Genomic DNA, 288,358 nt, shown 5'->3' on the forward strand with positions numbered 1-288,358 from the left:
TAGTATTATGTAAATTATAAATACGACATTCATTTTATTTTCATAACGAAAAAAAAAATGCATATTATAATCTCATGATTTAAGAAAAAATATTAAACTTGATATATTCACAAGTGCCTTAATTTGTCACATATAGTAATTTGTTCAGTATATTGCCATTCCATTTGCAGACACAATACGTTTTGGGGGTTGTCTTCTAGGATTTGTTCGCTGTCTTTTTGTCATACACCAGACAAGTTTTGTATTTATGATTTCAAAAAAGCTAGGGGCACATGAATTATGTAGAGATAAATGACACTTCTCATAAACAAAAACTTGTCGATAAAATTTCGGACTTGTACATAAATACATTGATCTCAGGTGAGAAGACCCCATATGCGATGTTTTTCAGAAAATATAAATGATGCACACGCATGATCACTAGTAGAAAAACAGAACTTTAAACTGAAACCATCTGTCGTTATGTGCCAGTGAAAGTTCCTTCCGCTACAACATGACACCATCTCTGGGAAGGCTGGAAACGACCACTCTCGATTAAACAACATAGACTGACGTGTAACAAAGTTACGTCTATATTAACCTTTTCTTACTTTACAAGTAAATATATGTATACAATATTTGTACTCACCTATATCGGATATCTTTGAAACGTCCTCTTCGTAATATACATACTCAATATTGCCTTCCATGACCTGGAATCGAATTTGAATTTTGAACCAATGAAAAAATAGAGATGTAACGGCGCTTATTTTCAAAATTTTCAAACTATACTCTACTTCCGTTCCACTTTAAATGTTTGGATACGTATGGAAATAAAGTAACAGAATATAAAAAATGTTAGTATGCCATATAATCTTAAAACATATATATACATACTGAACATTTGTTTCGGATCAACAAATTACAAATTGAAAATTATTGAAACTTGTGAAATCGTGTAAGTTTCTGAGTCAGTCATACACACATTTTTGGAATATACTGTGTTCTGGAATTTAAAAAAAAAGCCAACAACATCAACCCAAATATTTATCAACCAGTGTTAATGTGGTGACATCTTTACAAGCAAGTCTTACATCTTTTTGTGATACATTGGGAAGACTTTACATAATGATGACAGAAGTTCAATTATGGAGACGGGACTAGTCAAAACGGTGAGTGTTTCTTTTATGCACAATGTGTCACTATAAAAATAAATGTTTAATTCTCAAAATATCTAAACTTATACAATACTTAAACCTAGGGTTTTTTGCAGTAAATCATCATTTCGCCCTTTCTAAATTATGTGTACAGTGGCGGATTTTTAAAAGGGGGGTCCAACCCAGGAGAAAGGGGGAAGGGTTCCAAATAAAATTTAATGTTCACATTCAAATGCATTGATCGTCCCAAAACAGGGGCGTCCCCCCTCCCCCCTGGATCCGCAACTGGTGTTACAAATCCAATATAAATCACACATCTTTTGACTGATAAATTTCGGTTCATATGTCATTTTGAATATCCTTAATTTTTTACTAATATCAGTTTTCTTTGTCATAATACGCAGGGACTTTCTATACTAAGTTAGTATAGAAAGTCCCTGTAATACGAAATAGTTAATTACCTCATTTTTAGTCCAAAAAGACGTTTTAAAGAGAGGCGAAAGATACCAAAGGGACATTCAAACTCGTAGGTCGAAAAATAAACTGACAACGACATGGCTATAAAGAAAATCCGACAAACAACAGAACACAACCCTGAAGACTGAGCAATACGAACCCCACTACGAGTTAGTTATCATGATTATATAACTTATATATTTTAATATCCTTTATTTATATAAATGAAATTGTAGGTCCAAAAATTATTTAATAATTCAAAAAAAAAAGGAAGACAATTAAAAAAACGTCTGCTCTAAGACAGAAACGGAAGAACCAAAATAATCAGTTGATATAAATATGAAGTCTTGCACTACATGTATGCTATAAAACTAAAATACTTTCAGCATGTTTTTGTTCACACCATAATCTTCATCGTCTATTTTTTGTTATTATCAGAAATAGTATTATTATTATTGTTGTTGTTCTATACCAGACACACTGATGTTAATATATAATTATTTTTACTTATTCATTTATTCATTTATTCTATTAATACTTATCGAAACTTTAAAACATCTATAAAAATATTATATAGTTAATAAAAAACTATTAAAATACTATCTTCATGAATTTGAATTTGAATGCTAAAATAGTATATTTTTATACGTACCTCCATTAAGAATTCCAAGAGTATAATAACTGTGTAAAGGTTTCACAAACAAACCGTGTGCTGTATTTGGCGGGAGACACACACTATAAATTACACGATCGTTTAGACAGCTCACTGGCTATTAAAACCATATGGTTCATACACATGGATTAAGAGATATAATGTTCTACGAGATATGAGGCATCCAACTGTGAAGTGTTACAACGACATTTCCTATCGGATGAAATACTCGTCAAGAAAGATGTTATATTAACTGCAATTATGGATCTCAAAATTAGGGAAGTCGGAAAAACTGTGTTTTACCCCCCCCCCCCCCATTTTTTTGCCAAACATCATTTTTTTTGGGGGGGGGGGGGATTGGCAACAAATGAAAGATGACACTGACTTATTTAAAGTATAGAAACGTTATTAATACAATGCATGAAAAATAACGTCAAATTAACGTTACCAAAATCAACACCAACACCGTACGCAACGTAAAAGTATAACCCAATTTAGCGCATAATGTTTTATCCATTTTAGCGAAAAGTAAAAATATCAATATAAAAAAGAAGATGTGGTATGATTGCCAATGAGACAACTCTCCACAAGAGACCAAATGACACAGAAAAATAATCATGATAATGGAATATGTAGACAGCTCCCTCACAAGCAAAATAACCATAACTAAAAATATAAGGGCATACACTACAGGCACGGGGACACATTCTACTGCATCCACACAGCACGAGTAACAAACCTGCAGTAAGTATAAAAAAGAAGATGATTCCCATTTTAGCGCAAGATTTTTAACCCAAGTTAACGAAAATTTTAATTGTCAAAGATTATTTTAGCGACATAAATTAATTTATAATATAATAATTAATTTTAATATAATCAAGACAGCACAATATAAAAAATATCATGTCCATTAAAAAGTCTAAAAGTTTAACTCAAATATAACAAGTCCGTTTTAGCCTGGAATCTATATACTAATCATTTGCTAACGGACGTATACGTACGTATCATGGTAATGGCCTCTTGATATACCTTTTACACTTACCTCATTAAACATACATATTTGTAATCCTGTTAAACAAAATAGTTCTTGAAAGATTATTACTATCGCAATAAACATTATAAATAAAAAAAAATATATTTACTATCAATTTGTTTACAGTTATTATATAGTCTATTTTGCCTTGGTATATTCCTGAAATTAACGACGAAGAGTCGGTTTCACAAAAAAACTTACGACTAAGATTGATCGTAAGTCATTAACAATTCAGTATACTTAGTAATACGATCGATCTTAGTCGTAAGTTTTTTTGTGAAACCGACTCCAGGCTCTTTTTATTTCTAAATTATGGTCACTGCTTCGAACATTTGTTATAAGTTGTCTACTTTTAATTTAACTTGCTTCATTGAATAGAACTTACTATATGAATTTAAGAATACTTTTGAATATTATTCAAGTTATGTAAATTTTGTAATGTTATATGTTTGAATTTTTCAAAACATTATTCCAATTTTTTATTTTAAAACAGATTTATTAATCCCTTGAAAACAAAACAAAACATATCAATGTTTTCATGCTTCTTCTGCTATATCTATATTTGATTCTTCACTTAGATTAGGTGCAAGGGCATACCATATAAACGTAAGGCGAAAGTGTGTAATTGCTGGATAAAAAACAATACGTGTACATATAGTCAGAAAATATCAAATTCATTTGTACTAATTATAATTATAATACGAAACATGAGAAAGGCTCGGTAAGCCTCGCTTTTTCTTCTTGTTTCTAAAGCTAGTATATTAAATAATTCTTATATTTTCCGACAATTTACATATGCTGTTTATATCAGTGGGGTATGGGGTATGAAAAAGAAAATGAGACAGCAACCCAATGACACAAACAACAAAAAGACACCTTCAGAGGCCCGAACATACGATTAACAGGAGTCTATACAATCAATCATAATTCAAGTTACATTTTTTTAAGGGTTGTAAATAAATTTAACACAGAATATCAAGTACCTGCTATCAAAACCAAAACTACACATTTACATGTACAAATGACAAAAGACAACTAATGGCGAGCTTTAGTGCAGTTGACGGGATTGAACTAGTTTGTTAAGACCTCAACAACACTAATATAATTTCGACCAATGGACAAAGAAATGTAGAAATATGCAATAATCGGTCAATGTCAGAAAAATATCAACTTTTAGCATGATGCTTAAAAACTGTCGAAGGGCGAGGTTAACCAAGCTGTTCAACTGTTTCGTGCCGAATACACACAAGTTAATATCTTACGATCCCCAAATTTAGAAGAAAAATGACGTGATCACGTTGTATATAAACTCATCATAGATACAAGGATTGAAATTTTGTATTTGCGCCAGACGCGCGTTTCGTCTACAAAAGACTCGTCAGTGACGCTTAAATCTAAAAAAGGTTAAAAAGGTCAAACAAAGTACGAAGTTGAAGAGCATTGAGGACCAAAAATTCCTAAAAATTTTGCCAAATACAGCTATAACCGCCATACAGTTTATTCCGGACGATGCTGCTTATCCGATGCGAGGTTGATAAGCATTATACAATTATTGACTTTTGATGAGGTTGATAAATCTGTTTATTCCATATTGGTATAGTTTAAATCTGTTTATTCCATATTGGTATAGTTTAAATCTGTTTATTCCATATTGGTATAGTTTAGTACGTTTTCTCTTTATGAATTGGATTTTGAATAAAAAAACATATTCACCTGGAGATAAGTGATATTCACCGCGCTGAACGTCACGCGCTTTTAACTGTAACGTTATGGTAAAATGTTAGATATACAATTGGTTTTAGTAAATATTTGACTTTAAATGCATTGTTTTCTCTGGGAAAATGGAATAAAACAATAACTGTCTTTTGTTTCGGTAAATATGTGGTTTAATTGACTTTTGAAAAACTGATATTCATTTCGGCCGTCGGCCTCGGTGAATATCAATTTTTCAAAAGTCAATAAAACCGCATATTTACCTCATCAAAAGACAGTAATTGTATATTATTACATATGGATAAAACTTTAGTAGGTTTTTCTATATAAATTGGATTTTGAATAAATAAGCATATTCACCGCTCAAAACGTCGCGTGCTTTTACGTGTATAATTTTGGTAAAAAACGTTTGATGTGGTTTTGGTAAATAATTTCCATTACATACATTTCTCTCGGAATATGGAATAAAACACTTACTGTCTTTATTTTCGGTTAATATGTGGTTTAATTGACTTTTAAAAAACTGATATTCACTTCGGCCGTTGGCCTTAGTGAACATCAGATTTTCAAAAGTCAATAAAACCACATATTTACCTCACCAAAAGACAGTAATTGTATAGTATCAAGTCAACAACTGTTTTATTATATGACTTTTTATCCTTCTTCGTTGTTTCTAGTATAGTTGCTCAAGATACTTTTGAAATGGCTCCCTTGTTTTACTAAATATATCATCTGCTTTTGCAGTTGCTAATTTTCATTAGCTAGGTCAAAGTCAATAATAACAAATAATAAAAAAAAACATGTATTTTAGACACACACGACTCTTGCTCTAAATTCATACCCATCGAATTTGCTAAAACTCTTAAATTTGATGTAATATATAGTTTTAAAGTAAAATTTAACAGACGACTGATGCCGACGACGGACGATGACAGAAGATAGACCCTAAATGATGGGGAAAGCTCACCTGCAAGGGCCTTCGGAATGAATAATTTCAAGTTGACTGAAAAATCCTAAGCATTATAAGAAATGCTAAAGACCATATATGACCATATTTACATACCTAACTTGCTTTAGTTTGAAACAGATATTCTTTGTTTTTTTCAGTCCATACTTGACCTTTCATTGATCATTCATCAAGATGGGGAGCGACAATCAAAGCATTATTCTTTTAATAAATATACGTATTGTATATAAATCCACCAATTTAAACATCCAGTGGCAGATTCACTAAGAGGAGGGGATGGTGTACCCTTAATTGATACTGAGAAAAAATACAATCGTTTTGCTTAAACTTGTAATTTGTTCATCATTTTGGACAATTACACCCCTTTTTTGAACCCTCAATACGCCCCTGATGTCTAGCTTCTCACATTGCAGACCGTTGTGAACTTTGTCTACAGATAAAGATACTATATAAATGCATTTCAAACAAACTTTTATGCAAAGCTGTTTCGTGGACATTCAACTATACATGTATATCTATACCACTATATCAATGCATTTTAAATCAACCTTTATACAAAGCTGTTTCGTGGATATTCAACTACATGTATATCTATACCATATAAAGCTCTATTTACTGCTGGTGATTTTATAGGAGTACACACACATTTTTAATTCTGAGTATTGCCAAAAATATTCTGTTTCAACTAAGTAAGAAAGCAATGATTTTGTTTGTTTTTAAAAAAGAATATATAAATGTGTACATCTGTTGAAACACAAATTTTCCAATAAATAAAAATAAAATAAAAACATTACCAGGTCCCCTTAAAGTTATACGATTGTTGCCATCCAACAAATTGCCATGTTAAAAAAAGAGCCAAACTCTCCCTCTCTGATCACGTTAAAGAACGTTTCTTCTCCTTTAGAATAGGAATGAAATATTTGCCACTGTACGTTAATAAAACTACAACAATCAAATCAATTTCCTTGGCAAAAAGTTTAATAGAAAAAAAATGCCAATATGCATGTTTTGACTAATCGTATTTCGTATAACAAAACACGAAAAACACACGAATTGTCTTATTGTGATAGCCCTGTTACTTAGTATACATATTTGGCACAATGTTTGTCTCTTTCCACAAAATATCAGAATGCGAGACATAGGGGTTCTAAATTATATGTATGAAGTTTTATATTTTAGTAAAGGTAGAGTACCTGGATGCTTCATACCTTTTGCACATATATATGCATTATCATGACTAGGTTACGCAGTTTCATATGTCCATTGTCCTTGCCCTAATTTTCGTAGTTCAGCGACTGCTTGAAAACTGTATTTTTTTGTCACATGAATATGAGCATGGAAGTAATATTTAAAAGTTTTAAATATCACTTCCATGATATGAGTAATAGGAAAACTATATTTGGTATGTCGGATCTGGATCAGTGGTCAAGGTTAAGTTTTCTTAGTCATTTTTTTAGCTGCTATATGCAATAGGTTTAATACATTTGATGTACAACATGATTGTTATGTGTACATGTATGGTCTGGTAGGGTTATCCGACCTTCACCTCATTTCGTGTTTTATTGGTCAATCTTAAGAATTTATGGTTGGGTCTAATTTTTCGATACTATACAACAAAAGATCAACTGCATGTACTGTATAAAATTACTGCAAATGTGTATGTGATACTTGTAGTGGAGCTTCCTTACATTTTGACGAAAAGTATCAACGAACGTAAAGGGGCATGCATTGCCTTCTCTTGTTAACACTTAGAGTCTATGTTTTATCCGATAAAGCGGTCTTCTATTCTGAATTTAATGTATCTTTTAAAATGTTAGCGTATCGCAAATAAAACAGGCATTTATTATTTGAAAATAAAGAAAAATAGTTTAATACTGTATATATATACTTACGTTCCGATATATTACTTATGTTAACCACGATTGCACAAACTTGCGCGGGAATTGTTCAAGCATGTTTTTTTTAATGTTAAAACATTATTAATGATTGAACCAAACGAAATCATATTCTAATTTTTTTTCATATCTCGTAGCTAGTGCCTCTTTAAAGTTAATATTATAAAAAACTAAAGTTTTTTTTTAATAAGGCCGCGCGGATGAAAAATTCAGGTTGATTTCTTGCTTCAGAATAACATGATTGATTGTGTTTCACATTACAAATACTTAGGTGTTCACTTAACTGCATCTGGAAGTTTTCATCTAGCTAAAACTGAACTATATAATAAGGCTCTTAAGGCCTATTATAAAATAAGAAAGGATTTTATAAATTTGTCTCCGGGAATAAAACCCTGTGTACATATTTTTGATCATATCCTTAAACCTATTCTGTTATATATAATTCAGTGGAGAGGATAATAACGTTATAATGTTTCTTGCAATAAATTAAATTACAATCTCCATTATTTAATCTTGAAAATATTTATTTAAATCTTCGCTGTGAAAAACTTCATCTCAAGTTCTCAAAATGTATACTTAGTGTACACAAAAGAAGTGTAAATATTGCTGTATTATCGGAACTGGGGCGTTTCGAATTCTCCCTACATTATGATATTGTAAAGTCAATAGTTAAATACTGGTATAGGTATAGATTTGGAAATCTTTAGACTGAATTCAGTCTCTTGAAAGACGCTTATAAATGCATCCAAGACCTTTACAAATCTAACATAACTTCTTGGTTCTCATTTGTTGAAAAATTATTCGAAGTTTTGGAAATAAAACAAGAAGTAAAACATTTTGGACATATAAATTTTTGATTTTGATTTTTTTGATTTTTGGTGTTTTAACGCCACTTTTAAGCACCGCTTTTGGGCTATTTCGTGGCGGCCAGTTTTTATTGGTGGAGGAAGCCGGGGTGCCCGGAGAAAACCACCGACCTTCGATAGGAAAACTGACAATCCTAGTCAATTAAGATTGGAGTCGAGTGCACCCGCACGAGCGGGGTTCGAACTCACAACCTCAGTGTTGACTGGCTAGTGATTACAGTAGTAACTACTTAGACCACTCGGCCACCGAGGCCCCTATAAATTTTTGAATATATCTAACAAATTAATTCACACTAAATATATAAACAATATTTTAGCCAAAATAAAAATGCTCTTGATGGAAAAATTAGAAGAGCTATTTGTAAATTACGTGTATATCTGCTCGTAAGCTTCAAATTGAATTTGCAAAAATGCTTCTCTGGCTGTGTTGAAGATGAAATCCATTTTTTAACTTCATGTGAAAACTTTAACTCTGATAGAGATGCTCTCTTTGACATTGTTTGCCATAAAATACCTAACTTTACTTTATCAAACAATCAGCAAAAATTCATATATTAATTAAGCTGTGAAGACAATCATGTTCTTAATGCTATTGGAAAGTTTATTTAATTCAATATAAGTTAGATGTATTTATTTCTCATATACATATATTATACACTATAAACCAAGGGTTTTTTACAGTCTAATTGTATCGTAATTGTGGATGTAAATTCTATGTATCTTTTCTAATCAATGTTCTTTTCTCTATATGCTCCTTGTGGGCCCTTAATTGCTAATAAAATATATCTTATCTTATCTTATCTAATGTCGTTGCATGCAGTGTTTTGGTCCTTACTTTGATAACAGCCTTGATTTAAATTACAGAAATATGTCATATTTATAGAATATTCAAAATGAAGGATCCCTCAAACGGGTCTTATATATATATGATTCGTCAAGTGTACGTGAGTTCCGTCAAATTGTAAGAAAGCTCTAGTAAACCATTTATGTAAAAAACTTTATTTTGTGTAGGACTTGCATGTATACACAAATCCAGTCGGCAAAATCGAATTGTAAACGATTTACGTACGACGGATGCCGACGGACACCAAGTTATTGCAAACTTTCAATGTTTGCTTGACATTACAATCCATATGGGCTAAAAAGAAAATATGTCATAAAATTAAAAGATGAATATAATATGACTTGACCTTGTCCAAAGTTTTAAGAGTAACATATGGTTATGTAGGGATCAAAGTGACCATGGTGACCTGATTAATCAGAAGGATGTTAACTGACAAATATTCCTCTGCGGTCAATAAAAGCAGCTGGAATTAATTTGTATATAAACGTTTATTATTCTATGTAACTAGACCCTCCGCTCCCCTTCTTGAAATCTTCCTGACTTACTTTATTAAATACATAATACCTTTGATTATTTGGCCTGAAATTTATAAAATTCATGTATTTATGCTTTATAACAAGGCGATCACCGTGTATTTAGGCACGTGAAAAATAAATAATCAAAGTATAATTCTTATATGGGTAAATAAGGGAAAAAAAAATACATTCCAGAGTATTTGCCAGGGTTTGCAATTAAATTGAGGCGTGAGCAGGTATATAAAAAAAGTATGAATCCTAAGCCGCGGTTGCTCACTATTTTGCAAACAAAGATGAAGGTCTTGAATTTTATATCAAATAAAACTTATAGATAAACACGTTGAAGTAAAACAATATTTTAAATTAAACCAGCACTACAAATTCAAATTAAAATTCTTCATTCATTTGTGTTTAATATACACATGAAATGCTCATTCAGTATGATATTGATGAAAGTAATATGAAAATTATTGTTCTTTTCCTAATAATTTAGCACTTCCAAAGTAGTCTTACTGACTCAATTTATCTCGTAATCGGAAATGAGACACCACAAAAACATGTCTTCACATTCATTATTATAGAAGTATATTATCAAGACTCCTGGTGGTATCACAGAGGACAGATAATGATCTAAGTTTCATCGTTTGAGAGGCGGCGACTCCAGCGCAGGGGTCTCCGTTTGTTTGTGCGATATATATAAATACACAGCCACATCGGCGCTTGTTATATGAAGATGTTGAATCCGATGCCTCGGGTACAGAAAGCATCACAATGTCGTCGTCTTAAAAATCCATTGTGACAACTCTACAAGGTGTACGTAAATGCCCTGCTGCAATGACTTTATTCTGTTGCTATTAAAAAATCCTTCTTTGAGAAGAGGCGTTGCACATGCAAAATGCCTCCATAGTTTGACTGTATTAATTATATAGCAAGAAAAATTTAAACAAAGGAAAACCAGATGGACAATATTGATTTATTTTGTTTAGAATATTCAAAAATATAAAATAATACTAAGGGTGATCTTTTGCTCTTTAAAAGCTAAATATATGGTATGGGTTTTTCTCATTATTGAAGGCCTTACAATAATCTACATTGTTGACATCGTTGTTTAGGTTTTTGCTGGAGAGTTGTCTCATTGGCAACCATACCGCGTCTTCTTGTTTTAATATTAGTATAGATAATTTCTTTCTGCAAAAGAGCAGAGGTTTACACCGTATTCAACAATTGACAAAAACAAACATGTATTTGTCTCATTGGCAATTATACCACATCTTCTTATTCTTATATATGTATAACCAGAGACATATAATATGTCTCTAACCAGAGACATATAATATGTCTCTGGTATAACTTACTAGAAGGCAAGTTCTGACAATAATGCACCTAAACTGTGCGAATATTGTTTTTATCCTGCAATTTAACATTGTAATGAGTTTAAACGTATAGGTTATTTTCCATCCCTATCGTTGATTATGGTTTTTTTTAAAGCAATATCGACATGACTTAAAGGCAGACTGCAATGTGGAACCCAAATTAAACTGTATGCTCTCAACAGAAGCAGGATACAAGTAGAGTCTATGAACGTATAGTATAAAATTGAGAATGGAAATGGGGAATTTGCCAAAGAGACAACAACCCGACCAATGAACTCAAAACAGCCCAAGGCTACCAATGGGTCTTCAACACAGCGAAAAAATCTCGCAAACGGAGTCAGGCTTCAACCGGCCCTTATATGTTTTCGCTTCATGTTATCTGTCAACCGTCAACCTGTATGTGTATATTAGAATGGTCGAGTGAAGGAAAAAGATCACTAAGATGTTGTACAGATCCGAAAACTGTACACATGCTACAACTCATAGTTGTTCGTTGCTGACCAAATATTACGTCATTCCTTTCGTAAGTTTCTGAGAAAAAGAGGACGGAAATATTTGTTTGAATGACAAGGTGATTGCAATATATCCCCTCGGAGCGTTGGCATAATTAAATTTTGAGTTTGGTTAGTTTATGTTTTTGAGCCTCTGTCTTTCATATAATACTAGATATTGTTCACAGAAAGCTGATAACTCGTCAGATGTAATGTAGTGGCAACACACATATCCAATTAAACAGCATCTGAAATCTAGCATAAACTAATGAAATATTCTTCAAAGTTTTAACATCTTCAAATATAACAAGCAATATAATTGTAGTTGACATGCATGTGAACAAAAGATAAGTAAAATGATTAAAGATGGAAAATTATATCCAATATTGTATTTTATTTGAAGGTTCATAACTACCAGGTATGATGAACAACAAGAGGTTGGAACCCACAAGAACAGAAGGCGATACACAATTGGAAAGATAATTCTATACTAAATGTGTCGAAAAAAAGAATAGTTGTTAACCCCGAGCGGGTATATAACGCTGAGTTTTACAACATGCAAATAACTATGTTTAAACAGCACAAAACTTGCACAGAGGAGTACACTGCAACTTGTCCTAGGGTCCGTCCGTATCATTTGTTACATAGGTTACATATTACTCGGCTTACTTGATTGATGAATGAGTAGATGTAATGTCTAGAGCGGTTTTTAGATCAGCAATGCAGTCTTTTTTCTTTGATAATTCTTTGAATTATTTATTCCCATTGAATATGTAATATGTAGTCAATCATTTATTGTCTTTTATACAAAGAAATGATTTTATTTTTGGTACGGACCTTCTTATTTTTTAAGTATACAAGGCAAGCATTTTTCCCACATGTCATGCAGTGATATATGATTATGCTTTTTTAATATTTTTTTTTCACTTAGTGCTTGATTCAGTTAACATCTACTAATATATTTATTAAAGAAAATACAATAAAAACTGTGAGCTTAGGAATATTCTAATGTATCTAATAAAGCTTCGCCTTTTATTTAAACAAATTACCCTTAGGCTATGGTAATGCAATGTTTCAAAAAGAATAAAGTTTAAACACACTTATATCAGATTTATTCATCATGCACGGTAACAGTATTTCAGAGCACACTGATCTATATGTGTACTTTTATTTTTTGAAAATGTTATTCACAAAGATAAAATGTGCCAAGTCTATCAAACAAAAGGTGCTCTTAACAGAATTCTGATAAGTCTGTCGCATCTAAAAGCAATTTAATCATGATATAGCATAACAGAATTCTGATAAGACGGTCGCATCTAATACCAATGTAATTCTTAACAGAATTCTGATAAGACTATAGCATCCAATATCAATGTTATTCTTAACAGAATTCTGATAAGACGGTCGCATATAATACCAATGTAATTCTTATCAGAATTCTGATAAGACTATAGCATCCAATATCAATGTTATTCTTAACAGAATTCTGATAAGACGGTGGCATCTAATACCAATGTAATTCTTAACGGAATTCTGATAAGACTATAGCATCCAATATCAATGTTATTCTTAACAGAATTCTGATAAGACGGTGGCATCTAATACCAATGTAATTCTTAACGGAATTCTGATAAGACTATAGCATCCAATATCAATGTTATTCTTAACAGAAGTCTGATAAGACGGTCGCATCTAGTATACCAATTTAGTTCTTTACAGAATTCCGATAAGACGGCCGCAACTTATACCAGTGGAATTCTTAACAGAATTCTGATAAGACGGCCGCAACTTATACCAATGTCATTCCTAACAGAATTCTGACAAGACTATAGCATCCAATAGCAATGTAATTCTTAACAGAATTCTGATAGACTATAGCATCCAATAGCAATGTAATTCTTAACACAATTCTGATAAGACGGTGGCATCTAATATCAATGTAATTCTTAACAGAATTCTGATGAGACGGTCGCATCTAATACCAATGTAATTCTTAACAGAATTCTGATAAGACTATAGCATCCATTATCAATGAAATTCTTAACAGAATTCTGATTTCTGACAAGACTATAGCATCAAATACCAATGTAATTATTAACAGAATTCTGATAAGTACCAATGTAATCTTAACAGAATTATGACAAGACTATAGCATCCAATACCAATGTAAATCTTAACAGAATTCTGATAATTCTGTCACCTATCATACAAATGGAACTCTTATTAGATCTCTGATACTCTGCTAATAATCAGTGGTTTCAAAATTTAAAATGTTGATTGAACAAAAATATATTTCTATTAAGCAGCTTCTATCTTAAAGCTTCGATAGTTTAATTTTAGTCAAAAATCAAGGGGTCTTAACAAAATTTGGATAAAATTTGCAGCTTATCAGAAGTGTTGAGCATGCTAAACTGATATGTTGGTAGTGCAATGTATCTGAGGAGTACATTGGACAGTATGATAACACCAATATGGCAATTTTTCTTTGAAAATCAAGGTTCCTGTAGTGAGTGGTCAGTAAATGTCTCTTTTTTAACTTACCAGATCCAGAATTTGATCATATGGAAATAATCAAATACAAATGGAAGCTGTTTTATCCTTGTCGTTCTAAAATGTGAGTGGTTAAATTATTGTGATGGTGGGAAAATACACACAAACTATTCAACCTTTTAGCAAACTAGTTTATAACGATCGATCGCACGTCCTAAATTTCCTTAAAATTTCAAAACGGAATTCATCTGAAACATTGGTTGTTTAAAAATAATTAATGCCGGAATATCAATATTTTTACCTAATAGAGAGTCTGGATGGGGGTTTTTCTTTTCAATATTCTTCATTTTTTTAGGTTTTTTTCTCCATTCTTTATACTTTTGCCCATTATTCTCTTTTCTTAACATTTTAGCACTCCATTATTATCTATTCTTTATTACTGGACCTGTTTTCTCTATTCTTTATTTTTTTCTCCATTTTTCTGTAGTGTTATTCTCTATTCTGTAAACCCCATCCAGACCCTCCTAACAGCTTGTTTTTTCGTGTTTGTGAATTTGCCTTTATGTACGTTTTACACTTTAGCTTTATCTTAACTATAAAACTATTTAGGCCGGTTGCAAAAAATGCTTGTATTTCAGATGTTCCTTTTTTGGATTACGAACTATTACCATATTGCTTTATGCCATATATTCGTATATATAATACAACGGCGCTCTTCTCCACCGTGTATAAAGGCCTAAATAGGATTCTACACGTACCAATACAGCTACGGATATAGATTTGGCGACGGTAACTGACTTTCGACTTCATTCACTTATCTCTAGTCTGCAGAATTAGAGCTACAATATAAATTACTAGTGCCAAGTACTAGTAACCAAATCATTTTAATTCATTCATTTGGGGGCACTGTAGGAACCCACCCCTTCAATTATTCCTTTAGCTGTATGACATATAAAAAGTATAATCACAAAAATACTGAACTCCGAGGAAAATTCAAAAAGGAAAGTCCCTAATCAAATGGCAAAATCAAAAAAACAAACATCAAACGAATGGATAACAACTGTCATATTCCTGACTTGGTACAGGCATTTTCTTATGTAGAAAATGGTGGATTGAACCTGGTTTTATAGCTAGCTAAACCTCTCACTTGTATGACAGTCGCATCAAATTCCACTATATTGACAACGATGCGTGAACAAAACAAACGGACACAATAGGTAAAAATGTCAAAAATAGGGGTACAGCAGTCAACATTGTGTTATCATCTTAATCACTATAAAAACAAGCAAATGTAACGAAGAATCACAAAAAGGCATACATCAAATTTAACATCCTCATTTTGCTTATATTATACGATTTTATTTATCTATGTAAAATCCACCCATAGATGAAAGGTTTTAAGTACTGGCGTAAAATCGCTATCATAACTATGCGTCCGAAGCGTTCCTCTGGATTTACCTTCATCAGTAACGCTCTAACCCAAACATTTGGAAGCCAAGAGATGTATGAATACGTATATACATGTATATATATTTATAGTCACTTTAGAGCTTTATGACCAAAAAGGACATAGAAATAGCAATTGCAGCTATAGTCGACTTTGCTTGAGGGAGTTGGATTATTAGTTTCTTATGGTTCTTTCCAAATTTATCAACGTGGAATTGTAGAGAAATACGCCAAAAATTCTGTCAGTGCCGAAGCACTGACTACTGAGTTGATGATACCCTCGGGGACAAACATATACATACAAGTACTTATTATAAACCCAATAATTACCTATACTTCAAGGAGCATGTATTGCTTATCAAAGAGGTGGGGCCAATTTCCACTGAATTCTTTCAATTTCAGGGTCATTTTAGAAAAAAATCTTTTAATCTTTACTCTTAAAAAATGCAAAGTGTCACTGCTCCGTGTGTATACTTTGAGATTCTAACAATATCATGGCTCATTTCTAAACTGGTGATCAAATCAAAAACACCTGGAGTTAGCCCATAACCGTAATTTTAAGATTTTGAGAGTTTATTAAAAAAAATGTATGAGAAGGACATTCTTAACCAAATCCAACTTTCTGTTTTAATACAAATAAATACTTTTTGTTAAGAGACGTCCTTGGACTAGATTCTGACAAAGTTTACCAGACCATGTACAATTTGCATAGTTTTATATCAAAGTGTCTTCAACAGCAACATGTAGCGCTGTAAAAGACTTTTATCTAATAGAAATATGTAAAATAGTAGTTTAAGTGTATGATATGGACTATATATCTACTATTTAGATTCCAGTAGGGTTTGACAACCTTTTTAGATTTTGAGCCTGTATGTGAGTAAAATAAATAAAGGGAAATTGGCACCATCTCTGTTTAGAGCTGTCTTACTCCGTCGGTCAAAAGATCGTATGTTATGTCCTTGTTTTTGTATACTATGCCTGAGATTATTATGGTAGTCTCAGACTATCGGCCAACTCTAAGCTAAACTATTTATTATTATCCATTAAAGTAGATGTTGGTTGTCCAATTAGGACGGATAAAGATTACGAACAAGCTTCTGAAAAGGCGTCAGATTCCATCTGGAACTTATATATTCATTGGTCCCGGATTCCATGAATGTTCAACTGAGTGAAAAAGGCCTGCCGTGTTATTTTTGTCTTGAAAATTTAACTTTGTTTTAGTTAATATTTGATTCATCTATTAACTCATCCTTTTGTGAATGTAATTTAGTGAGTCCATCAGCAGCATCTTCCCCTATTCAAAAACCATCTAAACAGTCATACAATTATACAAGAAATAAAAGATCTGACATACCATTACGCATAATAGTGGTAAATTGTCAGTCCATTAGGAATAAAAAAATATGACATTGATAATCTTATTGAGACAACTAAACCAGATATAATGATTGGTAATGAATCATGGTTGCACAAAGACATAGATTCTACTGAGGTCTTCCCACAAGGGTACACTGTATACAGAAAAGACCGTAAAACAGACGCTCATGGCGGGGTTTTCATACTTGTATCTGACAAATTTCTTAGCTCAGAACCACCAGATTTAAAATCTGATGATACAAGTGAACAGCTTTGGGTCAAGGTACAAATTAAAGGGTCACCTGATTTATACATAGGGAGTTTTTATAAACCTCCAAATAAAACTGAGGAGGACTACCTAACATACTTAGCAAAATCTATCTCCAGAATAAGACAAAGTGAAAATTGTCACCTTTGGTTGGGAGGTGATGGAATAATTACTCAATCAAACAAAAGGCATACAATACAAAACAATGTCAGCAATTAATAGACATATGTCAAGACAACTATCAAGAACAAGTTGTAACTACACCAACACACTATACAGAAACATAACAGTCCATACTTGATCTCTTTTTTACTAATAACAGCTCTCTAGTAAATAAGATTGAAGTTATTCCTGGCATATCAGATCATGAAATTGTATATATCGAATCGAACTTAAAACCTGGAAGGTAAAAAAAAACACCTAGAAAAATATTCCTATACAACAAGGCAAACAATGATCAAATTAAAGAAAAAATAAACAACATAAATCTTAACAATATTGCAAAAATAGAAGAACTTACAATGGATCAACTTTGGGATAATTTCAAAACAATAGTATTGAAAACCATGGAAGAGTCTATTCCAACAAAAATGATAAATAACACAAAACAGAAACTACCATGGGTTAATAAAGAGATTAAATCACTTATTAGAAAAAGGAATAAATTGTTCAAAAAATGAAAACAGACTCTCACAATAAAATTAGTAAACAGTACAGGGAAACAAAAAAACTACTTCAGAAAGAGACAAGAAAAGCCTACTGGACTTATTTAGAAAACATCATTTGCTGTGACAAAAGCCTAGAAACTACACAAAAACAGAAAAAAATATGGAATTACATCAGATCCACAAAAAAAGACAGTTCAGGAGTTGCACCGTAAAGATCTGAGGGTATGCTGATAGATGACACAAAACAAAAAGCTGAAATACTTAATAAACAATACCACTCTGTTTTTACACCCGAAAATGACAATGAACAAATACCAACTCTTACAGACAACTATCCATCTATGTCAGAAATACATGTAACATCAAATGGTATAGAAAAACTCTTAAAAAATCTCGATCCATCTAAAGCCACAGGTCCAGATGAAATACCAGCACGCATCCTAAAACAATTTGCATCTGAATTTGCACCACATCTCACTTTCATTTTTAACACATCATTTTTGAAGGGAGATGTACCATCAGACTGGAGACAGGCAAATGTAATTCCCATTTTTAAAAAAGGCGAAAAATACCTAGCCAGTAACTACAGGCCTGTCTCCCTAACGTGTATATGCTGCAAATTACTAGAACACATTGTAGTAAGTAACATACTAAAACATCTGGACACACATAACATACTAGTGGACAATCAACATGGCTTCAGAGTAAAACGCAGCTGTGAAACACAACTCCTTACATTAAGTCACGAACTACTCAGTAACCTTCATAACGGCATACAAACAGACCTTAATAATTTTAGACTTCTCCAAGGTATTTGACAAGGTACCTCACAAAAGATTACTAAGGAAGATGGATAATTATGGCATAAGGGGAAATACCTGGAATTGGGTATCAGCCTTCCTTAGTAATAGAACGCAACAGGTTGCCCTAGATGGGGGAGGTATCTGGTCAAATGCCTGTGGTCAGTGGGGTGCCTCAAGGCTCAGTCTTGGGTCCTCTTCTTTTCCTGATTTTCATAAATGATCTTCCTGCAACAGTAACATCAAAAACACGCTTGTTTGCAGATGACTGTATCTTATACAGAACAATTAAAAATCAGCAAGATTGTAACATCCTACAAAATGACCTAGACTGCCTAGCCAAATGGGAACAGACTTGGGGTATGCAATTTCACCCAGAAAAATGCAATTCACTTACTGTAACAAGATCACAGTCACCATACAAACATAACTATATACTTAAAGGCCACTTTTTAGAATCCGTCAACACAGCAAAATATCTTGGTATCACCTTATCCAACAACATGTCTTGGGATACTCATATAAACAACATTACAGCTAAAGCAAATAAGATCTTGGGCTTTTTAAAAAGAAACCTAAAAATAAACCAAGAAGAAACAAAAAGTTTGGCTTATAAATCTATGGTACGTTCAAACCTAGAATACTGCTCTTCAGTTTGGTCTCGGCCTAACACCCAAAAACAAAAAAACAACATCGAAAAAGTACAGAGAAGGGCAGCACGCTACGTCACCAACAGGTACCACAACACCAGTAGTGTCACTTTCATGATTGACCATCTTAAATGGAAGTCACTAGAAACTCGTAGAAACATCAACCGAGTAACAATGATGTATAAAATCACACACCACCTTATAGCAGTAGACCCAAACCTTTACCTTTCACCACAGCCAGGCAAAAACACCAGATTCACAAATTCACTACAATATCAAACATTCAGCACCAGAACAGATTACTTTAAGTACAGCTTTTTCCCATACACAGTTGTACTTTGGAATTCACTCTCACAAAACATAATCAGTGTCAACTCTTTGGATCAGTTTAAAACACTGATCCAAAGTCAGTATATTTACATATCTACCCTGTTTGTATATATATGTAAATGTGTTTATTTTTATTTTTTGCACAAAATTATTTTTGATTATTGCACTCTTAAAATTGTTATCTTTTAATTAGTGTCTGTTTGCGATGCGCCGACGTATCAATGTGCTGATGGATCGTCGTACGATGTAGATGTAGATGTAGATGTATCGGCAGAGTTATCCTGCAGCGGACACACACAACCTTAAACATCTAAAGGTAAACATATGTCTCACACGATAAATACTGATGAACAATGATTTTGATATCACTTTCAACTCATGCACATTCCGCTGGGCATTCAGCACAAAATTGATTTGGTGCATATTTCCGGAGATTCATTTCTCTCTCCGCGAAAGTTTCAGAAACATTGTTTTCATCCGGTTTCACTGCGCAAGCGTACTTTGTTTTAATTTTTCACATGTACAAAATTTGTTTGGATGGCGGTTATCTGAAATATAGCATACAAACCGCATAAGTAAGCTGCTATTTCTTACACCTATCACATGAAAAATCAAAACAAACAAAAACTAATCCAATTAATAATAGCACTGGTTAACACGGACATAATTTAAGTAAACAGCTAAAATTTTTGCAAACTGGGTTGCCATCCAAATATTTACTATTGAACTACAACAATATACAAACTTATGAGACAGGTGGTACCTCATGAGCTTCCCAAGGTTTTTTGTCAAACAGGTGGATTTTGCATGTTTACTTACTTGTATGTTGTTGGAGGTTTTCAGGGGAAGATGGTATAAGGGTATCAGTCTGCATGGGGTCCTTCATTTCTGTATTCTTTATATTTTTAGGTCATTTTTATGCCCCCGCTGTAGCGGTGGGGGCATTAAGTTTTACCCTTGTCCGTCTGTACGTACGTACGTCCCAAAATTGGTTTCCGTTCTCTAACTTGAGTTTGCCTCAACCAAATGTTATGAAACTTATACACAATGCTTATTACCACAAAACACAGATCAAGTTTGAATTTTGGTGGCGTCACTTTCACCGTTCTAGAGTTATGCCTCTTTATAAATGGAAAAATTGCAAAAATTTTTGTTTCCGTTCTCTAACTTAAGTTTGCCTCAACCAAATGTTATGAAACTTATACACAAGGCTTATTACCACAAAACACAGATCAAGTTTGAATTTTGGTGGCGTCACTTTAACCGTTTAGAGTTATGCCCCTTTATAAATGGAAAAATTGCTAAATTTTTATTTTCTTCTAAATATCAAGTTATTTTTAAAATTGGAGTTATCTTCCTTTGTCTATGATTATAGTTGAATCAACTACAATCAATGCTTTATACAATGCAATGTTTAATTTTGACTTCCACTGATAAAACACAGATCAAGTTGAATTTTGGTAGTGTCACTTTAACCATTATTGAGTTATACCCCTTTATAAATAGAAAAATTGCTGAATTTTTAGTTTCTGTTCTCTACTTAAGTTAGCCTCAACCAAATGTTATGAGACTTACACACAAAACTCAGATCAAGTTCAAATTTGGGTAGCGTCACTTTTACTGTTCTTCAGTTATGTCCCTTTATAACTATATGATATGCAAGTTGGGGCATCATCTGTGTCAACATGTGGACACTATCCACATTTATTCTCTATTCTTTATATTTTTGACACATAATTCTATATTCTTTATATTTTTTGCTCGTTATTCTACACTTTTGGCAAGTTTTGCCCATTATTCTCTTCTGCAAACCCAATCTAGAACCCCTGGTATCCGCTACATGTAGACTCCCACAATTACGGCGAGTAAGTCCCTTTTCCCATTTGTCACTTGCTTTATCCGACCACCAAAGTTGTTTTCTTGTTGCTCAGGTATTGATGACAGTTTTAGTCATTAATTTGCATTCTACCAAGTAGATGTAAATGGAGAATTTCAAAGACATAATTGACATGCATGTAGACAACATATTTTATAGAACCATTGGGATAACATTGACTTTGTAGACTTCAGTGTTCTCGAGATGTATATAATTTTTGACAGTGGTGGTATCGGTCTTACCGCGATGTATAATTTTTTACCGTGGTGAAAATTTTCAGTAAAAAAAATCGTAAATCGATAAAGTTTTAAGCAATTTGTTAAATCTTTTCCGTGCGGTATAAAATTCCAGTTGAAATTTGACCAGTTCAAACCATGCCAGTTAACCAGAATGTGACACCACATGATCGATTTACCTTTTGAGGTTAACCTTGTTGATTGGATTTAATCGATGTAATTAACACTTGTTACATTATTCTTTTGTGTTTTAATTAGGAGTTCATAACTTTATGATCACTGATATTAAACTATTTTATGGCTTCACTCACAACCCAAGCACTGACCTGTGACAAGTCTGCAAATACTTTGTACAGGAACAGTGTGAACCCGATAGTTGCACACACACCTGTACATTTTTTGTACATAATAAAGTTGGCTCATTAGTATAGTATAGTATAATATGTCTCATTAAACCATGACCAAAATTCTTTCTTTAATTATGACATAGTTAGTGCATGATATTAGGTTTCAAACTATAGTATCTGTGAAGGGGACAGACATATGTACATATCACATGACCCAGTTAGTTCACGTAGCATATTAAAGTTTATTTGCAATTAATTGCAATCTATTCTATTTAATAAATGAAATGTATGACTGTACCTTCAAACTGGATATCTATATCCACAATTAATGCATAACAGAAGTTATCTTGCAAATTTTATCCATAAGCACATGTTAAATCTATTTATATCTACTTCCTGTCATTTAGGCGGGAAAAATAGGGAGACTTTAATTTGTTGTTGACATTGAATATGGTTGTTTATAGACCTAAGATAAATTTATAGATTTAGGAATTCTTTTTGAATGGACCATGACAAATAAAGATTTGGATTTCAGTGCAGTATTAAGTCTGTATCAATGTTTGATTATCACCAAAGACAAGAAAGGTTAATATTTACATGAAATCTATGGCAAAATGTTTTTAAATTTATGAAAAATTTCTTTTTTTTTTAAATTTAACATAGAAACTGGTTCAAACATTAAATCAATATTTGTTCTTGTTATTTTATATCTCCTTATGACAAGAATCCTTTCACATATACAACAACTTTCTTTCTAGGAACTCGAAAGTTTTTTCAAATTGAACATTTTTGGTCTCCTTTGAATGATATTTTATTTTTATTGATATGGATTTTATAAAAGATTTGATTACTTTAAATTTAGATGAATATTTTGTAATGAATCATGTTTTATTTATTTAAAAAAATATTAAAGTATACAAACTGTTTATTGATTAACTTCTTTTTTTACCAATAATTTTCTGACTCAATGTCTACATAACACAGTACCACAGTGTTAAAACAAAACAAGAGACATACTGCAGTAACTAGAAATATAGCTAAGTGACGTGACGCGACACAACTGATTGTATGAATCATTTCACCAAGCTGTCCACACGCGTTACCCTGGTGCTATCCAAATATCCTGAGTAGATCACTGGACTTGTCTCAATATCATTTCATAACAGACTACACGAAATTCGACGCACCATCGGACAAATCCGGTGAATAATGGATCGGTCTGGTAAAATTTTGTTGAATTCCAGTCCGAATGTCCGGTGTTGTTTTTTTTCAGGATTTTTCTAGCATTCTAGCAAAATTCCCAAACGATCTCAAAATTCATTTTCATCTTTATTATTCATGACAGCGATGTTTATTTTGTTCAACCGCTAGCTTTATGCCGAAAATCGCCAACAAGTAATGTGTAAATCCGAGTAAAAACATATCTGACTGACGAAAAAAACAATGGCTGCCATCAACCGGAAATGTAGACAATACCAGATCAGATTCCAGGAACGGATAAGGCTAATTCCGGCTTTGCCGATCAAATACAATAAATAAATAAAAAAAAAATCCAAGCAGGTCACAAAATACAGCTATGAAATATAAACACTAGAATTGAAAACCAAAATATATATGAAAAAGAAAGAAGAAACAGGAAATATTTTTTACAGAAACTTTAAATAATTTTAGTTCACAAATAATTTTCAGGTCATAATCCAATAAAATGTGACATTACTTTTCTTAATCACTGAAATGCATTCAAGCAATTGTGCACAACTTTCATCACTTTAACACTCTTTTCACATGATTTCGTTTTTGTGCATTTTTGGAGAGGAGTAGGGCACAACAAATCATAAGTGTTTTGTATTTTGTCGGATAATATACAATTAGATGTAAAAAAAAATGGTCTGGTAAAATTTAAATTTGGTCTGGTAAAGCTAGGTTGTTTACCAGTCCGAATGTCCTGTAAAAATAAAATTCATTCATGTAGTCTGTCATAAGGAACAACTTTTTATGCAAACAAATCAAAGCATTTTCTTTAACTTCTGTCACTCGAGGGTACAAAATAATCTTGATTTTTTTGGCAAACAAATTTGTTAGTTTATTAAGTGTGATTAAAATTGGCTTAAGTTAATGTTTGATCCGTTAATTGCATTGAAAATGTCATCCTTTCCAAATAGATGTCAAAATTTGTTTGTTTTTTTTATTTTTTCTTGGGCAAAAAAATTTATACTTGCCATGGATTGGAGACGGACCAATAATGACCGAATTCTATAATTTTGCAATTCCTACAGACATACCATGGTGCTATCAGTTTGTCTTCATCTTATGAGGTTGAATATCCCTGTGGTACATGTATCTTCCGCCTCTCTATTAACATGCATTAATAGACATTTTGTTAGATTCTTTTAGGCAATATACAAATACTTTGAGGCTTTTCTGAATCTGCATTATTCAAAATAAAATTACATGTCGCGTTGATTTTGTCCAAAATGTGAAATTATAGCCCTTTTTATAAAGTCCATCTGACCTTGACCTCATTTTTACAATTCATTGGTCAATGATAAGTTTGTATGGTTAGGTCTGTTTCTTAGATACTGCATGTATAAGCAATGGGGCAACTGTATTTGGTGTATGAAATACAGTGTTCCAGCTAGGATTTCAAAAGGGCAGGGAGCCAATCAAGAAAAGGGCACTTTAGCACGCTGATTGATAATTCAAAAAGGGCACGTCAAACATTGTCTTTTATTATGTAAATAGCAGGGGTTTTCAGCTAAAGTTTGAGGGCTTTATTTATAATTAGTCACTTTTACGTGAGATGAAAATCAACCTTATTTTGGAAAACAGTAAGGGACCAAGGACGTATATTACTAGTTATACATATGCCTTCAAGGACTAGGATCTTTGAAGGATTTAGGCATGCTACAAATGAAGGCAGTTATTGCATGATTTGACTGATGTGATGCTTAAATATGAAGATAAGAAGAAGGATCCAGAAATCTAGTTCACAATTTCACTTCAGTTATTTTCATTGGACATTCCTGATCAACAAAAGTTGGGTTCCTCTTTTTTAAAACCAGGAATCACAGCAGAAATGAAATTATAACGACTATTTCACTGCATAATCATTATGCCTGTAAAAAAACGTTTAAATCAATATTTGAAATCCATTTTTATACGACCGCAAAAAAATTTTGTGGTCGTATATTGGTATGACGTTGGCGTCGTCGGCGTCGTCGTCGTCGTCCGGCGTCGTCGTCCGAATACATATTGGTTTTCGCACTCTAACTTTAGTTTAAGTGAATGGATCTTTTTGAAATTTGACCATAAGGTTAAATACCACAAAAGGAAGGTTGGGATTGATTTTGGGGGTTATGGTACCAACAGTTAAGGAATTAGGGGCCAAAAAGGGGCCAAAAATGAGCATTTTCTAGTTTCCAGACAATAACTGTGGAACGGTGTATGGATCTCTCTGAAATTATACTACAAGTTTCCATACCACAAAGGGATGGTTAGGATTTGCTTTGGGGGGTTATGGCTCAAACCGTTTAGGAATTAGGGGCAAAAAAGGGGGAAAAACAAGGTTGTCCTGGTTAATGGACAAATACTTTAGTACAAAACATAATTTAAAGCAGTGTAAGGGAGATAAATCAAATACATCATTGAAATTATCTCCCTTACACTGCTTTTAAATTATGTATAAAGTAATGGTTAATGAACAATAAAGATAATCTAAAACAGTGTAAGGGAGGTAATCCAAATACAACGTTTTGGTTACTTCCCTTACACTGCTTTTAAATTATGTTTAAAGAAATGCATATTTATAAAGGAAGACCAGTAAAAATATCTGCAAATGTTTTCATCTTTTTTTTTTACAAAAAAATCCATATGAAAGATTTGACACTATATTTTTATTAATTCTATTATAAAATAGATTAAGTTAGCACTATGGTAAATTTAAATGGGTAATTATGGTTGCCAACTCCATTGGAAATTTGAATTGAGATTATGACCATATCTTGAGGGAAAGAATTTTTTTGGGGGAAAAAGGGGGGGGGGGGATAAAAAGAAATTGTGGGGGGCCAATTTTTTCTCATTTCAGATTTCAGAAATTAAAAAGAATTATTCTTCAAATATTATTTTTTTTTCAAATTTCAAATATTGAAAAATTTCAAGAAGTAATCTTTAATTACACAGTATGGCGCATTAGATTTGTAAAATCTTTGATCACATTTATTTATTTGTTATGCCGAATCTAACAGTGTATTTAGATTTTTAATTTTGGGTCCAGTTTTCAAATTGGTCTACATTAATGTCCAAAGGGTCCAAAATTAAACTTTGTTTGATTTTAGCAAAAATTGAATATATGAGGTTCTTTGATATGCTGAATCTAAACATGTATTTAGATTTTAGATTTTTGGCCCAGTTTTCAAGTTGGTCCAAATTGGGGTCCAAAATTAAACTTTGTTTGATTTCAACAAAAATTGAATATATGGGGTTCTTTGATATGCTGAATCTAACCATGTATTTAGATTTTTTATTTGTGGACCCCGTTATCTAATTGGTTCATATTGAGGTCAAAAGGGTCCAAAATTAAACTTTGTTTGATTTCATCTAAAATTGAATTATTGGGGTTCTTTGATATTCCAAATCTAACCGTGTATTTAGGTTTTTAATTTTGGGTCCTGTTTTTTAAATTGGTCTACATTGAGGTCCAAAGGGTCCAAAATTAAACTTAGTTTGATTTTGACAAAAATTGAATTCTTGGGGTTCTTTGATTTGCTGAATCTAAACATGTGTTTAGATTTTTGATTATGGGCCCAGTTTTCAAGTTGGTCCAAGATAGGGTCCAGTATTTAAACTTTGTTTGATTTCAACAAAAATTGAATATATGGGGTTCTTTGATATGCTGAATCTAAACATGTATTTAGATTTTTGATTATGGGCCCAGTTTTCAAGTTGGTCCAAATTGGGGTCCAAAATTAAACTTTGTTTGATTTCAACAAAAATTGAATATATGAGGTTCTTTGATATGCTGAATCTAACCATGTATTTAGATTTTTTATTTGTAGGCCCCGCTATCAAATTGGTTCATATTGAGGTCAAAAGGGTCCAAAATTAAACTTTGTTTGATTTCATCGAAAATTGAATTATTGGGGTTCTTTGATATGCCAAATCTAACCGTATTTTTAATTTGGGTCCCGTTTTTTAAATTGGTCTTCATTGAGGTCCAAAGGGTCCAAAATTAAACTTAGTTTGATTTTAACAAAAATTGAATTCTTGGGGTTCTTTGATATGCTGAATCTAAACATGTGTTTAGATTTTTGATTATGGGCCCAGTTTTCAAGTTGGTCCAAGTTGGGGTCCAAAATTAAACTTTGTTTGATTTCATCTAAAATTGAATTATTGGGGTTCTTTGATATTCCAAATCTAACTGTGTATTTAGATTTTTAATTTTAAGTCCCGTTTTTTAAATTGGTCTACATTAAGGTCCAAAGGGTCCAAAATTAAACTTAGTTTGATTTTAGCAAAAATTGAATTCTTGGGGTTCTTTGATATGCTGAATCTAATCATGTGTTTAGATTTTTGATTATGGGCCCAGTTTTCAAGTTTGTCCAAGTTGGGGTCCAAAATTAAACTTTGTTTGATTTTAACAAAAATTGAATATATGGGGTTCTTTGATATGCTGAATCTAACCATGTATTTTGATTTTGGACATTGGACCATAATAGGTAAATTAAAAAAATTCAAGTTCTTAGACCACATTCTTTCTGTGTCAGAAACCTATGCTGTGTCAAATATTTAATAACAATCCAAATTCAGAGCTGTATCAAGCTTGAATGTTGTGTCCATACTTGCCCCAACTGTTCAGGGTTCGACCTCTGCGGTCGTATCAAGCTGCGCCCCAGCGAAGCATTTTATTATAAACTTGGAACGATTAAAATGACAGTATATTTTAAATTTATCAAGAATAGATCATGTTTACTTTCGATTTTTAAACTAAATGAAAACAGGAAGTGACAAGAGGATAATAAATTTAGAATGAATCCGGATTCATCTACGGATTGGTTCGTGTTTAACAAAAACATGAAAAAGGCAAGAAATTATCATTTTTTAAATTAAGTTGCTCAGTAAGAAATATATTGTCTCTCGCATTTAATTTGATACTAAATGATTTCGTATTTTACGTTTTAGTGTCTATTAAATTTATAGGAATACGTTCACGCATGTGCAGTACATGATAAAGATAGCACCTGTTTGACTCATGAAAATATTTCTGAATGTTTTGAATAAAGTTTTATCTTGATAATCGAAATTGTCGACAGATTATGTTGAAAAGTTATAAAAAATGTGACGAAACTACGTCAAACGAGCTGCAAATAGTGATTGATTGGGAGATTTTGAAATGAAAATGCGAACTGTCTGGGGGAAAACAATTTTGTTCAATGGACAAAACTACAAAAACATCTATAGATAAACAAACTGCAAATTGTGGTCTTTTGAGAAAAATTGAAATAACGACTGACCAATTTTACTTGGAAAGTTAATTGTAATGGCCATGGTCAATTATGAGGCTTGTTAATTAACGGATTAGTGACCCATCCGATAGCGATAAGCGGATTACCTGTAATCACAACTTATAACACCTGTTGAAAATGTTAATTAGCCGAGGGTCAAAAACATGAAGGCAGGTGGAATAAATAGTATTTTCATCAAAATAATACGACATAACGGCGAAAAAGGGCAGTGCGTCTAAAAAATGGCACAGGGCGTCAGTCAGAAAAGGGCGGGCGGACCGCCCTGTGAAAAAGATCAAGCTGGAACACTGAAATAATTGTAAGGTGTCTGAGAGAGTTTATCTGACCATGACCTAATTTTCATGGTTGTTTGTGGTTAGGTCTGTTTCTCATATACTTTTAGCAATGGGTCAAATATATTTGCAGTGTTTTCCCTAGGCTATTCAAGCATTGCGGTACCGCTACGCATAAATTTCGACCGCCATGCTTTCATCATTGCCGCAATGCATCCCGCTATGTGTGAAAATAATAACTGTGTAAAATATTTATTATCGATATTTTGAAAGTGAAGTGACAAGTGACAACACTCCACAGGTGTTTTAAACTCATCCGACTCATAATTGGATGCATCACGTCGTGCGTGCCGGGATTTTATAACCTTCTTGATTAGTTGCATGGTTGTATACATTTACACATCGAGACTTCGGTTACATAATAGAAGTTGCCAGTTAGCTGATAAATAAATAGTAAGATTAATCTCCAATGCATATCTTTCTGTGCCAAATAAAAAGTTTTAACATTTTCCCAGTATAAATTTCACTAAAAAACGGGAGTTTGACATCGTTATTTTACTGTGATCTTTAAAAAGTAGAAATTTAAAATTTAGTATAGTCTCTGGTATCATAAAATAAAACTAACGTAACTTCACCGAGAATGAACAAAACCTTTTTTTTAAATAAAGTTTCGCAGTTTTTTCATCAGCTATATCAATGTATATTTACATCGATGAACTATTTTTTGATTGGTCACAACAATCAGTTATTTTTAGATTAGTCGCGGTTGATTGATTATATCAAAGAATACACATCACCGCAACCGTGCCGAGAAAAAGACGTGTCTTATGAAATGATGGAAAAACTTTCAAAACATACGTAGTTATTTACGGAAATATTGTTTTTAATATAATAAACTAGTGTTGTTCTATCTTTAATTCAATGGGTCACATAGCGGATTCATTTGCCGTTTTTTACACAAGTGGGGCTAAATAATTTTTCTTTCACTTCGGCAAGATAGGATTTTTACAATTATGAAGCGTTATAAATAAATCGGACAGGAATGTATTTAAAAATTGTCATGAAATAAAATGTCAGTTAGCTTCCAAACAGGTAATTGCCAAATATGTCATCTGTATGTTAGGTATTCTTCATTGATGACTTCTGTAATTAAGGGACGACATCAAAAGATCAATGTAGGATAAAAATACTTCAATCAAATAGTTTGGGGGTGGGGGTTAAAATTGCTGCAAGTTTTGTTTATCCAAAATCGACTTTACATATATCCATATTGGTCAATCAATTAATCAATTTTTCCCAAAGTAAGTTAAGGGGGGGGGGGGGGGCAGTGAAAAAACTATGTGAATTAAGTTTTTTTTATCCTACAATGAACTTTTGATGTCGTCCCTAACGCAAATAAACTTTTTTATTATTGTTCCCTGTAAAATCTCTGTGAAGCAATGAAGACATTCAAAGTTTCATTTAACAACTTGCTGTTACTGCTGAAACCATTCTATCAGCAAATTGAGGACAATGTTAGTGAAAGAATGTAAAGACATGACATTTAGGCAGACAATGAACAAAGTTGCCAGTCTTAGAACTTTGTATCCATGTCTGTCTAAGTATGCAGCAATTGGTCTTGTTTTGCCAGTTTCAACAGCTGATTGTGAAAGGTGTTTTTCATGTTTAAACAGAGTTAAAACACCTTTGAGAAACAGACTATGCCAAAAAGTGCTGAATTGCTTAATGCATATATCAATTGAAGGACCAAAGGAGGAAGATTTTGATTTTGAAAAATGTGTGGTGAACTTTGGAAAGTTGAAACGGAGAAAGATATCAACAAAATAATGTGTACATGACATTAATTTGTAAATAACTAGTGCAGACTGGATTATTTTTATTATTGTTTATAAGGTCTTTCATTAATTCCTCTCATCTGTAATAAATACTTTAAAGTTCCATGACTTACCTATAATAAAACAATTAGATTGGTATATGGCTTTAAACATATAAATTATGTAGTGTTCCTAATTCTGAAAAAGAATCATCGCGCGCCGTGTTGCAAATCCACCATGGACCCACCATGCATGAAAAATTTTCTAGGGAAGACACTGATTTGGTGTATGGAACCTTGACCTCATTGACCTCATTGTCCTGAATCATTGGTAATGTGAAGTTTTGTGTAGAAGAAAATTTCTACAAAATAAGGAAAGATCAATCTGGCAATATTGGTTCACATTGCAAACTGTATGTCTATTAAATAATATAAGAATTCAAATGTAATTGTCATCCTTCAACATATTTGGATTTAGTGGAAATTTCTTTTGAATTGCTTTTCTGAGTCTGACTTCATTTTTGAACCAAGGTTTATCATTGCCATGTATAGTTACAATTGCAGATAGAATGCTCTCTCTTGCAATGTCAAGAAAATTGTGGTGAATATTCTAGCCTCTAGGACACACAAAAAAAGAGTTCCTTCCAATCCACTAAATCTAAACAGTTAGGGGAGTAACTTAAATGAGTGATTTCTTAAATCACTGATTCAATTAACATTTTGTCATGAAATGTTGCAAGTAAGAGTTTTCTTCCATTAATAATCACCTATCTAAGTAGTACAAATAAATCACTAAACTAAATGATTTTATTTTATTGTAGCTTTAAATATATAATATTAATGATCCTGGGACTAATTATGCTGCTAAAATTATCAGAACCAACACAGGGCCTAATCTAGGATTTTGAAGAGGGAGAAGTGACTTCTCCTTCCATGAGAGAGAAGGGAGAAGTGGTCAATTTCTCTTGGAGAAGTGAGGTTCCATTACCGTTTCGGTCGCGTCGTGTTTTCATGCTTATCACTAAGAAAATTGTTTTATATTCAATAAAAGATATACTTGCAGTTTTTTCATATGTTATTGTACACAATGTATATATATAGAAAGTTCTTAATAAAAAGGTTTAGACAATATATAGTTGTTATTTATTTATTGATACCATTGTGTTCTAAATAAAATTTGTTGATTGGGACATGAGGGAGTAGCCTAGTAATATTATCATGATTATGATGCATTAAATCCATGTGCATCTGCCTCAATTTATTTTTAAAAGTCCAGAAAACATATGACTCCCAGTTTACCTGATGAATTTCAGATGACTGGGAATTTAAATTATATCACCACTTGTCATTATTTTGTAAAACATTATTGAATGTCCAGGACATTATGTTAGATGTAAATTGAGATTATCGTTGAAGATTGTAAGTCTATAAATGAAAATATCTTTCAATCGCATATTAATTATCCGATAAAGAGCTAATTTCTATCATTTTTTAAAAATATCATCCATATCAACGAAATGGTCGTGAGAAAAAATCCACTGCTGATCACTATCTGGTAGAGTGTCGTACGTTTACAATCACATTATCCATCAGCTGTCTTTCTACCTTTTATATTTCAATTTTTATTCAATCAATATAATAAATCTACCGTTAATTCCCACCCTTTACCTACCGACTAGTAAAATTGATCGACTCGTGTAAGTTATAAAAATAAAACAAATCAGCTGAGTGATTACGCAATATCCTCAGATGAAAATCATCGTAAAATGATAACTTAAACAGACGGTCAGTTTTCCGTTAGAATAGTTTTAAAAGTTATATCCGAGGATGTTCAAAGTCGCCGTTGTATTTATTTAATTTGATCGTTGACAGTATTAGTTCTGGGTCGTTTCGAAAATCTCGATTTTCCTTGTCAGCCGCCATTTTTTTTACCTGTGAGACTTGTCAATTACAAGTTGTCTCCCTTTTACCGATTATGATAGCGATTTGACTTCGCTATGAAGTCAGTCGGCCGGCGAGATTTAGCGATTTTCAAAATTCTTTGGCGACTTAAATCGTCATTTCGCCGGCAAGATTATGGCCTGCCAACATCTGTGTTTATATGATGACTGGTCATGTCAGGTGATGACCTTGTACTGAATCTGGGATAATGATATGAAAATCACTTGTTTAAGTATCATACCTCTATTTTCTTCCAAAAAATCATTTCTTTAAGTATTATTTTTCTAATTACCCCCCACTTTTTTCAACATCCCCGAACTGTAAAATTTCCGTTGCAAACAGTAAACTTTTATTACATAACCTGTAAGCTGAAACCTTTAATTTTACAGGAAAAATACTCCTACTGCTGGGAAAAATCTGTTTAGCAGTTTAAGAGAGTTTTAGATCATTATGTAAAGCCTTCATTTTAGCATTTTTTTCAACAAATTTTGAATTGATAGATGAATGATTGCTTTAAAGGCATAAACCTTGCTACTTAAAAGAAGCAAAAGGTCCATTTTTTTCAATTTTGCTTATAATCAGGCTGAATTTAGGTATAATCTAAACCTGTATGTTTAAAATTTTGGTAAAACTACAAAATCACAGAATTTCTAATTTGCTACTTAAATGAGTGATATAAAAGTCACTTATTGCAGTTATTCCCCTGACTGCTAAGATGTTAGTAAAAATATCAACGTTTGCTTTATTCCTACAGCCATATTTCCCTTTTAATTGATTTTATTTTAAATTTTGGATTGCATAAAAAAATATTGTTCAAACCTCTGGTTCTACAGAAATCAATTGAAGAGTTGTGTTATTGAAGACTTTCAATACATCAAATGAATGAAAGGTTCCTTATGAAGACAAGAGCAACAAATTCGTACATTAAAATGAGGAAATTCTTAAAAATAACATATCTTTCAAGTGAATGATACTATCGCATATACTTGATATGACATGCATAAGTATCTAGTTTAAACCAGTTGGAACAGAGATTTTGTATTAAAATCAGGATAAAACAATGCAGTTCTTTTATTTCTTATTTTAAAACATGCGGCAGGTCATGCAGGTGTAACCTGTGAAAGAGGATAAAGTCTGTATTATATTTGTGATTTTTTGGTTATCAGATATATACAAATTTGGGGGGAAACTAATGCTTTACAACATGGCAGCCCATGACAGCCCGAATGAGCAAGTGCAAATGTGTGTAAAAAAGTTAAACAAGTTTAGATTAACTAGTTTATTTATTTTCTTACTGATATGAGGACTTTGTCTTCTAATAACAAATGTAGATTAAACAACAACTTATTCTTTCATTTTTACAGAAGGATCAACATGCAAATACATTAGGGACATAATGAGACCAGGTGTAACCCCACACCATGTATCACCATTACTACCTTTTCATCATGGTGTAACAGATTATGATGCTGGTGTATTTTCTGGAGTCAGCAGAGGTAACTGTGGTGATTTTGTTTTGGAATAGTTAAATGCTGTACCGTATTCGGTCATGTATTATACGCACTTTACCCAAGATATATATATAGTCGGTATATGGGGATCTGTATTATACAATTTTTTTTTTAAAATGAGTTTAAAAATATGGAGATGTGGTATGATTGCCTATATATGAAACAACTATATATAAAAATATGGAGATGTGGTATGATTGCCTATATATATGAGACAACTGCATATTAAAATATGGAGATGTGGCATGATTGCCTATATATGAGACAACTATCCACCAAAGTTCAAATGAAATGTGTATAAGCAATTATAGTCAGCTAAAACAGGGATCTCCATGGATGAAAATTTAAAGATCGAGGAACTATAGAACTTTCACCATTATAAAAACCTGCGTTTACGGCGTGGCGTGATCGAAAGTATTTCATTCTTTTATTTCTATGCAAGGAATGGTGAACAGACTAATGTATTGCTTATTATATTTATTTCATTATATAATAACCAATATTTTCATTAACTATCATTTGTAACAATTCCAATGTCAAGCCTGCATGGCTCCTGCTTAGTCAAGAATGACCACACGCTGTCCTGGAGGTTCTCAGGTCGTTTTCTTGCTATTCTGGTTATTGTTTAGGACTTAAAAATCGAGGGGGGATCTTTTTTTCACTCAAATTCAGAAGTCATGAACTGGTATCAATGATTTGCAGCATCAACAACTAGAAGTTTCGTATCCATTTTGTAAGAAAGATTTAGAGGTCAAATGTTTACAACTTAAATGGTTTTAATGACTTTAAATTGGAAATTTTATAGAAATAATAGAATATGCAACATGCATCTTTATATTCTGAATGTAAACCGGATGTATTACTTTGATTGTAAACCTCGAAATGAATTCGGAATAACAATACAAAATTTCTTCAGATTATCATGTTGCAGGTAATTTTCATGTATTTACTTTTAAACTTGTAAAGGAATTCAATATTATCGATAATTGCTGTACTCGTGTTGTTTTGCATGAAATTATATCCTGTTTTATGTCTTGTTTTGTACTCGTTTAAAATGGGGGATGGCGATTGCGTAAGTCAATGTAAAAGCATGTGCTTGACTTGTTAAACTTTTTTCTTCGTAACTGGATTTAAAATTTAATTTTTAATCTTAATTTTCATTAGCATTTACCACTGGACGTTAAGCAACCAACAATCAATCAATCAATCATTAGCATTTACTGAAACGTAATTAAATAATGCAATCAATCATCCATCTTGATCAAGTGTTCTCCTGTCAGGTGTGTTGATCTACCTGTACAAGTGATTAGCGATTTAAGCCGGATATCCCTCAGGACTTTAAAACTGTAATCAGAAAGTCCCTTTGGATTATAATACTATAAGGGTTATGCAATTACATGAAATTGATTATAATTGCTAACAAAAATGGTGGCGGCTAGAGAAACAAAAACAAATTTTGACAATGGTGGAAGATAATTTAACAATGGCGGAACATATTTTAATGATGGCGGTGCGCCATCATAAAACAGGTCATGGAGATCCCTGCTACAAAATGCCCGACATGAAAAATGTGAAACAATTCAAAAGAGAAAACTAATGGCCTAATTTATAACAAACAATTTAAGAATGCTGCTGGTTGACCTGAGATCAATTGGTGTAAATGACATCTTTGAACAAGTCACTCTTACTGTGACGCAATAACATAATTGTCACATAAGAAAAGTTAGGAAAAATGCAAGAATGTGAAAGTAATCTATATCTAATGAGCATTTGTTTTCTGTTTATTGTATATGTGGTAAATACTGGTGACATCTCATACAACTGGGAAGGATAAATACTCCAAATCTCACACCATAGTCAAAATTCTATAGTTAATCTAGAACATAGTTATTGTACATGTATATAGTCAAAACCAAACCAAAAAAAGAAATACAGATATACATGTAGTCAAAACTGACCAGAAATTACATACAACATTTGGAAAAAGTCAATAATTATCTAATCTTTTGTCATGTTTATTCGAAAAAATTTATCACCCTAAACTTCTTTACAAGTGAAAACCATTGGACTGTGTTTTCAAGAGAATTTTTTAACAAATATTATACAACCTGACCATCTGATCTAGTAAATAATCACCAAGTCTTGCAATTCACTGTTTCAGAATCCAAGCATTCTGGCCATGTGGGTAATATTTTCAAAAGCATACAACAAAACAGTGTGATCAGTCAAAAAAGTCCTAAACAATAGAAATAGCAATGATATTACCTTATTTTCTTTTTGGGGTTATGAACAACAAAATTATCCATTGTTCTTTAGATTCAGAAACTGTGAATTGCAGTAGGTTTTCTTCTTTCAGAAATCAATAGGTACAATGCTTGTTATTTATTTAATAGATGGAAAGTTCTTGTGGTTAGTCAGAGGTCCAGTGATAGAGGTACTAGATTCAACCTCTAGGAGACGTTTAGCAGCATGGGCATTTGGTGTCACTATCAAAGACACACACAGCTACATCACATGTGTCAAAGAATATTGCTATGGCAACAGTCCCAAACTTTTGGTGGGAGTATGCAATGCCCAACAGACAAGCATGTTATGTGTACTAGACTTGCAGAGCTCAAGGTTAAGCAAGGTCATTGAAATACCTCACAAAGTAAGTTGGACAAAGTGTGTTACCCATGAATAACTCTGAAATAGGTAGGATAGGTCATTAAAGGGGCATTAGCTGTCAAATTCATGTTCACAGATTTGACTCAAATTCTCATATTTGATTTATAACATACTAAAATGTATATCCAAATTATAAAAAGTCTAAAATAAACAATTTGCGATGCATGGACTCGATAATATGTATCAGAATTTTGTTTGATTTTAGTCTAAACGCCATCTAATTAACCATCAAAGTGACCTCCAAAGACTGCTGATGGTCATATAACCCTATATAAACATTAATATAGATATAAATAGATAGATTGCGACAATGTGCAGTTGGATTTTTCTAGGTCTGTTTGATTTCATATAATAGGTTAAAAAAATATGTTAATCATGTTTTTACCTTAGTGTATAAGAATGAGTTTTTGTGGATCGAATCAGTCAAACAAATGGTTTACCCTTGTTTCACTTTCAATGTTGACATTGTTTTCCTTTTAATAGCTGAACACACCTAGTTCATGCGTAACCCATCTTTAGCTAATGGGTTAAATTGGAGGTCACATGAATACGGATTCAATGAGGTCGAATTATTCACTTGCAAGTGAATAATTAATCAACGATATTTCTTTAATAGCTTATTTTTACAAATTTGAACCAAACTGGCTTGTAAAAGCGAATTATTATTTCACTATTTCACTTTCAGTAATGATTGAACAAAAACAAATCATATTTTAATTTTTTTATATCTCGTAGCTAATGCCCCTTTAAATTCATTTGAATTATTTGTTCTTTTTTTATTTGAAATATATAAAATAAGGAGATGTGGTATGATTGCCAATGAGACAACTCTCGACCAGAGACCAAATGACAAAGAAGTTAACAACTATAGGTATTCATGCATGTTACTGTTTTTCAGATAAATAGTGTTGAGGTTGTCACTAATGTAGGAGGAGATTTTATTCCAATGTGGGCTCTAAATGACCAGCTGAGATTATTTGATGGAATAATTGCTGTGGGAACCATATCCGGTATTGTATATTTAATAGGTAAGTCTTAGGTTGTGCTATTTTTATTGGATTTATTGTTGATGATACCCCCGCTTTCAAAAAAATACTGTTTTACCTCTGTCTGTCCATCTGTCAGTCCATCGGTCAGTCCGTCCCATGAGTATTTTTTGTCGCATCTTTCTCAGGAACTGCATTACAAGGATTTCTGAAATTTGGTTTCAGGTTTTATATGAGTCAGCTATACTGTGTGATGCGTTTTCAGATTCATCACTCAACAACTTCCTGTTTACCTTATACTTTTAGCGGGGCAGGGGTATCATTAGACCAGTAGCTCACAGATTCACTGTTCTGTTCCTGAATACACATGATATATTTGCCATTGGACAAAAAGCAAACAACAGCTAATAAAGTTTTAAATGCCTTACCTACAATATTAAAAGGCATTATGTTTTCTGTTCCTCCGTCCCTAAACAGGTTCAAGATTTGGCTTAAGGTTGTTTGCCATGAATTATTAGTCACATCAACTTTAAACTTAGTACTCAAATGCTCAAAATGATGGGGTCTTTTAATCTTAATTAGGGTTTTGAACTTGATTTCGTGGCTCACTGATCAGGTTAAAGTTTTGGTAGTTTACCATAAAGTTGTGGTTTCATCAACTTGAAACTTTGTACACATGTTCATTTTGATGTGAACTTTTTAAAAAATACATTTAATATTAGGGTTTTAGTCAAAATATTCATGGTTCACTGATCAGGGTAATCTTTTGGTTAAAGGTAGTGTACCATTAAGTCGTTATACAAACTTGAAACTAAGTACTCATGTTTATTTTGATGTAACCTTTTACAAATATATAGGCCAAGTTAGATTTCATGGTCCACTCAACATGGAAATGTGATAGTATGAGTTGAGCATGGTGTCATAGGAATACACATTTTTGTTTAAGTATATGTTTTAATCATAGAAATTGTATGTATGTATTTTTCTAGTGAGGTTGTGAGATCAGATATATGTAAGGACTGTTCCAGAATTGATTGTTTGGCGGGTCAAAAGGCACATCTATTTTAATTTGATGAATGTTTACTATATTAAAAGGATAGCCGTGTCAAATATAGGAAATGATAATTTTTTTGTTTTATTCATGGCAGCTGGGTAAAATGAAAGTAAATTTCTTTTATCCTGCAATCAGCCAACTATTGTACAAATAACAGGTACAAAAATAAATTTTTGCTTTATTTGAACATGTACAAATAAAGACTCCTGTTACCCGCTTCCATGTTGAGCAAGCAGTAATATGGATATTTCTTTCTGGGTAACAGTTCATTTTGGGGTCCACTTCGCGGTCCGTGTTTCAACCAAGTCGATTTCTTTGAATAATCAGAGGCAATGATTTGGATTTTAAAAACTAACACTCAAGTACTGGTTGTGAAATGCAGGATAAAAATAATATATGGACATTATCGGAAATATAAAATGTATTTGTACTCGCTAAGAAACAGGATAAAAGCTCAGCAAATCTCCCTTTTCATCCTGTTTCTAAAGCTCGTACAAATAAATTTTATATTTTCCGACAATGTACATATATTGTATATATAATAGGACAGTCAAGATTCAATTTTAAAGTCTGAATATATTTTTTTGAAGTTAACTTTGTTTTTACTTATTGTTGCATAGTCTACTAAAATGTTTATTTCATTGAATTGTTCTATCTTTAGTATATAGCTGTGGATATTTTTGTAGACATTACATCAAATCTTTTTTCAGATATGTGTATGGATGAAAATATTCATTCAGATGAGGTAATGCCATCCAAGTTACAGTACATCACTCCGAGATCCAGAGACACGGCAGATCGGCGTAGACAAGCTATTGCTAAAAGAAATCACCTTTGTCTTGTATTAGATGGTAAAATTGAGAACAATTACTTTTGATCCCTACTGCATTGAAACACTTTAAAGTTTACAATGATTATATGTCACGGAAAAACTGGTACATATAATGTGAAAGTTAAAATCATGAATAAATATGTATAAATAAAGACGCGCTAAAACTATATTAAAGAGGACAGGATGTCCTAAACATAAGGAATATGTAACTTAAGGATGTACTTAGGTGAAATTAAAAGAATTTACAATTGATACTATTGTATAAGTCAGAAAAGCATTAGTAAAGGAACAAAATAAGCTAAACATATTGATAGGTTATGGAGCTCCTTTTCGAGATATTTAATTTTTATATGACCGCAAAAACATTTTGCGGTCGTATATTGGTATGACGTTGGCGTCATCGTCGTCCGAAGACACATTGGTTTTCGCACTCTAACTTTAGTTTAAGTGAATGGATCTCTATGAAATTTTACCATAAGGTTCAATACCACAAAAGGAAGGTGGGGATTGATTTTGGGGGTTATGGTACCAACAGTTAAGGAATTAGGGGCCAAAAATAAGCATTTTTGTAACTTCCAGGCATAACTAGCGTGTTAGTGTATGGATCTCTCTGACATTGTACCACAAGGTTCCATATCACAAAGGGAATGCTGGGATTGTTTTTTGGGGTAGTTGCCCAAAACGTTTAGGAATTAGGGGCAAAAAAAGGGGCAAAAAACAAGCATTTTTCTAATTTCATGACAATAACTTGTGTGGAAGTGTAAGGATCTTTCTGAAATTGTACTACAAAGTTCCATATCTCAAAGGGAAAGCTGGAATTGAGTTTAAGGGTAATTGCTCAAAACGTTTAGGAATAAGGGGACTAAAAGGGGCCAAAAATAAGCATTTTTCTAGTTTCCAGACAATAAGTTGTGTTCAAGTGTATGGATCTCTCTGAAATTGTACTGCAAGGTACCATACCACAAAGGGAAGGCTGGGATAGATTTTGGGGGTAATTGCCTCAAATTTTAGGAATTAGGGGCAAAAAACAAGCATTTTTCTAGTTTCAGGACAATAACTTGTGTGTAAGTGTATGGATCTTTATGAAATTGTACTACAAGGTTCCTTATCACAAAGGGAAAGCTGGAATTGAGTTTGGGGGTAATTGCCCAAAACGTTTAGGAATAAGGGTCTAAAAGGGGCCAAAAATAAGCATTTTTCTAGTTTCCAGACAATAAGTTGTGTTCTAGTGTATGGATCTCTCTGAAATTGTACTGCAAGGTACCATACCACAAAGGGATGGCTGGGATTGATTTTGGGGGTAATTGCCTCAAAATTTTAGGAATTAGGGGCAAAAAACAAGCATGTTTATAGTTTCAGGACAATAACTTGTGTGTAAGTGTATGGATCTTTATGAAATTGTACTACAAGGTTCCTTATCACAAAGGGAAAGCTGGGTTTGAGTTTGGGGGTAATTGCCCTAAGCGTTTAGGAATTTGGGGCCAAAAAGGGGCCTAAAAACAAGCATTTTTCTAGTTTCCAGACAATAATTTGTGTTCAAGTGTATGGATCTCTCTGAAATTGTACTGCAAGGTACCATACCACAAAGGGAAGGCTGGGATTGAGTTATGGGTGATGAATCATAAGGGGGTTCAAAAAATTTTGGGGAGGGATTTTTTTTTCCTTTTTTATTCTTTAAAATTTTCCATTTTAAATTGGTTATTTCTGATTTTTATATAAAAGCAAATAATAATGATATGGTTTGAATAGGTAAATTAAAAAATTTTAAGTTCTTGGACCACATTCATTCTGTGTTAGAAACCTATATGCTGTGTCAAATATTTAATCACAATCCAAATTCAGTGCTGTATCAAGCTTGAATGTTGTGTCCATACTTGCCCCAACTGTTCAGGGTTCGACCTCTGCGGTCGTATCAAGCTGCGCCCAGCGGAGCATTTTATTAAAATATGGCGGAAAAAGGCTGACTCAGACTTTTACCTTATATTTGCATTGGTATTATTTGGGTCTCAAATCGAAAGAAAAGAAATCTAGAATCTGCTTAAATTTTGGTAAATGACTTTTTATGAGCTTTTGAAGTCTTATATGAAAAGAAAAATGGGTGTTATGGGGCAAAATATTTTACCCTGTATCGTAGGAAAAAAACCAAGGAGTCCGAACATCTGACAAAAATTTCTAAACCTTACCCAAGTACATCCTTAAAGGGAGGAAAATACGAAAATATATAAGTACAATGCTGAAGGTTCAAACCGAACCTATCTGGACTGGAAAACTGTAAACTTAACAACTTTCTTAAAAGAACAAACAGTGTACCGAAAACCAACTTATTTTTGCATATTTGGACTACCAAATTTGTGCTGGAAACACCAAATCCAGTATTTTGATTGGTTGATTTCTGAGTCTGAATATAATAATAGTACTCAAAAGTTTTATATCGGCAAGGGATTGAACATTTTGTTCAGGCAGAACTCAAAGATGTTCTTAAAATAGTTTTCAGAGGATGCTTGAAGGCAAATATGGATTTTTCTGTGGAGGTTAAACTTTAAGGATGTTTGCTCCTCTTGTTTTTGAATTTCTGCCAGATATCCTGAATCCTCTGGTTTTATCCATGTATTGCAGACTACACAAATGAATTTTATTTTTACAGGACATTCGGTCTGGTAAACAACCTAGTTTTACCAGACCGAATGAAATTTTACCTGACCAATATTTTTTACATCTAATTGTATATTATCCGACAAAATACAACAATCTTATGACTTATTGTGCCCTACTCCTCTCCAAAATGCACAAAAACAAAATCATGTGACAAAGAGTGTATACATGTATTTTGATGAAAGTTGTGCACAATTGCTTGAATGCATTTTAGTGATAAAGAAAAGTAATGTCACATTTTATTGGATTTTGACATGAAAATTATTTGTGAACTAAAAATTTTGAGTTTCTGTATAAAATATTTCCTGTATCTTCTTTCATTTTCATATATCTTTTGGTTTTCAATTCTAGTGTTTATATTTCATAGCTGTATTTTGTGAACCTGCTTGGATTTTTTTTATGTTTCTATTGTATTTGATCGGCAAACCCGGAAATTGTCCTTATCCGTTCCCGGAATCTGATCCGGTATTGTTTATATTTCCGGTTGATGGCAGCCATTGTTGTTTTTGTCAGTCAGGATATATGTTTTTACTCGGATTTACACATTACTTGTATGCGATTTTCGGCATAATGCTAGCGGTTGAACAAAATAAACATCGCTGTCATGAATAATAAAGATGAGAATGAATTTTGAAATCGTTTGGGAATTTTGCCCCCAAAATTGGGAAGTATGTAGGGTTTTTAAAAAAATCCACGAAAAATATAACACCGGACAGTAGGACCGGAATTCAACAAAATTTTACCAGACCGATCCATTATTCACCGGATTTGTCCGACGGTCCGACGTATTTCGTGTAGTCTGTGTATTGCCATTAAAAAATTTTGCCCACTAACCCCTACTCTTCTTTTCATAATTTTATTATATATAGTTTAAAAAGCCATATTTTCAAATCTTATAAAATCCTTGTTATTTTTTTATTATTTTTTGAAACAAAAAAGCGGCCAATGTTAAAAGTATGCAAAAATCTAGAGAGAATCATTTCCCGCCAAATTTTAAATGGCTTTTATCTTGAAAACAAGCACATGGACCCTTCATTATACGCTCGTTTACGGGACGTATTATGGTATACCGTTGTCCGTCTGTCTGTCATCAACATGTCGGACATTAACTCAAAAAGGCTTTAACCAATTTGCATAAAACTTTGGTGAATTATTTATATCTATTGACGTGAGCTCCCTTTCGTTTTTTATAAATTTTAGATTTTACGTTTCTGAGTTATGGGGTTTTATTCATTAAAAAAAAGGGGGATTTTCGAGTTTACGGATAATAACTCAAGAATGCTTTCACCAACTTGCAAGAAATGGTGGTGAATTGTTTATATCTATTGACATGAGCTCCCTTTTGATTTTTATAAATTGTAGATTTTATGTATCCGAGTTACAGGGTTTTATTCATAAAAAAAGGGGGATTTTCCAGTTTTTCGCAAAAAAATCAAAAATGCTTTCAGCAGTTCTTATGAAACTTTGGTGAATTGTTTATATCTATTGATGTAAGCTCCCTTTAGAATTTTATAAATTTTACATTTCACATTTCTGAGTTATGGGGTTTTATTAATTAAAAAAGGGGGGATTTTCCAGTTTTCGGACAATAACTCAAAAATGCTGTCAGCAATTCTCATGAAACTTTGGGGAATTGTTTATATCTATTGATGTAAGCTCCCTTCTGATTTTCAAAAATTTCTAATATGACATTGAGAATTAATTGAACTTTATTTGTTTATAGTCTGACAACAGATTTACTTAGTATTGCGCAACAGCACAGTGTATTGCACAACAGCAAGAAATCTTTAGTTGAATATAAATTCAATTCATATAACCAATTTCAAGTTCTTTGACTACATTTATTCAGAAACCTATAATATGTCAAATATTTAATTACAATCCAAATTCAGACATGTATCAAGCTTGAATATTGTGTCCATTTTTGCCCCAACTGTTCAGGGTTGGACCTCTGCGGGCGTATCCAGCTGTGCTTAGCGAAGCAGTTTATTTTTTTCTGCTTTTTTAGTTCCTTTATTTATATACTATCATTTTAGAACAGTCTTAAAAATCTTGTTATTTTGAAACAGAGCAGCGAACATCCTTAAGTATGTGGAAAACATATTATACAGGTGATGGGGTTTCTGAACAAGTGCCTTCAAGACTTCATGTACATTTTTGAAGTACTGACAACTGTTTGAATCAATTCTAATTTAAAATCCTGTTCAAGAAATTTGGTTAACATTTGAATGGTTTCGTCTGTTATGACAAATGAATTTAAGACAGTCCTATTTAATTCCATTTCAGAAGAATCCCATGGCAATTTATTTAAATATAGAAGATGTGATGGCACAGAACTGAAATCGTTTAATCCAAGTGAGTTTAATGCAGTATGATGGACAGATAGATGCATAATGACAAACAATCTTCCCATGTATGAAAGAATTCGAGCAAACATTCTCAGATTTTGATGGATTGCTGTTTAAAGTCCATCGGCAGATATTACTTGCATATTGGAATGACAAGATCCTACGTGATATGAATGTGAACATGCTTTGTATTAGACTGGCATTTGTTTAATGTGCTAGTTCACAGGGTAACAGTCTGCAGGAAGACATGTCACTATCCTGACACATTATTCTAAAACAATTAGTCTTTGCTCTGACTCCCAAATGCTGTGTTCTTAGCAGAGGGGCAGCAAATACCAATTTTCAAGGCTCTGGTTTTACAATGTTAATTTCAACAGTTGCATTTTACTATCAAATTACATACAAGAGAGACATATCTCAACAACAAAATCAAAATGTTTAAAAACTATCTATATATTTTTTTCAAATGAGAAAGTTTTTCACCAGCAGGAAGTTGAGATGAACAAGTACCGTATATCGGGGTTTTTTCGCGTGTGTTTAATTTTTCGCTTTTGGCACCTACAGAAACAGGAAAGTTTGACCCCATGTAAATTTCCCTGCCTATTTCAAGATTTACAGCTGTTTAAATGTTTCATAGATAAAACTTATAATTATCGAGTTTACATACAATTGATATCGAAACTCATTTCACCCTAAAGGTAAAATTACATTATATACAAAATCAGTCTTTTGTGTTGATCTGTAGATCACAAGAGTATGTATAATTAATTAAGATATCTGTTTTTATAATTATTAAATTGGCTTATCATACATGTCATACCTTTTGACAATACAGCAGTCAGTGACATGTTCAAAAATGTTAATTAACGACGTCTACTGATTGTTGTCATAACCCGAACATTCTGCATTTAGTGTAAAAATTAAATTAAAATAAATCACATTTTAACGGATATTTGCACGAATGTGCTTTCAAAATGCTCTGTTATACCAGCATAAACTTGATCAAAACCTTCATTTTCACCATGCCACTATGAACTTGATTTAAACGATTATTGAAAGATCTCCGAATATGTGTATCTTAGTTTATAGTACACGTATTTATTTGTAATCGATTATCTGTCAGTCAATAAAATTTATGTTGTTTACATCGTTAACATTACAATTCAGTGATTTTTTCACTTGTATTTTCAAATTCAGCGAAAATTTAACTTGCCCATTTTGTCATCAAATCGTGAAAAAAAGCCGATATACGGTATTAAAATGGAAAGTTGTTTATTAGTTACTGTGGAATCATTTATTTTCGTGGGTACTAATTTTCGTGGATTCAGTAAAACTTGCATTTTTCGTGGATATTTGATTTTATGCTTTCGCCAAATTCTGCACATAATACAATAGCAATTTGTAATACGTTGAATATTTGAAATCGGGGTTCGCCTGTATCTACATAATCCACAGAAATTGGTATCCCACGAATAATAATGAATCCACAGTAGGTTAAAAATGAAAATATCTGATATTTTGGTCTATCATAGGATAATAATAGTAAAAACAGTAACCTTACCAAATATTATTTAATAATTTCAAGATATTAAATAAAAAAATGAGTATCATTTTCACAGACAATGAATATTTGTTTTATATATATTACAGGTGATGTTGTAGTAACATGTTTAAAGTATATACCACAGATAGGGACCCTGGTTGTAGGGTTTAGTTTTGGAAGCTACCAGTTATGGAGGCTAAATGTACCTGTTTTAGAGTAAGTTGTGTGGGCAACAGCAAGTACCAGTGTTGAACAAGCTGTTTTAAGTTTTTTTGTGGAGAGGGATTGAAGGCTTATAAAATGAGCAGTGCAGGGTTGGTGGCTTGTTTCTATTGTAAAATGGAAACTTTTCGTGAAGGATTTATTTTTGCTAATATCCAGATTTATATTAAGTAGGAAATTATTCCTTAAGTAAATTTGATCTCTAAGGAAGTTAAGACTCTGAGACAAGAAAAACGTGAAAATGAAACCTCACAAGTAGGTTTGATAATTCATATCTTGTATACAGATGCCATCAGATTTGTTACCTTATGAGCTTGAATGTGAAAAATCTTACTCAATGTATTGGTTAAGTATACAGCAAGTGTCATACAGTAAACAGGACAGGATAAAGATAAAATATCTAAAATATTCACTCCATTGTTCCATTTAAAACGTATGTGGTATCCATGGAAGGCACTTTTATAATAGGGTAACCACCTGTTTAGGCAAATTACGAATTTCACTTAACTTGGGTGAATCACATCACATAGTGGAGATCTGAAAGTGCTTTCCTTGAGTCCCATGTATGATTTTATGGAACCGACCCAACTTCAATTTGATATTTAAGAGCCAGTTTTTGTAGGAATCAGGCAACTTTATAGAAGAATTTCAAACCAAGGCCAAAAAAATCCTGCCAACCTAACCATCCTAAGTTATCCTCATTCTGAGAAACAAATGGTAGGTCTTGAGTTTCTGTGTGCTGGTAATTCGAGACATCTCTAGATAATGTTTGGTTAGAATGATAGGAAATTATGGAGTAGTTCCTCTTAACTATTAAGAGCATTTCATCCAAATTATATCTTGAAATACCAGAATAGAAAAAGGAAATGAATATTATATCTCTGCACCATTATACATTTTGAATTTGAAATAATGTTAACTTGAGTGGGTTTTTGTTTGTCATGTTTTCACCACTGTCTAATTCTTATGCAGGTTTGCACCTAAAATCAAAATCAGAATCAGTGATAAAAAAACATGAAAATAAAACAAATCAAACAGGGTTTTCCTTCAATGTGCAAAAATTAAAACTTGGTAAAAATTATCTACTGTAAATTCAGGAAATTTTGCGATGTTTTTAATAATGCGAAAAAATTAGACAGTATCAGGTCGCAATAATAAAAACTCATAATTTCAGAAGACATTTTCTTTTAAAAAAAATTTGCAGTCACATTAATAAGATTTTGGCATTTTTGCCAGGGTCAGGGATTCGTAATAATAAATGCACCCATTAATTTACAGTATTCATATCAAATCAGCATGGTCCTGTCTAGGAATAAATTGACAGATTGTCCATCAAAATAGCCATCCATCCTATTTAGTGATTCCAATTAAATGGATCTTCAAAATTTAGATATGATGATATTCAAATTACAATGGTTTATAAACAAAAGTTTAAATTTGATCTTTTCAGATACAGTTCAAGAGTTGAAGAAGACAGTGGATCTGTCCTCAATGTGGCTTACCAGGAACCAGAAAATGATCCTAAAAACTTCTGTTATCTGTGGATCATCAGAGGTTGTGATTCTGAAGAGTAAGTAAAGGCTTTATGTTCTTGTGTGTTGCTTGGATGCTGTCTCATTGAAGTAGACAGTAGATCTGTCCTTCTTGTGGCTTACAAGGAACCAGAAAATGATCCTAAAAACTTCTGTTATCTGGATCATCAGAGGTTGTGATTCTGAAGAGTAAGTAAAGGCTTTATGTTCTTGTGTGTTGCTGGGATGCTGTCTCATTGAAGTAGACAGTGGATTTGTCCTTCATGTGGCTTACCAGGAACCAGAAAATGATCCTAAAAACTTCTGTCTCATTGAAGTAAATCCCCTTTTCTCTTTTGTTCATTATTATTCCTTGGAAAGATTAATTTGATCTTAAACTCAAAATCAGTTTTAAAAGAACTTCTGTTTGATTTTGAAATTTTCACACTTATTGTAGAAGCTGGACAATTAATAAACCTTACCATCTTGTATGAGCACATGTCCATTGTTGATGAGTATGTAGACCTCTATATAGATATAGGAAGATGTGGTATGAGTGCCAATGAGACAACTCTCCATCCAAGTTACAATTTATAAAAGTAAACCATTATAGGTCAAGGTACAGCCTTCAACACGGAGCCTTGGCTCACACCGAACAGCAAGCTATAAAGGGCCCCAAAAAAATTACTAGTGTAAAACCATTCAAACGGAAAAACCAACGGTCTAATCTATATGTCTATTCTGTAAAAGTTATTTTGTAATATTTAGAAAAGGAGTTGTGGGATTTATATCAATAAGACAACATTCCAGCAACATTGAAACATTTGTTTGACAGATCAACTAAACATTTGAAACCTTCTTACATACAATAATTGTTATCACCATAAAATAGTATAACCCCAATCTAGGAGAGGGGGCTATTATAAATTCACCTTATTTGTCTGTCTGGTTGTCCTAAACACATTTCCTTTGCACTTTTCTCATGGATTACTTATCAAAATGATTTTATATTTGGTCAGCTGCTTGACAGTGATGGGTGTATAGTATTATCACTTATGGATTTATTGGATACCTACTAAGTGTTTGCCAATACTTTGAATTTTTATACGCCCGTTTACGGGACGTATTATGGTATACCGTTGTCTGTCCGTCGTCAACATGTCGGACAATAACTCAAAAACGCTTTAACCAATTTGCATGAAACTTTGGTGAATTGTTTATATCAATTGAAGTGAGCTCCCTTTTGATTTTTATAAAATTTAGATTTTACGTTTCCAAGTTGTGGGGTTTCATTCATTAAAAAAGGGGGATTTTCCAGTTTTCTGACAATAACTCAAAAATGCTTTTAGCAGTTTTCGTGAACTTTGGTGACTTGTTTATATCTATTAACATAAGCTCCCTTTTGATTTTTGTAAATTTTTTATTTTATTTTCCGAGTTGTAGGATTTTATTCATAAAAAAGGGGGATTTTCCAGTTTTTGGACAATAACTCAAAAGTGCTTTGAGCAGTTTTCATGAAACTTTGGTGACTGTTTTATATCTATTACAATTGTTTTATATCTATTAAAATAACCTCCCTTTAGTTTTTATAAATTTCTGATATGACATTGAGGAGCAATGGAACTTTATTCATTGTAAAAGCGACGGGCATATCATGCGCTCATGGCACAGCTCTTTATTTGATATGATGAATGAAAAGAAATAATTTCGCCACACATTTCTCTCTGACAACTGAACAGAATGACTTCATATTTGGTCGACAGTTTAAAGGTGATCAGTTGTAAAGTGTGAGTGTTTTTCTGATCTGTTAGACACCTTCTTCCTATTTTCCATTACTTTGAATTACCTTTGGGGGTATGCTTAACATGACATTTGATGGATTCTTGTTATTTTTTAAATAGACTAATTTGTGAATTTTATTTTCAGAGAAGAGATGATATCATCTGCAGCTCTGTATCAGCTGGCTTACAACAAGAAGACTTGGTATAGTAACTATGGTGCTTTTTATGAGGTAAATATATAGTCCACACAGGGTAATTTAAATGGAATTTAAAAGAGGGGGAACACAAAGGTTCAATATGGCCCCTAAAATTCCATGAAAGGAGGATGTATGATATGAGCCATTGTTTGTTCTTAAAATTGCAAAACTGTAAAATTCTTAAGTTCTTTCAAAATAATTTTTATTTTATTGATAAATAAATAGGATGATATAATCGAGTTCTCGGCCAATGTAAATATGAGACTTGCCCAAAAAGATATTTTACCCACATAAACATCTTTGTGTAAGACCAGAGCTCCAGATAAGAATTCACAAATTGGTGTTTTTACCCACCATTTTTTATTTAATTGAGTGAAATAGTTTTTCAATTGCATTATTAATTCCAATTCACCCCTTCAAGCAAATATCAAATTGGGTTTTTCACCACCAAGCTCCTTAACATATTGGGTTTTCTCATCAACACGATATTGAATTTAGGCATGTCATAATCACATTCTATCAAACAGAGATGTTCATCCATCTTATTAATAAAATATGTTTCTTTTATATGTGATAGCTGTTTTATTTGGTTTATACACTGATGAGCAATTGTACATTTAATTTGTGTCCGGTTTCAACACAAAGTTTTGTATTTTCCATAACTTATATTTACTGGTGGCACTAATAGGACAGTACCTAATTACCTTTCTAGAGCACATATGATCACCATTCAGTTTATTTGGGATAGGTGTGGCTAATAGTTTTCAGATTTTTATGTAATATTTGTGAACATTAAGTGATGAAAGATAGTGTTGCCAGTCCCTATCACCTGTTTTCCAGACCTACTTTAAAAAAAAATAAGTAGCTCCCAGATTTAAGATATATATACATCAAAACCTTGCCCAGGTTTATAGGGTGGTTTAATGACTGAGACCACATTCAATTTACAAATAAGCCTGCAACATCAAATAAATAAATGTCAATGTTGTACTGCACTTGCCAATAAGACAACTACATGCATCTTAGGCATACAGAACAATAGACCAAAAACAAAGAAAGTGGCAAGCTACATTTACATCAAAACTAATATGTGTGTTCACTCATCAACTAAAATGAAATATATATTATATAAAGATCTACTCTTGAACTAAAAATAAACAATGTTTTTGTTTAATTTTATTTACATAAATCTGGGTTTACTTGTCCTTTATTAGAACTTTTGATTTCCAATGCTGACTTCATATAAGTGATTTGGCCGTTCATGTTCCAACTGATTTAGTTCTGATGAGTTCTAACCCTGTTCTCGTTAAGGCACGCAAACACGCCCTGGACGCGCCATTGCAATAACACTAGCTGAGTCTTGTTTTCATCAAAATTCCTCAACTCTCAAAAAGAAGCTAAAAACATGCTTCTATTCAATATTTTTACCGGAAATCTACTTTCGTTTTAAATCATTGCTAAGTGTAATGTTAAATCACGAGCAATACGAGAAGAATTATGACGACATGACTAACTATAATTGGATAAAGACAGAGAAGATCGAAATGTTTTCATCACCACATGTACCTTTAAGCAACGGAAAATTTCAACAGGTACCCTTTCAACACTCTTATTTTTAGAACAATAGCGACTAAAAGCATTAAGAACTCATGGTTTTGACAAATTATTGGGTTTTCCTTTGCATGAATTGGGTTTTCCATTATTTTTATTGCGTGATCACGCAAATATGCAGCTTATCTGGAGCTCTGGTAAGACATCTTTAAGCAAACTATCTTTTTGGGAAATGCCTTGGCTCATATTTAAATATATATGTAGAGGTCTATAAATAAGGATATTTTGGCAGATTTTGACGCTTTTCTGTAAAATAACCAGTTTGAAGCTCTAATGAAGATAAGTTAACCAAAATTCAAAGGTAAAAATAGTTATATCTGAAAAGGGAATGTCTTGTTAACATCTGAAGGATAACAGACTTTTGAATTTCCTATTTCAGTGTGCCAAATAATGACCTTGTCCTCCTCCTTTTATTGCCGAAATTATAAAGAGTTGAATATGTACACTGATCTGAAAAATCAACAAACTGTTTTCCACTTCATGTACAGTCAAACCTGCATAAGAGACTTCCTGTATTATATAACAAAAACCTGTGTTATAAGATAATTAACTAGGTCCCTCTGCAGTGCATTTCATATAGATTGAACCTGTATTAAAAGACCACCTGTCTTATGAGTCTACTTTTTTGCTCTTACTTAAGTGGTCTCTTAAAACACGCTTCACTGTATCTTGTTCTTTTATCTTCCATAATTAACCGCAATTTGATAATATGAGTTATAAATAATCTTAACTCATATTGTTGAAAAAAGTATTCCCTGTTATTAATACAGTTCAGGTAGAGCAGTTTTGAAAATTATGGATGGCAAGGAATGACTTGAAATCAAACTACAGGCATGATCAGCTGCAACTGGGGTTAAAGGATGTATATATCACCCAGTTGCATCTATTTATGACAAATTAAATTTGTTCCAGATGTAGCCTTTGTTTTCCAAAATGGAATTGGTCTTTTAAATGCTAGAACTATTAAAAACAATATCATAATTTGAAACTAGAAGCTCTTTCTAAAACAAACAGTTAACAGAAAAAAAAGGAATGCTAACATTTTGGGGCTAATTTTGCCATGTATTTAACATAGATAAAAAAAATATTGTATAATCACATTCATTTAATTGCAGAAGAAAATGTGAATATTAGCCTTGATGACACAATTTGTCTGTGGCATTATTTAAGTGTTAATGAAGATCTTTAGAAACATCTTGGCTTAATCACTATAGAGCACAAGTGTCACATTAAAACATATTTCTATTGCTAGTGAATAGATGAACACAAGATTCAGATAGTCTTATATTTTGTCAAATTTTGCTATTTTATATTTCAGGAATTAACCTCTGTCAGTTTGAGATTTGACCTTGAAATGACTGCTAACTTATTCAATGGTGCTTCTAATACAACAGTTTCCAGCAGAGCCATCACAGGATATACTTTGGAAGATCCAAACTACAAACCTCCTGCCAAACTCAATGAGGAGGAATCTTTTGAAGAAAGTAAGATACCTTTTCATCTTTTATATCTAGCTTTTGTCAATCAGCAGATGACCTGACATTTTCTGTTCATCTGTGTCCTATTTTTGTTAAGTTTTGGGTTTATCTCAATTTTTTATCACATATTTAGATATTTATAAAAATACAAATGATATTTCAACAAACTGTTCAGGGCTGTTCCATAAAAACATACATGGGACCCAGGGAAGGCACTTCCAAATCTCAAGTTTGCGATATTTTAAAGTACGAATAATTCCGGATTCATTTCCGGGATTTGTTTTGTTTATCAAATTGACAGGAAATCACTGTTAACATGGTTAATGGCTTTTTTATTTTATTACCTTTAAAAGTGTTTGAATATAACAGATAATAGTTGCACTCGTTTAATTTAGCATGAAATCAATTTGCATTTTACGATTAAATATTAAATTTGCTGAAGACAATTTCACGCATGCGTATTACATAGTAAATAAAGCACACGTGTTACTCACGAAAAAATACTTTTTTCTACGTAAATTTAGATTTAATTTTTTAATCAGAATTGATGACTGTCTTTGATGAAAAGTAAATAAATAATGAATACACTTGTCAGGGAACTTGAATGTTTTAAAGATGTTATTCTGAGCTTGTGATCACTGTCAGGTGTGAATTAAAACCACAGGTAAAAAGTGATTAGCGATCATTAGCCAATGTTTCCCGGAGGCATTGCTATAGATATTAGGAGGGCCCTCAGGATTATCAAACTACTGTAGTGGCAGTTTTATTACAGGAAAGGGATTATAAACAAAAACAAGTGATCACAAGTGCAAAATGGCGATTAAGAAATCCGATTTCAAACATTGAGTCAATGAAATGACCGAAATTACTTCTGTAAAAAAATAAAATTTGTCCTAAATCCCAATTACTCGTTTAGGACAAATAGTTTCATCTTAGGACATGACTGGCAAATATGACTGTTTCCGGACCCTTGCTCTGTAGGTGGTTACCCCATTTTTAAAGTGCCTTCCCTGTGTAACATGTATGTTTTAATGGAACAGCCCTCAACACTTTGGTCACAATGACTTATATTTGAAGATTTGGTTTCTGTGAAATGTATTGATATTTCACCATTATATTCTTACTGTTCAACAAACTTTCAGTTTATATTTGTTTCTCAAAATCGAAGAATTGTGGTCGATTCATGAGAAAGGAGTAGGTCCGGTAAGGGCTGATTTTGGCCTCAAATTTTAAGTTCATCTAATGAAAGATTTTGGACACTTTTGAAACACTTAAGTGTCGTCTTCAGTTGATTCAATTAGTTTATGTGAAAGATTTGAACTGATTTAGTCGAAGCTCAAATTGAAGATTAAATATGAAAAATCTATCAAAAATGCCATTTATAATATGTCACTTTTCAGATGGTTTTTGTCAAAAATGAAAATTTAACTAAAAATGCTCAAATTTGAAGATTTCAGTAATTTAGCATGACTTAATGATGCTAGTACCCGATATATGTGCAATGTATTGTCAAAAACAGCCCATATTTATGTAGCAGAAGTATTCTACTTTCCAATAAATAGCTAAAAGTTTACATTTTAACAGTTTTGTAAAACTGCTATATTTTGGGGCCAAAAAGGGGTCTTACTGGACCTACTCCTTTGTAATTTTAAGTCATTAAAAACATTTCAATTTTTCAGTGTTGTATTCAACCAAGAATTTTAAACATTTTACAAAAAAGAATGAAAAACTCTTGCTGTGAATGCTGTTTAAATGATAATAGAAGTTGTTTATGCTGTGACTTCATGTATGAAAAAATGACCCCCACTTTCAAGTCCTCTTATAATACATGTAATATATGAAATTGTGTAGAAGTATTTTTTATTCAGGCGTTCATGGTCCTGATTTGAGTCGTTGCCTTTTTGTTTGGGAGTCCACAGAAAGCAGTCAGAAAACTTACCAAATGGCAGTGTTTGATATGAACAGATGGTATCATGCTCAGATGCCAGCTACTCTCAGGTAGGCTAAGGGATAATAAATACATCTAAGGGATAATAAATACATCTAAGAGATAATAAATACATCTAAGAGATAATAAATACATCTAAGAGATAATAAATACATCTAAGGGATAATAAATACATCTTAGAGATAATAAATACATCTAAGGGATAATAAATACATCTAAGAGATAATAAATACATCTAAGAGATAATAAATACATCTAAGAGATAATAAATACATCTAAGGGATAATAAATACATCTAAGAGATAATAAATACATCTAAGGGATAATAAATACATCTAAGAGATAATAAATACATCTAAGAGATAATAAATACATCTAAATAATAATAAATACATCTAAATAATAAATACATCTAAGGCATAATAAATACATCTAAGAGATAATAAATACATCTAAGGGATAATAAATACATCTAAGGGATAATAAATACATCTAAGGCCGGTAAGGGATAATAAATACATCTAAGAGATAATAAATACATCTAAGGGATAATAAATACATCTAAGAGATAATAAATACATCTAAGGGATAATAAATACATCTAAGGGATAATAAATACATCTAAGAGATAATAAATACATCTAAGGGATAATAAATACATCTAAGGGATAGGGATAATAAATACATCTAAGAGATAATAAATACATCTAAGGGATAATAAATACATCTAAGAGATAATAAATACATCTAAGAGATAATAAATACATCTAAGGGATAATAAATACATCTAAGAGATAATAAATACATCTAAGGGATAATAAATACATCTAAGAGATAATAAATACATCTAAGGGATAATAAATACATCTAAGAGATAATAAATACATCTAAGGGATAATAAATACATCTAAGGGATAATAAATACATCTAAGAGATAATAAATACATCTAAGGGATAATAAATACATCTAAGAGATAATAAATACATCTAAGGGATAATAAATACATCTAAGAGATAATAAATACATCTAAGGGATAATAAATACATCTAAGGGATAATAAATACATCTAAGAGATAATAAATACATCTAAGGGATAATAAATACATAATAAATACAATATTATATAATAACAACAATTTGCTTCACAAAGGGATCACTTGTGTCTAAAGCAAGTATGAAAAAAAAAAGATTGTTGATAAAATAAAAAACAGCGACTCTTTTCACAAAAAATCTTACGAATAAAATTGATCGTAATTTATACTGAAATGTGTATGACTTACGAGAAATTTTTCTCTTAAGTTTTTTTGTGAAAAGAGCTTCAGAACTCAAGTAAATCTAAGGTAAAAAAAGAACTGAAGTTTATCGCTGATGACATAAGCAATTTCATATCAATAAATGATAATTTCTTAGATAACTTCAATGATTTATATTGAACTGAAATATAGATTAGAGGCAAGCAATTTCCCAATAATGCTCATTATTGTTGGAATAGCATCAGTGGTCCCATAGAAGCATGCTCACGTAGAGTGCTGGATGTTGTGTGTTTGATTCCCAACTGGGTACCAGACACTTTAAAAACGGTAGCATTTGCTGCTTCATATGTGACAAAACTGCATATAAAATCGTTGAAAATGTGTGCCTTGACATATTAGAAATTATTGTTGTTTTCTATTACCTGAAGAATCCCTTAGTATTTACGTTATGTTTGTTAAATAGTAAATTAAAAATTTCTATTTCACTTTGAAAAATGACACGATAATGTACCCTTAAAAAAATTGCACTAATTTAAAAAACCTTCATACTTAATTATACCTTAAAATGACCCACAAACTTGCTGTTAACAGTAAAATCACCAAAAGTTAATGCCCCTGCTGCAGTGGAGGGGGCATTAAGTGTTTCCCTTGTCCGTCTGTACGTCCCGAAATTGGTTTTTGTTCTCTAACTTATGTTTGCCTCAACCAAATGTTATAAAACTTATACACAATGCTTATGACCACAAATCTCAGATCAAATTCGAATTTGGATGGTGTCACATTTACTGTTTTTGAGTTATGTCCGTTTTTAACATTATAGCAACCCAGTATATATCGTATCATTATGAAAGAATATATATGATTGATTGGGATTAATTTAATTGATTACAGGGGTGTTGGAGGCAACCTGGCCACTTGTTCATATCTGTCGATACACTCTCTGGACGAGGCTGTTAACAACTCAGCACATGACGAATTGTTGGTAAGTTTTTGTAACATGAGTGATTTTAAATATCAATAAAACATCATCCCAACAACACAAAATTGTGAAAAAAGACACAATTTGCAAGTGCCAGATAGTATGGCTAGTTTTAAATTGTGATGAGTGCCAGATAGTATGGCTAGTTTTAAATTGCGACGAGCAAAGATAAATTCTAAATGAATTCATCAAAGGCAAGCATTGAAAGATATAATTTGAAGACTTGATTCTATTTAAATTTTATTTAAAAAAGGAGCATTTTTCTTGACAAATTTTGAGATTTTATTTCCTTGCCTTTTTGTCTGAATGAATTACATACACATAGTCAAAGACTTAAGAATAGACCAATGAATTTAGTTTTATCTGAAAGCTAGTTTAAATAAATGACTGTTTCCATGTGCTCATATTTATGCTTAATAACAATAAATAAAACCAAAACCAATAACCCCCTTGAAAAAAATTTGGTGACCCCCAGTATTTTCATATTAATAAAACAGAAACTTGAAACTAAGAACATATATTCATTGTGATGTGATTTTTGTCGCGCCTTCGACTTTTGTCGAAAAATCGAGACATAGCGATCCTACATTCCGTCGGCGGCGTCCACAAATATTCACTCTGTGGTTAAAGCTTTTGAAATTTTAATAACTTTCTTAAACTACCCTGGATTTCTACCAAACTTGGACAGAAGCTTGTTTATGATCATAAGATAATATTTAAAAGTAAATTTTGTAAAAAAAAAATTCCATTTTTTCCGTATTTTACTTATAAATGGACTTAGTTTTTCTGCCAGGAAACATTACATTCACTCTGTGGTTAAAGTTTTTGAAATTTTAATTACTTTCTTAAACTATCCTGGATTTGTACCAAACTTGGAAAGAAGCTTGTTTGGGATCATAAGATAGTATCCAGAAGTAAATTTTGTGAAAAAAAAAATTCCATTTTTTTCGTATTTTACTTATAAATGGACTTAGTTTTTCTGCCAGTTAACATTACATTCACTCTGTGGTTAAAGTTTTTAAAATTTTAACAACTTTCTTAAACTATCCTGGATTTGTACCAAACTTGGACAGAAGCTTGTTTATGATTAAAAGCTAGTATCTAAAAGGAAATTTTGTTAAAATTTTGTTCCATTTTTTTCCGTATTTTACTTGTAAATGGACTTAGTTTTTCTTCCAGTTAACATTACATAACAGTCTGCAGTTTAAGTTTTTATTTTAAAACATTTATTAGATTCATAAACTATCCTGTATTTTTACCAAACTTGGACAGAAGCTACTTACAATCAAAAGATAGTATAGAGAGGAATATTTTTATTAATTTTTTTCCTCATTTTTGTTGAGCCTGTGATTAACAGCAGAAGTCGGCGAGACACTGGGTTCTGCGGAACCCTTACAAATTTTTTTTAATTATATACCAAACTTAGGTTTTTTACCACAATTTCAGAGTTCACTGAACATAGAAATATAGTGTGAGCAGGACTATTTGACTCATATTCTTGTTAATCTATTTTCTAAAAATAACTATTTTATTTGATATTTATTGACAGGCTGTACATATCTTTACAAACAGCTTGAGGAAATTTATCAACACATCTCCTCTGCCACCAGAACAGCACTTTTATCCTGCATCTCTGGCATTTGGTAAGTTGAACATTAATTTTTCATTTTTTTTGATAAAAATAAGGAAATATGGTGGCATTATGACCTTGTTTTAAATTATTTTTTACGAAGGGTATAATGTTTTTGACCTGTCCGTCTGTCTGTCCGTCAGTCCGTCAGTCCTGTTTCTTGTCATCGCAACTCCTCTCAAACCACACAACAGAATTTCATGAAACCTTTTCAGATAATAAGGACATACTATGTAGATGTGCATATCGACAGGAATTTACGAATCAATTTTTTTCCCAGGAGTTGCGCCCCTTTGAACTTATTTGCCCAATATACTGCAACAGTTTGTCATCGCAACTCCTGTGAAACCACACAACAGAATTTCATGAAACCTTTTTAGATAATAAGGACATACTATGTAGATGTGCATATAGACAGGAAATTACGATTCAATTTTTTTTCTAGGAGTTATGTCATTTTGAACTTATTTGCTTCAATGTACTTCTGCAACAGTTTGTCATCGCAACTCCTCTGAAACCACACGACAGAATTTCATGAAACTTTGTAGATAATAAGGACATACTATGTAGATGTGCATATCGACAGGAAATTACGATTCAATTTTTTTTCTAGGAGTTACGCCCCTTTGAACTTATTTGCTTCAATGTACTTCTGCAACAGTTTGTCATTGCAACTCCTCTGAAACCACACGACAGAATTTCATGAAACTTTGTAGATAATAAGGACATACTATGTAGATGTGCATATTGACAGGAAATTATGATTCAATTTTTTTTCTTACACTTATTTTATTTCTCCAATGACAATGTGGGGACATGGGGTATGTGAGCGCACTCACTAAGGTTCTTTAATCATTTCAGTCAAATTTATGGGATAAGCAGTTTTATATGTCTGTTATACGGATTTAATTTACCTGGTTTTCTTTTGTTAAATTGTTTATGATGAAAAATTAGCTTACACATAGCTTGGATCACGTCTTGAACTGTGTTTTTTTTAAAAAGGAAGAAAACTCAAAAAAAAATTTGGGAATATTGGTGTGTATGGGAGGCAACTCTTGATAACCTTTTGATATAAAAAGCATAGGTATCATAGATTTTTTTTTAAAACAACTGTTGCATGTTAAACACAAAGAGAGAAATAAATTTCATGATTTTGCATCATTTTCTTTGACCATTTTAGCTATGATTAAGCATGTTACTGTGCTAAACCAGAGATTTTTTTTAATGTCTTAGATAAATGCTTGCTTCAAAACAAGTAAATCTAAAATAGAAAGAATTTCACTATTTTGTCAATAATAGTATCGTTTTGTTTTCAGACGCTTTGTTGATAATGGATTCTGGTTTAATGAAATGTCATTTCCTTGGTACACAGAGACAGGTATGATTCTAAACAATAACCAAATTATAATCTTTTAAAACCAATATCAAGTTACTCCAAAAGTTTACATTTTAATCAGTTTTTGATAAAACATATAAATGTGAGTTTCCAGCCTCATGCTACATATAAAAAGAATATTTTTTATTCATTTTTATGTCCCGGCAGCATTGGAGGGGACATTTAGTGTTACCCTTGTCTGTCCATCCGTATGTTCAAAATTAGTTTCTGTTCTCTAACATTAGTTTGCCTCAACCAAATGTAATCAAACTTGTACACAATGCCATCTTCGCTAGCCAAGGATAACGATCCAGTCCCCTCCTCTCCACTCTTGGCGGATTAAGATAGAATTTCGGATCCACGATGTAATGATTTCCATTGTTTGCAGTTGCAACTGGCTGCATCCAATCAAAAAGAGCCTTAAAGATGATCACGTGTAAATATTGAAAATGTAAATAAACATTTGCCACATGCAGATTGTGCAACAAGTCTTTACCACCAAAACATAGGACGATATTTAGTGACAATCTTAAAGTTCTTAATCAACTAATTGAAGTTTCTGGGTATGTTTATCGTGCAAATGTTGGAATGACAATGTTTATTTTCGGGTCCTGCTTCACAAAATTTGTAAACACTAGACACAACCGTTTTTGACAACTCCCTACTGAAGAGTGTTCAAGTGCTACCATTGGTCAAGAATGATGTAGTCGGAATGGTCGTGACTTTTGTCTACTGGTAGATAGCGCAGCATTGTAATCACAAATGTTGGTTTAATCTGCCATGGGTGGAGAGGAGGGGACTGGATCGTAATCCTTGGTTAGCGAAGATGACACAATGCTTATTACCATAAAACGTAGATCAAGTTCGAATTTGGGTGGCGTCACTTTTACAGTTCTCTAGTTATGTCATAATGTTATATGCAAGAGTGGGCATCATTTGTGTCCCATGGACACATTCTTCATTTTTTTTTTTCATTTGACCTGTAGTTGCTAACATTTATGTCATAAAGTCTTTGGTGGAAAGTGGAAAATTAACACTTTTTATTGATAAGTTTATTGCTGATAGCTATTAAATGCTTGTACCTTTTTCCAATAAGCTGATTATTTATTTTCTGTCAAGATCGAAACATGTGACGAGTTCCAGGTTAAAAAGCCGATTGACACTGAAAAAGTCAGAAAGTCCAGAAAAAAATAAATAAGATGGACAATGTCTAACTGCTATAATTCTTTTCTTATGTTGCCATAAATGATTTTTTTTTTTGCAAACACAGATGAAAAATTAAAAGTGTAAAATACTGTATTTTGGCGGATTATTTTCGCATTGGGTTTAGGAGATAACTGTATTGTATTTTAAGCTCAGACGACATCAATTGGTGATTTGATGGTGGCAAATTAAGTCTACTGGCGACGTGTTAGCGGTGCCAGTAAACGGGTATTTGCGACCATCAAATCAAAAATTGATGCTGTCGGAGCTTAAAATACAATATTATCTCCATTCTAATGAAACTGACAGAAAACAACGTCAAATCATACATTTAAAATCGATCATACGTCGTCTGTGCTTACGCGTACGTTTTCATAGCATCAATTGTGAATTGATGCCATGAGAGTTGGTGACGTTATCCAATCAAAATTAACATTACAAACGATATTGCATTAGAATTGATCATGGTTTGAATCTTAAATGGGACAGTTAAATTTTTGATGTTTTCATTATTTATGATCTTGTATAATACATTTTAATGAACAGTGAGAGGTTCCCATAGGGTAAATTTTGCAGTAAATTGTCAATCGCAAAAAAAGCTAAAATTACACACATTAAAATGTTCCTATATAAAGTATGTCTTTGCTCAGTGTTTTCCTTTTATCTTGACAGGTTTTAGCTAGCATTGAGAAGATAGGACCATCAGTCTTACTAAACTGCAAAGAACAGTATAATTTGTGTATCTTAATGGGCTTACTGCCTCGTCCATTAGACATTTCATCTCACAACCCCACAACAGTATGTTAATTAATCAAAAGTTTATATTGATAAAAAAAATTGGTATTTCACTCTTGGCTATATAATGGCAGCCGTTTTTTAAGGTGGGAGGAAGCTGGAAAGCAGAAAACTGGCAATCCTAGTCGATTAAGATCAGAGTCGAAAGCACCTTACAAAGAGGGGGGATCGAAATTGCAACCTCAGTGGTGACATGCTATTGATCACTTCAGATGAACAACTTAGACCACTTTTCCACTGAGGCCCCATAAATAATAAGCAATGTGGGAGTTACATCAATGACTCAATATTTAACAGCACAATAAAACCAAAACGAATATCTGTAAAGGTCAACATATGGTTTTCCACAATAAACATAGACTGTGCTGTATGTCTTAATTAAAAAAAAGTTCACAATGATTGAAGAATCTAGTGCTATTGTGATTTATTGACAACTTTGATTTGATGAATGACAACATAAACATTGAACTCTTTAATTCATAAAAAGCATTGTCGTCTTTTATCTAGTTTAAAAGGTCTTGATTACATATGATTTTATTAGATTCTTGGGCACAAATGTTAAAGAAATAAGTGGTATTTTTCCCACCACATTTCCCAAGTCAGGAACCTCTGGCCTTTGTTAGTCTTGTATATTTTTTTAATTTTGGTTCATTTATATGTTTAGAAGTTTAGTGTGACATCCATTTTCGCTGAACTAGTATACATTTTTATTTAAGGGCCAACTGAAGCCCGCTTCCGGTTGCAGGATTTTCTTGCTGTGTTGAAGACCCATTGGTGGCCTTGGGCTGTTTTCTGCTCTTTGATCGGGTTGTCTCTTTGACACATTCCCTGTTTCCATTCTCAATTTTATTCCATTGACAGAATTTGAGATAGAGTTATTTCCCTTGGCTGCCATTTTGGATTGCACACTTGTTGATTTTCTTATTTGACTAACCAAATTTTAACATGTGGTTCAAGCAAATGAAAGTTGTTCAGAAAACAATTTTTTAGATCTAAAGTCTTAAGGATCTTGATTTTTAAGGAATTTGTGCATGCATATATAAAAATGATAACAGAAATGTTACACGCTTTAATGAAAAAGTTCATTGTGATCCATCTTTGTATTTAAAATGTTGGATTACTTATAATGTAATTCGGATTTTCAGGCACAGATGAGGGAGCAGTTATTGACAATGGCCTTAGAATATAACATGTTACCTTTTCTAAATAGATGTATACAAGACTGGTCCCCAGGAGGTTAGTACTTATGAAGATATAGTTTTGAACCTGGAATAAGGTTCCTAATACAGGTTGTGTTCACTGGTCACGGCAACAATTTTTGGGTTTAGTTGGGTAGTACTTCGCTTTGTGTAAATGGAAAGACGTGTGTATATTCAAACTGTGTTTCTATACTGACAGAGACGTTATGCATACAATAAGCGTAATAATGATATGACGTTACAATACGTTACTTTAGTTACAGTCTTTGAGGTTGCATAAGTAAGTGTCTCTGTATTGCGGCTAATTCGTAATAAGACTGGTTGAACTTAGTAGTAATGACAGTTCTCATTGACAAAAGGTAACCTCGTCCTTCTTTAATGACTGTTTAGCTTTTGTGTCGTCTGACAGTGTTCATCTGACTTTAAATTCATGTGATTGAGAATTGATTCAGTGAAACATTTTTAATCTGAACCCTGTGTAAGCCAGAAACATGTAATTACTGAATATTGTATAGATACAGAGACATACAATGAAAATTCTTTTTAAAAATGATTTAACCTGTGTATAAAAGCAAACACCTGTCTGATCTGAACTAAATATTCAATGCCCAAGAGGTTTGGTTTAGACAGGTTTTGTTGTATATTGTTAATAATCATGTCTACTATTAAATTTTTTCACCTTCATATATATGTTAGCGGCAATAATTAAAATTAGGCATTAAGCTTATTTCCTGAAATCTGATGATGATTATTTAAGCTATTGCCAAACACCATTTCAGGTAATAAGTGATCTTTGGGATTTTTGTTTTATCTTCCAAATATCTACTTTCGTTGAAATAACCTTGATGTAATTTATATTCCAAATATAAATATACATTAATTTAACAGACCTTTAAATTTTAGTATTTTTACATATAATTAACTTGTATTTCTTTGTGGTATTACAAAAATTATTATGTTTCAAACAAGTGATTGTATCTAATGAATAATAAAAAATTACTGTTAAACATTTTTACCATAGGAGACTTTGAAAGGTTGATAAGTAACGTAAAGGAGAATGATGTGGAAAATTTCAAAATTTTATGTTTTTCTAGAGGAACTGTATGGTACTTTGGAAAAGGCTCATAAACAGGTCATGGGGTCAGAGACCGTATGATTTAAACAACCTAATTATGAGTATGCAAATATTTCTCGCGATTCCATGGCTATGCCAATATTTCTTGTGATTCCATCAAACTATTTCTTTCACTTTGTGAAAATTGTAACATGAAGAAACAGTATTTTGGGAAGTGAGTAGTAGTGAAACCCATTTTATCCAAATAGTTCAACAGTAGGGAACAGGTTGATTTAATGGATTTCCAATCAAACTCAGATGGAAATTATAAATTTCTTATTGTGTACCAAATCACCTAAGGCCAAAAAAAAATGTATGTTTGTTTAAGGTTACATACTTTAAAAAAAATAGGGTAGGTAGGTTGGTCATGGGTTGAGTTTACCCGTATTTTTAATGATTGGATTATTTCCCTTGGTAATTGATTGGAAAAAAATGGCAGCAAAGTGTTATTTCATCACACGAGTTGCGAATTTCCTTAAAACAGCTTTCATATTCACGATTGTGAACATTGCGATGTATCAGGCAATTGATTTATATTATTTGCAACACTAACTTGCTTTTGACACGACTTCAGATTATTTTTCACTTTACGACGGAAATAAAATGCTCAAAAGTAGGGTCGGTCGGGTAACCGTAAACAGACATATATTTTTCTTTAGCCTAACAAAAGTTTGTAACATTAGATTTCTTAGATCAAAATTTGCTTCAGAGGTGATTTTTGATTTAATTGATGTTTTCACAATTTTTTGGTGGGCCCCATAAACTACCATGTGACAATGGTTGTGAACACGAGTTAAAACTAAAGTGGCCATAACAAGTGACTTTATTTCAGGTAGTTGAAATTTTAAACTTCAGTTTTTATTATGTTGTCATGTACAGTGTGTTTTAGCTTTGATTAAATGTTGTTTTATTTACTGGCATTTACATTTTAGTCATTAAGATTAAGGCCTGGACACATTTTGCAGGATTTAAGAATAATGCCTAACATCATTTAGGTAATAGACTTACTGTCTAGGCATTAGGTTATTACCTAGGATTTAAGCTTAATGTCTAATTTCACCTATTACCACTAACATATACATATTAATATAATCTGACAAGGCAAAGTGATTAGCTGTCGATTATGACTTGTATAGGGCTTGATTATATCATCCTATTGGAAAAATTCACCTATTGTTTCTGATTTTTCAAATTTTTTTTTTAAATATCACTTAATTTCCTTTAATTATCAAAACATATCTAAACCAGAAACGTATTTAAAAGGGGTATCATTTTTATACGACCTCAAAAAAATTTTTGGGATCGTATAATGGTATGATGTCGTCTGCGTCGTCGTCCGAAGACACATTGGTTTCCGGACAATAACTTTAAGTGAATGGATCTTTATGAAATTTTTTAAGAAGGTTCAATACCACAAAAGGAAGGTTGGGATTGATTTTGGGGATGATGGTCCCAACCGTTTAGGAATTAGGGGCCCAAAACAAGCATTTTTAGAAAATGATGCAGTCAATTTTCTTTTACCATTGACCAGATTTCCATCCTGCATTCCGAACTCGGTTCCGTATTTTACATACTTAATGTACTATACAGAATTTTCATTCTTTAATTTCTTAACCTGTCATACCTGCCAACTTGCATGATTCAGGCGTAAAATACTCGATTTTGACCCCTTGTCACGATTGCAGGTGTGATCGTGTAAAAACCTCTAAAACACGATTTTGTTAAATTCTACACAAAAATAATGAATGTTCTCAATTTCAAACTTTCCTCAAACTTTTCCCAAGGGAGACAACTGTGATCAGCCAATCAAAATCGTTGTTTCTCCTGATCTTTGGGTATTATAAACTGCAAATGTGCTAAATTTTGAACTTGTTAGGAACTCAGAATGGCTAGAAATCGTGATCATGGCAGACCAATTTTCAATTACAAGAAGGTTCTTACACAGCTTAAGAAGTAAATCATGACTGATTGACAAAGTTCAAAGATACAGTTCAACCATAAACCTAATAAACAGTAGCTAATGGACAAATTTTACACTTATGTTAACAGATCATATATGTTGTCATTCTTGAAATTAAATTACCAAATCAATTAAAGTACAGTGTTCTATCTTTTAATTTTCACAAGGAATCAGATATATTTCCTTCTTTGTGCATATTTTTATATTTGAAAAGTCAACAATCACTTTAATATTCCTGTGACCAATAATCTGATAATCCACCTTTAAGGTTCACCTAATATACATCATTCAGTAGGTAAATTAAGTAAAAATCAAGACTTGCATCTCAAATATCCCAATACGAGAGACAATGGTGTCATTTTTACTTAGAGCTTTCATCTCTTTGATTCTAGTTTCAGGATAATAACTTGTGTATAAGTATTTCGATTGCTCTGAAATTATTCCACAATGTTTAATACCACAAGTAGAATGTTGGGATTCATTTTAGGGGTTATGGGGCCAACAGTTTAGGAATTAAGGGCCAAAAACAAGCATTTTTCTAGTTTCCAGACAATAACTTGTGTGTAAGTGTATGGATCTCTCTGACATTGTACCACAAGGTTCCATATAACAAAGGGAAGGCTGGGATTGAGTTTGGGGTTTATTGCCTCAAACATGTAGGAATTATGGGCCAAAAAAGGGTCAAAAACAAGCCTTTTTCTAGTTTCCAGACAATAACTTGTGTGTAAGTGTATGGGTCTCTCTGAAATTGTACTACAAGGTTCTATACTACAAAGGAAAGGCTGGGATTGAGTTTTGGGGTTATTGCTCCAAGGGGGGTTTCAAAAAGTTGGGTGGGTTGGGAATTTTTTTCTCAATTTTTTTAAGGGATTCATATTTTTTTTTCAAAATTTTTAAAATTTCGATTTTTTTGAAAAGTTTCAAGAAGAAATCTTCAATTGCACAGTATTGCCCAATGGATTTATTTGTGTCAGAAACCTATATTATGTCAAAAATTTAATTACAATCCAAATTCAGACAGTATCAAGCTTGAATATTGTGTCCAAATTTGCCCCAAATGTTCAGGGTTTCGACCTCTCCGGTCGTATCAGGCTGCGCTCAGCGAAGCATTTTATCATATGGGGGTAGGGGTCTATATATATATACGAGTAGGAAATATAGGAGTCATCCTGGCCGTCTGTTTGTCTGTCTCTTGAGTGTGGCTTGAAAATAAAACTCTTCCTAGATGGATATTGGTCTTACAATTTATAAAACATACGTATCCCACTGAAAATATTGTAGACACGGTAAAAAGGTAAACAATATTTTTAAACTGTTTATGTTTCCTATGTTATTATCTTGGCAGCTGTTTACTATTATCGTAAGTTTCATTTTACAAATGTTGCAATATGTTGTGGCTGTTTCATGCAGAAATACCTAGCACCTTTTGATAGCACCAGGGAAATGAGCTTGGCAATCTAAAGTAGCGATTTGAATCCATTCATCTGTATTTTTACTACAATGCAATTAGATTATTTGTTAGTCAGACTGCCTCCATGTACAAAATATTTGAGAAAATAAATTTGTTTCTTCCTTAAACTGGTCTCAGAAATGTAACTTCTGTCTTAACATAGTGACGATCTTGATGGCTCCAAAGCTCATAAACAAAATGATTTTATCATGATTATTCAAACAAAAATAGAGATCAAGATTTGAAATTGTCAAATGCTAAAATTGTCTTCTATCCATTGCAATCTTGGGTAACCTCCCTTTTTTTGTATGCCCCACCTATGATAGTAGTAGGGGCATTATGTTTTCTGGTCTGCGTCCGTTCGTCCGTCCGTCTGTCTGTCCCGCTTCAGGTTAAAGTTTTTGGTCAAGGTAGTTTTTGACGAAGTTGGAGTCCAATCAACTTGAAACTTGGTACACATGTTCCCTATGATATGATCTTTCTAATTTTAATGCCAAATTAGAGTTTTGACCCCAATTTCACGGTCCATTGACCATAGAAAATGATAGTGCAAGTGGGGCATCCGTGTACTATGGACACATTCTTGTTTTTGCTCTAAAATGAATTTTTTAACATTATACTGATGATAACAAACATTTAAGGCATTTATGATTATCTTCGTCAAAATAGAATAATGTAATTTTGGATGTAACGCGTCTTCTGATTGGCTGACGGTGTTTTGTTTATCAGCTCATAGACATAATTTAGTCATGTGACTGTGACGTCGTCAACGTTTTTTCATGATTTACTCCGGTTTAAAATGGAATTTAGAATTAAATTATAAGGAATGACTGTAATATTTTTTCTGTCTATGAAGAAATAACATAAAAAATGTGGTGCACACTGAATAACCTGCGTAGCGGGTTATTTTAAAGTGTGCACCACATTTTTTATGCTATTTCGAATAGACAGAAAAAACATTACAGTCATTCCTTATAATTTAATTCTAAATTCCATTTTAAACCGGAGTAAATCATGAAAAAACGTTGACGACGTCACGGTCACATGACTAAATTATGTCTATGAGCTGATAAACAAAACACCGTCAGCCAATCAGAAGACGCGTTACATCCAAAATTAAATTATTCTATTTTGACGAAGATAATCATAAATGCCTAATTTTTCTCACATGATAATTGGTCTCCAACAGTTACTAGGCCATTAGAAGAAATGATAGGGTTGACATTGTTGTAATACTGTTAAGTGTTCTTAAAATAAAATTATAATAATCAGTTAGTATAGCTTTCTTGCTATATTTGTTAGAGGCAAATGTCCAATGAACAACAAATTAATTTGTTATGGCCTTAACAGTAGTACAAGTGTAAGGTAACAGCCATTTCAATGCAATTTTTTATTCTCATCTCTTGGTGCTAGGTGTATTTAAATGGAACAACAGCCTTTAAATTCTATATATTACTGGTTCAAAAATTAAGTTTGTGTTGAATTTTTCGTAAAATGTTTGTTTTTTGTGATAATTTTTATGTTTTAGTCTTACAAGAGTTGGATTTGAACTGATAACCATTATCATGAACAGATTAGGGATAAAAAGTGCATTTTGACCTCATTTTGTAAAATTCTTAACACTTATATATTTTAAATGAATCCATTATTTTAGGCACCCAGCCACCCTAATGTTGTTTGTTTTGTATGACAAATCATACTTTCAGAAAGAAAAAAAACAATATTACCATAGTCAGGATAGTTATAAGATTCTGACATCACAATGATGCATTTTGTAAGCATATTTTAGACAAATGTACAAAATACTTATTTATTTAACATCTTAACAAAAAGACTTTTTTATGCCACTGCCACTAGGCTTGAGCAGGGTCATTCTCATCCTCAGACACAGTCTTCTTTTATTTTTGTCTCGCCTTGACGGAGTCAAAAAGCGAGACATAGGTATGCTGTTTCCGACTGCGATTGGGGCGGCAGCGTCAACAATGTAATAGTTTGCATAGATGCCAACTGTTACGATTTTCCCGTAATTGTTACGAATTTTAGACCAAAATTACGGTGTTACGATTAACAGTCTATTTGTTACGGATTTACGTTCATAACCTGTCCAGAACAGTTCTCCGTTTATAAATCATTTTTGATAATTGTGACGCTTCATTTTTTATTAGAATCGTGTAACAGTAAGTGCTTGAATGGTTCGGACTGTTATTTTCCTTTTGAGTTTCTCGGGACTCCCCCTTCCTTTTTCTAAAGGTGCCTAGGGAATAGAAATATGGTCAACACTGGTCTGCCGTCGACCGGTAGTAGAACCCTCGCCAAAGAGGGGCGTCGTTTGGTTGTGCGGGATGTATCAAGTACGCAGCCACGTTCAGTCAGGATGAGGACGTTAAATCTGATGTCTCATGTTTAGAGAGTGACACGCTCTATGCACGTTAAAAACCCATGCTACAACTCTTTGAAGGGTCCTTATGTGGCCTGTTGCAAGGCTAAATTTCTGTCCCAATCCAATATACCCTCATTTTACCGTGGTTGTCCGAATTTTCCCGACCTTTCATCCGGCCTCTATTGTAAGACCTACCTAATTTGAATTTATTGTTATCTTGTTCTCCTCCTGAAGCATGCATGAAATATTTGTCACTGGACGTTAAGCAACCAACAATCAATCGGGACTACCAGTAGAAAAAGATCTCTATTTCTTGTTCAATTCTGAATAATTAATGAACATAAAAAGTCTTTGTTTTCAATTTTACAATGTCTGGTGGACAATTTAAATTTCGATTTCAAAGAAAGAAACCTAGAAATCCGGACCATTCATTATGCCTTTTGCATATATTATAAGAAATATTTCCATTTAGCGCAATGGTCAGTGTTCCTCATTTGCTCATCAACTTTGAATTGTAGTTCTGATAAATCAAGGACATCATTTTGTCACCAAGTGCCGTCCTAAAGGGTGACTGAGGAATAGAAGTCACTACAGGTTTTACCTCCAATAGGCAGTAATACTCTTGCCAAAGTGGGACGTCCGTTTTGCTGTGGTTGATATGCAAGTACGCAGCCACGTCCAGTCGAAATGGGGACATTAATTCATATGCCTCTTGAAGAAAGAGAGCTACACACTCTGTACGTTTAGAACCGTTGAAACAACTTTGATAGATCCGTAGGTGGCCTGTTGAAATTCTAAATGTCTGTCTCGTATCCCATATATCCTCATTTTCCAGTGGCAGTGTAAATACCTACCGACCCTCATCCCGGACGACCTCTACTAAAGGACCCATCTTTTGTATTTATTGTTAATTTGTTCTCTTCCTGAACATGCATGAAATATTTGCCACTGGACATTAAGCAACCATATTCAATCAATCATCCCTGTATGCCCAGTTGTTCATATGATTATTATAAAATTTTACGTAAATATTACTGAAAAAAGACACAAATTACGGAAATATTAATGCCTTTTTAGCTCACCTGGCCCAAAGGGCCAAGTGAGCTTTTCTCATCACTTGGCGTCCGTCGTCCGTCGTCGTCGTCCGTTAACTTTTACAAAAATCTCCTCCTCTGAAACTACTAGGCCAAATTTAACCAAACTTGGCCACAATCATCATTAGGGTATCTAGTTAAAAAAAATGTGTCCGATGACCCCGCCTGCCAACCAAGATGGCCGCCATGGCTAAAAATAGAACATAGGGGTAAAATGTAGATTTTGGCTTATATCTCTGAAACCAAAGCATTAAGGGTAAATCTGACATAGGGTTAAACTGATAATCAGGTCAAGATCTATCTGCCCTGAAATTTTCAGACAAATCTGACAACCTGTTGTTTGGTTGCTGCCCCTGAATTGGTAAATTTAAAGAAATTTTGCAGTTTTTGGTTATTATCTTGAATATTATTATAGATAGAGATAAACTGTAAACAGCAATAATGTTCAGCAAAGTAAGATCTACAAATAAGTTGCCATGACCAAAATTGTCAGTCGACCCCTTTAGGAGTTATTGCCCTTAATATTCAATTTTTAACAGTTTTTTGTAAATTTTTGTAATCTTCTTCTCTGAAACTACTGAGACAAATTTAACCATACTTGGCCATAATCATTATTAGGGTATCTAGTTTAGAAATTTGTCCAATGACCCCGCCTTCCAACCATCATTGCCGACTTGGTTAAAAATAGAACATAGGGGTAAAATGCAGTTTTTGGTTTATATCTCTGAAACTAAAGCATTTAGAGCAAATCTGACAGGTGGCAAAACTGTTCATCAGATTTAGATTTATCTGCCCTGAAATTTTCAGACAAATCCGACACCCGGTTGTTGGGTTGCTGCCCCTGACTTAGTAACTTTGCAGTTTTTATACGACCGCAAAAAAATTTTTGTGGTCGTATATTGGTATGACGTTGGCGTCGTCGTCGTCGTCCGGCGTCGTCCGAAGACACTTGGTTTTCGCACTCTAACTTTAGTTTAAGTGAATGGATCTTTATGAAATTTTACCACAAGGTTCAATACCACAAAAGGAAGGTTGGGATTGATTTTGGGGGTTATGGTAATAACAGTAAAGGAATTAGGGGCCAAAAATAAGCATTTTTGTAACTTCCAGACATAACTTGTGTGTTAGTGTATGGATCTCTCTGACATTGTACCACAAGGTTCCATATCACTAAAGGAATGCTGGGATTGATTTTGGGGGTAATTGCCTCCAAATTTTAGGAATTAGGGGCCAAAAAAGGGGCAAAAAACAAGCATTTTTCTAGTTTCATGACAATAACTTGTGTGTAAGTGTATGGATCTTTCTGAAATTGTACTACAAGGTTCCATATCACAAAGGGAAAGCTGGGTTTGAGTTTGGGGGTAATTGCCCTAAACGTTTAGGAATTTGGGGCCAAAAAGGGGCAAAAAAACACATTTTTTTCTAGTTTCCAGACAATAACTTGTGTTCAAGTGTATGGATCTCTCTGAAATTGTACTGCAAGGTACCATACCACAATGGGAAGGCTGGGATTGAGTTTGGGGGTGATGAATCATAATGGGGGTTCCAAAAATTTTGGGGGTGGATTTATTTTTTTTTCTTTTTTTTCTTTTTTTCCTTTTTTGTTTCTTTTAAAATTTTCCATTTTAAGTTGGTTATTTCTGATTTATATTTAAAATCAAATAATAATGATATGGTAGGAGATACACACCAAACAGGATGTGTAAATTATTATATAATAAGTATTGTGCAATAGCAAGAAATTTTCAATTGCACAGTATTGCACAATAGCAAGAAATCTTCAATTGCACAGTATTGCGCAATAGCAAGAAATCTTCAATTGCACAGTATTGCGCAATAGCAAGAAATATCCAATAGCACAATATTGCGCAATAGCAAGAAATTTTCAATTGTACAGTATTGCGCAATAGCAAGAAATATTTAATAGCACAGGATTGTGCAAAAGAAGATACTTCCTATAAATTGCTTATTTCTTGACCAATTTCAATGGGGTTTTATTCTTGATTTCATGGGGTTCTTTAATATGCTGAATCTAACCGTGTATTTAGTTTTTGGATTTTGGGCCCCGTTTTTAAATTGGTCCACATTGAGGTCCAAAGGGTCCGAAATTAAACTTTGTTTGATTTCATCAAAAATTGAATTATTGGGGTTCTTTGATATGCCGAATCTAACTGTGTATTTAGATTCTTAAATTTTGGTTCCGTTTTCAAATTGGTCTACATTAAGGTCCAAAGGGTCCAAAATTAAACTTAGTTTGATTTAACAAAAATTGAATTCTTAGGGTTCTTTGATATGCTGAACCTAAACATGTATTTAGATTTTTAAGTCTCCCAAACGAAGTTTGGGAAGACTTATTGGTTTTGCTCAGTTCTTATTATTATTATTATTCTTCTTCCTCTTCCTCTTCCTCTTCCGCCGCTTTTAAATTTGAACTTGTCCGCACCCGTTCTCCAAAACCGCTGGTCAGATTAACTTAGGGTTTCACAAAATGTTAGACTAACATGTCTAGTGGTGCAATCAGGGTTTTGTTTGTGCAATGGGGTTTATAAAGGGGTACTTTGAGGGGCAAAAAGAAAGGAGGGTTTTACTATAGAACCCTATGGGATTTTATTTTTTAAAATTTTCAAATGATTATAACTTGAAAACCGTTAGTGATAGACACAATCTTTTTAATTCAAAATGTTCTAAATGATAAAGCACATTAAATGAAATACAGGGTTAGTCCCCAGGGGTCATCCCCACCCCCTGCCATTTAAGTAAGTTCTAATACCTTGTAAGTTGTCAAGATCCCCACCCCTAAACCATATATATTCTGGTTTGTCATGCTAAGATGGTTTGAATGATACACAGGGTTAGTCCCCAGGGGTCATCCCGACCCCCTGCCATTTGAGAAAGTTCTAATATCTTGTAAATGGTGGAGATCCCCACCCCTAAACCATATATATTCTGGTTTGTCATGATGAAGCACATCGAATGACATACAGGGTTAGTCCCCAGGGGTCACCCCCCCACCCCCTGCCATTTAAGAAAGTTCTTATATCTTGTAAGTGGTCAAGATCCCCACCCCTAAACCATATATATTCTGGTTTGTCATGCTAAGATGGTTTGAATGATATACAGGGTTAGTCCCCAGGGGTCATCCCGACCCCCTGCCATTTGAGAAAGTTCTAATATCTTGTAAATGGTCGAGATCCCCATCCCTAAACCATATATATTCTGGTTTGTCATGATAAAGCACATCAAATGAAATACAGGGTTAGTCCCCAGGGGTCATCCCCACCCCCTGCCATTAAAGAAAGTTCTAATATCTTGTAAGTGGTCAAGATCCCCACCCCTAAACCATATATATTCTGGTTTGTCATGAGAAGATGGTTTGAATGATATACAGGGTTAGTCGCCAGGCGTCATCCCGACCCCCTGCCATTGGAGAAAGTTCTAATATCTTGTAAATGGTCGAGATCCCCACCCCTAAACCATATATATTCCTGTTCGTCATGTCTTGAACATTTGAATGACGTATAGGGTCAGTCCCCAGGGGTTCCCCCCACCCCCAATGTTCTAGTATCTTGTAAATGGTCGAGATCCCCACCCCTAAACCATATATATTCTGGTTTGTCATGCCAAGATGATTTGAATGATATACAGGGTTAGTCCCCAGGCATCACTAATGCATATAACTTTACTAGACCAAACCAATTTTCACTGGACTTTGCCCAATGTCAGAGGACCCTGGGAATTACGAATTATGGGAGATTCGTTTGGGAGACTTCGTAACAGCATCCTGTTACAATCATTTCTTGTTGATTATGGGCCCAGGTTTCAAGTTGGTCCAAATCGGGGTCCAAAATTAAACTTTGTTTGATTTCAACAAAAATTGAATATATGGGGTTCTTTGATATGCTGAATCTAACCATGTATTTAGATTTTTGATTTTTGGGCCCCGTTATCAACTTTGTCCACATTGAGGTCAAAAGGGTCCAAAATTAAACTTTGTTTGATTTCATCAAAAATTGAATTATTGGGGTTCTTTGATATGCCGAATCTAACCGTGTATTTAGATTCTTTATTTTTGGTTCCGTTTTCAAATTGGTCTACATTAAGGTCCAAAGGGTCCAAAATTAAACTTAGTTTGATTTTAACAAAAATTGAATTCTTAGGGTTCTTTGATATGCTGAATCTAAACATGTATTTAGATTTTTGATTATGGGCCCAGTTTTCAAGTTGGTCCAAATCGGGGTCCAAAATTAAACTTTGTTTGATTTCAACAAAAATTGAATATATGGGGTTCTTTGATATGCTGAATCTAACCATGTATTTAGATTTTTGATTTTTGGGCCCCGTTATCAACTTTGTCCACATTGAGGTCAAAAGGGTCCAAAATTAAACTTTGTTTGATTTCATCAAAAATTGAATTCTTGGGGTTTTTTGATATGCTGAATCTAACCATGTATTTAGATTTTGGATATTGGACCATAATAGGTGAATGTCCAATTTAAAATTTTTAAGTTCTTAGACCACCTTCAATCTGTGTTAGAAACCTATGCTGTGTCAAATATTTAATCACAATCCAAATCCAAAGCTGTATCAAGCTTGAATGTTGTGTCCATACTTCCCCCAACTGTTCAGGGTTCGACCTCTGCGGTCGTATCAAGCTGCGCCCTGCGGAGCATTTTATTTGTTATTATCTTAGATATCATTATAATATCTAATATGTAATACTATTAATTATGATTTTAACCTTATTTTACATGATTTCCAAAGCATCAGTAAATACAGGTGAGCGACACAGGCTCTTGAGAGCCTCTAGTTACTGATTGCACTCAAAGGGGGTTGGCATCTATGAGTTTGTGATTAGGTCTAGTTCATGGTGAACCACTAGTGGTAGGTCAATGGTATTTGGTATGCAGTTGTATTAGCATTGACACATCTCATTACTATGCAGATTATTTGGCCCCGCCCCCTCAGTCAAGGTCTATTGACTTTGAAACTTTTCATAGTTTACATGTATTAGTTTGTGATTAGGTCAATTTATGGGGAACCACTAGTGGTAGGTCAATGATATTTGGTATGCAGTTGTATAAGCATTGGCATATCTCATTTCCATGGAGATTATTTGGCTCCGCCCCCTTAGTCATGGTCTATAGACTTTGAAAATTTTGCTAAGTTAACATCTATTAGTTTGTGATTAGGTCAGTTCAAGGGGAACCATTAGTGGTAGGCCAATGTTAATTTGTGTTCAGTTGTATAAGCATTAGCACATCTCATTTCCATGGAGAATATTTGGCCCTGCCCCCTCAGTCATGGTCTATTTACTTTGAAACTTTTGCTTAGTTTACATGTATTAGTTTGTGATTAGATCAGTTTAAGATGAACTGCTAATGTTAAGTCAATGATATTTGGTATGCAAATTTATTGGCATTTGCATGTATCGTTTCCATGGAGATTATATAGCCCCACCCCCTCATCATGGTTCATTGACTTTGAAACTTTTACATAGTTTACAAGTTAATGTTTGTGTTTAGGTTTGTTTAAAGGGAACGACTTATAATAAGTCAATGGTATTTGGTATGCTGTTGTATTAGCATTGGCACATCTCATTTCATGGAGATTATTTAGACATGTACCTTCAGTCATGATTCATTGACTTTGAATATTTGCATAACTTACATGTTAAAGTATTGCTATTTTAATTTCATCATTTGCATTATCAAAATTACAAAAAGGCGAGACATATCTCTGTGATAACAGTTTATTTAAACAGATTAATAGAAAGTTACAGAATAAGTATTGTTATGGGCTAAGCTGGTGATCATATGTAGGTCAATTAAAAAAACTATACCAAAAAGCATCATTCTCACCTCATTTCCAAATTTTCCAATATTTATGTCATTATTTGTTGCTACAATTCTTATAGATCATCTATTTAACTCTTGTTACAATTGTTGCTGTCAATATTTTAAGATAACCTACATGTGAATTACATGTATGGATGTAACAATATTGTCTGTTGTTATTTATAAGTCAACTAAAATACAAGCATTTACAATCAAACAGACACTAATTAATTTTCTAAAAACTGGTCTTGTTTAATTTGAACTATACCTGCAGCTAATTTAACATTTGCTAGGCATTTAAAATCAATTTTTCTCAGGTAAACACCTTATTTCAGGGTACTTTAGCATAGATTAACCCAAGCTTCTCTTTTTATACGCCCGTTTACGGGACGTATTATGGTATACCGTTGTCCGTCTGTCCGTCGTCAACATGTCGGACATTAACTCAAAAATGCTTTAACCAATTTGCATAAAACTTTGGTGAATTGTTTATATCTATTGACGTGAGCTCCCTTTCGTTTTTTATAAAATTTAGATTTTACGTTTCCAAGTTATGGGGTTTTATTCATTAAAAAAAGGGGGATTTTCCAGTTTTCAGACAATAAGTCAAGAAAATCACCAACTTGCAAGAAATTGTGGTGAATTGTTTATATCTATTGACACGAGCTCCCTTTTGATTTTTATAAATTTTAGATTTTACGTTTCCGAGTTACATGGTTTTATTCATAAAAAAAGGGGGGATTTTCCAGTTTTTGGACAAAAACTCAAAAATGCTGTCAGCAATTCTTATGAAACTTTGGTGAATTGTTTATATGTATTGATGTAAGCTCCCTTTAGAATTTTATAAATTTTGCATTTTACATTTCTGAGTTATGGGGTTTTATTCATTAAAAAAAGGGGTGATTTTCCTGTTTTCGGACAATAACTCAAAAATGCTGTCACCAATTCTCATGAAACTTTGGTGAATAGTTTATATCTATTGATGTAAGCTCCCTTTTTATTTTCATAAATTTCTAATATGATATTGAGAATTAATTGAACTTTATTTGTTTATAGTCTGACAACAGATTTACTATGTATTGCACAACAGCAAGAAATCTTTAATTGAACATAAATTCAATTCATGTAACCAATTTCAAGTTCTTTGAATACATTTATTCAGAAACCTATAATATGTCAATTATTTAATTACAATCCAAATTCAGACCTGAATCAAGCTTGAATATTGTGTCCATTTTTGCCCCAACTGTTCAGGGTTGGACCTCTGCGGGCGTATCTAGCTGCGCTCAGCGAAGCAGTTTTTCAGTTTTCGTTACAATGCCTGATATTTTTACAACAGTTCTTAAAATTAGAATAGAATTGACCAGTTGCAAGAAAAATGATTAACAGTTGTATGAAGTTGGGTGTTATTTTGAATTTATACAGTAATAAATATTGGTACATATATATTTATTTTTCATATTTAATTTTTCTGTCTGACCTTTATTTACTCCTGTCTTAATTGTATCTTTTGTTTTTTTAGAATATGTTCATCATGGTTGCACATTGAAGTTTGTTTTAGACTGGGCATGGAGTCGTGTGGTACATCTTAAAAATACAATAGATAATACATGTAAGTCCAATTGCTTTAGACTTTTTGATTGTTTAATAGAAAATGCACAGGGCATTGGTTGGTTGGAATGCAAATAGCCACGCCCATTTGTCATGCAAATTTAATAAGAATTCCGAGAATACACTAATTTATTGATTTAAATTTTTGTGGCGGTGGCATCAACAATGTATTAGTTTGTGATTAGGTCAGTTAAATCGGGAACCATTAGTGGTAGGTCAGTGATACTATGCAGTTGTATTAGCATTGGCACATCTCATTTCCTTGGAGATTATTTGACTCCACCGTCTCAGTCGTGGGTCTATTTACCTTGAATGTTTTGCATAGTTTACATGTTGCAGTTTGTGATTTGATCAGATTGAGGGGAACCATTGGTATTAGGTCAATGATATTTGGTATGCAGAAGCATAATAGCAATGGCACATCTCATTTCAATGGAGATGATTTGGCTCTGCCCTCTCAATCATGGTCTATTTACTTCGAATGCTTTGTATAGATTACATGTTAAAGTTTGTGATTTGATCAGTTTAAAAAGAACCACTAATGTTAAGTCAATGATATTTGGTATGCAGGTGTATTAGCATTTGCAAGTCTTTCTTTTCAATGGAGATTATTTGGTCCTACCCCCTGATCATAGATCATTGACTTTGAAACTTTACATTGCATACAAGTTATAGTTTGTGTTTAAGTTGTTGAAAAGGGAACCCCTTATGATAAGTCAATGATATTTGGTATGCAGTTTTATAAGCATGGGCATTTCTCATTTCCATGGAGGTTATTTGGTCCTGCACTTTAAGTCATGGTTTATTGACTTTGAATGATTTGCATAGTTAACATGTTTAAATATTACCATTTTGGTATCATTATTTGCATTATAATTTTCAAAATTACAAAAATGTGAGACATATCTCTGTGGCAACAGTTTATTTTCTTTGTATACATCTTTTTGTTTCATGGTTTTTATACGCCCGTCAATTTTTGACGGGACGTATTTTGGTATACAAATGTCCGGTGTCCATCCGTCCGGCGTAAACATGTCACACCGTACGTGCCGTAACTTGAGAATGACTAACCAAATTTCATGAAACTTAATATAGTTGTTTCTTATGATGGTCAAACGATCTGTATACTTTTTGGTGAAAATAAGATTAAAACTTTTTGAGTTACGGGACTAAGTAACTAAAACAGGTGTGTGTTTTTTTTTCATATGTTGCGCCGTATCTCAAAAACAATTTATGATTATTGCTTAAAACTTTACACACTTCTTAGTTATATTAATCTTAAGATCTGTATACTTTTTGGTGATGATTCAAAATTTTATTTTAGAGATATTGAGTGTTTTGTTAAAAAAGGGGGAGGGGTTTTTCACATGTCGCGTTGTATCTCAAAAACAGTTTATGATTATTGCTTAAAACTTTACACACTTCTTAGTTATATTAACCTTAAGATCTGTATACTTTTTGGTGATGATTCAAAATTTTATTTTTGAGTTATTGAGTATTTTGTAAAAAAAGGGGGAGGGGTTTTTCACATGTCGCGCTGTATCTCAAAAAACCATTTATGATTATTGCTTAAAATTTTACACACTTATTAGTTATATTCTAAAGATCTGTATACTTTTTGGTTTTGATTCAAAATTTTATTTTTGAGATATTGATTTTTTTTTTTTTTAAAGGGGGGGGTTTCACATGTTGTGCCGTATCTCAAAAAAGATTTATGATTATTGCTTAAAATTTTACACACTTCTTAGTTACATTAATCTTAAGATCTGTATACTTTTTGATTTTGATTCTAAATTTTATTTTAGAGATATTGAGTTTTTAGTAAAAAAAAAAGGGGGTTTTCGCATGTCACGCCGTATGTCAGAAACTATTTATGCTTATTGCATAAAAATTCACACACAAGACGACGGGCATATCATGCGCTCATGGCGCAGCTGTTTATTGAAATCATGGTTTATTATTGGTTTCTATTATTACAGGTTCACCTTTGTATGATTGGTCAGTGGTTGTTTTAGATGCCAGATCAATGCTGACATTACATCATGCGTATCAGAAACTGTCTCATCTCGCAGCAATTTTTAGACATCTGCTAAATCAAGGATTATCAACCACTGAGCAAGGTAAATTCAAAGAATTTAAATAAATGAAAGACTGTTCACTTCACATATAAATACAACTAAAAAATCAAAATGGGACATATAGTGGTTCATTCAAATTTTTTATCCTCAAAAATAGATTTGTATTTACTGCAAATTAGCAAATAACTGTATTGTATTTTAAGCTTGGCATATGTAAAAGGTAGGTTTTACTGTCACAAATGGAGTTTATGTAGCAGAGCTTTGTAAAAGGATAATTGCTATGGTAAAACCAATTTTTACAGAGGCCAAGCTTATCTCCATTCTATTTCAAAACTAACATATATTCATTTTAATGCCCGTTTCGGAGTAAAAATCACACAAACTGAAAATTCTGCGAAACATTGTTCTTGTCTTTGAAACCTTACAAATATGACGTCATTGATACAATTCTCATGTCCTCACCAGACATTTGTTGGCTTTATGAGCGCTTCTTAACAAAATTAACTAGATTTGATAAAAAGAATAATTTCAGGTGAGACATCTGCTTATTTTGTTTACTTTTGAAGAAATAACATACCAATGAATTCTTGAATTCAAAATGACAGATCTTCTTTAATAGTTACAGACTGGTAGATTATAGAATCTACCCCCTCAAATATATGATGTTGACTAATTAAAATAATTTTGTTATAATCATCCTTCCTAATGAGAGGTATCCTGTTTTACCCATGTCTGTCCCTCTGTCCCCTGAAATTATTGTCTGTCCCTCTGTCCCCTGAAATTATTGTCACATTTTTCTAAGGAACTATAAATCATTTCTTCCTGAAAGTTGGTATCAAGCTTTATATGAGCATGTTATACTGAGTGTAGTACCTTTTTATAACAAATTCATTTTGGAAAAAGGGTACATACCAAATTGTTTAAGAGGGAAATAGACATTGAAAATGCATTTACACACAAAATATAGCTAAGAACTTTATCTACTTTTAAGGCTGTCAACATAATATAAAACAAATTGGACAGACAAAATGTCTTAATTTGCATATTTCGAATTTTAAATAGTGGTTCTAGTTACAATATTACAAAGTCCAATTTTTATACGACCGCAAAAAAATTTTATGGTCGTATATTGGTATGACGTTGGCGTCGTCGTCGTCGTCCGGCGTCGTCGTCCGGCGTCGTCGTCCGAATACACATTGGTTTTCACACTCTAACTTTAGTTTAAGTGAATGGATCTTTTTGAAATTTGACCATAAGGTTAAATACCACAAAAGGAAGGTTGGGATTGATTTTGGGGGTTATGGTACCAACAGTTAAGGAATTAGGGGCCAAAAAGGGGCCAAAAATAAGCATTTTCTAGTTTCCATACAATAACTGTGGAACGGTGTATGGATCTCTTTGAAATTATACTACAAGTTTCCATACCACAAAGGGATGGTTAGGATTTGCTTTGGGGGGTTATGGCTCAAACCGTTTAGGAATTAGGGGCAAAAAAGGGGGAAAAACAAGGTTGTCCTGGTTAATGGACAAATACTTAAGTACAAAACATAATTTAAAGCAGTGTAAGGGAGATAAATCAAATACATCATTGAAATTATCTCCCTTACACTGCTTTTAAATTATGTATAAAGTAATGGTTAATGAACAATAAAGATAATTTAAAACAGTGTAAGGGAGGTAATCCAAAAACAACGTTTTGGTTACTTCCCTTACACTGCTTTTAAATTATGTTTAAAGAAATGCATATTTATAAAGGAAGACCAGTAAAAATAGCTGCAAATGTTGCATCTTTTTTTTTTACAAAAAAATCCATATGAAAGATTTGACACTATATTTTTAATTCTATTATAAAATAGATTAAGTTAGCACTATGGTAAATTTAAATGGGTAATTATGGTTGCCAACTCCATTGGAAATTTGAATTGAGATTATGACCATATCTTGAGGGAAAGAATTTTTTGGGGGAAAAAAAGGGGGGGGGGGGGGGATAAAAAGAAATTGTCGGGGGTCAATTTTTTTCTCATTTCAGATTTCAGAAATTAAAAAGAATTATTCTTCAAATATTATTTTTTTTTCAAATTTCAAATATTGAAAAATTTCAAGAAGTAATCTTTAATTGCACAGTATGGCGCATTAGATTTGTAAAATCTTTGATCACATTTATTTATTTGTTATGCCGAATCTAACAGTGTATTTAGATTTTTAATTTTGGGTCCAGTTTTCAAATTGGTCTACATTAAGGTCCAAAGGGTCCAAAATTAAACTTTGTTTGATTTTAGCAAAAATTGAATATATGAGGTTCTTTGATATGCTGAATCTAAACATGTATTTAGATTTTTGATTTTTGGCCCAGTTTTCAAGTTGGTCCAAATTGGGGTCCAAAATTAAACTTTGTTTGATTTCAACAAAAATTGAATAAATGGGGTTCTTTGATATGCTGAATCTAACCATGTATTTAGATTTTTTATTTGTGGACCCCGTTATCAAATTGGTTCATATTGAGGTCAAAAGGGTCCAAAATTAAACTTTGTTTGATTTCATCTAAAATTGAATTATTGAGGTTCTTTGATATTCCAAATCTAACCGTGTATTTAGATTTTTAATTTTGGGTCCTGTTTTTTAAATTGGTCTACATTAAGGTCCAAAGGGTCCAAAATTAAACTTTGTTTGATTTTAACAAAAATTGAATTCTTGGGGTTCTTTGATATGCTGAATCTAAACATGTGTTTAGATTTTTGATTATGGGCCCAGTTTTCAAGTTGGTCCAAGATAGGGTCCAGTATTTAAACTTTGTTTGATTTCAACAAAAATTGAATATATGGGGTTCTTTGATATGCTGAATCTAAACATGTATTTAGATTTTTGATTATGGGCCCAGTTTTCAAGTTGGTCCAAATTGGGGTCCAAAATTAAACTTTGTTTGATTTCAACAAAAATTGAATGTATGAGGTTCTTTGATATGCTGAATCTAACCATGTATTTAGATTTTTTATTTGTAGGCCCAGCTATCAAATTGGTTCATATTGAGGTCAAAAGGGTCCAAAATTAAACTTTGTTTGATTTCATCAAAAATTGAATTATTGGGGTTCTTTGATATGCCAAATCTAACCGTGTTTTTAGATGTTTAATTTGGGTCCCGTTTTTTAAATTGGTCTTCATTGAGGTCCAAAGGGTCCAAAATTAAACTTAGTTTGATTTTAACAAAAATTGAATTCTTGGGGTTCTTTGATATGCTGAATCTAAACATGTGTTTAGATTTTTGATTATGGGCCCAGTTTTCAAGTTGGTCCAAGTTGGGGTCCAAAATTAAACTTTTTTTGATTTCAACAAAAATTGAATATATGGGGTTCTTTGATATGCTGAATCTAACCATGAATTTGGATTTTTTATTTGTGGGCCCCGCTATCAAATTGGTTCAAATTGAGGTCAAAAGGGTCCAAAATTAAACTTTGTTTGATTTCATCAAAAATTGAATTATTGGGGTTCTTTGATATTCCAAATCTAACTGTGTAATTAGATTTTTAATTTTAAGTCCCGTTTTTTAAATTGGTCTACATTAAGGTCCAAAGGGTCCAAAATTGAACTTAGTTTGATTTTAGCAAAAATTGAATTCTTGGGGTTCTTTGATATGCTGAATCTAAACATGTGTTTAGATTTTTGATTATGGGCCCCGTTTTCAAGTTTGTACAAGTTGGTGTCCAAAATTAAACTTTGTTTGATTTTAACAAAAATTGAATATATGGGGTTCTTTGATATGCTGAATCTAGCCATGTATTTTGATTTTGGACATTGGACCATAATAGGTAAATTAAAAAAAATAAAGTTCTTAGACCACATTCTTTCTGTGTCAGAAACCTATGCTGTGTCAAATATTTAATAACAATCCAAATTCAGAGCTGTATCAAGCTTGAATGTTGTGTCCATACTTGCCCCAACTGTTCAGGGTTCGACCTCTGCGGTCGTATCAAGCTGCGCCCCAGCGAAGCATTTTATTAGGACTAAAATTTGCCCTAACCCGACTCGTTTACTTTTACTAATTTTCTTCATTGTGTGAAATGACATTTTTATAATTTTAATTTTTGATAGGTTTTATACAGTTACAGAGCAAGTTGAGTGTGGTTCTGTATATCAGTCAGCATTTGAAGGTAGTGATGTGGTTTGTCAGAGCAGGACTTTTACCAGAACATGATGGTATGAGGTTTCTTTATAATGTAATTTCAGAAATTTTTGCAATATCTATACCATTGAGATAATTGGGATGGAATAGGCTGAATAAATGTAAAAACTTTTAAAGGAGAAGGTCTTGTAAGGGCTTATTGTGGCCTAAAATTTGAAGTACATCTGATGAAAGATTTTTGACATTTTTTAAACACTTAAGTGTCTTCTTCAGTCGATTCAATTAGTTTATGTAAAAGAGTTGAACTGAGTTGGTCATTAAAGACACCTAAATTCAAGCTTAAATATGAAAAATCTATCAAATATGCCACAAAACGTCACTTTTTAGATCATTTTTGTCAAAATGGAAGTGGCCGCATTTGTGTTCAGTCTCAACCTTTATATATGTTATGTATCATCATCAAATACAACATATATTTAAATATTAAAACCAAACACAAGTGCAGCCACTTCCATTTTAGACAAAAAACGTTGCTAAAATTGTGAAGATTTCAGTAATTTTGCATGAATTAATGATGCTAGTACCTGATGCATTTGCATTGTATTGTCAAAAACAGCCCATATTATGTAACAAAAGTATTCAACTTCCCAATAAATAGCTAAAAGTTTACATTTTTAACAAATTTTTTAAATGCTGTATTTTGGGGCAAAAAAGGGGTCTTACCAGGCCTACTCCTTCTTATTGAGCCTGTGAGACAGTAATCCTACATTCCATTGCCAGCTTCAACATTTAGGTTGAGATTGTGGTTAAATCTAATGGAAAACTGATTTGAGACTTAAGCAAAACTTGCCTTTTACTTTATTTTAAAGTAAGATCAACCTAAAATATGAATAAAAGAAGATGTTAAGTTTACGACAATAAGACAGTAGTGGGCAAATTACTGTCTTCAACAGTAGACAGGTGTCTATACAATATATGATAAACACTAAATTGTCCTGAGTCCATAAAAGTTGTAAATGAACATCATATACTCCAAATAAGAAAGAAAAAGATCAACCACATGCAGTGACTGCAGTTTAAGGAATAACTGTACTGTAGTTGAAGAGTTGCCACCGTCAATTGGCGATTTGACGGTCGCAAATGCAGTTTTACTGGCGACGCGTAGAGGAGACAGTAAAACGGTTATTTGCGACCGTCAAATCAAAATTGACGGTGGCAACTCTTCAACTACAGTACTGTTATTCCGATTCTAATGCATTTCAAAAAGAAATAATACGTTAAAGCTTGAAAAAATGTATAAATTTGAAATTTGATAAAATTCCGCGAAACTTCATGAATGATTTTGGCGCAAAGACGTCATGGCTAAACATGACGTCATACAAATGAAAAATTACAAATTGAAGGTTATTTCGTTACTTCTACGATTCAAATTTGGATAAAATCACATCAAAACGGCGATTTTGAGGTAGGTGTTGTTTTATTTTCGATAATATTGTAGTAATCGAACATTTGTTGATCCATGAATTCAAAATGGCGGGTCGCTCCTTAGTTATGACTGGTGAACTGTGGATTTGACGGTAACTTTTAGCCAATGAAAAAAACTGTTACATAAAAATTGCATTAGAATTATTTTTGTGTATACTGTGGATTCATTATTATTTGTGGGATATTAGTTTTAGAGGATTTCATGGGTATAATTATATGAACCATGAATGTAAATGTTCAACATAATACAAATTGCTTACAGGTCTGTATGTAGACTTAAATAAAACCTTGAAATCAAGTATCGATGGAAATACATTTTTTCTAAGTCCATGAAATTTGGTATAGATGAAAATAAATAAATCCACAATGCTTTTAAAGGTTTTGTATGATGGATAATCTCTATTCTTCAAACTTTTGTTGTTTTATAGAGTTAAATGAGCATTTACTGCCAGGGCAATACAGCTACCCAGCAGCTAATTTGGTGCAGGCCTTTGAACATCGGAGACAGGAACTCCAGAAACTACACCAGTAAGTGCTTAGATTAACTTATCTTGCCCATTTTGAACCATTTGAATAATTGCCATCACTTTGCATGTTTTTTGGGCAATGTGAACCATTCCCATCATATCACAAGCATTTTAAGCATTGTTAAAGTATGCCATTGATATTAGAATAAGAAGCTGTGGTATGGTTGTCTTTGAAGACAACTATCAACCAGAGACCAAATGTCTCATTGATATTAGCAACTGAAATTCAAACGAGAAAAAAAAGCAATGGCCTGATTATTGTACAAAACAATAAATGAATAAACAATTAACAAATATGTTTGTATTTTGGGCCATAAAACTATACCTGTAATTTGTCATGAAGCTTGACAGTGATGACTTGATATTTTTAAGGTTTTTTATGCCCCCGCCGCTAGGCTTCGGGGGCATTAAGTGTTACCTTGTCTGTCCCGTCCATAGGTCCCCAAAATTGGTTTCCCTCCTCTAACTTTAGTTTGCCTCAACCAAATGTTATGAAACTTATACACAATACTTATAATCACAAAACGGAATCCTGCATCTGTATGTGACTCGTACATATTTACAAGCGGGGCATCTGTGGCCCATAGACACATTCTCCATTGAATTTACAGCTCTTTTCATAATGCTAGCAAGGCAAAGGTTTGTTTGGCTTGCTTGCTTTGTTTGTATCAATGTTTGCTCAAGCATTGTAATTAAGATTGACACCTGAAAACAACATAAAAAGGAGGATTTAAACTTGTATACATTATATTTAAATTTGATTGGACATTATCAAATAATCAAATTTACCTTTACACAGATTTAACTCCGCCTACTTATATTGTTTGCAGATGTCAATCTTAATTACAATGCTTGAGCAAACATTGATACAAACAAAGCAAGCAAGCCAAACAAACAAACCTTTGTCTTGCTAGCATTATGAAAAGAGCTGTAATATCACTCAGACTCCGTCTTCCAGTTTTCCTGCATATTGAACTAGGAGTTGGTGAATGCTTAGCACAATTGTGAAAGAATCTATTACTCTTGAATGAGGTCGATGCTGCTACGTTTTAAGGTTCTTTTTGATAAGAATTGTGTAAAATATCTCCTAACAAAATTTGAAGCTATTCCTGAACATCACAGTTGAGTTGTCATAGCTTTAAATTAATGGTTTATTATAGTCATACTTTTGAAAATAAATGTTGATAAATTTAAATCTACTGTATTTTCAGTGATATTGGTGAAACAGATTTACTACTAGTTGATGGCATGGTTAATAGCATGGGTCCTGCTGTGAGAGACTTGTGGATTAAGGAAGGTGGAAGTGGATTGTATCCACCACCAAGTTTACATGTAAGAACAGTTATTCAATCATTCATGGATGATCAGACTTGATTCAGAACAGGGCAAGAATTCAAAAAGAAAATCTTTTTTCAGTATTTTTCTGCTGGTCAGGTTTTTTAGTAACAACCTGATACTTTGGTAAGAGTTTTTTGATAGGTTGGTTTATGGACCAGTAGCCCAATGGGCAGGTTCAAAATTCCGTAAGATTTTATTTAGAACGAGTTTTGGATAAGCTGTTTCATCGTCATAGATGAAATATACCCATCTAAACGGGAACGACTGAAAAGTAAAGTAACAGAAATTAACCAAACAATTAGAGACTTCCTGCTTCATAGGTTGTAGGGGCCTCGGTGGCCGAGTTGTCTAAGTAGTTGAACTACTGTATCACTAGCCAGTCAACACTGAGGTTATGAGTTCGAATCCAGCACGTGGCAGATGCACTTGACTCCAAATAACGAAATAGCACTATAAATAGTGTTGAAAGTGGCGTTAAAAAAAAATTGTTTGTTCATTTGGATATCTAATGTGGGATGACCTTGTAAAAACTATGAAACCAATATCACAATCTTTCCCCATTGGATGGGTATATTTAGTTTAGGAAGTTATTTAAAACAGCCAATCAAAAATGTTAGGAACTAAAATTTCATGGAATGATGACAAAAAAGATATTACAAAAAAAAATTCCTGACTGACCAAGCCATAAAAAATCATCAAACCAACAAATTAAAAAACCCTGGCCTTACAACAGAAGTTAACAAAAAGTTTCATTATTTATTTTTCCATGATTGGTCCTTTTGCAACACTGTATGCATATATTTTTAGATATAAAAAAAATCTAGTTTAGTCTGTTGTAAAACGGGAAAATCTTCTCTTTCTTTGGTTTTCATTTATTAATCATTTCAATTTACTATGCTCATTTATATCAAAATTTAGGTGTTTTGGCTTGTAGACTTATTCAATAATATTACAGGCACTACTTAATGTATACCTTCTGGAAGGGATAGACTTAACAATGAAGAATGCTTTAGTGCTGTACTCTTTGTTAGACCTGGTGTCACTTGTGGACCCTATACAACATGAACAAGTAAGTCCAATGGGCCTTCAGTTCTTGGAGGAACAGAAATATCAATTAAGAATATTCTATAAAGTTGTTTTGTTATTTAGATCTTGGGTCACTTATGAACCCTACACAACATGTACATGTGTGTACAATTAAGTCCACTGGGTTCTTCAGGTGTTAAAGAAACCTATTTGAGAGTGAAACATGCCAGCTGTTGCACAGTTTGTTAAAATTTTAGACCTAATCAACCCTGCAAATATGAATAAGTATTCAAGTTCATTATTACCACTACTTTCTGAAGGGCGAGTTATATAGTGATAAAGGTGGGAGTCCATCCATTTGTTTTGTTTGTTTGTCTATTTGTCCTTCAGTCCCACTTTAGTATCCACAAATACTCCTGAACTGCCAGACAGTATTTTGTGCAAATTTCACAGAATTTTACTTAGATGATGTACATTTGTACTTTTGCACATTCTATTTCATACCTTCATCTGAATGATTTTTTGGTTTACTCTGGCATGACAGGGACTTTGTCATATCTGTGCAGTACTGTTTACATTTCATGTGTGAAACTTACCACCATCACTAAATAAACAATTTTGTAGAACCTACTTTTTAGCAGGTTTGCTTTAAGTTCAAAACTGGCTTATTGAAGTTATTCACCTGCTATTTTGGAAATGTTTTTAAAAAAATTCAGATTGGGAAGTTATTTTTCTGCGAAATTTACAAAAGTTGATGCCAATTTTGTGTTATCATCTCCTACAGTTTTCAAATTCAGATCCTGGAATCTTTACAAAGATTGCACACATATTATGCTATGCACTTGATTATTGAATTTTCACCTATTTCACCACACTTTGGAACTTAGTACTTTTTCTGTGAAGTTTTCAAGAAACTATACTTTTTTTTTTAATCACCTCTCCCTCCAAATTTCAACCCAGATGCCTAAAACTTCACAAAAAGTTTTCACACCTGTTGAAAATATTGACCTCCCATTATGGACTTGTTAAAAAAAACTTGCAGTTCAAGGTAAGTTATAGAAATATACTATTACTAAACAATAATTAGGAAAGGTGAAAAGTTTTATAGCCCTATGAGACTGTGCCAACTATAAACAGTGCCATTATATCCTGCAAACAATTCACGGATCTTTCCTATTCATGTTATATTATTCTGTAAAATCAGAATTAAATACCAAGTATTATTCTAAGTAACATTACTATTATTGTTGTATTTATGTCCAGCCTCTGAGAACTAAACATGGAAATATGATAGTTCGAGGGGAGCATGACGCTCTATGAACACATATTCTTATATCTTTATTTAGTTAGTCATTTGCAAATAATTATCTTTATTTTAGTTTTCTCAGAAGATTAGTAAGTTTACTAAGTCACAGTGTATCCCGATATCTGTAGTCAAACTAGTTCAAGGATTTTGGCTGTTGGATCATAAAGACTTTGAGGTAAGGAAGACTGGAAAGAGATCTTTTAAATATACTCTAATTTTTGACAACATTCAACATTTTATTGGCAAAGTGGATCCCTTCATCTTTGAAATGATAGCGTTGTACAAGCATCTGTATTCTGAAAAAAATATTTCACCCAACCTACAAAAAGACTTGCTAAGGATTTATTTTTGCTAATTTCGTGATTAAAATAAAATAGTTGAAATATTACCTTGAGAACAAAAAAAAAGTCTGTGTATCCCAATGTCAGTTGTCAAACTAGTTCAAGGATTTTGACTATTGGATCATAAAGACTTTTTTAGATAAGGAAGACAAGAGTGCTAGGGAACAGTCTCGATTTATATCATTTCAATTACCTGATTTTGGTCATCACTCAGTATTTTATTGGCAAACTGGATCCCTGCGTCCTTAAACTGATAAGGTCATTGTACAAGCATCTCTGATTTTTTAAATAGATTATTTACCTAACCTACAAAAATACTTGAAAAGTGGGAAATTCTTGGTGAGGGGTTTATTTTGCTAATTTTGCAACGAAGATAAAATAGCTAAAATCTTACCTTGCGTACATGTATTTTTAAAGAAGATTATAATCTAGGACAAAAAAAGGCAAACAAATAAATCTTGTCTATAGGTTTGCACTAGAAATTGTAAAATTTAAACTTCTAGAATAAACCACTTTACCTTATGTTGGTTATATTGTTCAATATTCAAAGCAAGGATATGGAAATTATTCTGATTAAGATATTCAATTGTTTGCACAAATCACTGAATACAACAGTCACACAAATGCCTGAAAGCAAATACTTTAATGTAATGATAATGATTAGAATTAAGACACTAAATTACCTCCATGATGGTTAATGAATTAAAAAAAAATATTTAAAAAAATTTATGTAACGAGCAGTTGTCACTTGATAGTATTAAGCACAACTGAATGTCTCAGAATGAAAGGGATGTGAATGTGACGACAGTAGAAGTGTTAGCTATGTGTACAAAGCTTATCAACTTAGGAGATAGAAGAGCTGGATAATTCTTATTTATTATATAATTGTCTTATGGTGAAAAATTTTTGTCTGGCATATATCTGTTGTATTTAACCCTTTTTTCATGAATGAACGAAAGCATAAAAACTGCCTAGTTAAAACAAGAGTGCACATACTGAGTTCTCTCTGTTAAGCCAGTCTGTGCCAAAAAAACATTGACCATAGAATCATGAAAATGAGATCAAGGTCAGATGAACCCCGTCAGATAGTCATGTACAACTTACAATCATTCCATCTATCAATATAAAAATAAGAAGATGTGGTACCAGAGACCAAATGATATAGAAGTAAGCATCTAAAGATCACTGTACAGCCTTCAACAATGAGCAAAACCTATACTGAATTGCATATTTGACCTATTACTTAGGTATCCACTCTTGTCAGTAAACATGCGAGACATTTCAGCGTGAGCACTCTTGTCAGTAAACATGCGATACATTTCAGCGTGTGCACTCTTGTCAGTAAACATGCGATACTTTTCAGCGTGTGCACTCTTGTCAGTAAACATGCAAGACATTTCAGCGTGTGCACTCTTTTCAGTAAACATGCGAGACATTTCAGCATGTGCACAATTTTGTCAGTAAACATGCGAGACATTTCAGCTTGTGCATTCTTGTTTTAATTTGCATTATTGTGCACTGTAAGTCCTTACAACTCTTCTATACAATTTTCAAGCTAGTCAATATTTTCTTGTTATGCTGCTTCAGGAATCCATGGTTGTTATGCTTGACCCTTTAGTGACCAGGAGCTTGGGTGAATGGCAACATTATAGAATCATAAGGTCTTTATTATACCAAGGAGACTGCAAAATGGCATTGCGATATATTACTTATAAGCAATCACCATTATCATCACCAGAGGAAGTCAAAATAAAACTGACAGTATTGTTAGCTAACGGGTAAGTCAATATTCATGTTTATGTGACAGTTCCCTGTCTGGAATCTTGTCAGACAATTATATCTTTATTTGGACAATTGATCTGTTGAGTGTTGTAATATAAAAAAAAAACATTTTGCTAAATGCAAAAATCAGTTTCTCCAAATATTTGGCTATTTAACCTTTTCTGGGTCCATTGTTTAAACAAAATTTAATCGTGTGTGGTTGCTGATGATCTCAGTAGATGATTGGTTAATTGTAAAGGTCATAATCTATAACAGCTCTCAAGATGATGAAACATATTTTGGAGAAAATGACAACTTTATAGAAACTTTTACTAAGCAGAAATAGTTCCATCTTCAGAAATGGTTTGTTTACTATTACATATGAAGATATATTTCAAATACAATGTTCTTGATTAAAATGGTATTTTATTAATGTTTGCTTTCATTTGAGATTCCTGAATGAAGTGTTTGCACATCAATTTCATAAATGTAGACATAAAAAATATGCAGGAATGTGGAGGCACTCGAATGGGATTTTGGTTTATCAAATATGAAAATTTATTTGATAATCATTAGAGAAACAGATTCTTACAAAGTTACTCCTGGATTATTGGATAAATCTGATAATCCACTGCATGCACTGGTATCATTGTAAGAATCTATGTGCATATCACTATTACTTACTTGCAAAGATGAAGTAAATGGTCCTTAACTTATATGAAATACTAGTTTCGTTATCATTTCTCAGACTTTTTAAAATTACAAGCCTTCATTATTGGAAAAAAATAAAAATTACAATTTATAAATTTTATGCGTCCTAAGAGCTTTTCTGGATCAGCATTCACAATGAACGCTCAGAGCCAAAATATTTAAAAGCCAAAGATGTACAAGTATAAAAACAGGTGAAGAGTAATATGAACAAAAGGGACCTAAAAATAATAGCCAAATTCATCTATGGTCAACTGGCCTGAGGGACTTGGTCATTTGAGTTTTAGACCTATAAAAAAAACAAACTTGCATATCTTTTTTATGCCATGCTTACAAAAGTAGCTGTCAACTAAAATACTATCTTAGAGAAATGAACATACATCAAATAGACATCCAACTATTAAAGGGCCTTGGTTGTTGAATGGTATAAGTAGTATCACTAGCCTGTCAACTCTGAGGTTGTGAGTTTGAATCCTGCATGTGGCAGGTGCGTATGACTCCAATCTTAATTGACTTGGATTGTCAGTTTTTCCTGACTAAGATTGTGGTTCTGTCCAGGCACTCCAGCATATTCAAATAAAAAAAAAAACTTACCCCCACAGTAAAGAATAGTGCTTTAAGGATGTTTGCTACTCTGTTTCAAAATAAAAAGCTTTTTAAAAGACTGTTATAAATTGATAGTATATAAATGAAGGAACTAAAAACGCAGAAAAACATGTGCTTGTTTTCAAAATATAGGCCATTGAAAATTTGGCAGGAAATGATTCTCTCTAGATTTTACATACATTTAACAGCACCTTTTTTCTTTCAAAAACAATGAAAAAATAACAAGGATTTTATTATAAGATTTTCAAATCTGGCTTTTTAAACTATATGTAATAAAATTATGAAAAGAAAAGTAGGGATTAGCTGGCAAAATGTTTAATGGCAACCAGAGGATTCCGAATATGTGGCAAAAAAATCAAAAACAAGAGGACCGAACATCCTTAAGTAGCGTTAACCAGCAACAGACAATCAATCAATCCAACCATTATTGACCCACAACCTATGTCCATAAATATAACTCCACTTCTTTCCCTCCCACATTCATTTTAATGGAATAGCCTTTAATATTTTTTTTCCAGATTAACAGCTGAGGCTCTAGAGTACCAGAGAACATACAGAGATGAAGATAATATGGAAGATATGTTACAACACCTGTTTCAAGGATGTCAACAAAGTAATTCCTGTTTCTATGGTCACACCAATTTGATTTGAATTTCAAATCTGGCTCAGCGTTTCTGTCTAGTACAAATTAGGGTTTATATCCCTATCACATTAACATGTTCTGGTCCTGAGTATACATTTAATTTGCTACTGGACATTTGACAACCAACCATAATCATCAGTTTTAATCCTAAAAAAGATACCTTAAGAAATACTGCGGCATTTATTGATGGTAAATTCTAAACAACTTTCAAAAATGCTAGATAAATTAAGGGTTGTTTCATCACACAATTCTCCAGCATTACTGAATAGAATGACTTTATATTTGATAAACAGATTGGCAGTGATGTGTTGTAACGTTTGAGCGCCTTTCAGGTCAGTCACACACCTATTTCCTGTTTACTAGTACTTTAAAGTATGAGTGGCAATACGCTTAGCAAGACACAGTGTGATTTCTTATTGCTCCAGAAAATGATTTACTGCGGATTTAACAATTTACATGGAATACCAATTTTCGTGCTTAAAGGTAAACGACAAATTTGAATGTTCAAAGACGAACATATTTACTGTAAGGTTTGTATACAGACTTTGGCAAAAACCACAAAATAAAATATCCATGAAAATTCAATTTTGCCTCAATCCACGAAATTTGGTATCCACGAAAATAGATGAATCCATGTAGTATGATGAAAATTGAATTTGAAGTATGTGGCTACCTACATGTATATATATTTAGAGACAAGTTAGAAATTTTATCTCAAAAAACAAGTGTTGAATTGTTGGATTACCTTATCTTCTTTAGTGTGGACATCTTTTGTTTTCATGATAATAATAAAATCCACATGTTGAGAACAAAATTCATGTTTGAAATTTATTGGAGGCCTTGAAGTGGATAAATGTTAACGACTTGCTGAATGTAAAAGGTAGTGTAAAGGTTTACTCCTGTTTGATGTATCAAAGATTTTTTTATGAAACAACTTTTTATTAATCGTTTAACACCAGCAGTGCATTTAATAGTTTTGTATTTACTTTTTTTACAGCTAAAACTATGGATCAGCTACTGCAGCTGCCGCTGACAGAAAATGAGGAACGTCAGCTGATTAGATATCTTACTGATAGTAAAGAACCACACTCCCTAGAACTACTGGTTTTACACTACCTACAGAGGGCTAGATATGTAGAGGCCATACAACTCAACGAGAAGTTAAAACATGCAGTAATTGTAAGTCAATAAAAATAGTCTTTTTAAAATATTTTGTCTCTACCATACCTAATTTTAGAATTTGACCATCTGTACTGAAATCTATTTATATGCATTCATATAGTTCAAAGTGCATTAATAAGGTGAGATAAAAGGTATGGAGCACAACAATACCTCAATCATGAAGGAATAAACTGTTAATCTTGACTTTGTATTTTGATTTCAGTTTGAGCCAGCGTCCAAAGCTCGTGAGAGAGCATCAGCGAGAAACGCCATGGTAGATGGTTTCCTTTCTGTTCTTTCTGCAGTGCAGAGAAAAATGGTGTTTGAAAATCAAAGTATACCAAAGAAAAAAACTGCCAAACTAAGAGAAGGTATGTAGTATGGAATAAACTTCAAATTGATGAAAGTTTGTTGTTGGTATTTATCAGCATTTTCAGCATCCTTTGCTATATCGTGGCGGCCAGTATTTATTGATGGAGAAGGCTTGAGTAAATAACTGTCAAAATACAATCTGACAGAATATCATAATATCAAGAATGGTGTTTATTCCCCTTAGAAATTACATGGCTAACAGACTATTTTCAAAGATTTCTCCTTTGTTGTTCATTAGATAACAATCATTGAAGGGGAGAAGTCGAGGAATTAAATACAAAGATTTAAGACCTTGGGAGACTCAGAAAACTGAGAAATAGTTTTAAAAAGTGTATTTTTAATGTTACTGAACACCACACAAGTAATTATAACTGTAAGTGGTAACCTGTAAAATGTTGCAATAATAACAACCCACGAAAAATGTTCATGTTTACAGTACTGGAAACTCTTGCATTGTTACTATGGTGGCATATAAAACCTTTTGATTATGATGTTCAGCATGGGTAAATGTTTTCATGTTAGGCAGGTGAGCCTGAGTCAAGGACTATTCAATTGACCTTTCTTGTGTGTTTATTTACAGTGAAGAAGCCACAGCCATTGTCTACAACAGTTACAAAGAACAGTCATGCTAAAATTGTGTCAAGGTCAAATCTTTTCCTGGAGATCTTAGAAAGGGTTCAAGAAGTTAAATTTGAAGATGAGGCTGAAACAAAGTAAGTAAACATTTAAAAAAGAAAGATGTGGAATATTTGAAAGTCTTTCCACTATCATATGCACAATTGTTTTTAATGACAAAAGTGAAAAGCCACTCTACCAAATTCAACCAGCACCTTATTTTCATGGTTCATTCATTGGTTAATATTTAGATTTGGTGATTAGAACTTTTTATGCCCCACCTAGGGGCATTATGTTTTTCGGTCTGTGTGTCCATTCGTTTGTCCGTTCTTCCGTCTGTCTTTTCGTCGGTCTGTCCCGCTTCAGGTTAAAGTTTTTGGTCAAGGAATTTTTGACGAAGTTGACGTCCAATCAACTTGAAACTTAGTACACATGCTCCCTATGATATGATCTTTCTAATTTTAATGTCAAATTAGAGTTTTGACCTCAATTTCATGGTCCACTGAACATAGGAAATGATAGTGCAAGTGGGGCAACCGTGTACTATGGACACATTCTTGTTCTTTGATAATATTGTTAACAACTTAACTAATTTTGATGCTGTGTATTTCTTATTATATTATTTTTATGTATTATAAAATTTTTAAAAAAATATTTTGGTGTTTAATGATGTTTATATTTTAGCTACCATATGCATTCATGGAAGATTGATATGACATTATATTTTGATAGTGCAGTGCTTTTCACTTGGGTGCAGTTTAATGTAATGTGGATTCGTTATTATTTTTGGGACACCAGCTCAGTATTCATGGCTTTCATGGGTATTGGTGCAACACAATTTTGAGAGCTCAAATTTCTTATAGACTTGAATGCAGAATTTTTCAAGTCCACGCAATAATATATGCAAAACTACAATTTATTCTCAATCAACAAAAAGTTGGTATCCGCAGAATAATTGATTCCAAAGTAATATTTTAGGAAAGTTGCTGTATATGCAGTGAAATTGATAATTTTCAACAAACCAGTAATATCCTGATGTATAGAGATCACCTTTTTCTTTTCAGTGACCAAGAAGAGTCCAAAGTTGGACCATTTGTGTGTACCCCTGTTACACCAAGAACAAGGTCTTTCTTTGGGTATGTATGGTGAAATTATGCAATTTGACTATTTGTACATGCTAAATTTGACTATTTGTACATACTAAAATTTTACTATTTGTACATACTAAAATTGGACTTTTTGTACATGCTAAAATTTGACTATTTGTACATGCTAAAAAATATAGAGCACAATCATCATCCCAAATGATATTTAAACAGTGAGTGTATTGAAAAATATAAAAAAAATAATTTCGAGTGACGTTTGTGCTCTAAAGAAAATTTAGCCAGAATGTTTTAGCTCAAAATCTGACAAAATACACTTATAGTGTAACTTTAAAGATGTCACAGTCAGCCTAAATGTGTCATCATGGTTCCGTTAATGAATAGCCATTCTTCTCATGCTTACAAAATGTGATAAGTAATGACATCAGGCAATGTTTTTTTTTGATGAATTTACAGTAATTTAAAAGAAGACCCAAAATGTATGTTGTCCTTGTCAGATATTTCTTTGCAGACAATAAAGGCAAGTAATCCCTGGTTGCAGGCATTTTTTTGTAGAACTCTGCAAACATTAAAATCCTGATTTTTTTTTAGACACAAACAGCCAGTTGTTTACATGGCACAACAAGAAAGTACACAGACGACATCACCATCAACATGGCAACCACCTGTGCAAGCTGCAGTTACTCCTTATAATCTGTCGAAAATGATGTCACCTGTGTCGACTAAAAGGTGGGTAGAACATTTTGTATTGTGTTGATGACAATTTAAAAATTAATTTTTTATGCTAAGTTTAAACATATTTTAATATTCAAAAATACAAATGGATCAGCCACAAGTTTTGTATTTAGTTATGTATTCTCCAAATCATACATAAGTATACACATAAATAAACACTACATATGTAGTGTATAACTTTAGGTGTAAAGGGAAATACAGACAAATTTTATTCCTGTTTTGTTCTCTTCAACAAAAGTACACCCTTGCCAATCCAATAACATGTCAAATGTGATTTTTACTACATTAAAATATTAAGCAAGATGGCAGCATCCTTGTTCACATGGTTAAATAGTTATACCTTCACATAGTATTTCAAGCTTACCATTATTTACACTTTCTTCTAAATTAACACTTGCCTTTTAAAAAAGTAGAAAATCCCAGTTTTAACATTTTTGGTTTTGCATGATATATAAAAATAAGGAGATGTGGTATTATTGCCAATGAGACAACTATTCTCCAAAGTTTAAATGAAGTGGATGTAAGCAATTAAAGGCAACCGTACGGCCTTCAACAATGAGAAAATACCGTATAGTCAACTATAAAAGGCCCCCGACATGAAAAATATGAAACAATTCAATTGAGAAAACTAACGGCCTAATTTATAACAAAACAAATATGACAAACATGAACCAATGATACCCGTTAGTATCTGTATTTAAGTAAATTTCCTTATCATGTAAATTAATGCAACAAACAAAAGTGTAATTTGACCTATTTGCTAAAAAAAGTCTTCATAATAAATTATTATTAAATTCAATTGTTTTGGTTATTTCAGAAAAGGCAAGATATGTGGTGCTGATGCTTTGAGTATGTTACAGACACCTGTACCACAGAGGAAGTCACTTTCAAGGTCAAGGACATCATCATCAGTACCAGCTACTCCTCAGTCTATACTTAAAGTCCGTCAGTTTATTTCCAACAAAAGTCCACAGATTTCTCCACCAGAGTCCATGACAAAAGGTATGGATATAAAGACTTCTTATGAAAGTCTTGGAGTTTGGTTAAAAATTTATTTTTTCCCCTCTCTCTCTTTCATTCCAATGAAAATAGGGAAAGGAAATTCTTGTCCAGAAGGTTTTCCAAATAAACACACTAAAAAAAAAACTTGAAGGAGGAGGCATTATTTAAGGGCTATTCCAGAAAAAATTGTATGGGGGGGTTGGAAGGCAGTTTGTTTCAGCTCCCACCACCCAGACAATTGTAATTGAGAATCATAGTGCATTATAGTGTGAAAAATTGCTCTGATACCCATCACCAGTGTATTATTAATATAAAGTGCCTTCCAACCCCCCCATACATTTTTTTCTGGAATAGCCCTAAGATATATTGGCACTAAAACCGAGTGTTTTGGAAAATTTCTCCAATGTGTAAAATGAACATTGCATCAATGTACTTACATTGGTTTTTGCCTAGCCTGCGACTTTTGTTGCAAAAGCGAGACATAGCAATCCTACATTCCCTCGGCGGCGTCCACAAATATTCACTCTGTGGTTAAAGTTTTTCAAATTTTAATAACTTTCTTAAACTATCCTGGATTTGTACCATACTTGGACAGAAGCTTGTTTATGATCATAAGATCGTATTCAAAAATAAATTTTGTTAAAAAAAATCCTGTTAATCCGTATTTTACTTATAAATGGACTTAGTTTTTCTGCCAGTTAACATTATATTCACTCTGTGGTTAAAGTTTTCAAAATTTTAATAACTTTCTTAAACTATCCTAGATTTGTACCAAACTTGGACAGAAGCTTGTTTATGATCAAAAGCTAGTATCTAGAAGGAAATTTTGTAAAATAAAATTTCCTGTTTTTCCTTATATTACTTATAAATGGACTTAGTTTTTCTTCCAGTTAACATTACATACAGTTTGCAGTTAAAGTTTTTAAAACATTTATTAGATTCATAAACCATCCTGGATTCTTACCAAACTTGAACAGAAGCTTCTTACAATCAAAAGATAGTATCTAGAGGAAAATTTTTAATAATTATTTCCCCTTTTTAGCTCACCTGGCCCGAAGGGCCCAGTGAGCTTTTCTCATCACTTGGCGTCCGTCGTCCGGCGTACAAATGTCTTCTTTTAGAGAACCACTGAATGGAATGAAACCAAACATGGCATGAATGTTCCTTATGAGGTGCTGACCAAGTGTTGTTACTATGAAGCTGATCCATACTCCAAGATGGCCGCCAGCTGGGGACTTAGTTTAACATAGGACCCTATGGGAAATACATACAAATGTCTTCTTTTAGAGAACCACTGAATGGAATGAAACCAAACATGGCATGAATGTTCCTTATGAGGTGCTGACCGAGTGTTGTTACTTTGAAGCCGATCCATAATCCAAGATGGCCGCCTGCAGGGGACTTAGTTTAACATGGGACCCTATGAGAAATACATACAAATGTTTCTTTTAGAGAACCACTGAATGGAATGAAACCAAACATGGCATGAATGTTCCTTATGAGGTGCTGACTGAGTGTTGTTACTTTGAAGCCGATCCATAATCCAAGATGGCCGCCAGCGGGGGACTTAGTTTAACATGGGACCCTATGGGAAATACATACAAACGTCTTCTTTTAGAGAACCACTGAATGGAATGAAACCAAACATAGCAAGAATGTTCCTTATGAGGTGCTGACCAAGTGTTGTTACTTTGAAGCTGATCCATCATCCAAGCTGGCAGCCAGCGGGGGACTTAGTTTAACATAGGACCCTATGGGAAATACATAAAAATGTCTTCATTTAGAGAACCACATAATGCAATGAAACCAAACATGCGCATGAATGTTCCTTATGAGGTGCTGACCAAGTGTTGTTACTATGAAGCAGATCCATAATCTAAGATGGCCGCCAGCGGAGGACTTAGTTAAACATAGGACCCTATGAGAAATACGTACAAATGTTTTCTTTTAGAGAACCATTGAATGGAATGAAACCAAACATGGCATGCATGTTCCTTTTGAGGTGCTGACCAAGTGTTGTTACTTTGAAGCTGATCCTTCATCCATGATGGCTGCCAGATGGGGGCAATGTTTAACAAAGGACCCTAGGACAATACATACAAATGACTTCTTTTAGAGAACCACATACTGAATGGATTGAAAACAAACATGGCATGAATGTTCCTTATGAGGTGCTGACTAAGTTTTGTTACTTTGAAGCTGATCCTTCATCCATGATGGCCGCCAATGGGGGGACTTCCTTTAACATAAGACCCTATGGGAAATACATACAAATGCTTCTTCTAGAGGTGCACTGAATGGAATGAAACCAAAACATGGCATAAATGTTTCTTATGAGGTGCTGATTAAGTGTTGCTACTTTGTTGCCGATTTACTGTTCAAGATGGCCACCAGGATTTTTTATTAAATTACAGGACCAATATTAAACCAAATTTGGCCTCACTCATTATTAGGGTATCTGTTATGATTTTAATCTATTTTTACATGATTTCCAAAACCAAAGTAGAATCAGGTGAGCGACACAGGCTCTTGAGAGCCTCTAGTTTGTTGAGCCTGCGACTAACAGCAAAAGTAGGGGAGACACTGGGTTCCATGGAACCCTTACAAATTTGTTTGTTATGCCCCCGCCGTAGCGGAGGGGGCATTAAGTTTTACCCTTGTCTGTATGTACGTATGTACGTCTGTTTGTCCCAAAATTGGTTTCCATTCTCTAACTTGAGTTTGCCTCAACCAAATGTTATGAAACTTATACACAATGCTTATTACCACAAAATACAGATCAAGTTTGAATTTTAGTGGCATCACTTTAACAACCGTTCTAGAGTTACGCCCCGTTATAAATGGAAAAATTGCAAAATTTTTAGTTTCCGTTCTTTAACTTAAGTTTGTCTCAACCAAATATTATGAAACTTATACACAATGCTTATTACCACAAAATACAGATCAATTTTGAATTTTGGTAGTGTCACTTTAATCATTCTAGAGTTATGCCCCTTTATAAATGGAAAAATTGCAAAATTTTTAGTTTCCGTTCTCTCACTTAAGTTTGCCTCAACCGAATGTTATGAAACTTATACACAATGCTTATTACCACAAAATAAAGATCAAGTTTGAATTTTGGTGGGGTCACTTTTACCATTCTCGAGTTATGCCCCTTTATAAATGGAAAAAAATTCAAAATTTTTAGTTTCTGTTCTGTAACTTAAGTTTGCCCCAACCAAACATTATGAAACCTGTACACAATACTTATTACCACAAAACTCAGATCAAGTACAAATTTGGGTAGCGTCACTTTTATTGTTCTTGAGTTATGTCCCTTTATAATGTTGTATGCAAGCGGGGTCATCATCTGTGTCCATGGGGACACATTCTCCATTTATTTAAAATATTTCCTTTTCATGGGTCATATAGCTGTGAAATGGCAATAAATTCATTGAAATTACACAAAATCTTGAAATATTAGGTTTATGTTTATAAGGGGACACAGCAACCCATCATAACCACAGGAAAATTTGGTCTTTAGTAATAGACAATTGTGTAAACAAGTTTTGAATGCTTTAACAGACACTTCCAAAAATCTGCTATCAACACCTAATTCTTCAATGCACTTAAAATTTAGACATAAAAACTATCGACCAGGTTCCAGACATGGGATAGGCACTTTGTCCTATGACAGGAGTGAACAATTTTTTTTTTTTTTAATGCCCCCGCTACTAGGCAAAGGGGGCATTAAGTGTTATTCTTGTCCGTCTGTAGGTACGTCCCAAAATTCGTTTCAGTTCTCTAACTTTAGTTTGCCTCAACCAAATGTTATGAAACTTATACACAATGCTTATTACCATAAATCACAGATCAATTTCGAATTTGGGTGGCATTACTTTTGCAGTTCTCTAGTTATGTCCCTTTATAACATTATATTCAAGGGGGCATCATCTGTGTCCCATGGACACATTCTCCATTTATTTTTTTATCTAAATCAGTAAAATAACAAAAGGTAAAGAGAAAAAATCCTAACTGAAATCAGTTCAGAAAGCCCATAAATAACAAAAAATTTAGCTTCAGGAAAAAAGGGGAATGCCATAACAAAATGAATATATATTTTTGAAGAATTTATGTCATGTGTTTTTTTTCACATAGTTTGTGAAGAAGTACCAGTCATATCAGCACCTGGAACTCCTCGGTCTGTTTCCTTCCGAGAAGCTACAATACAGGGTACACCAAAACAACTAAGATTTATGGAGCCACAGGCTGAGGTCACAAAGGTCAAATCACCGCAATCATCTACAAAAGGTCACAAGTCAATATTGAGGTCACCACCAAGTCCAAAATCAGTGAAAGATAGAAGCCCAACTCCAGAAAGGTAGGTTTGATTTTGCCAGGTAAATTCAGGAATTTTTGCGTGCAATTAATTGTGTTGAATAATTGACTAAAATGTGAGATAATTTATTGCTATTTCTGGAAATTGTTCATACTTACTGCCATCAAATTTAAAATAAGAGTAAGGAGTTTTAATTTTTGCAAAACCTTTGTAGTTGCAATTTTCACAAAAATAAAAACATCGCAAAAAGCACTTTTCGCAATAATAAAAAAATAATTGCAAAAAATTTCTACACTTTCATTATTATTGTTCGTGGCATGTTATGTGAACCACTAATTTAAAATTGAAAGAAAAAAGTAAAAATTTTCTATAGGCTTGTAGGCAGACTTTGGCAAAACCATGAAATGAAACATCCACAAAAATTCAATTTTTCCTCAATCCACAAAAATGGGTACCTAAGAAAATAAATGAATCCTTAGTACTCTAAATTCAGAAATTGTTGCATGCATTTATTATTGTGATTTTTGAAGAATGAACAAAAATTCGAGTTAAATTGTTATGATTTCAGGTAAAATTACAAACCGATATATGTATCAGATATCCGAATGCGAGTTCTTATTATTTTGATACTCAATGAGTCGCATTATTTGAATTTATAAAACCTCGCAATAATTTCTGAATTTACAGTATATGATTTATTGATTATTTCCTAGTCGACAGTTACATGTGTACCAATTACAGATGACAATTAAAGAGTACTGCTTTAATAAGTGATGAATAGAAGGTGCATAAGTTTTTTAATTGGCAACACTGCATTTGCAAGTACAAAAGTTTTTTTTATGCAAAATGTAATGTCAGACCAATATAATAAGACTGAAATGTTTTATTTTAAATAAAAATATAGAAAATTTAATTTCAATGAAATTTATTCTGTGGATTCATTATTATTCGTCAAGTACCAATATTTCATGGGGATAGGTCAACAAAAAATTTAAATGTTCAAAAAAGTACAAATTTTCTATTGCCTTGAAAAACAGAAATTTGGCAAACCACAAATTCAAATATCCACGACAAATTTTCCACAAACAAAAAACATTGATATCTACAAATTTTGAATATAGTGATTGTGCTAGCTGAGACTCATATTCTTGTTAATGCTATGGTTTATTCAATTTCAGCATATCAAGGTCACCTAAACATAAATCAACGTTAGATATTCTACAGAGACCACCACTCCACAACACGGAGCGTCCTTATACTAGCCATGAACAACCATCACTTGAGGAAGACACAGAAACTGATGATAGTGTCATGATAGTGGACAGCGAAATTACATTTAATTGTTCTAAGAAGTCTGAATCAGAGGGTAATTCGAAAGGACTGTTCTATTAAACTGGATGTGGGAGGGTGTTGAGGGAATTTCAAAACCCCCAAATAACCAAAATATAATTTACTTCATTGTTTAATTAGGCATACATCTAATGGACATCCAACTATAAATGATCCATAACTTATGACCAAAAACTGTTGAAGGTGAATTTTATTGAAGAAAAATCACAGCAAAAATTGTCAACTTTGCTTTCAAGAATTAATGCATTTTAAAGGTTACTTAAATAGATTGAATGAGGATGTATGTGAATTGTACAAAAAAATATTTTAGGATATTTTCTTTCTTCCAAGGTCACTTAGAACAATTTGAAAATGCAACTTTAATTTAAAAATTTGTTTTTATTTTTGGGGGGGGGGGGGGGGGGGAGGGGGTCACAGATGCACTGGTCAAAGGTTTTGGGAAATAAAATTTGAATTTGTAAAAAAATTCACACAAGCAGAAATAAGTTTTTCAAGTTACTGTTAGGACTCAAGAGTCATTTTCAAGATATAGGTATTGGTTGATTGATTGATGGCTCTATTACACCCATGACAATGATTGCATGCATATTTTGGACAAAAGGCGTTAATGTGGTACTGTTGTGAACATAAATTTGTAATATGCAATCAAACTGAGTTACATTTTTAATGTGCTAGCTCACAAGGTAACTGTTGGTTGGAAGACATGTTGCCTTTCCTGGACACATTATTCTCATTAGGAGCTGATCAGCATTATCCCTTATTCCTAAAGGAAGAATGTTGGGGAGAAGCTGCGAATACCAATTTTCAAGTTTTTTTTATCTTGATCACAGTCAAGTTGAGTAACAGATGTGATATCACACTCTAATATTTGAAATTTATTCTAGAATGAAATTAGCTTTAGAAGGAAAATAATTTTAAGGCTGTCAAAAGATTAAATGATTTCATAGTATTTTTGTTTTTCAGGGGAGGGTAAAGACAGCAGTACCGAGGAGTTTGATGAACGACCAAATATCCTAGCACATCCTCCAGCCCCTCCTGCTCAAGTAACTTCTCTAAAAAAATCTGTGATGCTGACTAGTCCTGTTAAACTTAAACATAGTCCACTGAAAACTACCGCAGCACCAAGATCTCCTACGGTCAAGTTAACAAAATCACCAGCGAGAGGAATGATGCCACCAAAATTTGAATTCCCAGAAAAGGATATATCAGAACAAGACCGTAGCCCTCGTGTGAAATTTGCCGAGATAGACAGCGGAAATAGTCGACCGTTAGAAACAGCTACTCAATCAGATGAACCAATAGAAATTGATGACACTGATGAGGACGATGTTAACCCTAATAACGAAAAGGTGGTTTCATTTGGTGTAGTTGAAGAACACAGAGATTCTATACATGAGATTGATGATAGCTTGTCTTCAGATGAAGATCTTGATGACAAAATTAACGAGATTGAAAACAGAATAACTGATCTTGTTCAGCAAGAGGAAATAGAGGAGTATGTGGTGGAGGACAGAGAACTGAAACCACAGAATTTGTTTAAAAAGAAAGATAGATCAGTTTCGATAAGATTTGTTTCTCCAGATAGTAGTTCGGGTATACAGGAAAGCATTCAAGTTTGCGATGAAAGTGTTTCTGATGATGTTACTAGCTCCGATAAAGAGGAGACTCACATTTCATCGGACGAAAATATACCTATAGTTTTATCTTCTTATGAGAAAGAGGAGGACTCGTCAGTTTCTGAAGGTGAAGCCAAAGTTACAACTACTGGGGAGGATGAAAATTTACATCTAGAGTTGAGTGATGAGAATGAGATTATGGATGTAGATGATGGGCAGATTCCTTCAGAGGTAAAGGTGTCGGGTCATTCTGATTCTGAAGCAGCCCTGATCAATGTCTACTCAAATTTTGTTGATTCTTTGTCAAAAGATGCTATGGAGTCAGAAGATAAATGTGAAGATGAGAACCAGCTACAAGCAACTGGTATTGAGGTTGAGGAAAAAGTTACTACACCTCTTAGTGACCAGCTAAATGATGAATATGCTACTAATATTCACAATGCTGAGGAACAGATTGAGAGTGATTCACTAGGACAGGACAACAAGGAACCAGTCAAAGTAGAAGATTCAGAATTGCCTCCATTGACAGAAATAGAGGAAAATTGTTTCGATGAAAAACGTCTTTCTACTTTGTTAGAAAATGAAGATGACGATAATTTAGAAGATGACGTTAATTCTGATGGAGAAGTTTTAGAGAAGAGGTCACCTTATAAAACTTTCCATCCTCACAAACCTCGAACAAGGAGTGATTCGTTGTCGGAAGAGCCAGAACTACGTAGATCATCAAGACGTTTGTCCTCAATGTCAATAGTTGAAGAGGCAGAAGCTGCGTTGCCTGTCCCTAAATCACCAGGTCGTAAAAAAAAAGGAGAAGTCATCATAGAACCACTTAAGTCTCCAGGAAGAAAAAAAAGTGCTCTTAACACTGAATCTGAGCTCAAAGAGAGTGGCATTGTAATTAAATCTCCTGCTAGAAGAGGTAGAAAAGGTCATCAGGATGAGAATGCTATTTCAAAATCTCCTAGTCGTAGACAGAGTCTTAGAATTGCTGAAAGTGTTCAAATAGAAACAGCAAAATCACCAAGCCGTAGAAAAGGCACAAAAAAAGAGGAAGACGAAAATTTAGAATCTCTAGAATCTAAAGAGCAAGGTGTTTCTAAATCACCAGGTCGCAGAAAAAGTGTTAAAAATGCGGAAGATTTGGAAATTATGAAATCACCCGGTCGTAGAAAAAGTATCAGAAATGTGGAAGATTCAAAAGTAACTAAATCACCAGACAGTGTTCACACTGATGAAGAGGACTTAGAAAAAGTGCAATCACCTAGTCGTCGTAGAAGTACAAAAATTGTTAACTATAAAGGAATGACATCACCAAGCAATAGGAGGAACAAGAGTAAATCACCAGAACACTCACAAAAAGAAAAATCTGTTTCGAAATCTCCAGGGAGAAGAAAAAGTTTCTTAAAAGATGTTGACAAAATTGAAGAAAGTGAGTCATCAGTTCCAAAATCTCCTGGGAGAAGAAAAAGTATTTTAAAAGATGTCGAAGAAAGTGAGTCATCAGTGTCAAAATCTCCTGGAAGAAGAAAAAGTATTTTAAAAGATGTTGACAAACTTGAAGAAAGTGAGTCAACAGTTCCAAAATCTCCTGGGAGAAGAAAAAGTATTTTAAAAGATGTTGATAAAATTAAAGAAAGTGAGTCATCTGTTCCAAAATCTCCTGGGAGAAGAAAAAGTATTTTAAAAAATGTAGACAAAATGGAAGAAAGTGAAACAACAGTTTCAAAATCTCCTGGGAGAAGAAAAAGTATTTTAAAAGCTGAAGATGAGTCCAACAGCATCCTTAAATCTCCTGGAAGGAGAAAAAGCAATATTGTAGAAAACACCAAGTCTCCAGGAAGAGGAAGAAAGAAAGGTGTGAAGATTGTAGATGAAGATAATGCTGACAGTGATAAATTGGTGTCTGAAAACGATACAAATACAGAAGACAATGACAAAATTAATGTGAAGAAATCACCCAGTAGGAGGAAAAAGAGGGAAGATTCATTTACAGAGGTTAAGTCTCCTTCTAGGAGATCAGTAGCATCGAGACAATTGTCGGCTGTTTCTGATGAAAGTTTGTCGTCAAGGAGGTCATTAAGGTCACAGTCACCTATGTTTGAAGATGAGGATGAAATTCCTACAGAAGTTGGAGATCAGGTAATGTTTGTTTCACAGTTTTGAAAAATACATATTCTATATAATAATTTGAAAGCAATCACCAAATCCTTCTGCATTGTAAAAATGCTGCTAAACTGTAAAAAAAAACATGTTAGTGCATGAACAAAGGAAGAATAGATAGTTCTAAAAATTCTTAGAAAGTGAAGCAATGTTTTGCTTTTTATCTAAATGAATCAAATTTATCTTTTGCCAATATGAATTGTTTCGTTTGTCACAGTTTTTGATAAAGTGATTTCCTTGTTCTAGTATAAAACAAGATAAAAATAGTTCACACAATGTTAAATCCACAGAAATGATCAAGTAAAAAACCTCTTGCCTCCAATGTCATGAATGGTTAAAAATGTTTAATTTAAGATATCATTACCGGAACAGTATTTGTCTAAATGTAAGAAAAAATCTCAAATCATTTCTGTCTTTTAGGCCCCATTTCTTCATTGAACTTCCAATGCATTTTTACATCTTTGAATTTTCAAGCATTTCTCTGGGCACTTTCCAATAATGGTTAATCCAGAGTGCAACTTTGAAAACTTTAAGAAACATGCTGTGTTCACAAAAGTTGCTGTGGTTAAAGTTTTTTTAGTCATCAATAATTTTGTCAAACCTTCATGGAGTTTTATGAACTTTGGACAGAAGCTTGTTTATGACCAAAATACAGTATCCAGAGCAAAATTTTGAAAATATTTATTTTCATTGTTCCTTATTTTACTGATAAATGGACTTAGTTTTTTTTGCAGTTAACATTCAGATTCAGTCTAAAGTAAGTTTTTCCGTCATCAATAACTTTATCAAACCTTCATGGAATCTATGAAATTTGGACAGAAGCTTGTTTATGACCAACATACAGTATCCAGAGCAAAATTTTGAAAATATTTGTTTTCATTTTTCAGTATTTTTCTGATAGATGGACTTAGCTTTATTACAGATAACATTTACAGACAGTCTGGGATTAATTTTTATTTTGACATGTTAAATTTGTAAACCTTCATGGATTGTTATGAAACTTGGACAGAAGCTTATCTTAAAGACCAAGAAATAGCATCTAAAGGAAAAGTTTGAATTTGTTTTTCAATTCTGTATTTTACTGATAAATGGACTCACTTTTTAAGTCAACATTACACTTTTACACTGACAGCAGCAAGCGCAGCAAGACACAGGGTTCCATTTATTTGTTGGATGCCAAATTTCGTGGGTATAGGGAAACCATGAATTTAAATGTTCAAGGAAGTGCAATTTTTCTATAACCTTATCAGCAGACTTTGGCTCTTTCATGAAATCTAATATCTAAGAAAATACAGTTTTTCCTAAATCCATGAAAATTGGTACCCACAAAATAAATGTATCCATAGTAATTGACTTTTCTTATCCCATCCTGTCTATTTCAATTAACAATTGAGGCAAATGCTTTGTAACTTTTGTTCCATGAGAATAGATGTAAATACATTGTAACTTTTGTTCCATGAGAATAGATGTAAATACATTGTAACTTTTGTTCAATGAGAATAGATTTAAATACATTGTAACTATTGTTCCATGAGAACAGATTTAAATGCTTTGTAACTTTTGTTCCATGAGAACAGATTTAAATACATTGTAACTATTGTTCCATGAGAACAGATTTAAATGCTTTGTAACTTTTGTTCCATGAGAACAGATTTCAATACATTGTATTACTTTTGTTACTTTCAAGCAGAAAGAACAAATGCAGTCAGATGGAGAAATACTGACCCCACCAGATTCAGAAATGGATTCACCAAGTAAAAGTAAGGTAAGAAAGGTTAAATATTGTAAAAAAGATATACATAAAAAACTACTCAGAGTTTGAAAATACCATTGACGATTAATTGTTCAAATTCAGACCATCACATGTGGTTGCAGTATAGTCAAATCCCTCCTAAAAATAAATCAAACAACTTTGTTTTTACTATTGTGTTTAAGCATTTTATGCATCATAGTTTAATTATTTACAGATAATGATTTCAAATTCACTCAATAATAACTTGACAAAAGTAGCTAAAGAGTACTTTCAGTTGAAATTATTCACTCATTGTCTTGATCGATTGGTGTTTAATGCCACTTTCAGCTCTAATGGCTATTTCGTGGCAGTCAGTTTTTATTGTTGGAGGAAGCTGGAGAGAACCGCAACCTTTGGCAGGAAAACTGACTATACTTGTCAATTAAGAGATTCGAGCACATCTGCCACATGCGGGATTTGAACTCACAACCTCAGTGTTGACAACAATCTCTTTAATAATATTGTATTTTGTACTCTGTAAGAAGAAGGTAGAGTAGCCTGGCAATTGTACCACATGCAGATTGTCCAAAATTCATGGTTTCTCCCTACCCACAAAATGCACAAAAGTTAGTATGAGCAGATTAATCCACAATATATATTCTGAATGGATTAATGTACAAAACTTCCATACTTATGTAGTTGGCCTTGAAACATTTTAAACAAGTATTAGGATGTTCTGAATTATTTTTTTTCTGGCATTTTAAGTGTTTCCCTTGATGGTTCATCTTTCCATCCGTCCTTCTGTCGGTCTCATTTTTGTTTCCACACTCTAACTTAAATTTGCATGAGTTTTTGTCTCACCTTGACGGAGTCAAAAAGTGAGACATAGGTATGCTGTTTCTGGCAGCGGCGTCAACAATGTATTAGTTTGTGATTAGGTTAAGTTTATGGTGAACCACTAGTGGTAGGTCAATGATATTTGGTATGCAGTTGTATTAGCATTGGCACATCTCATTTCCATGGAGATTATTTGACCCTGCCCCCTCAGTCATGGTCTATTGACTTTGAAACTTTTGCTTAGTTTACATGTTTTAGTTTGTGATTAGAAAAATTTGTTGGCATTTGCAAGTATCGTTTCCATGGAGATTATATAGCCCCAACCCCTCAATTGACTTTGAATCTTTTACATAGTTTACAAGTTAATGTTTGTGTTTAGGTTTGTTTAAAGGGAACTACTTATGATAAGTCAATGGTATTTGGTATGCAGTTGTATTAGCATTGGCACATCTCATTTCCGTGGAGATTGATTAGCCATGTACCTTCAGTCATGGTTCATTGACTTTGAATATTTGCATAACTTACATGTTAAAGTATTGCTATTTTATTTTCAACATTTGCATTATAAAAATTACAAAAAGGTGAGACATATCTCTGTGTTAACAGTTTATATGAAACTTATTCACAATGCTAAGAACTAAAACTTGCAGACATAGTTGAAATTTGGGCAGTGAGTCACTTACTGTTATAGAGTTATCCCCCTTTATATTAAACTTGGAAAATTTCAAATTTTTCCGTTTCTGCACTCTAACTTAAGTTTGCCTCTTTTAAAGTCAATGAAACTTATACACAATGCTAAGCACAATGCTCAGATTTTTCGTTCCTGAATTAATACAAATCTAATGTTGAACTTGCCCGACTGCTATATGACATTCACAGAAATTGAGAAGAAAAGCATTGGATAACTTTGAGGTGGTCATAAAAATTAGATGGAAAGCACATCAGAGCTTATCAGAAAACTTATTACATAAGAAATAAAAACAAAAACAGTAAATAAATGAAAATAACACACAGCACAAAAATACCTCAGACAAGAACAATAGAACTCTCTAAAAACTAGCTGTGACATCAAATGTTCTCAAAAAGTATTTTCATATATTATAAGCAAGCTTAAGTGGGAGCATTCGTGTCCTCAGACACATTCTTTTTTATTTTCAATATTTCACTAATAGATGGACTAAGTTTTTGTGGCAGTCAACATTACACTTTTCGCTGACAGTGCTCAGCAGTTGAAAGTGAAACATATTCTACAGAACCTTTTACAAAGTTTATGGTTAAAAGAGTTCCTTTTCTGATTTTAATTTCCAAACACTGTCTCTTTATATTATCATATGGTTATCATTAATTTTCAGAAGAGTACAGTAACCCCAACAAGAGGTCGTAGAGGTAGACAATCAACTACTGCTTCCAGACGGTCAAAGAGAAATGAGGATAAAACAGAGACATCTGATTTATCTGAAACAGGTAATATGGTAGTCATCCCTTCATATTGAAATGAGATGGAGGTATAATGAAGAAAGGATTGTGTATCATTCATGTGTTTTTCGCTGAAGATTAGCTGTTGTAAAATTGTACTAACTGTATAAACGTTTGGTTTACTTTCCTTGACCATAGAAAGCTTTTTTTTGAGACTTTAACAATATATTTCCTAGGAATAATGTTTATGATGTGAAGGAGTACAGGTTCGCAGAATTGTTGTCACTTTAATTCCATAATTCACTATTTTCACTTAAAATTGTATCTTAATAGTTTTTAATTGCAATAAAAAAGTAATAACTAAACATTGTCTTGGATATGAATTTTAATATTAAAGTAGTCAATACAAGATTGCAGACAAAAACTGATAATATGAAATATTTGTCAAGGTTGCTAATTAAATCATTTAAGTACCTGAAACAAATGTTTTGTTGATTTTTATACGACCGCAAAAAAATGTTTGTGGTCGTATATTGGTATGACGTTGGCGTCGTCGTCGTCCGGCGTCATCGTCCGAAGACGCATTAGTTTTCGCACTCTAACTTTAGTTTAAGTGAATGGATCTCTATGAAATTTTACCATAAGGTTCAATACCACAAAAGGAAGGTGGGGATTGATTTTGGGGGTTATGGTACCAACAGTTAAGGAATTAGGGGCCAAAAAGGGGCCAAAAATAAGCATTTTCTAGTTTCCAGACAATAACTGTTGGAACGGTGTATGGATCTCTCTGAAATTATACTACAAGTTTCCATACCACAAAGGGATGGTTAGGATTTGCTTTGGGGGGTTATTGCTCAAACCGTTTAGGAATTAGGGGCAAAAAAGGGGGAAAAACAAGGTTGTCCTGGTTAATGGACAAATACTTTAGTACAAAACATAATTTAAAGCAGTGTAAGGGAGATAAATCAAATACATCATTGAAATTATCTCCCTTACACTGCTTTTAAATTATGTATAAAGTAATGGTTAATGAACAATTAAGATAATTTAAAACAGTGTAAGGGAGGTAATCCAAATACAACGTTTTGGTTACTTCCCTTACACTGCTTTTAAATTATGTTTAAAGAAATGCATATTTATAAAGGAAGACCAGTAAAAATATCTGCAAATGTTGCATCTTTTTTTTTTACAAAAAAATCCATATGAAAGATTTGATTGATTGATTGATTGTTGTTTGCTTTACGCCGCATTAGCACAGAAAGGCTATATCGCGGCGAGAGCTAATTCGATGAAAGATTTGACACTATATTTTAAATTCTATTATAAAATAGATTAAGTTAGCACTATGGTAAATTTAAATGGGTAATTATGGTTGCAAACTCCATTGGAAATTTGAATTGAGATTATGACCATATCTTGAGGGAAAGAATTTTTCAAGGGAAAAAAAGGGGGGGGGGGGGGGGGGTAAAAAGAAATTGTGGGGGGTCAATTTTTTCTCATTTCAGATTTCAGAAATTAAAAAGAATTATTCTTTAAATATTATTTTTTTTTCAAATTTCAAATATTGAAAAATTTCAAGAAGTAATCTTAAATTGCACAGTATGGCGCATTAGATTTGTAAAATCTTTGACCACATTTATTTATTTGTTAAGTTGAATCTAACCGTGTATTTAGATTTTTAATTTTGGGTCCAGTTTTCAAATTGGTCTACATTAAGGTCCAAAGGGTCCGAAATTAAACTTTGTTTGATTTTAACAAAAATTGAATATATGGGGTTCTTTGATATGCTGAATCTAAACATGTATTTAGATTTTTGAATTTTTGCCCAGTTTTCAAGTTGGTCCAAATTGGGGTCCAAAATTAAACTTTGTTTGATTTCAACAAAAATTGAATATATGGGGTTCTTTGATATGCTGAATCTAACCATGTATTTAGATTTTTTATTTGTGGACCCCGCTATGAAATTGGTTCATATTGAGGTCAAAAGGGTCCAAAATTAAACTTTGTTTGATTTCATCAAAAATTGAATTATTGGGGTTCTTTGATATGCCAAATCTAACCGTGTATTTAGATTTTTAATTTTGGGTCCCGTTTTTAAATTGGTCTACATTAAGGTCCAAAGGGTCCAAAATTAAACTTAGTTTAATTTTAACAAAAATTGAATTCTTAGGGTTCTTTGATATGCTGAATCTAAACATGTGTTTAGATTTTTGATTATGGGACCAGTTTTCAAATTGGTCCAAGTTGGGGTCCAAAATTAAACTTTGTTTGATTTCAACAAAAATTGAATATATGGGGTTCTTTGATATGCTGAATCTAAACATGATTTTAGATTTTTGGCCCAGTTTTCAAGTTGGTCCAAATTGGGGTCCAAAATTAAACTTTGTTTGATTTCAACAAAAATTGAATATATGGGGTTCTTTGATATGCTGAATCTTACCATGTATTTAGATTTTTTATTTGTGGGCCCGCTATGAAATTGGTTCATATTGAGGTCAAAAGGGTCCAAAATTAAACTTTGTTTGATTTCATCAAAAATTGAATCATTGGGGTTCTTTGATATGCCAAATCTAACCGTGTTTTTAGATTTTTAATTTTGGGTCCCGTTTTTTAAATTGGTCTACATAAAGGTCCAAAGGGTCCAAAATTAAACTTAGTTTGATTTTAACAAAAATTGAATTCTTAGGGTACTTTGATATGCTGAATCTAAACATGTGTTTAGATTTTTGAATATAGGACCAGTTTTCAAGATTGTCCAAGTTGGGGTCCAAAATTAAACTTTGTTTGATTTCAACAAAAATTGAATATAAGGGGTTCTTTGATATGCTGAATCTTACCATGTATTTTTATTTTGGACATTGGACCATAATAGGTAAATTAAAAAAAATGAAGTTCTTAGACCACATTCTTTCTGTGTCAGAAACCTATGCTGTGTCAAATATTTAATCACAATCCAAATTCAGAGCTGTATCAAGCTTGAATGTTGTGTCCATACTTTCCCTAACTGTTCAGGGTTCGACCTCTGCGGTCGTATCAAGCTGCGCCCAGCGAAGCATTTTATTTTCACTGATGCTATTGTCATAAATGCATCAGATATTTGTAAAACCCATTTATCTTTCTAATAAATAGCATAATCACGATAGATACAAAAAATATATGATGAGTTATGTATTATTGATGTTCAAAATATATGAAAAGGGTGGGGTACTTATGTCTCTGCTGCTCACCCGACTTCAAAAGGATTGAAGTGCTACTACTAGAATGTGGATTGTGTACAGTGAAGAAAACTATTGATGATCATGGTCAAAAATCTAGTTGAACTTTGTCACTCCCTGAGGTGTCCTTTGTGATAGCTCCCTCCTCTATTCTCTATCTGTTGTTAGGTTGCTTTCTTATTGAATACACCCAACATCACCTTTTATTCATATTGACTGATAATTATATGAAAAACATCCTGTTTTAAACCTTAAGTGTATGCGTTTTTATTCCAGAGTCTGAAGAAGTACAACCTGTGTTCTCATTTTCTAATCCAATGGAAGTTGATCTCCCAACTGAAGGTAAATATTTATAGAATAACTAATGGAAGAATTCAAATAGAGAAAAATATTCAACGAGTGACAGAATAACACATTAATTCACGAATGTGCGTAGCGCATGAGTTAATTATCAGTGTTGTTCGGTCACGAGTTGAATATTTTTCAATGTTTGAATTCTTTGATTAGTTATTCTTTTTATTACATTGGCAAATGGTCTTTTTTTCTGAAATTAAACTAGAATATGTAAGGAACTATATCTTTTTCTAAGCATTCACAATTTGTTTTGATCCGACGTCATGACAACGCCTATTGTTGTATGACGTCAGAGGAGTGAAATAACCATGTTTATTTCACATGTGAGATTATCGGTTTTTATTTCACTGGGTAATCAAATGTAATTCATTGCAACCAATGTAATAAAACACAATACATCATTCTAAGTAAGCCAGAGCTAGATTCCTTTTTATACCCCCCCCCCCCCCCCACACACACACACACACACACACAGTAGGCAACAGGGGTATAAGTGTTACCCTTGACCTTCCTTCTTTTCATCCATCCCATTTTCATTGCAAAGCTTGTTTGTCAGAAATAGGAATTTAAGAGAAACTCTAAACAGCAAAAATAATCTCCAGGGCAAGATCTATTTTATGCAAAAATGCCAGGGGAGCGATACAGACTTCTTTGGGCTTCTAGTTTTTATACTCCATTAAACTTTTTGGGGGGTATATAAGAATCACTTTGTCTGTCTGACAGTCCATCTCTGACTGACTGTCTCTCCATGTGCTGTCCATTTGACCCCTCATTGTAGGAGTTTTTGCCCATAAATGATAATGAAATATATGGCAAATATCTTGAAAAATACAGTAGGTAGAGAGAAAATTTAAACAGCAAAAATGATCAGCAAGACAAGATTACAAAAAGTCATCATGGCCAAAATCTTTAGTTGACATAAAAGGATATATTACCCTTCAAATTGGTTTTTTACAATTTTTTTAAGTGCGTGGTGAAAACTACAGTAAATACAAGGTAACTGTAAACAGGTCAAATATTCAGCAAGACAAGATCTACTGAAGTTTTGTCTTAAATTACAAATTATATAATGCCTGGACAAAATTCAACCCAACATTTTTTCTAAAGGACATGATGTTAGTTGTGCACCTGCTATTATAATTTTTTTATATGAATATTTTAAGGGCTTTGATATATAAAAACATGGACTTCCCCATTTCTGCTTATATTTTTTGGAGATGGTAGGCAAGATACTTTTTCATTGTGAGTAGATGCTCTGTGTTAAGTCAGATATTTTGTTGTTTATAACTACATTTGTAATCTGATATTGATGTTTATTATAGGCTACACAATTAATAGACTAATAGTAAAATATTTTAATTAATAATATTTATCGATTTTCCAGATTTTACCAAGGTTAAAGAGGCATCAGAAGTTCAGTCTTTCATTTTTTCACCTCCAGCCCCACCACGGACACGGAAATCAAGTTTCCATGAAGACACTTCACAGCTTGCTGCTCAAGAACATTCAATTTTGCTACCTTCAACATCAAGGGAGCAAACTCCAATTAGGTCAAGGGAGGGAACACCAGTAAAATCTGTTTCAAAAAGAGGCAGGCGACGAAAAGGGTCATCAGAATCAGACGTTTCTATTCCACTTTCGATTCCTGAGGAACCTCCAGGCACTACTACAGAAGAAACTGATGTGCAATCAGAAAGTGAACCTCCTATTAAAAAAGAGAAAAAATCAAGAAGGTAAGCACTACTTGAGGGTTGAATAATTTTTTTTATAGTGATGGCTACTTTTTATACGACCGCAAAAAAATTTTTGTGGTCGTATATTGGTATGACGTTGGCGTCGTCGTCGTCCGAAGACACATTAGTTTTCGCACTCTAACTTTAGTTTAAGTGAATGGATCTCAATGACATTTTACCATAAGGTTCAATACCACAAAAGGAAGGTTGGGATTGATTTTGGGGGTTATGGTACCAACAGTTAAGGAATAAGGGGCCAAAAAAGGGGCCAAAAATAAGCATTTTTGTAACTTCCAGTCATAACGTGTGTAAGTGTATGGATCTCTTTGACATTGTACCACAAGGTTCCATATCTCAAAGGGAATGCTGGGATTTATTTTGGGGGTAATTGCCTCCAAATTTTAGGAATTAGGGGCCAAAAAGGGGCAAAAAACAAGCATTTTTCTAGTTTCATGACAATAACTTGTGTGTAAGTCTATGGATCTCTCTGAAATTGTATCACAAGGTTCCATATCACAAAGGGAATGCTGGGATTGATTTTGGGGGTAGTTGCCTCCAAATTTTAGAAATTAGGGGCCAAAAAGGGGCAAAAACAAGCATTTTTTCTAGTTTCATGACAATAACTTGTGTGTAAGTGTATGGATCTTTATGAAATTGTACTACAAGGTTCCATATCACACAGGGAAAGCTGGAATTGAGTTTCGGGGTAATTGCCCAAAAAGTTAAGGAATTAAGGGGCCAAAAAGGTGCCAAAAATAAGCATTTTTCTAGTTTTCAGACGATAACTTGTGTTCAAGTGTATGGATCTCTCTGAAATTGTACTGCAAGGTACCATACCACAAAGGGAAGGCTGGGATTGATTTTGGGGGTAATTCCCTCAAAATTTTAGTAATAAGGGGCCATAAAAGGGCAAAAAAACAAGCATTTTTATACGACCGCAAAAAAATTTTTGTGGTCGTATATTGGTATGACGTTGGCGTCGTCCGAAGACGCATTAGTTTTCGCACTCTTACTTTAGTTTAAGTGAATGGATCTCTATGAAATTTTACCATAAGGTTCAATACCACAAAAGGAAGGTGGGGATTGATTTTGGGGGTTATGGTACCAACAGTTAAGGAATTAGGGGCCAAAAAGGGGCCAAAAATAAGCATTTTCTAGTTTCCAGACAATAACTGTGGAACGGTGTATGGATCTCTCTGAAATTATACTACAAGTTTCCATACCACAAAGGGATGGTTAGGATTTGCTTTGGGGGGTTATTGCTCAAACCGTTTAAGAATTAGGGGCAAAAAAGGGGGAAAAACAAGGTTGTCCTCATTAATGGACAAATACTTTAGTACAAAACATAATTTAAAGCAGTGTAAGGGAGATAAATCAAATACATCATTGAAATTATCTCCCTTACACTGCTTTTAAATTATGTATAAAGTAATGGTTAATGAACAATTAAGATAATTTAAAACAGTGTAAGGGAGGTAATCCAAATACGTGTTGGTTACTTCCCTTACACTGCTTTTAAATTATGTTTAAAGAAATGCATATTTATAAAGGAAGACCAGTATGGCACATTAGATTTGTAAAATCTTTTATTTGTTATGCCGAATCTAACCATGTATTTAGATTTTTAATTTTGGGTCCAGTTTTCAAATTGGTCTACATTAAGGTCCAAAATTAAACTTTGTTTGATTTTAACAAAAATTGAATATATGGGGTTCTTTGATATGCTGAATCTAAACATTGATTTAGATTTTTGATTTTTGGCCCAGTTTTCAAGTTGGTCCAAATTGGGGTCCAACATTAAACTTTGTTTGATTTCAACAAAAATTGAATATATGGGGTTCTTTGATATGCTGAATCTAACCATGTATTTAGATTTTTTATTTGTGGACCCCGCTATCAAATTGGTTCATATTGAGGTCAAAAGGGTCCAAAATTAAACTTTGTTTGATTTCATCAAAAATTGAATTATTGGGGTTCTTTGATATGCCAAATCTAACCGTGTATTTAGATTTTTAATTTTTGGTCCCGTTTTTTAAATTGGTCTACATTAAGGTCCAAAGGGTCCAAAATTAAACTTAGTTTGATTTTAACAAAAATTGAATTCTTAGGGTTCTTTGATATGCTGAATGATTATGGGCCCAGTTTTCAAGTTGGTCCAAGTTGGGGTCCAAAATTAAACTTTGTTTGATTTCAACAAAATTGAATATATGGGGTTTTGATATGCTGAATCTAAACGTGTATTTAGATTTTAGATTTTTGGCCCAGTTTTCAAGTTGGTCCAAATTGGGGTCCAAAATTAAACTTTGTTTGATTTCAACAAAAATTGAATATATGGGGTTCTTTGATATGCTGAATCTTACCATGTATTTAGATTTTTTATTTGTGGGCCCGCTATCAAATTGGTTCATATTGAGGTCAAAAGGGTCCAAAATTAAACTTTGTTTGATTTCATCAAAAATTGAATTATTGGGGTTCTTTGATATGCCAAATCTAACCGTGTATTTAGATTTTTAATTTTGGGTCCCGTTTTTTTAAATCGGTCTACATTAAGGTCCAAAGGGTCCAAAATTAAACTTAGTTTGATTTTAATAAAAATTGAATTTTTGGGGTTCTTTGATATGCTGAATCTAAACATGTGTTTAGATTTTTGATTATGGGCCCAGTTTTCAAGTTAGTCCAAGTTGGGGTCCAAAATTAAACTTTGTTTGATTTCAACAAAAATTGAATATATGGGGTTCTTTGATATGCTGAATATAAACATGTATTTAGATTTTAGATTTTTGGCCCAGTTTTCAAGTTGGTCCAAATTGGGGTCCAAAATTAAACTTTGTTTGATTTCAACAAAAATTGAATATATGGGGTTCTTTGATATGCTGAATCTAACCATGTATTTAGATTTTTTATTTGTGGACCCCGCTATCAAATTGGTTCATATTGAGGTCAAAAGGGTCCAAAATTAAACTTTGTTTGATTTCATCAAAAATTGAATTATTGGGGTTCTTTGATATGCCAAATCTAACCGTGTATTTAGATTTTTAATTTTTGGTCCCGTTTTTTAAATTGGTCTACATTAAGGTCCAAAGGGTCCAAAATTAAACTTAGTTTGATTTTAACAAAAATTGAATTCTTGGGGTACTTTAATATGCTGAATCTAACCATGTATTTTGATTTTGGACATTGGACCATAATAGGTAAATTAAAAAAATTCAAGTTCTTAGACCACATTCTTTCTGTGTCAGAAACCTATGCTGTGTCAAATATTTAATCACAATCCAAATTCAGAGCTGTATCAAGCTTGAATGTTGTGTCCGTACTTGCCCCAACTGTTCAGGGTTCGACCTCTGCGGTCGTATCAAGCTGCGCCCAGCGAAGCATTTTATTTTTAATAGTTTTGTGGATAATACTTAAATTGCCAGGTAATTGAGAAAAACTTAAAAGAAAAAATATTCAGCAAGTTAATACTAAGGGGATGACCATTTATTTTTCTGTGGGGCAGGAGGATTTTGAAAATGAATATCCTGGACTGGTAGGAAGTTGAAATAAATACCAAGATACTTTATGGCATCCAACATTGATTTGGGGGTACCAGGTTAATTGATACCATCTCTCATAGACTTGGGTACTAGGATACTTTAAAGCATCTTATAGACTTTGGATACCAGGATTCTCTTTTAAAAGACCATGTTGACAATGGTTTCAATGTGCAGCTGTACATAGACAGTTAGTGCATTTTATATTTCAGTATAAATTTATTTTTATTCATGTTACAGGAAGAAGAAACTTTTAAACTATGATGAGGTCAACTTAATTAGTCCAATTAAAGAGGAAGAAGGTGAAACAGAGGTAGAGAGACCTTTGACCCGACAAAGACTAAGACGTACACAGGAAATGCCAATTTTGACATTGCGTGGAGCAAAAGGAACTGGGGCATTGCCACGAAAAAAACGTGTGGCTAAGCTTTGGTGATTTTGCAACTGTTTTTAAAAAAAACATTCAATTGTACTACAAAATAAGAATTTCAAGTGCGAGTAGATAATATGTATGTCTGAGATATGGACTGGTGATCTCATGCAATCCCAGGAACTTTTTTTTATAAACAGTCAGTATCAATTTTGAATGTGTTTTACATTATATGAAATGCATTGCAAGTTTTTGTCATTGTCTTTCCACCCACATTACTGAAAATTTGCTGTGCTTGATAATATTTTAGCTCACCTAATGATTGTGTGAGCTTTTTGTGTCATTACAATCCTAACAACATACTTTACCAGAATCAATCATTCTGAAGTAGTGATGCCTAACCCCTGTAAAGGGTATCCTTTGACATAACTGCACTTTAAACAAACATTATTCAATATCTACATATCACAATGATTTCTAGCTCACCTTGCCAAAGGCAGTTTGCTGTAACTTGATAGCACTCATCCCACATCTAAGGATCATTAAAGACGCTTTTAAATTCTTGTTCCAAGGACTATTAAAAGAAATTATTTGAAAAGATTCTTTTGGCCTGTATTAGAAATTCTTGCACCATGGATGATTCAGTTAGCCTTAGTCCCGTTTGATCAGAAAAAATGCCATCTTGGAGAAATGAAGGCCCCTTTTTCTAATGTCCAGAATCTGCCCCTGTTCTAGGCTTGGTAGTAATTTTTTTCTAATCTGAGCTGTTGGGTCTATTGCTAAGCATGAAGACTTGACTTGATAGTTTCTTTGTATAGTATTTACTGTATGTTGTGTAGCATTGTTGCAAATCGGCAAGTATGACAACTAGGATGAGATATGATTAGAATTTAGAGCTGTTAGTGAGATAAATTAAAAAATCTAAGAGAGCCACTCAATTGTGTTCATTTCCCAATTTATAAAAAAATATGGTTTATAGGGTTTAAGTGACATATAAGCCAATGATTGGTTCTTTCATATTTGTATATTATTGTTACACAAAGGAGTAGGGGCAATAAGGCCCTTATTTGGCCCAACTATTACTGCAAATTTAAAAGTTATCCTACATATTCTTAAATTTGTTCTAACTAGACTAAGGTACCAGGTATTCAGAAAATAAAAACATATTTGACATTTAACGAGTAACCATGGTAACAAACCATTGCGAATTCTTATATTTTGTAAAATTTCTCGATTTTCCTTGTTTTTCATCAAATTTTAAGTATATTTTAGATTGGCAAAGTATGTGCACGTCCAAGAAACAACTTCATATTTGGTGAGATTATGTCATTAGTTATAATAAAGCTTCTCTTAAATTATTTTGTTGTTTCTTGGCTGCGCGCGATGTTTCCACAATGGAAATAATGATGGAAAACTGCTTAAATTCTGTATTTTTCGTCATTTTCATGAAAACGGTACATATTATGACGTAATTGTGATGTCATCAGATAAAAAATCTTATGTTTTTCATTTATATTTCTTGACTCTATGCATTTCTTAACATTATATGCCAATTTGGTATAGTTGTCAAACATTTTATTTTCTTGGGCCAAAACCTGACCTTAATGCCCCTACTCCTTTATTATATGAATAAAATTTTAAAGGATTACATCTTCATCTTATAAGTGCTAACTAGTCAATTACTTTGACCTCTGTTTCAATGTTCTGTGAACTTAATGAAATAAATTACTGCAGGTTTTTTTGTCAAATGATGTTCTGATATATGTGAACAAATAAGAAGTGTCAACATTAGTTAATTGTATGTTATGAACTATATTATTCATTTTGCTCATGCATAAATAGCTGTCTTGAGAAGACGTGTCCCCTTTATGAAACACATTAAAAAATTATAATAAGAAAAGTAGACATACATTGATGAAAAATGGTAACATTATTTATCATGTTTGTGTAATATATGTCTAGAATTTTTTTGTAAATAGATATAAGAAGATGTGGTATGAGTGCCAATGAGACAACTCTCCATCCAAGTAAAAATTTATAAAAGTAAACCATTATAGGTCACAGTACGGTCTTCAACACGGAGCCTTGGCTCACACCGAACAGTAAGCTATAAAGGGCCCCAAAAAATTACTAGTGTAAAACCATTCAAACCGGAAAACCAACAGTCTAATCTATATAAAAAACGAGAAACGAGAAACACTTATGAACCACATCAACAAACGACAACTACTGAACATCAGATTCCTGACTTAGGACAGGTGCAAACAAATGCAGCGGGTTTAAACGTTTTAATGGTACCAAACCTTCACCCTTTTTCTGAAACAATAGTGTAACATCACAACATAGAAAGACACACTATAAAATAAGTCTGTATTTATAAAAAGTCTGTGTTTTGCTAATGTATAAGACTGAATTGTCCCACAGTCAATAGCTTTTGATAAAACATTTGTTTTGAAATCTGACACTCAAAGGTATATGCATTTACTTCTTGAACAAGTTCTTCATTTAAAAATTTTGATCTCAGATCATTAATGTCTATTTTACATATAAATGTGAAATTATTGTAATTTTTGGAAAACATTTTCAGGAGTTCACACCATTAATTATTGTCAATGGAGAAATATGTTGTTGTTATGTCCAAAGAAAAGTTAATGATAATAAACTGATATATTGTGTATTCTTTCTTTATTGCCAAAATAAATTTAATTATAAGATAGCATCATTTGTTAATACTTCCACATTCGAATGAAATTATATGGACCAATGAAGAAAGGATTACAATTTTTTCTTCATAGTTATTTTGAAATTAAGGATATTCATTCCTCTGTTTCAAAATATTAAGCATTTCAAAAGACTGTAATAAATTGATAGTATATAAATAAAGGAAGTTAAAAGACAGAAAAAAAAGAATGAAAGGTCTGTGTCCTTGATTTGATATATAAGTCATTGAAAATTTGTAATAAATTGATAGTATATAAATAAAGGAAGTTAAAAGACAGAAAAAAAAGAATGAAAGGTCTGTGTCCTTGATTTGATATATAAGTCATTGAAAATTTGGTGGGGAATGTTTCTGTCTAGATCTTCCATACATTTAACATATGCACCTTTTTTCTTTCAAGAACTATGAAAAAATAACAAGAATTTTATAAGATTTTCAAAAATGGCTTATTAAACTATATGTTAATAAATTATGTAAAGAAAAATAGAGGTTAGCAGGCAATTTATTTTTTACTTTTTACAGAAACACATGTATAGATTCTTGATATTGACAAAAATTCAAAAACAAGAGTAGCGAACATCCTTTAGTCAAGTATCTCAAATATTTTAAATCTTGGAGGAGGAAGCTCACAATTAGATGTTTTTTTGTTAGTGTATAATGCCACTTTCAGCCCCCTTGGCTATATCATGGTGGCCAGTATTTATTGGTGGGCTGGAAGCTTATGATTGTCTACTTGTTGGTGTTGATACCACTTTCAGCCCCCTTGGCTATATCATGATGACCAGTATTTATTGGTGGCGGAAACTCACGATTAGATGTTTGTCTGTTGGTGTCGATACAACTTTCAGTGCCCTTGGTGATATCATGGTGGCCAGTATTTATTGGTGAACTGGAAGCTTATGATTGTCTACTTGTTGGTGTTGATACCACTTTCAGCCCCCTTGGCTATATCATGATGGCCAGTATTTATTGGTGCAGGAAACTCACGATTAGATGTTTGTTTGTTGGAGTGGCCATTATCAGTGCTCTTGTTTAAATCATGGTGACCATTTTGTATTGGAGGAAACTCACGATTAAATGTTTGTTTGTTGGAGTGACCATTATCAGTGCCCTTGTTTACATCATGGTGACCATTTTGTATTGGTGCAGGATACTCACGATTAGATGTTTGTTGGTTTTAATGCCATTTTCAGTGCCCATGGTTATATCAAGGTCACCAGTTTATATTGGTGGATGAAGCTCACTAGATGTTTGTTTATTGGTGTTATTGCCATTTTCAGTGCCCCTGGTTATATCATGGTGACCAGTTTTTATTGGTGAAGGAAGCTCACAATTAGATGTTTGTTGGAGTTTAATGTCACTTTCAGTGCCCCTGGTTATATCATAGTGATAAGTTTTTATTGGTGGAGGAAACTCACGATAAGTTGTTTGTTTGTTGGTGTTAATGCCACTTTCAGTGCCCCTTGTCATATCATGGTGACAAATTTTTATTGATGGAGGAAAGTCAAAATTAGATGTTTGTTTGTTGGTGTTAATGCCACTTTCAGTGCCCCTGGTTATATCATGGTGACCAGTTTTTATTGGTGGAGGAAACTCACAATTAGATGTTTGTTTGTTTGAGTTTCATGCCACTGTCAGTGCCCCTGGTTATATCAAGGTGACCAGTTTTTATTGGTGGAAGCAGCTCAAAATGAGATGTTTGTTTGTTTGTTTGTGCTATTGCCATTTTCAGTGCCCTTGTTTATATCATGGCAGGAACATATATATTGACATAGATATACTGTTCCCAGATCATGGTTACCAGTTTTTATTGGTGGAGGAAACTCACAATTAGATGTTTTTTTGTTGGTGTTGATGCCACTTTCAGATCCCCTTGGTTATATCGTGGTGACAAGTTTTTGAAAATATTGGAACTTTGTTCCAATTTTCTTTCCTAAGGCTCCCAAACAGGAAATAGCTAAATTTATAGCTACTTAATCTATACACATTGAAATATAGTTCCCAGTAATTCTCAAGTATGTGTGGTAACTGTATATTTGAAATGGAACAATTTTGGTCATAGTTTTAGAACAGTTCATTCAAGTATGTATTATCTTTTGTTACCCGTATGTCAACTTGCTGGCTAGTTTTGTCAATTTTATAAGGTAAGAGAACTGATATAATACCAGTATGATTGACAACTTTTATAATCAGAAACAAGGTGGAGCCTTATTTTCTCCCTCATTTCACTCTTCCGAACATTTTTTTCTTAACTATATCTCGTAGAAAAAAAAACAGTACAATCACACATACATAAATGCATCAAAATTCACCATACACAAGTCAAAAATGAACTGAGAAAGTAACATACAAGTTTATTTGGGGTGGGTGGGTGGGGAATAGTGTACCGATACTAACTACTGTGTCCTTACTATTTTGTAATAAACTGACTCACTGCCGAAATAGTCCATGCATTCAATGGGTATTACCTCATCTAATTTAAATATTGAAAACCGTTATGTTAAACATAAGATCGCAAAGAAATGTAATACATTGGAATGTCCAACCCATTTAAATGCCAATCATATTGACCAGTCTTACATTATACTTTATCATTCAACTCAATACACAATTATTGACCAATTAATGAATACACACAAAAGTTTGATATAAATATAAATTTTAGATTTGATAATTAACCTACCATATTACTTTTGATCTACACTACATAAAATGACTCTATACATTGTCTTAAATATTTAGGATTAATACAATCTATTTTTTTTATAAAAGACAAAATAGTAGGGTCTATATTTATGCGCCCGCCGTAGATGACGGGGGCATTAAGTCTATTCGTCCCATTTTTGTTTGTTTGAAGCTCGAGTGCGGGCATTCCTGTCCTCAGACACATTCTTCTTTTATTTAGTTAATAAATCAGTGTACTCACGATCTGTTATTAATTAATAATTTAGTAATTGGAATGAAACAATAAGTAAAATATAAAAATTCGTCATCTAGGCAAATTACCAATATTTTTTTATGTTTACTTCTCATCAAATTTCTTTGAAACATTGTTAGTTATTTGTATATTTAAATGCAGGAAGTGCTAAAGTTGATGCCACTTTCAGGTTACAAGAGGGCAATTATTTGTTTACATTTTACTGGCTTTTTTACCCAAAGATGGTACTCAGAATAGAATCCTGTACTGCTTCTGATTGGATGATACAGGATTGAAATTACTTTTAATCGAAAGCTTATCCAATTAGGTTTAAATAATCCAGAAAATCAAATTCACATTTTACAAAATATAGAAACTGTCTTCCATTTCTGCACGTCGGAGCCATTAAAAATATGCCCTTTTCATTAAGCGAAAAAAATAGACGATCTTTTTCAACTGCATTTTAAGTATACTTCGGCCGCATGACCATATATATTTTTTTGGGTTATTATGCAACACTGGCATTTCTAGTTACAGGAACTGCTTACCGTTTTTATACGCCCGTTTACGGGACGTATTATGGTATACCGTTGACCGTCCGTCTGTCCGTCCGTCCCTCGTCAACATGTCGGACATTTACTCAAAAAAGCTTTGACCAATATGCATGAAACTTTGGTGAATTGTTTATATCTATTGACTTGAGCTCACTTTCGTTTTTTATAAATTTCAGATTTACCGTTTCCGAGTTTTGGGGTTTTATTCTTTAAAAAAGGGGGGATTTTCCAGTTTTCCGACAATAACTCAAGAATGCTTTCACCAACTTGCAAGAAATTTTGGCGAATTGTTTATATCTATTGACATGAGCTCCCTTTTGGATTTTTATAAATTTTAGATTGAACGTTTCTGAGTTACAGGGTTTTATTCATAAAAAAAAAAGGGATTTTCCAGTTTTCGGACAATAACTAAAAAATGCTTTTAGTAGTTCTCATGAAACTTTGGTGAATTGTTTATATCTGTTGATGTAAGCTCTTTTTAGAATTTTATAAATTTTACATTTTACATTTCTGAGTTATGGGGTTTTATTCATTAAAAAAGGGGGGACTTTCCATATTTTGGACAATAACTCAAAAATGCTTTCAGCAGTTCTCATGAAACTTTGGTGAATTATTTATAGCTATTGATGTAAAAAAGGGGGGATTTTCCAGTTTTTGGACAATAACTCAAAAATGCTTTCAGCAGTTCTCATGAAACTTTGGTGAATTATTTATAGCTATTGATGTAATCTCCCTATTGATTTTCATAAATTTCAAATATGACATTGAGAAGAAATTGAACTTTATTTGTTTATAGTCTGACAACAGATTTACTAAGTATTGCGGAACAGCACAGTGTATTGTACAACAGCAAGAAATCTTTAATTGAATATAAATTCAATTCATATAACCAATTTCAAGTTCTTTGACTACATTTATTCAGAAACCTTTAATATGTCAAATATTTAATTACAATCCAAATTCATACCTGTATCAAGCTTGAATATTGTGTCCATTTTTGCCCCAACTGTTCAGGGTTTGACCTCTGCGGGTGTATCCAGCTGCGCTCAGCGAAGCAGTTTATTTTCCTAGTGTGTGTAGTTTTTGAGAAATAAAATACAGAACACCACTGGTACCCTATGGAAAATGCATTACGAATAATTGCGCTCTTGTAACCTATAGTGCCCATGGTTACATGATGGTGACCAGTTTTTGGTGGAGAAATCCACTTCATTTGTAGAATCACTGTACGGTGTACGTTTTCTGTCGACATTGTTCATCTGACCTTGAACTTAAAATCCACTTCATTTGTAGATCCACTGTAAGGTGTACTTTTTCATCCGACATTGTTTTCCTGACCTTGACCTTATTTTCAGGTATCAGTGATAATGATAAGTTTATGCCGACCATGCAAGACCCTGTTACCATAAATGCCAATAAAATGTGTAAGGTTAGGCAGGAAAATATAAGGTAGGCAGGGAACAGAACTTTATTTTTGTTTATGGCCTAATCAGAAAAGCAGGCAAACTAGACACTTTTTTTTATGAAAACATTGATTTTACCTAAACATACTAATAACTTTTAAAATTATACATCTGACAATATATAAAGGCAATAAACAGTTTTAAACATACCGGTACTTAAAATCAAATTTAGAAATGACTTGCTGAAAGGCTATAAAGCAGTTCACATAATTCCCTTTAATGTGTAATCTAAATTATACCTTTATCATACATCTGTTTTGTATAACATACAAAGTACTAGCAAAGGGTTTGTGTTTGTACCAGCTGACAAAGCATCCCACAATGTGGTGGTGGTATGCCGTAAATATTACATGAAAGTTCTTAAGAATGAAATTTTAAATTCTTCTACATTCAAGTCTGTGCGCTCCACAGAGAGTATAGTAAACAATCATATCATAACCACAGCTTATGGCCTCTTCTGAGTATTTGAAGGTTCCTAACTTCCTACTATGTATTTGTTACCTAAACTACACAAAAAACCAGTAAAATTTCATCTCAGCCTCTAGTAAGTGTTCTACAACTAATCTTTCAGTGCTTATTACTAGTTCCTTAACTACTATCAAAGAACTTATCATTAACTTTTGTAATAAAACATATGAAAATAGTGGAATTAACTATTTTTGGAGTGTTAAAAATTCTTTTGATGGTTTAGATAAATTACATGCTTTTGATGGTCCTTTTGATTCTGTTGACAGCTTTGACTTTTCAACTCTACACTACACTTCCACACAATCTTGTCAATGCAACTCATTTAAAGCCTTTTTCTCTAATGAGAAAGGTAAATATGCTAGATATACTTACTGGAGGTGTGATGAGATGATTGAAGCTGTTAATTTTCTCCTTGATAATATTTATGTACGTTTCAGCAATGAAGTTTATCGACAGGTTGTATGTATTCCTATGGAGACCAATTGCGCCCCTTTAATAGCAGACTTGTTCTTGTACTGTTATGAATCCCAGTTAATGACCAAACTCAGTAAAGACCCATCTAAATTGCATTTAATTGATAAATTCTACAACACTTACCATTATCTTGATAAATCAAGAATTTTCTTAATATACTGCCAAAATATACCCAAACAAATTTACTTTAAATAAATAAAATATAAACGGTAATAACTTACCTTTCCTAGATTTAGATATTTCAGTTTTACAGGGGAAACTCTACACTAAAATTTACGACAAAAGGGACGATTTTTTGTCGAGCCTGCGAATTTTGTCGCAGAAAGCTCGACATAGTGATAGTGATCCGGCGACGGCGTCAGCTATCTTCATAAAAGCTTAATATTTCAGAAGGAAGAATACCTGGATCCTTCATACTTTGTATATAGATGCCTTATGATATGAAGTTTCCGTCTGTCATATGTCCATCGACCTTGACGTCATTTTCATGGTTCAGTGACTACTTGAAAAAAAAGTTAAGATTTTTAGTATTCTTAAATTCTCTCTTATTATGAGTAATAGGATAACTACATTTGGTATGTGCGTACCTTGCAAGGTCTTCATGCCCGTCAAATAGTTTTCACTTGACCTCAACCTCATTTCATGGATCAGTGAACAAGGTAAGTTTTGGTAGTCAAGTCCATATCTCAGATACTATAAGCAATAGGTCTACTATATTTGGTGTATGTGTAACCAGGTTGTTTTGGTCGTATAATAAAATAAACACCTCAGGATCAATGGATTCGTTTTATTGTGTAATATAAGAAATGACCCTGCAATACAAATACAAATAATAAATACAAAGAAAGATAACTCTATTCATTCTAGGTGACAATACCTAAAATACAATACTCAAATACTTCCTACTGGACAACTATGGTTTTCCATGTTATTTACTTACAAATCTATTTACATAGAATGTTAATCATGAGAAATATTGTTCTCATCATAAATTACACATCTTAACATTTAACATATTGGTATTCTACCAAATATTCTTCTGATAGTCATTTATGGGTCATTCCATTCAAATTACTAACAACATTGAATTAGTACACATAAAGCAAAGCGTACAGTAACATAACACAATAAGCTTATTAAAACAAATATTATAGCCATGCTCAAGACAAATGTTAAGCACAAAAACACACATATAAACAGAATACACAACCTACCATGTATGAGGTACATAGGTCCTGTATTTACAATATGGAATCTTCTACATGATATACGAACAGTATGGTTCAAATATCTGTAATAAAAATATTATCATAACTATTTGTGTTTATAGTTTACGTATCAAATTATCAAATCATTTAATAGTTTAAAATATGTCTTAACATACAAATTACTATTTTATATCTTTACTATTACTTCTTTTCACTAAACTGAGTAATTCATATAATTTTACTGTTTATGGCTTAAATACTTACAAAATGATTTGTTTGACTGTGTCAATTTAGTTAAACTGATTTAAACAATATTTAATATACTTTTATATGTTTTAATCTATTTTATACACCTTTTACTCTGAAATCATTCATTCTGACCATTCATACCAAATCATCTATACAATCTATTCATATCAGTATTTTAGTATGAATGTGACATATTAAGTAGAGAAAACTGACCTGATAATGGAATCAAAGATGTCCACAAATATAAATATATCAAAGCAAACAACACACAACTATACAATTCAAAGTATGAGTAAATTCTGACCTAACAATAGAATTTCCCTCCAAAATGACCATATGACTAAATTAGCCAATTATCACAAAGAAGAAAAAGTTTCACAATACAAACTAGTAAAACCCAGAGAGTAAACAAATAACCAATATATCAAAACTCACTGAGCCATGTAAAAATCATACAATGAACATAACCAGTGGAGCATGACTAGAAACTAACTCACTAAATACTTAGAATTAAAAATATTACACTCATCAAATATATAGTATCACAATATCAAAGTATAATACAAAATTAAAAATATCCAAATTAACACACTACCACATACTCCCCGCTGCAGGAAAAAATGACGTCCCGTCATTTATCAGTATGTGTAGATGTCTTCAAAATATCTAAAATAGTGCGTGCCGCTTCACTCTTCATATCCACAAAAAGATCAGACTGTACCAGATCAGTAATGCAATCAATCTTCTGTTTCCACTCACTCTTAACACTAACTGCTGACTTAGATATATCATAATCACCTGATGTATACCAAGCGGGTGGTTTTCTAGATCTAGTTGAGCGTCTGACAGGAACATTATCTGAATCATCTGACTCTAGTGAAATATCTGCCTCAGGTGTATCATCCTGTTGGCCATCACTTTCCTCTACTGGAGCGCTTTCTATGTGTACAGATTCCTCCTGCTCAGCCTGTGTAGCAGTATGGGCGTCCCCATGCGGATCTGTAGTTTCTACAGCTTCCCTGTTGTTATCTTCGAGCTGTGTTTCATCAACATCTGGATCAATTGACTCTTCAGTGATGATTCTATCACTGTCCAAATATCCATCTGAGTTGACAATGAAATGGTTTTCAGAATCAGACTCGTCTTCTGATGTGGTATCAGAATCTGAACCTTCTTCTGGTTTGTCCTGTTTCTTCAGTGAGTGTTTAATATGATCTTTTGTGGATTTATGAAGTGATTTTTCCTTGTCATAGATGAATCCAATGGGTAAAAGTAGGTTTCTATGTAATGTTCGTGTTCTTCCTGTTCCATTTTCCCTTCTTACAGTATAAACTGGTATATCTGTGTTTGGCTGAGTCATGACTTTGTATGGTTCTTCTTCCCATTTGTCAGACAATTTATGTTTTCCATCAAATGCAAGGATTCGGACCAAAACTTTATCTCCAATGCTGATATTAGCTCCTCGGACCTTGGTATCATACATCTGTTTTTGTTTTTCTCTGGCCTTTTTGGCAGCCTCTTCAGCAAGTTGGTATGCCTTTGATAAACGCTCCTTCAATTCCTTAATGTAATTCGTTGAAGGCTCAAAGTCATCCTTCCTTAATCCAAAAACAACATCAATGGGAAGTCTCGGATTACGACCAAACATCAGTAAATAAGGTGACTGACCAGTAGACTCGTGTCTAGTGCAGTTGTATGCATGTACCAAAGGTCCAATGTATTGTTTCCAGTTGACTTTCTGGTGATTTTCCAAAGATCCAAGCATGTTTAACAAAGTTCTATTGAATCTTTCTGTCATACCGTTACCGATAGGGTGATAGCTTGTTGTTCTGGACTTTTTCATTCCTGTTAATTTACAAAGTTCTTTTATTACTTTTCCTTCAAAATTGGCTCCTTGATCTGAATGAAGTCTTTGTGGAATTCCATAATGTACAATATAGTTGTTAAATAAAACATCTGCGGTGGTTTTGGCAGTCTGATTACGAGTTGGAATGGCTTGTGCATATCTTGTGTAGTGATCGGTTATGACAAGTATGTTCTGATATCCACCTTTTGATGGTTCCAACGTTAAATAGTCTATAGCAACAAGTTCCATTGGCGTTGAAGTAGTGATACTTACTAATGGCGCTCTTTGTTTCGTTGTTGTTTTTCTCCTTATACAGCGACCACATTGTTCAATCCAATGTTCCACATCTTTATCCATTCTTGGCCAATAGAATCTGTCTTTTAACAATGAGAGTGTTCTTTCTTTTCCAGGATGTCCCATATCATTATGCATAGCTTCCAATACAGTTGATGCATGAGTAATAGGCAGAACTAATTGCTTCCTTATTTCTCCATCTATAGTTGTTTCTCTGTATAGGATGTTATCAATCAATCTAAGATGTTGAAATTGGCGCATAAATGGACTAGGTCCTATTTCTTTAATTCTAGGTTTTCTATTCTGGTGAACAAATTCAATCCATGGTCTGATGTCTGGATCCATAGTTTGTGCTTTTTCCCAGTCAATAATATTTCCTAGATTGGTTCCTCTGTTGTCTATATCCTCAATCACTACATCAGGTGAAATAGCTAAACTCTCAATATAAGCTGGTGGTAATGCTTTTCGACAAATAGCTTTGATGGATTCAAGCGGTATATTACATCTGTCGTTGCAATCTGTATCAGCAGGAAGACGACTTAGAGCATCTGCGTCTGCATTAGCCTTCCCTGGTCTATAGAGTATATCAAAATCAAATGCTGATAATGCAGCTAACCATCTATGTCCTGTTGCATCAAGTTTTGCAGATGTTAATACATAAGTAAGAGGATTGTTGTCAGTCATGATGGTAAATTTCGTTCCGTATAAGTAATCCTTGAATTTATCTGATACTGCCCATTTCAGTGCCAGAAATTCCCTCTTATGTGTAGCATAGTTCTTTTCAGCTTTAGATAAACTGCGACTGGCATAGCTAATCACTCTTTTGAGTCCATTCTGTTCTTGATATAAAACAGCACCAAGAGCGTCTCCAGATGCGTCTGTATGAAGTTCATACGGTTTAGAACCATCTGCGTAGCCAAGTATAGGTGCTGATATGAGTTTTTCCTTCAGTAGTTCAAATGCTCTTTCTTGTTCATTTCCCCATTTCCATAATTTCTTTGTTTTAGTCTTGTTTTTCTGTCCTTTCTTTGTTGGTGTAGGCATTAACTCTGTTAATGGTTTTGATATCTTACTAAACTGGTGAATGAAACGACGGTAATATCCAACAAATCCTAAAAATCGACGAATGTCTTCTGGTGTAGATGGTTTTGGCCAAGATGTTACTACTTCTGTCTTTTGTTTATCTATTTGAATTCCTTCTTCAGATACTATGTGACCAACATATTTAACCTTTCGCTTGAAGAATTCGCATTTTCCTGGTGCTAATTTTAAATTTGCTTCTCTAATTTTGTCAAAAACTAATTTTATGTTGTGAAGATGTTCTTCGTAAGATTTTCCAAAAATGATGATATCGTCGATGAATATGCAACATATCTTTAAATTCAAATCGCCTAAAATTTCCTCCATGAGTCTTTGATAAGTTGCTGGTGAATTTGTTAGTCCAAACGGAAGACGGTTATACTCATAAAAACCCAGTGGTCCTACAGTGAACGCAGTTCTTTCCTTATGTTCTTCTTTGATCTCGACTTGATAATATCCCGACTTCATGTCGACAACGGAAAAGAACTTGCTGCCAGCTAAACAATCTAATAATTCCTCTATCCTTGGCAAAGCATAACTATCTTTTCTTGTCTTTAAATTAATTTGGCGGTAATCAATGCATAGTCTGAGAGATCCATCCTTTTTCTTAACAAGTACCACGTTAGATGCATATGGTGAATGAGATGGTCTTATGATTCTATTGTTGAGAAGTTGGCGTAAATGAGAACGAACTTCATCATACATTGCGGTTGGAATTCTGCGGTATCTCTGTTTGAATGGTCTTTCATTTTCGTCAATTAAATCTATTCGGTGTTGCACCCTATCGGTATGTCCTACATCACCATCACCTTTTGAGAAAATATCTTGAAATGAATTTATCATATCTTTTCCTTCTTGAAATTGTTCATCTGTCAAATCACTTTGCATGATATCCTTGACTTTTTCTGTAATAGGTATATCATCAGTGTTTTCGTCCTTTGGTATATCTTCAATAGTGACTGGTTGAAGTTCGCAAACTATAGCTTTAGGTGGAATGGCTATTGTACTAGTTGTTACATTTGCTATCTTAATTTTCAATATATTGTTGTTGTTATATCTGTATTGATGTATTGCTGGCTCTATATCTAAATCTTGTATATGATGATCAGATACTAATGTTGTTTGTAGTAAACAAGCTGTAGGCTTAAACGGTATTTCCTTGACGCAATATCCTTCAATAATTTTCTCGGTATTTGGAGGTATTATAATCTTTTGTATTTCTGCAGATCTTACTAAAGCTAATCTGTTTTTGTTCTTTGTAAGTTGTTTTTCTTGTAGTGATATAGTCCTGAATGTAAGATACCAAGGTGTAGTCAACTGTGCATTCTGTAAAAATCTATCTCCATGCTGTTGTTTAAGTTCTGACATCAAGGTTTCAAGTATATTAGTTCCAAGTAGTAAAGGTACATGCTGGTTATATTGACTATCTGGTATAACAAGTATCGGATAAGTTCTGTTAATGCTGTTTTTAGTTGTTATTCTTGCGTCGATAAATCCTAAATATGGTAATTGAGTTCCTCCTGCACATTCAATATCCAAAAGTTTATGTAATTCCTGAAGTTCTAATGAGCTAGAAAGATGATCTTTGTAATAAGAGTATGCCAAAGTTGACACTGTTGAACCAGTATCTAAAAGTGTAGTTACCTTGTTTCCCTCTAATTCTATTGTTGATTCTGCAGGTTTTCCTAATAATCCTGGCGGTATTTCTTTAACTAAATTATTTCTAATCTGAGGACCATATGTTGCATTTTTCCTCAAGCCTACCACCGGCCCCTGGTCATAGGCTGCCTGAAGTTTAAAGAATTCCTCTGGTGATCTAAAATCACCCGGCATCCAATCTGTAAGTGACCGTAAAGTCCACATCTATGGCACTTAGGTTCCTGTTGATATCCCGGTTGTTGTGTAGGTTGATGTTGAGTATCTTCATAGGTTGGTGTATCTGATGATTGCTGATTCCAATTACCTGTATTAGGTGGTTGCCAGTTACCAGTACCTCTTGATGATTGCCAGTTACTAGTACCTCTTGATGATTGCCAGTTTCCAGTACTTCTTGGTGATTGCCAGTTGCCAGTACCTCTTGACGGTTGACTTCTACCTCGTCCAAATCCTCTATTATTACCTCTATATCCTCTGTTGAATTGAGGTAAGTATCTTTGTGGTGTATTCTGTTGTTCCAATGAAGTAACCTTTTGTGTAAGTTGGTTTATCATTCCTACCAATTTATCATACTTCGGTTCCTCTGTAGTGATCGCTGATTTAGATGTTCCTTGCTTACTCTTAGTTTTTAGTGTATCGGTCTCTTTTGACACTGCATGATCTCTTTCAATCTGACGAAGGGCTACGCGTAAACTGTCAAAATCCTTAATGGTGTCATACTTATGACTGCTGATATCCTTCAAGTCCTGACGCAATCCCGTCCAAAGCATGGAATGAAGCATCTTGTCAACATCATTAACCTGTACCATTCCTAAATCCTGTGCTCTACCAATGACATTCTCAAGTCTGCAACTCCAACTTGTTATATCCTCATCCTCTTTCTGTCTAGCCCCATAAAATTCTGCCAATAATGCCTCTCTTTGATCAATGTTCCCATAGATACTATCTAGCTTGTTCAGTATCTGGTTGACAGAAATGTCTGTACCAAGTCGCATAACAACTCTTCCAGCTTCTCCTCTCAATGATGTTCTCATCGCTTCCTTAATCATATTTTCCGTGTAAAGTTGTTGTTTCAATAAACATCTAATGTTGTACCTCCATAAATCAAATGTAAGTTCTCCTTTTGCATTTTCTCCAGAAAACCATGTAAGTTTTGGTGGCTGAGACATAGATGATGCCTTTTGTAAAGTAGATGGATGTTGTAATGTAGATATATTCTTTGACATCAAAGGTGGAGGTGGTGGCATTGGTTTTGGTAGACCAAATATAATCCCCTTCTTAAAACTAGGTGTTTTGACATCTTTAACAGGTGTTGTTTCATCTAAATGTCCAGAAGCCTTCAACACATCAATCATCATGCCAGCTAATTGTGGTTCAATTCCTTTCTGTGGATTCTTCTTCAAATCCTCAATGTCCAGATATAAATCTCCAAATGTCTTATCCTTGGATGGAGTAACGACGACTTCCTCCAAAGACTTTCCTCCTTCTGCCATGGTGATCAGTAATACTAAATAAAATGTGAACAATACTAATAAAATATACTACAAAGAAAAAAAATATGAAAGATCTGATAATCCTACACTGAAATATGAAAGAAACCAAACAAAGTAGTCAAATATAAACTGTAACAGCAATTATCTGTCAGAAATAAAAAAACATTATATATAGTAATCTAAGGGAGATAATCTAATGAATCTGAAACCTAAAATAATATACTGCTGACCAAACTAGATGATAAGTATAAATACCAAAGAAGAAGTGTCTGCTATGTATCAATACTCCTTATCTGTAACAAAATAAATATCAAATTAATAATCAAAAGCTACTGCACTTCTTATCTGAAAAAAAAAAATAAATATCAACTGTCAAGGGAGATAATCTGAAATTAAACTAAATCTGGTAATAAGTATAAGATGTCTCAAGTATAAGTAATACAACCAAGTATAAGTATACCTACAAAGAAAAGTAAATAAATTAATCAAATATAGCTGGGGGGAAAAAATTATGTATTAGAATAGTGATAAACTAATCAATATATATAAAGTCTACAAGAAAAAATAAGAAAACTAATTAAATACCTTAACCTAAAATATAAGCTAAATGTATAAAGAAAATAAACTAAATAAGTATATCTAAGAAGATATGTATAGAAATAATCAGATATATCTCAAAAGATATAGAGAAAAGTAATTTAGTATATCTCAGAAGATATATAAAAAAATAATAAAGTATATCTCAAAAGATATATAGACAAAGATGATTAAATCTACAAAATAAAGTTAAAGATCAATCAAATCTATTATACAAATTTAAAATAAATCAAATCTACAATACAATGTAAAGTGTATTAATAATCTACAATAATAATCAATGCAAAATAGAATAAATACACAATGACATGTACTATAAATATAATAAAATACAAATCAAAAGTATGAATATAACTACACAAAATAATATTCAATACAATATATATATACACACAATATCACCAAGGCCTACCTTCTTAATTATAATATGCTTCTACCTACAATATGAGTGTGATGAACTTTTACGTCAACAAACTCAAACTACAAGAACTTCAAGTCAATAAATATAATACAACTTCACTGATATATCTCAACTCCAAAGCAAATACTAAACCTACCTAGCTTACTTAAAAAAATACAAGTCCAAAATCTAAATGCCTCAAAGAATAAATGAACTAAATCAAATCAAAGTCAATGAGTAAACAATAAGTGAACAGTAAAGATAAAGGATGTAACTAGAAACAGATGGTGAGGTTAATAGTATGAACGGTTAAATGTAACGTTTATTCACACTATATCCTCTCAATGCTCAATCGCTACTCAGAGTAAAAGTGGTTGCTTAAATTATATTAACGTTCAATAATATTTAACTCTTTGAATGTTTAATAAGATTTATGCTTTTCTTTCTTTTTTTTTTTTAAATTTAAATTAGTTTAAACCTTTAAATTTTTTTAAAATAATTTTATACCTCAAACTACAATTCAGTATTAACACCAACACATCATGTTAATAAATAAAGGAACACAAAGTACATATAAATACTAAATAGTACAGTGAACAACTAAATATACAACACAAATGACAGTACACAGTTACTCTACACATACAACACAAAATAAACAACACATTTAAATGTATATGGACGTGTGAAAAATGGAAAAGTTCAAAATATTTTGTGTGTCTGTATCAATTAATCAAAATTGAATGTAGTAAAGTTTGATCTCGAACAGTATTATCACTCGTTAAATCAATGAAATGTGTATGTCTAAATCTTTTTTTCTTTTTTTTTTTTTTATAAAATAAAAGTGTATGTAATTAACTATTAACAACTATGAATGTCTATGTATGTGTTTCTAAATCAATCAATCTTTCCGAATACTACCTAGTATTCATCCTATAAAATGTTCAATGTTTATTTACATTATGTGTGGGTGTGTCTATATAGTACTTCCGGTTGACCTTGACCTCAAAACAGATGTGTGGGGGAGGGGGTCTATGTATTTACGAAAAAAAAAAATTTTAAGTTCAACAACTCAAAATAACATTTATAATATTCAATACCAATATCAATACACGATTGTCTCTGTGGTATAATACTATATGTTTACTTCAAATGACAAAGCCTATTTCATGTTATTATATTACAACTGTTCTGTCAAATCTCTATCCATAGCAAATAATCAAATTCTGCATTTGTTTATACCATGAAAATTTTCAATTTCTAAACCAAATCTTCAATAAATTTCTATGACAATGTCAACATCATGTACAAACACAAACACAAGACGTACAAACATACATATAACATACAAATAATGATGATAAACACCTACAGTTAGCTGGGTTTTTTTTCCAAAAAAAAATGTCTCAATCCAATTCACGTTTCCTTCACCAGATGTTGAACCGGAAGTTACGAACAGCTGTGTAGTAGTTACGCAATCCACAAATGAAAATAATTACAATTGAAATTCGAATTCTCCACACAATAAGTCGTTGGGCGCCATCTGTAACCAGGTTGTTTTGGTCGTATAATAAAATAAACACCTCAGGATCAATGGATTCGTTTTATTGTGTAATATAAGAAATGACCCTGCAATACAAATACAAATAATAAATACAAAGAAAGATAACTCTATTCATTCTAGGTGACAATACCTAAAATACAATACTCAAATACTTCCTACTGGACAACTATGGTTTTCCATGTTATTTACTTACAAATCTATTTACATAGAATGTTAATCATGAGAAATATTGTTCTCATCATAAATTACACATCTTAACATTTAACATATTGGTATTCTACCAAATATTCTTCTGATAGTCATTTATGGGTCATTCCATTCAAATTACTAACAACATTGAATTAGTACACATAAAGCAAAGCGTACAGTAACATAACACAATAAGCTTATTAAAACAAATATTATAGCCATGCTCAAGACAAATGTTAAGCACAAAAACACACATATAAACAGAATACACAACCTACCATGTATGAGGTACATAGGTCCTGTATTTACAATATGGAATCTTCTACATGATATACGAACAGTATGGTTCAAATATCTGTAATAAAAATATTATCATAACTATTTGTGTTTATAGTTTACGTATCAAATTATCAAATCATTTAATAGTTTAAAATATGTCTTAACATACAAATTACTATTTTATATCTTTACTATTACTTCTTTTCACTAAACTGAGTAATTCATATAATTTTACTGTTTATGGCTTAAATACTTACAAAATGATTTGTTTGACTGTGTCAATTTAGTTAAACTGATTTAAACAATATTTAATATACTTTTATATGTTTTAATCTATTTTATACACCTTTTACTCTGAAATCATTCATTCTGACCATTCATACCAAATCATCTATACAATCTATTCATATCAGTATTTTAGTATGAATAGAGAAAACTGACCTGATAATGGAATCAAAGATGTCCACAAATATAAATATATCAAAGCAAACAACACACAACTATACAATTCAAAGTATGAGTAAATTCTGACCTAACAATAGAATTTCCCTCCAAAATGACCATATGACTAAATTAGCCAATTATCACAAAGAAGAAAAAGTTTCACAATACAAACTAGTAAAACCCAGAGAGTAAACAAATAACCAATATATCAAAACTCACTGAGCCATGTAAAAATCATACAATGAACATAACCAGTGGAGCATGACTAGAAACTAACTCACTAAATACTTAGAATTAAAAATATTACACTCATCAAATATATAGTATCACAATATCAAAGTATAATACAAAATTAAAAATATCCAAATTAACACACTACCACATATGGAATGATTGTAAGGTGTACATGTCCAACTGGCAGGTGTCATCTGATCTTGACTTCATTTTCATGGTTCATTGGTTAAAGTTAAGTTTTTGTGTTTTGGTCTGTTTTTCTTATACTGTATAAAATAAATCAACTATATTTGGTGTATGAAAATATTTTACGATGTACATGTCAGTCTGGCATGTTTTATTTGACCTTGACCTCATTTTTACGGTTCATTGCTCAATGTTAAGTTTTTGTTTTTGGTCTATTTTTCTTATACTTTCAGCAAAAGGTCAACTATATTTAGATTATGGAATGATTGTAAGGTGTACATGTCCAACTGGCAGGTGTCATCTGACCTTGACCTCATTTTCATGGTTCAGTGGTCAAAGTTATGTTTTTTAGTTTTGGTCCTTTTTCTTATACTATATGCAATAGGTGAACTATACAATAGGTCTATGGAAATATTTTAGGATGTACATGTCTGTCTCGCAGGTTTTATCTGACCTTGACCTGATTTTCACGGTTCATTGCTCGGTGTTAAAATTTGGTGTTTTAGTTTATTTTTGTTCAACTATAAGCAATAGGTCAACTATATTTGGTGTATGGAATGGTCATAAGGTGTTTGTCTGTCGGCCAGGTATCATATGACCTTGACCCCTTTTACATGGCTCATTGGTCAATGTTAAGTTTTAATGCTGAACTTTGTTTCTTAGAAAATATAAGCAATAGGTCAACTATATTTGGTGTATGGAATGATTGTAAGGCGTATCTGTCTGTCTGGCAGAGTTCATATGACCTTGACCTTATTTTCATGGTTCATAGGTCAATGTTAGTTTTTTCAATCTTCACTGCCATCTTTAGTCAAAATAATCAATATCAATGGTATATCACTAAGTTATTTCACTCTTAACCTCAGTTATCCAGCATATCTTCATATAGCAGATAATAACCTATACAATTAGTAGTATGAAGACACTATGATAGTTGTCTTCAGCAGGCCTGGCAGCAGCTTTAGCGTTCATACAGGCATCAGCAGCAGCGACATTATCTCATTATTTACAGCTTAAAGTTTATAATGTATGTCTGATAGCATTTACTTTCAACATAACTTCAATTAGAATTACATTACAGGCGAGACATTTCTGTGTGTCCACTCTTGTCATTCCATATTGTTACTTTTCCTTTTTTGGACAGTGATGTTCCTTTGGCACCATCATAAGGTGTTTATATATCACAACTCAATCTCTATGCCTATGTCTGTTGTGATGTTTTGGATTTCAATGAATGTCATCTATGTATAACTGGTAAATTATTAAGTCAGGGATTTCGTTACCACAAATTACTTAAACATTTACTAAATTCTTCCATAGATACAATGATTTGATTTGGAAGTTTGGCTCTACCTGTAGAAAACTTATTTCAAAAGGGATAGCACATTATAATTTTTACGGAGATGTTGTTTGCCGAGCCCAGAAATTTAAATACGATCAGGGTAAACTTATCGATCCTTTCAATAAACTTATTGTAAAAGGTTACCAATTCATCACTGTAATTAGATCTTTGAATATTGTTTTATTGGTATTAATATTGATTTTTAGTAAATTAAAATCAAACTAAATATTATTTTTATATAGGTATGCACATTCATGGCTTGATCTACAATCTGTTGATACCTGTATCTTGGCATTGCACAAGGTCATGTTTTTCTCTGATTTTAATGACGTCTTTACACTAAATCCATTGGATGTTGGATGTGTACTGATTGATATTTTAGTCTTAGATGCATGATTTTTTATTAGTTGTTATTGGCTTTGAACTAGCTGTCATTTACTGTGAGTACTCTCAGATCTGTACTTAATGTCTTTTTTGTTGTGGGGATGTATAAGTACCCAGCAACGTTCAGTCTGTGTTTTTGTAAGATGTATTTCTGCTTTGTATCGATCTGATGAGTTCAGCCCTTTTCAACAGATTTTTATGGTTTGTTCTTATGTTGTACTGTTAAACCACTGTCCCAGGTTAGGGGGAGGGTTAGTGCCTTCAAACTATTTTAATCCCACCACATTCTGTAAGTGCCTGTCCCAAGTCAGGAGCCTGTAATTTAGTGGTTGTTGTTTGTTGCTGTATATCATATTTGTTTTTCGTTCATTATTTTGTACATAAATCAGGCTGTTAGATTTCTTGTTTGAATTGTTTTACATTTGTCATTTCCGGGCCTTTTATAGCTAACTTCATGTATGCGGTATTGGTTTGCTCATTGTTGAAGGCCGTACAGTGACCTATAGTTGTAAATTTCTATGTCATTTGGTCTCTTGTGGAGAGTTGTCTCATTGGCAATCATACCACATCTTCTTATTTTTATATGTACATATATCTACAGTGAGAATTGATTTTAAAACCTGCAGGGCAGGCTCCATAGAGCCTGTATCACTCAAATGGTGTAATTGCATGATATTGTCTAATGTTCCTGTCAGATTACTAAAAGAACATGGTTCTTTATCAGTACGTTTTAAATATCTTCAAAGAGGGTGCACCATTGAAAACAGAAGAGAACATTTATTTTCATGAATTTTAATTCCAAATGCAACAATAGGTTTGCTGAATACCGTAAAGTGGGACATTTTTTCGCAATGAATTATTTTGGCCAAGTTTGCAATTACAATAAAATAGCTTATATAATTTACGTCTTTTGATTTGATCTTTAAGGAAGATTAACAGTGAGGTATAAGAAAAACACTAAAATAAAACCTCACAAACAGGGTGAGCTTTTGAAATTTAATCTTCATGAAAATAAACCACATTACCAAAAATGCATTTTCACAAATTCACACAGACCTTTGGAAAGAATGTTTTCAAATGGAATTTTATGTTTTGCAACAGCTCTTGCTGCAAGACATTGCAGATTTCTATATGACAACAATAAAGGTTCAAGTGTAGTGCCTTTTGCAAGTTGAAGTGATGTTACATCATCAAAATTGGCCATGTCCACATGTGCACCAGCATCCACTATCAATTTGACCATTCGAAACAGTTCACTGCTCAAGTATTTTTTAACCTCATCATACTCATCATTTAAATCACTTGTTTGAACATCTCTGTAATATTTACAAAGAATGTTTAGTGGAGCATCATAAAATTTTTCAGAGTGTTTATCGAAAAACTCATTAAAATCCTCAGGAGTGACACCATATTCAATTAGTTTTTCTAGAATGAAAATCCAAGCAGCATATCTGAATCCATGGACTTCAACATGTTTTCTATCACAAACATAATTGTTCAAACGCAGAAGATGACTATAGGTTTGTTTGATGGTTCGCTGCAACCATTCAGTTACATAAGGTAGAGTTCTGCCGATAAAAGAGATTTCCAAGAGGAAATTTTGTACTTGAAGCTTCTCTTTATCTGTTAAACTTCTAGATACAATGTATGAAAGAAATAAAATAGCTTTCTCTCCAACAAAATTGGCTTCACCTTCATAATGTACATTGTAAATGTTACTCTCCCTCTTTAACCAGTTATTCTTACCCTTGTTTTCGTGTTCTAACAAAAAATGCAATTCAATCAAAAGGAGGTTCACAAATTTCAAAATATCTACATTTGACATTTTATCAATATTTCTTTCCAAAATTGTTTCTCTTGAATATCTAATATAATGGTCAAGAGAAATCCCATCAAGCCCTATTTCAAAATGCTCGATCATAATATGTCTTCGATAAAAAACTAACTGCATTGTCATATCTACAAAAGCTTGATCCTTTTCTTCTTCAATCCGATATAATTCTTCTTCCAATTTTAAAGCAGCCATAAAGAACTGGCATGAAATAGGGCCCATAACTCTTTCCATTATTCTACAGGAAAGAATGGCTAATAAAGGATTTTTTCTGGAGTTGGCTGATACAAGACTTTTAAAATCTGTAATACTTTTGGGTTCTTCTATAATCCAGGGAATGACAGACTTAAATAAAGGAAGTTCTAAAGCATGAGCAGATCTCATTTCAAGAGCTCTTACAAACTTTTCTTCTCCATCTTCAAAATTATCTCTAAAACCTTTAAATCTTTGGGCTGCAAACAGCTCACATGTTAGAATTTTGGTCAGCGAATCTAGGTTAAATTGATCATCCAACCAACGTTCAACGAGCCATTTCTGTCCAGTTAAAGCAGCATAAAAAATAGGACTGATACCGTTTTTATCTCTGGTGACAATGCTAGCGCCATTTTCCTCGCACCACAAAAGCATATCTGAATGTCTTTTATCTAAAACATTTCTATATTCTTCCTGTTGTTTTATTATTTTTTCATAAAGACTCACTTCATCTGTCAAAATATTTATATCTGAATACTTTCTGTCTGGTGTACAGTAATCAGAATAAAGAACAAGCCAATGCAATGGCGTTTGACCTTTGACATCTCTGGAATTAATATCCACATTTTTCTCTTTCAACAGAAAATCTGCCTTTTGCCTGTTATTGCATTCAACCACCAAATGTAATGGATATCTGAACAAAGTAATATCGGCATTCCACACGTTTTCATAATACATAACCTCATCTTCATTTTCTTGTACTAAACTTTTAATATATGCATTATGACCAAGATGACTTTTTAACTGCGCTCTAAAAGATCTAAAAGATATTTTTGCAATATCAGTGCATTCAGTATAAAACTGATGAATTAAAAACTTTTTTTCAAAGTCTGAAATTTGTTCCAAATCCTTCAGAATTTCTTTATAACTTGTACCTCCTTTATGTAAAAGTTTGAGTTTCCTAATCATGGGATTTATGTCCTCCTTGCACGATGGTTCTACAGAAACAATTGTCTCAGACACAAGTTTTCCATTACTTTTGTACTCGCTAAAAATACTCTCTAGTAAAGTATCATTCACCTTGTGCATTTTTAATTTTACATCTTTAAGTATGCCTTCCATTTTTGACAGCTGTAGAATGAGGAAAAATTTTACTTGGAAGTTCAGTCAGCTCTGCAAAAAAAAGAGTAAATCAAGTAATATATATTTCCACATGAAGTGCTCTAGATAATGTGTTTAAAATTAATCATTGTAAAAAAAATATATTTTTTTGGAATAAAATCATTTAAAAACAAATTTGACTAGCTAAGCTTTACGAATTTTATGACCAAATAAGCATAAATGATCATGTGTTGAATTCCAGCAGTATTCTAATTTTTGTCATAAAACCTCAAAAATTATCTTTTCCTACTCTATCAAGGGGCATAACTCTCAATTGGTAAATTTAAAATACATCAAACTTGAAATAAACATGTAAATTTGATGTCTATTACAATGAAAATCTAAAAAAAATTGGTGAAAGGGTATTAAAAATATTACTCATCTTGAAACCTAGAAAATTAAATCTATACTCTATTTATAGAATAATTACTACCAAACAATTCTGATGTCCCAAAATATTCAATAACTGACTAAAAACTAATAAATTTCACGAATCTATGTAGCCAACAAGTCCATAAGGGCTGTTCCAGATTTAAACCCATCGGAGGGGGATCGGTGGCATTAAAATTGATAAATTGTTGGTGGTTTTATTTCTTTAGAATATTGTAATCATTATAATTAAATGGAAATTTTATATTATAGGTGGTTGGGGTCTAATAAAAGTGTCTCACATATCCCCGTGCGTTTAAATCTTGAACAGCCCTAAAAATGAACATGAAATCTACCCAGTTAGATGAGTAATAGAGAGAAAACAGTAATAAAGGGGTCTCTAAACCAATCTGGAACTTGTTTCATAACATTTGGTTGAAGCAAACTACAGTTATAGATCAGAAACGGAAATTCAGCAATTTTTCCATTTATAAAGGGGCATAACTCTAATTCGAACTTGATCAGTGTTTTGGGGTAATAGGCATTGTGTATAAGTTTCACAACATTTGTTTGAGGCAAACTAAAGTTAGAGAACAGAAACTAATTTTGGGAAGGACAATGTCCTCTCCGCTGGAGGGGTCGTAAAAAAGTAGGTAACGCCAAAACACATAATAATGCCTGGTCAATTTTTGGGATTATCATGTTGTATGATACAACCCTTTCAACCTTCACATTAAAACAATAGCTATCTCGGAACTTTCCTGTGACATATTTTTATTCCAATAGATTTGACTATGAAGCAGTATGAAGGTGCACAATACAGATCAGGAAATTCTAATAATTACTGGTTATTGTACGAATTTGAAGGGTCTACAGATGAGTTTTCAATTCTGAATCTATTTTAAATAGCTTATTTGCCAATTTTGTAATTGTCCTCATTTGTATAAGTTATTTCCCTTAGGAAGGACAAAAATTTTCATTGGCATATTATCTGTGAAAAAGGTGTGTAATATTAAAGTTCTTCAAATCATACCAAAAACTTTTAATATCAATAAGAATTTTTCATTAATAACAGGTAAAACACCTATACATCAATTCAAACTTTTCACAGCCCATTCTGTCCACTTTAGAAATAGTCTAATATTGGAAAAGGGAAACAACCTGTGTGATAACAGAATCAAATCAGTAATTGGCAAATAGTCTATTGGTTACAAGAGCGCAATTATTTGTTTACATTTTACTGGTAAGTTTTTTACCCCAAGATGGTACTCAGAATAGAATCCTATACGGTTTCTGATTGGGTGATACAGGACTGGAATAACATTTAATCCAAAGCTTATCCAGTTAGGTTTAAAAAATGCAGAAAATCATATTCACATTTTACAAAGTATAGAAAATATCTTCCATGTCTGCATGTCGGAGCCATTAAAAATATGCCTTTTTCATTAAGCGAAAAAAATAGACGATCTTTTTCAACTGCATTTTAAGTCAATTTTTGCCGCATGACCATATATATTTTTTTGGTTCTAATGCAACACTGGCATTTCTAGTAACAGGAACTGCTACCCGTTTTTCCCTATTTTGTGTAGTCTTACAGGAAAAAAATACGGAACACCAGTGGTACCCTATGGAAAATGCATTATGAATAATCACGCTCTTGTAACCTATTGTGCATATGTATTAAAATCTACATGACTGTTCATTGTAGAAGTAATATATACATTGTACCTTCAAAATCTATCAACAATTAGATGTCTGGACAAGAAGAAAGTGTCTCTAAACTTATTGAACAGATTTCAAACTCTCTATCCTTCTGAACTGGTTCCTGCAATAAAAAAAAACAGATAGTAAGAACTAGACAGCCTCATATAACTCACATGATATTGTGCATGGGTTCAAATCATCATTTAAGGGCAATTTATCTTAATAATAATCTAATATTAGGGGTTGATAGAAGATTTCAGTCATATTGACAAATCTGTAGATCTTGTCCAGCTGATCATTTTAAAACAAGGAATTATTTGAATCTGGATTAATTTTGAATTTTGGAAAATCAATAATAAAATACTTGATGAACTAACTACCCCCCCCCCCCTTTTTGAGCCATGGCTAACCCTCTTAAACTGGGTTAGTTTTCATCATACATTTCTTATCAATTTTCCAGAATTCAAAATCATTCCAGATTAAAAAAAATCCTTGTTTAAATTTAATGTTTAAAATTTCTGATTATCTAGACTATTATGTTTTTTCAAGATTATAGTCAAAATGGAAAATATGGCTAAAGATTGTTCATGGAGGGCAATTTCAGATATTTGTTTTACTTAAAGATTGCATTTTTCTGATCATTTTTGTTGTTTACAATTTCTCTCTGTCTTTCCACCAAAAAAACACAAAAATGGGTAAAAAAAAATATCTTCAAATGGTAATACATGTAGCTCCAACAAGATGTTGACAATGTTTTTAAAATTATTTGACTGTATACATCTTTCTTTCTAATCATTTTTTGTGTATGAAGTTTCTCTATCTCTATTATATTGTTCAAAGATAACAGCTATAAATTCAAACAAGAGTGCACACGCTGAAATGTCTCACCTGTTTTACTTATCATTGTATTCATGTTGAAAGTTTGTAACATGAAGGTTTTACAACTACTATTACATAAACTTATCATTATCAATGTTCTATCAAAATAAGATCACTTAAAGATGAACCATGCCAGACAGGCATGTACATCTTTCCATACACCAAATATAGTTGACCAATTGCTTATAGCATCTGATAAACCAACAAAATTATTCAAACTTATCATTGACCAATGAACCATGAAAATGAGGTCAAGGTCATATGAACCCTGCCAGCCAGACAAGTACACCTTACAATCATTCCATACACCAAATATAATTGACCTTTTGCTTATAATATCTGGAAAATAGACCAAACCACAGAAACTAAACAGTGTCCAATGAACCACGAAATTGAGGTCAAGGTCAGATAAAACCTTCCAGATGGAAATGTACATCTTAAAATCATTCCATAGTCCAAATATAGTGGCCATTTTGCTTAAAAGTATCTTAGAAATAGACCAAACCAAAAAAACTAAACATTGTCCAAGGAACCATGAAATTGAGGTCAAGATCAGATGAACCCTGCCAGTCTGACATGTACGCCTTACAATCATTCCATACACCAAATATAGTTGACCTATTGATTATAGTATCTGAGATTCAGACTTGACCATTGATCACTGAACCATGAAATTGACGTCAAGGTCAGGTGAACTGTTCCTGACTGACATGTAGACGTTTCAAGGAACCCATATACCGGTATACCAAAAATAGTTATCCTATTACTCATAATAAGTAAGTATTTCACTTGACAAAAAAAGGACAATGGACATATGACAGACGGAAACTTTATGATATAAGGTATCTGTATACAAGGTATGAAACATCCAGCTCTTCTTTCTTTATACAGCTTTATACGCCGTCAGCACCACCACTGGATTGTAATCCATTTGTCTAGAATAAGCAGGCGAGATAAAAATGGGTAAAAATCTTCATTGAAGGGCAATGAATCCTAAAAGGAGTAAACTGAAGATTTCCATTATGGTGACTTATTCGTAAATCTTGTTCTCCTGATCAATTTCACTGGTTTCAGTGTCACTACATAATATAGTTTCCTATAAAAACATAAAAATTCGTAAGGGTTCCGCGGAACCCAGTGTCTCGCCTACTTTTGCTGTTAGTCGCAGGCTCAACAAAAATGGGGAAAAAATTATTAAAAATTTTCCTCTAGATACTATCTTTTGATTGTAAGAAGTTCTGTTCAAGTTTGGTAAAAATCCAAGAAGGTTTATGAATCTAATAAATGTTTTAAAAACTTTAACTGCAGACTGTACGTAATGTTAACTGGAATAAAACTAAGTCCATTTATAAGTAATATACGGAAAAACAGGAAATAAATTTTTATAAAATTTTCTTCTAGATACTAGTTTTGATCATAAAAAAGCTTCTGTCCAAGTTTGGTACAAATCCAGGATAGTTTAAGAAAGTTATTAAAATTTTGAAAGCTTTAACCACAGAGTGAATGTAATGTTAACTGGCAGAAAAACTAAGTCCATTTTATAAGTTAAATACAGATAAACAGGATTTTTTTTTTAACAAAATTTACTTTTGAATACTATCTCATGATCACAAACAAGCTTCTGTCCAAGTGTGGTACAAATCCAGGATAGTTTAAGAAAGTTATTACAATTTGAAAAACTTTAACCACAGAATGAATGTTATGTTAACTGGCAGAAAAACTAAGTCCATATATGAGTAAAATACGGATAAACAGGATTTTTTTTTTAACAAAATTTTCTTCTGGATACTATCTTATGATTATAAGCAAGCTTCTGTCCATGTTTGGTACAAATCTAGGATAGTTTAAGAAAGTTATTAAAATTTGAAAAACTTTAACCACAGAGTGAATGTAATGTTAACTGGCAAAAAAACTAAGTCCATTTATGAGTAAAATACGGATAAACAGGATTTTTTTTTTACAAAATTTACTTCTGGATATTATCTTATGATCATAAACAAGCTTCTGTCCAAGTTTGGTTGAAATGCAGGATAGTTTAAGAAAGTTATTAAAATTTTAAAAACTTTAACCACAGAGTGAATATTTGTGGACGCCGCTGCCAACGACGACGGAATGTAGGATCACTATGTCTTGCTTTTGCGACAAAAGTCGCAGGCTCGACAAAAATGTGTAAAAATTGCATCGGTAATTAAAGGCAAATATGCACATTTCATGACTCTACAATCTGTCGATACCTGCATCTTGGCATTGCACAAGGTCAAGTTTTTCTCTGACTGTTTATGACGTCTTTATATATATAATTACACTAAATCCAATGTATGTTGGATGTGTACTGATTGATATTTTAGTCTTAGATGCATGATTGTTTTCATTAGTTGTTATTGGCTTTGAACTAGCTGTCAGTAATTGTGAGTACTCTCAGATCAGTACTTAGTGTCTTTCTGTTGTGTGTATGTACAAGTACCTGTCCACATCCACTCTGTGTTTTTGTTAAATATATTTCTATTTGTATCCATCTGATGAGTCCCAAGTCAGGAGCCTGTTATTCAGTAGTTGTCATTTGTTGCCGTGTAACATATTTGTTTTTCGGTTATTATTTTGAACATAAATTAGGCCGTTAGTTTTTCTTGTTTAAATTGTTTTACATTCGTTATTTTGGGGCCTTTTATAACAGCACCAAACTTGTTATATTGACTTCTGCTTGACTTAATTTCCTTCTATGATGTATTTCTAGCATTGAATAAAATGCTCCGCAGGGCGCAGCTTGATACGACCACAGAGGTCGAACCCTGAACAGTTGGGGCAAGTATGGACACAACATTCAAGCTTGATACAGCTTTGCATTTGGATTGTGATTAAATATTTGACACAGCATAGGTTTCTGACACAGAATGAATGTGGTCTAAGAACTTAAAAAATTTAAATTGGACATTCACCTATTATGGTCCAATATCCAAAATCTAAATACATGGTTAGATTCAGCATATCAAAGAACCCCAAGAATTCAATTTTTGATGAAATCAAACAAAGTTTAATTTTGGACCCTTTTGACCTCAATGTGGACAAAGTTGATAACGGGGCCCAAAAATCAAAAATCTAAATACATGGTTAGATTCAGCATATCAAAGAACCCCATATATTCAATTTTTGTTGAAATCAAACAAAGTTTAATTTTGGACCTCGATTTGGACCAACTTGAAAACTGGGCCCATAATCAAAAATCTAAATACATGTTTAGATTTAGCATATCAAAGAACCCTAAGAATTCAATTTTTGTTAAAATCAAACTAAGTTTAATTTTGGACCCTTTGGACCTTAATGTAGACCAATTTGAAAACGGTACCAAAAATTAAGAATCTAAATACACGGTTAGATTCGGCATATCAAAGAACCCCAATAATTCAATTTTTTATGAAATCAAACAAAGTTTAATTTTGGACCCTTTGGACCTCAATGTGGACCAATTTAAAAATGGGGCCCAAAATCCAAAAACTTAATACATGGTTAGATTCAGCATATTAAAGAACCCCAAGAATTCAAGAATAAAACCCCATTGAAATTGGTCAAGAAATAAGCAATTTATAGGAAGTATCTTCTTTTGCACAACACTGTGCAATTAAATATTTCTTGCTATTGCGCAATACTGCACAATTGACAATTTCTTGCTATTGCACAATATTGTGCTATTGGATATTTCTTGCTATTGCGCAATACTGTGCAATTGAAGATTTCTTGCTATTGCGCAATACTGTGCAATTGAAGATTTCTTGCTATTGTGCAATACTGTGCAATTGAAAATTTCTTGCTATTGCACAATACTTATTATATAATAATTTACAAATCCTGTTTGGTGTGTATCTCCTAACATACCATTATTATTTGCTTTTAAATATAAATCAGAAACAACCAACTTAAAATGGAAAATTTTAAAAGAAAAAAAAAAGGAAAAAAAGAAAAAAAAAGGAAAAATAAAAAAATCCCCCCCCCCAAATTTTTTGAACCCCCTTATGATTCATCACCCCCAAACTCAATCCCAGCCTTCCCTTTGTGGTATGGTACCTTGCAGTACAATTTCAGAGAGATCCATACACTTGAACACAAGTTATTGTCTGGAAACTAGAAAAATGTGTTTTTTTACCCCTTTTTGGCCCCAAATTCCGAAACATTTAGGGCAATTACCCCCAAACTCAAACCCAGCTTTCCCTTTGTGATATGGAACCTTGTAGTACAATTTCAGAAAGATCCATACACTTACACACAAGTTATTGTCCTGGATCTAGAAAAATGCTTGTTTTTTGCCCCTTTTTGGCCCCTAATTCCTAAAATATTGAGGCAATTACCGCCATCATCAATCCCAGCCTTCCCTTTGTGGTATGGTACCTTGCAGTACAATTTCAGAGAGATCCATACACTTGAACATTAGTTATTGTCTGGAAACTAGAAAAATGCTTATTTTTGGCCCCCCAATTCCTAAACGTTTCGGCAATTACCCCCAAACTCAATTCCAGCTTTCCCTTTGCGATATGGAACCTTGTAGTACAATTTCAGAAAGATCCATATACTTACACACAAGTTATTGTCATGAAACTAGAAAAATGCTTATTTTTTGCCCCTTTTTTGGCCCCTAATTCCTAAAATTTTGAGGCAATTACCCCCAAAATCAATCCCAGCATTCCTTTTGTGATATGGAACCTTGTGGTACAATGTCAGAGAGATCCATTCACTAACACACAAGTTATGTCTGGAAGTTACAAAAATGCTTATTTTAGGCCCCTTTTTGGCCCCTAACTCCTTTACTGTTGGTACCATGACCCCCAAAATCAATCCCAACCTTCCTTTTGTGGTATTGAACCTTGTGGTAAAATTTCATAGAGATCCATTCACTTAAACTAAAGTTAGAGTGCGAAAACCAATGTGTCTTCGGACGACGCCGACGCCAACGTCATACCAATATACGACCACAAAAATTTTTTTGCGGTCGTATAAAAATCACATAAAGCTTTTGTCAAACACTATATCACTGAATTCAAGCTCAAATTGGACTGGTAGTAACTTATGTGTTAAACAAAGAAAACTACATATGGATACTAATAGTGACAGATATGACACTTTTTCAATTTTTACCAGTTCTGATCTGTTAATATCTACTCAAATAACAGTGTTCTTACCTATATGTCTTATTTTTATCAGAGATTCTCCCTTGAATATAAATACAGTGGTCCAAACATAAAATATAATTGATAATTTTGTCCCCCCTTTTTTCTACATGTTGGAAAAGGAGAGTGATTTGGTAAAAAAAACATACTTTTATGTATAAACATGGATCAACAAGAGCAATTTATGTATCTCCAAGCTAGACAACTTGGTAAAATGGTTATAAAATGCATTTCAAGTGAGATTTTTGAATTCCTATATAAGTATACACCAATTTTCCTTGAAATAAATAATTCACCAAGAAACACAATAAAACATGAACACTCACTAGATAATTTGACCAAAAACAATATTTATAATATAAACTATTCATGATATACAAGTTTCATTGGTTTCAGTGTTAGATAATCCAAAAATTTTAATTTCAGGTAAAATCTTAACTGTGTGCATGCTAAATAACCAAAAAAGGCTAAAATACCTTATTGTAACAATTTGAGGGCTGTAATTTGACACTAACATAATTGTTACATAAAAAAATAATGTAACATGATTTCTGACAACAAATGTGACCAATTTTCACTGTAAAGGGTATGATTTCTAAAAATAGAATTTCACATGCCTGTCAGTAATAGGTATAAAACCACTAATTCATAGCCCCATTGCTTTCTATGTTAAATTCTGCAATTTCAAGCATAAATGGCAATTTTGTCTTTAGTTCAAATAAAGTGGCAGTTATTTCATGTCAAACCTGTACCTTATGCTGACTTGTGCTGAAAAAATCAACATACCTTTAATTGCATATTAGAGCGTACTGGTTCCCGGAAGTTTGATAGTACAAAAACAGGAACTTTTGATCTGAACAACAGGCCAAATAAGCCCTCCTATTAAAATTTCATTTACTTCTTTATTATTCAAATAAAACTTTCAACAAGGGTTCTACAGTGATTCCAAGTCCCCAAGCTTTCATTTGATACTAAAACTACCCAAATATTCCCACTATTGACAAAGATACAGCTATGCGTAGGAACTATTTTGTTTAAAATATGTACTACTTTCTTGTATGTTCTTTCCGACCGGGCCTGAATTAGTGGTTCTATACCTTATAAGTATACACCAATTTTCCTTGAAATAAATAATTCACCAAGAAACACAATAAAACATGAACACTTACTAGATAATTTGACCAAAAACAATATTTATACTATAAACTAGTCACAATATACAAGTTTCATTGGTTTCAGTGTTAGATAATCCAAAAATTTTAATTTCAGGTAAAATCTTAACTGTGTGCATGCTAAATGGCCAAAAAAGGCTAAAATACCTAATTGTAGCAATTTGAGGGCTGTAATTTGACTCTAACATATTTCTTACATAAAAAAAATAATGTAACATGATTTCTGACAACAAATGTGACCAATTTTCACTGAAAAGTGTATGATTTCTAAAAATAGAATTTCACATGCCTGTCAGTAATAGGTATAAAACCACTTATTCATAGCCCCATTGCTTTCTATGTTAAATTCTGCAATTTCAAGCATAAATGGCTACTTTGTCTTAAGTTCAAATAAAGTGGCAGTTATTTCATGTCAAAACTGTAGCTTATTCTGACTTGTGCTGAAAAATTCAACATACCTTTAATTGCATATTAGAGCGTACTGGTTCCCGGAAGTTTGATAGTACAAAAACAGGAACTTTTGATCTGAACAACAGGCCAAATGAGCCCTCTTATTAAAATTTCCTATACTTCTTTATTATTCAAATAAAACTTTCAACAAGGGTTCTACAGTGATTCCAAGTCCCCAAGCTTGCATTTGATACTAAAACTACCCAAATATTCCCACTATTGACAAAGATACAGCTATGCGTAGGAACTATTTTGTTAAAAATATGTACTACTTTCTTGTATGTTCTTTCCGACCAGGCCTGAATTAGTGGTTCTATACCTTTATAGCTGACTATGCGGTATGGGCTTTGCTCATTGTTGAAGGCCGTATGGTGACCTAAAGTTGTTGATTTCTGTGTCATTTGGTCTCTTGTGGAGAGTTGTCTCATTGGCAATCATACCACATCTTCTTATTTTTACAATACATATAACTCCTTTAAGGATTTGACTAATGATTTCAACCCTGTTGACTTGTATATGTAGATCCTGTGCTGATCATTTTAACTATTTAAAGTTTCCCTTTATCTATTGTGGTTTTGTATATAATAGAATGAAACCAATAAAAAAATAAATATTGTTGAAAATGTTCTTTTAAGGGCAATAATCCCTGTAAGGAGTTCTTTGACAGTTCTGGTCAACATTTATGAAGATAGAGCTTAAGATTGTAAGAAGAAATATTACGAGAGGTTTATATAAGATTTGGAACAGCTCAATGTCAATGACGTAGGTTTATGACATCATGTAAATTTCTGTTTTCTCTTTTTTTTTTTTTTTTCCAGTGTATTTTTTTCTCTTCTTGTTTTTGGTGTATATTTCACAAAGTGGTATTTTTTTGGTAAAATTTATTGAATATTTCAACTTATGAAAAATAGCAACTGCAAAAGCAGATGATATATTTAATATAATAAACTGTTAACACAGAGATATGTCTCGCCTTTTTGTTATTTTAATAATGCTAATGTTGAAATTATAATAGCAATACTTAGACATGTAAGTTATGCAAATATTCAAAGTCAATGAACCTTGACTGAAGGTACATGTATATGGCTAAACAATTTCTATGGAAATGAGATGTGCCAGTGCTAATACAACTGTATACCAAATACCATTGACTTATCATAAGTCATTTCCTTTAAACAAACCTAAACACAAACATTAACTTGTAAACTATGTAAAAGTTTCAAAGTCAATGAACCATGGTAAGTGGGTGGGGCTATATTATCTCCATGGAAACGAGACTTGCAAATGCCAATAAATTTGCATACCAAACATCACTGACTTAACATTTGCGGTTCATCTTAAACTGATCTAATCACAAACTAATGCATAATATGTAAACTAAGCAAAAGTTTCAAAGTCAATAAACCATGACTGAGGGGGCAGGGCCAAATATTCTCAATGGAAATGATATATGCTAATGCTTATACAACTGCATTCCAATTAACATTGGCCTACCACTAATAGTTCCCCTTGAACTGACCTAATCACAAACTGATACATGTAAACTAAGCAAAAAATTCAAAGTTAATAGACCATGACTGAGGGGGGCAGAGGAAATGAGATATACCAATGCTTATACAACTGAATACCAAATATCATTGATCTACCACTATTGGTTCCCCAAAAACTGACCTAATCACAAACTAAAACATGTAAACTAAGCAAAAGTTTCAAAGACAATAGACCATGACTGAGGGGGCAGGGCCAAATAATTTCCATGGATATGAGATGTGCCAATGCTAATACAACTGCATATCTAATATCATTGACCTAGTACTAGTGGTTCACCATAAACTAGACCTAATTACAAACTAATACATTGTTGACACCGCTGCCACTGACACCTCTGCTGCTAGAAATAGCATATCTATGTCTCATTTTTGACTCCGACAAGGCTAGACAAAATCAAGGAGCAGTTTAAAAGTAAAATTGGAGAAGGATAAAAAGTCATATAATAAAACAATTATTTATTGGCCTCAGTGAATGTCATATCTCTGGGGTGGATAAATCATTGTATCAACCTCATCAAAAGTCAAAGTTGTATAATAATGTTCACACATGTAGTAAGATTAATTACATACATTGAATACTGGCAGATCACTTAATTCTTTGTAGTTTCTCTTGTTCTGGAGAAGAATATCTCTGATTTTTCTAATCTCACTAAATTCTTCCTTTTCATGCGAGTTATCTTGCAAAGGTTCAACACTACAAAAAAAAATGGTCAACTATATTTGGCATGTAGAATTCTGAGAAAGTATTATATCAAAACTTAAAGGAGGTCACTATAACCTAAATTTCACATATGAAAATACTAATGATTGACAGGTTGACAGAAGACTATTCACCAGAGTTCCCAAAATATTTTTTCGTGGTGGTCCTTGAAGAAATGCAATAGCGCTGAATACTGCAGGGCTAAAACGGCCTGGGGAGAATACTGATTTGAAAAATGTATAACGAAGCACCACTTTTACATTTCTGCATGTTAAATTTTTAAGTTAGCTCTGATTTTCATAATTTTGGAATCATTTTAATCGCCATTTAATAATCTGTAAAAGATATCATGAGGAATGATCATTACACTTACAGTTAAAAAGATTTTGAAGACGAAAATAATATAAAGTTTGAAGCGGAACTGCATAAAGTCTGAAAATGATCATTTTTGGACCACTAATCTCACCAGTGTTCAAAAACTATTCAAGATAGGATCTTAAAATTTTGAATGAGGTTAAAAGATTCAATGTTAAATAATAAACACAGAAAACTGGCATCCTGGTGTATTTAAGTTAGCTGTAGAGCTTACATAACAAAGTGTCAAAGACCAGTAGTAAATGTCCCCGTTATTGTGTTCCACCCTAAAGGAATTTGTCTCTGCACTCCTATAATATAATGGGATTTTGATCAGAAGCAGAACTAGAGGCTCTCAAGAGCCTGTGTCGCTCACCTGACTCTACTTTGGTTTTAGAAATCATGTAAAGATAGATAAAAATCATAACAGATACCCAAATAATGATTGAGGCCAAATTTGGATTAATATTGGTCCCGTTATTTAATAAAATATCCTGGTGGCCATCTTGAACAGTAAATCGGCAACAAAGTAGCCACACTTGGTCAGCACTTCATAAGGAACATTTATGCCATGTTTGGTTTCATTCCATTCAGTGGTACTCTAAAAGAAGACATTTGTATGTATTTCCCATAGGGTCCTATGTTAAACTAAACCCCCCCCCCCCCCCACCTCCCACCCCCCTAGCGGCCATCTTGGACGATGGATCGACTGCAAAGTAACAACACTTGGTCAGCACCTAATAAGGAACATTCATGCCATGTTTGGTTCCATTCCATTCACTGGTTCTCTAAAAGAAGACAATTGTATGTATTTCCCATAGGGTCCTATGTTAAACTAAGTCCCCCGCTGTCGGCCATCTTGGATGATGGACTGACTGCAAAGTAATAACACTTGGTCAGCACCTCATTAGGAACATTCATGCCATGTTTGGTTTCATTCCATTCAGTGGTTCTCTAAAAGAAGACATTTGTATGTATTTCCCATAGGGTCCTATGTTAAACTAAGTCCCCCGCTGGCGGCCATCTTGGATGATGGATCGGCTGCAAAGAAACAACACTTGGTCAACACCTCATAAGGAACATTCATGCCATGTTTGGTTCCATTCCATTCAGAGGTTCTCTAAAAGAAGACATTTTGTATGTATTTCCCGTAGGGTCCTATGTTAAACTAAGTCACCCACTGGCAGCCATCTTGGATGATGGATCGGCTGCAAAGTAACAACACTTGGTCAGCACCTTATAAGGAACATTCATGCCATGTTTGGTTTCATTCCATTCACTGGTTCTCTAAGAGAAGACATTTGTATGTATTTCCCATAGGGTCCAATGTTAAACTAAGTCTCCCGCTGTCGGCCATCCTGGATGATGGACCGACTGCAAAGTTACAACACTTGGTCAGCACCTTATAAGGAACATTCATGCCATGTTTTGTTTCATTCCATTCAGTGGTTCTCTAAAAGAAGACATTTGTATGTATTTCCTATAGGGTCCTATGTTAAACTAAGTCCCCTGCTGGCGGCCATCTTGGATGATGGACCGACTGCAAAGTAACAACACTTGGTCAACATCTCATAAGGAACATTCATGCAATGTTTGGTTCCATTCCATTTATTCGTTCTCTAAAAGAAGTCATTTTTATGTATTTCCCATACGGTCCTATGTTTAACTAAGTCCCCCGCTGGAGGCCATCTTGGATGATGGATCGGCTACAAAGTAACAACACTTGGTCAGCATCTCATAAGGAACATTCATGCCATGTTTGGTTTCATTCCATTCAGTGGTTCTCTAAAAGAAGACATTTGTATGTATTTCCCATAGGGTCCTATGTTAAACTAAGTCCCCCGCTTGCGGCCATCTTGGATGATGGATCGGCTACAAAGTAACAACACTTGGTCAGAACCTCAAAAGGAACATTCATGCCATGTTTGGTTTCATTCCATTCAGTGGTTCTCTAATAGAAGACATTTGTATGTATTTCCCATAGGGTCCTATGTTAAACTAAGTCCCCTGCTGGCGGCCATCTTGGATGATGGACCGACTGCAAAGTAACAACACTTGGTCAGCATCTCATAAGGAACATTCATGCCATGTTTGGTTCCATTCCATTCAGTGGTTCTCTAAAAGAAGACATTTTTATGTATTTCCCATAGGGTCCTATGTTAAACTAAGTCCCCCACTGGCGGCCATCTTGGATGATGGATCGGCTACAAAGTAACAACACTTGGTCAGCACCTCATAAGGAACATTCATGCCATGTTTGGTTTCATTCCATTCAGTGGTTCTCTAAAAGAAGACATTTGTATGTATTTCCCATAGGGTCCTAAGTTAAACTAAGTTCCCTGATGACAGCCACCTTGGATGATGGATCGGCTACAAAGTAACAACACATGGTCAGCACCTCATAAGGAACATTCATCCCATGTTTGGTTTCATTCCATACAGTGGTTCTCTAAAAAAAGTCATTTGTATGCATTTCCCATAGGGTCCTATGTTAAACTAAGTCCCCCGCTGGCGGCCATCTTGGATGATGGATCGGCTACAAAGTAACAACACTTGGTCAGCACCTCATAAGGTACATGCATGCCATGTTTGGTTTCATTCCATTCAGTGGTTCTCTAGAAGACGTTCAAAATGTAAAAAGTTAAAGCCGACGACGGACGACGCCGGACTACGGACGCCAAGTGATGAGAAAAGCTCACTTGGCCCTTCGGGCCAGGTGAGCTCATAAAAAGTTATGTTGTAAATAAAGGAATTTGTCTCTGCATTCCTTAAAGGGATGTTGATCTCAGTGCACTCTTCCTGATTTGGCTGCTCACCAAATAGGGATGTTGATCTCAATGCACTCTTCCTGATTTGGCTGCTCACCAAATAGGGTTGTTGATCTCAATGCACTCTTACAGATTTGGCTGCTCACCAAATAGGGATGTTGATCTCATTGCACTCTTCCTGATTTGGCTGCTCACCAAATAGGGATGTTGATCTCAATGCACTCTTCCTAATTTGGCTGCTCACCAAATAGGGATGTTGATCTCATTGCACTCTTCCTGATTTGGCTGCTCACCAAATAAGGATGTTGATCTGAATGCACTCTTCCTGATTTGACTGCTCACCAAATATTCTACTGTGGATTCATTATTATTCATTGGATACCAATTTTCTTGGGATTTCGTGGTTAAGGTAGCACTATACAATGCTATACAAAAGCAACTAAATTTTATCAAAATTTCATTTTCAGCTGTTTTTGTTACTTCTCAATATTCCAAAACCACAGAAGAAAAAATATTTACATACGTTGCACTGTTCATGAGTTTTGATGATAATTAGTTTTATATACAAATGCACTTGTCTGACTGATACAAGATAAGAACATATGGGCAGTACTTTGTGGTTAATCAATAGAATCATGACCACTGACCAGCTATAATAATAACGGTCATGAAAAAGAGGTGTACTAGGAGTTTATAGAAAAAAGATGATAATGAATTCCAAATAAAAATTTCTATATTGGAGCTGCAAGGAGAAGAAACAAAAAACTATTTGGAGCTATAGAGGGAATCAAAATATAAATGTACAAATATTAAACAAATATAATTGTACAACATTTAATGTTGCTGATTATATCAGATTTTCTTGAGGTGAATGTTTATAAATGAATTCTTCTTAAAAGAAAACACAAATTAAAATATCTTATTTTCAAACTATAGATATAAGAAAATTCTACTTTGTGTGACACACCATATTCTTATTGTATACAATTATAATTCTAGAAACCCCCAAAAGAATCCTCTAGCCTGACCAACTGATCATTTTATGTACACATACATAACTTACTTTAGAAAAATGTTAAAAACAAAATTTATTGTTTTATGTACTTAATTAATAAAATCCATATTGAAAAAAAGAAAATGCAAAGTTTAATCAAACTTCTGAGATCATTAATAGTTGATGTTTATCCAGGTGGGCGGAGTTGTGACCATATCAGTAGCAACTGACTTACATCAAGGTCAATGATATAATTTCTCCCGCCAGATCTGAATTTTGATGCAAAGTGTGTGCATTTTCTTTATACATCGTAACATGTATATTTAGAGTTGCTGAAATGGAATGCTTTCTTACTGGTCAAATCCTAATTCATTTATGATTAAAGGCCAATCCTGAAATATCCACATGGTACATTTGTGAATTATACTGAAGTTAATGAGGTTCAAGTAGAAAATCCTTATTTATTCAGTTGTGACATATACATTTTTGCCATGAAAATGTAGTTTTAAATGAATTTAGCTCCTAGGTAGGTGCCCCTATATGCATGATTTTAACACATGTTGTTCCTTGACCAGTTATCTTTAAAACTGTGTCTCAGATTTCCCAAAACATCAATAGAACAAATGTTATACCCAATTAAATTTAGTGATTTCTTATGAATTAAGGTTAGAAACTTAATTGAAGGTTTATGAGAGAATGAAATACAATAGGAAAAATTTGAAATACAGTTTTGGAGGTCAGACTGTGTGGCTCAAGAATCTATCAAAATTTTTGGGATGCTATGAATAACAAAGAAGCTAATTTCATTCATATGTGGACATCACAATCTAGCAACTAATTACATAATAGTCATGTAATAATGAAGTTATCAACATTTGAAAGATTAATCTTTCTTCTTTCTTTTGGTTCCTCATTTATAAATTTTAGAGCTGGATGAAAGAAATTACATCAGTTCAAAGTTGTCTGATTGGGGGTGAAAAAATCGGTAAACGGACAGAAAGTCACAGGACAAAAAGTCACAGGACATAAAGTCACAAATTGGATAGGACAAAAAGTCACAAATAATTTGTTGACAATTGTTTGAATATATAAGAGAAAGATCTTCAAATAATTTCGGGGCCTCAGTGGCCGAGTGGTCTAAGTAGTTACTACTGTAATCACTAGCCAGTCAACACTGAGGTTGTGAGTTAGAACCCCGCTCGTGTGGGTTCACTCGACTCCAATCTTAATTGACTAGGATTGTCAGTTTTCCTATCGAAGGTCGGTGGTTTTCTCCGGGCGCTCCGGCTTCCTCCACCAATAAAAACTGGCCGCCACGAAATAGCCCAAAAGCGGTGCTTAAAAGTGGCGTTAAAACACCAAAAATCAAAAAATCAAATCAAATAATTTCTTTTTTTACATTTATTCATTTTTAAGTTTAGGAAATTGTTCATAAGCCTCGATAAATGAAAAATTATGAAATTTTAATCATGCAAATGATATATTTCTTGGCACCATGAAGCCACAAACAGGACAAAAAGTCACAAATAATTTGTTGATAATTGATTATTTTCAATTTTGTGCACTTTCCCGTACATTTCAGGTCATATATGCTTTTGTCATTACGTCACAATAAACACTGATTATTCAAGGAATTCGTTTACACCCATTGACCTTGGGTCAACCAGTGAAACGATGTTCATACAAAACAACTCAGGATTGGTATATATGGCAAACAAATAGCGATATGGTGTATTATACCAGACAGACAACATATTTCATGGCCTGTACTTGGCCATATTAAGTGCTTGTGTTTATCCTGAAGATTGCAGCATGTTATCAGAAGAAAAAGGATAATAAATTATTAATAGATTTGGACTTCTCTTGAACTGAATTTTAATGTGCGTATTGTTATGCGTTTACTTTTCTACATTGGCTAGAGGTATAGGGGGAGGGTTGAGATCTCATAAACATGTTTAACCCCGCCGCATTTTTGCGCCTGTCCCAAGTCAGGAGCCTCTAGCCTTTGTTAGTCTTGTATTATTTTTTAATTTTAGTTTCTTGTGTACAATTTGGAGTTTAGTGTGGCGTTCATTATCACTGAACTGGTATATATATTTGTTTAGGGGCCAGCTGAAGGACGCCTCCGGGTGCGGGAATTTCTCGCTGCATTGAAGACCTGTTGGTGACCTTCTGCTGTTGTCTGTTCTATGGTCGGGTTGTTGCCTCTTTGACACATTCCCCATTTCCATTCTCAATTTTATTGAAACAATAGGTTAATTTTGACAGCAATGCATTAAAGTTTGAAACATTTACAAACACAGGGATGATTCCAGGTGTTTTCAAATGGGTCCCTTGACCATCAAATTTGGAATTTTCATCCTAATTGGGAACTTTTTATGCATAAAAACTAAGATGAAATAACATTATTTTCCTGTAAAATCGGAAAATGTATATTAGGTTTCACCTGTACACTGCTGTAATAAGTTGTAACATTTTGAATAATCCTGGATGGGCTACTGATTATGATCAATATATATGATTACCAGATCGCTTGATAGTTATTGGTTTGAGACCAGGGAAGTTGTTACATGAAGATCATTGCACATGATGGCGGCAGATGCACTATCTTCTCTTAGCTATGGTAACCTAGGCCTTTTACATATATAACAGCTAACATAAACTACTGAAAAAATCATCCATTGGGTATATTTTTCAACAACAGGTCATCTTTATAAATTTACCTTGATTCAAATGGATTTCAAATTGTACTGGCTAATTGTCGAATTCAGAAAAGCAATTACAAAAGTTCAAGTACTATTTTTGTGATTTTTGCTTGCTGTTTAATATGTAGAAGTTTGCCATAGTTTTACTTTATGTGTAGCCCTAAGAAACAAGAAATTAAAGCATTGAACCATTGTATTTTAATATTATTTCATTTTGGATCATCTTCACAACTTTTGAAACAGTTCCATAATGCATGTAATGTTCATGCAGGGGTTAAAAAAATTTGTTACAGCTCACTAGCCCAGGACTTATTGGTAGCAGGATTTTACTAGCCCTGTTGAAAGAGCTGCTAGCCCATCAAAACTGACCTGCTAGCCCGAGTATACCTTTCAAATTTAGAGTGGGTGTCCCTTGTTTTGAATGCGGCATTATACACGGTTTTTGATAAAATAAATCAAATAAATTTGTGTTTTATTAATTATAACAAGGATCTCTAGACATCTTTTTGGATATCCCTTGTACTATGGGTTGTTAAATATTTTCGGGCACAGAAAACATGTTCATTGATATTGTCATGTTAAACCAGTGGTTCAATTCGTATATTTGTTGTTCCCACTTACAAAGCAGACTTTTTATCAGCGAGATCGGGAAAATAACGGCAATATTCACAAAACATCATCTCTTGTTTATCATCAGTAACAGTCGACCTTGCCCATGGGGAATCTTTCTGTCCATGACACTATAAATGTTTTTTTCCGCTTTTCCTGGTCGTATTTGGCATTTTTTGGGATAAATTTTCAGCCTCATTACCCCCTTCATCTACCGTTTTTCGTTTTAAGACTGACAAAGTTCCCGTACTAAAATGTTTAGAAATAATTTGTGCATGGTTTCAAGCTCAAATTAACAGCTGTCTGACAAGACAGGTCGATATCGATCATTACATCATACACCCAAACATTCACAAACTTGCTGAATCGATCATTACATCATACACCCATACATTCACAAACTTGCTGAATATAACATAAATGGACCATTCCTCAATATTCTAAAAGATATGTACAAAGAAGTTTTATTTGCAGTTAAAGTCACTGAAGGCATTACTAAGATGTTTCCTTCCACAGTTGGAGTAAAACAAGGCTGCATTCTAAGCCCGACCTTATTTTCTTTTTATATAAATGATTTAACCTTCATGTTTGATAACTCATGTGATCCTGTAACATTACATGACATAAAATTGTCTAGTCTTTTATATGCTGATGACTTAGTATTAATATCAGAATCTTCAGAAGGTTTACAAAATTGTCTAAACAAGTTAAACACTTATTGTGAAAAATGGAACTTGACTGTCAATCTTGACAAGAAGAAAACAATGATATTTAATAAAAGTGGTAAAAAACTTACTAAAGACAAGTTTGTATTGAAAAATGAAGTAATCGAATGCTGCACAGAATATAAATATTTAGGTATACTATTCAAGCCATCAGGAATTTTCACTAATGCTGTAAATCTCCTCTGTAAAAAAGCTTCAAAGGCATTGTTTTGTATTAAAAAAATCCTTTACTCTGATAAGATGGATGTTTTTTCCCATATGAAACTTTTTAATTCTTGTGTTAGTCCAATATTATTGTATTGTAGTGAGATATGGTCACTAAATATTGTGAAGAACAACAAAACTCTTGAATCTCAATACTTATCAATGGAATCAGTAAAACTCCAGATCAAATTTGCGAAAAGTCTTCTTAATGTTAATTCAAAGGCAGTAAATACAGCTGTATTAGCTGAATTGGGAATGTACCCTATTGGTATACAGGCCCTTAAGTCTTCTGTAGGATTTTGGTTACATATTTTAAATTCAAATGAAAAGGAGTCTTTATTATATAATGTTTATAAAGTTAACAAGCAGTTAAATGATGGATTTGCTTCAAAAATTAAAATGCTACTATCAAAATTGAATTTCACTCATGTTTGGGAAAATCAATGTACCTTTTCTAAAAAACGATTACTTTTAGCCCTCGTGAAGAAGCTCAATGAAAATTACATTATATTTTGGAAAAATTGTCTCTTTAATGATGATAATTCAATAAATGGAAATAAACTAAGAACCTACAGAAAATTTAAAGTAAAGTATGAACTAGAAAAGTACCTTTTATTGAATTTAGATAAAAATGTTACAAAAAATTATGCCAAAATAAGAATAAGTAATAGTATGCTGGCTGTTGAACGCGGTAGATACAACAAAACAGCCTTGGAAAATAGAATATGTCCTTTATGCCATAAAGAGGTGGAAGATGAATACCATTTTATCATAACATGTACAGAAATTAATAAAACTAGGATCAAAATGTTTAATGAAATTTCTAGTATTGTCCCCAGTTTTAATTCAATGAGTAAAGAAAACAAATTTGATTTTATATTTTCTTGTGAAGAATGTGATATTTTACTTATCATTGTTAACAATATAAGTGAAATGTATAATGAGAGAAACAATTATAATGTCAGTATATGAACTGTGTGTGATTGGTGGCTTAACTTATAATGTTAGATATAATCATAATATTTGAATTGATAATTTTATAGAGGAGGCATGCTGTCAAAAATAGTATAATACTTAATATTAATAATCTTTATTTTTTTTTTTTCAATGCTACATGTTTATATTGTTTAATGTCTATCGTTTTGTCATTAATATGCCTGTCTGTCTGTCTGTTTGTTTGTTTTGTTTTGGTTTTGTATTGGTTTGTTTATTTAGTAACAATCCTATTGTTTGGATTTTAAACTAATAAAATTCTTATTCTTATTCTTATTATTCTTACACCCAAGTACCATTAATTGAAAATCTCGGCATAAGCAATGTACAATACCCCCTGTACTGAGAAATTGATATTGAAAGTACGTGAATTGCGATCAATACATGATACCGGTCCACCCAGAGTTAGTTGTTCTATTTTTAAAACATGTACACAATCGGTTCAAATTCTTGGAATCCCGGATGACGTACGTAATTGAATCTGATTGGCTAAGATAGAATAGTGATGAGGGGATTTTCCACTTACTATTTTGGAAATGCCAAGAATTGTTTGTTACTAGTCCGTCGGGCATATTCGGTTACAAGTTTTAATTGCCCGAAGTGTAAAAGTCTAGTCCTGGGCGTCGGGCTAGTGGATTTTTTAACCCCTGTCATGAATGATCTATCGTCCACATGTATTTCCAAAAAACGCTCAATCATTTGTCTTTAGAGGAAATAGAGACTGACAAAATATAAATTAATTTCTTTTACAAAAAAAAAAGGTTTTCATCATATCATATACCGGCTCTGCTGGGCGATCTGCCTTTACGAGATCGGCGCCCATTAAAATTTATTCATCAATGTTATATCTAAAATGAAATCTAGCTCTCTGCCGAGATCTGCTTTAATGAGACCCATTTTGACAAAAAGCATCTTGTTTATCGACCTGCTGGGTGATCACTGATCTGCTTTTACAAAATCAAATACTCCCATTTCATTTTCATCAATTGAATCCGGCTGCTAAAATCGTTTACCACATGTGACATAATTAAATCAGTGTTAATAAAACGCGATCGTTGACAGCATTCTCACCCATGCCATACAGATTATAAAATGCTTTGACGACAAAACATTATAGTTGCCTAAATCAGTGACGGAAACATTTCCGGAAATAACGATTTTTATTTTATTTTTCCTGAATTGGGAATTTATATTCACACAGTTTTTTTTGGGGCCGCTGGCCGATTTTAGGGCCATTAAGTGGCCCTAAACTATATAGTAGAATCATCCCTGAAACAAGTTGATTTTCTTACTTTTTTAAAAGTAACTCTGCATTCCAGCTGATGTGCCTGAAATAAAACTAGAGCCATTTCTATAGAACCAGAGATATCATGTATAATACATATATTGTATAATGTGTCTCTGAGAGAACTCATTCAATAATGACTAAGATTATTTTATGATATTCAAATGGAGTACCTTTGAATTAAATTCTTTTTCAGAGTTAGTGAAGAGTTTGGTACAATTTGTTCGTGACTGCTTATTTCAAGTAAGTGTTGTTTGTTTATCTTTTCGTCTCGTGCAAACATTGGTTTGTTGTTGGATTTGCGCTTCAAACTGAGTTCTTTCGGTCTTTTCTTGTCATGCACTTCCATCTGATCAGGGAAGGGGACGTGAAATGGGAAGGGGATAGTAACGGTTATATCGAGTGCAACTAGTCCTACGTCAAAAAGAATAATAATAATAAATTCTTTATTTAAAGAGGGTAACTCAAGTAGAACTAGTCTTCATTTTTTTACTCTATATTATTTTTTTTAATAATTATTTTTGTCATTCTAAATTATATCAATTACCATATGGTAAAAATTAAATTATTTAATGCCCAAAAAGGCGCAAGCCAGGGCCGACCGTGCAAGGGCTGTATAGACAGTCAAGGTCGTTAAAAACTTCCATTTGTTGAACTAGTCTAATTTTAATTGAGGCCCTCAAACAAAATACATGTATACAGTAATTCGGCACCGCGATATACTACTGGTTCATTCGACGTTTCAGGTGTTAGACCTACCACTTCAAGTTGTAAGCAAAGCCACATGGTATGTGTTTGGTAGTCTTTTTCGTCTTTTGATCACCTTCGTTGCTATCTAGTATTGGTTCTTGAAGACATTCGAAATCTGCATATATGATATATTGTGCTTTGAGCTGTTTCCGAATATCTTTGTAATATAACCACTTATTTTCTTCAGTAGAAAGTTCGATTTTCTGTGGTCCGTGAGTCTGGCAGTTTGGTAGATGGTTGTTTATTATTCTTTCTTTTGTAAATCCATGTAAGCAGTATGGACAGTAAAAATGCTTATGTTCAGAAGACTTTTGATCGCCCAATAGTCGATTTAGATTTTTAATCCAGCAGAAATGTGATTGTTTGCTATCTGATATCATGAGTAGATTTGCATATTGTTCATATCGATGTTTCGTAACATAGGGAATACATCACCCTTGTCGAATCCAAAGACATTTATTGATATTTCGTTCTGTTTTTCGAACTTTGGAATGTCGTCCAATTTCACAGGAAACATGATGTTTTCAAAATTCAAGCTAGATACGTGTTCCCTGTACTTCCAAACCCGCTCTCCATCACGTTTCGCTGGGTACATTGCAGCCAGAATTGACCACATAAAACATTTGTTGTCATTGTTTTTTACATTAACATTCCAGCAGCGCCTGCATACGGAGTATATATCTCCCAATTGATACGATATTCCCGGGCTTGTATTTTCCATCATGATTTCCTTGATAGAGGATTGCTGCTCACAAGGAAGCTATTAAATCAAGAGTTCAAAATGGTGAAGTTGAAATCATCCCTTCGTAAATTTTACGGACGCCATCACGAGTTGGTTGACCCTTATGGAATAACCGTTTCACAGATGATATCGGATATGTACCTTATGTCGTAACTACAATACCCTTCCCTTTTCACGAATGTGACCTACCGAAATAAGACTATTTACCGGATTTGTAATAACATAAGCAACACGACGGGTGCCACATGTTGAGCAGGATCTGCTTACCCTTCCGGAGCACCTGAGATAACCCCCAGTTTTTGGTGGGATTCGTGTTGCTTAGTCTTTAGTTTTATATGTTTTGTCATCTGTACTATTATTTGTCTGTTTGTCTTTATTTTTGGCCATGGCGTTGTCAGTTTGTTTTCGATCTATGAGTTTGACTGTCCCTCTGGTATCTTCCGTCCCTCTTTTGGAACTCTTGGTTTAATACATAGGGTTTTCCCTGCATATCTATTAATAGACTGGGAATTTTCATCAATAGATTTAAAGAAAAAAAGATCATATACTTATAAACGTATCCATAATTAACACAAACGTAATTAGTAACACTTTATAATGAATTAAGCTCCATAGAAATATTAATTAATTTAATTAATTAGTGTTGTAATACCTAATGATGACGTCATAGAAATTAGCCTCACATCGGGAGGCTACCTCTCAGGAGGGTACCTTTTCCCCATAGGGTTCACATTAGCAAAAAGTCGTCAGAACCGGTAGTTCCCCCACCCCACTACTCCCACTACTAATGATAGTCAAAAATAACATTTGGTGCCTGACGGTAAAAGACATTTCGACCATCTTGAAAGATTTCTAGGATCACTTATTACAACACGGGCCAGTATATGTAAAGACGAATGTATATCTGCTTTATAATTTCATTGCATTGAAAGATATTTGTTGTTTTATTTTTCTATTTGATCTCGTTAGGCCGTCAATCAACAATTTATAGTAACAGAACTTATTGAAATGCATCAAACTGACAAGTTGTCACAGCAAGCTAACATGGTCAGTTAGGGGAAACTGAGAAGAAATAAATCTTGACAAAAACAAACAAAAATCATATTAAACGTAAAAACCACGAAGATCCGCTGGTCTGACAAGTGTTTCAAACTGGTCCGAGTTGTCTTTTAAACTTGTCCGAGCTGTCTATAAAAGTGGTCCGAGTTCTCTTTAAATTGGCCTGCGCTGTCTCAGCCCAATTTGCATTTGGGTCCAAGTTGTCCAGATTCCACCTCAAGCTCCCAAGATGCCATTTTGTATCGAAATTCCGTTGTTCAACTATAGAAAAACATCATAGGAGTTAGTCTTTGTTTTGAACCGAAGGTTTATATTTACACTTTAAAACGACTCAATATTTAAATGCTACCTGTAAGACTAGTGTAATTGTAATCCAAATCGTAGGTGCATGACAGTTTCCGCAAATGTCTATTTGTACCTATATCATAATTACATAAATGACACACTTTGAATTTGTTATTCGACAGTAGCCGGACATTAAATATGCGACCACATACACATGTTTTGTTTGTCAGCTTTCTCCTTCGCATATGTGGGGGATCATTGGATTTCAAAGTAGTGGACCTTACACACGATCACAGCAATACAACAATATACTGGCCCGGATCTCCAGAATACAACTTTACAATTCTAGATCGTGGGAATACGACCGGCGGCTATTGGTAAGTGAAATTAAAAAATATATATATTTTAACTTCAGGCGTTCGCGAGGGGAGGGGGGGTCGGTATTTTATACCACACGTTGGTATTGAATGTATCATGCATGCACGAAAATTTTCCGGGGTTGGAAAGTTGAGAGGATGTGCACATGTTAGCTGTGATCATAAATTGTTAGATCTCTCTTATTATTCCATGAAACAAATTTTTATGACATTAAAGAATACCTTCTACATTTACGCCAAGAGCATTTCATTTCTTACCAGATTTTCAATTTAAACGCTTGGCACCGCAAATTTCAACCATGATTTCATACAAAGTGTAGTAGTCAACCAAAAACCAGCTTAGTTCACAAGGTAACAATTCGTAAGAAGACATGTCGCCCTATCCAGACACATTAATCTGATTCCGAGCCGACCGGTCTTGACTCTTCCAGACTTTTTCCTAAATGACACGTGCATAGAGTAATGTGGCGTTCACACAGTTCAGATTATGGCTCCCGTTTGGGATCAGACTGCGCTAAGACACGAAAAGTGAAAAAAGTCGGATTACTATCCTCAATGATCTGGAATGTCATATCATTGTCTGAACGCAGTAGTATACGTTCGTAACAGATTTCTACGGATCGGGAATGGTCCGGAGAGGTCGACCAAGCACCCCGACAGTTAGGTACGTCCCGTAACATTCGGGGAAACTCAGTCGATTTTGTCTAGTCGGATTACAATCGTGACTATGTCGTGACAGATTCTGCTGTATCGGATCAAAATCGTAACAATGTTCTGTGTTTTCTGCAGATTGATTGCAGATTGCATCCAGATCTTGCCGAATGCGAACCGTCTTTACCGAAACCGTTCCGGAACAGTCCCGTTATTAATACGAAATTCGGCAACAATACCCACGTCAGAGTCCCGAAAATTACAGAACACGATACGACTGAGTCCAGAGAAAGTCGTTTGCAATGCGGTACAGCAGACTGTGATAGGATTGCGTTCCGACAGAACCTGATCATCCCGAATATGGCGACAGTTTGCTAGCGGATATCTTCCATCAGCGTCGGTTCACTGCCTGGTCACTGTCTGATCTCTGTCGGATCGCATTCGGTAGAATCGGGACGATGTCGGGACGCTGTTGGGACAGATTCGGTCGTTTTTTACCTTGCGAAAGATACAAATCGGATTAGAATCAAATTGAGAACGGGATAATCGGGACAAATTCGGATGGAAAATATTTCATGCAGATTTATGACCAAGAGAAGAATTTTCAAACAAGAAATAAGAAGTTGCATGCTTTGTCGTTGAAAAAGAATTAAAAGAAAATCCAATAAAAATAAACATAACCAGTGTATATAATGTGTGAATCCTGAAATACCATTTTCACTGTATCCGTTATGAATTTCTAATGCAGAATGATAAATAAACAGAAGACAAATTCATGATTTTTGAATAGAATAAGAAATAAGATATAATGTGTACTGTTTTTATAAATTCATGATTTAGGTATGAGATGCGGACGGGTTTTCATCGCGCCTACAGCCATCCAGGTGTAAAATTGATACACAAATAGATAAATATTAAGAATAGTTGACGAACAGAGCATGCAAGAGATTTAAAAGCAGCAGTTAAGTTTCATTTGCAGAAAATGTACCTTGTAACATAATTATTAATATTGTATAACTTAAAACAGGTTTTGTTATTCAGCTTGTTGATATTGAATTAAATTCCACTATGCTGTTTTCGTTATGCGATTCATGTTTACTGTCGAATAATGATACTAGACTTTCATTTTCACTGTAAGGGCGATTCATTTCTATTGTACATGCGATGCATTTTCACGGAAGGAAATTAATTGATTTTCATCATATAAAACGTCTTAATTCAGCCGACTCTCTAACAAAATTTATGAAGTCAGAAGGATTGATTATATGTGACCCGCCACGACATTTCCAGGCTTATGGAGGTAGAACATCATTGTGAGAAAAACGCCGTTAACTATATGTGACTAGCCACTTCCAGGCTTATGAGGGTACATTGTCTAAAATTTGCTTTTTGCATATTTATCTAGAACATTCTGAAGCAAAAAAACTCTGTCATGTTATTATGACCTATTTTTGTAATAACAATGAAACGAGTCATTTCGAATACCGACATGATAATGAGACTGTTCGATGACGAATTTTTCATTATCGAAGTCACTTATTTATAAAATACAAAATTATTGTATTTTATTGGCGCTTAGTTATCTTCAACAGCGTATTTGAATAAAAATTTCAAACGAATTAAATTTACAACATTACAAACAGTTCTTAGCTCTATTTTAGAAAATGTAATTTAAACTTGTTAAAATGAAGTTAGTATAAAATTTGTCAAAGAAAGCTTTTAGAATTCCTTTCTTTTTTAAATTTGTCTTTTAACTTAAATTTATGATGCATGTCTCTATACATAGTATGCGACGCGTAGCAGTTTTTAAGTAGTTGTTCCATATATGCATTTCATACGGTGCATTTATTATGGATATATTTTAGACTCCATTTATGAAAATCTATAGAGCAGAGAATTTTGATGTTTTGTATCAATTTAAAATGTAGATTCAAATATTTTTCACTTCAAATGATAACGTTGGACAGTTGGGCTATCAAGGATAATATCTGGTTCAGGTGATCGAATTTTTATTCTATCAGATTTCAGATTTCTCTTAAATCTACTTTTTACGATTTACTACCGTTACTTTGATTAGATTGCAGTACTAGTACCTCATATTACAAACCAAATACATGTATGATCAAATATACCTAATGTCATCTTATCTACTGCTTATTATCCCATTATTATTACAAAGAAATTAAAATAGTTTTCCCCCGTGTTTTGTTTTTATCATATTAATCAAAATTGATAAATGGTATCATTTATGCAGTACAGTGACAGATTCAGGGGTGAGGGGTCACGGGGTAGTGTCGTCATACATATGTCGTTGATACAGACAAAAAGATCTATCATGTCAAAATCATGATACAACAGGAAATTTTCATATGCACGATCTGAACACAAGAATTTACAGAATAAGCATATTTCTTACAGAATAGAGAAAAATGGCCAAAAGAATTACAGAATACAGAAATGTAAAACCCGCCCACCCCCCCTTTTTCCCCCCTAATCCAGACCCTCATATATCATTGTGATGGATAGTTTTGTTTGTTCTATTTAACTGTTTTTATTTTCGAAAAGAATATTTGTACAAGGTGTTGTTAATAAATGTAACGGACAATATATACCATGCCCTCTCAGCCGACGTCGTTATTTCATTTTTAATGAAAGAAAGTATTTAAAAGCTTCTCTCCCTGTGCAATATGATTTATTAAACTCATTAGGCAGAGCAATTTTTATGACTACTTGCATAATTGTTTAATCGTATTAAATTCTGTATCAAATTTATATTAATAATAATAGTTTCAGATCTTTATAGTCTAGTCAATTTAGTGAACAACCTGCAACTAATTGCAACACAAAGTTTTTCTCTGAAAAACAAGTCTGTTACTATCTATGAATAACATACTAAAACTATACAAAAATATATTTTGCGGAAAGGGATGTAATTTATAAAAATGTTTAGTAATAAAAGTAAGGTTATATGAGTTGCTTCCCCTTATTTCCCAAAGTTGAAAAAAATTAAATTATACAAAAAATGTTCTGTAGTTTTTAAAACAGTTGAAATAATACAATACAATACATAATTATTTCAATTTAAAAGAATAATATTACAAATGAATCACTTTCCTGTCTCAAAATTTGTATATTTGAATAAGGATATAGACCGAGATTGTGTTCTGCTATTTTACAATCCAAGAATCTAATTCCCCAAAATAGTGTTGGTTAGTAACCTATAAATGGAAAACTGCGCTGAATTAGAGTTACCAACTTAGTCACATTCTTACTTGGTATTTGAAAGAATTCTGCCCCTGTGTTAAAGGCACAGACAGTTAATTTTTTGTTGGGCGAGGGGTTCCAGAAAGTCATGTTTTGTTCTTTATAAAATAAATGTTATTGCAAGATTCAAAGTTTTTAATGTATTTTTTTTCCCACAACTTTAGAAAGAAAAATATATATTTTTTTTTTCATTTACCTTCTGGAATAAACATGTTAAGATTTAGAATTCAACAATGTTTCATAAAAAAATAAGAATGATGAGTGTTAAATGATTTTATGTTAAATATTTTTTCACAAATGAAAATTTCAGGTTCCTCGAAGCAAATAGCTACTCATGTAATTTGCGACGATCTCAGTACTCACACACCATATAAATAAAGCTTTGACTGTAACACTGAATCCACGTTTTACTTTGGTTACTAATCGGATGTGTACTTATTTATATAATAGTCGGTGCCAACAGTATTTATTCATCAACTGTAATTACTAAGCTTTGAACTAGCTATGAGAACTCAGTGTCTTTTTGTTAATTGGTCATATACTCCGTGCTGATCTTTTTGATTTGAGCCCTTTCCAACTGGTTTTTCCAATTTGTTCTTACGTTGTTTGCTATTTAAATAAAATTGAGAATGGAAATGGGGAATATTGTATGTCAAAGAGACAACAACCCGACCAGATCAAGAGCAGATAACAGCTGAAGGCCACAAATGGGTCTTCAACGCAACGAGAAAATCCCGCACCAGGAGGTGGTCCTCAGCCGGCCCCTAAATAAAAATTGTTCCTGATTATTGGAGGGTTGAGTGCTCGCAAACAGGGTTAACCCTGCACACTATGAATATGATTATCACAAGTCAGTGGCCCTTTATTACTTGGTTGTTATTGTTTGCTGTCTGTCATATTTGTTTTTCCGTTTATTGTTTTAACATTAATCAGGCCTTTGAGTTTCTCGTTTGACTTGTTTTATATTTTGACGATGAGCTATAGTTGTTTACATCCACACCCACATCATTGATATCTCTTGTGGAAAGTTTTCTCATTGGTAATCATACAACATCTTCTTATGTTTTTAAAGTGGGGAGATTTTATAATAAGTGGTGGTTTCATTGGCAAGCAATCAAACTTACTATCAAGAGATCACTGATAGAGTTTAGTTGACCATAAAACTTAAACATTTATATTCTTTGGCATGAGGTGTATTTTTTTAAATATTTTTATAGTTTCGTTTAAATGAGTTGAATACAGGTCAGCATTCCGGAAGCAGAAAACAGCGTCTTTAACATTGATATATCTGTAATAGAGTATATTTATGAATAAAGAGAGATTTGAGGTTTTTAAAGTCAACGAGAAAGCAACCCAAACGATTAACAAAAACCAACAGACATACTTTCAGATAAGACATGACTATCTAAACGCTATCTCTGGCCATCAAAGTCGCCCACAGACACTACAAATTTTGATTCATACACAGATGATGCATGATCATTTTTTTACAGTTCTTAGCCTAAGCTGATTATCTTTTATTAAATTAATTCAATGAGATATATTAAATAAAGAACTTGGTAATGTTTTTTCTTTATATACTAGTAAGTATATTAATATCTTTGACCATAATATTTTCACATAGCAGACAACCCATGTTAGTTCTTTGTCATTATCATTTGGTTGATGTTTCAGACCACCACATACATGCAGGTTTATAGGGTACACACACAATGCGCTGTTCCTATTAATACTTCCTCCAGGAAGTGATCCCATTAATTCATTCAACAGTGCATATCTCATTTTCAACATCCAAAATTGGACCACTTTAGTACAATTACTATTTAAATTCAAGCTCTTGAGGTAAACTTATAATCGTATTGACAAAGCTGCTCTTGAAATTGCATTAAACAATATCATTTAATTTTTGATCTATGAGTTTGACTGTCCCTCTGGTATCTTTTGCCCCTCTTTTAATGCTAATTCAGTGAACTAGTATATGTTCCTAAATTTAAAAAGGTTATATATCTGAAAGTAAACGTGGATATTGATAGAGCTTGCTAAATAAAATTAGCAACACATTAAGAGAAATCTGCAATCACATCGTCTGTGTTTAACTGTGACTTTATGCAATTCAAATATTGTAAAAGTAGCTAATGAAAAAATACACAAAAAGGACTACAGTCAATGACGATGCAAGGACACTAGAAAAATGAATTTTCCAGCAATTAACATGACAAAATCAAAGTCAGTAACCAAACTGATTTACAGTTATTTTTGAACACAATCATTTTTGTCGAGCCTTCTACTTTTGTCGAAAAAGCGAGACATAGCGATCCTACATTCCGTCGGCGTCGGCGTCGGCGTCGGCGTCGTCGTCGTCGTCGGCGGCGTTAACAAATATTCACTCTGTGGTTAAAGTTTTTGAAATTTTGATAACTTTCTCAAACTATCCTAGATTTCTACCAAACTTGGACAGAAGCTTGTTTATGATCATAAGATAATATTCAAAAGTAAATTTTGTAAAAAAAAAATCCATTTTTTCCGTATTTTACTTATAAATGGACTTAGTTTTTCTGCCAGTTTACATTACATTCACTCTGTGGTTAAAGTTTTTGAAATTTTAATAACTTTCTTAAACTATCTTGGATTTGTACCAAACATGGACAGAAGCTTGTTCATGATCAAAAGCTAGTATCTAGAAGGAAATTTTGTTAAAATCTTGTTCAATTTTTTCCGTATTTTACTTATAAATGGACTTAGTTTTCTTCCAGTTAACATTACATACAGTCTGCAGTTTAAGTTTTTAAAACATTTTTTAGAATCATAAACTATCCTGGATTTTTACCAAACTTGGACAGAAGCTACTTACAATCAAAAGATAGTATAGAGAGGAATATATTTTATTAATTTTTCTCCTTATTTTTGTTGAGCCTGCGATTAACAGCAAAAGTAGGCGAGACATTGAGTTCCGCGGAACCCTTACGAATTTTTTTGTCTATTATACCTACACGTATAATTACTATAAATACATAACCGAAATATAAGATAAAATTTCAAACTTCCACGAAATGCACATATTTAAACTGAGTTTTACTGTGTGTTTGTTTATTCTATATTGTCTAGAGAAACTAGGGGAGGGTTGAGTTCTCAAACAACATGTTTTACCCCTGCCACATTATTGCACCTATCCCAAGTCAGGAACCTCTAGCCTTTGTTTGTCTTGTGTGTGTTTTTTTTGTGATAATTTTGGTTCATTTGTATGTACTGGAGTTTAGTGTGGTGTCCATTTTGCTAAACTAGTGTACAAAATAATTAAGGGGTCAGCTGAAGCCCACCTCCGTGTGCCGGATTTACTTGCTATGTTAAAGACCCAATAGTGGCCTTGTTTTCTCTTTGACACATTTCCTGCACTACAAAAGTCTAAAAGTCTGAAAAGACCAGTTTTTGTCTTAATTTGCATGAACTTTTACTCGACATTCTCCAAAAGTATGACTTGTGTCTTAATTTTTCTTGACAAATTCTCATTTATATTAAATTTGTATGAAATTTACTTGACATATTCTCGACATTCTGAATATGGTCTTAAAATTTCTTGACAAATTCTTGACATTTGAATACTGTCTTGAAATTTCTCAACATATTCCCGACATTCTTATTTTTTCTCAGTATGGCTTGACATATTCTGAACATTTTGAATCGTGTCTTAAATTTACTTGACAGTTCTGAGTTTTACAAATCATGACCAATATTCATGATATAACTTTAATCTTTATTTCTCTTTATATGATATACTGTTGTTTCAAGTTACACTTCTTTACAACAAAAATAAAAGTTGGGCATGTAAAATAATTGAAAATTTGGGTATATAAATATTTTTACAAATGCAAATATGGCTATGAAATCAAAAGTATAAAATAATTCAAATGTGGGTGTGTTGATATAAAACAATTTCAATGTGGGGTTTTAAATAATTACAAATTTTGATTCCTAAATCTTATAAATTAAATGATTCAAACCAATCATACTGTAGACATATTTCATTCTAATTCATAATATTCAATGTTGATATGGTAAATAATTATTATACCAAAATGTGGTTTATATAAATAGCAAATTATGATGATATACAAATCATTCATTTAACAGAAGAAAAATTTGTGTAATGTCATCTGTTGGAATATATTAAGTATTACACATGGACAGGATGTTCCCCATAAAATTAAGGTATTCCACACCCCAGAGTACACCAACTGTCAAATAGAAGTTATTGCTTTACCTGTAATCAGCCATACAACTTATCAGTTGACCGACCATGCCACTACAATTTAAAAAGTTTGTTGATAGATGAAAATGAAAATCATCATTTTGATGAAAAAAAATTGAATTGAAATGGATTATCTTCATCAAAATTATGAAGTTAATTATTTTAACATAAAAACAAATTGAATAATTCCCAAAGATTAAAAGAAAATTATTATCTACTCCAGGAATAATAAAAAAATGTATTTATAATGGGTCCCATCAATGATTTCTATAGAAATCATCGGTCTTATGAAATGTTTCTCAAACAGACATGCATAATATAGATCTAAACATTTTTTTCTTTTCAGGAAGGAGTTATCACAAATATTTATTTTTAATAAAAAATTATAAAATTCAACACTCAAATTTGAATAAAAAATGTTTTTGGGTTGTTCTAAAAAATGAATAAGGTTTTTGAATCAAGATGAGATCAAATTCTTTGACCTAAACAAAAGCCCCCCCCCCCCCCTCTTTTTTTAGCCACACAAACCCAAAAGATGATTTGTGGGGTCCAAAAGAGATACAAGGCACCTATTTTAGAAAAGCAAAATTGACTGGCAGTTTTGCGAACGGCAAAAATCTAAATGCTGTTTGTCAATACCTTCGACTTATATTCCAAGTGAAAACAATTACTTAAATGTTTAATAAAAATAAATCAAAATTAAACTACATGGGGGATTATTCAGGGTATTCCAACTTAGTTGCACCAAAAGGGTATCTTATTATACCAAATTAATCCTTGATTCTTCAAAGTTTAGTTTAGCCATAATAAAAAGGAGTATATAACAGCAATAGAATGTCACAAACAGTGCAGAATAGGTCTGTTCACATTTCAGGCGAAATTTATACTGTTGAGATAGTGTCAAGACATATTTAAGACTGTCAAGAATGTGTCGAGACATATTCAGACATTATTTAGAATGTCAAGAATATGTCGAGACATATTCAGACATTATTAAGAATGTCAAGAATATGTCAAGACAGATCGAGACAAATTTAAGACAGTCAAGAATTGGTCGAGACTAATCCAGACTCTTATCAGATGATACAGGAAGTGTCGAGAAATGTTAAGACAATGTTCATACTGTCAAGACACTTGTCAAGAAAAATCAAGAACCTAATTAGACAAATTCATACTATGTCAAGAATTTTTAAAAATTATTCAGACAAATTAAGAATGTCGAGTAAAAAATTCATGCAAATTCAGACAAAAACTGGTCTTTTCAGACTTTTTGACTTTTGTAGTGCTGTTTCCATTCTCCATTTTTTCGTTTTTAAAAATCAAACTAGAAATAACCAAGATTTTAAAATTTTCATTTTATATGCCCCTCACTAAGGGGCATTATGTTTTTCTGTCTGTGCGTCTGTTCGTTCGTCCGTCTGTCCTGCTTCAGATTAAAGTTTTTTGTTAAAGTTTTGGTCAAGGAATTTTTTGATGAAGTTGAAGTCCATTCATATTGAAACTTAGTACAAATGTTCCCTATGATAAGATCTTTCTAATTTTAATGCCAAATTAGAGTTTTGACCCAATTTCACAGTCCACTGAACATAGAAAATGATAGTGCGGATGGGGCATCCGTGTACTATGGATATATTCTTGTTTTGTAGTTAGTGTGTAAAACAAAATATTTCACACAACAAATTGATTATTATTGATATCGATGACAAGAGGAATACATATGCGATAAACATAAGATAATATAGTCTGTCTATAAAGATCCTATGTTAAAAGTTTAACCATGAATAATCGAGTTTTTTATTTCCATTTTTTCACACAATTTTTCTCTACAAATCACATTTTACACAAAAATTACAATTTTTAAATACTAATAACTATAGGGCTTCTTAAGATAAACATCGGATAGTATTCTCTATTTTCTGTCAAGATTCCAATTTGAAAGTTTTAACCATCAATAACCGAGATATCTTCATTTCCAGTTTTCCGGGTTTTCGGTCTTAAAACATATATTAAACCAAAATTACCCAAATATTAATATTGATAACTAAAGGACTTCACAAATAAAACATAAAATAGTATGTTCTTTTTCTATATAGATCAAATTTCAAAAATATTAACCATTAACAACGGAGATTTTCTACGTTTCCAGTTTTCAGCGTTTTTTCACTAAATATCACTCATTTCACCTCAAAATTACTTCAATATGAATAATAATAACTAGAGGACTACATAATACTCTATTAAGATAAGGTTTCCTGTCTTCAACAAGCTTTAGGTCTAAAAATGTAACCATTAATAACATTTTTTCTTCTTTTCTAGTTTTCAGCATTTTTTCTCTAAAAACCACATATTTCACCCCAAAATAACCTTTTCCGCAAATTATATCAATGTATAGTTTTAGTATGTTGTTAGTACAAGTCTATATTATAATTTGCACTAAAAAAACCTTGTGTTGCAATTAGTTGCAGGTTGGGCGATTTTAGAGCTAAATTGACTAGGCTACAAGTCTATATTATAATTTGCACTAAAAAAACCTTGTGTTGCAATTAGTTGCAGGTTGGGCGATTTTAGAGCTAAATTGACTAGGCTATTAATATTGAAAACGGGTTAAAATTATTTACTTGCATTAATATCGATATAAAAACATCCAGTTCGGTTTTTTTTTGTGTTTTTTTTGTAGATCTAAGAAAAAAAGCAACTCTGTTACACTAAAACAATTGACTAATTAAAATTGTCACATGGTGTCTTCTTATGTCGTCTGAATTACAATGTAAGTTATTGATCTGTAATTTATATATTCGCCATCCGTAATTATTATCTAAAATGTTTATTTAGCATGCCATACTCGATAGAAGTGCGGACGTGAAAGAAAACACTCTTCACAAAAACGTGAACGGAGATTACATTCCACGGAGATTACATTTCGATGATTTCATCATTTATAAAACATAATACGCGAATCTGAAGATCTGTATTAAAATTGAATGTTGACACCGATATCGATCTGTTGGATGTAGAATATATTTTCAAAATAGGTGTTTGTTTAGGATATACCATTCCACGGAGATTACATGCTTAACCAACTTTGCAGTTTTCAACTTTGTTCAGTTTTCAAGACTGATATGATTTGGAATAAATGACGATTTAACAAAATTATTTATGGTAACCTTATAAACAAAATTATTTATGGTAACCTTATAATCAAATTTAACTCATATCACACTCTATGTTGTGCTAAATATTTAGTCTTGCTTGGTCTTCTATCCGTTAACGGGAATTACATGTTTACGAAGAAAACATTATGACGGCCGGTACGATCGCTATCGTTGTGCAATATGTACTAAACTTAAAAATTAAAAATATAGATAATAAAGAAATATAAAAATCTCAGATATAAGTATAACAAGCTACGGGTATATAACTCGAAGTCGTTAGTTTTGCTTTGTTACGGTGGGACAAATCAACGTCATAAAATGGGCGCTTTACCGGAGAACCAGTGAGTAGCGCAAAGCTAACAAAACCTGCGTTTCAGGAGTAAGTGCATGGGACCTATTTGTATCATGTTTTATATCTGGTTCTATTGCCAATGTTATTTCATTGATACTGTGTCTATCCAGTCTGTATCTGGATATAATATCCATTTCATTTTCAAAATGATCAAACGAAGAAAGTGTGGTTCTAATATTAAAGATTCTTCTTCGTCTTCTAACATTTGCGGCATCTTGATCGAGAATAAAGCCATCTTAGATATGGTTTAATTCATATTCGCGGAAAAACTACGATCGAGATACGACTGGGTATAGCTGTAGTAAGTTACGCCAGGATTTACGTATTATTTACGCTCATCTTAACTTACGACGGCTTTGTGAAACGGCTGTAAAACCTACGATTTATTTACGATGAACGTACAATGACACGTAGACTTACGAAGGCTTTGTGAAACGGTACCCTGGACCTTTTTCAACAAATTTTTACTTTAAGTTCTGACTTCGGTCTTAGGTATCCCATGTGTACAGTTTCAGTTTAAGGTATGGTTTGGCACTAGACCTTTTTTTAGCCCCTTCCAAAAATGCATGTGCCTTCCTCCGTCATGACATATTGTGTAATTGAGTCTTTGTTCCTGTAATTCATTTTGTTTTTGTTGTAAATATAAATCAGGCTGTATTTTTGCATATTTGCTTTTTTTTTACACTCGTCGTTTTGGAAATTAAAAAGAAGATGTGGTATGATTGCCAATGAGACAACTCTCCACAAGAGACCAAATGACACAGAAATTGACAACAATAGAAGACGTTACTAAGTTGAAAAACTTGTATCTAATCCATTTGTCATATTTAAACAATAAAATGTGTTTAAACTAACAACTATAGGTCACCGTACAGCCTTCGAAGCTAGAATACAGTGTTGCTATTTACTGAAGTTACTCTAAGACTAGTAGCTCTGTACTGTCTTGATGTTGGAGGTCCATAATATTTTTTTGACGGTGTTGTCCATGTACCATTTTGTAGATCGTACTTCTTGGGCATATGTTTTATAGCGACACGCAACTAGAACTTTGGCTATTTTTCAGTTTAAGTTGTCGTCAGCTAGCAATTTATCTATACTTTTTTCGGGCTGATTACAGATGTTGTTCAATAGTCCAAGTACTCGGATATGTAGTTGGGCTTCTACTGGTAGTATTCCGTTTAGGATGTTGATAGTAACATCTGCTACATAAGTTGGTAATGAGAGTATAAGCTTATTATTAGCTTTTTCTGGAAGTTTTCGATTAATTCTGGTGAACTTGTTTTTGGTAGTTTTAGCTCTTATCCATAGAGAAGTACTGGAGATACGTAACACGAATGACCGAATGACACTTGAAATGACCGTATGACACATGAAATTTTAATCTTAGTTTAAACAGTATTTATTAAAGAAAAATTTTACAAGAATAAAGTATTAAAATATTACATGAAGTTTTAATCTTAGCACATATATGTGAATTTTAAACATTGATTTATAAATAATAGTACATTAAAAGTGTATGTTATAACTAAAACATGATTTATTTAAGCAGGCAAGTTCATAAAATGTTAATATAATTTTGTGGATACATCTGTTCCTGATTGCATATATACGATCGCTCAATGTGTTCAAGTTGGACTACCAAAGTGGGAACCTCATTTGTAAAATATATTATAACCTTGACACTCCATGAATTGAAATGTATTTCATTTAACAGTCAACAAAAATTATTTTAAGTAATAATTTTGCGGTACGTTTTAAAACCGCTCAGGGCCTCCTGAGTGCACTCAGGACATGTAATAGATATTTTAGTGGGCGTTGAGTGTATGCGTCCGATAAATTATTTTTTTTTTATCTTAATATTTTTGTTTGAATAAAATTAATTGAATATTTCAGAAGTTATTGAAGTGTTTATTAACACGCGCCGTTATTTGGAATATGTCATGCATGACCGATGATCAATTCGATACCAATTATCATGTTGATTAGGTCTATACAAATCCTTAATTAGGTCGTCTGATCTTTAGTAATTAGTGAAGGTAATCAACACATACTAGTTAACCAAGCAAGAACGGTTTTCTTAGAACAAAAATAAAGATAAAAGTTGCAAAAAATGTTAAATAAAAGTTTCGTTTTGTTTGTAATAATATTAAAGCCATTTGAGAATTTTAAGAAATCCATTCAGTTTATTTAATTTGAAAACGTTAACAAATATAGATCTAATTCATTGCAAAGTGTGGCGTCCTTCAGGATTCAAAACCCCGTTTTAACAGCATTTGTTAGTTGTAAGGTAATAAATATTTCAGGTATTGGGCATTTGTCATTATCATGATTAGATTATCTAATTGACAACAAACACTTTATACAACTTACCAAGTAAGTACTAAAATGTAACACTTTGCAATAAATGGATGATAAATTCCTGCACCCTATTTTACTCTTTTAATAGGGAAAATTAAGGAAAGAAAAACGGCGCGTGATATTTTTTTTTAAAGATTATAACTTTCTTAAAAGAAAACTCATTAGAATTTCGAAATGGTGTATTTCAACTTTGCTTAACTTATTTCAACATTTTAGTTATTTGTCCTAGTTAATTGTGCGGATGCCAGATTTATGTAACATATTTCACTATCTTCTTAAAGACAAATACGGATATAACATTCAAATTCTCTTAAAAAAACCTCTCAAGACAAACTTCTAAATTCTAGATCCCTCTGAACTTCATTATTATCGATACACTTGTCATACATGTACATCCTGAATAAATCAATTGTTATTTTTATCAAATTTGGAAATTTAAAACTTCTAAAACGTTTCCCGTAAGAGCGTAATCTTTCATTCTTCTCTATCTGTATAGATGCACCATTGTATCTATATCTTATCCCTTATGACCATGAAATTTTCCTCCAATGTGTCGTGGCTTTCTTTTGGCTACTTTTTTTTCTTTCAGTTAATCGATTTTCTCAAAATTCTAAGATAATACCGGATTATCTCAGAATTTTCAGATAATCAAGGATTTTCTCCAGTTAATTATTTATCTAATTTTGTGAGGAATATAATGAATTATCTCAAATATGCATTAAGCTGAGAAAATCCCGGTTTATCTTAAAATTCTGAGATAAACCGGGATTATCTGAAAAAAATCGAGATAATCCCGGTTTATCTGAGCTTAATGTAAAATAGTGAGATAATCCAAGTTTATCTGAGATGATCCTAGTTTATCTGAGATAATCTAGGATTATCTATAAAAGTGGTTCAGGCGTGCCATAGAAACGACTGAATTTAGACGCTTCCTGAACAATTTCTGATTTTTGTCGTGATTAAATAAATGTTTTTACAAACTTTGATTAAATTTGAATTTCCAGCCATGATTCACAGGATCTTGATCAGACTTTTGACAAATTTTAATCGGGAATGTTCCTATCAAGGCCGGCAGTAAAAATCGTGAATGTGTGACCCCGGCTTAAAACAGCAAATACATATTTTTTCGTCTTTGTGTTGAACCGATCGGGGATAAAACCAACAACCTCTCTGAATCAGAGGCGAACACGCTACCACGAACCATCGATGCGGTGTCATGTCCTTTGGATTTTGATGGATAGTTCTCATAACCATACCACATTATGTAATTTTATATTATACTGGAGTGAAATATCCCGGTTAATCCTGCAGTTTGATTGGTTACCTAAACAGGGGATATGAGCCTACCGGTATGTTCCATGTGAAGGAAAACAAAGATAATAAAAGAACAGAGTTCCAATGTCCCCCGTGATGCACATATTTTATATTTCATAGGGGCATAACTCTTTTAAAAAAAGTCGATCGTACACCATTATATAACTTGTCCGAGATATTGCTGATATTAACCTATAATATAAGTTTTATAAAAATCTAGCAAGAATTGTACCCGTGAGAGCCTTAACGAGGCCATTTTCCATCAATTTAATATTTCCAAGGGGCATAACTCTTTTTGAAAATGTCGATCGTCCACCATTATAGAACTTGTTTGAGATATTGCTGATATTAACCTAAAGTATAAGTTTTATCAAAATCTGGCAAGAATTGTACCCATGAGAGCGCTAACGAGGCCATTTTCCATAAATTTAATATTTCTAAGGGGCATAACTCTTTAAAAAAAACATTCGATCGTCCACCATTTTAAAACTTGTCCGAGATATTGCTGATATTAACCTAAAGTATAAGTTTCATAAAATTCTGACAAGAATTGTACCCGCGAGAGCGCTTACGAGGCCATTTTTCATAAATTTGATATTTCTAAGGAGCATAATCATTAAAAAAAGTCGATCGGCCACCATTATAAAACTTGTCCGAGATATTGCTGATATTAACCTATAGTATAAGTTTTATAAAAATCTGGCAAGAATTGTACCCATGAGAGCGCTAACGAGTCCATTTTTCATAAATTTAATATTTCCAAGGGGCATAACTCTTTTAAAAAAAGTCGATCGTCCACCATTATAGAACTTGTCCGAGATATCGTGATATTAGCCTATAGTATAAGTTGTATAAAAATCTGGCATTAATTGTACCCGTGAGCACTAACGAGGCCATTTTCCATAAATTTAATATTTCCAAGGGGCATAACTCTTTTTAAAAAAGTGGATCGGCCACCATTATAGATCTTGTCCGAGATATTGCTGATATTAACCTATAGTATAAGTTTTATAAAAATCTGGCAATAATTGTACCTGTGAGAGCGCTTACGAGACCATTTTCCATAAATTTAATATTTCCAAGGGGCATAACTCTTTTAAAAAAATTCGATCGTCTACCATTTTAATACTTGTCCGAGATATTGCTGATATTAACCTAAAGTATTAGTTTTATAAAATTCTGACAAGAATTGTACCCGTGAGAGCGCTAACGACGCCATTTTCCATAAATTTAATATTTCCAAGGGGCATAACTCACTAAAAAAAGTCGATCGGCCACCATTATAAAACTTGTCCGAGATATTGCTGATATTGACCTATAGTATAAGTTTTATAAAAATCTGGCAAGAATTGTACCCGTGAGAGCGCTTACGAGGCCACTTTTCATAAATTTTAATATTTCCAAGGGGCATAACTCTTTTTAAAAAAGTCGATCGTCCACCATTATAGAACTTGTCCGAGATATTGCTGATATTAACCTATAGTATAAGTTGTATAAAAATCTGGCATGAATTGTACCCTCGAGAGCGCTAACGAGGCCATTTTCCATAAACGAGGAGCCCAGTAAGACCCCTTTTTGGCCTCAAAATATAGCAGTTTTACAAAATTGTTAAAATGTAAATTTTTAGCTATTTATTGGAAAGAAGAATACTTCTGCTACTTGAATATGGGCTGTTTATGACAATACAATGCACATGTATCGAGTACTAGCATCATTAAGTCATGCTAAATTACTGAAATCTTCGAAATGTTGGCATTTTGGATAATTTTTAGACGGTTTCCGTCTGAAATGGAAGTGGCCGCATTTGTGTTCATTCTTAATATTTAAATGTAAGTTGTATTTGATGATAATACATAACATAAATAAAGGTTGAGAATGAAAACGGATGCGGCCACTTTCATTTTTGACAAAAATCATCTGAAAAGTGACATATTATGACATATTTGATAGATTTTTCATACTTAAGCTTGAATTTGAGCGTCTTTAATGACTAAATCAGTTCAAATCTTTCACATAAACTAATTGAATCGACTGCAGTAGCCACTTAAGTGTTTAAAAAGTGTCCAAAATCTTTCATCAGATGAACCTGAATTTTGAGGCCAAAATCGGCCCTTACCCGACCTACTCCTTTAATATTTCCAAGGGGTAAACTCTTTTAAGAAAAGTCGATCGTCTACCATTTTAATACTTGTCCGAGATATTGCTGATATTAACCTAAAGTATTAGTTTTATAAAAATCTGGCAAGAATTGTACCTGTGAGAGCGCTGACGAGGCCATTTTCCATAAATTCAATATTTCCAAGGGGCATAACTCTTTTAAAAAAAGTTGATCGGCAACCTTTATAGAACTTGTCCGAGATATTGCTGATATTAACCTATAGTATAAGTTTTATAAAAATCTGGCATGAATTGTACCCGTGAGAGCGCTAACGAGGCCATTTTCCATAAATTCAATATTTCAAAAGGGCAAAAAAGTTGATCGTCCACCATTATAGAACTTGTCCGAGATATTACTGACATTAACCTATAGGGGCATAACTCTTTTAAAAAAGTCGATCGGCCACCATTATAGAACTTGTCCGAGATATTGCTGATATTAACCTATAGTATAAGTTTTATAAAATTCTGACAAGAATTGTACCCGCGAGAGCGCTAACAAGACCGGACGGACACACGGACTGACGGACGGACGGACGCCCGGTATTTCCATGTCCCTACAACGCGTTACGCGGGGGACAAAAATGGTAATTAGTGTTGAAATCAGGACACTTCAGTATAATATAATTGTTATTCAGACTTCACAGAGGATATGGGCTCATATTCCCTGTCAGTGCCATATGTTTTTCCATGTATAATCTATGTGTGTAGATTATCGGGGTTTATATACACGCATTGATGCGTAATGAGAAACTTTTTACATCGTTCTCTGTGCTCACTCGCCTAACATTGTGCCTCGCGACTGATATTTTACGATATATTTACGACGCAGAAATCCGATAAATATAGAATAATGGCATTTCAATAGGCCGATTATGATAAAGCTCAAGATGGCTTTTGAATCTATTGTCTTTTTAAGGCCGAATTCTTGGTGGAAATAGAACAATATGTATGATGACGTCGACGTTAGAGGTAAAGGGGCAGAATCATCCCTGCTGGATAATAGCAAACACAGAGTGACCGTCGTGTCTACTGCTCCCGGTCTTTGTATCTAAAACGCTGAGAATCACTCTTTGAAACTTGCTGAATCGGTCTCTGATTTTGATGGATGGTGCAGTTCGCTGTCTTGTCCAATACTTTTGGTGATCTTTGAAATGCATTATTATTTCTGTTGTCTTTTGTTACATACAACAAGTTTCTAGACCAGAGTGAAGTTAAGTGCTCGTCTCTTATCCGGGAGAGTGTAGAATTGATATACTCCCAAAAACAACACTTTTATTTCAAGGGGGACGGGGTTAACAGTGAGGCATTAGGTAACTTTTAATACTGGTCGGGCATGGAAGAAATTGCTACACAATTTAGGGACATTCGAATGTTTTTTTTTAGTAAACAATTTCGATAAATATATAGAATCAGTTTTTCTTAATACTATTTTTAGGTATGAAAGTAACTACATTGGTACCGCAGAACATGGTGGAACACATTTGGATTCACCTGCACATTTTTACAAAGACAGATTACGAACACACAACATTCCGATAGAAAATCTTGTCGGTCCGGGAGTAATTATTAATGTTAAGAATAAAGCTGCGGAGAAAGCCGATTATCAGGTATCTATTGCTGATCTTAAACAATGGGAAAGCATGTACAAGCAGATTCCAGAAAAAGCGATTGTCATTATGAATTCAGGTTGGCACGAGCGCTATCCGAACGCATCCCTTGTCTTCAATACAGACAGTCCCACCGATTCAAGTACATTTCTTTTCCCCTCCTGGCATGAAAAAACCATCGAATGGCTTATTAGTGAACGTTCAGTAAACGTCGTTGGTGTAGACACACCGTCAAATGACCTTGGACAATCTGAAACATTTCCAGTTCATATTCTCTTAGGTCAAGCCAATATTCCCGGTGCAGAAAATGTTGCAAATCTGGATGCTATTCCAGAAGCAGGGAGTATTATTTTTGTAGCCGTGACCAAGATATACGATGGAAGCGGAGGTCCTGCAAGAATATTTGCAACTGTTCCCATCAAGGATACGAGTTCTGGATGTTCACACGGTCTTAGTTTTGTATTGTTAATGTGCGCCTTGTGCATTTTTATCCAAATCTTTTGAGCAACTAAAGTGAATTGTTATTCAAAGCAAGTTTTCGTACTTTAATTAGTTTTCGTTAAATAGGCAGCAGTTCAGTATAAATGACTGCAAATTGAGTAAAAGGACGTCTGATTCTATTTATATGTTTCAATAAAAACAGTCAAATTTCTACTTGCTAAAATTGTCCCTCGCACAAAAAATTCTACCTAAATATTTGTTAAAGGCAGACTAGAAAGTTTTAGAAAGTCGAAATCTAAAAACATCAGATAACATACAAAAAATAAAATTTTCCCCGAAGTTATACATTTTCAGGATACAAACGTAAAGTCTGTCGCAAAGAGTGTTTGAAAAAAATTTAAGGGACTTCAAGAACGATGTGTTTGACTTCTATTTTTATAATACATTTTCACAAATAAGATAATTAGTGTGTTTGAATTTTACTTTCATGGTGTGTCAAAGAAATACAAATGAATTTACGAAAACGAAGTGCACATTATATTTTAAAAATGATATCATCACAATGTTATTTTCTTATGCAAACTGTTTTAATTACTCATAACAAAGATATTTCAACTGACCTATATAATTGGATTTCTAAATTTTTAATGTTATTATATCAACATTTAACTTTAGAATACAAAAATAATGGAATCTAAAGCGAAATGTTATATCATTTGTTTTTGTTTTATACATAAAAAGGACAAAGCAGTGGACTCAAACACGTTTGCATGTAACTAGTGTTCTTTCTCTTGACAATAAGGTTGCTACCAATTTTGACAGGAATGTAAGTTAATGCTTTTAACAGATCAATTTTTTTTATCTTTAAGTGGAATTCTTTCAACGGAAATTATTGATATGCATCTTCAAGAATAAAAACTCAGTAAAATTTGCCTTTTATTCTTTACCTTAGTGTACAGTATGAACTTATTTACACTTTTGGTATTTAGCTATATTTTGCCTCCGAATGACCTTAGATCTACTCCGAATCACCTTTTGAGGCAACAATCACTTTTTAATTGTGACGTCAAATGTATTGAATTATGATGTCAAAGTTTACGGGAACCTGTGTGATTTTACGTAATGGCGGACAAATTTGCATACAAGTGTAAATACGTCTATTATTGAGGAATGTTAGTCATTTTGACAGACATGTTTCTTTTTTCTGATATTTCCGCGTTTAAATAATACAACGGACTTTTTAAAGAGATTTTTATGTTAAATTAAATTTATTGCATTCACAATTCGTTCACGATTATTTTTCTCGATATACCGACTGACAGCCGTGGAAGGACAGTTTACTTAATTTATTTCACTTGACTGGGCAGGGTTTAACCGATTCGCTTATCATGGACCAGTCCATTTATACACAGGTGTTTTGGGATAAACTCGTCAATGAAGTGTCCAGTTATGGACATTCACTACAAACCAGTAAAAGTCTGAAATGGCCTATATCTGTACTCGACTGTACTGATTTTTACTCGACCAGTCTGAATTGGTCTGAATTTTACTCGACATTACTCGACCCCAGTCTTAACCATACTCGACCGTACTGATTTGTACTTGACCCTTATCTTTGCCATTGAAAATAGACTGAACTATTACTCGACCAGTCTGAAACAGTCTTAACCCATTCTCGACCTGTACTCGACCTATTTTTTCAGTCTAAACCATACTCGACCAAAGGTCTGAACAACACTCGACCAGTCTGAACCATACTTGACCAAATAACCTCTACTTTTTTTTTTAATTTTAGCTGTTAAAATTAATTTCTTTTTTTTCTGACATGATAACAGCCACAATAAAATAAAGATATATATAAAAACATATTTTTACATCCGTACATGATTCTCAGATTTATCAAATAGAGATAGTTAAATCAAATTATCTTATATAATAATTTAATTATATTAATTTTAAGTTTTAGAGTTTTGTTAAAAAAAAGATTCTTTTACCTAAAAACCACACCTTTACTGAGGGTAATAAAACCTTATTAAGGTGCTTCTTGGTTGGCATGTGTTTTTTTTTTAAAACTTAATTTTCCTAAATTCCTAAAGAAAAACTACATAGGTTTTATGGTTACATACAATAGTTATATAATTATCTTTTTAATGAGTTGACAACAGCCAAAATATCACCGAAATTGTTTAACCTTATATTAGAAATATATCTATTCTTATTATAATTTGGGATATATTATATATAATATATATCAAAAAGGGATAAAAAAAGTTAAAGAAATAAATTTAAAAAAAATTCTGAATAGTGGTAAAGTATAAAGTAATACCTCCTGCTTGGGGCAAACTCATTAAAATGATCACACCTGGTCAGAGAGAATTAATTTCTAATTAACATTCAGTAAAAATTGCAACATCCTGTAAAACTTAAATCGCAAGGCCTTTTGAATTCATTAGATAAGTAATACACGAGTTTATGAAAAATAGGGCTTTCTTTTTACCTGTAAAACACACATGTACTGAGGTAATTAAACCTTATTAAAGTGTTTCTTGTATGCCATGTCTTTAATTTTGACAAAAGTTATTTAAATTTAATTGAAATAAATTTTTTCTGCAGCTTTGGAACACATTTCCTTTTTTAAATGGTTATCAAGGATTGCTACGGAAGTTCTATTATGATTATATTAAATTCTTGGTTTTACAAGACAAAGGTGTAATCTTTTAAATTTATTAAGTTGCTTTATATACTATTCTAAATATATTTTAATAAAAAAAATGTTCACTGCATTATTAACTAAACTCAACTGACACCATAAATCTATACAAGGCTTAAGTAAATGGTGAAAATTGTCCAGTAACCATAAAATATATCTGAAACATTCATAAAAATTTTGAATAACATTGAAAATATTAGACACAATTCAGTTTTGAGATTATTGGATCAGCTTGTTTTATTTTTATTTTAAAGGTGATATATATATGTGTGTAAGTGTTGATGAATATGGTGTTGAATTTATATTATGTTTTTTGTGAAATTTTGGTTTCAATGCCATATTGAATACATTTTAAATTTCAAATTGTTGTTCAAATTTCTAGCCAGGGGAAATAGCTGTTAAAAACAGTTCCTAAATTGATGAAATGCAAAAGATAGATACAAAAAATATGTCTAGGTTGGTTAAGACTTGGTCAAGTATGGTTCAGACTAGGTCGAGTATGGTTCAGACTAGGTCGAGCATTGTTCAGACTAGTTTGAGCATGGCTCAGACGAAAATAAAATGGTTAAGTACTGGTCGAGTGTGGCCGAGTACAAGTTCAGACTGTTAAGTATGGTTCAGACTACAGTCGAGTTAAATCAAGTAAATTTCAGACCAATTCAGACTGGTCGAGTAAAAATCAGTACAGTCGAATACAAATATAGGCCATTTCAGACTTTCAATGGTTTGTAGTGATTGATCCGGCTAAAATATTTTAACATTATTTGTGTATTCGCAAAGTAAATAGTGGGAAACAGCCGTTGGTTTTCTTATAAAACGGAGTTTAAAAACATGTAAAAATTGTCACAATTTGAAAATTGTGGATATGAAAGTATAACTATGACGACTGCAGTTGCAAATTATGCATATGTAGTGATTCTATAACGTATTGTTATATATTTTTTTTCTTTTTTCTTCCTTTTATTCCGAATGCATTTTGTTTTGTTTAGGAGGGGACACGGGGATGAATTGCAATTGGTACTTCGACCTTCAGAGATTGATATACTATACATGTATAGATTTTAAACTATTTCATTCGTTTCATATCATACACTCAGCACTTTGTATATCCATTTGGTGACACTGATAGGTGATAAGAAATCAGTAATTATGATAACCCGAATAATGTAAGTCGTTATATTCCGCCGATCTCCGACTAATCTCCGATTGCTTCAACGTTACTCTCGATATTGGTGTCACTTTTGGTAACGTCGTATTTTAACGTCAAAATCATGTAATATTGCCGTCCAGTTTATCCTTTTAAATTAAACACATTGTTTTCTGTTAATAAAAGGAGATATGGGTATATGCCAAGTGGATCTGTAGATAAAAGGAGATGTAAGGAATACGTATGGTGTTCTGTGAAAGAAAGGAAATATGGGATATACGCCATATTATAGCCCATGCTTATGCATTCATACACGATTTATTTTAAAATAATGTTAACCAGTTGACATTTTTTAAATTTAAATATGGATGTAGGGAAGCAAAATGTTGAGTTCAACCTTTAACAAAGCCACTTTTGCGTGTTTTCAATGGTTGAAAGATTTTAATGTCCGTCAAAACTATGATGAAATTATTTAATGACCAATTTTGATTTTTTGGGGAAGGGGATGGTTTTAGTAGGCTGTTTTGCTGTTGTTTTTGTTTTGTCATTTGCCTGTTTATGTCGTTGATGGTATCTTATTTAATTGTATTTTTTATTTGACTGATAATTTATTTCTTGAAGAAATGATTTTCTGTTCTTTAAAATACAATTTTAGTGATAAGTAAAGATGCGATTTAGCGTCATGTGATTTTCTTCCGAGTAATATTTACTTAAATTTGCATGTATTAAAGTTAAATAACTGATGTTTTTCTCCAAAATACTGCATAATCCAAGGTTCAGAAAAATCATGCACTGTAATGCATTCATTTTCAGTCAAGTTTTCAACAAGTTTATTCAATTGATCTGTTTGCCATTTTGACCTAAAACTGTGACCAGGAAATGTCTCTACTAATATGGGTTTCAAGTGTTTCACCATTTGGCCTAGCTTTGTAGATTTATCCACCAATGTTAGTTGTTTTTTTTAATACCAGTTTTTTTATTTTATGTCGATATATTCAAACTTCTTCCATTGTAAATTTGTACAATAATCAGAGATGCACAATTCTGATTCACTGAATTTTAGTAAGCTTACACCGCAAGCTGAACAGTTTCTTTCTAAGCACTCTTTTAGATGTTCAGTTCCGCCTATAATCGGGCATAAGGTTGCGGCACATAATTCAGCTAATGTTCCGTACAACTCGAATCGTTTTTCATTAATAATATTATCTTTTATTAATTAGTTGCTTCCGATGTGAAGTGAAAGATTGAAATAGATATTTGTTTTCTAGTTGATACCTACAGCAGCATATTGTTCTATCTTTGGGTGTGGAGGCTCTTATGAAGTACGGATTGCATTTCTCAAATGTTCTTTGTGAAATTAATTTTGATTTCAGGGTGAGTCTGTTGAAAAGATAAAAAAAATACTTCATTTATGTTTTCTCTAAAATTTGAACTGCATGACTGCAGTATGTCTTTACTCCAATACGTAAAATTGAGTATGGAAATGGGGAACGTGTCAAAGAAACAACAACCCGGCCAAAGAGCAGAAAACAGCCGAAGGCTACCAATAGGTCTTCAACACAGCGAGAATATCCCGCACCCGCGGAGGCTTGCCCCTAAACAAAAATGTATAATAGTTCAATGAAAATGGACGTCACAATAAACTCCAAAACATATAAATGAACTAAAATTTAAAAAACATACAAGACTCAAGAAAGGCCAGAGGCTCCTGACTTGGGACAGGCGCAAAAATGCGGCGGGGTTAAACATATTTTGTGAGATCTCAACCTTCCCCCTCTATCTCTAGCCAATGTAGAATAAACAAACACACAGCAATACCCGTTTAACATCTGTTTTATTGCCCGTCTGTCGAGAATTTTCAGGGGAACACCAAAAATCCTATATCCTTTTCTGTACTACTTCAGACAGACAATTTATCCGACCTCGTTTTCTTTTGACATACTCGTAAGAAGACTTTTCTGAAGTAAACTCTTGACCGTACACGAAATCCTTTAGTAATACGTCTTACATGTACTCTGAGTTTTTTTTTCGCTAAATCAACATTAGCTCTACAATTTCCAACTGCAGGTTCAGAAACCGATGCAGCTAATACTTCTACAGAAGCACGTGATTGGTCGTTGCGTTTTAATTTTTCATCACTTAAGAAACATTTAATGTCTTCAACCACTGAAGCATTAAGTTTTTATTCTTTTATTTTTCGGGTGAAGGAACTTGTCTAATGCGTTTCAGTGTAACTGCAGTTGGCGATTTATTTGTTGAAAGGTATGCTTTTACGGTAGCTACTCTTTTACTTGGTGTTATAGGTAACACTCATTTTAATGTTCTTACCGCGCGACTTCGGCTCATTTTGTTTTTAAATGGATCGTTTTTGTCTTCTGTCATGGTCAAATTAAATGGTATCGGCGATTGCGGCTGTTTTTGTTTTGTTTCTGATTTTCCCTCCATCTACGCTGTCTGTTTATATTTCAATTCCTTAAGGTCTGTTCAATTATTTCTTTCGCTGATATTTGATCTTTTCTTTTAGTTCTATTTTTGTGCTTTCTTTTTATTGTTGCTACTCTTTTCTCTTCATCTATTTCTTTGTTCGTTCTCTCTTTTTCCCTGTGTCTCCTTTTCCGGATTTCTGGAGAAGACTTTGATAATGTTTTTGTTTGGTCATATATACTCTCTTGTTTCCTTTTGCGTTTTTGTTCTCTTTTATTCTCAGCTCTCAGTTTTTGAATTTTGGATATGACTGTCATGAAACCTACAAGTCGGAAAATGACAATATCAACAATGTTTATTTACAATTTCATTATAATTAATATCAATACTTTTATAGCTGACTATACGATATAAGTTTTTCTCATTATTGAAGGTCGTATGGTGACCTTTAATTGGTTTTGTCTTCGTCATTTGAACTCTTACTAGTGGATAGATGTCTCATTGACAATCACACCACATCTCCTTATTTGTATATTTAGACACTATACAGATTATATCTAGTAGTACTTTTGTCCAACTATTAAGTACTTGGCGTTAAAGAGCTTGTGTTGTCTTTTTGATGTTTTAGTCGCATTCTTTAGTATAGTGACACAATTACCTGACATGTCGACTTCAATATCTGACAAGTCGACCTATGTATCTGACAAGTTAGTATAATTATCACACAAGTCAACTTAAATATCTGACATGTTGACGTGAATATCTGACATGTTGATGTGAATATCTGACATGTCAACCTAAATATCTGACATGTCAACCTAAATATCTAACATGTTTATTTAAATGTCCAAAAGTTTATTACGCCAATATGTAAGACTTTTGTGTATCGATGATTTAACTATTTGATACATACTGTAAGCATTTTTAAATATTAATATAAATGAAACGGGGAAAAAAGTTCTAGCAATGTATGGAAATAGGAATTATTACCATTTATTTGTTATTACGTGTACCCAAGCTGTAGGTATAAAACATCTCCGTATTTGATTTATTACATATCGATATGTGTCCGTGTGTGGATTGAGTTTTATTCGTAAACAAAAGCGTCCAACTTTCTTATTCAATATTTTAATTGATACGAATATCCATTACCGGTATGTATGATGCTAGTTATATTGGAAAAGATAATAATTTTTTTTCCACTTAAGATATTAGTTTAGTATATAGGTCTTATTTTTGTTGTTGAGTTTCTGTTTCATTGGTGTACCAAAATGACATTAGAATAATCGTATTGGAAAAAAACATTTGAAAGAAAAAATATATTCTAAATTTGAGTTTTAGATGTTCTTTTAACAAAGAAAATACATTACAAAACACCATAACGCAAAAATACGTTACAAAAACACCATAACGCAAAAATACGTTACAAAAACACAATAACGCAAAAATACGTTACATGTATAGTGAACGTCAAAAACGTCAAATTAGCGATGCTGTGACATTTTGGTAGACCACCATGTAACCAATTTATTTTGATAATTTGTACATTAATCTGTATTTTATTTATATTGAAATGTTCTTTTTGTTTGAGAATTTCCGATTATAGTTATAATTTTCTTACCAATTATGCAGTTTTCACTTATTTTTAAAGATTTGTAACAACTTGTTTAGAGAAAAAATGAAGACGCTATTTTTGTGACATTTTGGTAGACACTCTTTCAACGCATCGATAATCGAAATGAATAGACAAATATATAAACGAATGCATACAATAGTTTCTTTTTATTAGGAATTTATCATATTGGCTTCATTTCTCCGTTCTGAAATGCATAACAAATTTTTTTGTTATTTTTATTGGTGAGTTTTGGAAGCTTCTATGAGCCATTCAGATACCCTCGGAAACAAGATTCTTGGAACGTCTCGAAAATTTTCGATCATTTATACAGGTAGTTATCTATGTCTTTGATACGGTCCCTCTGTGGATAGGCTACCACGTGACATTGTATATTTCAACAATCAAAGTTCATTTGTAGATCGGAAAGTTAAAAAAGTAAAGTTTAGACTAGACTGCAGTATAACACCACTAATAGATTCCAACCTATTTGCCTTTTGACAATACACATTTGTTTTTATGTGAACGTTTATTAAATATCAAGTATTATGATAACAATTATATAATGTATATTTTGAGACAGTCCCTTTACGCGTTGTGTGTAGCATTTAATACGACGTGTTATTGTGCATTGTGACAATACATCTGGGAACAAGTTGCTTTCATTAAAAAAGAAATGCAATCCTGTACCTAAATGCCTGTTTGGCATGAACGATCAGATAATTGGTACATAAAGAAGCATAATTTTACCTTTTTTTTAAATATAAAATGTAGAAAAACTGATATGGGTTCTTTATGAATCTGCTTTTCTATGTGGGGTATAATTTTCTTGTTAAAGAAATAATTTCTCTCTCTCTCATCCCTCTCTCTTCCGATAGATAACATTACAACATGCAATCTGATTAAAATTCAGATCTATCTTAACTCGCGTGCTCGTACATATTAGCATACGAGGATAACGAAAACACATCTCTTTATTTAGATTAGATTGTACAACATGCTAAATAAGAGGGAACCACTGTTTATTCCATTCTGAGGTGCTTTTTTGGAAATTAGAGGTAGCTTCCTGGCTAAAGTCGAAATGTAAATGTGAAAACAGTCTTTATTTTGAAGAAGTTTATGAAATGAATTTGGATTATTTGTTTGTAGCCAGTATTGAAAATAGTTCAAAACCCAAAGCTTTATTCGTATTTGTTAATTGATTATTCCGAACTAAGACCGTTTTGGAAAATCAATTACACTGGTTTATATGGTTTGGTCGTTGGCCATCATATTCGAGATAAGCTTGATATCAATTTATTTATGACCCAAGCAACAAATAGACTTTTAGAGTAGAAACAATTTGAAACCTCAACTTTATACTTGAATCAGTTTGCTCAAACATTTCGTTTTATACGGATATTGATTTTAAGAAAAATAATGTTTTATTAAGTTGTCGCCAAACACGCTCTAGACCTCTGTCAACTAGACCCTCTAAATTCGCTTATGACTACATATTGGCCGGACTCCTTGAAAATAAATTGACGGAATTCCCAAAAACTTGCACTGATTCTTCTTTAGGTGGGACACGAAGTTTTGCACTAGCTGCTTTAACTTTTAATCTGATTTTATTTTGAGGGGAGGTGGGTTGTTTCACATACCGAAAACAAAAGAATTCACTTTGCCATTTATAACTATATGTTTTGGAGAGGGAAGTCGACACACGTGCCCTTTGGAAAACTCACACATTTTTCTAAAGAAAATTAACATACGCATCTTTAATTTCATAAAAGAATATCATATTTTTTTCCCCGTATAAAGTACAACAGCTATGACACTGCACTTGCTATTTGTGACTATTTTGAAATAGTACATTGAAAGATAAACTAAAAGTTTGATATAACTAAAATTTCATAGTTGTAGCATAAAAATGTAATTATAAGAATTTAATGCTTCTTTTTATAATGTTATGGGGTTGTAAAAGCGTTGATCGTGTGCACATTTTTAATATGAAGAGCTTCCTCGCTTCATACAAAATGGAATTTGAATATGAAAGGTTCTATATGAAATGCGTTAAATATAAAATGTTATCTAGCGCTGCAGTTTGCAGTTTTAAAAATTTTACAAACTGTTAATGGCATCTTTTACTGAAATGAATTAATTTGTATGTGGAAGGCTTAACTTTCATTAGATTTTTTTTTCGTTAGAAAATTCCTTCTTAATCATTTTTAATCTGTTCTAAGTACTTAAAAAAGCAACGCTAAAGATAATTGAATAAGTGCTAGTCTCATTCCTAATTCTGTGCATGTTAATCTAAAAAGAAACCGGGAACCCCCACCACCTACCACCGCAAACACCATCCCTCGGATGCCAGTATTTCCAGTGCACTAAGGTATTTACAAAAAAGTCTCCATTAAGGCAATCGTGGTTACTATACCTTTGTATTATATATAAGTCACTGTATCTAAACTACCCCGGCGAAAAATGTTTGGACTCAATAGTATCTTATGTCCGGTACGGTGACGGACAATCAACAGACAGAGAAATGTAGAAATTCTGTTTATTTATATGTTGTTTTAATTATATTGAAGAATATACATACACATATAACTATTTTCGATTGCGAGATGTAATATTTTCTACCACCGTTCTAGATTTATGGAGAAATAAGTAAAAATGCACATCAAAATGGTGAATTGAGTGAACCCTGCCTCGAATTTGTTTAATTTCTCCTTAAATTGAGCACATTGTACGGAAAGAAAGTTACGGAAAGAAAGGTATTAACACGGAGATTTCAAGACTTTTCACTATGATCGCCTCAATATTTGCATGTCTGTGCATGGAATGAAAGAAGTGGGTCATGTCAAAATTGAAGCACCCGGTTTTGTTCTTAAATTTCACAAAGCAGACCCGGTTTTGTCATAGAAAATAATGCATAATCGCATGACGAAAATTAAAATATGGTGTTCAACAGCAGTTTGAGGGATCGTTGAAAAACATTTTCTTTCAGAGGATAACTTATAACCTTTTTGAATCCGTAAACACTTGAATTCCTGCTATATTAGAACAAAGCAAATTTCAATTTTGTTTTGTATAAAAAAAAAAAGGAAAAAATCAAAAAGAAATGAAGGTTTTGAAACGGAATTAGATTTTTTTATATCATCTATGTAAATTTAAGTGTTTAAACTTAATTAGTGTACGGCCTTGAAAATTTAAGGACGCACATTTGATATGTGATTTTCTGGGACAAGATGGTTATCTTAGTGTTCCGCTCTACTTAAAGGGAAGACAGTATAATCGTTTGAAAATAAATATTCTGAAACTAAACGTTCATTATAAAGCAAGAGAATAAGACAAATGTATGTGCATGCAGAATCGCCAAGAAAAGGAATTTCCAGGCGGCGCAAAGGATCACAATAATAGTGCGTTAAAAATCTGTTTACCCTCCTTGTTACAATAATACTAAGTATAAATTAGTATAAAAGTCTTAGGCCATCCGGAAATTGCAATAATGATTATTTGATTAGTAATTTTTATAAATAAACGATGTTTATCTCTCTCTTTTTTTTCTTTTTTTTTTACATTAACAAATTCTTTAATGCACTAGTATCAAGTTGTTAACAACTGCCCTATATAGTACAACTATTATATATAGGTTTATCTCTTCATTGTATAATGATTATCGTACATTGACAAATGTTCTACAAGTTAAGCAATTTGGTCAAGTTTAAAATTGTCAATATACAAGGGCGGACCGAGGCCATGATTTTTGAAAGGGCGTATTCATAAACGGATTTTATACCGCCGAGCGTAGCAAGGGGAACTTTTTTTAACGATTTTATGCTAAATAAAAAATCATATATAAGTCGTAAAAAACATGATAAAATAATTATTTCTAGCCACCAAAAAGGGGGGTCGGCGTACTCCCTCCACTCCCCTGGATCCGCCACTGATATAATGTAACATTATAGTATACCATCATAAAATTTAATAAAAGACGAAAAAACAGAGACAGCAGCCAATCGCATATTTACTATAGGGGCTCTGTAATCAAATGAGTTAAGCCTTTTTCAACTCACTGAATTTTATAGTTTGTTCATATGTTGTGCTGTTATACCACTTTTTTTTTCTTTTTTTTTTTTGGAGGGGGGCGTTTGGGGGGGGGGGGCTTACACGTTCAACCTCGCCATTCTGTATGTACCAGTATCGAATTCAGGAGCCTGTAAATCGGTTGTTGTCTTTTGTTGCTATATATCATACATGTATTTGTTTTTCGTTTTTTTATTTTGTACATAAATCTAGGTCGTTAGTTTCCACATTAGTTTTTTTTTACAGTTTTCATTTTGGAGCCTTTTTTTTTAGCTTGCTATGCCGTATGGACGTTTCTCATTGTTGGATGCCATACGGTGTTCTATATTTGTTAACTTTTACGTCATTTGGTCTCTGATGGAAAGCTGTTTCATTGTCATTTTTCACGGGCTTAATTGCCAATTAGGTTGTTCTACGAAGACGAAGACGAAGATATGGGACGTTATAATGTTGCAAACCAACTTTTATTTATAAAAAGAAATAATTCTTTCATGTCATGCTCAATGCTCATTTTAATATAGGAAGGCATTATATTTGTTAACATTTTTAAACCAAGCGTTAGCCAGGTATAAAATATTGACAAATATAATGCCTACCTATGTTAAAATGAGCGTAGAGCATGGCATGATAGAATTATTTTGTTTCTAATGGGGAAGTTTAGAACATGTGTATTTCGAAGCGGACATAAAATACACGTTCGAAAGGCAACCATTTTGATTGAGATATCCAAAACGTTCTAATAGATATAAGAAGATGTGGTATGAGTGCCATCGAGACAACTCTCCATCCAAGTCACAATTTGTAAAAGTAAACCATTATAGGTCAAAGTACGGCCCTCAAAACGGAGCTTTTTCTCTCACTTTCCGTCAATGGATGAACGAATGAGTAAATATATTGTAAACATAGCGTATAGTGTAGTAAAGCATACTATCCTTACTCTTTTGATAAATTGATATGGTAACACAATCATTCCACATCTTATTTTTACATCATTACAGTAGTATAGAAAACAAACATTTGTGAGATGTATTTCTATTTGTATCCATTTGATGACTTAAGCTTTTTTCAACTGATTTTTATAGTTCGTTCTTATGTTTTACTGTTACACCAATTTCCTAGGTTAGGGGAGGGTTGGGATCCCGCTAAGATGTTTAACCCCGCCACATTCTGTATATATTTACCTGTCCCAAGCCAGGAGCCTGTATTTCAGTGGTTGTCGTTTGTTGTTGTGTTACATATTTGTTTTTCGTTCATTTTTTTGTACATAAATTAGGCCGTTAGTTTCCTCGTTTGAATTGTTTTACACTTGTCATTTCGGGGCCTTTTATAGCTGACTATGTTGTATGAGCTTTGTTCAATGTTGAAGGCCGTACGGCGACTTATAGTTGTTAATTTCTGTGTCATTTGATCTCTTGTGACGAGTTGTCTCATTGGCAATCACACCACATCTTCTGTTTTCTATCATAAGGAATTAATGTAAGTACATGATATAAAGTATTTATTTCCATTTAAACTTAGTTCGAAGATAAGATCAATAAGGTAAACGTATAGCATTAAAAAATGTCTACTCCCTATTTCGAAAAGTTCCCGTTTGAAATATATTTTAACACATGTTTGTATTGCAATAACATCTTTTTGACTCAAATATTTAATTTCTTCCGATTGGCAATGTCTGATCCGTGCTAACGTAGCTTTTCATAAATTTGTGGTTTCAAAACAAAACAAAACCGGGTCCTATACTGAGACAAAACAGGGTCCTTGTGTAATAAACAACATTGACGAAACAGGGTCCTTCCATTTTGATATGACCCATTTTCTTTCGTTCCATGCACAGAAATGCAAATATTGAGGTGCTCATAATGACTAGCCATGTAATCTCTGTGTTAATATCTTTCTTTCCGTACTTTTCTTTCCGTAAAATGTGCACAATTTAGAAAGAAATTAAACAAATTCGTAGCAAGATTCACTCAATTCACAATTTTCATGTGCCTTTTTACTTATTTCTCCATTAATCTAGAACGGTTGTAGAAAATATTACATCACACAATCGAAAATAGTTATATGTGTATGTTTATTCTTCAATGTCATTAAAAAACAAATAAATAAACAGAATTTCTACCTTTTCTCTGTCTGTTGATTGTCCGTCACCGTACCGGACTTTAGATACTATCGAGTCCAAAAATTTTTTGCCGGGGTAGTTTAGACACAGTGTAAGTAACATAAGCTTATAAAACACTTCAGGTAACAGATATTTGTAAATATACGATATACATTATGCAAAGTTGTGTTTATTTGGTAAGAGTTACGATCTTTAAGTACGATGTTTCGTTCTTCTGTCAAATGTAAAACCTACTAAAATATAAATCCGATCGGAATGAATGAGAGTTTTGTTGGAAGGAGTTGGGAAGGAGTTTTCTACTAATTAATCATAGATTTTTCCTTTAATATATATCAACATTTTTTAGTGTAAGGTATTTCTTTTTTTTTTTATTTCATAGACTTTTTTTTTTTATTAATATCTGGGTTCATTATTTAATTTTCATTAATGTTATACCATTGCCCTTTGCTTATAAACCCCCAAAAAACTTAATTTACCTGTACTCTAGTGGTTGTCATTGTCATCCATTTTGTTGTACAATTTTCATTTTTTACTTGTTTATAGCTCAAATCATGTCGTTGTTTTTCTCCCTTGAATGATGTACATTTTGTTATCCCGGGGTCTTTACAGGTTGCACTTCTGTAAATATAACAATGCAATTTCCCATAGGAACTCCTTTTACGGCTAAAACTGTGCCATTTGTATTATGAAGTTTCGTAAAAAATTATATCCTAGAATGGAAAGTTTATATGCAATACTATTTTTTCAAAGGTCAAAACATAGGGCTGTGCGGCATATTTTCAACATTTATTTGCCTCGAACTTCTAAGATTGTAAACTTATACTAAAATTCTGTACTACCCTCCCTTTATTTTGGGTCTCCCTCAAAATTCAATTTGCCTGCTATCCATGTGTATACTGGTAACTTTCTCAAGTTGTGTCTCTACAAGATAAGGTTGACAATGTTTTTCGAGGGGTACCAATCTGCTCTATCACTCTCTCAGTTATGTTTTGTTTAATTTATTATACTGAATGTCCTATCATTATTGTCTTTTACTGTCAAATTTTAAATTTCAAGTATTCTACTACGACGTCACGTACATAACAACGTTACATTTATTCGAAAAATTAACAGAAGTGAAGCAAGATGGGTTTTTTTTTTACAGCCTATGAAAAAGTTCTGAGCCAAAACGTAGAACTTGAGCATTATCTTTAATTATTTGATGTAAATTCAATTCATTGTCCTTTAAATTGTCGATTTTTGATTGGTCTGCACGAGAGGGTGCCATTCAAAAATTGTCTCCCGCTCAGCCATGGGATAGAGTAAATCATCTCATTCGTATTAGCCAATCAAAATCTGGCATTTTAACGTGAAGTATAATAAAACAAAATATCTATGAATATTAAATTACTCCCCAAAAGAGGCGTGGTTTGTGAAACAGCTGTATTTACAAAGTGCAACCTATACTAATATTTATTCAAATAGAAAAAAATCTTGAAAAACACTTTTTCTCTCAACAATACTTATTTATCAGAATCATAGCCCAAATGAAATCACTGTATATACTCTACTTTTCTTTTACAGTTCATTTTATACCCCCACTCCTGTTTCAATCTTTAAAGTAAATGAAAACAAGACTTTAATTATTGCCAGCTTACCCTATGTGCCTGTTTTCTGACATGCAATGCCTAGAAACTGTATGCAACTACTCTGATAACAAATTGAAAGCCTTTCAGAATACTATTAATGTAAACTTTAATAGTTATTCACTCCAACGTTAAAGATTATATAAAGTATTTAATCCTGCCTCTACATGTATCTCCAGTCCACATCTTACTGAATGCCCATTTATTTATAAAAGTTCACAATTTCTGCCTCAAATAGTCAGTTCAGAAATCTTGTTAGAATAATATCATCTCTAACCATATATCTGACAAAATTTGACTAATATATGAACTAGACGTGTTTAAACAAAGCCATATTTGCAAAAATTGTATGTATGAAGTTACCAGTTTAACATATGAATTCATTAAAATATTTATAGAACTGACTGCTAAAATCTGTCTTTTGCATAGCTTCCAAGCAAGGTTGTTGTTTTCTATACAAAAGACCTTTATAATGATAAAATCATAGCCTTTACAGGTTAAATTATTTGTTTTATGACCTGACGGAGTAGTGATTTTTCTGAGTTTTTTTGCCACTGGGGGCACAAATTTGCTGAACAATTCTGCTGTTTCTTTGAATACGGAATATTTAGTATATTTTTAGGATAGGACACACTATTATTAGTTTTATAGAGGTATTTTTGTATCTCTAGCTTGTATTTTTGTATACCGGCGTCACAAGATAGAATAGTCAGGTGATACGGCTTACTTATGGGTTTTCGACAGGGCAAAAACTCCCTAACCACAATGTTCATCAAGGATATATGAGTTTCAATGACTGCGAAGAGTAAGTATAAACACTTATTAACAATTTAAATTGCATTTATGCATATATTATGAATTTACTTTGCATACAGGGCTTCAGGTAAACTATGCATAATGTAAACTGTCAATGTATGCTGAGTCATCATATTTCTCAATCTTCATGAAATATGTATAAAACTTTATATCTGAGTTAATTTCATTAAAATCTCTGAAGATAAGCCAGATTTGGTGAAATTCTACATTTTCTCTTATAAGAAAACTTTCTCACCCAATATAAGTTGCACTTCTGTAAATATAGACAATGCAATTCCAATAGGAACTCCTTTTACGGCTAAAACTGTGCCACTTACACTATGAAGTTTCGTAAAAAAAAATTATATCCTAGAATGGAAAGTTTATTTGCACTACTATTTTTTTCAGAGGTCAAAACATAGGGCAGTGCCGCATATTTTCAACAATTATTTGCCTCGAACTTCTAAGAGTTTAAACTTATACTTAAATTCTGTACTACCCTTCCCTTCACTTTGGGTCTCCCTCAGAATTCAATTCAGAAAACAAAACATAATATATATGAATATTAAATTTCTCCCCAAAAGAGGTGTGGTTTATAAAACAGCTGTATTTACAAAGTGCAACTATAGCTTAGTATACGATCAGATTTTGCACTTTTTTAAAGTCCATCGTTTGGTCTTTGTGCGATGGTTGTCTCATTGGCCATCACATCACATATCATTATATCATTTTATATTATATTATTTTGTCGGGTTTACTTTTGTTTTTATTTACAGTATATTATACCAAGTTATTTTTTCAGTTGTATGTTTATCGACTCACTCATTGAAATCATGTTTAGTATTGTTTATCTTGTAGCGATATTTGATTTGTAATGATTCTGCTATCGTGAGGGCACATTGATAAGTTAATAAAATTATGCTATTGTATAGTGTATTTGTGGTCGTTTGAACAGTCTGACATATGTGTTCTACCTTACGTTATTGTATAGTGTATTTGTGTTTTGTTTGAACAGTCTGACATATGTGTTCTGCCTTACGTTATTGTATAGTGTATTTGTTGTCGTTTGAACAGTCTGACACATGTGTTCTACCTTACGTTATTGTATAGTGTATTTGTGGTCGTTTGAACAGTCTGACACATGTGTTCTACCTTACGTTATTGTAAAGTGTATTTGTGGTCGTGTGAACAGTCTGACATATGTGGTCTACCTTACGTTATTGTATAGTGTATTTGTGGTCGTTTAAACAGTCTGACATATGTGTTCTACTTACGTTATTGTATAGTGTTTTGTGGTCGTTTGAACAGTCTGACATATGTGTTCTACTTACGTTATTGTATAGTGTTTTGTGGTCGTTTGAACAGTCTGACATATGTGTTCTACCTTATGTTATTGTATAGTGTATTTGTGGTCGTTTGAACAGTCTGACATATGTGTTCTACCTTATGTTATTGTATAGTGTATTTGTGGTCGTTTGAACAGTCTGACATATGTGTTCTACCTTATGTTATTGTATAGTGTATTGGTGGTCGTTTGAACAGTCTGACATATGTGTTCTACCTTACGTTATTGTATAGTGTATTTGTGTTTGAACAGTCTGACATATGTGTTCTACCTTACGTTATTGTATAGTGTATTTGTGTTTGAACAGTCTGATATATGTGTTCTACCTTACGTTATTGTATAGTGTATTTGTTGTCGTTTGAACAGTTTGACATATGTGTTCTACCTTACGTTATTGTATAGTGTATATGTGGTCGTTTGAACAGTGTGACATATGTGTTCTACCTCACGTTATTGTATAGTGTTTTGTGGACCGTTGTTTGTCTTTTCCATTCATCTTTTTCTAGTGATTTAATTTCTCTAAGTAACTTTTTGAATGTTAAACACTATATTATAACATGTACGACTGTATACACTGGGTTAACTTTCTGCTTTTTTTACATCGCGATGACCTTGAGGTCATTCCGATGTATTGCTATCGCCTAGATTTCCATTATGTAATTAGTTTTGGGTTTGTAACCGATCTATAAACATGATAAATATGCGCACATAAACGAGTGCAAAATAACATTCCTTATCGTTTGATATAAATACATCTCTTCAATGAATACTGATAAAAATATTTTTGTTTACAACATAAATTAATAATATGAAAATGTTTTGTAGTTAGATATATATATGTAAAAAATCATTGATAATATCAATGCACACGTACCGAAAAATTGTGTTAAAGCATGCGGAAGAATATCTCAAAGAACGTTTTGCGATAATACCGGCAAGGACCGGTAACTCTGTAATTGTTTTTGCGGGAAAATATGAATGCCTACTCGTATCCAATCTTAGAAAAACCGAATTTTAACAGAAAAGTGTCCACCATGCACTTGCATTGCACTATTATTAGAATACTAGAATAGAATGATATGCAAATGGATGCAAATCATATATATATGTAACTTTTATTTTAATATAATATATAACAACAAATCAGTGTACTGATTTGTATCACTACAATATAATAGTTATTACGGTGAAGTTGAATTTCATGTCATTTATTCATCATCCACGCACGAACTTGTCTCAGATAAAAATATATCTCTATACATTAACCTCAGTTTCAGGTAAGAGATATGTTGTTTTTTTCTGAGACAAGTGCTTTTGACCATCCTCAAGAACTTGTGGTCATCCGATGTTCAATACTTCAGTACTTTGATTTTCTTTTGTTATTTTTAATATTTTTTGGAGAAGCGGGATAGGTATTTTCAATTTGATTATACAGCATCATTGTTGTTGTGCAAACTAGTCGTATTTATAAATGCAATAGGTCGTTCCACAGAAAATTGAAAGACCTAATAATAATCAGAACAAAATCAATAGGTCTTTCCACAGAAAAGTAGAAAGACCTAATTATAATCATAACAAAACTAAAAGGTCTTTCCATAGAAAAGTAGAAAGACCTAATAATAATCAGAACAAAATCAATAGGTCTTTCCACAGAAAAGTAGAAAGACCTGATTATAATCAGAACAAAATCAATAGGTCTTTCCACAGAAAAGTGGAAAGACCTAAAAAAAAAAATAAAACTAAAAAAGAAAAACCGCTTAGGATTTATGATATTGTCTTTTTTAGAATTACATAACTAGTTAATGTCACATATATTCTCAATGTGAAGAAATTAGCTTTCCACGTTTTACTAAAATATACGCAATTAAAAAAAAGCTAGATTGTACTGCAAGATTTTGTGATTGCATACATCTATTATTGTTATCAAGATATAATTCATATACGAAATTCCTCATATTATATTGATAGTAATGTTATAATATTACTTTCATGATCTGATAAACATAGTTCTGTATCGAATAAAAAAGACAACAAAAAAGTATTTACAATTAGTAATAGCAAACTCCAAGGTAAATTAAAAAAAAAGGGGGGGGGGGGGGGGGGTCCATAAAACCTTACAAAATCAAATGCTTTGAACGTAATCTATTTGAAAAAGAGAATTTCTATTTTATTCTCTTTTTTCATTGTTTACTATTTGTGTGACCAAAATGTTGAAACAAACGTTATACTGGCATGATTGTAACACATGTATTTGATGATGGCATCAAATAACTCTACAAAAATAAAATTGGAGAACGATCTCCTCAAATGAACACGTTTTACTGTAGTTGTACAAGAAACATAGAAATTATTTGTAAACAAGTTTTAGGGAAATTTCCCCACAAAGTGGATAACCAAACGAATATCAATAGACTGTGGAAATTTCCCCGAAAAGATGATAACCAACAAAAAATCAATAGAATTGGGAAATTTCCCCAAAAAGATGATAACCAAAAAAAAAATAAAAAGACTGGGGAAATCTCCCTATAATGATGATAACCAACAAGAAATCATTAGACTGGGGAAATTTCCCCAAAAACATGATAACGAACAAGAAATTAATTGACTGGGTAAATTTCCCCAAACAGATGATAACCAACAAAAAATCAATAGACTGGTGAAATTTCCCCATAATGATGATAACTAACAAGAAATCATTAGACTTGGGAAATTTCTCCAAAAAGATGATAACCAACAAGAAATCAATAGACTGGGGAAATTTCCCCAAAAAGATGATAACCAACAAGAAATCAATAAACTGGGGAAATTTCCCCAAAAAGGTGATAACGAAAAAGAAATCAACAGAATGAGGAAATTTCTCCAAAAAGATGTTTACCAACAAGAAACCAATAGACTGGGGAAATTTCTCCAAAAAGATGATAACGAAAAAGAAATCAGTAGGGTGAGGAATTGTCCCCACAGAGATGATAACCAAAATTATTTCATAGGCTTGTTGAAAACTCCAAATGCATTGCACAGTTACAACAGTGATAAATATGTCGTCTTACAGATACAGTAAGAAGAGAAAAGGGGGGGGGGACATTTTCACAAGCAGATAACACAATTAAAGGGAAACAATGACTGAGAATACAACAAACTTCGCAGATTAAGATGATACAGTACACGAAATGGGGCAATATCCTCACAAAATTTTGTTTAAATGTATATGCGGGCCTTTTGTAGTCGACTATACGGTATGGTTTGTCTAATGTTGAAGGCCGTACGATTGCCTATAAGTCCTAAAATCCGCTTTCTTTATAAACTTTGATGGATAGTTGTCTCATTGTCAATCATACCAGATCTCCTCATTATATATAGCAACGACTTAACTCATATGCTTAAATCGAGTGAAATTCCCCGCCTGTTTGACACGCTTATGGAGACCATGGAAAACAATTGACACATATTAAGAGAGTTGACATTTTTGCATAATATGGTTTTAATTTCAACCGTTCAACATTTACAGCATAAATTATAAAGCAAACATAAAGCAAACCAAATAAAACAGACTTAAATAGAAAATAAGTTCTTTCAGTTTTTTTAGTGTCCTCATTCAACAGCAATAGATCATGTCTTGAGTTGGTGTCTTCTTTTCCTTTCCTGTAAATATATCATGCCTTCAGTTGGAGTCTTTTTTTCCTTTCCTGTAAATATATCATGCCTTGAGTTGGAGTCTTCTTTTTCCTTTCCTGTAAATATATAAATTGGTGATACAAAAGATTGCTTCGTGTATCAGACAGTGTGACGTTACGCTATTATGACGTATTTATAAATAACACTACTATTTTTACGCGGTTACCTGCATTAAGTTTCCTATCGACGATATTTTGTCACATTTATACCATGTATACGATGGACAGTCAACTGCATTACTTAATCTCAATTTCATCCAAGATTAAGACTCATGACTTTATTGGTTTGAGTTTTTGAGTGTAGAAAATAACTTAGAATATATATAAAGACACTAATTTTTCATCCGAAGATTCCAACATTGAAGATCGGCTTGTGATGGTCCGTAAGATAAATGATTTTATAAAGCGTGTTCTGCGATTATCTTTATCCAGTCAAACTACGATTAGTATAAAAAAAAAGTAAAGATTTCGAATTATTGCATCAAATAATCAACAAAAAAATAAGTTATTTTTGTTTCATTTACAGTAACGTTATACGTTATACACCAGAAGCAGAAAATGAGAGTAAAACTCAAATAACGCTTTCCTTTAATTATAATTTGCTTGGTTTTTGTCTGCTACGGAGGATGTCATGGGCAAGAATCGTCAAGCTCAATATATAAATTTGGGCATATCCAGTTTTACAATTATATCATCATGATCATATGTTCCCGTTCATACATGCATTCGGAAGATTTTTTTTACAATGAACCTGTTAAATAGACAGGAAATATTCTATTGCTGCTATAGAATGGAGGATATTGGAAGGGATGCGTGGGTGAATTGTCTCCAATACTGAAACATGGTGGACACTGATTTAACTGTATTCCTCTATCATTCAAAAATTGCCTTCTTTCTATATTCGCCCATATATATTGACATAAGTATTTGTGACTTCGTTGCTTTGCTTGGGAAACATCTCTAACAGGCCCATACCGTAAAGCGAGCTGTCAGAGACCCTGGAATAACGCAACGTTAACTTTTTCGTTTGAAAAAAACAAAGGACAGATTTATATAAAAAAAAAAAAAATTAACAAATACAATAATATTACTGATGGCAATAGACGACAACTACAGACTTCAGGTCTCCTGACTTGGACAGGAAAAACATAGAATGTGGTGAGGTAAAACACATGTGTGGGTGCTTAACCCTCTAACCTGTGAAGCGATGTAACAGCATAACATAAGAACAAACTATACAAATTAATTTCAAATGGCTTGTTTCACTAGATTGGCATCCAGCACAAAACAAAATTATCATAGACAAAGGACACGAAGTATCGATCTCAAAGTTATCTTATTCAGTACTTAAGTCTAGTGAAAGGCCAATAACATTTGCATCACATTAATTTCTCTCATGTTAAGATTCAAATTTTGCTATTACTATTCGGTGCTTTGATTTCTTTTGTAAATTTTCAAAAACCCTTTTTTACACGACTTCTTTGTGATGATGCAGTCTGAAGCAATCACCAATCAATCAATCAACCAATCAATCAAAGACACTGTAGTGAATTGTGTCGCCTTTCACTTTCAATCAGACTTTATAGGTACTTGTCTCTTAAATGTAACGTTGTTCTCTTTGTGATATTGAAACATAGCGCAAAAACTTTATGTATATAAGAAAATAAAAATTCTATAAAAATGTGTTACAATATTTCATAAATTAATTTTAAAATGTCTGAGTGACCAATACCCTACTTAATCAACGGACTATTCCCCTATTGTAATGCAAACTCCTGTCCCCGATAGTCCGAATGATGCCCTCGAGGTTTTGATTAATGTGTCTAGTAGATCGATGCGAAAGGCACTTTGTATACAGCTCATGTTTTCATAAGTCTAATACGTATCAATTATTCTAAGAAGTGTGATGGTATCCTTAAATTTAAATTCATAATTCTGACGATTTAAGATCATAATGATATTGATGGATAACTGTTAAGATCAAATAAAAGTAAATGGGGATATCGAATGAACTTTAACTGAATATCGAAAAAAAATATGGATTTTTGTCTTTTATTACATTGTTTTATTTGAAATATTACTGATTGAATTCTTTTAAAATAGTTGAACATTTGTATACATGTAGAAAGCACATAAAATCGTCGAAAAACGTTCTTTAAGGTAGCACAGTACAAAAGCAACTAAATGTTATCAAAATTACATTTTCAGCTGTTTTTGTTACTTCTTAATATTCCAAAACCACAGAACATGCAGAAGAAAAATTTATTTACATATCTTGCACTGTTAATGAGTTTGATGATAATTAGTTTTGTAAACAAATGCACGTGTCTGACTGATACAAGATAAGTACGTGGGCAGTACCTTGTTGTTAATCAATAGAATCATTTGATAGCTTTATGACCACTGACCAGCAATAAAAATAACATTTATGAAAAACAGGTGGATTAGGGATTTATGGAAAAATGAAGATAATGAATTGCAAATAAAAATACATTTCTATATTGGAGCTGCCAGGAGAAAAACAAAACAACTATTTGGAGATATGGAGGGAATGTGCATTTTCTTTACATATTTAGAATTGCTGAAATGGAATGCTTTCTTACTGGTCAAAACCTAATTGATTGATGATTAAAGGCCAATCCTGAAGTATCCCCATGATACATGTGTGAATTATATTGAAGTTAATGGGGTACAAGTAGGAAAATTCTATTTATTCAATTGTGACACATACATTTTTGTCATGAAAATGTAGTTTTAAATGAAATTAGTTCCTAGATGGATGCCCCTATATGCCTGATTTTCACACATGCAATAGTGAACCTAAATGCCTGTTTGGAATGAAAGATCAGATATTTGTTTAAGATGCATTTTACCTTATTTCTTTTTTATATAAGATGTAGATAAACTGACATGGATTCTTAATGAAACTGATGTTCTATGTTGGGCATTATTTTCTTGTTAAAAAAATAATTTCTCTCTCTCTATAGAATGATATGCAAATGGATGCAAATCATATATATATGTAACTTTTATTTTAATATAATATATAACAACAAATCAGTGTACTGATTTGTATCACTACAATATAATAGTTATTACGGTGAAGTTGAATTTCATGTCATTTATTCATCATCCACGCACGAACTTGTCTCAGATAAAAATATATCTCTGTACATTAACCTCAGTTTCAGGTAAGAGATATGTTGTTTTTTTCTGAGACAAGTGCTTTTGACCATCCTCATGACTTGTGGTCATCCGATGTTCAGTACTTCAGTACTTTGATTTTCTTTTGTTATTTTTAATATTTTTTGGAGAAGCGGGATAGGTATTTTCAATTTGATTATACAGCATCATTATTGTTGTGCAAACTAGTCGTATTTATAAATGCAATAGGTCGTTCCACAGAAAATTGAAAGACCTAATAATAATCAGAACAAAATCAATAGGTCTTTCCACAGAAAAGTAGAAAGACCTAATTATAATCATAACAAAACTAAAAGGTCTTTCCATAGAAAAGTAGAAAGACCTAATAATAATCAGAACAAAATCAATAGGTCTTTCCACAGAAAAGTAGAAAGACCTGATTATAATCAGAACAAAATCAATAGGTCTTTCCACAGAAAAGTGGAAAGACCTAAAAAAAAAAAAAAGAAAACTAAAAAAGAAAAACCGCTTAGGATTTATGATATGGTCTTTTTTAGAATTACATAACTAGTTGATGTCACATATATTCTCAATGTGAAGAAATTAGCTTTCCACATTTTACTAAAATATATGCAATTAAAAAAAAGCTAGATTGTACTGCAAGATTTTGTGATTGCATACATCTATTATTGTTATCAAGATATAATTCATATACGAAATTCCTCATATTATATTGATAGTAATGTTATAATATTACTTTCATGATCTGATAAACATAGTTCTGTATCGAATAAAAAAGACAACAAAAAAGTATTTACAATTAGTAATAGCAAACTCCAAGGTAAATTAAAAAAAAGGGGGGGGGGGGGGGTCCATAAAACCTTACAAAATCAAATGCTTTCAAATTGGTGATTTCTTTTTTATTTCTTTGAACATGGTTTATTGTTTATACCTCTGTGTGTCTTCCTTTTGATAATTTTTTCGTTTGCTACAGATTTTGATGTCAAATATTTGGCTTCTTATCAAAAATTCATTTTTAACGCATTTTCTTTTATATTATTTAGCAGTTGCTTCCCTTCTTGATTATTCAGGAAGATGTCGTTTGCATTTAAAGCTCAACAACATTTTGAACTGAATAGTTAATCGTCTTGCATATCATTTAACCCGAATAATCAAGTCGTTATATTTCGATCACTTCGATCATCACTCATTGGAGGCGGAAAGAATCGGAGACGGAAAAGGCTTGACTTATTCGATTTAGCATGTCTTTCTCCAATATGTGACTTGCGGTCGTTCTCATCTCTTTAATGAGATAAGAAATAAAGGTTAATTGATTATCTAAATTAAAAAATTAAATGTTCAAGTTGAAATATCTATATATATGTAAACACTGAGATGTGGTATGATTATTTTCTATTGTGTTTTTCGTCATGCACCAAATTTAGTCAATATAACGGAACGATAAAGTGGGTCTCATTGGGGTTTAAGCGTGACCCGGGATTGCCGATTTTTTGTAAGCGTGACACGTGAAAGTCAAATTATTGTGCCGTGAAAACGGGAAATGAAGTCTAGCGGGACGCGGGAAATTACAAAAAAAATGAAAATTGCTTACGTACATAGTGTAAGCGGGATACGGGAATCTGACAAAACAGTAAGCGGGATCCGGGATCAGAACCCCCCAATGAGACCCCCGATAAATAGCTTTCATAAAAGTGTGAGGTTTATCGAGCTGTATAAAACCATGTTTACCCCACCATTTTCTTCAGAAAATTCCTGTACCAAGTGAGGAATATGACAGTTGTTTTCCTTCCGTTCCGTTGGTTGATACAGTCTAAAGTTTGATTTCGTCAGTTTTTATACACTCTCCCCTTTTTAAATTTACCTTGGAGTTTTTTTTTTATGTAATACTTTTCCAATAATAAAGGACACATTTTTTTATTCTTTCGTTCACACAAAGTTGTCTTTCTTTTATAACATCGAAGGGAGCAAACCGGTGTTGACAAGAAATGTACTTCAAGTGGACGGAAGATTACGATAAGAATATTACAAAGATATCAATTGTTTACACTGACATTTTCACCTAGTTAAGTATACGTAATGTTGAGAAAATCTACAAATGTCTTGGCCTACTTATAATCTTATATTTGTACACATACGTGTACAATATGGTTTCTCACGGTTTCTTTTTGACAGGAGTTATAACATTACTGACTTTTATCAATGTGCTAAAATCTGAACAAGTTTTGGACAAACAAAATGAAGATTTTGATTTTGACGGTTTGCCAGGGGTTTCTTATGAGTTCAAAGTTGAAGTTAATGCGGGAGACGAGCAATGTTTTTACCAGAAAATTGCTCAAGGCGCCAGGTTATATGTGTCATTTGAGGTGAGTGAAAACGTAATCGACGATTTCCGAAAGTAAAGTTTAAAGTGGTGTCTCAATTTATAAACATAAATTGTGTGGGGCTTTAAAGGAATTTCCAATATATCATTTTTAGAAATCTTACGATATTTTCAAATAACTTTTTTTTTTTATGAATTTGCATCAAATACTTTCAACTGGACGTTTAACAAACAACAATCAGTCAAATGTTATGTGAAAGGCGTCGGCTATACGTCAATGAGACAGCCACCAAACGACAAAAAATAACCAAAAAGCATAAAGTCTTCAGCATAAGACAAGTTTCAATACAACTTGTCAAGATTTAAGTCCCCCCAGTCGATAACAATAACATTAACAGCATCTATCAAAGATATATAGCGAATTAAAAGGATGGCAACAGTATTAAGTGTGTGTGACAAAATCCGACCAATGACGAGGCTCCTGACATGGAACTGGCACTTACAGGTTGTCATTTGTTCATGTTTGTCACATTTGATTTTCGTAAATTGTAGTGATATGAATTAGGCCGTTAGTCTTCTCAAGTGAATTGTTTCACATTTTTCATGTCGGTGCTTCTTATTGCTAACTATACTGTATGGGTTTTTCTCATTATTAAAGGTCGTACGGTTGTCTATAATTGCTTACATCCACTTCATTTGAACTTTGGTGGATAATTGTCTCATTGGAACTCGTACCACATCTCCGTATTTTACATACATAATGAGCTTTTAACCCTCCCCCTTTTTAAACTCTATTAGTGTAGTATCTAAAATTGTATTTGCTTTTTCAGGCACTAAGAGGCGGAGACCGACTTATCGACGTCATTTTGAGAGACCCAAATATGGAAATATTAGATTCACAAATAGATCAAACAGAGGGTTCTTTGGAACATGAGACTACAGTAGAAGGTTAAAGGTTAAATTATACATGTGTAAATATAATTGGCATAACTTTTAGACTATTTAAATTAATGAATATTCATATGCAATTAGAAGATGTTGTATGATTGCCAATGAGACAACTATCCACCAGCTACATTGTAATCTTTGGAAACCAATTGAAATATTGAGTTCCTTGTTTATCGACCTTCCGTATAGATAGTAAGTCAGGAGCCTAAACCAAAGACTAAAGTTATGTCGCTTTTCTGGTGACGTATTACTCTGAAAATAGATAGCTTGCACTAACTAGTCAGAAGCAATGACGAATTTAATGACTTTGACTTTGAAGAGGAGAATTGTCAATACATCGTCCTAATCCTCTTCCTTTTGCAAGTAGGGGCTATCACTAGCCTGTCAATCCTGTGGTATGTGGCAGGTGCGTTCGACTCCAGTCTTTATCAACTACGTTTGCTAACTTTCATGTCGAAGGTCGGTGGTTCTCTGTGAGCACTCCGCCTTCCTCCACCACTAAAAACTGTCAGTCACGATATAGCAATTGTGCTTAAAGGGGGGTTCAACGCCAAATCTCAATCAGTGATTGTCGTTGGTTGCTGACATATTTATTATTCGTGTACTGTTTTGTTATAAATCAGGCCGTTGGTTTTTTCATTTGAATTGTTTCACATTTTGTCATGTCGGGGCCTTTCATATCTGACTATACGGTATGGGGTTTTCTCATTGTTGAAGGCCGTACGGTGACCTATAGGTTCGGAAATCCGCCTCACTTTGACTCTGATTTATGTCTCATTGGCAATTATACCATATCTCCTTATTTTATTTTTTTATGTTGAAATGTTGATATTTCTGGAAATGATGCAATTTCTACATATATGGAATAAGTCTGTCAAAGAATGAAAGTCAGCACAAAATTTAGTGTAAGCCAACTATTATTAGAGTAACGCGTCACTAGAAAAGCGACATGACTTTAATTAAATAAATGTTTAGACTCATCATATACAATATAACAAAAATCAGAGAATGTTCACATTCCTCCATTAAATATAAATTAATTGATTGTATTTTGCTTAACGTCCAGTGGAAAATATTCCATACATGTTTAGGACGAGAACAAATGAACAATACATACAAAATGTATGTCCTGTAATAGAAGTCGACTGGGATGAAGGATCAGATATTTGGACTGCCTCTGGAAAATGAGGGTGCATTGGATAGGAACAGAAATTAAGCTTTGCAACCTGCCACCTACGGACCTCTCAAAGAGTTGCTGCAAGGTTTCTGAAAGTGCAGAGAGCGCGAAACTCTCTCTACTCGAGGCATTGCATTTAACTTCCCAATTCTGATCAGACGTGGATGTGTATTTATACATCCCGCACAACCAAACGAACGCACATTGGCAAGATTTTTTATACTACGGATCGGAAGACGATCAAGAGTCACCATATTTTTATTCCCCGTTCACCCTCGGGGTCCGTTAAAAATTGCGCTTCAAATATATCTAATTGAGCTAAGTTAAAACTTTTGTTTTCAATCATATTGCATTAGTTATAAAAATAAGAAAATGTGGTAATTGCCAATGAGATATCTCACCACCAGAGACCAAATGGCATAGAAGTTAACAACTATAGGTCACCATACGGCCTTCAACAATGAGCAAAACTAGGAATAATTAAATACAATTGTAAGGAAAAACAATTTGTTTACTGTTAAGATTGTTTCTATGAAATGGGGGATAACCCAATCTGATGATCAGTTCGTTGAAGTCGTTGTACGTCTATTTTATCGGAGGTTTATGTGGTCTGCGCTACTATCAGTTGTGTTAATTTAAATCGGTTCAGCGATAATCAACAGCATTAGTATTTTACACAAATTGGTACAAATCTGCGAAGTAGGTGGGAATAATTATGTAACATATCATATATGTTAACACAATACATTTATTTGACTAGGTCAATTTCTTTTTGTTAAGCATGACACGTGTTTGTGAGTACGTTAATAAAAAAAGTGTAATAGTAAGCTATGTACATACGTTACCTACCTTGAAAAACTTATAAGAAGGAAAACAGCAATAAAAACTAAGATTTCGTTTTAATTTATCCAACTAGTAAAATTTTTAGTGTTTTTTCTTTTATTTTGTGTCCAATATGCTGTAGACGCATTGTTTGCAATTTTGTATTAAACGTTTGCATGGCTAGGGTGTTTGTATGTGATACGTCGACTCGTAAAACCATTCATCTTGGTCGACTTTCTTTGCAGAACGTTCTTATCGGATTATGCATAAAATATTTGCCACTTGACGTTAAGCAAACAATCAACCAAACATACAGTTGACTTGTAAATTTTAATTGTACTTTGGTATATAAAAATTCTTATTTATCTTCAATCGTAGAAGCTATCAAGTATAGTCGCTGGTCGGAGTACCATTCTAACAACCTCGGTCTTTCTACAATTAAAGCGGGATGAAAACGAAACAAAAAGCTAGCTACAGTATATTATAAAATGAAAAGAATTTTAAAAGAGTTTTCCCAACAATATTTTTTTTTTATCAAAAAAATGATATATTTTTCTTTTAAAGGAATATATACTATATGTATAGACAATACAGCAAGCATGTCGAGATACTTTTACGGGTCAAAGAGGATTTATTTTTACATGGGAACATATATAACGGCGGAATGGGACAAATATATAGAGGAAATAGAAGGCGTCCATTTAACAGTTTCAAATTTCACTGTGAGTAATACATGTAGCACATAATATATAATGTTTTTCAGACAGATATTAAATGCATAACATTGATTGATTGATGATTCTTGGTGTTTGATGCCAGATTCAGCATTATCGGCTTTTCGTGGCTGCCAGTTTTTAGCAGTGGAGGAAGCCGAGAGAACCGCTGACCTTCAATTAAGATTGCAGTCGAACACACCTGCTACATGCGGGGCCCGACCTCAGTTTTGACAGGCTAGTGATACAGTAGATGAACTACTTAGACCTCTCGTTTTCTGAGCCCCCCTCGTAAATGCAAAAGGAAGAGGATGATTTATTAATAATACCCGTCAATATGTCTCTCCAAAGTAAAAGTAAGAAAGTTCATCATTTATTGCGCTTGTTTCTCAATGGTTTTCCCGTTAAGAAATTGGAGTTTGAATGCAGATCTGCATTCTTCATTCGAGTTGGCGTTAACGAAATTGCCTTATGGTAATAGCACTTGCCTTTCATTCAGGACCTTATAGAATTTTTAGTTAACTTTTTGATTTATACAAATATGTATTGATGTTCAGAAACAACATTCACAATTTTTTACCCATTTTTTTATTTATTAAGAAATTCAACTATGTATTCTTAGTAATATGATGCATATATGAGATTCTGTTTTTTTGTGGTGATGGTGGTGGTTGTGGGGGGGTGATATATTTTGACCTTTATCATACCCAATGATTTTTTTTTTTGTGAAATCTTGTTCTCGTACACAATTAGCAGTATCGTGTGTATTTGTTGAAACTAAATCTAAAGCCAATATATAGATTTTAGATCTAAAATCGATATTGAGCTTTTGATACCTTGAACATTCCCTTTTTTAAGTAAAAGAAAAAAGTAACAATGCGGTGGCCATTGTAATTTGAAGTTGCAGAAAGACATAGAGTATAAACGACCAGCCATTTAAAATAGTCGACAAAGCAATACAAATGAAATAAAAAAGTTATCACAATGGAAAAAAACACCAATTTATAAATCTTTTCCATTAGATAAGTTCTAGATTATTTTTACAATATTAAGCTCAGTGTAACTTTTGTTGAACATTTATATAATTTGACTTTACTTACAAAAGAAATAATTTGTATATGCTAATCGCGTTCACGCTTTATTTGCAGACATCTATTTCTGCTGTTCAGAAATCAATCGAGCAGGCCGGAGAACATCAGTTGCAATCCCGAATGACAGTTGTAAAAGACTGGTACCTAATCATCGGCATAAATAACTACATAAGTTGGTGGTCTGGATTGCATATATTCATTACTGTATTTACTTCCGGTTTCCAAGTGTACTTCGTAAGAAGATTGTTTAGAGTTCCAAATGTGACACCAAGCCTTAAACCTCGGGCCTGAATAACATGTTTCCGAACCCGTGACTTAATATCAGAGGTGATAGTTATTTTCAAACACACCAATTCCGTTAAATGGAAAAGAACTAATTGAAGTGCGTGCCTGTTATATTTTAAATACAATTCAGTTAGAGAACAGTTCAACGACTATATAGTATTTTCTGTGCAAACAAATAACTTTAAATGAATAAAAATTTCATTGTTTAGTGTCTAGTATAATCCAATTAAAACAAATAGCATGAAATATTGATTCATTGTCATTTTTAACGTCCAGTGGCAAATATTTCATTCGTTTTCATTACGTAAAAAAAAATCATTCATTCATGACTATAAAGACAATAGGACGCACAAATTAAATGGTAAAAACCAAATCAAAACGAACTATAATAATTTAGTGTTAAATTGGTAAAATGGGCACATTTGTGTTAAATTTTAGGATAAATGTGAAATATCATAGTAATTTATGTAAAAAAATAACAATTTCATATGGGTTAAGGAAAATATACATTATTTTATAAAAGTAAAATTTTGTTTCTTTTGCCTGTTTTTGTGTTCAACCCCGATTTGTGATACGTGCATTCATTCAAATTAAAATTCCGAGACTGATATAATTTGCTTTTCTTTTATTCTCTGTATGCAGTATTTTATTGGCGCCACAATTTTATATTTCATTTACTAATACATCATGTACATTTCTTAAATGTTACCCCAAAAAACAATACTAATTTTGCACAATTTTTCAGGTAGCTTAAATGACGATTAAATTTTCAAAGTTAGTTGTATCCCATATACGAATCTCTTTTGATATACTATATCCAATCAAGTCAATTTTATTGTCATTAAACATTTATTTAACAGTATGTTTGTGGCAATACAAACTTAAACAAACAATAAACAACAAAATAAAAACAAAACAGAATACAAAAAAAAACACAAGTTCTCTAATGCATAACTGAAAGTCACTTAGATATATAAGAATGTACATCTCCTTATTTTATAGCGTACACATTCCGAGGTGCATGACAAGAGATAAACAAAGGATATGACAACACATACATACATATATAAGAAAAGTCTTATCTTAAGTTTTGTCTGTTTGGGTTGCTCGCCCGGTTTTGCCAATACAACGAAACTATAAACAAGTGCATACAGATTACACAGTGTATTTAAGAGTAGATAAAAAGTAAAATCACAAAAAAACTGAACTCCGAGAAAAAAATCAAAAATCAAAGTCCCTAATCAAATGGAAAACCTAAAGTTCAAACACATCAAACGCATGGATAGCAACTGTCATATTCCTGACTTGGTACAGGCATTTTCTTATGTAGAAAATGGTGGATTGAACCTGGTTTTATAGCTAGCTAAACCTCTCACTTGTATGACAGTCGCATCAAATTCCATTACATTGACGAAGATGCGTGAACAAAACAAACAGACACAATAGGTAAAAATGTCAAAAATAGGGGTACAGCAGTCAACATTGTGTTATCATCTTAATCACTATAAAAACAAACAAATGTAACAAAGAAGCACAAAAATGCATACATCAAATTTAACATCCTCATGTTGCTTTTTTATTATATATTAAAGTATTATCTTAAGTTTTGTCTATTTTTGTTGCTCGCCCGGTTTTGCCAATACAACGAAACTATACACAAGTGGAAGCTTTAGCTAGCAATAAAAACAGATTTAACCCACATTTTCCTCTGAAAATGCCTGTACCAGTCAGGAATGTTTTTTTTTTCTCTCGTTCTGTTGGTTGTTAACGTTTGATTTTGTCAGTTTTTATGAACTTCCTCCCTTTTGAAGTTCGGTATTTTTGTTATATTTTTTCTAATAGAGGTAAAAAAGTATCGTCGTGAAAACAGATGGGGAAAACACATAGTTTTATGATGCATACCGAAGATATTGTGTTAATATAAAAATAGGAAGATGTGATATGATTACCAATGAGACAACTCTCCACCAGAGACAAAATGATGTAGATTTTAACAACTATAGGTCATCGTACGGCCTTCAACAATGAGCAAACCCATACAGCATAGTCAGCTATAAAAGGCCCCGAAATGACAAATGTAAAACAATTCAAACGAGAAAACTAACGGACTGAGTTAAGTACAAACCTATATTATTAAAACTTTGAGGAACTTATCCTGCTCGATGTTATCATACTTCAACCTCCCCTGTTACATATATGTATTATGAAGGCTAATGGAAGAGATAATAAATAATAGAAGTAAATTGTAACCCCGCTGTGCACATTTTTAATATGTCTGTCTTATAAAGTCTAAAGCCTGAAACTCAGGGGTAGTCGTTATTGCTGTCTATTATATTTGTTTTCGTTTTACTTAAAAAATGAAAGTGAGTTATCGTTTGTATTGGTTGAACCTTTAATGGCTAACTATACGGTATGAGTTTTAATCATCAGACATTTGTCTGAAGGCCATATGGTGCTTACATTTCGTCATTTGGTATTTACTGGATAGTTAATGCCACATCTTATTACTTTAAAATAATTTAACTTTGGATGTAACACGTCTTCTGATTGGCTGAAAAGTTTTTGACTATCAGCTCATAGACATAATTTTATCAAGTGACCGTGACGTCATCAACGTTTTTTCATGATGTACTCCTTAAATATGGAATTTAGAATTAAATTGTAAGGAATGACTAATATTTTTTTTCTGTCTATTCGAAATAAGACAAATAACCTAAAAAATGTGGTGCACACTTTTAAATAACCAGCTACGCTGGTTATTCAGTGTGCACCACATTTTTGATGTTACATTTGTATTTCTTCATAGACAGAAAAATGTTTCAGTCAATCCTTAAATAATATAAACTGTATTGTATGAATGTTTTACTTTATTCGTACTATTAACCGCGGTGTTTGTCGCGCAACTGAGAGATGATTTTTTTTGCAAATATGAAAGGCCAATTCTCGCAAATGCAAAGAACCATGCGTGATAGCTTGGTGTTAGCTCGAAAAGAGAATACTATATAAAATTGTATTATATTATTCATAACAAATGAAGAATAAAAAAATAAAGGGAATTTTATTTGAGACAAAAACATAAAAAGTACATTAATATGGACTTTCCATAACAAGTTATTTTTCCTTTCTTGTCATTTGTATCAATATGTTTACATTATTTACAAACAATAAATACGATAAGTCACGAACTTAAAACAATTGTAATTTAGAAGTCCACCTATTCACAGTGTAAAAATAGGATATAACCTCTAAATACGTGCATGTTTGTTTTTATCTATACTACTCAACGAAAGTTTAGCAACACAACTTTTTATTGAACATGATATAAAACAAAATTTCGATTTATCTTTCAAGTTTGTGTTTTCTTAATCTTCAGTCATTTTTGTATTCAATAGTACTACAGTTATGCTGGTTTAATTTCACACAGCTACATTGTTCCGAAACTTTGAGGGAATTGGTCAAAATTTGAACAATTTTTTGTACATGGTCTAGTTAGAAAATGCATACAACGAACACAATTGACGACGCGGTGAATCTGATGGTATAATTGATTACATATGAACAGACAGTAACATTTCTCTCGCAACAAAATGAAAAAAAAGTGGGAGGGACACTTTTTGTATCCTCCAAATTTTTATCATATTTTTTTATTTGTCTTCTTTAATCAATTCAAATTCCTTTGTTACAGGAATGCTGTTAATTTCAGATCATTTTGAGTATTGTCTACTAAGATATGCGCCTTCAAAGTTTGACCCCCTTTAATCTCAATAGAAGTGTTGCAAACCTTTCTTTGAGTAGTATATATCGAATTTGCCAAAACTGTTATTGTAGGAAAATAATTATTATCTTAAAGGAAAGTTGACAGAAATTGGTTTTCATTGTCTTCTACGAGTGAAAATAGAGGTTTCAACTCAATTTTCCATCGATTTGTACTTGACTTAAACAAAAAAATGTAAAAAAGGGTCTACAACCCATAATTCCCTCATCTTGTGAAGTTAATACAACATGCGCATTCTTGTTTCCATCAGATACAATTGGTTAATTGTTGCTTGCTTATCGTACATTAAGTATCGAGGAACAGAACAAATTAAGAACCAGTGCAACTATAGATAGGTTGACCGGGATGAAGGGCATGGCATTTTTACTGCCATTGGAAAACGAGGGTACATATGTATAATAGATATTTTGTCTTGCAACATGCTTAATATAAACCCCTTAGGGGGTTGTTGCACGGGTTTTTTTTTGCCGAGATAGTGATCCTCATCCTTAACGGGACAGATGGTTGAATAAATTAAGCTAAATATGAATGATACTTGAAGAATTCTTAACAGTTTGAGATCATACATTGTTCCTTATTTAACAATACTGAGCCATATTCGACCAATATAAATAAGCCACATTCGACCAAGTCTGATTTGAGTTCTATAATCAGAATTGGATGTTAAGATTAGTTAAAGATTTGTATGCCTCAGACTTGGTCGTATATATTACAGTCTGGTCAGTGCTTGAAGTGTAAAGATAGTACAGAGAGACAAAAACTTTATCGGGGCATCAAGGGAGATGAAGTGTACGGTAGTTATTACCATCCCCTATTTTTATTTGTTTTTTCTTAAATTAAAAAAGAAATCGGCTAAAGTTACTCTAGAAAGTTTGTATTCAAGTTGAAACCCCTAGAACAACTGTTAAGAAAATCCAGAATCCCTGTCTTAATTGGACAAAATGGTAATTTTTCAGGCTGATCAATTAAAATTCAGAAAAGTTACGTATAAAACTGGTCAAGTCAAAATCATGTAAGTTCTTCAGTGTTGGGCCTAACTGCGATACACTGCGTTTCAATATACAATTGAAAGTTCAATATGTTAACACTGATCAGCTCGTTTGAAACTACATATCTAGTATTGTCCGTAATAATCTGAGAGATTTTATCGAGCCCGACATCATGCGAGATATATTAATCCATCACGAATAATAAAATACATTCAAATTAATACATCTAGTTGATATTTAATCTAAAATCCGACAGTGAAGATTCAATGGTATTTTTAAACTCAAACTAGTTGTACTGTTTGCACACGCGAACCACAGCTGTTTCAAATGTCTTTTGAAATGGAAATCATATTACTTATTTTACAAGATTATGTTATTAAACTTGCAAAATCATTCAGTATAAAAACAATGTCACCCATCTCTAGGTAGTAAATAATATTTCCAGATAAACATATCGAATCATTTACACGACAGAACATATGTAAAAACATTGGATAAAAAGCGTATCAGTGTTCAATTGTTTTTGTTACCACATATATAAGACAGGTTTTAAAGTCAAACATTAGAACACGCTTGCATAATGGCTAAACTGTTCAAAACTGTAGCTTGTCTCGTTGTCTTCTTGGTGATGATGGCGGCTTTTATGCCGACAGAGGGTAAGTGTTTTGTCCTTTATTTAAATTATCTTCAAAAGTCAACATAATTGAGGATATTTTGATTTATTGAATATAAGTTATTCGATACAAAATGACGTCGAAATTATTTTTATGATAAATGCCTCAAATTGTCATTTCATGTATACGGATATTGTATGATTAAGATTTGCTGTCATACAATTTTAGAATTAAGGAATATATCTCCCTCATGAAAAGCTCTTATTCCTTTTCCGAATTTAGCTATACTTTAGGTCGATTTTTGTTTTATCAGCTCTTCAAAGTTTGTATTAGGTTTTGGATATTGAAATATTTTGGCATCGACCATCGCTGAAGAGACATTAATTGTCGATATACGCATCTAGTGCAGTAACATTGGTATCGTAAATATTGATTTGAATCTTAAATCAACTGTGCAGTATGATAATTAAAAAAAAACCACAAAATCAAAAAAAAAAAACTAGAAGCATACAATTATGATGATGATGATGATGATGACGGATTACTGTTTTACGTCCAGTGGCAGATTAAATGGATATACAGGATAAGAACATATTAATGTGGTATGAATATTAACCCCGCTTTCTACGATAACGACACGCTGAGTGTTTGTTCATAAGGTAACATTACATAGAGAATCATGTTAATGTATACAGACACATTAGTCTTAGATGCATGGTTTTTATTATTATTTGTTATTGGCTTTGAACTAGCAATCACTTTCGGATCTGTACTTAGTGTCTTTTTGTTTTGGGGATGTATAAGTACACTGCCACGTTCACTCTGTGTTTCTGTTAGACGAATTTCTGCTTTGTATTGATCTGATGAGTTAAGCCCTTTTCAACTGATTTTTATAGTTTGTTCTTATGTTGTACTGTTACACCACTGTCCCAGGTTAGGGGAGGGTTGACGCGCCTTCAAACTAGTTTAACTCCGCCACATTCTGTATGTGTCTGTCCCAAGTCACTATTGAAGGCCGTACGGTGACCTATAGTTGTTAATTTCTGTGTCATTTGGTCACTTGTGGAGAGTTGTCTCATTGGCAATCCTACCACATCTTCTTATATTTATATTATCAATACTCTTTGGATAAAATCCTTACATTTTTTTTTTAAATTTCTTATAATTTCGTTTTTTAACATCAATCTATTGTAAATAATGTAAATATGTTTTATATTTGTCACGTGAGTTTAAGCCGCCATGTTGTTTATATTGGTTACGCAAACAGTCCGGGTAGCTGAGTCTTTCGAAAAATAAACTGCAAAAAAAAAAGAGAAAAAGAAAAGAAAACAGTTCCGGAACGGAAGGGCTTATAACCAATTATAGAAAAGTATTTCTTATTTTGCGAATAATAATACTTTGTAATATATCAAAATGATTGTATTTAAGATCGGTATATTGTGCCGTCTTTATATACCACAATATATGTATTTTATCCATTCTCTTAAAAACTCCCCCAACAAACCAAACAGTAGTATCAGCATATAATTTGTGTCAAAATTAAAAAAAAATATGATGGTTGCTCAAAATTGAAGTAATTAGTGATTATTAGTAGTATTATTTTGCGTTATACATGTATATCCGTTTTTACTTTTAACAATAGTATCAGCGCAATACCATGGTGGTGGTTGGCCATCGAGAAGGTGGGGCGGCGGGCATAGACGCTGGAATCGTGGAGGACGCTGGAATCGTGGCGGACGCTGGGGTCGGCGTTATGGTGGCTGGTAGCAGCTGGTAAGATATGTATGCATACCTGTCAAAACTATCAACAAGTTGTCATTTTAAAGATGATTGATTGATTGATTGATTATTTGATAGGAGTTGAACGCCACTTTCAGCACTATTGGCTATTTTATGGCGGTCAGATCTATGTTTCAGTTCTAATAATGGAGTTCGTTTTATTGCGATCCTCAGCCAGTCGCATTTTTTGCATTCATAAAAACCTCGCAATAATTTTTGAATTTAGTATATACAATATACTAGTTTCAAATCTTTCGTTTTCGATGTCACAATGCTTATGTTATCACGTCACAGTAAGAAACGATTGTTCAGTGAGGAAACTTTACACTCACTCAAAAAGTAAATTCTAAATTGGTTTATGGGTGTTGCTCATTGTCGAAGGTCATACAATGACCTCTCAATCATCACATATCTTTATGTATCATACCTGGTGTAAAATAATACAGGGGAAATGGCCTGTACGTGTTTAGTGCGTTCCAATATTTTGTTTTATGAATTTGTCTGCAAAAGGAACGTTTAAAATTTAGAAAATCAAACACACTTATAAATATATCGGAAGTTATATAACTAAGATAAAAACAAGTTAATGTTAAATTTGCAAGAGGAAGTTCCAAGCTTATGATTTGTTAAATTTGTTTACATTTTTCATCTTACAATTTATCAAATCTATTCGTATTTTAAACTGAAATTGGCAGTTTACTCTTCCATTGATTAAATTTCAATTTATAATTCTTTTGAAATATATTTCATCTATGTCATTTTATTTCCGCCCTGGTTTTACCCGGTAATCTTTTTTTCTCCATTGTACAAAATTCCGTTTCATAGTGTTGATATTTTATAACATTTATTTTTTTTATTTTCAGATTAACCGAACGACACACTAAACATGGCAATAACAGACTTTTACTAGATACTGATAAAAACATAACGACATTTATTACTTGTAAATTAAAATTATATATTGTTCTATTTTTATTTTTATATTAACCGATGTGGCCATTTTATGTCGATAGAAATCTTGATACATGAATGATAGAGGGTGTGGATGGGGGTTTACAGAATAGAGAATAATGGGGAAAAAATATAAAGAATAGAGAAAATGGCCCAAAAAATTAAAGTACAGTATACAGAAATGAAGGACCCACATCCTAACCCTCATGATAAAACGCTTCGCTTTACTTTTATTGGCATAGCAATACAAAAATAATAAACAAAAAATACAGGGTTTTACAAAATTGACTTGATAGTGACTTTACGATTTGTCAAAGTCCGAACAAATTTGGAATAGATTTAAACAGAAACTTCAAAAGATATGCCTTAAATACCAAATTCGTTAAGGGACAGAAAAAACAATAAAGTTTATCTAATAGATATAAGAAGATGTGAAAAATCCGTTTTTTATACTCAGATTCCTGGCTTTGAACATGAGTCGAGCGCTCACACACATGTTTAGTTTAACCCCGCCACATTCATTATGTGCTTGTCCCAAGTCAGGAACATGTAATTCAGTGGTTGTCGTCTGTTGCTGTATATCATTTTATCCCGTTCATTGTTTTGTACATACATCAGGTCTTTAATTTTCCCTCTTGAATTGTTTTACATTTTGTCATTTTTGGGACCTTTTATAGCTAACTATGTTGTATGGGTTTTGCTCACTGTTGTAGGCCGTACGGTGACATTTAGTTGTAAACCATCTTGTGAACCATCGCTTTGGTTTTTACTCATTGCTAAAGGCCGTGCAGTGACCTTTAAATGATTAAATCTACCTTCATTTGGACTCAATCCCCATTGACAATCATACAATATCGCCTTATTTTACATCAATAAGTAATTTTGGAGTATTAACACTATCTAGTTTTTAGAATCTCAATATGTGGAATTACATGATAAAAATTTTCAATACAAATAAAATTAAAAAAGGGATTCATTCTAAAGTATCCGTATTACAAAGGTCAAAAACACAGTTACAAAGAAAAACAACACTAAATGATAATACTTTGTTATAGATGCTCGCAGTTAACTGGATCATGCTCCTTTATATTTCGTATAGCCAACAGACCAGCCACTCTGCGTTTAAACTTATGAATAATAATTGAATATAGGACTGCAGGAAACATTGAACTTGTCTTGAAAACTAAAATTTGAAGTATTACTTTCGGATCAAATCCAATATCTTATTAAATCTGTTAGGAACTGTCAGAATAACTGTTCTAGAACAGTCCATTGATCAGTTTTCCTCACACATTGAAAACAGTTCTCCCGACACATTTAGAACAATTCTCCCGACACATTAGGAACAGTTTCTAACAATTTGGACAGTTCTTAACCTAGAACACTTTTTGACAGTTCTAACCTAGAACAGATTCCTGCAGTTTTCCCCGAGAACGTCGTGGACAGTTGTACCCCATAACTAATTCTTACAGTTCTCCCAAGAACGTTTGGAAAGTTGTACCTTATAACTAATTCTGACCGTTCCCCTCGAGAACGTTCGGACATTTTTACACTGTAACTAATTCTAACATTTCTCCCCGAGAACTTTTGGACGGTTGTTCCCTATAACTAATTCTTACATTTCATCACTAGAACGTTTGGACAGTTGTACTGTTTAACTAATCAACACAGTTCTCCGCGGGAAATTTTAAACAGTTGGTTGTACCCTATAACTAATTATAACAGTTCTCCCCGAGTACCTTTGGATAGTTGTAACCTATGACTAATTCTAACAGTACTTCTCGAGAACCTTTGGCCAGTTGTACCCTTAAACTTATTCTAACAGATCTCCCCGAGAACCTTTCGACAGTTGTACCCTATTGCTATTTCTAACAGTTCTCAAAAACGTTTTGACAGTTGTACAATATACTAGTAACTAATTCTAACAGTACTCCCCGAGAACCTTTCGACAGTTATACCCTTTTGCTAATTCTAACAGTTCTCATCGAAAACGTTTTGACAGTTGTACACTATAGCTACTTCTAACAGTTCTCCCCGAGAACCTTTGGATAGTTGTAACCTATGACTAATTCTAACAGTACTCCCCGAGAACCTTTGGACAGTTGTACCCTTAAACTAATTCTAACAGGTCTCCCAAGAACATATTGACAGTTGTACCCTATAACGTATTCTTAAAGCTCTACCCGATTAATAGTTATACCCTATAACTTATTCTTAAAGTTCTTCCCGAGAACCTTTAGACAGTTGTATCCTATAACTTATTCTTAAAGTTCTCCCCGAGAACGTTTCGACAATTGCACTTATAACTTATTCTTAAAGTTCTCCTCGAGAACCTTTAGACAGTTGCACCCTATAATTTATTCTTACAGTTCTAGTCTTTCAATTTTGCAGAAATTTAGATATGACTTTCTTATCAAATTAATTAACCCGAAACTGACCGAAAATAATTCGTTTCGTCAATTATATTCCGTTATATAACGACACCGGACGATACCATGACATTTATATCACTAAAGATACTTGTTTTCATCGACAACATTTATAATTCTATCATGCAGAAAAGCCAAAAACTGCAGAAAACGCTTACAGATAATTAAGAAACATAATATGTAACTGGATTTTTTTATAATTATTTTGAATTCTGATATGAGAACCTATTTATCGTTAACCAGTATAATCACAGTTTCTCTAATGCTTAGCCGATTTATCCTTTTCCTGACCTGTTGAATATTTTTATTAAATCAACGTGTGGTTTGTTTGATCCCAGTTCTTTATTGGTCAAAATTCGTTTATGACGACAAACTTTCTTGCTCTTCTCTGAGATTCCTATTGTGACGTCATGAAAAAAGGCGACCATGCCTGATGACGACACATAAAAAAGTACATCTTTTTGCAGATCATTCATAAAGAAGGATTTTTGCCGGTCTGCCTATCGTCTGAAAATTATTAGAGAAACAGATTCCACCACAAAATCTCGTGCAATACGATTTTTATCCACTCTCGGCAGTTACATTTTAAATATTCAAAACGCTCGGCAAGCCTCGCGTTTTCAATTTAAAAATTTAACTGTCTCGAGTGGATAAATATCGTATCACAATTGATGCAGTGGTAGAATCTATATATATAGTTGTTTTCAATTTAGACTTGTTTATATTTTTTCGTTTGGGCTTGTATTATATTTGCCTTCGGGTTTATATGATCCGTTCATCCTATTTCGACTCTTTCAAAATTCAAAAGTCTATCCTAAATTGAGGTAAATTATATGGCCTTCCAAATACCGTTTCGATTCCTAACATCACTGAAGAGACATTAATTGTCGAAATCCGGATATGGTGTACAAATTTTTGCACGTACCTCATGTTTGCGGTATACCATCTTTTCCGCAGGTTTATTGTTTTCTGTTTGGTAATAAATTATTATAAGATCCATTTGGTTACATCTGGTGATCCGTTTATTTGACAATCGCCAATGGCAGTCAATTGGCTCTTTTTTAATTTTGTTTGCTTAAATATGTGTTGAAAATGGTACAAACTAACAATCTGATATAACTTGTGAAAGTTTTTAGTTTTGGCTTCAGTCTATAGATAAGGTTGAATTACAAAATGTTTGAGTAGCTGTTTACAATTATGTTTGAAATGCTTTCAGTCACGAGTTTCTTATAATTTTAATGTTATCAAAATTATTGAACCAATGTATGCATATATGCTTATCTAAGTATTCTTTTCCAAAGAATTATTACACAAATTAAGAGCATATGTAAAGAAGAATTTCCAAATGTTTTTACACAAAAATCTGTTTGTGTTTATTTTTGACGCAAAAAAGTTAGGTATGTATGTCCAAGAAACCGAAATTTTTAGTAAAACTAATGTCTAAAATTTCGATCCCATTTATTTTCAAAAGTAGCAGATAAAGGTATATTTATCTTAACATATTTGAATTCACAAGGGGAAAAAAGCTTTATGCAAATATTCGCCAAAAAATCACCGTGGGATCAAAGCTCTATCTAATGCCCTTTAGTGAAGTAAGTGCGAAGTTGTTGCTATGGTAACAGTTGACGTTTTCTCATGGCATTTGAAATAAAAAAAACCAGATCATGGACAAGACATGAGAATCAGTAGTAAGCCAATAAATGCGGTCTTACTTGAAACGTGGAGAAAACATGAATCTAGTACTCTATAATGGGAAAGAAAGAGATTCAGGAGTGGCTTTACTCCTCCACGTAATATATCTATGTATTCGTAAACACGGATAGGAAGGTGGATGATGTAGGCTTCCTCAAAACCTTTGAAATATTAGAACTGTGATGCTAAGAATATCAACAACTCCAGTTGACAGATACGAGTAACAATTTTGGTGCATACCGGTCTGTTTTGGTTGAGTGGGAAGATCCCAAAGTATGTTAATTTTCAATAAGTTAACTAGTATGAACCAGGGTTATTAATTCTGGTTGCTTCAGCCCGGAGCAGATTTCATTCACTTTACACGAACACGGCATAAGTGTAGTCTTCTCATTTAACACATATTTAAACGCCACATCATAAAAAAAACCACAACATAACAAAATTTTTGAGCTTTTATAGGGACTTGGTTAACTTAAAGGAATTTAATTGATCTCAAACTAACATGATATAATTTTGTACTGTTTTTTAATATCTCAAGAGGCAAAAAAAAAAAAGAAAAAAAAAGAAAAGAAATAAATCAATCCGTTATTGACATAACTTATTGTATACTTATAACTTATAATTCTTTTAAAAGAACGATGCATTTCAGGTTCAAATAAACATCTTTATAAATTGTTTACAACATTCTTTGTACGGTATAGACGCCATTCAAAAAATATTGTGATGGTGTATATGCTCAATCGGAGATGTCATTTAAATGTGTATTCTTAACAAATTCTGAAGATTAAAACTTTAAAATCTCACTCATTAAAAAGAAAACAATAATTTGTTTTTGATTTTTCAACACTCTCAATTGGCATTCCTCAAGCAAAATTCAAATATAAGACCAATATCGCTGCTTCGCTGCGTTGGGAATGGCTGCTAAATTGTCTTTATAAACACTTGTATAACTCTTGTATAACACAAATTCTTCTTGTATACCTATTTATCTGGTTTTGTGACGGTTCATCAGTTAGTTGAAAGATAAGGTAAACATGAAGACACAAACTGATTAAAACAACAAATAAGTCGGAGACGATATCATCAAATGTTGGAATTTGGATCGACAACATACTTGTCGAGTTAGAAGGATTTTGTTTTTTCATCTAATAGTCGCTATTCCTTAGATTGGGCACCACTAGAGGAACAACTGGTTTATGAATTATTATGAAGCAAAATTCATACAAAACCTTCCGAAAAATATATTCTAGAGAACTTGGCATATAAATGGATATTATTGAACTACTAGATGGTCTGTTTAATATCTATATATCTTTCTAAAAATTGACATGCTTTGGTTTTGATATATATTTTCGGTCTTAGCGTAAATCCGGAAAAGCGCTTCGGACGTTTCGAATTAACAAAATTTAAAAAGCGTTATTTTTGTTTGATACAGATTAACGACTTAAAACTCAGTTTTACGACAAACGTGACAATTCAAGTTTCCCCATTCACAACTCATTTCTCAGTATATACATTTTCTCAGAACTACGACAAACGTGACGATTTAAGTTTCCCCATTCTGATCTCATTTCTCAGTATATACTCAGATCCATCGTTTTTATATCTCAATTGATATGTTACGTAACAGTTCATAATACACGAACCTCCTCAGCAGGGTTATGTGGGAGAATGATTTTAATCGACAATACAAAAGTTTTATAGCCACCATTACCAATTGGATGACCGATACGACGTGCACGAGAGACATGTTTCCTAATCTAATATTAAAAATAGCAGAAAATTCGTTACAATAACAAGATTCTGATACGAATATTTTTTGTCTTAATTTTATCTTTTATGGAGTTCCTCGGAGTTCAGTATGTTTTTTTTTACTTTATATTCGGAAAAGTATAAATAAATTCTGATTTTCTCAACAGATTCTTCTCATTCTCAATTTGTATGAACATATTGGTAACATTCTTAATTTGTCTCGACATATTCTTAACATTCTGAATTTTTCTTAATAATTCTTTTCATTCTTAATTTGTCTTAACAGATTCTTAACATTCTGAAAGTTACCTAAGTGAAATTCAAACTCATTTATCGTTAACGTGGCAACATGGCAACGCCATTGCAAAAAACAAAAATCGACGAAAAGACAAACAATATACAAAAAACTAAAGACTGAGCGACACAAACCCCATACACAACCAGGGGTTATCTCATGTGCTCAGGGGTGGGGTGGGGTGGGGGTTGTATGGGCTTAATTTTAAACAATATCTTATAAGTTATAAATATCAGATACTGTGGATTCATTATGATTCGTTGGATATAAAAAAGAAGATGTAGTATGGTTGCCAATAAGACATAAGACAACTCTTCACAAGAGACCAAATGACACAGAAATAAACAACTATAGGTCACCGTATGACCTTCAACAATGAGCAAAGCCCATACCGCATAGTCAGCAATAAAAGGCCCCGAAATGACAAATGTAAAAAATTCAAACAAGAAAACTAACGGCCTAATTTATGTACAAAATAATGAACGAAAAACAAATACCAATGTTCGTGGATTTCGTGGGTACAGGTGAACCACGAAATTAGATATTCAACGAACGACAAATTTATATAGGCTTGTATGCAGACTTCGGCAAAACCATGAAATTAAATATCCACGAACATGTAAGTTTTCCTTAATCCACAAAATTGGTACCCACGAAAATAAATGAATACACAGTATATTGTGAACCTATACAGTCCCTGTAACGTAAAAGTTAACACTTTTTTCATTCGGGAATCGTACGTACAGCGTTCGGGAATCGTTCGTATAGAGTTCGGTCATCGTACGTACATCATTCGTATAGCGTCCGTACAACGTTCGGTCAGCGTTCGTTCATCGTTCGTTCATCGTATGGTAAATGTCACCGTTTAGGGTTTTATATATCGTATGGTTCATGGTATCGTTAAGCGTTTTATTTGTCGTATGGTACATGGTATAGTTTAGCGTTTAGCGTTTCGTTTATCGTATGGTATGTGATATCGTTTAGCGTTTCATCAATCGTATGGTATATCGTTTTGTTAAGCGTCTGATATATGTTAGGGTTTTATTTCAGAAAGTTATTTCAATTATTATTTGGAGTTAAAATAATTTAATATAAAAAGATGCGGGATAAAAAAAAAACAATTATTAGTTTGGATTGGATTAAATCTTCTACTAATATCATTATTTGACACTCAAATAAAATTTATATTTATTTATTTATTTATTATGGAATATATATAAAACGAAGGGGAAACGTTTCCTCCCATATCATTTTGACATGAATAACATGAGACCAAATACCGCGATATAAGTCTCTTTCTTTCTCTCTCTCTCTCCTCCACCAAATATTTCTCTGATCCAAATATTTCCTTGACACAATAAATTATATATAATGTTCTATAAATGAGGCTTTATATGATATACATGTTTTATATCTAAATGTATTAAAAAAAAAAAGACAAGACATCCATGGTATTTGTTGCCCTCAATGTCAGAGTCTGATATAAACCGAAAATTGCCAGGGATATATAAAAATTCGTTGACGACATCTATGGAACCAGTGTCGCTTGTGATTCCTGTTGTCGGTGTTAAAACTATTATTTTGACAGTAAAAAGTGCTTAAGTCCATGTATGAGTAAAATACCGAATTAAAAAATAACTCTGCCTTTTTTATATTTCTTTATTTTAGAGGTAAGCTTCTGGCCAAGTTTCACCAACTTTAACGCAAATCATTTACCTTAAATAACCAATCAATTGTATTCTAAAAGTTGTTGATTTGTTCTTTGTACGAATACATGCAATATTTGTCACTGGACGTTATGCATGCAATCGATGATCAAATACAAATCTACAGTATTTATAAACATACTGCCATTGTATATATGAAATAGACTAAATAATTTAAATTTAATTATTTTACACATATTTGAAGGATCGAAATAATCAGTTCTACAAATGGTTGTTATTGAAAGACTTGAAATTTTACAAATATCACATGCCTCTATGGAATTTCTTATCGACGCACCAAACATTTTCCTTTCATCGTGCATAGTTCATTTTCCGATTCACTTAAGGTTTCTAACGATCTTCTTACTTGTTCATTACATTCTAAAATTAAAATCCTACACAAGTTGCCAAAACTTTTATTCTCAGGCTAGACTGCGTAAAAGATGAATATTGTTTTGTTTGTGTACACACGGTGTTTTGAAGGCCGATATCCAGTTTCGCTGAAAAAGAATTAATTTGCGCCACAACTAAATTACGCCAATTCTTTTTTTGCATCATTTTATTTTAAAAACTGCAGCATTCATTTCCGCCAATAAAACAATCATTTAATTGCCCAAATGTTATAGACTTGTTTGCAAATGTTTGTTCTTAGTGCACTGAGGAGGTCCTTTCCGGTATTTACAGGTACAAGTAGAAATACCGCAAAGGGCCTCCTTAATGCACTAAGAACAAAATATTGAACCAAGGACCTGATGGAATGATAGAATTGACACAAAAAACATGGCATATAGAATGAGACTTTCTAAAAGTACATAATTTCAAATTTTATAATCATATCTTTAGTAATTATAAAGTTATTTAACAGTTGAAGTCAGTATTCTAATGTTACATGTACGTGTAAATAGGTTAATCGTTTCTAGGTAAATATGGCACAATTAAGTTCCATTTATTGGCGCAATTCATATTATAAGAAAAGAACAGATGGCCGCGATTCAAACCTTTTCAATATGATGCCACGGTAGTTGGCACAAATTACACCTAATCGTTCTGTCAACCTAGTAAATTCTTCGCCCGGGGATATGCATTTGACGTTAATCTTCCTTCAGTAACTTTACAATACCCAGTCGTGTCATTTCTGTATATTGTACATGTAGATAGCACGTGTGATAGATGTATATACACCAGAAATACCCATTCAAGTGAATTTTATCTTTTAGAAGAACTCCATATCAGGTAACATTAAATATACATAAACATAAAATTACAATTAAAAAAAATGGTAATAATAAGTTCAAATGTTGCTTTATTAAATCATTAAATGCACCTAAGTACGTATTTGTAAACTTATGTTATTACTTTATTTCATGTATCTTTTTTGCATTCTTCTTTTTGGTTTAAATTACCTTCTTTTTTTTTGGTTATCTTATTGACTTATTCGTAAATCGAAAAACGCACAAACCTAAATAGAATCATATGGCATTTAAATGATTTCTCTAACTCAAAACTAGTTATAGATGCTTCTTAATTTTATTTTTCTCGTTGGGTTCCTTGTCCATTAATTGACGTATACGCCATATTCTTTTTTTCTGTATTTGTGAAAAGCCGCTCATCGATCAATTTCAAAAGAAATCTTATACTCGTAAGTCATGAACATTGAAGTTCAACTTGCTATCAATTGTTCGTATACGCACAAAGATAAAATAAATGAAACACTTTTAAGCTGTTCTGGGAACAGTATATCTAATATATATGTTCCTGAGTTGTTTAAATCATGCAGTGAATTTTGAAAATATAGTTTTGCAAAACCGGTTATTTCTGTTTAATACTTTTCTGTCCCTTTTCTTAATAATTAGGACATGTGTCACTGGTTAATATAGAACTAGTCAACCATGAATAATCCCAAACAACAATTTTTTTATTGGTTTGTCCTGAGACTACTATAACACATAGTAGTCTCAGGTTTGTCATACTTGCTTATATTATCAATTACGTATTGTTTTCGGCTGAGACTACTACATGTATATGTATAACAGTTATAGTAGTCTCAGTTTTCGGAAATATTGTAACAATATCCTTTAGAATTTCAAATTGCTTTAGTCATTTAATATATATATATATATATATATTTTGTTCATAATTAATAAATTAAGATTGATAATATAATTGCATCATTTTTTAAGCATTATTTATATGACATTTTAATATTTATTTAACGTTCATACCGATTTGGTTGGCAAATAACTGTTTAAACACTTGACGCCATATTAATATTATATATGAACATTTCGGAAAAATTAGGTGGATATTTGAACATCGGCTCTCAGGAAGTTTTCTTGTAGGTTAAAAGAAGGGGGGAAATATACCTCCAAGTAGTTAAACTTTAAGATTGGTATTCTTTAAATTGTATAACTTTCATTTTCTTGCTTTCTCCTCAATTTTTAAATTATATGGAGAATCAAGTTTTAATGCCAGATCTTTTATTATTTGTTCTGTTAAATCAAAGACATGTAGTACATGTATTCTATTTTCCGGGATAACTTTATTCACAATGATAAAGAAATTAGGGATGATTAAGAAATTGGCATGTTGTGTATACACCTTTCTATTGGTGAACACTATATATGTTGCCCACTAGATGTCCTTGTGTGCTTTTTGTTGTTTGATTGCTGTCTCGTTGTCGTTAAACCCACTATGATCTCCTACAGTTTCAGTTCCGTTTGATGTACGTTTAATTCGGTTTAAAACAAACCATATTTGATAGGGTTATTCAATATATATTTCCCTTAAGACTTTGCTCAGAGGAAAGTAATAGAATAGGTTTGTATATACATTTTAGTGCAAAGTTAATAATACAAGAAAAAGTTTCACTTTTCAATTTTTAACTCCCCACAATTTTAAACTATTAATTTTGAAGACGTGTTTCATCTAAACGAAGTCTTAATGGTCACCAACTTACCAGTTTATTGTTTCCCTATTTGGCACACACCTACATATAAACCACATTGTACATACAATTTAATTGGTCGTAGTAAATTATATTGAGCACAAAACAAATCCATTTTTTTTTAAATGAAGAAAAATAATATTTTTTTTTCTTTGAAAGACGGAGTTAATACTTTAAATTACATTGTGCAAAAAAAATCCTTAAATCTTCCTAGGAATGAGAAACTCTTTTCTTCATAGAAATGTTTAAAATAGTTTACACTGGACATTAAACACCTTACAATCAATCAACTAAAATATATCCAAGGGATTTTCATTATGCATGTACATGTATATAAATGCCGGATACCATATACATATATTGAATAATCAATAAAATATAGTGCTGTCAAAAGGAAACATTATCATTAGGATATCAAAATAATTCAGTTTTTCTTTCAAAATGATTTGCAAACAGTCCTCTTTCCAGAGCATTTTTCTGTCTGTGCTATCGCTCTGTGTGGGATAATTATTTGAAGCATAAAGTTTATAAATCGATCTCTGAAACACATTATATATATATAGAAGTCAAAGTAAACATTAAACTTATACATGGCGGAAAAGAAATATACGAAAACGATAGGTGCAATGTGCATGCAGCCTTGCAAATGATATTTAAAAAAAATATATTTAATTTATAAAACTTAGGACTTTAATTTAAGTACTGTTGATGGGATGTTGAAGTTTCCAGAACATAGAAAATACACAAGAAAGTCTATCAGTACTACACTAGTCTATCAAAATGTGCTTGGTGTCCATTTTACAATATATTGTTTAAGAATTTAGTGTTTTCTTATTCATTCTGACATCTGTGTCCCTGGATCTGGACAAGAAATTGCGAAGACGTTATGCTTATCAGTTTACTTTTAAAAAGATTTTTCAACAGAATATTATATATATATTATTTTTTATAATTTTTTTTTCTTTGCGAAAACAAAATGGCTCTAAAGCTAAACGTCATCGTCAGATGTATAATGGAAGGCGATAAACATTTTAGAATATACACCACCTGTTGGATCTTTTTACCTGGACACAGATCTTGTTACGTAACAAGTACGAATGTAAAATTATTGATTCAGTCGAATATACACGGTATCTCAGGACTGGGGTATTTAAAATATTTTGATCTGATAATGTATGTAAATTTATTTGTGCTTTATGTTAAAAAAAAAGCATTTAACCATTTTATTTTCAAAACTTCTTTAAAATGAGTTGACTTTGAGCATATATTTTTTTTCAAAACCGGAGACAAATCACTAATTTCCAATTATAAACCAATCTCATTATTATCAGCAGTGGGCAAAGTATTTGAAAAATAAAATGTATTTAAAAATGTATTTTATCACTTAATTAGTTATATTTCAAATATACAAAAAGCGTATTTGTTTCAAGTTTATATTCGCCTTATGAGAATAATAATGCAGGAGTTCCACAAGGCTCTGTATTAGGTTCCCTACTATTCCTTATTCATGTATATGACATAGCTGGTAATTTGATAAGTCTAACTCGAGTGTGTGCTGATGAAACATCCCTTTCTTATTCAAGTAAAAGTCCTTACACAATAGAGGATGTCTTAAATAGCGATTTACGGTAGATCAAATTTCAGCATGGTCTAAGGATTGGTTTATTGATTTTAATCCTAACAAGACAATTACTATGCTATTCTCCTGTAATTCTTCTCCAGATGAAATAAAAATAGAACTTCAATATCAAGTAGTAGAATTGTCTCCTGTCATAAACACTTAGGTATTACTTTTGATTCCAATGGTAAATTCTATACAATATAGAAAACGTTTTAAAGTGTGCAAGCACAAGATTAAATTTCTAAAAAAATTGAAATATGTATTGACTAGGAATTATCTTATTCGCATAAACTTAACACAGTCACTTATAAGACCAATTATGTCATATGCACGTGAGTCATGGGATGGTTGTACTCAACAAGATTCCGACAATCTAGAACATGACGTTTAGTTGGAAGCAGGAATATTAGTAACTGGGTTGCCCGTGTTTGCTAGTCCGGAAGTTATATATTTTCAGTGGTACAGGCCGACATTTGGTAGTGAACAGAAGAAAATCCAAAAAGCTCAATATGTTCTATTCTTCACATAAAGTGGGACAACCTCTACGATTTAATGCCACTTTTATCAGTTATAGATAGAATATCAGAAAATCCTTTTTTCATCTACTACTATCGAATGAAATGTCCTAAACCCCGACATATGTACGTCCAGAAATATGAATATATTTATCTAACTTGACACAGACACAATTGCACGCTAATCTTTATTATTAAGGACAGTTGGTTGGATAAAAGTGATGGATTGCCACGCCTATATTAAAACTGATAGGACTCTCAATGTAAATGTAGTCCTGCTTTTTTATTTTACACTCTATTCTGTCCTGCCTTTCTTAGTTATTAATTTTTCCTGAGTTGTTTTACATAAAGTCATCATGCCTTTTCTTTTTGGCAAGATGCCCATACTGCCTTTTTTTCTCTAAACTCCGGTCATGCCTTTTTTTCAATTTTCATACGTCAGACAAACTTCTGTGTGCATGTGACTTCATATTTCAAAAGGGATAAGAAATGTCTTAATTGATAAGTTCTACATTGCATTTAAAAATCCATTGAAAGAATATTGTATAATTAGAAATCATTGTCCGCTTTTGGAAGTCCAGTTTCGCCATTTTTGACAAGCACGATATTTCAGGGGTTTCGATTGTTAAACTCGTTAAATCAAATTACGAAAATATTCCATCTCAACATGAGAAAGAGTGGCTCATTAACCTCTATCAATGTTTATCGTTTATAAGATGTTGTACCTTCAATGCTATTTATAAACGCAGAGTAAAATTTTAAATGTTTGGTATACAAATTTTAAACTAATCAACTTAAAAAATATTCAGAAGACAATAGGAAATATCGAAGAATCATTATTTATTTATTATATTGTAACAAGTTTTCTTCACAAAGGCTTATAATGATAAATGAAATCAATTTTTTTGCTGTCAATATTACAATTTATGTATTGCTCTCTGGTGATGAGTCTTTGAGTTCTGACGAAAATTACAGTGTTTTTCTATCTGTACAAAAGTATATAAAAAGTACCAAGCGTTTTTCTCAACTTTGACAACCTTATTCTGTAACAGATCTTACTAGAACATGATCAATTTATGCTCTTAAGGATACGGTAATCGAATGATCTTTATGATTGACTATTGTATTCTGAAACGTTTCAATGGATTTAATTAAAAAAACAAAATTGATACTTACAATTATGTGTAGATTTATTCCGTTTTCCTATTAATCCGTAACTAGAAAAGCGACTTAATATGTATCACATCATAAACTATGAGTGTATAATTTACATTTAAACAAATTCACACACATGACTTGTCATGTACACTAACATATTTTATTTTACACAGCTCGGTGTGTTTGTATTTATTTCTTCTGAAAATAGGCGCACTTGATTAGTTATATTAAGTGGAACATATCCAATGATTCGATTCTTAAAATTTATATGTAATTTATTTTTATATCTTCATGCTAAAATAAAAATTGTTAAAGTCAGATATATGTTATGTTCATTCATGTGTATATTTATGTATGTATTGGAGAAGACGTTACTAAGTTGAAAAACTTGTGTCTAATCCATTTGTCATTTTGGAACAATAAAATACGTCCAAACTAAAGAATCATGATATGAATTTAAAGAAAAGAAGAAAACCAAACACATTTGATTAAAATTGAAAATCCAACTGATTAAAAGTCGTATTGACCTCTAAAATTCTATCACAGAAAACAATTACTTATAGTATCTCAAAATGTCAAAATACAGCCCGTTTTATAATCGCGCAGTGGACATAATTGTTATATTTCTATTCAGACATTCCACATTTTATCAACCGTTTCAGAACTATTTTTGAAGATAACGAATCCGTGGTTTCATTGCACATTTAACGCAAAATACATTTTTCAATTCTTTATTTACACTCAAACACAAATATGTGTTACATGAGGACAAATTACAAATCAAATGCAATAAATGACAGAATAGACAGGAAACTAGTAACTTATAAGTTATAACTAATAATAATAGGTCTTTCGCCAATTCATGAGGGCGTGCCAAATTGTCACGAATGTCTAATCAGGTTTTTCAGTTGTTCAAAGTTTGACGTGCGGTGATGTTTGAACAGTGTTGAGTGTATTTTACATTTGTCATTTCGAAGCCTTTAATATCTTACTATGCTGTATGGATTTTGCTCATTGTTGAAGGCCGTACAGTGACCTTTGATTGATCACTTCTACGTTATTTAGTTTCTGGCTAAATTCTCTCATTATCCCATCATAGATGATCAGATGTGTTATAAAAAAGAAAACTACATTATCGTATCTCGGATATATATCTATTAAATATAATAAAGAAAACTTTAGTAAGATTGAGTACAACAAAGGCTTTGCCTTATTAAATCCTTGATGCTGTCTCCTTCAGACTGTCAAACACCGTCTACCGTATTGTTAACGTGGTATTATATGTGATAAATTGCTGTAAATAATAGTAAACTGAGTATTTATTCACAGTACGCACTTCCTATTTTAGTTGTGGTGATAGAAATCTTAATGTCATTGATACACAGTTGAGAAATATGGTGCAATTATTCAAATGCAGATTTAAACCTTATTAATATTAAACCCAATCCCGCATGCAGCTGTGGAGAATAGTATTCACTATTTTTTAAGTGCCCTTTTATCAACGAAGCAAGAGAAATATTGATTTCAAAATTAGAAAGATCTACTATATCCATTTTGCTTTTATTAGTGGCTGGTGACGGTGACCTTTCATTTCACCAAAACAAAGAAATTTTTGAGTCTGTACAATCATATATCAGAAATACACTAAGATGTAGAACATTCAATCAAAATTCGGAATTCGTACTTCCCAACTCTTTACTCTGGTCCAGTTTTATATATTACTAAATATTATATTATACTTTTTTGTTTTTGAGACAAGGCCATGCATAATTTGTCAAAAGACAAGCACAATAACCCCAAAGCGAATTGCGAGAAGTGGTTTCATATTTCGTTATAGAAAAAAATATTAATAGTTTATGTAAAATAACGACTCTCGTACGGTGTCGCGTTTATATCTTTTTAAAACATTGGTGCAATTTGATGCAAAAAATAATGACCATAAAATGTCAGGTTTGCGAGATCAGACAGTAACCTAACAACTAAACAATTGAAAATCTAGGGATCAATGTTTAACATTCGTCAGCCATGAGCAATTTTCATAAATAAAACATGATTTAGAAGAATACTTTGCGAGTAAAAAAAAGAGACTACCATAGATTTGTTATTAACCACAAATGCTTAAGGGGTACAAATCAGTATTCAGGAGTTACCCTTTTTGCATTACACCACATTACAACAGAAATTAGAAAATAGGGCCTGGAAGTATTTCTAAGACATTGTTGTTTTCCTGTTCTATGTAGCTTTCTTTCTGGCAAACACGGTGTTAGATTTTATAAATGCTGACAGGCACCGACCATTGAAAAACCATCGATCTGTTTAAAATGAGAAATGAAAATAATTGTTTGTTTTTTGTTTTTTTTTATGGCAAATAAGAAAAATGACCGTTCGATTCAAAATTGTTTAAAATTATTTAGAAATAGATTTATGAAAATAATGTATTTTAATGCGAAAAGGCTAGACTTTAATTTGTGGTGTAGGGATGTGATTGAGTGGTTTTGTCTACAATTATTTCCCATGATTTCCGTAGTGAAAATCTGCAATAATCATTGTTTCATCATGTTGTTTGATTTTCACATTATAACAAAACTAAGAATATGACGGATGAATTTATAGTTAGCTGTTTAATGTCCAGTGGTTACTATTAGATGTATCATTAGGAGGACATTTACAATGTTATAAATATGAACAAGGTCAAGGTATCCTTTGTTATGCAAACATGTGTATCACGGTACAAGCGATGACCTATAGACCGTGTGTAGCATATGTATATTTAGGGTGGGTTGCTCTGAATAAAGGAGGTATAGATACAGGAAAATAAAGAAAAACATTTTATAAAATTAGAATAGAGTATAACAGGCAAAATAAAGAACAGAGGAAAATGGTTTAAGAAAATTAAAGAATAGAGGGAAATGGTCTAGTTTTTTGCCGGACAATCGTTGATGATTGTTTAAAGTCAAGTGCATTTATAGGTAAAATAGTACACAATCGTTTGTACATTGGTAGGGATTTATGTTTGAGGTTGATAAGGCACATAATGAGTAATTGTTTTTATTTGAAATTTCTCGAATATTTGGGGTTTTTTTTCGTCTGATTTGAAAATGAATAAAAAAAAATCTATAATCTAAAAAAAATCGTTTAATACTCAGCAGACAGTAGTTTACTCGCACATTCACCAAGTCCGTATTTCTACGGCTAAAAAAAAATCATAATTGTATCTTTTAATTTGTTTAAATTTATTTCAGTGTTTATTTTTCAAACTTTTTATGTAAATAATGTTGGATCAACATCGAGTCAGATTAAATTATAATTTATTAAATTATTAATTAAAAACTAAAACATGCATCCAATCTAAATTTTACGCATATTATCACCTATATAAAAAGATTTAACAGAACACAATTCTTTTTTTATATTAAAAAAAACATATACGCGAAACGAAACTATGCACTCCAAGAAACGATGTACGCTTAACGATACGATATACGCTAAACGAAACGATGTACGCTAAACGATACGGTATACGCTAAATGAAACGATGTACGCAAAACCATACGATTAACGATACAAGGGCGCTTATGTTATCGTTAATGGTATGGTTTATGGTACATGGTTTCGTTCGTACATCGTTCGTTCAGCGTCCGTACAACGTTCGGTCAGCGTTTCGTTTGCATTCGTACACCGTTCGGGAAGCGTACGTACATCGTTCGGGCATCGTCCGTACATGGTTCGGGCATCGTTCGTATTGTTAACTTTTACGTTACACGGACTGTATGCAACACCCAAAAATTAAGTATTGCTGTTAAATAATTTGCACTATTTCAAATTTGCAATTCATTCCTTGTTGATAGCATGTTGACATGACTTATATATACAATAGTATTTTCTAATACCTATCAAACATGTGAAATGCATGATATCTAGTTTGATTGGTGTTGCATATTTTACTGTGCACAGTGTTCACAGAATTACACAATGTTTTGTTCTAATTGTTTCGTTCTTCTGAACATCTTCGTTCCTTAAAATACCCCCGTGACCACGAAGAAGGTCAGTAATGTCTTTATAATTATTGTGAGTAGCATAGTATAGAGGAGTATGTCCTTTGTTATTTTGTTTGTTAGCAGAAGCATTATTTTTCAAAAGCAGGTCACTTATATCCGTTTTACCGTAAGCTGATGAAACATGCAGAGGTGTCCAGCCATCTTCAGATTCAAGTTTAGCTGCCATATTTACTTCTGTTCCATGCTTTATTAATAGTTCGACTACATCTCGATGACCTCCTTTACAAGCTAAATAGAGTGGTGTTTCATTGAAGGTGTTTGGGTAATTTATTGGTGCATTCTTTTTGATAAATTGTCCTGCGATATTTTTATTACCTTCGTTACACGCTAAATGAAACGGTGTGTTACCATTTTTATCGTAATAGTTGTAGGAAGCACCTCGTTGTAATAGAATTGTTACTATGTCTTCATTACATGTTTCACATGCAATATGTAATGGCGATTTTCCTTTTTTATTTGACAGATTTACCAAAGCATCACTGTAATAACATAGGTATTGAACTATTTCCTTTTCGTTGCAATACGAGGCAATATGTAACGGACTCCATCCGTTATCACCACATTTGTTTACGTCGGCTTTATAACTTATCAATATTTTTGCTGCTTCTAAATGCTTTGACTGACAAGCTGAATTAATCAGAATGCGTAATTTGATTCCTGTAAAACTTGATTCTAGAAACCGCCGCTCCTTGAGTCTTATCAGATGGTTGTGGTAGCTGATCCTGAATAGTTACTTTTGTCAGGTTTCGCAGAAGACAAATAATCAATGTTATGTCGAAGTCATTTGATTTAGGATCGGAACCTGAAAATGAAATGTATGTGGCATGAATTTTCAATCACATAAAATTATGTTGTGTGCTGAGTTTTCACAAACTCTTACCTCTTATAACTGAAATCATGACTTATATTCATATTTTGTGTACTTGTTTTTATTTTTACTTTGAACGTCATTGATAAGTCTTGTGTAGACAAAACGCGCGTCAGGTTTACAAGACTATAAGCCTGATACCTTTATCAGTTTTCTTTAGATAGATACTCAGTAAAACATTATTTTTGATAATATTGGATTAAATCAATGTTATCGGTAAAACGTAAATGTTAAAATGAAGCATTTGTATCATACACTTTCCTGATGTTGGCCTCTTAACCCTTCCTAGTCGACTGAATTTGACTATTTTTTTGTTTATTGTTTTAGTGGCTGTTGTTTACCTGTTGGTTGTGAGGTTGTAGTTTTTCGACTCGGAATTTGGCCCTTTTGTTTTTATCTCTTATTTATGTGATGTGATGTTCCGTTTTCCACCAAATGAAATTATTGGAGTTAAATTGATGTCATAAGTTTTAGAAAAGATATGCGATTAATTATATTAGTGGATACAATTAAGCTTCAAATACTAGAACAGGACAACCTGCCTTTTTACATAATTATATTCCGTTTCCTATCAATAAAAGGATTGTCATCACTTCTGTTTAGAAACGGTTTTAGATATCGAGAAGATCAGGTTAGTACAATTTAAATATTGGTTGATGTGATCTGATAAGTTTTATACAACTATGAAAGAAGGAATATTGTTTGGTTATCATTTGAATTGTACATTTGTTAATAAAACTTCTTATTCTTTATTTAGTGTGAAGAACATAAAGAAGAAGGTTTCACTGTCTGTTGTATTAGTATGGTTGTCGACATTTACATTTATTAAACACGAACTTAGCATTTTAGTATCGACACATGTCGACATTTTCTTTTCAATGTTATTTGTCCTTAGTATCTATATATTTGTCGAATTTATTACCCGTATTGAAATATTAAAACTTCAACCGATTTCGTTTCTTCGGGCAAATTTGTAATGTGTAATGTAAATATAAACGAGTGTACCATAAAAAGTAAATATATTCACCGGAAGGAAAAAATAAACTCCATTGCGTCTGAGTCATGACATGTTTCTTTTTCATCTTATCCAGTTTCGTCCAGTTCTTTGAAAAGATTGATTTCAATCCACCGAGATTAAACTCTCTATTGAAAAGGATTCTAACAGCCTTAGGAGAAAGTCTTATTAGTAAGATAGCGACTCTAAGAAAATTGGTTTCCTCCCTTGATAATACTGGTACCGCTGATGCTATTCTTAAATGATTGATTAGTACTTGTTACACATATTGTATTTGTTTGACTTGTAGTACTTTGCACTATTATTAAAATTTAGTTGCACCGAGATAAAAACCTTATACCTGTAGTTTCGAGAAGGAGAAAAGTACACTCTGATATTTTAAACATTCAAGCGTTTGTACGTGGATGTTTGCTAACTAAATAACGAGAATGTAGCTGGCATCTCACGTGTTACACCAAACTGCTCAATCTCCGACTGTACATTACACACACGAATGTTTATGACGGTCATCTTGAGGGAATAACCTAAGTTAAAAAGATGTTTTCAAGTATTGTCTCAAAATCGGAAAAAAATAAGAGTTGCAATGAAATGATTATATTCTCCCCTACCAAAAATATATGTTGACTTCGTTAGTTGTCAACGTGCTTGTCTGAAATTGTATATTGTTAAAGCATTTCTGGTAGGATGGTAGATCTTTATTCTTTTCTAACTACAACACGTGTATAAATGATCAAGACTTAGAGCATTTTATGGGATATTTCTAATTTGACCTTTAATATAATATATTGGTCTCACGTTATAAACTACACATAATGTATTCAAACTATGAATATTTTTTCAGTGTTTACTAGGTCACTAACTTTTCCACAATATGGAATCCAATGTATTTTTTTCTCAAAGCGGAAACGGACAGCTCTCCTCATTCACACTTCCTACGTCCTTATCCATAATTAGATAATCAAGATTGTGCGATCAGCGGTTTAAAGAAATACAATAATAAGGAAAAATGTAAGTAATGCTATTTTACTTGCATTGAATGTCCAGCAGCTACTGCTGTTCTTAAGTAAAAGTGTTTTTGACTTGTTAAATTCAATAAAAGTTTCTTTCTCCATTACAAAACAAATGTTGTTGTATTTAGGGATACCATACTTTTGACTGTTACCTGATTACCTGTTTTTCAAGTGGAATCGTATTTCGTTCAAAGATAAAGCATATTTTTATTATTATCGAATAACGCGACAATTTTGAAAAAGCTGTTGTTGATAACTATCTTCTTAATTAAAATTTTTATGTGTGTCAACCGATAACCAATATCTTAGGTAGATAATAATTGTACAAAACTATACAGATACTACATAAATTTCATTAAAAAATCCTTTAACTATACACGTATGATACAATGCGTCACATATTGTTTTGGCAATTTCTCTATGGGGCAGGCTCTGGACCAGATGCTTGAAAAATAAAAACAAGGAACACTAACACCATCTAAACAAAATATGATATAATAGAAACAGCCAAAATCATCTAAGATCAACCTTGCGTTGAGAAGTTTCAGTCTAAGTTTTAGGTCAATGACATAGTATATAAGTATATAATTAAAATTATGTAAATGTTTTAATTTTCATCATGCCAGTACCTCCGTAATCACTATTGTGCAGTTGAAACCCTAGGATAGGAGACTGAAATTCCACTATCATATTAAAGCAATGACCAAATTAAGCAATACGTAGACATGCTTTCCGCTAACTGTTATGAATTGAGGTTTATTCCTTATCGTGACATTTGAGTCTTAATGCAAATGATAGGAAATGCATGCGTATGAGGAGTCGCTTATTCTCTCAACGCACACGGTCTCGCTACATTTTGAGTTCATGCGGTTCTGCCAGCTGTATATTCTGTATGTTTTTACAAAATTTTGAAAAAATTGGTAAACTGTTGTTGTCTCTCGTCTTTTCATAAAGAACAAATGAATACTTAAATATAAATTTTCAACAATATTAAAAGAAACACATAGAATCTTTATTTCAAACTATAATTCAAATACCCTATTACATAATGGTATACTAAAAGTTTTAGATTTAAACAGATCTAGTAAAAATGCCTTTTTATGGATTTTACAGGAAAAGTTTACCAATAATAATGCTACAAATCTATAAACTACAAGACTACAAATCGGAGGATATCAAATTGTCAATTTTAAATATATCAATATGATACGGTATATAATACAATGTAATCATATGGCTTGCGCCTTATACATATATAAACGACGTTTGTAGCCGCAAGTTCAAAATGAGTTGAATAGTTAAAGTTTAGAGTAACACTTGCACATGTTCAAGACATTGTTCGAATATCTGTCTTTTCTTTTTCTTACTTTTTTTTTATGTTATTATTGATATTCTAACAATAATAATAGATAATTATTTTTTTATTTGGTAACCAAAGTTACCATTTTTATGTAACCTATAAGACCATGAGAATACTGCTATTCTGATTTTTTATACCAATTTCTTTTGTTTCAATGCATTTTAGACACATGAAAATATAAAACAGTGTAGATCGAGAGGTGGATTACATTTTTTTATGTTTTATTTCTTTACCGTTAAATTTATCTGACTGCACGTTACTTAAGTCAATAAAGATCATATTTTGAATCATATTTCTTATACTGTAAGTTCATACGATTTTGTATATATTTTCGTCTACCATTATTTCATTAACGGGACAGTATTTATCTTATAAATAGTATAGCATAGAATAAATGGGTATTTGAATTCACAAATAATGGAGTAATATAATAGAGAATAAGGAAAAGAACTGAAATCGGGAAAAGTCGTCACATTTACTTTTTACAAAAATAGAAGACTCACCTCTCTCACGTTAACGCAGAAGTAAATACGGAAGTAAACGCCCGTTTACTCTATATAACATAAGAAGACACGCCTTTTTCGCTTTTACGCGGAGGTAAACGTGAAAATAAACACCCCTATATTTTAAATGTTTACTGAAATTTTGAGTTAACGCAGAGTTAACTTGATGTGTACATGAAGTGCACGCGAGGAAACGCCGCGTTAATTTTTTCTGCCCGTCTACATGTAATGCTTGGTCTGCACCCAACTGTAGTTACCAAAACAGATATATTCTGATTGATTGCTTCGTGGACACGTCGGAATAAACGTATATTTTTTGCCTCATGCTTCTTGTTTTGGGTGTTGTGCGTTTCTAATGTACTTTTGATCCGACTGACTGTCCGATACATATGGAAGCTTCTAAGTAATGTTCCTTTTTATATGTTGTGCTCAGCCAGCGGACCTTATTCCACTAAAGTCTAATCATATTTTAATTGGTTTTGCTTTACTTGTTAATAGTAACTTTTCTTGAATATTCCTTTAAAAGTTTTTATATCGCCCTTTCTGACATTGTAAGCAGATAGGCTTATTTTCCTTATTTTATAGAACCTCAGTAGACTATGTCGATTTCAAGCGAGTTTAAATAGTAAGTCAAGTACATCCGATATTTATATTTCATTTAGGTGTGTTTTGGATTCATAATCTCAACTGAATTTCCTTATATATAAAAACATAATTTAGTTCGCATTACGTTTTTTTTTTCTAACATTGGCGAAGAATTTGGATTGGCCTTCACGTACGCAAAAATTAATGTGAAATATACTTCAAAGTTAAGAAAGTCGGGAACATCTTTTACATTCCTTTTTTGTGGTATAACGCTTCTTAATGAAAACATTAAATAAGAGAAAAAAAAACATATCTTAAATATTATGTTCTGTTTTTGTCTTTACAGTTGTACGCTGAATTGAGATTTTATCTTAAAAATGCAAATTGTAGGAACGAAACTTACGAGTTAATAGGTGAAATGCAACGTGTCAACCGTGCAAATATGATATGCGTTTTAAATAAGTCTTCCTTTTATACTGTAGTTTTCTAAACTCATACTATTTTCAATTGTCAAATCATAACACTTATCAATTACATGTACCTCAATATTTACGTTAAATCGTTTTAAAAGAATTCTTTTCGTACTTAGTTTGATTTAATTTGTTTTAAATGCACCAAGACAAACAATTAAACAATATTTGTCAGAATATGAAACACACTTAAATTCATCACTATTCGATTGCCACTTTAACAGAACAAAGGTCTTGTATATTTCAACTTCCCTTTGTGGACCACTACAAAGCGGGTTGTTATTAAGACTATCAGTAAAATCTTAAACAGTTTTTAATGTGTTTTTTTTTACAATAATATTTAAATGGAGATATTTTTACGATAGAAGATAAAAATATTACAGCGAATGTATGACTATTTTCCTGATGGTATCAGCTCAGTTCTCAGTGTTTTGGTATTACTTGTACTTACAATATTTTAGCTATTCTTTTCCTTAATTCTTTGCTAGTGAATAATGAAATTAGGAAGAATCTAGGTTTTAACTTTCCATGGCAAAGTTGACCTTGTATTAATTTGGTTATTCGGTGTATCTCCCATTTGGATATATAGCCCTTACAGTATCCAGGTATTTTTTTTTAATTTTCAATTTTTTGGTTTGAACGTTCTTATTTAAGGTTAATTCAGAAAAGATAGCAACGAATTAAAAAAGAAATTTAAATGAAGATCACATATAAAAAATTTCGTTGACTAATTGTCCTTACAACAAAACTAGGGATATGATAATAAATCATATATAGTTCATGTTATCATCATTTAAAAAGATAAATGGACATTTAATTTTTTTACTCTTTTTTCTACGTTGAACCATGTCAGTTAGGTACAAAAACAACCTGGGAATGGCAGACGAAACCTGTAGGTATAAAGCACATAAATTAAGTACATCACACAAGATATACTTGAGTATCAACGTTAGAACAAAATTGCTTTTTTTTTAAGTATGAATTGTACTTTCTGCAGAAACAATTATTAAAGGATATCAATTCAATATTGTAGTATCATTTTTGAAATTGAAGTAGTAATGTTGTAGTTATCTCTTTGAAATTTTTAAAGACGCCATCACGAGTAGGTTGACCGCATTGCAAAACGTTTGTCTTAGATGACTATCGATACGTCCAAACTGTCAAAATCATAATCCCGTTCTCCTTCCATTGATTGTGATATAACAAAATTAATTGATCAGCGAATTTGTATGAGCAACAGAACGGTGCCACTTGTGAAGTAAAAACTGGTTACTCTTCCCGACCGCCTGAGTTCACCCGCGTTTTTGGTGGGATTCGTATTGCTCAATCATTAGTTGTCTATTTATTGTGCTGTAGCCTTGTTTGTATTGTAAGTTTTTAGCCATGTTGTTGTCACTTTTCTTCGACTTATGAGTTTTGAATGTCTCTTGGGTAAATTTCGCTTTTTTTAATATAGTTTTTGTCGGTACTGATATTAATTTTCTTTTGATGAATTTAAACATAAATAAACATGCATTGCTATGCATTTATATATACTAGTTGTCTTTCATCCTATAGATATAATGTCCTTATATTTAGACTTTGCACAAGGTCATGTTTTCTCAGATTGTTTATGACGTATTTACACTAAATCTGTCGGATGTGTACTGATGGATATTTTAGTTTGGGAGAAAATAAGTTGCTTTTGGCTTTGAGTTAGCTTTCAGTAACTGCGAATTAAACTCAAATTTAAACATTTTCTTTGAAGTAAAGACAATCATTTGAAAATATTTATCTCTCGACAAAATGGTAGAAAAATACCTTCGATGTTCATATCTGAGATCGAATATTGAGTACAATTAAAATCATGTTATCACATAGAAAATGCCATCGGCATGGTAGTTTATGGAATTAAAAAAAAAATCCTTCAAAAGCTCTGGATTTGTATCTTTATATTACTTTTCTGGTCAATTTCTTCCTAAAAGACTATTATAAGATATGCACATTCAAAAGATCTGCTGTAAATGCGAAGTGAGCCGTCCCTACGTACGTTTTTCTTATTACAGAAACGTGCCTTACAATAAAGTTCATGCTTTGCAGAAAAGGAATTATAACCCCTCTACATTTGATGAATACATCTTATGTTATTTTATATAAGCTAAAAACTACTTTCAAAATGGTTCATAATGTTTTGAAAGAGTATTCGTTTTATCTTTATACCATCAGTTGTGAATAAATTGTACAGAGGTGTTTAAAGAGCTAACCATCAACACACAATTTTCCAAATTCAAAAACAAAAAAAAGAAAATTTGACAAAAGAAAACAAGGCCACTGACTGGATTCTTGACATTGGACAGGCACAGGAGCATGTGGCAGGGATAAAGTAGTTTTTGTTTATGTGATAAATGATTATTTAATCTGAAATTCTATACGTTCATATACTCACTTTTAAAGAACGAATACAATTCTATACTTGATCAGTAATAAATAAACATTCAAGACACGAAAACTTTTTCTTTGGTGCCCATAAGGGGTTATTGCGTAATTCAGAAATCCCCAAAATATTTCACAAATCTTCCGTGCAGGTACATCCGAGGAAAACATCAGTGAAGCAAAACTACATAAACGTTTAAGAACATTTCTGTATCAATGATAATCGAATAATCAGATATGTAAAGGTATACATGTAATGTTGTGCTGTTAGGGAAGTTAATGATATTTAAAAGCAAACGTTGAAAAACTGCAATAATCGAATAGGGAAATATTTAGAGTAAAATCCATCTTGAGTTTTCTTAACTTATACATGTACGCATGTATGCATTATACGGTTTGGAACAGATTTTCCGAATGCATATTTTATCTATTTTTTCGGACAATGTCTGTACCGAGTCAGAAATATGGCAGTTGTTTTTCACTTGTTTCGTTAACTGGTAGCGTTTGATTTTGTCAGTTTTTATGGACTTTCGTCTTTCTGAATATGCCTTGGAGAGTAGTAGTTTTGTTATATTATTTTTCTTCATTTGCAAATACATGATTTTCTAGACATTGGGTATAGACGGTGATTTTCAATTTCCTACCGACAAAGGCAAAGTCACGGACATAAAAGACGTTAAATGATTACGGTGGAATAATATGATTGATGAATCTATATGCTATTAGTAATAATACGTTTTCAAAACCAGTGAACTGTCTTTTCCGAAAAATCTTATTTTGATTTTTTTCTCATTACATGGATAACATGGTCTAAATGTTACGGATTCTTTCACTATAGTAAAACACATTTTTTTTCAGAATAGTGTCATATTGTTAAGGAAATGACGTGACTACATCCCATTCAGTCAAACCGACGCCCCACTTCGGCAAAGGTTTAAATGTCGTTCAGAAGAAGACCTAAAGTGACCGTACTTCTATTAACCAGTCACCTGTCATGTTGTAAAAATGCTAAAAGTTGTAAAGTTAAGCATTAGCAATTTTTTATGCCGTTTTTTGGTATCAAAATTCATTATTTGGTAGATTATAAAATTGTATAATCGTGGTTAATAGACGAGTGGTTTGATTCCATTTAATAGAGATGTTTATTTTTCTTTACCCGTCCCCGCTTATTTCGTAGCATGCAGGCATCATGAACCTCGGTCAAGAGTTCACAAAAACATAAACAGGTTAGATAAAGTTGCATGATTCAAGTTTTGAAGTATATGTCACGTTGGAAAAAAGTGGATCACAGTCTTGAATAATTGCTCATTGTATAAACAGCTTTTAAAGCATTAGAAAAAAACATACGAACGACGACAGTGACATACTTAAAATGTTTATACAAATAAGAAGATTTGGTATAAGTGCCAATGAGACAACTGTCCATCCCAGTCACAATGTATAAAAATTTAACAATTATATGTCAAAGTACGGCCTTCAACAAAGGCGCCTTGGCTCACATCGAACAGCAAGCTATAAAGGGCCCCTAAATGAATAGTGTAAAACATTTCAAACAGGAAACCCAACGGTCTAATCTATATGAAAACGAAAAACGAGAAACACTTATGAACCACAGCAACAAACGACAACCACTGAACAACAGGCTCCTGACTCAGGACAGGTGAATAAAAATGCAGCAAGTTTAAACGTTTTAACAGGCGCCAACCTTAACTCTAACCTGAGACAGTAGTGTAACATTACAACATAAAAAGACACACTATACACGTATATGTATCCATAATTTTAACAAGGAGCTATGTAGATGTACATGAGTCACAATCAATGTATTATTTTGATGGAATTTGATTATAATTATGATACTTTAGATTGTGTTGAAACGGGAACAGATGTTCTAGATTACTATTCGTTGTTACATTTACTCACAGCAGTGCATGTCAAATTGTATTTAACTAAGTATTGAGGAAACGGATAATTGATCCAATATTTAATGTGTTTTACATGTATTAGACACTTTGCAATTATTTAGTCATTTACAAAGTAGAAATGCACATGAAACATACATTATATTTTTTCACTGTTTTGTTATTTACGCTTGATTTTCAGTCTTCACGATTTTTCGTTTTTTTTTACTCATGGTACTTGTGGAGTGAATAATGGTGATGCAGATATGATTGCACTGTTAATACCAATAGTCTTTGGAAGTGTCTTATGAAAGTTTTGCATTTATCTTCCAGACAGGCCAGTTAATTGTATTTAAATTATTTTCTAGATGAATCCTATTCTTCAGAAGTTTGTTGTATAATATTATATAATGCCGCATACGCCGGCTGATAATCTATCTTATCCATACAAGAGAACAGTTTATAAAGTTTACAGTTTATTCATAAACAGATCCAAAATAACTACACATTTATTTTTCATTCGATACATTATTATTTATTTAAAATTCGGAACATCCATTTATTGCTTCCTAATTGATGTCTACACATATTGACATGTTAACAGTTTCAAGATTTTATTATTAGGAACTACGTAACTATATAGAACATAGAAACAAAAACAGAAAACAAACTAATAATTATTCTAATAGGAGTTCGTAGAATTCCATGAAATTCGTTTATCTGTATTGAATTGTTTTGACTGTGAATTTTGTTTCTTATGAATTATATCAAATAGTTTTATCATTTCAATACATGTTTACTGTGATCACATGATTTAGCAGTTGTTCATAGAACTTCAGATTCTGTATAACACGTACGACATGAAACGGATATGTTGCATCAAGTTGTATTTAGTAAACTTTACACGATACTTTATATATCATGATAATAGCTTAATTATTGTCACCCAGCAGCATCACATTCTACAAAGAAGGCTCTTACTAAGTTACTTGGCTTATAAATTATCACTATCGTCTGTCTATACTTAACGTTTTGTGCATTTCGGTTATCTGCTCCTCGGCCTTAATTTATTATGTTTCGGTTCCAACTTAAGTAAGCTTCAGGTGTCCATAAACGATATTTGTCGTTTTTTTTATATGCACATCTTATTTAAAACTATTATGTTATTGAGAGAATAGGAATGGACGGGCTTATCGTCAGTTTTTAGTTTCAGACAAGTATTAGTTTTTTTCTATGTTGATTATGCGAATATTATATTTATAAACAAGCTCAATGTTGAATGTTTAGATCTGCAACGAGAATCACTGAATAAATAAGATTGAAATCATCAGAGTACAGGCAGAATTTTATTAGATGGTGTTTTAATTGTTTGCGAAACATAACAAGGACAAACATGTCATTCAAACATAACAACGTTTTCACTTCAAAAATTATATTACGTAACCGATATCGATTACAAACAAATGAGTAAATGTTAGAAAGGATATAATAGATGTATATCAAATCATGAAACAATATCATAACATTCTTGTATTGCCGTCCTTCATCTCAAAGTCAAAGTGATTACTTTAACATAGAGCAAACCTCTCCAAGTTAAGACGACCGCTATTATCGGTCTGAGTGACATTGCATGATGTCAATCACGAATCATGGTCACGTATCGCGTTTTGTAGATATTTATGTAACTTGGTTTGATTGATTGAGATATGATTTACAACTTACTAGTATAGTTTGTGTCTATATTTTCTAATTTGGTTGATTCTTTAAGAGTTATGTAGAATATGTTATATGATGCCAGCTGTGTGTGCACTTAGTAACATTTGTTTTGTTTATTTCATATTTGGATCATGAAGGAGAAGCTCTGTGCCTGATGTTCACTCAAACTATTGGATCAGCGATACTAATATTGTGCTAAATATCTAAAAGGAACTTCTATCAGTGAAGTCGCCGATGAAAAGAAATACACTCGATCGCGTGAAAACGACAATACACAGATACTTTTGTTGATAAATATCTAGATCACAGTTTATATTCACAACACTACAAGGTTAATAGGTTGTTATTTCCCGACGTTCGTGGCACGAGTTTTATTCCGTATGTAGATATACATTAAGTTTTCCGAATACAAAAATGGCAATCATTGTCCAACCGAAGTCCATTTCTATCTATAGATATTTTGTCCAGTCACGACCACTTGACATTTCTTTACATTGTACGTTATGTTAGAACCTGCATTAATTGATGTCTTTGCACAGACCATAATGAAATACAATCGAATGAGTCAACAATTCACACATACTTTTAACAGTATACATATGCATCACAGTTTATCTATATATATGACAATGTTGATAGCGTTCTATTCCACCGAGTTCATCAGACGGGTCTTATTCTTATATAGATACATGATTTTTGTTTAAGTTGTTATTGTCCTTGAAGTAGCTGTCAGTAACTGCGAGTACTCTTGGATCTGTACTTATTGTCTGTTTTGTTGTAGGGATGTATAAATACCCCGCCACGTCCAGTCTGTGTTTTTGTTACTTATTTTTCTGCATTGTATCGATATGATGAGTTCAGCCCTTTTCAACTGTTATTTTTGTTTGTTTGTTCATATGTTTTACTGTAACACTACTGTCCCAGGTTATAGGGGGATGGGGGAGGGGGCGCCCGCTAACATGTTTTACCCCGCCACATTCAATATGTCTCTGTCCAAAGTCAGGAGCCTGTAATTCAGTGGTTGTCGTTTGTTGCTGTTTTTTCATTGTTTTTTTACATAAATCTGGCCGTGTTCTCGTTTGAATCGTTTAACATTTGTCATTTCGAGGCAATTTATAACTGACTATGCGGTATTGGCTTTGCTAATTGTTGAAAGCCGTACAATGACCTATAATTGTTAAATTCGATGCCATTTGGTCTCTGATGGAGAGTTCAATTATACCCCATCTTCTTATTTTGATATATAACCAAGTTTTGTAAATTCATTATTTCAACTTTGAATGAAGTTCATTCCGGGCGTGAGTCCATTTTAACCTACCTAGACAGATTTCACCAATAACGACTACTTAAAATTGTTCTTTTCGACAAATGCATTTTTAAAAGTATTGAAGACGGTATGAACATGATGAAGTTAATACTGGAAACATGGACTTCTGACGATTTTTTCTTATGTGATATTAATATTTAATCTCAATTTGAAAGGTCGACCAATACTCAAATATTCGTATATCAGCTTTATCGATTTTTTATCATATGTGTGCTGTTTTTCCTTAATTGAATTTTATCATTTTTATACTTAAAAGGAGGCATGCAAATAGATAAATATTGACAGGGAAGAATTTTTTACTTTTCAACAGAATGATACAACACTGCGACGATGGCAATTCAAAGGTAAACACAGCATCAGCTTGCTTATCATTGATCTATGGACATTAATACTACTGCTTGCTTTATGTGTATATTTTGTTTCCATGTTCACCATTGTGTTTATCGTTGACTTATTGAAGATGGTCCAAGGGGTCTTCCAATTCTGAATACTTTAGGGTAATTCATACTCATCTGTTTTCTAATCACTCAGTTTCGTCTGAGTTTCATGGAACTCTTAAATATTTCACTTGTCATTCCAAAGTTTCATTCATTTTCCAAGCATTTTTCATTTAAAATTTCAAACCTCAGCTTTTTGTAGAACTTGTTACCTTGGTTTAATCAGATGTTAAAGGTCAACATGGATCCGCTAATGACCATACCAGCACATTAAGAAAATTCACAGATTGAATTCCTGCGAGGATCTTATATATAAATCATTAATAGATCTTGTGGAAAAATTTCGTCTTCGTCATTTTAGATCTGCCGTTATTGGTTAATTGATTGTTTATTTTTTTTAAAAAGCATAATGCCTACACTTGTGTCGTGGATGGTATATTTTAACACCGCAGAATATATACCATGTTATGCCTTCCTGTACACGACTTTAATACGTGAGGAGCCATATGAACAAAGTGGACGAGTTACACGCATTATCAGCCGGAAAGCAAATCTCATAATGGCGTCGATTTTATTATTCTGGTCACGTGACTTTCAGTTCAAAAAATGATATTTTTTAGCAACGGCAATGACGCCACGAAATCGACGTAAAGCTATTTTATGTATTAACCATGCGTAAACAAATATATCATATGATATGACAGGTTTCAAACTTTCACTACGTTATTCTTTTAAGAATGAAAATTTAGAATTTTCTTGATTATTTGATTGGCAAAGTTGAAAAAACGTGCCGCGGCCGTGACACATCAAAGTAAATAAATGTTAATTGAAATGACACACGGAATGGTAACGTTTTTTCCTTAAGAGGGATGATACCTCCTGATATTATGAACATGAAATGCCTATTGTTACCAAAACTCGCCAGGTAAACCGGCCGTGTGTCAATTCAACAGGTCCAAAATTGGTGACCGGCCAAAGGGAGATTACTCAAATGAAAACTCGTTCAAGGGACGGCTGATCAGAAACGAGCAAAAATAAGCATTTCGCTTAATTTTTGTAAAGGAAACAGTGTTTTCGGGGCATACTATCCAATAATTTATCCGTATACGATGGTAAAATGTGTAAATATGAAAATTATCTTGGAAATTAGAATTAATCATTGAAATTAAGGCACCTGTCAAGTTTCATGACCTAAACAGTGAGAGAAAGTATTACAGAATGAATGTCCGTTTTGGAAAATCACTATTTAATCGAAATATTCCAAATGTTGTTCGTATAATCATCTAGAAATCATGGATATTGCTAGGGAAGTTCCCAATTATTACATTCAGTTTGAAAAAAATACATTCTTTTTTAACTATAATACTACACACAATTATCTTCAAAAGAAATAAAAAAAAAAGTATGTGGAAAAAAATATTTTTCATAAAGTGAGGGGTTTGGCCCAGTATATTATTAGAAAAAAATACTAATCCCAAGATTAGGTGACAAATTTCCAGCAATGAAGGGTGAAAACTGTTTCAGCATTTTCCCTGGTTGCATATTTGTTATACTTTGATAGAAATAATTGTTTCTAGGCATACATCTACTTAGAAGAATCAAGTATTATTCTTGAATACATATAAATACTTCATTTTGATTCAGCATTCAATGATTCAGAAACAGATTTTTTTCTTTGTAGATCTAAACTGGCATATGATACCCATGACCATCTTTATTACAAATGGAAATATCAAGGTACTCTATAAAAAGCTAGCCATTCACCAAACATGTAATTTCGATGTGTATGTAGGTAGCAATATTACAAGGTAAAAAAAAAATAAGAAAAATTAAAAACCAATTGTTCAGAGAACAATTGAAGGTCTTTCCAACCAAAACGATATATTTTGATGTGAAAAATATTAAAACTCGGTTAGAAATGTAATTTTCAGCGCTTATTATACGCTGAATTTAAAAATATGGTTTCTATACATTTTTGTTTGAAATAAGGGAGATAATTTGTTACTTCCGGTTTGAAAAAGGTCACTTCCGGTATCATTTGATAGTTTACTTGACACTGATTCCAAAAATATATGGTTCTATGTACTTTTACATTTAATATGGACAAGAAATAGCTACTTCCGGCTTACAAAAGGTCATTTCCGGTTGATTTTTTCAAGGTCATATGGCTTGCAACTTAAAGCACAAAGTACCATAGCTTTATCAGGCATACATGAAAAATTAAAGCAAAGGTCAAAATCTAGAACGTCAAATCAAACTTTGACCTTGACCCCAATTTCAAGGTCATGAAGCAAGGGCCTCAAATCAAAACACTCTAGGTCTCTACTATATATTGTTAATGATTTATATTAACATACAGCTAATATTAGATATAAAAGGAGCGAAAACTCCCATTAAATGTCTACGTACCCTTTCAACTAAAATTTACGTGTTACGACATGTCGAAACTAACAATTCTGTAAAACTATTTTGTCGATATCTTATACAATCTATGAAAATAAGTGATAACAAGCCAAAATCAAAATTTAGAATATAACCCTGACCTTTGACCTTGACCTTATTTTCTTTTTTTTGGACTGAGGACCTCAAATCAAAAGACCTCAGGTCTCTTGAAGTTATGGTTTTTCAGTTACAAATGCATATCACTTATATCCAATGCATAAGGGGAAATAACTCTCATATGGAGTCTCCGGATAGCTTCGGTCAAAATTAATCAAATCATCCTGAGGATATAACGAGCAATTTGGAAAAATAAATTAGTCGGTTTCTTATGCAGTTGCGACGTATAAGTAATAACAAGAAAAACAGTGTTCGGGGAGGTAACTCTTACATCGGAAAGTTTTTGGTTACGCGGTGTCAGTTTCAAAAGTGTATTAACTGTTCGATATCATATACCATATGTCTAAGCGACATCTTGCGAAACAAAAAAAAAACAGCGAAGGAAAAAACATAAGGCGGAAGAAAAAAAATTAATAATAATTAAAAACCAATTGTTCAGAGAACAATTGAAGGTCTTTCCACCCGAAACGATATATTTTGATGTGAAAATATTTAAACTTGGTTAGAAATGTAATTTTCAGCGCCAAATGATAGCTTATTATACGCTGAATTTATAAATACATGGTTTCTACACATTTTTGTTTGAAATAAGGGAGATAATTTGTTACTTCCGGTTTGAAAAAAAGGTCACTTCCGGTATCATTTGATAGTTTACTTGACACTGATTCCAAAAAATATATGGTTCTATGTACTTTTACATTAAATATGGACAAGAATTAGCTACTTCCGGTTTACAAAAGGTCATTTCCGGTTGATTTTTTCAAGGTCATATGGCTTGCAACTTAATGCACAAAGTATCATAGCTTTATCAGGCATACATAAAAAGTTAAAGCAAAGGTCAAAATCTAGAACGTCAAATCAAACTTTGACCTTGACCCCAATTTTAAGGTCATGAAACAAGGGCCTAAAATCAAAACACTCTAGGTCTCTACTATATATTGTTAATGAGTTATATTACCATACAGCTGATATTAGATATAAAAGGGGCGAAAACTCCCATTAAATGTCTACGTACCCTTTCAACTAAAATTTACGTGTTACGACATGTCGCAACTAACAATTCTGTAAAAATATTTTGTCGATATCTTATACAATCTCTGAAAATAAGTGATAACTTAAGTGGAAAAGTTTTTGGTTACGCGGTGTCAGTTTCAAAAGCGTATTAACTGTTCGATATCACATAGCATATGTCTAAGCGACATCTTGCGAAACAAAAAAACAGCGAAGGAAAAAAAGTAGGCGGAAGAAAAAAAAAATAATAATAATAATAATCAGAACAAAATCAAAAGGTCTTTCCACGGAAAGGTGGAAAGACCTAATAATAATCAGAACAAAACCAATAGGTCTTTCCACGGAAAAGTGGAAAGACCTAATAATCAGAAGAAAACCAATAGGTCTCTCCACGGAAAAGTGGAAAGACCTAATAATAATAATCAGAAGAAAACCAATAGGTCTTTCCACGGAAAAGTGGAAAGACCTAATTAATAAATAATAAAAATATAATCAGGGCTTTATTTAGAGACTGAGTGAAAAAGTAAAATCTTTTCCTGAACAAATTAATGTCTGAATTGCATTTTTTCTTTGAATAATTTTTCATTTTATTCCTATTTTGACCTTTGGCTGACAGTGATTGCAAACCCTGTCATTTGTTTTGTTGTGTGTTGTCTCATTTCAGAAAAGGGGGACTATAAAAAAAAACATTTAGTTTTTAATCATTCAAAACTTGTCGGGACTTAAAAGAGATATGGAGCTTGGCATATGACATGGATACCCGTACACCATTTACAGTCCCCTTGAGTTGTCATGTCTGTATTTAACAAGATAACTAATATTTCCTATTTTTCAACAGAAAATTAAAAATTTCAATTTTTATTATTAAATGAAACCCCCAGTCCTTCAATTGCCATAAAAGTTTAATAATATAATAATGGAAATGAGATACCTTGTTTTTCTGAGTATACAAATATAAAAAAAAAATGCACTTCCAGGCTCCAACAGAAATGTCAAGTTACTTTATAGAACATGTGTACATATATATGCAATAACAGTTATTGTCAATGACAAGAGTATCAGAATGTATTCTGGGTGTGACAACTACTAAGTATTTGTCAACTTAAAACCCTATCCCCAATCATGTATATCAAATAACTTAAGAGTCATTCTCTGTAAGCATCAAAGAATTTCAAAGAAAATGAGAAATGCATACTCCATGATTTCCTTTATTTTCATACCATGGGGTTTTCATGGTGCACTGACAACAAAAATAATAATCATTTCAAAAGTTGAAGTGTTGGTTGCCATGGAAACAAGTTATTTTAAATTTGCTCGAAAAGCATCAAAAAAGCATGATGAAAAGTGCATTTTTTCCTGTTTTTACCACTTTTTTTGAAACAGATTGGAAACATATATCCCCGGTTTTTCTTTTGCTATCAACCTATTATATATTAGTGTTTTAAAATATATTTGAAATTTTTTAAAGTTCTTTCATCTAAAGTAAAAATTTTGAATTTTAAAATTGGATGTTTTTTCAAAAATCAAGATTAGCAAAAATTCACAAAATAACCCATTTTTATGGCTCCAAAATTTTTTATTCCAGATTTTGTGGCATAAACGAATATCACCATTAAGAAATACTGTATTTGATGCATTCTTGACAAAAAAATCTCAGAGGGTATATTTTTAGTTTTTTTTTAAATTTTGATTGAAAAAAGGTCAATTTTGAATTTTTTATTTTTTTTTCAAATCTTAGAAAAAAAAATCTGGACATAAATGTTATTAATGCAATCATTTTTATATTAAATGATCAGTTATGATCAAATAATGATATGAAAATAAACTACACACATTTTGATACTTTACATACCTGTAGTCAATGATAATTAGATATAAATATCATGTTTAAATACGAAAAATGATAAAAAAAAATAATAAAAAAAAAATTCTCTTGGTCCTTTAACTTTTTTCATATTTTCCCTGATTCGACAACTCAAATATACATTTTGCATGCAATTTGTTGGAAACTGGTTACATTATGGTGAATGACTGAATTTCAAGGTTTGAATTAGCTGCCTTTTCATTTTACATAGGTGTCGCAATTTTTTCTTAAACATATAAACTATAGCTATCAAAACTTATGTTTTGATAGCTATAGTTTATATGTTTAAGAAAAAACATTGCGACACCTACATATAACTTGATGGAAGTTTACAAAAATAAAACTGTAAATCAAAATTGTGTAAGCATTATATTATATACATGTAAGTATACATAAATGGTTTGGTACTCATGTATAATTTGGTTTAGAATTTGGCTATCTGCTTATTGTTGCATTATTAATTTCAATGGAGTGGGTAACCTACTAATTGAGCTATTGGCCACTGATCTCTGTCGAATAATGCATACATTTGTCGATCCAAATGCTATACTAGGCTTAAATCCAACATAGTAAGATTAAGAGATTGTAGTTTTAATTTAAGAAAATATTTTAAGTTCTACAAAGTTGATACAGCAATGATTATAATAAGATAACAAGTAAATTAGGCAAAGAAATGAATATGGATAACATTGGTTTCATTTCTTAAACTATTTCATGTGAAACTATAAAACAATTTTTATTAGATATGATTGTATTATTATTTTAGAGTTTTATATTGAAAGACTAAAATAGGCAACATTCTATAATAAATCTATTTAATCGAAGTGGGTTGCTTATTTTTTTTCTTATTTCATACTTTTGGGGGGGTGGGGGAGGGATTTTCTGTTTTTATATCATAAAATGCCAAACAGTTTGTTGATTGAAATACTTGACACAAGTATTATCAATATATAATAATTATAAACTAGAGGCTCCAAGGAGCCTGTGTCGCTCACCTGATACTTTTGTGTACAATTGATGCATAAAATAATGCAACCATTATACTTTTGCTTTAGTTTCAGAGTTATAAGCCAAAAACTGCATTTTACCCCTATGTTCTATTTCTAGCCATGTTGGCCATGTTCAGGGTCATTGGACACATTTTCTAAAATTAAATACCCTAGCTAATGATGATTGTGGCCAAGTTTGGTTAAATTTGTCTCCTTAGTTTCAAAAAAGATTTTTGTAAAAGAATACAAAAATTTACGAAAAATTGTAAAAAATTTACTTTAAAGGGCAATAACTCCTTAAGGGGTCAATTGACAATTTTGGTCAATTTGACTTATTTGTAGATCTTACTTTGCTGAACATTATTGCTGTTTACAGTTCATCTTTATCTATAATAATATTCAAGATAATAACCAAAAACTTCAAAATTTCCTTAAAATTACTTATTCAAGGGCAGCAACCCAACAATGGGTTGTATGATTCATCTGAAAATTTCAGGGCAGATAGATCTCAACCTGATGTACATTTTTTCCCCGTCAGATTTACTCTAAATGCTTTAGTTTCAGAGATACAAGCCAAAAACTGCATTTTACCCCTATGTTCTATTTTTAGCCATGGCGGCCATGTTGGTTGGCAGGCGGGGTCGACGGACACATTTTGTGAACTAGATACCCCAATAATGATTGTGGCTAAGTTTGGTAAAATTTGGCCCAGTAGTTTCAGAGAAGAAGATTTTTGTAAAAGTTAACGACGGACGACGGACGACAGACGACGGACGACGACGGACGCCAAGTGATGAGAAAAGCTCACTTGGCCTTTTAGGCTAGGTGAGCTAAAAAGAAGATGTGGTGTGATTGCCAATGAGACAATTCTTCAAAAGAGATCAAAGGAAATTGAAATTAACAACTCTAAGTCACCGTATGGCCTTCAACAATGAGCAAATCCCATATTGCATAGTCAGCTATAAAATTATTGTAATATATTGCTCTGTAGCCGCATCACGTTTTCTTGCATGACGTGAACACAGGATTATTAATTGTTGAAATGTTTTAAACTCATCCATATCAAACATTCTACTGCTATCAGGCTTTGTCGAATATATCAAGTACTTTCATACACTTGTATGGTCTTCTTGGTACATACACAATATTCCATTGCTAAATTTTGAATAAGAAATTCCTTTTTTTTTGGTTAGTGAATATCACATTTTTGTCTACCTCCCTTCAATTCCATGTCCATCGGTAATATGTTGATAAAAAATGGTTCACTAGTAGAGGCAATATTGCTACTTGTTTTCTTAGTTAAATCAACATAAAGGTTGACTGCTTCAACTTTGCTTTTTTTCTCAAGCTGAAGTTGGCAGTTCTGTTCTGGCATTTCTCATTCAATGTATTTAGAAAAAAGTCATGGAAAGATCGTTGGAGCAAACAGAAACATCCTTACTCAAGATTTGTTTGTTGGTCTAGTGACACTGTCATAATGTTATGAATGTTCACTGCTTGGTCTTGCAAAGAATGAACATGCACACTTAAATCTGTAGGCTTCTAGATTACATTTCCTGAAAAAATATAAACATTTTAGAACACATTTTAATACAAGATATCATTACGCTGTATGTAATTTTTAATAACGAAATCAACATAAGTTTGGTTACCACGATCACTTGTGACATTGAACAAAACTTCATATTATCCTTTGAAGATCGGGACTATCTCGTGTGATGTTACAAGCAGTTAATATACATAACGTTTTGACTACTTTGTAAATAGCGATCTGTAACTTGTCATGATAAAATAATACACCAAATATCAATATCTATATCTTCAAGCATGAAGATAAAAAGTGTGGATGGATAGACAGACTGACGGAGTGTAAACCTAAAGTTCCCTTAGACTTCGTCGATAGCCAGGGAATTAACACCTTATGATAAATGTTTAAGTAATGCTTTTTTTATTATAGCAAGCACATAGGCGGATCGGGTGGGGGGTGGGGGGGGGGGGGGGGCTTTCGTGGGGAAAATTTGGTTGGTTATATAGGGAATCACTGAAGCATGACTGGAGCGGGCCCTTCCTTAGGTCAGTCAGTGGGCCCCCCTTATGAAAAGTTCAGGATCCGCCACTGAAGCAGATAAGACATTGCTCCTGTATATGAATTGATTCTTTATGTTCAGAAAGTAAAAAAAAATATAGACAATGAAATAAAACATGGTGATATAAAGATTTGTTCACCATAAAAAAGTATTATTTCCCTCGGGCATTGGCCTCGAGGAAACATCAACTTTATCAGGTGAACAAATCTACATATCTCCCTCGGGCAAGGGAAACACATGTATAATATTCAATGTTGATTCTGATTGGTTGACATTTGATATTCTGGGCACCTAATTGCATCCAAAACCACCTCAAAATATCACAATATTGCTGAAAGTGGCATAAACAACCATCAATCAATGATAACTTAATTCACTGTATACAGCTTTGAATGATAAACTGATCTTTCAAACCTTTCAAAAAAGAATTAATTAATTAACAGTGTCCCAATTATACATTTAATCTTCAGGTTATTGTCAGTAAGATTATAAGTTATCTACGTTCATATCCATATCTACAGATATAAAGTAGATAACAAATTTATCCTCGGTCTTAGTCCAAATCTGGCGATTTTTAGAAAAATTCGACCACAAAGTGTAAAGTGAAAGCAACGTTTTTTCATTATTTAAATAAATGGGGAATGTGTCTATGGGACACAGATGATGCCCCAAATTGCATATCATATGAAGTCATAAAGGGATATAACTTAAGAACCTTAAATGTGACACTACCCAAATTTGTACTTGATCTGAGTTGTGTGGTAATAAGTATTGTGTATAAGTTTCATAACATTTGGTCGAGGCAAATTTAAGTTAGAGAACTGAAACAAAAAATTCAGCAATTCTTCAATTTGTAAAGTGGCATAACTCTCAGTCTTCACGCTTAACCACAAGTCCTACGGCCCGGACTTGTAAAATTCTTCTCTACAAACCACAAATGAACCATGAAAATGAGGTCAAGGGCACTTGAACCCTGCCAGATAGACATGTTCATCTTCTAACAATTCCAGACACCAAATATAGTTGTCTTATTGTTAAAAGTATCTACTAAACTGACGAAATTACAAAAAAAATCATTGACCAATGAAACATGAAACTGATGTCAAGGTCATATGAACCCTGCCAGACAGACATTTACACCTCACAATTGTTCCATACACTTAATATAATTGATATATTGCTATAATATCTGCAAAATAGACCAAAACATAAAAACAGAAAAATTGTCCAATAAACAAGGAAAATGAGTCCGATGTCAGATGAAACCTGCCAACCGGACATGTACACCTGACAATTATCCCATACACTAAATATTGTGGCCCTATTGGTAATAGTACGTGTACATGTATCTGAGAAATAGACCAAACCAAAAAAACTTAACATTGTCTAATGAATCTTGAAATTGTGTTCAAATACAGATGAAAACTGTTAGTCGGACATGTGCCCCTTACAGTATACAATTACACCTTATATGTTAATGAGAATGCTGTATTTTGATTGGTTGGTAGCCATTGTTTTTTTCGCATATTCTAACATTTTTTCTCATTTCAAACGAATTTGCATGTTTTTTACCACTGTCGGTGTATTTGCCTCAAATTCCCCTCTATGCCGTGGTATTTGCCATTTTGGAAATTCCTTTTTTACCCTCGCGAGCCTCTTCCCGCCAAAATTATTCTGATATGACGTTACATAAAGACAGCGCTAACGCGTATAAGAAGATATAAGAAGATGTGGTATGAGTGCCAATGAGACAACTCACTATCTAAGTCACAATTTATAAAAGTAAACCGTTATAGGTCAAAGTACGGTATTCAACACGGAGCCTTAGCTCACACCGAACAGCAAGCTATAAAGGGCTCCAAAAATTAATAGTGTAAAACCATTCATACGGGAAAACCAACGGTCTAATCTATATAAAATAAAACGTGAAACGAGGAACACTTATGAACCACATCAACAAACTTAGAACAGGTGCAAACAATTGCAGCGGGTTCAAACGTTTTAATGGTACCAAACCTTCACCCTTATCTGAAACAATAGTGTAACACCACAACACAGAAAGACACACTATAAAATATCAATTGAAATGGCTTAACTCAATCAAAAGACATATTAACACGAGTGAATATAAGTGCATGTATAATTCCCGCAATATTATGATAGTCTCTACTTACTCAAAATTATGTTTATGAATAAAATCTCACTAGTAAAAAAAATATTTCCTTTCACCAGTACAGAGAGTTTCAATCAAAATCTATTCGGTGTAATTAAACAGATATATCATGTTATGGAGGGGTATTTGCGAAAATTACCAGTCTTGGGACCAAATTTCCCTTGCCTAGCGGCTGGGGAAATTTTACAGTCCCTCGACTGGTATTTTTCGGAAATACCCCTCCATAACATGATATATCTGTTCAATATTCATAAATTCGAGGTTATAAGACACTATTTATATACTAAGGGTTAATACAAAAACTCATAAATTTGGTTCTGTATTACAGGTTTCAATGATAATGGGGATCTCGGTTAAGGGTCCAGTTCCTCGTCCCCACCCCCACATCGATATTTTCAGGAAAAATAGTTTTTACTTACCGAGATCATACAGTTAAACGATTCCATATTGTTTTCGTGTCAAAAGTATGTCTCTTTCTCACAGGCGTTTAGAACATTTTATTTGTTCTCCAGGTTCACAACAGGTACTGCTCGACCCGACCTCTTCTTTGAATGGTCTACATTTGGTGTGTACCAATTGCCCTGTATACCATGCATAGAGTCCTCCTTTTCCTTTCTCCATTTTGCTTGAGCAAGTTTTGGGAATGTGTTAAACATTACAGAAAATTCAGACATTTCCAATTGCTTGTAAAATATCTACTTCACTGTCTTCAGCTAAGGATGTTCTCTACTATTATTTTTGACTTTTTCGTCACATATTCGGAATCCTCTGGTTTTATCCAAGTAGTGCCATTAAAATATTTTGCCCACTAACCCCTACTTTTCTTTTCATAGTTATATTACATATAGTTTAAAAAGCTATATTTTAAAATCTTATAAAATCCTTGTTATGTTTTCATTGTTTTTAAAAGAAAAAAGTGCCAATGTTAAATGCATGAAAAATCTAGAGAGAATCATTTCCCGCCAAATTTTGGTGTACTGAAAGGGGCTTTTAATTGAGATTTAAGAATCCAGCAGTTGTTATATTCAATTTGAGAACTTTCATTTTTTTCTGAGAGGAGGATTAAGTATTTTCAGACAAATAAAGCATTCGTGTTAATTTCAGTATTCTATTTGAAACAATATTAAAAACAGTAATTTCGAAAAATCATGATTTCGAAAAATTGAATTTTGCAAAATTTTCAAATATGCCCCTCTCAAATTTTTGTATTTTGATTAAGCAATGGTTAAACTATTAAAACATTATTTTAGCCATATCAGGAAAATCTGGGTTGAAAAATCTCAAAGCTTTCAAAACCTGGTAAAATAAGACTCCCAATACACAAGGAATTTGACCCTTTTTGGGATTAGGTTCTTGACCAAACTGCTGAATAATATATTTTTCTAAATGCATTTTTTAAATATGTCATAACCATACTTAGTCATAACAACAAACACAATTTTCTTTTTTATTCTCTAAAAGCCATATACATCCAAGAGTAATTGCACATTTTAAGCCTTTTTTACTTACAAAAAATGACCAAAAAGTGTTCAAGCGGTTACCATAGCAACCGCAAAATTTTAAGTGAAAATTCATGTATATTTCAGTTTATATCAATTGTTAGAACATTTTTACAATTTTGAACCAATTCTGTGACATGTCATTTCCACATGAATTTGACGCTTACAGAGAATGACTCTTAATATTGAAAACATGTACTAAACATGATAAAGTAAAATCACAATATACTGTAAAAGAACTGAAAATAGCATTTCATTTATACTATGTAATTTTGTATCTTTCAGTGGACATAAAATTATATATTGTAATGTAAAATCACAACATAAAACAGGGGCATGGGGTGTGAAAAATAATTATATAATGGGTATGAAAAGCTTTTTCAAGTCTTAATTGTACCATCAGAGACATATAAAACCATTTCTGGTAACATATACTTAAATATGTTAAATAATGAAGAATTAAAAAAAATACCATGTTGACCTGATATATAAATCCTCATCAAATGCATGTACATACAGCTAAACAATTGTAAACATAGAATGGATTAAATCATCATATATAGGTATTAATTTAGGTAAACTGGATGCAGATTGAACAACCATAGATATAATAGCCACTTTAATCTATGATATATCAGATCTTAGAATTTTTACACTGGTGTCATGTCATTCATGATTCAGGACGAATCCTGACATGCTAACATATATATCACTATAATTTACACCCGGAATTCCCAAGAAAGAATACACTGATTGAGGATATCATTGGGAGGTTTCTTTACATACTAGAACACACCCGCGATATCTCGGGTCCATGACTGAATTAAAGTACATAGCCTTATGTTTAGTTTGGAGTCAAAGTATTCGTATTGTCATCTGATAAAGTCATGCTGATTATAAGGTGTATAATTTTCTGTTATCAAAATCTTTCTGTTTGGGCCCGTCCTTGGTTTCTTACTACAACTGGAAAACTGGGTAGGCAAATGCTCACATTAAATCTGCAACGTACAGTGTGTTAAATGTCCGCCTTTACATAATAACCCTTGGTAGTGCTCCCAATAAAGGAGGAATATACAGAACATACATACATACAACCGGAAACTACATGTTTCACATACTATTGGTATCGGTATCGGATTTGACCCGGAACTTGTTAATTATCGATAATACTAATTATTTGGAAAACAAAAGGGCCTGGAATGGTGTAATTTTTAATCAACACCAAAATCCTATATTAGTTATATATAAACTTGAATTCTTTGATTCTTCGTTTTTGCGTCATGCCGGCTAACAAATTGGACCTCGTTATTTTAGTATTATAGATTCTTATATGCATAAGGTGCTGAATTCAGAATATCCGTGTGATTTTTAAGAAAGTAGACAACTTTTGTTCATATTTTGTAATTTTGTGTACTGAAAGACATCATTGAGGCATGAAAAGGGAAAATAAATCACCAAAAAATATCAGATTTTATTCATTTCAATGACATGTTGAATGTCTTTTCCTCTGTGATAAATTTGTCATATTTCTGAGCTGTGTTAGTCAGGAGCAGAGAAGTTTTATGAAAAAAAAGTCCCTGCGTAGCCTTACCAAATTGTGATATGTACTAAAATTGTGCTCGTGTGTAAACAACGAATGGTAACGTCATATGACCATTCCAGTTCTGTTCTCCATGTTCCAGTTTATCAAAATAAACCAGTCATATTTATTTTTCCTAGGTAAACCAAGCCTGTGTCAATTCGTCTCGAGCTGAAAATTTGTCAATGACAGTCGAAGTTAAAAAGTGGCGGTTTCGGAGACTGAAAATTAGTGACTTGAATTTCTTTTTCAACGATACATTACTTTGATTTCTTATATTTTTCAAATAATTTTAAAACTTATGACATCATGTATACGCTCATGATACGTTTGGTTTCTTAAAATTTCACAAATTCACGATTTTCCACCTGGTCGTCTTCCGTGGGGACTTATTTTTCTGCGCAGCGACATCTGTTGACGGCTTTCTCAGAAATTATCTCCACTTGATTCCCGGATAATAAATCCGGGGTTTTAACGGACAAATCAGGGATATGCTGTCCGGCTGTATAGTGCTAAGCATACCACATCTCGAAATTCACAGTAAGAGTCTTACAAATCCGAAAAGTGGTCACACGATACAACTCTGTCAAGCTGCTGTTCATCTGTAAAATTTAAGACATTTTGTTTTGCAGTTCATGAGAAAAGTATCAATCTCAATCTGAACTTATTGCAATTGCCATTATCATGTAGATTTGATTATAGTATTTGATAATTTACTAGCGCATTAGTAATAAAAATGGATATCCAACACGTATGTCAATATCTCTAACATTTCAAATATCACTATAAAATCAAAAAAAGAAATAATAAAAGTATGAAATCTGATTTCCAGAGTATACTAAACTACTGAATCAGCATTTATTTAATTTTTATAGTAACAATAACATGTTATGATTTTGCAGTATTCTACCATTAAAATACTAATAATTCTAATATTTTAAAGCCGTGTTCTAATTAGCACAACATATGTTTTACACATGCGCACAAACTTACTGTTTACATTTTCGCTTGTTTTTTTTCATTTTTACTCTTATAAAATATAAACTGATTACATAAAATCTTATTTTATATTGTTATTGAAATAACATATATTTTCCCTGCTAGTTTTTAAACTTATTAAATGTGATAACGTAATGTATATACTTCATGGAGAGGAACTGGGAATATTTCTAAGGTATTTTCGTATGCTTTGACCTATAACAATACCATTTTCGTCCTATTAGAGTCGAAATATTTCCTTTATTAACATTGCGCTAACGCTCGATGTAAAATATTGACAAATATAATGCCTACCCTTGTTAAAATGAGCATAGCGCATACCAGAGAGGAATTAATTCTTAATTGATTTGTTATATGGTCTATGTATGGCCCGACGAACACTATAAGTTATATATGAAAATAACACTTAATTTCGTGCGTTCGAAGTGCTTTTCTCGATTTACCTGTCAGAAATGCTCAAACCTAAACAATGAAAGCCAGGGATGCATAAATATGCAGCAGCGTTAGGAGGTATATGACCATAAACCTAAGGAATAGCTTATCTTCATCATGATTCTCAAAGCCAAATATGAGAAAGGTGAATAATGTCACGATAAACTTCAAAACATCGTATTATATAAGCACGAATAAGCAAGGTATTGTAAACAATAACTTTGAACATCAACTTTACTACCGGTTAGCCGGATAATATGTTGAAAGATTATCAAGATAACCGATTAGGGTAACACGTTATTTTGACAACACTACTATATGAAAAACGAATACCGTATAGTTTAAAGAAGACTCAAAGCAGCTTATAACCTACTTTGCATTTTTTTTTAATGAAAACATTCGTACACTTTTTTTTGTAATAGTTTTTCATTATATATCTATGTGTAGTTATGTCCTTTCAGAACGATCATTATTTTGAAGAATGAACCCGGAGGATACTAAGTGTCAATGAAATGTGATTCAAGGCATACAATAATAACATATATAAAGTAATCATAGTTTCTGATTAAAATGAAAACTGAAGATTGTTAAAACATTTTATTCATTTGATAGTAATCGTACTTTTGCCAAATTCGGACTTACTGTACAATTTTCCATCTTTGATAGTCGTTAAAGGTTTTGGGAAGAAACGAAGATCCTTTCCTCATTTTATTAGACTGAAAAGAGAAAAAAAAATGTCGTTACCGCATAAATTAATTTTCAAAACAATTGGCCACCACGGTGACTTGGGAATAAAAATATGGTCACTCTTGATCTTCTACCGACCAGCAGTAAGACCCTTGCCAGATTGGAGTATGCATTTGGCTGTCCGGGATGTACAAGTACGAAGCCACGTCCGGTCAGAATGGGGACATGAAATCTGACGACTTGCGTAGATAGAATGCAACGCTCTCTGGTTAAAAACTCTTGCAGCAATTATGAGGGGTTTGTAGGTGGCCTGTTCCTGTCCAATATACCCTTATTTTTCAGTGGCAATCCAAATTTCCTCGACATTCATCCTGTATAGCGCCCATTAGATGACATGACCTACCTACTTATTATTAATTTGTTTGTTCTGGTGCATGAAATATTTGCCATTCGACGTTAAAATACCAACAATTACTCAATCAATCCCAAGTCAGGAGCCTGTAGTGAACAACTTCAGTGGTTGTCGTTGGTTAATGTCTGTCAGAATTATTTTCGTAAATTTCTTTGTTTTAAATTAGGCCGTTAGTCTTATCAATTTAATATGGAACCCGTCGTGTTGCTTATGAAAACCAAACCCGGTGATAAGTCTAATTCGGTAGGTCACATTTGAATAAAAAAAACGAAATTGGTACGACAATTTGAGCATATCCATCGTCAAATTCAAGTTTATAAGTTTACAGTACAAAACTAAAAACATTGAAACAGCTGCAATTATACAATACATTGTGGATATATTATGAAAGTAAAAAATGATTTAACAATCTTAAATTGTTGATTAGTTTAAAAATTCAGGTTATTTTATAATATCCGTAATTTTCAACATGTGACAAATTAACATATATTAAACAAGTTAAATGTATAAATAAACTAAATGTTTTTGAAGTTTGTAATTTGCCCTAGCTTATTTTCGTCTTTTGTGTTTTATGCTCAAAGAGGAAATCTGATCATCATTGTTGTTTTAAACAGCTCCATGTGTAACAAGAAGTTCAATAATGTCATCGAAATTGTTTTGAATAGCATAGTATAAAGGAGTATGTTCATTCCGATCTTTGACATTAACGGTTGCATTATTTTTCAATAACAATTCAGTGATACCCCTATCACCAGATGCCGCCGAAACATGCAGAGGTGTCCAGCCTACTTCAGATTCAAATTGCCCTGCCTTGCATACCTCTACTCCATGTTTCAGTAATATTTCTACTACATCTTTATATCTGCTTTGACAGGCTATATATAATGGCGTTCTATCACTCATATCAGGGAGATTAACTGCTGCATCCTCTTTAATTAACAGTTCTACTAAATTGCTTTTTCCTTCAGAACACGCTTTGTGGAACGAAGTGAAGCCTTCTTTATCACAATGATTAATGGAAGCATCGTGTCTTAATAATAATTGTATAACATCTTCGTTACCTTCTTGACAAGCAAGACACAGTGGCGTTGAACCATATATATTGGAAAGGTTCACCAATGCATCACTGTGATCACATAGATATGCGACTACTTCCATATGGTTGAAATAAGAAGCAACATGTAATGGACTCCATCCAATTTCATCACATTTGTATATGTCAGCTTTATAACTTAACAACATGTATACTACTTCGAAATGGTTTTCCCTACAAGCTATATAAATCGGTGTCCTACCATTATTCATTTGAAAGTTAACGTCTGCACCGTGTTCAATCAAAATTTTAATTAGATCTATATTTCCGTTTTCAGCGGAACTGTATAGTGAAGTTCTACCATCTTCATCAGCACTGTTTACTTCTGCGTCATTTTCGAGTAATAACTTAGTTACTTCCTTATTGTTGGCATGAGTAGCAACATGTAATGGACTCCATCCATTTTCCTCACATTTGTTTATGTCAGCTTTATTGCTTAACAGCATTTTTACTGCTTCTAAATGGTCATGCTCAGAAGCTATATAAATAGATGTCATTCCATTATTCAGTTGGACGTTTACATCTGTCTCATATTTCATCAACATTAAAATAAGTTCTGTGTTTCCATATCTAGCGGCAAAGTAAAGTGCAGTCCGACCATGTTCATCAGGACTATTCACGTCTGCACCTTTTTCGAGTAATAACTTAGCTATTGCATTATGCCTATGGTAACAAGCTAAAAGTAATGGCGACTTTCTAGTCTCGTTAACCCCATTAACCGCTGCACCCTCTTTGATTAATATTTCTGCTATATTTTTATTACCATATGAACAAGCTAAATGAAACGGGGTGTATCCCTTTGCATTACAATAATCAAAAGAAGCTCCATTTTTTATTAGTAGTTTAACTATATCCTCATTCATATTTTTACAAGCAATATGTAATGGCGATTCGCCTATTTTATTGGAACGGTTTACCTCTGCATTACCGTGATCACATAGATATGCCACTATTTCCTTGTGATTGCCATAAGTAGCCACGTGTAATGAACGCCATCCAGTTTCATCACATTTGGTTATGTCAGCTTGATAAGTAAACAACATGTTTACTGCTTCTAAATGATTTTCCCTACAAGCTATATAAATTGGTGTCATTCCATTATTCATTGGAAAATTTATGTTTGCATCATGGTCCATCAGAATTTTTATGAGATCGTTATTGCCATCTTCAGCGGCAGTGTGAAGTGAAGTCCGACCATTTTCATCACTTTCGTTTACTTCGGCACCATTTTCAAGTAATACTAAAGCTATTTCATTATGCCTATCGTTACAAGCTAAAAGTAATGGCGAGTTGCCAGTTTCGTTAACTTTATTAACTATTACGCCCGCTTTAATTACTAATTCTACAATATTTTTAATACCATTAGAACAAGCTAAATGTAATGGGGTTAATCCATTTTCATTGAAATGATTAATGGAAGCATCATGTTTTAATAATAATGTTACTATGTCTTCATTACCTTCTTGACAAGCAAGATATAATGGCGATTCGCCTTCTTCATTTGACAGGTTTACTTCTGCAGCACTGTGATCACATAAATATGCCACTACTTCTTTATGGTTGTCATAAGAAGCAACATGTAATGGACTCCATCCAGTTTTCTCACATTTGTTTATGTCTGCTTTATTACGTAACAGCAGTTTGACAGCTTCTATATGATTATTCTCGCAAGCTAAATAAATCGGTGTCATTCCATTATTCATTTGAAAGTTTACGTCTGCATCATGTTCCATCAAAAGTTTAATTAGATCTGTATTTCCGTTTTCAGCGGCAGTGTGTAGTGAAGTTCGACCATGTTCATTTGTACGATTAACTTCTGCACCATTTTCGAGTAATAACGTAGCTCTTTCATTATCCCTATCGGTACAAGCTAAAAGTAATTGTAGATATCCAGTCTCGTCAACCTTATTTACTTTGTTTTGATAATCCCGATCACAAGAAAAAATTAGAGGAGTAAATATACCTTTAATGCAATGATTTGGTGAAGCTTCGAGGTCGCATAATACTTTGACTATGTCTACATCACCCTCCTGACAAGCCAAATATATTGACATTATTTCATTCTCATTACCTCTATAAATCGCTGAACCATGCTTGAGTAATAGTTTTACTATATTTATATGATTTCGTCTACAAGCGTTATACAGTGGTATTTTTCCAGCATTGTTATCTTTATTCACATCTGCGCCATAATAAATTAATACTTCAGCTATATCGTTAAACCCTTCCAGACAAGCTTTATTTAAAGGAGACCATCCTTCATTTTCACATTTGTTAACATCTGCTTTACTCTCGAGTAAGATTTTCACTGCCAATATATGACCAACATGACAAGCTAAGTACAATGATGTCATTCCGTTATGCATTCGCTTGTTAACATCTGCCTTATGTTGAATTAAAATTTTGATAAGATCGGTATCTCCATCATACGCTGCCATATGTAGTGGATACCAACCATCTTTGCCACATATGTTTACATTTGCATGTTTTTTTAACAGAACTTCAGCGGTTTTCAGATATCCCTTGTAACAACATGCAAGCAGAGGGGTATATCCAAAAATGTCAATTTGATCAATTTCAGCACCACTGTTAATAAGTAAGTCTGCAATTTCATGGTGTCCATTTAAATAGGCCTTGTGTAAAGGAGACCTATTGTAACGATTAAGGAAATTTATATGTTCTCTGTTTTTTTCGAGTAAATATTTTGAAATATCATAATAACCTTTAGCCGCAGTGACATGTAATGGAGTTGCAAAATCATTTATTGACGAAGAAAATTTTGGACTCATCTTCTCTAAGTATCGTATTAACAAATTTCTATAGTTTTCAAATTTCATTTGAATGCTAGCAAAAACCTCCCAGTTATGGCCATTTTCGATGTCTCCAAATATACGTTGGAAGTACATTGCTTCTAATTCATCTGTTATCATAATGGTAAAATCATCATGTTGTTCATCGAGTGATTTCAATTGGCACCTACTACTAATGAACGCCGTGTCTCCGTGTCTTAAAATACATCGGATGATAAAATTTGCTACAGTATGAGAAATAATGTCAAATATTTTATCGTGTTTGGTACAAAATGTAGAATTTTTTTCTGATAGATACATATTTTTTAGATTTTGAATATTTGACAAAATTGACGTTTTAGATGGATATTTCCTGGTATCAAGTTCATCAAATAAATCTTGTAACATGTTATCGTATTTTGTTTGGCCAATCTGAAGACCGTCTTTCTCGATTGAGTTATTTGATAAAACCAAAAGTGCCAGGACTATGAACGATACGTCTTTTTCACTTTTAAAGTTTCCAATTTCATTCTTTAGAAACTGATTAGGATTTTGAAAGAAATCAACATTCCCCATATTCTGTTCATTAAACATAACACATAGTAAGGGGAAAAAATTGTACATCATTATGATTTCATCATTCAGTTGACTCAAAACATCCTTACTAAGATATAACTTGCTGATTTCTATTCTTTCCACTAAAGATAACTTTATTTCATCTGATTGCAAGTTGAAATGCTCAAATGATTGAGAAGATAAGCTGTCTCTAACATTGTCATATAGATAGGATCTGCATGTTACTATTACTTTAAGGATTTTATTTTTCAATAACATCTTAATACGTCTTGTTTCAGATTCCCAGCAGTTAAGGTTGCATGCATTCAAAGAATATTTACCGAATACATCATCCAAAACAAAAAGTTGTTTAGCATTAGAATTCGTCAATTTCAATAATTCTGATGGTAACCAAATAGGTAGAACTGTGTAGCCTTCGGTTTCTTGCATGTGTATGGCTATATGATAAGCAAGTGTAGATTTGCCTGATCCAGGTATACCAGTAATAATAGTGCATTGATTGTCTTTGACCACTTTAATTATTCTGGTCGCAGCTTCAGTCACATAGAACTTCTCTAATTTCTTTTTCCATTCAGCGATTTCTTCAGTTTGAATACCTGCAATATTAATGTAAGTACTGTAAAATGTAATTATAGAAATAATGTAACAATAAATGACTGATCTCAATAAAGAATTAACTTTTGAAATGCAAGAACATAGTTGAATACATGAACAAATTATAATTGTTGATGTATATTTCTTTGATTGCCAGATTTTGGTTGGTTGTGTGATTTACCAAAAACAGCAATTTGTTTTTAAATCAAGAAATATAATTTGTCATCCAAACAAAGGTTTCAAGGTAATTTGACCAATGATTTGTTGTACAATCCTTGAAAATGTCCAATAACACATACATGTCAAGGAAACGATAGGTGAAATATAAATCAAATTTGCTATTGAGGTCAGACAGGGAAATTATCGAACAAAATGAAAGAGTTAGTTTAAATTAAGAACATGTGAAATGAAAATCCTTTTTGTTTAAATATTTTCGAGACGTCAAAAGTGCTTTTCTGGTTTTACTCTCCTCAGGAACCCTCAAACCCAAAACTACCTTAAGTCAAGGATATTAGTCTAGTCAAAATAGCATTTGACCTCAAAAAAATTGCAACAGAATATTTTTTTTCGGCATCCTTTAGGGACATGCCATAAATTAAACATACCAAAAGTCTACCAAAATCAACCCATGGGAAAGTTGTCATTTTTATGACATAGGATCGCGCATTTTTTCGCGGATTTTACGTTACAGATGGGATGCCGTACACAGACGATTTATTAAAGGGAGCCAATATAAGTTCATTCCCGCTATGCATTCAAATATAAAAACAAACAGATGATGTAATAATTATGAATTTGGTAAGTATCTATGAATAAGAACTAAAATATATATATAATTTGTCTATCCTCTGAAGATATATTAACTAAAAGATCTCTAGTGAAAAAGTTTTATTTTGTCGTCTGCTATGGGTGGAAAATACGAGCATAAATTCTTATTTCATTGTTCCAAGATCTTATATACATTAGATTTACATTACACTTGAAAAAATAAACATTCTCAGACTGTTACACACCATTAAAAATTATAAAAACTAATTATAAAAATAAGGAAAAACTACGTCAGATAATTTTCTATAACGCCTGTTTAACAAGAGAAATATCAACATTGAACGTTATTTATTACAACATGCATATTTCAAGGGATAACAAGTGGTACACTATATTGCATTCGAAAGGATGAGATGTAAAGAAACTTTTCATCAAAGAAAGGAGGCCTTGTGTCTATGGAACACCCTTTTTACCACAATTGCTGCATTTTTTATTTAATTTAAAATACACGAAGTTTCAATCTTATGGACACCAGTATAGATATGTTAACAAAATATTACAGATATATTTCGGTAAAATATTTAAAAACAGTTATTTAGCAATCAAACATAAATACCCTGAAAAATTTGTATGCAATTAATAAAATTAATATGTTAATATTCCTGTAATAATCATAAATTTATTTTCATTTCAGGAAACTTGCTTAAAAGAGGAGAAGTGTGTGATTTGTCAAAACTCATTTTCACACGAGGACACTGTAGTAGTACTAGGTGAAAAGGGCAGCCAGAGTGTCAATAAAGCAAGTAAAAGCCGTCAATACAATGTAGTTACCAGTGCAGGACAGAAGTTACATCAAAATTGTAGAAAATCATATACAAATCCAAAATACATTGCTTTAGCCAATAAAGAAATTAAACATGAAACCACTAATGTACCAATACTGCGGTCGAAAGTTGAATTAGACTTTAAGAAACATTGTTTGTTCTGTGGACAGCTTGCA

General features: G+C 32.7%; 5 protein-coding genes and 1 long non-coding RNA gene across 8 annotated transcripts in view; 3 read left to right on the forward strand and 3 right to left on the reverse strand.

Moving 5' to 3' along the window:
• Window positions 1-20,441: 20,441 nt before the first annotated feature.
• On the forward strand, window positions 20,442-125,404 carry LOC127736368 (protein ELYS-like). 2 transcript variants are annotated; one of them, XM_052246876.1, is made up of 39 exons: window positions 20,442-20,524; window positions 34,320-34,451; window positions 36,860-37,116; window positions 38,032-38,161; window positions 39,884-40,024; window positions 44,944-45,012; window positions 46,656-46,764; window positions 48,221-48,340; window positions 50,208-50,292; window positions 53,189-53,354; window positions 55,217-55,346; window positions 57,442-57,532; window positions 59,079-59,172; window positions 60,476-60,537; window positions 62,410-62,535; window positions 63,678-63,768; window positions 79,086-79,175; window positions 81,154-81,294; window positions 85,339-85,443; window positions 87,283-87,382; window positions 88,593-88,713; window positions 89,675-89,788; window positions 91,125-91,226; window positions 92,980-93,170; window positions 94,986-95,080; window positions 96,108-96,289; window positions 96,495-96,642; window positions 97,224-97,356; window positions 98,323-98,394; window positions 98,953-99,090; window positions 99,914-100,098; window positions 104,236-104,458; window positions 105,595-105,782; window positions 106,730-109,521; window positions 111,230-111,307; window positions 113,464-113,575; window positions 117,019-117,084; window positions 118,481-118,829; window positions 122,600-125,404. In XM_052246876.1, the coding sequence occupies exons 2-39, from the start codon at window positions 34,352-34,354 to the stop codon at window positions 122,793-122,795; spliced, it is 7,692 nt and encodes a 2,563-aa protein (XP_052102836.1). In that variant the 5' UTR covers window positions 20,442-20,524; window positions 34,320-34,351; the 3' UTR covers window positions 122,796-125,404. The 2 variants fall into 2 exon arrangements, with proteins under 2 accessions (XP_052102836.1, XP_052102837.1); XM_052246877.1 differs by having other exon boundaries at window positions 111,233-111,307.
• Window positions 125,405-132,096: 6,692 nt separating this feature from the next.
• On the reverse strand, window positions 132,097-133,374 carry LOC127736378 (uncharacterized). Of its 2 annotated transcripts, XR_007998936.1 has the most exons (3): window positions 132,995-133,374; window positions 132,539-132,615; window positions 132,097-132,136 (listed from the first exon to the last, which is right to left on the reverse strand). It is a non-coding gene; the product is annotated as an uncharacterized LOC127736378 (long non-coding RNA). The 2 variants fall into 2 exon arrangements; XR_007998935.1 differs by having other exon boundaries at window positions 132,097-132,615.
• Window positions 133,375-145,751: 12,377 nt separating this feature from the next.
• On the reverse strand, window positions 145,752-170,840 carry LOC127736381 (uncharacterized). The gene is made up of 4 exons (XM_052246892.1): window positions 170,744-170,840; window positions 159,804-159,927; window positions 150,051-150,147; window positions 145,752-147,965 (listed from the first exon to the last, which is right to left on the reverse strand). Exon 4 carries the CDS (start codon window positions 147,912-147,914, stop codon window positions 145,791-145,793), a length of 2,124 nt encoding a protein of 707 aa, XP_052102852.1. The 5' UTR covers window positions 147,915-147,965; window positions 150,051-150,147; window positions 159,804-159,927; window positions 170,744-170,840; the 3' UTR covers window positions 145,752-145,790.
• Window positions 170,841-173,475: 2,635 nt separating this feature from the next.
• Window positions 173,476-194,256, forward strand: LOC127736383 (isatin hydrolase-like). The gene is made up of 2 exons (XM_052246894.1): window positions 173,476-173,783; window positions 192,716-194,256. Exons 1-2 carry the CDS (start codon window positions 173,605-173,607, stop codon window positions 193,389-193,391), a joined length of 855 nt encoding a protein of 284 aa, XP_052102854.1. The 5' UTR covers window positions 173,476-173,604; the 3' UTR covers window positions 193,392-194,256.
• A 25,717-nt stretch (window positions 194,257-219,973) lies between these two features.
• Window positions 219,974-225,573, forward strand: LOC127736384 (transmembrane emp24 domain-containing protein 6-like). The gene is made up of 4 exons (XM_052246895.1): window positions 219,974-220,372; window positions 221,160-221,277; window positions 223,841-223,998; window positions 225,138-225,573. The coding sequence occupies exons 1-4, from the start codon at window positions 220,154-220,156 to the stop codon at window positions 225,369-225,371; spliced, it is 729 nt and encodes a 242-aa protein (XP_052102855.1). The 5' UTR covers window positions 219,974-220,153; the 3' UTR covers window positions 225,372-225,573.
• A 54,242-nt stretch (window positions 225,574-279,815) lies between these two features.
• The window catches only part of LOC127736380 (serine/threonine-protein phosphatase 6 regulatory ankyrin repeat subunit B-like), a 14,429-nt gene continuing 5,886 nt past the window's right edge, over window positions 279,816-288,358 (reverse strand). The window contains exon 3 of the mRNA XM_052246891.1: window positions 279,816-286,592. Coding sequence (XP_052102851.1) covers window positions 282,145-286,592 — 4,448 coding nt within the window. The 3' untranslated portion in view covers window positions 279,816-282,144. The remainder of the gene's footprint in view (window positions 286,593-288,358) is intronic.

Source organism: Mytilus californianus, unplaced genomic scaffold (genome assembly GCF_021869535.1).
Source record: "Mytilus californianus isolate M0D057914Y unplaced genomic scaffold, xbMytCali1.0.p SCAF_30, whole genome shotgun sequence".
NCBI lineage: Eukaryota > Metazoa > Mollusca > Bivalvia > Mytilida > Mytilidae > Mytilus > Mytilus californianus.

What these genes read in the sequence shown, in the direction of transcription:
- LOC127736384 (XM_052246895.1), top strand. Translation starts at nt 220,154, where the DNA reads ATGGTTTCTCACGGTTTCTTTTTGACAGGAGTTATAACATTACTGACT. An exon ending in ACATGAGACTACAGTAGAAG is followed by an intron (nt 221,278 to 223,840) that starts GTTAAAGGTTAA and finishes TTTCTTTTAAAG; the next exon opens with GAATATATACTATATGTATA. An exon ending in TAACAGTTTCAAATTTCACT is followed by an intron (nt 223,999 to 225,137) that starts GTGAGTAATACA and finishes CTTTATTTGCAG; the next exon opens with ACATCTATTTCTGCTGTTCA.
- LOC127736381 (XM_052246892.1), bottom strand. Translation starts at nt 147,914, where the DNA reads ATGGAAGGCATACTTAAAGATGTAAAATTAAAAATGCACAAGGTGAAT.
- LOC127736383 (XM_052246894.1), top strand. Translation starts at nt 173,605, where the DNA reads ATGCGACCACATACACATGTTTTGTTTGTCAGCTTTCTCCTTCGCATA. An exon ending in AATACGACCGGCGGCTATTG is followed by an intron (nt 173,784 to 192,715) that starts GTAAGTGAAATT and finishes TACTATTTTTAG; the next exon opens with GTATGAAAGTAACTACATTG.
- LOC127736368 (XM_052246876.1), top strand. Translation starts at nt 34,352, where the DNA reads ATGAGACCAGGTGTAACCCCACACCATGTATCACCATTACTACCTTTT. An exon ending in TCCTTGGTACACAGAGACAG is followed by an intron (nt 60,538 to 62,409) that starts GTATGATTCTAA and finishes TTATCTTGACAG; the next exon opens with GTTTTAGCTAGCATTGAGAA. An exon ending in AACTGCCAAACTAAGAGAAG is followed by an intron (nt 96,643 to 97,223) that starts GTATGTAGTATG and finishes GTTTATTTACAG; the next exon opens with TGAAGAAGCCACAGCCATTG.